General features: G+C 40.5%; 2 protein-coding genes across 3 annotated transcripts; one reads left to right on the top strand and one right to left on the bottom strand.

Moving 5' to 3' along the window:
* The first annotated feature begins 6,662 nt into the window (after window positions 1–6,662).
* On the top strand, window positions 6,663–20,685 carry RGCC (regulator of cell cycle). Its single transcript, XM_063335034.1, has 5 exons — window positions 6,663–6,816; window positions 6,990–7,169; window positions 17,023–17,130; window positions 18,657–18,719; window positions 20,320–20,685. Exons 1-5 carry the CDS (start codon window positions 6,723–6,725, stop codon window positions 20,325–20,327), a joined length of 453 nt encoding a protein of 150 aa, XP_063191104.1. The 5' UTR covers window positions 6,663–6,722; the 3' UTR covers window positions 20,328–20,685.
* Window positions 20,686–53,138: 32,453 nt separating this feature from the next.
* VWA8 (von Willebrand factor A domain containing 8) lies at window positions 53,139–257,591 on the bottom strand. Of its 2 annotated transcripts, none has more exons than XM_063335017.1 (45): window positions 257,210–257,591; window positions 246,110–246,187; window positions 235,459–235,589; window positions 233,196–233,306; window positions 219,483–219,650; window positions 217,330–217,494; window positions 216,836–216,885; window positions 216,396–216,504; window positions 213,356–213,460; window positions 207,306–207,437; window positions 205,138–205,272; window positions 204,979–205,056; window positions 199,413–199,573; window positions 198,189–198,302; window positions 189,374–189,542; window positions 188,950–189,027; window positions 185,525–185,640; window positions 184,536–184,642; window positions 182,412–182,518; window positions 178,164–178,235; window positions 166,662–166,738; window positions 144,846–144,921; window positions 144,028–144,163; window positions 142,590–142,709; window positions 140,432–140,637; window positions 133,035–133,186; window positions 124,673–124,781; window positions 123,636–123,774; window positions 122,130–122,332; window positions 116,203–116,319; window positions 115,686–115,750; window positions 115,461–115,586; window positions 114,723–114,832; window positions 112,489–112,643; window positions 110,613–110,814; window positions 103,675–103,756; window positions 101,666–101,870; window positions 83,324–83,432; window positions 82,428–82,584; window positions 79,077–79,185; window positions 72,753–72,878; window positions 70,714–70,872; window positions 60,539–60,637; window positions 57,312–57,550; window positions 53,139–55,423 (listed from the first exon to the last, which is right to left on the bottom strand). In XM_063335017.1, exons 1-45 carry the CDS (start codon window positions 257,355–257,357, stop codon window positions 55,315–55,317), a joined length of 5,721 nt encoding a protein of 1,906 aa, XP_063191087.1. In that variant the 5' UTR covers window positions 257,358–257,591; the 3' UTR covers window positions 53,139–55,314. The 2 variants fall into 2 exon arrangements, with proteins under 2 accessions (XP_063191087.1, XP_063191098.1); XM_063335028.1 differs by having other exon boundaries at window positions 115,686–115,752; window positions 116,208–116,319.
* Window positions 257,592–288,358: the final 30,767 nt, after the last annotated feature.

The following is a 288,358-nucleotide window of genomic DNA, read 5'->3' as shown; positions in this document are numbered from 1 at the left end:
TCGGCAATGTTTTGTAGTTGCAAAACAAACTTACGTATAATTGGAAAAACCTGGTGACCAATAAGGAAAGGAAGAAAAAGACTTGTCATGCAGCTTGATATTAGAAGTGTTTCTGCAAATATAACCAGGAATTAGATTGTCAGCAGTGTCTCTTTTGACCCAAACAGCTGAGATTTAGCTTGTTACACCAACATGAAGAAAAGGAGGTGGTCCTAGGTACCTCCAGCAGTTCTGTGCCAAGAATATGCAAGAGAGTACTTTCCTGAGTACAGAAGAACTAAACAAGCAAAGACCAACTCCATGTTTTCAGGTCCAAGCCTTTGGTTGGGACCTATATGTCTCCTGTAGAGTTGGAGTATGTTTGAGATGGTCTTGCCGTTAAGTTTCCTCTGAAAGTGAAGTCAGCTCCTGCACAGGAAAAATGCTTAGAAACTGAAACCACCAGAAGGCAGCTGGAGACAATAGCAGATCTGCATCAAAGTTACTATTGCCCCAAGTCAGATTGATAATATGAACATACCTTTCATTAAGTGACACTATTCCTTTAATCTTCTCTCAAAAAGGCACCAAACAGAATCTGATCGAGTTATTTTGAAACTTCCTTATCTCTCCTTTTTACTCACTGCCATCCCTCTCTTTACCTGAACTCCTCTCCCTTTCCCATGCAATGCCCAGCCAAAGTCCCTTGACCCAGAACTTTCAAATTCTTGAGTGGTTTTGCATATCTCTCTGCTGTGGACAGAAGCTCTCACTAAACCATCCCTTCCAGCAATGTCAATATAGGTTACAATTGCACCTATCAGTTTCAATGACTTTTAATCCAGCTGCAACAATAGTGATTACATTTAAACTGCCATAAACATGTTTCAGAGTAAATAACTTATTTAAATATATCCACTCAAAACTCCAAGACCTTCTGCCTCATGTTACTGAAAGACAGAGGAAGAGAAAACCGCACAGGCTACATTGTGTTCGCGTTTAGGGGGTTAATTTACAAGCAGAACATTTAGAAGTGTAACAGGGTTGAGAAAGTGAGTTTAGGTTTTCGCAGAATTCAGCAGGAAGACGTCTGCTTTGCTTGCAAGGCCACAGTCATGGGTGGCAGTGAGCTGGTCCACGAGTTTGCATCCACTGTGTGTCAATCAGAGTGAGAGAGAAAATCAAAAGGAGTTTGCGGTAAGTTCTGGTTCAGGCTTAAGGTCCACAGAAAAGGTTGGGAGAAGAGGAAGGAAAATCCTGTGAAAGATCTCTGGCAAAAAGTTTGGGGGTTTTTTTTGCAGTTTTTCAAGATGAATTATATTGCTGTGTGACACACACTCTTCCCGCTGCTGTCGTGGATTGAGCTACAGGTCACAGGCTTGTATTTAGCCCGACTGGCAGCAAATGCAGGTTGTTACGCCTCTGATGGTAGTTAGGTAGCCTATGTAAAATGCATGGCTCATCTCAGCGAAGTTTTAATTAGGCAGCTGTCCTCATTACAGAACAAGTTTAGCAATTCACTCACATAGGCAATTCCACTTGCAGCGCGAAGGATGAAATAGACTGGAGTGTTAACCACCGTCACACCCTTCAAAAGAGCATCCCGAGGGCAGGGTTGTGATGTGCTGAACAGGAGACAAGTTATACCCATGATGTTGGGTCTATTCCTGCTCTGTGGCTCAAGGAGTTGGGTTTCCCCGTGTGTCAGTCTGGCTGGCACCTGTGCTTTTTCATCCTCCGGCAGTTTTCATTTTTCTTCTCCACAGCTGTCTGAATGTTGGGTTCCCTTGCTTTCCATCAGCTAGAAGTTTGGCGATGATGGGCTTATATTTCTCATTCCCAGGTTTTAAATGAAGCATCTACTCTAGCCACTTGGTAGTTACTTCTGTAAAGAATTATTATTTTCACAGACTGAAAAATATTAGAAGACACCTGGAAATTGCATATTCAAAATTCCAGGCTGCTTCCACGGGCAGGGATCTATCACTCTAGCTTTTGTCTAGCACCAAAACCAGTGAGAAGACGGGATGAGATTTCACAAAACATCTGCTTTTAACTGTGGAAACATGGTGCTTACTCAACAGGATTGATATTTTGGGGTACTCTTGATCTTTGAAGTGGTGAAAAGAAATGATTGATTAGACCAGAAGTTTTCAGCCATTTCTGACTTGCAAATTCCCCCCTTCCGCAGCTCCGGTTTCTGCATATGTGCATATGGGGCTGCATATGTACTGTGAATTTTAACCTACTTCCAGTAAATTTGCCTTTCTTTTTTTTTCCTGTCTTAAGTGAATGTCTCAGAAGTTGTTCATGGATCTGTAGGCATCTCTGGGCCACAGTTTGAAAACTACTACGTTAGCCAACCTGCAGCAAATGCCTGTCTAAACCAGTCCTAGGATTCTCTTCGGCGTAGCAACACAAGGTTTTGTGTCCCCAATTACTCCGTGTTTCACTTAGAAAACTAGTACCTTGAGAGCCTTGCAACTTGGCTATATCAGACTACCTGTTTTAAAAGTCTTTCCCTGAAGCATATTTACAGGCAGGATTTGTTGGTTTAAATAGCTATGTGGCTTACAAGGTTGTGAGGTCAAAAACGCAGTAGGAAACCACTGTAAACACTGCATCACCAGCTGAGGAGGAACTGGAGACACTGTGTCGAATGGTCAAGAAGAAATTCACTTTAAATACAGCTTGGATGGCTGCCTAGAAGAAGGGAGGGACTCGGTAGCTGAGGTTTACATTACAAGTTGCGTTGGATGTTTCCACCGATAAACAAGCGCAGCCTGCCGCGTCAGTCTGCAGGGTTTGAGGGCACTGCGCTTAAAAGTCACCTCTTCGTTTTGCCGGATGTGGGCTGATCCTGTTGGCATCAATGGCAAAAACGCATCTAATTCAGTGGCAGCGTGTTGGGATCCTTTGAGAATATTTATGGAGACGCATGGCTACGTGGTCTATAACAAAGAACCGATAGGCATAAAAATCAATCTTTAATTCCCTCATGTATAAGATAATGGCTTATGCAGAAGATTAAAATTCACCAGCTGGATCTCAGCTGCATTCAGTGGAATCACAGGCTGCTTAGGAGAAAGACGGAGCTGCAGTAGAAAACATGAGTATTTACTGGAAGAAATGCTAAGAGGCTCATCTACGGAGCAGTAAACATGACCAAGGATTTTTAAGCCCGGGTTTTCTTAAGGAAAGGAGATTCCCAAACACATGGCTGTAAAGAAGGGAAGTTTATGGAATCATTTCTTCAGCATGCCTAGAAATTATTCTGAAAATGGTAAATTTGAGTGTATAATAATAATTTAAAGAGAATGCCAGGGATAAACTCTTGTATCCCTGCGGGGAAGCAGTTGTTCTCCTCCCCTATCCACGTTGCTCGCTCCTTTTACCGGCTCTGGAGCTCAGCTATCCGAGATGAGTCCGTTCAACTCAGTCCAACAGTAAACAACTCACTCTCTCGCAAGATTAGTTTTCTGCTGTTTTAATGTGTTGAATTGGATCAAGAGAAGACGAGACAAACTCACTACAACAGAGATGCAGAAGGTCTATGCCAGGAGTATGAGAAGGAAGAAGTAGGACAGGTCATTCCCTGTTTTGTGGCCCCTGAACAATTCAAGCCTTATCGTACAGCTTCCTGTGCTACATGTCTGCGCTTCGTGACGATGTGACGCTGTCCCAGACAGCTGTGAGACTGCTTGACCATCTTCAGAAGACATAATAGGGAGGGCACAGGAGGACTGTTAGCCTTTGGTTATTTTGCCTGTCTTCCTCACAAAACAGATAGGCTCAAGCCTGGTCTAAACCACCATTTGCCTCCACGCCATGTCTTGCTATACCAACAAGCGTGAGACTAAACAACCAGTGCTTGATGGGCATGTGTGTGGACAGTAAGGCTGATCATATGTGTAGGTGCTTGGGCAAAAGAGAGTTGATGTCAGCTGCGGGGCCAGGTCCTTGCCTTTTTGGGCGGGGAGTCACGTACTCGACGGTTCTCCTTTCTGCTCGGTATCTATTGTCGTTCATCCTGCTCGTGCTCTTGACGTCATGCCCTCGTTATCTTCTGGTTCCCTACGTTTTAACCTCGCTTTCCGCCTATGTCACTACTGTCTTCAAAAAGGATTGTTTGTAGCCACTTTTATTAGCAGAAAGAAAAACAGAGGAAGACCACAAGAAAGGAGGAAACCGCAGAATAAATAACGACTGAACTTCACCATGAAAACTTCTTTTGATCCACTGTAAAAATAAATAAATGCCTCCATATCAGCTGGTAAGGAGAGGTGAACAAATCTGTCAGATACAGATGGTTTATTGTCTAGAATATTGTTTTTCTTATTTTATATCTTGCAAGAGCAATGACAACATGTCTGAAAACATCGAGAAGTTTCGGAGAGATGTTTTTCTTCCCTCTCCCTGTCCTCGGCTCTTCTATTTTAATTCTAGATAGTCTCATCAACACACAAACATAATCATAGCTCCTGACGCATATGCACGGAATAGCACCTGATGTCTGTTTTCAGTATTACTGGCCGTAACTAAATGCGACAGAGCCTTCCCCGGTGGGTATTTAACAGAACTGGTATTTTGCTGCTCAGGCAGCTTTTATTTAAAATGAGCGAGAGGCAGCGCAAGAGCAATATTCGGTAGCAATGGCACATATAAACATCAGGTTAACCTGACTTCAGGACAAGTGCTAATATCTTTCTCCCAAGCATAAGGAAAGCTCTCCACTGGAGAATGCTCTGGCTGGTGCAGCTGGGGCCATGGCTCTGTGTCCCTGCACAGCCCCACGTGTCACCCCTGACACCTGCTCCTCTTCTCAGGTCACCCTCTGTAACAAACCACCCCAGCTGGCTCCGTGGCTGTGTTTGCAGCAGCTGAGCCATAACCACAGACAGATGCCAGCACAAGGCAGGGTGGGGGGCAGGCAGCCATGGCGATGGGGAAGGGGCTCCCAGCGGTGTCCGAAGTGGCACTGCTGCCACATGTGAAGCTACAGGCTCACTGCAAGGGTAAACCAAGCTACACAAGGCAGGCTGCTGCCTCTCCATCCTGCTCTGTGCCCACAGCAGGCAGCAGCCACGGGGCTGGGTAAGAACCATCTAGTCATGAGTTTTTCACAGAATCACAGAATGGTAGGGGTTGGAAGGGACCTCTGGAGATCATCTAGTCCAACCCCCCTGCCAGAGCAGGGTCACCCAGAGCAGGTTGCACAGGAGCACATCCAGGCGGGGTTTGAATATCTCCAGAGAAGGAGACTCCACAAAGTAAAGTTTTTCCTCATGTTGAGGTGGAACTTCCTGTGTTCCAGTTTGTGCCCATTGCCCCTTGTCCTATTGCTGGGCATCACTGAAAAGAGTCTGACCCCATCCTCTTGATACCCACCCTTTAGATATTTATAAGCATTGATGAGGTCCCCTCTCAGTCTTCTCTTCTCCAGGCTGAACAGACCCAGGTCTCTCAGCCTTTCCTCAAAAGAGAGGTGCTCCAGTCCCTTGATCATCTTTGTAGCCCTCCGCTGGACTCTCTCCAGCAGTTCCCTGTCCTTCTTGAACCGGGGGGCCCAGAGCTGGACACAGCACTCCAGATGTGGCCTCAGCAGGGCAGAGTAGAGGGGGAGGATGACCTCCCTTGACCTGCTGGCCACGCTCTTTTTAATGCCCCCCAGGAGACCACAAAGGCACATTGCTGCCTCATGGACAAGTGGTTGTCCACCAGGACTCCCAGGTCTCTCTCTGCAGAGCTGCTCTCCAGCAGGTCAGCCCCTAACCTGTACCAGGGCATGGGGTTATTCCTCCCCAGGTGCAGGACCTTACACTTGCCCTTGTAGTTTTGTGAGATTCCCTCCTCGCAGTGGGCTCTGATGCTCGTTGTACCCTCCACCACCACAAAGCAGTGCAGACACCCCCTCCTGAACCACAAACAGCAAACTGAAATCAGCCAGAAGGTGGGATGGGAGGACGAGGGGCGACAATTCCCACCTGTGGTAGCGGGGAGCTGTTCACAGAATCACAGAATGGTAGGGTCGGAAGGGACCTCTGGAGATCATCCAGTCCACCCCCCCTGCCAGAGCAGGGTTACCTAGAGCAGGTTGCACAGGAACGCGTCCAGGCGGGGTTTGAATGTCTCCAGAGACAGAGACTCCACCACCTCTCTGGGCAGCCTGTGCCAGTGCTCTGCCACCCTCAAAGTCAAGAAGTTCCTTCTCATGTTTAGGTGGAACTTCCTATGCTTACGTTTGTGCCCGTTACCTCTTGTCCTTTTGCCGGGCTCCACTGAAAAGAGCCTGTCCCCATCCTCCTGACACCCACCCTTTAAGTATTTATAAGCGTTGATAAGATCCCCCCTCAGTCATCTTTTTTTCCAGACTGAAGAGACTCAAATCCCTCAGCCTTTCTTCATAAGAGAGGTGTTCCAGCCCCCTAATCATCTTTGTAGCCCTTTGCCGTACCCTTTCCGGCAGTTCCCTCTCCTTCTTGAACCGGGGAGCCCAGAACTGGAGTGTTCAAGGGACTCATGTTGGTCTGCAAACCCCAGCCTCCGGCCGAACATCCCTGCCGGCTCGCAGGCCGTGGGGCTTCCCCCCCGGCCCGGCCCGGCGCACCTGCACCGCCCGCCGGCCCCCCTGGGCGGGCCGGGCCGGGCCGGGCCGTGGTGCCACCTCCTCCTCCCGCCCCCTCCGCCTCAGCCCCCAGCCCGGGCGGGGTATAAGAGGCGGCGGCGGCGGGGCCGGGCCGCCCATGTTGGCGGCAAGAGGCTGGGGCGGCAGCGGTGGTGGGGCACCCCCGCCCGCCGCCATGAAGTCGCCTCAGGCCCAGCGGCCGGCGGGTCAAGGTGGGAGCGGGTGAGGGGGGGGGCGCGGCGGGACCCTTTCCCCTTCCCTCCGCCGGGGTGTGGGTGTGGGCTCGGGATGCTGGGGGAGGGGGCTGCGGCGGGTGTCCCCTCACAGCGCGGGGGGTCCGGAGGGCGGGCAGCGCCCGGCGGGCCCCTCACACTGCGGCCGGCAGGGCTGGGGGAGGACGGCGGCGGGGGCCTGGCGGAGGCGCTGGGGGAGTTCGACGCGGTGCTGGCGGAGTTCTCCTGCCCCGCCGGCCGGCGCCGCTTCCACTACGGCGAGCACCTGGAGCGCATGAAGCGGAGGAGCAGCGCCAGCGTCAGCGACGGCAGCGGCCTCAGCGACTCGGAGAGTGAGTGTCCGTCCATCGGTCCGTCCGGCCGTGCCCGTCTCTGGGGCGGGAGTGGGGTGGGTGGGTGAGGGAGGCTCAAAAGCGGGTGTTAAACCAGCCTGTCCCCCTCCTGCCTGAGAGAGGCAGGCACCCTGTGCGAGGAACCCGTGTTAAAAATAATAATAAATAAATCGCGTTTTATTTGCTTTTTTGGGGGTTGGAAGCGGGACGGATGCGGAGTCTGGCCCCGCTGGGTTTGAACAGCGGGGGAGGGGGGGAAGAAGCCGCAGCAAGGTGGGCTCCTGGGCAGACCAGGCTGAAAAACTGGCCCTAGGTAAAGGTCAGGGCTTCCGCCAGGCTGCTGGAACACCCAGGCATCCCGGTGTTTTAAAAAAATTAAATAATAATAATAAAAAAAATCTCTGGATTTAACGGGGTCCATCCGTTTTATCTCAGTAGCTGAGGGATCAGTTTAGAGACAGTGAACTGAAGTTGTGCTTTCCAGAAGAGGCTGAAACTCACCCAGGCTTCTGGTTTAGTGTTATCACTGTTTTGGAGGTGATAATTTTAAGCTAACTTGTACTGGAGTGTACTAGACGGATAGGAACAGTGCATGCAGAAACTAGTACAAGAAGGGTGGGAAGCCGATACCGACTCATGACCCGCTTTGAGCAAGAAAACATAGAATTGGAACTAAGGTTTTTCTAGTTATCTTGGAAAAAAAGTTTTACCCCTCTTACTTTTTTTTTTTTTGCCAGTCAGGGAGAGAAAACATCTTTTCTCTTCCAGACAGTGAGGTTGGAAACTGCTGTTCTCCTCGGGAGCAGTAGACCCAAGGGCTGCTTTGTCAGAAGTAAGTTCTGCTAAAAACAAACAAGCTATACCTATTTTTTTTTTAGATCCTAAACTGTACAGGAGGTTTTAAGATGCTTATCTGCTTTTCAGTTACTTAAAGTTGCTCCTTTTATTTCTGTTGTGCATTTTCGTAAGTTCAGCAACTTACCATGCAGTTCTGTTGATTTAGCACTAAAACATTAATATAATCTTCCTAGTGCTTAAGCTGTGAGAGCATAGCTTCTCCGTATTATCGGAGCCCTTTATTCCATCATCATGGGCAGGATTAATTTCATTTCATTGACAGGTAACGTTTTAACTGCCCTGAACTTGGATACCTTTCCATGTAGTGCTTTTGAGTTTGATTTTTTTTTCCTGAAGTCAGTGGAGGTATGTGGATCCAGATGCTGCTATGCTGTTTCGTAATGTAGCGCGTGAACCACTCCTTGCAAGTATCTCTTTCCCTCCGAGGGAAGTTTAGAAATGCACACCCAATTTAGGCTGGACACCAGCCTTTTGGATGGCAGAGGGTGCATAAGGTGAGGTCTGCCTTTACTGCATCAGACTAATGAACTATGTGAGCCGTGTTGTAAATCCAAGTCTATTATTAACTGCAGCAATACAGCCCTAGTGTTGCTCTTTCTTGTGCAGTCTTCAGTGTTGTAATATATTAACCTCTCATATACTTTTACCACACATGAGACACTTAGAAAATCTTCATTCCATCAGTTTATCTAGTGAAATAATTTATTGTTGAGAAAGCAAGAAAAAAGCCAAAACAGTATCAAGAACGTTGTCTTCTTGCATGGATAAAGACATCTGTAGTTGCTTAGTATATCTGCTGTGGTTCAGAAAACTTAAATCCTGAACAGAGCTTAAAATAGCTAGCTTGTTTAGGATGGACAGGAAGGGCGTTTTGAGCCAGATGGTGTTCTCTGACAGGGCAGGAGGCCTGGTGAGAAACAACGTGCTCATGCAAATTGGCAGACAAGATCTTCAGGAAGATCTGGGAAATAAAAGTCGGTGTCAGAAATCTGCACTGATTTAGGCTGAAGGCGTTAACAGGATAGCAGGATAGACAGGGTTTGATGGTTCTGTAAAAGTCCTTAAGGATCTTGTAAGAGGAACTTGTCAAGCTCCCAAATCCTGTCCTGTGCTGGGGTTCTTCCCTTGGTGGTGCATCATGTGAAAAGTGACTCTGGAAAAATCAGAAGTCACCAATTTCTGGAAACTGGCATATACTGGATCAGGAGGTGCACTAAGAGTGCTCTGTTGGCGTCCAACAGTGTCAAGCATATGAGGATATGTCTAAGGGAAGGGAAACGGAAAGTTAGCTGGCTCTCCTCATTTCTCAGAACAGGCCCAGTAAAACTCTTATTCCTAAAGGCGTCCTTCGGCGTGGACAACTTCTTATTTTGAAGTTATAGTAGGATTGGAGAGGAGTTGCAGATTTATAAAGAACTCCTTTTATAAAACAGGCTCCAGTGTCTGATGTAATACAGCTACACTCCCAACATCTATTTTAAGAACAGAATACTTACCCAGGCTCTTTTTGTTCAAACTCAGTCTTTTCTTCCCCCTAGGTTCACGTTCCCTTTGGTCTCTATCATTTAGTGCAGATGTAGTGCTGAATTCATGACCTCGCTTTTCCCATGGTAGTGCTTAGGCTAAACATTGCTGCAGGATGAAGGACAAACTGGGCTGAAAGAGCAAGTTCTGACAGCAGGAATCTGTAGCAACCCAACAGAAATTCCAACAATATTATATCTGCAGATAGTTTGAATGATCCTCTTGTTCCTGAAGACTCTTTACGTCTTTGCAAAATCTTGTTATCCAGAGCCAAGACTATTTGAAGTACACTTTGTCATGTATGTACAAAACAGTTCACACTATTATATTTTATCTCTTCTTGTTTGTTGGTTAATCTAAGCGTCCTAACTCATGTGATGTGGCTGAAGGTTAGGCGTAGGTGTCTTTTGGCCACTCCTGCAGTGATGTCTTTTGATTCTAGACTGTAAGGGGGAGGTAACATTTTAAACCATTGCAACTGTTTGTTTCGGGGCCCCTGAATCAGTCTTAAATTCAACTTTACGGGAAGCCGGTGACCTGTGTCAAGTGGTCATACTCAAACAGTACTGTTTTGTAGTATGGTAAGGAAAGACTTGCCTTTCCTGGGACTTCTGCCATGAGGATGAGCCCATTTAATTTAACAGAAGTATTTACAGATTTTTATTGATACACTTAATCCTGGAAATATTGCTTTTAACCCAAAAATCCCCTCTTGAGGGACCTAGCTCCAAAAGTACTACCTGAAATTCTTATATTACATATTTCAGGCTTGTAAGAAAAAAAAAAATAAGAATTTGAAGACATTACTGTGGAAAATGGGCATTATAGTACTTGGCTCTCCCACAACTTGTCCTGTTATTTGACTAAATGATCTTTGGACAAGGCCTGTCTTGGCTGTGGTTAGGCATTGTACCTAACACAATGGACTCTAGACCTTACAGTAATAGAAAGGCTCGCATGTGCAGATGTTTGTGATGATCTTAGTTCTTGGCCCACAAGTATTACATTAACCACAACAGCTGACTAGGTCAGCGCTGGAAATCATGATGCAACTGCTGACTTACTCCAGCAGGCATTCTTGAGTTGCTGGGCTGTGAGTGAGTACCAGTTATGTTTCAACTTGATGTACTCAACCGAATCGAAGTGTAACAGCTTTGTACTTTAGGTTATTAATCGTGCTGAAACTTCTAAGCTGAGGAATACCTTATAGCTCTTTGCAGCATATGTTGGTTGTCATAAAATAGGGTTTGTGTTAAGAGTGCTGTGCTGGCAAAAGTCACTAGTGCAGTTGTAGTTACATTGATGAACTCTTACAGATATCATTTGCTGATGTGCTGGAGGAAGCTTGCAAAGTGCGGACTTGACCATGTACGTTGTATGTCCACTCAGTGCATTGTGCTAGTACAGTACATGGCAATGTCAGGACAGCCTTCCAAGCTTAGGCTTAGGATAATGAATAGAAAGTTGGACTTTGAGAGGTTGTGAAGGGAAGCACTCTTAACAGTTCTTGTGCTAAAGCTATGACACCACCAGAAAGCTAAACGATAATCTGTTGTTGTGCTCTCAGAAGTGTTTCACACTTGTAGTTCCAGATGTGTTTTCGTGAGGCAGGTTCAACTTCCAGCCTCTCTGTTAAAAGCACTGCAAAATAAATGTCTTCATTCAATTCTTGCACTCATACAGCCTGCAGTATATCTTCATAGTTATTTTTGGGAGTGTGTAAATGTTTTCTGACAAATACCTCCTGGCTTTTAAACACAACAAAAGACCTTGAGTGGATCTAGAACTCTTAATTTTATAATTTCAAAATCAAACAGGTGCGGGTCAACTACAGGATTGCGCAGTAGCTGTTAGCACCCAGTGCCTGGTGTAGCGTAAGCATTTGTGGTTATGTGCCATGGATGTCTCTGCGTGGTTGTGCCAATGCCTCCCCTATCTAGAGATGAAGCATAAGCCACTGTTAATACTGCAGCACCCATCCTGAAAAGCCTGCTTGCATTTGCAATCTTTTATAGAGAAGGTGCAGAAAAAGGCAAAAGAAATGATTGAAGAAATAAAATAGTTTCCGAATGACTAAATAGACTGGGACTGTCAGCCCAAAGGAGAGATTGACTTGGGTGGGGACAAGCTAGTCTTCCAGAAAATCCTAAGTGACTTTAGGAAAGTGACTGCTACCTCACCCAGTATGAGGAAATCAAATTAAACCAGCATGTTTCAGAGAAATAAGAGGAGCTATTTCTTCTCATGGTGTATCGTTAAACTGTAAAACATATTGCCTTAAGGCATCGTGGATGATAAAAGTTTACATACTCAAAAAATAACTAGGTAAAATCATGATGGGAGGGACAGGGCCATCGGGGACTGCTGTAGGCTAAGATGCATCTGCTGTCTTAGAAAAAGTATTGATCTGTGCATCACTAGAACCTGGTAGAGTTTATCTGGGAACTATCAGTTCTGTGGCAGCACCACTCTTAAACTCTTCTATGGGCATCTGCTATGAGATATGTGATAGATGAGCAGCAAAGATGGTCTTAACAGCAAATCCCAGTATTACATGATGAAGAGGAGAATATTTTAAGGAGGTAGACTGTTACTGCAAACTTCTAATGGCCTGTCTCTATCCAGAAGGCAATACAATATTTATAAAGAAAAAATGAAGTGAGACTCATGGAGAAATTACCTTTTATTAAATCATCTGAGAAATAATGTTTTATTAAATTACTGATACATTCGAAAGGAAGAAAACCCAGAAGTTTCAGGTGCGTAGGCTTCTCTCCTGGTATTTCAATTTAATGAGAAATGTGCTTTTTTGTAAGAGTTCCTGTTCTTACCTCTCCAGCATACCTGTTTCTCTTACACTTTAGAAGGGAAGCATTAATAAAGGGGAAGGTTGGAGTTGGAAACGCCGCCTCACAGGTAAGTGTGGTGGGGGAGTGGAAAGGTAGGCTTTGTATATGATGAGAAGGCACGCTTGTATATCTGAATTTCAGGCTTCCTAGCTAACTTCCTTTTAACTATGTGATTTGAAATCTTTTAAATCATGAAGCCTAGACATATAGAAGATAGTGAAAAGGTGTGATTTTTGTGTCAGTGTTGAAACAGATGTTTGTTAGCTTGGCAAAAACAAAAAAAACCACCCAACTAACGCAGCCGAGTATAACTGTGATTATGATAAAAAGAAACACTATCCTTGAGGGCTGCAACATATGTATTGTGAAACAAGCTCTTTGCATCATGAATGTTTCTTGCTTCTACTGTTGGCATTAGAAATTCCTGATTTTATCTTGTTTATTATTTTAACAAGTAGGCTATGTTCTCCCTAGGAATGAGTTGTGCAGTCTGTTCATTAAATGCTGAACTATTGTTTTATAATAAATCTATGGCTTGTAGAGGCTTACGTGGAATTTTAAAGCTCCTCTCTGAAAAATTTTGAGATGTGATTTATTTTTTCCTCTAAAAACTTTCTCCACTGAAAACTGCAGTAAAAATTTTACCCACTCTAGTGCTCTTTAAAATTGTATCCTGAACTATGGTACTAGAAAGAGCATAATATTAAAGAAGTCAGACAGCTGAACTCTTCCATTGTCTGTTTTAAAATGAAAAGTTTGAGGTTTTCCTCCTTCAGTTATTACTGCCCAGAACCTTTCAATTACTCATTTCATGGGGACATTCTATATTTACATGGTATTGCCATGGTTTTTCTTTGTGGTTTAACCATATAGTGGAACAGCAAAGGTCAATACTAACTACAGATTACTTTGCCAAAGTAAAATACACCTATATTTATTCCAAACCCCTAATTTTGCAGCTACTGGCTTAGTTTGACTCACGTAAATCAACTCAGCAGCTTAACTCTCAGTTTTTAAGGCCCTTTTTTAAAGAGATAGTTTGAGTGTTTTGTTAAAATAGCTAAAGGGGCATAGTCTATATATGCACACAGGCAGTAGAATGAAGATACCAAGTGAAAAAATAAGTAATGGATGATAGATGAACTTGTGTGGCGGTGTGTGAGAGGGGCTGGATGAGGAAGGACAGCAGTGATGAGAGATCCTTGGCATCAGCCTCTGGCTATTGAATTGCAGGGGATGTTGCGTTTGTGTGGCAGCGGAAATCTTCCAAGGGCCATTATTGGAGGTGAATGAGCAAATCTTGGCTGTGGCAGCTGGTAGAAAGCAAGGACTAATGCGTCCTTTTCCCAGAGCTTTCTGCCCTACAGCCACACTTTGCCAAAGCAGATATTTTTGTGCGATGGGTATCGCAAGTATGTTTTTTTAACAGCACATCGTTTTCGGCAGTTATAATGACCTTGATGGTGGAGTCAATGCATTCCTCCTCCCATCACCAGAATTTCTGCTGCTTGGTGGCCACAGCCAGTAGCTACAGTATGTTTTTGCTTTTTGAGAAAGATAAATGTTGATATTTTCCTGAAAATATTAATTTTACAATCCATCAGAAGATGACACTGTTTTGCAAAAACATTTCACCTTTTGAAACTGGAAAAAAAACCTTCAGATATTTAAAGCAACAGTTCTGTCTTATTTTCTCTTTGCCTGGTTGTAAATATTTCCCAGCATAAGGCTTGTGGAAGCCAGTATGAAATAATGTTTTTTTGGTCTCTGTACATTGCGAGGTGAGTGGTCAGTACTTTCAACTGCTTATAGAAGTATGGAGAGAAAAACCACAAAAAGAATCAAAGGTGACTGCTAGCTCGGATATGTACATGGATATGAATAAAAAGAATTGTGTGAATAGTTTGTGGCCAATTTAAGTGGCTTATTAAAGCTTTCGTAATTTGAGTTGCCCTCACAAGCATTCACAAAAAGAACACTTTATTCCAGCTATATATAAGAGCAACTGGAGCTTTAGATTTGGTGTACGGGGATTGGTTTGTAATACACATTCCCAGCGTCACTGCACTTAGTGTCTGCATACTAGTAGCATAGACACCACATTAGAAGTACGCTCTGTTTTGTAGCCGTTGTTCCCTGGATTATTTTTTTTTATTAATTCAACTAGCTCTAAAGCCTTTAAAATATGAAATCATTTGGAAGTTCTCGCTTTGCTGTTTTCAAATACACTGCCTGGAAAGTGTTCTGTCTTTTGATGGTCTGTTCCGTCAGTGTTTCAGTGAGTTGTAGTCTTGGCTACAGGTCTGTTTGTGTGAGGCATTACGAGATACTTGGCTTTTTTGTGGTGGTAGGGGCTTTCTTCTGAACAGCTGGAATTTTCCATTCTGAATTTCATGGTCACTGGGATTTGTATCTTGGCTGGAAAGAAATGTGGTTTTAGTTGAAATTTGGTCTATAAACTGGAACTTTATCATCCCTTTAGTTGTTATTTCACTCCATTAATGTACAGGGTTTGTACTGTGTAGCACAACACTGGTGACACATCACTGCAGAACAGTGTCAGATTTTTTTTACCCCTTTAGGTTGTTTTTTTGGGAGCTACTTTTAAAATGGCTTATTTTCCCATTTTTCTATCTAAAACTATCTCAATTCTGCATTGTATTCCTCAAATCTTTCTAATATCTGAAGTTTTAATTAGGCTGGGTTTGATCTGCTCAGGTTTAGAGAGGAGAACAGGCACTTAAGAGTGAAGATTAAAAAAAAAAAAAACAACAAACAAACACACAAACAAAAACTAGTATGGAGAAGCATACCACCCTTTCTGAACAAGAAATACCAACTGGTGGCTGATTTGGGCAAGCAGTAGTCCCAGGTAACAGGTGTCACTCACATCATCGCTCATGTTCGCACAGAGCTGCAGGTAGCATGTGCATATGCTGGAAGAGGTTGCCAGGTGATGGTGGAGCAAACTGAAAGACCCCACTACGGTGGGTCACCATGCTTGTGAAAGAGGAAAATATTCTGGGGTGAAGCTTGTAGCACAAGCTTCTTCAGTGTGTGTTGCAGCAGAGGTAGGCTTGGAAGCTAGCGCAGAAGAAACAAATAGACAGCTGAGGAAACATCTGACAGGCTTAGATGCAGTTGTCCTGCCTGGCCTGATTTCACACTGTACCTGTATACTCCTGTGGAAGGTGGGTTTATGCTGGTGAGGGCTCCAGGCTAGAGGAGATGAGGTGTGTAGACACATGCTCTTCTTCCCAAAGATAGGAGGAACTTACGGTAGAGGAGTGGTCAGCTGGGGGATGGTCCCTGTTTGATATCTGCAGACATCATGGTGATGTTCAGTGAAGGTGCAGATGTGCAGATCTTGGTAAGGTGAGCTGTGGTCCTGTCCCCTTTTTGCTAATTCAGCAACATACCTGAGGCAGTCATCTCCTGGCACAGCACATGGGACGGGTGTCCAAGGAAGTGTGACAATTCTGACTTGGATGGCCTTAATGCAGTGTAACCACCTCCTATGCTGGGGCTCCAAGGACAAATGCTACATGTGCTGCAGGTAGGCAACATTGCTGCCCTCAATGATAGCAGTGGTAGTCACCACGCTGTATAATGAGACGTACATTTATTTTCCTAGGACATGTGACAAATCTCCTACCTTAAATGGAGACTGTTGCCATGTTCATATTACAACGGTTTCTTTTTGTAGAACTACAGTTTTCAGGTCACTGGCTCAAAACTGCAGGAACCAGTGGTTTTAGTGTCTCCAACACAATGACAATTCCTCCTTCCAGTGGAGCCATGACTAATACTTTGTGAGCACTGTGCATCATGGAACTCTCTCTTTATGAAAAGAGAAAAAATAAAGATCATTTTATTGAAAGTTAAGGCCTTGTCTAAAATCCAAGAACATCAGAACAGTATTGGAACCTTTCCTGTTGCTTTCCATGGCGTATAAAAGCTTTCTTTGAAAGACCACCTAAAATAAGATTGCAGAACATCTTGTGTACAGATTTACTGCTTTGTGAACTCCAGAGAGTTACAGAATAAAAGAAAATTAAAAGATGCTGTACAGGTTCTCTAGAACACAAGACTGAAGCAGCAGAGTATGGAGAAATGGGTGAGTTTGCTTCAGGGATGAAGACAGTGCTGAATATCTTCTCTGTTCTGGGGGACTGTCTTTGTCCTGGAGCTCTTTATACAGCTTTTAAAATAGCTTTTGAAAAATTCAGGTAATTTCTCAAACTAATTTGAATTTCAAACTAATTCAGAATTTCCCAGAATATTGTGAATTGAGCCAGTCCTACTAGGCCTAATGTAGTGGGTGTGGGATGATTGCCATTCCTGCAGTATTTTCCAAGTGATGCTGATTCCAGGGGAAGCTGACGCTTCCCTTACTGGGGGGGGTGTGAGGATTTGGTCTAGGGCTGCTTGCTTTTTAACAGTAGGTGTTGTAACAGCCTTCACACGATAGATGATTTATTTGTCCCTCTGGCTTTAAAGTCCGTAAATTTGAGTTCTACAGATGTTGAAGCCAATGTAGGAAATGTCCCATTTCTCTCTTTTTAATTGTATTGCAAAATAGCAGAAAGTGTTAATTTTACTTTAATATAACTTTTTTACAGGTGCAGATTCACTCTACAGAAATAGTTTCAGTCTCAGTGATGAAAAGCTTAACTCTCCAACTGCATCTACGCCAAGCTTGCCATCTCCATCAGTAACTCCATGTAAAGGTAAACTTAATTTTAACTATTGGCATTTCTTCCTAATTCTCAGCTCTCTAGGCTTCTTTCTGTGAGCCAGGATTCGCATGTGTGCATTGACTTCTTTTTTTATAAAAATGACAAGAAAACTAAGAATTACTGTTAAGCACACTGCAGATCTAAGTATTATTGTCTTGATTATAAATAGAAGTAGCACAATGCACCCACACTTCTTTGCAGGTGACCTGGCAACTCTTTTGATTCTGAAACACCAAGCTAAAGAAAATAACTTTTTTTTTTTTGGTTGATGAGGAATCATGGTACAACTTACAGCATATTTCACTTAAAAGAAAAAACAAGTTAAGAATTAACTTAAGCAACTAAGTAACTTAAGTGTCCTGTCTATATACAGAAATATTTAGCCTGAATGCAGGGGTGCGGTAGGTGACTTCTCCAAAACCATATGCTCCCATTGAAGTTAACACAGTTAGTGGGGTCCATATAAACCCTGCACTGCTGATACAAGCATGTACTAGTAATTCCTTCCTCCTTTGTACCTTTGCTGTTTCAGAGTGGCTTCTGTCTTGCAGCTGATCTAATTCCTCAGGAGCTTGTTTCATTTAGTTTAACTTAGATTAACTTTGGTGTAGATGTATAAATAAATGAACAGATATACCTAGACACTACATGGTACTTTCATTCCAACTAGTCTTCTCAGATGCATGCTCAAGAGCTTTTCACACTTTCCTGTCGCTTCCACATTGACCAGTCACAAAAAAGTAAAATGCCTTTTCTTTTTTCTCATTAGCATGATACTAGGGAGAAATGATGAGTAATAGTTAATAAGAAGTAGCAAAAAAAAAAAAGTTCAGTTAAACTGGCAGGAAGCACTTGTCAAGGAATTACACTAAAGGTCAAGATGCTCTTCCTGATGAGAAGACAAAAAGACAGAAATAGAGTTGGAACCAGCTTGGAATAGACCGCAGAAATGCGATAAGGGAGCCACTGGCAGTAAAACTAGATTGAATGGAACCAGTGGTGTTCTCAGGAGTGGGAATTTAGGTGGATGTGCGGATCCAAATTTATAGTGTATGGACCAAGATCAAAGGATCTGACATCAGAGCAAACCAGTGATACCGGGATGATTTAAGAGGGTTAGGTTTGGGTAGGACTGGGAGCTAACTGGGTGGGGTTTGATTAGGGCCATGAATGCAATATCTGAATACATGCGATAAGGACTCCCACAGTAGCAAGGACATGAATTAGTTGACATAGCTTTTTTTCTCCACTTCAGCCTCTGCTTTTTAAGGAAACTGAACAAGAGGATTGCTTTGCCTCTGACAAACAGTAAAAACTAGACTTTTAATTCAGTCTCCCCTGCTTTCTAAGAGTGCATTTGGACATTGCAGCAACCTTATCGCACTTACCTGAAACCAATCCACGGCACCTTTGATACCACTGAAAGTGATCTGGGGGGATTGTGTGGTTCCAGTGGTTCTTTTGGCCAGAGAAATATGGCATGGCTGAGCAGTATTTAACTGTTTCTTATTTTACAGCAAAGCTCGGAGACACAAAAGAACTGGAAGACTTCATTGCTGATCTTGACAGAACACTAGCAAGTAAGTAGATTTTTGTTAGTAGGCTGCATCTCACTTGGTAGCAATCGTTTTATATAATGTGGCTTCATTTTAATTTGCTAGACTAGACCTATGGATCATTCGGTGGATAAAAAGGTAAAATAGACTAAATTCTAGTCTTTGCCTGAATGTCCGAGGTATGCAGTTTAGTTTGTGTGACAAAGGCTGTACTCAGTGAACTCTGGTCCCCACCTCTGAGGCAGCTGCAATTCACCCCTCCCTGACAGCATATAGATCAAGTAAACATCACTTGCTTAAATGCTCAAAACTCAGCTAAAACATGGGGGTTTGTTTCTTCATTGTAAATCTGAGTAACTGTAGGGGAGGGAAACCTTTTTATTCTAGAATTTGATTTATGAAAGAATTAAGGAGCAGCCATCTGTATCTATAGACTTAGATTAAATGTCAAAATCTTGTTTGTGCTTGTCTTTACCAGGAACGGAACTTAGATCACATTTTCTGTCACTATCTAGAAATTGTATTTTCCAGTTATGGTACTAGGTTCTTCATTATGATTTTTAAAGAAAACCAACAAGAACAAAAAAAAAATCCACCCTCCTATCTCCAACCACGTACTCTGCCTATTCTTTCTGCTTCTTCCTGTGCTGTTATGGACATGATACATTTTTTGTGGTATGGAACCAGACTATAGAGCCCAAAACAACAAATTCTAGGACTAGACCTAAATAGCTGCATGAACAAAACTCCCCTAATAAACTATGAACTGAGAGTTTCTTGTATTCATTAGGTGTTTTCCCTTCCCTCTACTTCTTGAAGCCTTGGCCATCTGCCTTGGACTTAAGACAGCTGCCCTTATGAGCTTCCTACTTCCCTGTCATCTTACTTGTGGCTTAATCCTGGTTTCACTTCTCTTACTTAAAATATATTTCTAGTTTCCTGACTTCTGTCGTGGATGTATGCTTGAGCCAACTCCATCTTTACCACTGAAACCTAATTGACTGCCCTTCTGAAAAACCTTCTGAGTTTTTGAAGGTTTGTGTAGAGCAAGGAAACCCCAAACCAGCAAATATGGTCACAAATATACGTTGCTGTATCTTGCACAGCGCGACTGCATATGGTATATAGGTTTCATTGTCCCCTTGCAAGGTACATTGAAGGTGAGGGTGCCACCTGCTGTGGTGGGTTTGAGGGTTTTTGTTGGTTTTGGGTTTTGTTTTTTTTTTTTTTAACCTGACTAAGCAAATCTCTAGTGATTTCAGCAGAGTCTCATTTATAGAGTGCCATTTGTCTTGCAGTGATACACTATCACACAGTCTGAAGAAAATGTCCAACTGCCATCTGATATTTTATCATCATGTTTTTAAGGAGTTGTATTTATATGCTTGAGGTTACACAGAACTCTGTACAGGTGCCTTTTCAAGCCTAATGCACTCGTTAGAACAGTAGTTGCCTTAATTTTTTACACACTAACCTTTTGGCTCTCATATTAATTTAAAAAGGCATAATTTTGGCCTGTCGGGCAGTCTAGCATGCTGGGCATAGATGGGGTGTCTGGTATTTCAACAACATGCGATCTTATTTAATATAGAACTCAATGATCTTCCTTGTTTTGTATTTCCAGGTATGTGAAATGAATCTTTGGCATTGTACTTGCCTATGAATGTCATCTGAAGGATAAGTGACATCACTCACCGAGAACTGCTGCCCTTGTCTGATAACTGTGCTACCCCAGATATTCACCTTCTGAACATAACCTTTGTCAAATCCTATAAGTATTTAGCTGGCAACATCAGTTTTGTTCCTTTGCAGCAGATGGAATAGGATAACTTAAGTGTTGCAGCTGTATTTTGCTTTAAACTATAGCTTGGATTTTAATTTAAAGTTGCTTTTATGAAAATATATTTGTAATTTTATATAGTTGAGAACTTTTAATGCTTTTTTTCCATTATAATATATTTTTGTATGCAAATAAACCCTGAACCTGGAATCTGGATGTCTGAAAGTTTCATACGAACACGTGAACTCTGAAGCATAAGTACAAATTAAGCTCTTATTGAAAACATCAAGCTTTAAAATATCTGATAAGGATGTATTTCCTGTTAGGCAAAATGTGTTATGCTGGCTTCACGTGGAACTTAATATTTTTCTTTTCAGGTTGCTTAAATAGGAGAATTTTGTACTACGTAAAAATAATACAGTCAGGAAAATAATAAAATTAATTGGTCAAACTGTTACTTCAGACTTGCTTTAATACAAATGAAATAACACTGACTTAGTACAGATTTGAACAGTAACATCTATTTCAAACCTTAGGTAAAAGCTGGCTTGAAAATTCATTCATTCTACGTATGAAGTACGAGTTGGGAGGTCAGACATTTAGGCCCATGGGTTTAAAGGTGTGGAGATCCTCTAGCACCAAGAAAACACTTGTCTGGATGTTTCTGATACCAGCCCTTTGAGTCCGGCAGCCTACCACTATGAAAAGACTTCCTGGCTATTGGTGTTACGCTGAAAGAGTGGAAGGTGAACCTGTGTTTTTACAAGGAACCTGATTCTTTCCGTGTGCATCAGCTGCTGGAGATGTCATTGTGGGAGCTCTCCTCCAGCTGCTGCAGGCATTACACTCGGTTCTGCTGCCTGAGCTGCTTATGCAATGGCTCTCTAATCTGTTCAGACCAAGTCAGCTGGGCTTGTTTAAACTCCAGGTCTTCTTTTGACCAAAGCCGGGCCAGTGGGCAGTTACATAAGTGGTCTGGATGTTGTGCCTCCTTGGTCTGTTGTCTTTGCTGAGCCCATGGCACGGTGACCACCCAATTGCTTAGGGCCCTTAAACCATGGACTTGGACCCATCTTCTGCAGCTAGGGGAAAGTCTACTGTGTATTTGCTGATGGGAACACCATGAGGATGACGGAAATCCATCTCCCTGCTTTGGATTTTCAAAAAAAATTGACCAAAACATTTGGGTCTTGTTAAACATCATATGACTTTTCCAGTTTTAGTCATTGGTAAGAAAACGTAATTCTGAACCAGGTACATCTTAATCAGTCTGAAACAACCTTGAGGTGGTTGTGTGGGGTTTTTTTTTCCTCCTTTCAGGTAGAAGGGCAATGTAAGGTGGTGGAGTATTTTTCTGAAGAGGAAAAACTGCCTTCAAGGTCTTACGAGGAGCAGCTGAGGGAGTTGGGGATGTTTATCCTGGAGAAAAGGAGGCTGAGGGGAGGCTTTATTGTGCTCTACAACTACCTGAAAGGAGTTGTAGAGAGGTGGGGGTCGGTCTCCTCTCCCAAGTAACAGGCAATAGGACAACAGGAAATGGCCTCAAGTTGCGCCAGGGGAGATTTAGATTGGATATTAGGAAAAATTTCTACACCGAAAGCATTGTCAAGCATTGGAACAGGCTGCCCAGGGAAGTGTTGGAATCGTCATCCCTGGAGGTATTTAAAAGACGGGCAGATGTTGTGCTTAGAGATATGGTTTAGTGATGGTTTTTGTCAGAGTTAGGTTGATGGTTGGACTCGATGACCTGAAAGGTCCCTTCCAACCTTGGCGATTCTATGATTCTAATGTTTCTTACCCCAGGTTTGGGGGTAAATTGTCTCTTTAAACAGAAAAGGAGTGAACTGATTCAGGAGGGTGAAGTTTTGTGGTGCTCTAGGTGAACTCTAAAGTCTGTGAAGGAAGGTGGTACGGCTCAAGTACAAGACAGTAATGAGCTTCTGCATGCTTTTGGACCTTCTCGGAGGCTCCTGCGCAGCAGGAAACCCATTTTGAGCCGCAAGGTAGGCTTGCCCTGGCAAAGCCAGAGCATTACGGAAAGTCACTGCTGCTAGATGATAAACACAGAGGAGAAAATCCTCCTTTTTTGGCTGCCTCTGTGAAAATGAGAGGGGGGCCTGGCCCTTCTCCCTGGTCCCAGACGCGAAGGGATATGTTGGTGTGCAAAGCCAGGGAGGGGGATTCCTTTGGCTGGCGTCGGATTTGCTGTGACGTGGGGAGGGAGGGAGGGACATCGTGCCTTTCAGCAGGAACAGAGGGAAGAGGAACCAGGAGAGCGGAGCCAAGCTCACGCTTTTCTTTTAAGAAGCGTCATTAGTGTAAGGTATGTTTTTAAAGTTGCTTGAATAGCAGCAGCAGCAGTTTGGGCCGGATTTCTGCATTTTAATGCTCTTCAGTAGGGTGAGCGATGGAGTGGTGGTGAATGACGGATGTTACTGTCCTGAAGGCAGAATACCCCAACTAAGCATGTGTTAAATAAGCCAAGAGTTTCAGAGGAGGCCACCCCAAGCGATGGCGAGGTACGGGGGAGATGGACAGCTGTTTGCTCCTCTGTTCCTCAGATGGGATTGTTTGAGGTATTGGGTGTCAGTTTTTCCACTTTCCCTCTGCACGTGCAGTTGTTGCTTGATCCCGCCAAACACTCTGGGCCTATTGGAGATGGGAGGTGCACAGGCAAGCTGTTGAATTTTGCATTTTGTGTTTTTTATGCGTGTGCTTCCACAACCATCTCTGGAGGATCCAGCATGTCCGGAGCATCAAGACACATATGGCTCCAGCCTTGGCAGAGACAGGCGTCTCCTTGCAGCCAAAGGGTGTCACAGAAGTCTCACAAGCCTGGTGGGGGTTGGTGCTGCTCTCCCATCCTTGGCTTGAACCACCTCAATGGGTTTGGGCTAATTCTCTCAGGTGCCATGGGGAGTGGGATGGTGATGGAGCCTGAGCCGCGTCGTCCCCCCAGTGCAGTGTGGGCAGCATCCTTTGGCAGCTGCCGACGTCCTCATCCATGGAAGTCCTTTGCTTTGGTGGGTGTGAGTCAGAGCCCAAGGCAACAGAGGTGGTTTTGTCTTAATTCATTATCGCAGCACACCTGCGCCAGGCAGAGAGGGGACACGCACACAAACAAGGCTCGTGCAACTTTGGGAGTTGGACTCGGTGATCCTTATGGGTCCCTTCCAACTTGAGACATTCTGTGATTCTATAATCAGTACTTAAAGTTGGATGTCTCCCTTTATAGAGTGATATCACCAAATTAGCACAGTGCTTCGGAATGGCAATACTTTGTCCTTACGGACACCCAGTGGTGAAGATTTTTCCAGTATAGGCAAAGGTTTAAAGCAAGGCGTGTTCCTCATTTGGTGTAATGCCAGCTGGGGATGGAGTTGGGGGTTAAGTCACCATCTGTTTGGGTTTTTTAATCTCATTTATGCATGAACAGGTGGAGACTTCTGCTTGCTTATACGGCAGTTCTGGAGATCATCGGCTGCAAAATCTGGGAGTGTCTTTGGTGGAGCTGTTGATCTGAACTCCCTCCCGTTTGTTACGCTCAATTTTGAACATCTTGCTGTGTCAGAAGGAAGGCACTAAAGTAGATGTCATTTCATGGGAGTATGCTTATGATTTAAGTTCATCATCTCATTACATATGGCACTGAAAAATGCATTGCTGAGAAAAGTTCCTGCCATACTCTGGCCCCAGCGAGCATTGCTGGAAGCTGCACTGTCCTTATGGACCAGCCTAGCTTTTTAATTCTTGTTTTGACCTCCCTCTCGTGCTGTGATGCTGAATTTGGATTCAGAAAAGAGTCTCGGCCCTGCTGTGCCAACGCCACGCATCCAGAAATGGAAACGAGGAGCTTAAACTAAGCAGATATGTTGCCGCAACTTAACGTGTGTAAGGTGAGGTGCAACGGTTACTTGCACGTATGCTCTTTACCTATTGTAAATTCAAGGTTAAATGGATTAGTTTAAACCTCCATCACTGCGGCTTGAGCTGATGTGTCTTATCTTGGGTTTGCTATCGACTGCGTGTGTCCTCGGTGCCGTCACCCAGGCTCAGCTGATAGGTGGTAACTCATTAAGCTTGCTAACGTGCTCATTTGTCTGAGCCCTTAATAAGGGAGAGAAGAGACAAAGGAGGGACTTCTTTTCTTTTTTCCTGGCTGCGTGTGTGTCCGTAGCCACTACCGATGCACTGACAGCCGGGGGAGTTTTTGGGAGGGAGGAAAACAGTTGCATTGGCGGTGATGGAACTTGCTTATAGGGAAGGGCTCAACCCTGACGGCTCCTACAGCCTGTTGTCCCAACGCCTTCCCCCCGGCTCCTTTGTTGCTGGTATTTGCTTTGCAGTACACGATGGGCGTGGAACTGATTTTCAGCAGGGTTTCCTGATGGGAAGGGTCAGAGAGGGGACAAGAAACTGTGTTCACAGCTTCACAGATTTGTTTAAGCCTTGGGTTCGGTAGTGGATGCTTGCAAAGAGAAAACCCACACAGGGCACTTCTGCCTGCTGGGAAACGTTTGTGTCTGCAAACACGGAATATTTTTTTTTTCAGTTCGCATCATTAATTGTTGCTTTTAGATTGTTGTCCAGCTGCTTCACACCCTGCGTGAAGTGAAAAGAATCCACCAGTGGGAAAGGTCCACCCAGTGCAGGTCTCTGTAGAGGAACTCAGATGGACTCAGAACTCCATCTGAGTTCATCTTGGATGGTGTTCTGCTCAGACATACGCCGTTGACCATCCGAGAGGTATTTGCACCACGCTGGAGCCCATACGTGAGATTTCATTTATCTGAAGATGCCTAAATGTGCTAGACATGACATCTGTTAGACTGTTGGAGAGAAACTTCCAACGCTGTGATGCTTGGAAGCAAAGCGAGTATCATGAAGCCAATATGACGGCAGCAGCTCTTGAACTAAATCCAGCTCTGTGTGCTAACAGCACGAACTCCATACTCTCCATGGGGAAAACTCCTGTTTTCTATGTTACTTTCTACATCACTGACTTCATTGCAGCCTGGCTAGCAGCTCTAGCTGTCTAAATAACTTCACAATAATGTAAGATGATCCTGGCTGCTATATCTCATCGCCTTAGAGTCGTAAAACAGATCTTTTCAAGGTCCTTTTCTTACAGATTCGAAGCTATCAGTTAAATGCTGCAGATTGGCTTGTGGGATTAAAACTGGCCAGTCAATACAAAGGGATGCTAATTCTTTGCTTGCTTTTGCTCTTTCATGCCTCTGTTTTGGAAACTAAAATATTAATCAGCTCAAGTTTTAAAAGCTGCAGCCTAGAGGCCTGTGCCTCCGTTCTCCCAAGACATCAGAGCTCACTGGCTTCTCTGGGAGGCTTGGGAATGCTTAAATGGGCTTCAGACTGGAACAAAGTGTTGCCTTCTCCATAGTGCATGGCTGTAAGACTGACCACCACCCTTAGGTTCTGTTTATAATGTATTTCAGTAATGTATTTCAGATCAGTATGTATAATTACGAACGTTGCCCTTGTCTCAAAAAACAAATCATGGTATTCTGGTCTATATGCAGTCTTCACACATCCAAAAAAATCAATTCTTGCTAGTGTATCAAACCAGGTCAGGGCTGATCCCACCTGACTTAGGCACTTATGCAAAACACTGAAGTGAGGATGCTGCCCTTGGCTCCTTCACTAGCCATTACAAGAAGGAGAGGGAGGCTGAATTGTCCCCTAATGATGTTCCTTTGCTACAGTGAAGACTACAGATAAGACTACAGATAAGCAGACTTTTCACTTGGGCTTCTTAATCAGCTGCCTAAAGAAAAGCATGTGTGTGTTGAAATAAACCCGCCTACAACTGGACTTAGAGTGTAACAGTTTGTGGGGCTGGAAGAGCAGAGGTAAAACTACCCACCTGGCCAGGGTTACCTGTTTTGGGGGCTTTGCATCACCTTGTGCCAGCACAGCAGCTTGCTTCAGCCCTGTGAGTTGGGACGTGTCTCCCTGTCTGTGCCGGGCAGGGCAATGCCTGCTGGTGTGTCACCGCTGGGCCGTGCAGGTATGTGCTGGGACCATGGCCTGAGGATAAACCCACAGGAACTCTGTGGTGATGTGAAGCAGAGTTGCCAGAACAAGCTGGAGGAGAAACGTGCTCCTCGTCCTCATTGCTGCCACCGCACTGCCTGCCAATTCCCACCGTGTTAGCCTGGAGAAGAGAAGACTGAGAGGGGACCTCATCAATGCTTATCCAAATGGGCGGGTTTCAAGAGGATGGGTCCAGACTTTTTCAGTGGCGCCCAGTGAAAGGACAAGGGGCAATGGGCACAAACTGGAACACAGGAAATTCCATCTCAACATGAGGAAAAACTTGACTTTGAGGGTGCCAGGGCGCTGGAACAGGCTGCCCAGAGAGGTTATGAAGTCTCCTTCTCTGGAAATATTCAAAACCCACCTGGATGCATTCCTGTCCAGCCTGCTCTATGTGACCCTGCTTTGGTGGGGGAGTTGGACTAGATGATCTCTGAAGGTCCCTTCCAATCCTTACCATACTGTGATACTGTGATGGAGGATGTGGAGAAGCCGGAGTTACTGAATGTCATCTTTGCTTTGGTCTTTACTGCTTGGCCCAGCCCTCAGGAGTCCCAGTCTTGGAGGAAAGTAACGGGGAAAGAAGACGACTTCCCTTGGATTGAGGAATATAGAGTGAGGGATCAATTAGGTCAATTAGATATTCACAAGTCCATGGGCCCTGATGGGATGCACCTGAGAGTGCTGAGGGAGCTGGCAGAAGTCATTGCTGGGCCGCTCTCCATCATCTTTGAAAGGTCCTGGAGAACAGGCAAGGTGCCTGAGGACTGGAGGAAAGCCAGTGTCACTCCAGTCTTCAAAAAAGGCAAGAAGGAGGAGCCAGGAACTACAGGCTGGTCAGCCTCACCTCCATCCCTGGAAAGATGATGGAACAGCTCCTTCTGGGCATCGTCTCAAGGCATGTGGAGGAAAAGAAAGCTATCGGAAGTACTCAACATGGATTCACCAAGGGGAAATCATGTCTGACTAATCTGATAGCCTTCTATGATGGCATGACTGGATGGATAGACGAGGGGAGGTCAGTGGATGTGGTCTACCTTGACTTAAGCAAGGCGTTCGACACGGTCCCCCAGAGCATCTTCATAGGGAAGCTTAGGAAGAGTGGGCTTGATGAATGGACAGTAAGGTGGATAGATAACTGGTTGAAAGACAGAGCTCAGAGGGTCGTGATTAGGGGCACAGAGTCTAGTTGGAGACCAGTGACGAGTGGTGTTCCCCAGGGGTCAGTACTGGGTCCAGTCCTCTTCAATATATTCATCAATGACCTGGATGAGGGGATAGAGTGCACCCTCAGCAAGTTTGCTGATGACACAAAGCTGGGGGGGTGGCTGACACACTGGAAGGCTGGGCCGCCATACAGAGAGACCTGGACAGGCTGGAGAGTTGGGCAAAGAGGAACCTTATGAAATTCAACAAGGGCAAGTGTAGGGTGCTGCACCTGGGGAAATAACCCCATGCACCAGTACAGGTTGGGGGCTGACCTGCTGGAGAGCAGCTCAGTGGAAAGAGACCTGGGAGTCCTGGTAGGCAACAGGATGACCATGAGCCAGCAATGTGTCCTTGTGGCCAAGAAGGCCAATGGCATCCTGGGGTGCATCAAGAAGAGTGTGGCCAGCAGGTGGAGGGAGGTCATCCTCCCCCTCTACTCTGCCTTGGTGAGGCCGCACCTGGAGTACTGTGTCCAGCTCTGGGCTCCCCGGTTCAAGAGGGACAGGGAACTGCTGGAGAGGGAACAGCAAAGGGCTACCAAGATGATTAGGGGGCTGGAACACCTCTCTTATGAAGAAAGGCTGAAGGATTTGGGTCTCTGCAGTCTGGAAAAAAGATGACTGAGGGGGGATCTTATCAACACTTATAAATACTTAAAGGGTGGGCGTCAGGAGGATGGGGACAGGCTCTTTTCAGTGGAACCCGGCAACAGGACAAGAGGTAACGGGCACAAACTTGTGCATAGGAAGTTCCACCTAAACGTGAGGAGGAGCTTCTTGACTTTGAGGGTGGCAGAACACTGGAACAGGGTGCCCAGAGAGGCGGTGGAGTCTCTAACTCTGGAGACATTCCAAACCCGCCTGGATGCGTTCCTGTGCAACCTGCTCTAGGTGACCCTGCTCTGGCAGGGGGGTTGGACTAGACCATAGAATCATAGAATCTTCGTGGTTGGAAAGGACCTTTGAGATCATCGAGTCCAACCATACACACACACAAAAACCCCTACAATCTCTGCCACTAGAGCACGCCCTGAAGTGCCACATCTAGATGTTTCTTAAATACCTCTAGGGATGGTGACTCAACCACCTCCCTGGGCAGGCTGTTCCAGTGCCTGACCACTCTTTCAGTAAAGTAATTCTTCCTAATATCTAATCTAAACCTCCCCTGCTGCAGCTTCAGACCATTTCCTCTGGTCCTGTCATTATTCACCTGGGAGAAGAGGCCAACACCCACCTCTCTCCAGCCCGCTTTTAGGTAGTTGTAGAGGGCAATGAGGTCTCCCCTCAGCCTCCTCTTCTCCAAACTAAACTTGCCCAGCTCCCTCAGCCTCTCCTCATATGACTTAGATGATCTCCAGAGGTCCCTTCCAACCCTATGGTTCTAAGATTCTATGGTTCTATGATTCTATGAAGTTCCAGTCAACTCATTTGGCAGGACGAAGGCAATAATGGGGAATCTCAGGTTGGTGCTTGGGTGTCTTGGTGCTGATCTCTGGATGTTTGCCCTTTGGCTTTATGAAGCCTCAGAACATTTTCTCTCTCATCTTTGTCGCGGGGCCTTGCCTCCCCACCTCATGCTCACAGTCAGGCCAAGCACGCTAGTGTAGCAGGATGTTTGGAGGCTTTGGTTTTTTTTTTTTAAGAAAGCTATTCTAGGATGATGCCAGTGGCTATCTCAGCTGCAGATCACTTCTCAGCTAATTATCCATAATGAGTGGCTTAATGGCTGAGGACCAAATGGATGCCGCTGAAGTCCATGGCAAAATTTGCAGGTGGGTCGGGATTTCATTCTGTGTCAGTACATAGCTGGGCTGATGGCTCCATCAGCGCTCCAGAAAGTCTTAACAAATTGCAAGGGGCGGGTGGGGTGGGGGTGTCAGCTTTCTCATGCAATGCAAAAAGGAGTTTTTGGACAGTATTTGAAACATCTCAGGAGACCATTCCCCTAATAGCTAAGTTAAACTTGAGTGAGGGATGGTGTTTTCCCCTGCTTTTTCTCCATCTCCCTGAGAAGTAGAGTGATTCACGATGGTGGATGGGGCTCGTCGCCATTCCCCCGCAGGTCTTGGCAGCGGGATTGACTGAGAGCTTACACCCACAACTGTTTTGCACTTTCGAGCTGTGACTTCAGCGGGCTTTTGCGCGGAATCTTAGCTAGAGTTAGGCTCTGATCTTGGCAACCTGTCTTCACAGACTGGTTCTCAAGGCTGTGTATAGTTTAATAGGTTTATGCTCTTGGGAAACTGATTTATAAGCAGTAGCTTTATGTTTGTTTATGGATAGAGTTTATGACGTGAAACAAAATGCATGTTTTTCTTAGATGCCAAACAGAACAGCTCAGCTCTCAGGCTCCAAATAGCGTCCTAGATGATAATTTATTTTGTTGACAGCTGGTACAGCGTGCTGCTAATACAACAGTAATTATTACACATTAGCAGCTACACACTGGCTGTGTCAGAGCTCTTTGGCATGCTCTAATAAATACCACTTCAAAGCACAAGGCGGATTTCTCTAGCACGCAGCAACCCTAACTTAGAGGGAGACGGTGAAAGTTTGGTCTCGCCCGATGGCTTGGCCAAAGGACGCTGGTGGTGCCAGTGGTCTGAAGCCTGCATTAACGCTGAGGTTAGGATTAGGACCTCTTGCTCGCAGCACTTCTGCAGCTTTAAATAACCTTGTAGGAAATGCCTTGCCCTAGCAAGCGTCTCTGGCATTGCCAAGCCCTCCTTGAACAAAATTAGGAGGAGTAACTCGGTGGTTTTTTTCTGAGCTTGCTACTGGGTAACTCCAGCCCTGTTGATTGCAAGGGGAAGTTACAGAGTTTCCAGAAACTTGTCCAAAAAGCACTAGTATCCTTGCTTGGTGTTTTCAGTAATGTATTTCATCAGGGACCATGTGATTCTTCATACCTTCACCATCCATGCAAAGTACCTTGTAACGCAAAATGCTTCTCATGAGCTCTTCTTTTCCCTCTACTTTCTTTTGTACATAGCTAAACCCTTCCTTCCAGTGCCCCCTTCGCAAATTGGGCCAAAAGATGAGCATCACAACCCACCCAGCAGCTGGTCCCTCTGTGGAAAAGCAGGAGGAAAGAGGAGTGACCCAGCCAGAGGTTGCAGACTTCTTGTCCTCCTTCACCCCTTTTCGTGTCTCAGCGTTCACATGGTCTTCTGTGGGAAAGTGCTGTGAGGGGCATGAGCCCCTTTCCTGTAGCCTCAGAGGCAGAAAGCAGGCAGAGCCAGAGCCGAGCTAACGAGATCCTGCTCATTGGTGGCCCAATGGGTCTGTGTGGTGGCCATGCTCCTGCCCCCCGCCAGCACGTCCAGCTGAGACGCAGCCTTGCACGCGCCTTGGCTGTGCTGCAGCAGCGGCAAGCACTGAAGAGCAATAAAATAAGAAAGGGGCCTTATGTGTAAGGGTTTTCCGAGATCCGATTTCACACTTTCTCTCCTGGCTCATGTAGTTTTCTGTTTCCCCTATCTGTTTTGCAGGGTGTTTCAACCATGGGGTTTTTAATTAATGTTTTTTTTCATGCTGATGAGAAAAGGTTTAGTTATACACTTGGGTCTTGTGTTAGAGGGAGGAAATTTTGTCACGTCCAGTTGTGCATGCTTCGTTTAATGCACTTGATAAAAATGTAAGGTTTTGCCATCACAGAACTTGTGCTACGGCAAGATACACCCAGCAGCCACTCCAACTTGTTGATATTTTTAAGTCTACGTGTAAATTAAACTATATCTGTTGGTGATCTACCCATGGTTGATCTTGAGAATCACATCGGCTTCACCAAACCCAGCTTTTAGGTTTCTGGGTAGCAGAATTTGGTAGCTGGCCTGAAAAATGTTATTTTGGTGAGGCATAACTCTGGCTTTGTAACATCAGTGTAGTTATGCTGACTCCTCTATGATTCCTATATGACTCTTCTATGACTCTGTAACTCCTCTATGAAGTGACCTTGGTCACTTCATCCAAAGGCTCGTCCATGGCATGGTTGCCCAGGATTGCCGAGCAGCTGAGCTGACAAGTTGTCTCCGCTTTCCAGTGTCTCTCCTGGAACTTCACCTGCTTTCTAAAGCAGCACATCCATGTGGGAAACAGCTTCTTGGCAGCTTTTTAAATATGCTAACACCCTCAGATATTTAACTTCCACAGGAGTGCAGTTGGCCTCATCTTACTAGACTAGGTAACTTCTTTAAAAAGGAACCAATCCTGGCAAAGCTCATTGTTGGCAGCAATAATGAACCTTCTCTCTGTTCTCTGGGGTGAAGTGTCAAATCATCTCTGTTCAGCATCTGCGTTTAGCAACACGTTTCAGTTCTGCATCACCCTCGGGTGAAATGCCTTGCTAGAGCGCTATAAAATCACATTTCCCCACAGATCTCAGAGCAGATATCTTTGTGAAACGCTCGTGCTAAAACGCTGCCATGCCTCCAGCCTGTAGATGACCATCAAAGCATTGCCCATGGTTCGGAATGGGAATGGGACTGCAATGATCCTGAGCAGAGCGCAAGCGTGTGGGAGTGTAGGAAATAATTATTTTGTAAACTCCCGTGGTACACAAAGAAATTCAGACAAAAAAAAAAATAAAAACCGAAAGAACTGTGTGGCAGAGCAAAAGCCTACTTTTCTCCCCAGAACATTAAATTTTCCTTCTGTGAGACACAGTCACCTTAAATGTGCACCTAAAGACAGCCAGATTTTACCCTTATTGGGCTCTTTGTTTTCCTCACCCCTTAGGAAAAAAAAAATTATCCAGCAGTACCAGCAGCTCAGTCTGCATCTTTGGGAGAATTTTCTCCCACACAGATTTCTACAGTTAAGAGCGTTGACACGAAGTTATTTGCTGTCTGTTGTTTTTTTCCTTTCTTTTTTGGTGATTAAATGGCTTAACTTCAGAGGATGGGCCCTGGGTGTATGGGCTGCTTTGTTTATCCCTGTCAGGAATGGGGGTGGAGGGGAAGGGAAAATACACCAAAACAGTGGGCAATCTTGACTGGAAAACGTTTCAATATTTAAAATGTCAGATCCGTTTTAGTATTTCTTTAATATGACGCATCCACAAGGGCTCACATTTTATTTCCGGAGTCTATGGGCTTGTGTTTAAGACTAAAACAAGCTTTTCTCCCAGTGATGGCTGGGCCATTTGCCACTCTTCCCTAGCCCTCATGGCTGGGTGGCTAAATAAGAAGGAGTCATTCAGCTAACCTCAGCATCTGCCAATTGTGCTTTCTCGGTGACCTTTCCAAAAACTGACTTCTTTTTGACTAAAAATAAATTTTACATTACCAAGCTTGAAGAGGCAGACATCCCTATGCATTTTGAATAACATCTTTGTTTCTAAATGTCTCCTGGCCCCCATGCAGTGAAAGCCTGACATTAAAAAAAGGTGTTTAAAATTGGTGCTGAGTATTGGCTGGTACTCCAAATACAATAGGACAGTTGAGCTTCTGTGCTATCTTGTGACACGCCATCATTAGCACCTCATGAAATAGAGGGGAAGGAGAGGAAAAACATTCAAACATTTCCTGGAAACCTTCCTTCAGCTATTTTTTTTTTATGCAGGAATTTTCACTTTCAGAGTGCCTCCGTTTCAAACCATTTTGCCAAAATGACACATCTAGCTTTTGATGAAAAATTTTCAGGCAGATCTTAATTTCTCAGGCTTCTTCTCTCTTTCCGCCCAGGGAGGAGCAGTTGGTGTGGCGATGACCATATCCAAAATGGGAAACGAACTCTGAACTGATCCAGTTCCTCAAGGAAAGCCTTTCCTTTTGGGGTTTGGCATGCATATATATGTGTGTGTATATATACATATAAAAGCTTGGCCTGAAATATGACAGTGATCATCCTTAAAATGAGAGCTCGGTAGCAGACGTGAAGCTGCGGAAGTAGGGAAAGGGCAGGTAGGATTTGGAGGGCACTGGGCTGCGATGATTTGCTTTCCCAGCTTCTGCCATACAACGGAATTTGGTGAAGAGCTTTCAGAGCCAGAGCTGCACGAGCCAGTGTGTCCTTGCATGCAGTACCATGTTAATAGACTGGAAACTGGGCTCCCAAAAGCATAATTCCTGCTTTATATTTGTATGTAAAAATGGATTTGCAATATGTGTCTGTTAAATCACTGATACCATTTCAGACGGTTTCCTCCACAGTGTACAGATCATTTCCTAAAGCCAACCCAGTTCCATTGCATCTTTTGCCTCTTGCAATATAAATATTAATTTTTCCTGGCTTTTGTGAGAGGCAGAAGGCAAAATGACAGACCTGCCAGCCCTGCAAATGTAGACTTCTTATCAAGAAGGGACACTACCGTATGGTAGCGATGTGTGACTGCAAACTGACCATGCTAAAGGCAGAAAGCAGGAAAACCGACCCCACTTAGCTTTGCTCAGACAAGGGCTCAGCCTCTTATTTTGCCTATTCTTTGGCTTTTCTCCAACTGACGTGTTGTCGAACTTTTATTTTCCCTATAATCAGGCTGATATCATAGAGATTTGCATGGAAACTGATGCTCTCAGCTCATCTCAGCGCCAGAATTACAACAGTCTCTTGTTCCTAATGGAAAAAAGATGTAAAATCTCCAGACGGCCCCAGTTCGTGTGGTGAGTGATTTGCTAGCCTATACGCAGGGGCCAGTTTGATGCCTTCGTCTAATTCCATGAAACCGGAGGAGAAGTAGAAAAAGAAAGGATCTATTTATATGGTATATGCATGTGTACTTGTTCATTGGGTCAGTGTTTCTCTGCTGCTTCTGTTTGCAATCCCCATGGGACCTTGCCTCTGGCACCTGGGTGATACCGTCCTCTTTTGTGAAGAAAAAGCCCCAGGGTGCTTGGTTATCCCCAAATGGAGCAAAGATGCCTTTGTTTTGGGACCCTACAGCCATTCTGCTGCTGTCAAGCTCCCTGCTGATTCAGGCAAGCGTCACTAATGGCTTCTAAGTTTTCCTGAAGTTGTTGGGTCCAGTGTCCAGCCCTTTGGGGGGTTAGCTTCTTGGTTTAAAGTAAGTTTGGCCTCAAACTCTACCAGCTGAAGTAAACCATTCCTCCTCTGTCTAGCAGTAGCTAAAGTGAAACGGTAGGACTGGTAGAATGAAAACGCACTCATGTCCTCAGGCTTGGGTACCCTCATTTGGTACCATCAAAGCAGGTCTGGCAGAAATGGGTCATGAATCACAATCAGCTAATGCTGGATAGATGGATTATAGTGTTAATAATACTGTCACTCATCCAGAGGAAAGAAGCCAATGGATAGGCCTTGAGTGCCTTCCCTCTTCTGGCATATTTAGTTCCTGGCCAAAGCTTTGGGAAAAATAAACTGCTTTTAACAGAAGCTTGCCCCAAAACCACCCAAATATTGACACAGGGCTGTTGCCGCATGGCAAGATTGAATCTACCTGGCTTGTTGGCTCGCTCCCTTCAGAAACCAAGCCCCTGTCCAAGCTGCGAACAAGTCATAGTCTGACGCTCCCGCCTGATGCAATTTGAAGCAGCCAATGTGGGAATGCACACCGGAGAGCCAGCTCAATAAAAATCAAGACCTACTTTAGCGGTGGATTATGTGTAAGCCACAGTCATTTCAGCTTTTAAAGCCTTGGCTTTGGACCATTTTTTCCTATTTAGCTCACTACTTGCTTTAACCAGAGCTGAGAAAGATGCTGACTCCGTACTGTGAAACCTCAGCGACCCAGACGAGAAGATGATGTGACTTAGTGCCAGCATCGTGCTTGAAATTACTGGCTGTTGTTGCAGTGATGTTCAAAAGACCTCCAGCTCCTACTCCTGACCCCATGTGAGAGTCTCTCCTGGCAGTCCCCACCTGCAAGCCAAATCAACCCAAGTCCCTAGCAATTTTAGGGAAATAATGGTGTTTTGAAATAATAGGCTTCACATAGGTCTTTTTCCTGGGCAAGAAAGCTGGAGTGGATGGTTTCTCCTCCTACATGCACACAGGTATTTTTTCTTTATATGTCATGCAGAAGCAGTCCCTCCTGTTTACATTTTTTTGGTGAGCTTGCAACCTTGAGGGATACAAGATGCTTCAGTGAAAGAAAATAGAGAGTTTCGAGGTGGGTTTGGGGAGGAATTCTGCTTTTTCCTTGGGACTGTTAAAGTTGCCCAATATCTGGGGCTTTTCGGCCTTTGGGTCTGCAGGAGGTGTAGGAAGGAGCAGCGGGTGGAGGTCTGAGGCTCTCTCCTTGCCTCCATCCTGATGTGAAGGGGGTCTCTGAGGAGTGTCTGCCCCCCCGGGAACACCCCTTGCAGGCACTGAGATCCCCAGCAAAAGGGTCTATTTTCACAAGTGTCAAAATTAGGGACAAATGAGTAGTATTTATTTACATGGTATGTGTAGGTGCTTTTCTGGCTTTCTTGGGAGATGTCCTCTTTCCATTCTCTGCCTCCCCATTCATCTTCTCCTCTCTTGCCTCCCGTGATCCCCCCTCGCACCCCCCGATGGATTACTCTCGCTAACAGGAATTGGGGCTGGCAGGCTCTCCTGCAGACGGAGAAGGAATTGGCCTCGGCAGCTGCTCAAGAGCCGGGGTGGTGCAGCTTGGGTGTCCTCCAGGCCCCTGACTCACTGCAGGGGGGCACAGGGGGCAACAGCATCCCTCCTAGGGGGCTGACCTGCTCCAGTTTGAACTCCAGGCCCCTTTCCACCTCTTTCCTGTCCATTTTTGGGTTTCAGGATTCAGAGAGGAGGAAGGGCTCTCTGAAAGGGACTGGGGCTGCAGATGGACCAGCCCTACTTGGGAAAGGCTGCGTGAACATTTTTTGTCCAGCTGGTCAGCTGTGTAGTGTTGTTTTGGTATGACTCAGGAGTGACTGACTTTGCCTGAAATAAAGACGCCTTGTAAGAAAGCATCCCTCTTCCAGAAGCAGGTGACTCACTGGAGATGTGCCTCCTCCCTTTGCGGGTACAGCCCCCCGCTGTGATCTTTGGAGCCCTTCCTGGGTTTCTTTCACCCCAAAACACATGCTGACTTTTAGAAGCGGAATTCAACATCCCAGGCCAAAGTCTGCTCCTGCGCACCTTGTGTGGGCCAAGTGGCTCCTCGGTCCCCTGCAGGCCACATCCAAGGTTTCCATTTTGGATTGAGTTCAGTTCAGGGTTAAAAGGCACTGTCACGAGCAGTTACTCTGATTTTCTGTGCTTAACGTACACCTTAGGATTTCCTCCAGTATTTCTGATCCAAGCCCAGAGTCTGTGACTGGTTGAGGACACAGGTCTGCAGCCAAGATGTGCGGCGGGGGCCAGTCTCTGTAACCGAATATTGGCAGTAACTGATCATAAAAGTTCTCCAGCCCCTGGAAAGGCTTCCAAGGCTTTTAAATTACTGACTGCATTCCTGATCTCACTGACAAAAACTTCTGTTTCTGCAAGATGTGGATGCTGAAATCAGGCAGGGGGAGAAGATGCTTGAGACAAGGAGCCGCAGCAGCCTACAAGCAGAGCAATGAGCTGGTTTTAGGCACTGAGAACCAGGACCTTGCTGGAGGGAAGTGCTGGCCCAGGTCAGCACCTAAACCCAACCCCGTTCCCGAACACCTCTCTGCTCCCCAGCAAAACACCTTTCTCACTGCTGCCCTCCAAGGATCCTTTCCAAGGTGTCTGCTAATCTGCAAAGGCAAGATTCTCTTTGATGCCCAAAAATGCCTCATGACCGCTGTGATTTAAAAGTTAAGCATTGCAACGCAGAAGTTTTTACGAAAACACCGGAAATCAGTGCTTAAAAGATACTGTTTCACTCCTATAAAGTGTCACTAATGGTGACAGAAAAAAATGGTGTTTGTAGACATTTCTTTTCCTTGCAAAAAAAGCGGAGACTTAGCAGTAAATTACAGTCAGGGAACCGGTATCTTCTCACCCTCACAGATATGGGCACCGTGGCTTGGCTGGGCATCTTTCCAGTCCACTTTTACCAACATTAATGGTGCCCATGGAGATAAACCTCTGTGATATAAACGTAAGGTTTAGCTTCAGATTGACTTTGCATGGGAATAGCAGCCGTAGAATAACAGTATTTTTTCTTAGATTTCTCTCAAACATAAGGCTTGGGTTTGGAAAAAAAACAAGTTAAATTAGTGTATAGCATGTCTTAGGCTCTTTTTTTCCCTCACACTGAACTTCTGTAGCCACCAAGGACATAGCTGCAGCATGCGACAGTGGGAATAAAGGAGGTGGAAACATCTACTTCTTGCTTTATGTAGTCCACCGAGAAAGGAGAGCATGCTTGGGCAGAACAGCCCCACTGGGACTGAGATGTTTGGGTTGAACAGTCTCCTTAGGAAGCTCAGGGATGCTCTGGAAAACAGCAGAAACGAGTTAGCTTGCTTCTGAAATGTAGCATCCTCTTGACTTCCCAAAGGAATGATGGGTCCTCAAGGTTGCAGCGGAAGGATGGAGTGGTTTCATATCCCCCCCCAAAATCTGGTGTAACTGTGAGATGCAGCCCAAAGGGTGGCTCCCCTCTCTTCACCCCGATGTGTCCCCTCTCAGCACTTGGGTAGGAGCTGGTGACAACCTATTATATATGGTAGCCCACAGAGGCCTTGTGTTGGTTTTGCAAGGGAAATGGTAGTCACCTGGGGCTGGAGCTGGGGCTATGTTTGGGGAGGAGCGAGACCACTCCTCACCTCTTCCAGCTTGTCAGGGACCTGCAGTGTCAGCTGAGCGTGAGGCCATAGTAGGAGTATTTTTCTCCTTTTTTTTTTTTTATTTAAATAACCCCATCTGAAACTACAATGAGGTAAGAGCTAATCCTACTGCAAACAGTTTAAGTGACAAATGTTTAAACATCTGAAGATGGTTTTAGATGAAGCAAAAGAAGCAAAACCACAGGAAAAGCAGAAGTCACTGGCTGTGGCTTTACAACCTGAAGCCCACGTGAGCTTGGGCCCAGCAGAGCATTTTCACAGGGGAAGAGAAATGTCTCCTTCCTTTCAGGCAGTGCTGTGGCTTCGTGTGAAGATTTGTCCTCAGCTGGGGATACAAATCGAGGCATGGAAGGAGATGAAAAGCTCAGTTTCTTCCCTCTGTCCATGGAGGGAGAGAGGGACACGTGTGGCTGAGCTCTGTCGCTGCTGAAGCACTTTGAGCCAAGCAAATGACAGGAGATCGGTTCAGCTCGTTTCTCCATCATTTGCATATGTGGCTTATATTTGAATATACAAATTTTGTTACTGTCAGGTAGAAAAAAATCTGTAACATAGTTACTGCAGCTAATTGTGTTCTAGTACTTAGCTAATGCTTAAAAAAAAATGTGTTCTGACATGGACATTGGGAAATGCCTGTGGTGGTGGGAATCATAGAATCATAGAATGTGTTGGGTTGGAAGGGACCTTTAAAGGTCATCTAGTCCAACCCCCCTGCAGTAAGCAGGGACATCTTCAACTAGATCAGGTTGCTCAGAGCCTCATCAAGCCTGGCCTTGAACGTCTCCAGGGATGGGGCCTCCACCACCTCTCTGGGCAACATGTGCCAGTGTCTCACCACCCTCATTGTAAAGAACTTCTTCCTAAAGTCTAATCTAAACCTACCCTGCTCTAGTTTAAAACCATTGCCCTGGAGATCCCTGGTGGTCCTTGGCCCTGGGATGGGTTATCAATCCCTGCTCACTTGCCGAGCGGCAGCACCACAGGGCTGCAGAGCTGCTCCTCGTCCCTGTCTGAGAGGCTGGAGCCTGGCGCCGGATGATGTGGTTCGTCATGTTCTCTGTTTTCAGTGAGCCCTTGGGCCAGAGCTGCCCTTCATCCAAGTCAGGCTGCAGGACTCGTGGCTGCTGTGTTGATGTGATGGGGCAGCACTGGTGGGACAAGACTAAACGATATATCCTGCTCTGGAAGGATTTCTGGCAACATGGAAAATCCTGCAGAAGGAAGAAAATACCATTAATTACAGTGCTAAAAGTACATGTAGGGGATGCCAGTGAAAGGAGAACCTGGTCATCTCCATTGTACCGCATACAGATGATCTACACCAGTAGCTTATTTTGCTACCCCTGTTCCTGCACGCTTGTGTGACTAAGTAATTGCACCTCATTTAATTGTGTCTTTCTGATTAGTCTGATACATTAATTTATGGCATTCCTTGATGCCTTTGATGAACTTTTTGTGCTGAGTAGGTCCCCTAATTTTTATCTTCTGACACTCAGTCTGAAAGGAGCCCTGCTCCTGCCTGAATAACATGCTAACTTTGGACACCAGATGCTTGTTCTTTTACACCAAGATCCCAGATTATCTCTGGTGAAAGATGATATTGTCTTAAGTCTGTTGATTCCAATATAAACAATGTTCTGGCCTTGGAAACATGAGGCTACTGTCAGATTTGGCCTCAAGCTTCTCCTCTTCTCCATTTGTGAAGGCCAGAAATACTCGAGCACCTTCTCCAGTCCCCCATAAGCTGCCTTGGACTTTGAGGCATCACAAACAGGGGAAAAAAAGCTCTCCAGACCTTCCCAGCAGTCCAGCTGTGAATTGCCCCAGCTGGAACCAGTTTATACTGATTTTTAAAAAGACTTTTGATAGACTTGGAAACCAATGGTCCAAGGCTTGCCCCTCAGTGGTAACGAGACTCATGTGAGTAGGAGTCTTTGAGGACATGCCCACCTAAGCAGGAGCCAACACATCATGGGGGATAATATGAAATCTGAAGGGAATTTTAAAAGCATATTGAAATATTTAATAGTGACAAAGTGACTCAAAGAATAGCCAGGGGAGTATCTCCCAATGCTACCATGGAATTGCTGTTTGATAAGAAAGGTCAAATAGCAAACCGCTGAGGACACGCATACTTAGCCAAAAATCATATTATCTTTCAGGACAGTGTCTCTGATTTGCTCAGGTCAAACAGTCATCTATGTTTTTGTCTGCCTGCCTTAGAAGTGAACATTTTAGGAAGCTAAAGCTATGACAAGTATTCAAAACAAAGCAATGAGATTCCAAACTGTCTCAAACCTGATTTCAGAGAAGACATCAGAAATTATTATTCTTTTCTTTACCTTGTGGCATTTTAATCCTTTGCTTGAATTGTGTCACATTTTTAAAACTTTCCCTGCAGCCAGAAGGGCTGGAAACTTCACTTAAGAAGAAGGGGGAAATTTCACCTAATGTGGTCTCCAAAGAGACTTTCATGATCTCTCAATAAAAACTGAGCGCTCCAAAGTCAATAAGCTGGAGCTTGGAAGGGGGAAAATAAAAAATGGTTCTTCAGTTATGATCAGGGTTAAGTGTGGCAGCTATGGCTTTGCCAGGAGTTCTGTATGCCACTGTCTTTGGTGGCATGTAGATATTTACTATCTAGACAGGTTTCTTTCTGAAGTGTTGTTAAATCAGGTAGGAATTTCTTAATTTACTCTCTTGTAGCCTGAGATTTAAGGAACTCATCAGTAAGTCATTCTGGACTTCAAATAAGATCTTTGATTTCACCTTAGGCTTCTTGAGCCGATGTTGTGATTGCTACGTAGGTCCATGGTGAGCAAAGAGAGTCATACAGGTAGTTCCAGCTATTTTTTTGTAGCTCTTTCACAGCTTACAAGCCAATTCTCACCTTCCTTCCCCTCAAATATTCCCCACGGATGAGACACTAGTTTTGGCCTTATACGCTTTAGATTAGATATGAGGAAGAAACTCTTTACTGTGAGGGTGGTGAGACACTGGAACAGGTTGCCCAGAGAAGGGATGCCCCTTCCCTTCAAGGCCAGGTGGGATGAGGCTTTGAGTAACCTGGTCTAGTGGGAGGTGTCCCTGCCCATGGCAGGGGGGGTTGGCACTGGATGATCTTTGAAAGTCCCTTCCAACATAAACCATTCTATGATTCTATGAGTCTGTGCTGCAAATCACTTGCAGCCTCTTCTTGCATTCACCATAAATACAAACCAATGTCCCTTGCAAGCTTCCCAGGAGGTCAGAACCTGCACTGCCATCTCACACAAGCCCCCACATATATTCACCTAATGAGGGCGAGCCACACCTGTTTTTTTGGTAACAATTTTGTCCAATGCAAAGGGACAAACCCATGCCATTTCCTGTCTTTTGTATTGTACCGCTGTGTATGCAGGGACCAGTGGTTTCAGATGTGGTGTCGTACAAACCTGTATGTCATAGAGGCATAACCAAATATTCTCTCTGTGCACAGCAAAGCAAGTTTGGCCAGAAGTCTGGGTAAGCAGAGCTGCGGTGACCTGGGACAGCCTGAGCGCAACAGCTCTGGCAATCTCATCTTGGAAAACCTTAACCCCAGCTGCCAATGAGGCTTTGCAGCTCTTTCTGAGTCTGGAAATGTAAAATGACCTTCTGTGAGTCCTGCCCTGTGCATTTCTTCCCAACGTGACCGTCGCCTTTGAGGAAGTGCTTTGCCAGAGGTGAGGTATTTGTCCATCTGCAAAGGTAAAGCCTGAAAAAGCTCCTCCATGGGAGAGAAATCTGTGTTGGGGAAGGGAGAAGGAACGTTTCTGCTGATGGAAGACTTGGTGGTAAAATTGTTTTTTTCTGTTTTTTATGGGAAGGGGCAGCTGACAAATCCATCCCGCCTGTGCTTTTTGTGTGGCATTACAAAATTAGAAAGTTGTTTTTCAATGAACACGAAATTGCTGAAGAATAGAAACCGAAGTGCCAGAAATAGCGCTGGGCTCTTTGAAGCCACAAAGAGGAGGCCGTTCTGCTGGGAGATGCCAGGCCTGGGAACACGAGTTTTCTTTGTTCGTACGCCATTATGCAGCAGCTGGCGTACTTTGAGCACAACTCCCAGATTTGCTTGTGCTGTTAACTCCAGACGAAGAGAAAATAGAGACAGGCTGTGAGTGGGGGCCGAGAGAGATCTGAGTCCTTCAACCCACCTAGCCCAATGGGGCAACGATCTGCTAAGGAGACACGTGGTAGGGTAAAGAACAGGTCTGCAAGTAAAATTTGGAAGGAGCATATTTTTTGATTCCCCTAAATATTGTTCGTTTCTGTGTTGTCTGAGGAGGGATAAAGAAATCTCCGTTCTTAGGAGGTACGGCTTTGTCTCCAATGTCATTGTCACCATCTCCAGTGGGTTTTGCACTGGGGATGGTGGCAGCTGACACAACCTGTATGTTGTCCACCCCTCCTGAAAGGAGCATTTTAGTGCCCTGTTTGAGCCGTTTGGCTTAAAATGCAGCTAAGGAAGCAACGGACACTGATGGAGTTAGTGCTGAGCCCGTCTGAAACCCCTTCGTCGTTACACCCCAATGCCAGGAAGGGCAAATCATGGGCAACTTTGGTTGGACGCAGCTCCCCAAAGGTGTCACCTAATGAGATAGTTGAACTGAGCCCAAACACACACGAGACAACTGTAGAAACCTGCTACATTTTACCTGGTGCAAATGCACATCTTTGGGTAATTGTGACCCCATCCTACCATCCGTGTCTTCTTTCTGGATGGGTGATGTCTTGGCTTGAAACTCAGAGATGCCTTTTCCCCCTCAACTGTCCATGGCTGTGCCTCGGCTTCACACAGCCCCAGCTTGGCTTTTGGTGTTGGAAACAAGGATGGTCATTAAAACCTGTTGACCTTCCAAAGAGCCCCAATCTAAACCCTCACAACTTTATTAAAAAAGGGGAAGGTGCTGACTCTGAAGGCTTTTTGTCTCATGTACTGCGTGCCGGATAACGGCATAAGAGATGCTTCTAAATGGGAACTTCATTAAAATTTATTAAAGGACTCTCAGGAGTGAGGGCTGCGCCTTCCAGCCTTGTCATGGGAGAACCGCTGCAATAAAACTTAGTTTTAAAACTAGGCTGCAGAAAGCAGGTTTAAATGCTGTCAGTGCTTTTATTATATGGGTATGCACGGAAACATTTTCTTAACTAACGAACACATGGTGAAGTCGTTAATTAGTTTTAGGTGCTTGCGAGCCTCAGTGCATTGCACTGTTTAATTGCTTGCTCAGTTTTCAGTCTATGAATGGTGCAGGAATAAATGCCCCATGGAGCCAAGCTTGAGGACAGACAACCACAATGCAAGAGGGGGTTAGGCACAGTTTCTCCAAGGAACAGTAGCCAAGATCTGGGGGAAAAAGCTGCCAAAATCATCAGCTGAAGTAAGTAACTCAAGAAGGAGCTGGGCAGGTTTCCAGAGCTGCAGGGTATGAGGTAAAGCCATTAACAGGATTTTTGGTTTTAAGATAATGAGAGATTGGTTAGTGATTGGGATTTCCTGGACTCCCAGGGCTTAGGAAGTGGTAGAAACATGGACATGGATGGCTCGCCTCGGGGAAGCTGGTGCAGGGGCTCCTCTGTGCCCACCACCAGCCTCCCCTGCCCCAGCGCCCACCCAGTTCCCTGCAGGAGGAGGTGCCTGGCAGGGGGGGTCCGCACCATGCCAGTGCTCCCCCAGCCAAGGAAAGGACGGGGTCCCCTGTTTGGCTTGGCCCTCCTGCCCACTTGGCAGCCATGGGGCAACAGCAGGTGGTCTGCACCCAGAGGAGGATGGGGTTACTGCCATGGCAGGGGGTCCTTTTGGATATTTTTGTTATATTCCATATTCTTCCAGTTATTTGGACAAAGGAGCTGGTTCTTTTCAGGGACAAAACTCACAAAACCCAGCTGGTGACCACGAGAGCACAATGGGGTGCCTGCTTGCGAATTGTAGCTTCTGGGGTTTTAATGCCAAACCCTGTCCTTGCATTTGGAGGAGCTGGAGAGAATTTTTTGATTTTAAGGGTTTTTTGACAGGGTTGTGCTAAAAAGTTGGAGGACCGCATAAAAATGAATCGGTCACTGACTGGGGGGGGTCTAAGTCTGGGCAGACCCAGAAGGGTTTATATGTGCTGGCATCCTGCTGAATAGCCAGCAGGACCTTGGATGATGGATTAGTCATCTTATTGAGCTACTTATTTGTCTGTGTCCTTAGGTTTTCTGCATGCCGGGGGCTGGAGCTGACCCTCTCAGATCTGACCCAGAGGGCCGCCATCCTGCTGCCCTTTTGTGGCTGGTGGCCTCTGAGTGACAGCAGCCAACACATTTGCCATGCCTGTGGGGAGAGGGAAGATAGCCTCTCAAAATCCTCTGATTGCTTTCTCCTTGTTTTTTTTGTCGGTTGGGTTTTTTGTTTTTGTTTTTGTTTTTTTTAATATGCATGAGGTACACATAGCATAAATTCACAGAGCCCATCAGCCTAATTGAAGAGAGTCATCTTCAGGTGGGCACACAAGATGGAGCTGGACCTTTCCTAAAGCACTTTGCTACGATTAGGTTGTGCCAAATCTGGCAGGGAGGTAGCATCACATCTGGCTGCGCAAGGGCTAATGTGATCATAGGCTGTCTCTTTGCTTTAAGTTTTTTCCATAGGCAAATGATCATTGCAAGTCTCTTGGCACGCTTTACAGTAATGACCAAGAGATCAAATAAATAGTAATGAAATAACTAGCTTTCCGGAAAAATAAGGTTAAACCACACTCCCAGCCGCGTCTTCACAAACACCACAGCATCTGAACTGACAATAAATAATGTTCAAACTCCAACTATGTGTTAAGGTTAATTTTATGCCTATGGGTAAATTTGCTCTGTCTTTGCCTGCCTGAAGAGTTTGCTTCATCTTAGTGCCATTCAGTGTTGATCAAGGCTCCATGAGTGGTGCAAAGACATTGGGAGTTTCACTTACTAGAACGGGATATTCAAAGAGTCAAATATTTGTACGCACTAGCCTTTGTTAAATTAAAATGGTCTTAATCACAGGTTTGTTGCAGGAATCTTAATTCCTATCTTGACCTAATGTAATCCTGTCCCATAACACTTTAATGCCTTCTGAGAAAGCCTTGTTTCATTTTTCCCCACCCTTTCCTGTACGAGGCATGCCTACCCTACGGCAGCTTGGGAGCATACTGGTATATCCTCCCTGCTGTGGACAAGGCTGGCATCCTTGTCCATCCAAGGCTGGATCCCATTAGCATCCACAAGAAAATATCCCAAATAACAATGCTGAAACCATGGAATTCTCCCCACTTGCAGTGATCCTACTCAAGCAGGAGATAAGAAACAGGAAGAAATGGTATACGACATAGTGCTTAGAGATATAGTTTAGATTAGTGATGGTTTCTGTCAGAGTTAGGTTGATGGTTGGACTAGATGACCTGAAAGGTCCCTTCCAACCTAGGCAATTCTACGATTCTATGACGTGAGCTATACCCTAAAGCAGTGGAGGACAATATTAGTGGCTACATCACCAGTTAGGGATGTGGGTTGTTCGGCACACTGGCTGGGTGGAATGCTGTCAGCAACGAGTATTGCCGCCTGGAGGGAAGTGGAGATTTAGGCCTGGAGACTGGTCCCTTACAGTGTGGGTCCAGGTCCATCCAAAACACTGGAGGCTGAGAAGAATTTAAGGGCCAAGCAAATGACACTTACCTAGTTTCAGATGGAGTGTGAAACTTGAGCAATTCAAAGGGGGTTGGTTGTTTTTTTTTTAACCCATAAAGTGTTGGATTCCTGTTTTGAGGAAAAAATGACTAAACTTTGACATTCACTGCCGTGCCAGCCTGAGTTTCCCACATTCGCACAGATGCTTTTCCTAGAAGAAATCAACCAGAGAAACAATATGCCTTTTGTTAAGAGCAGCCGGTTGAGTTAAATAATGCTGCTTTCAGACTCCTCCACGATAACGGAAAAAGCTTGGTGACCTTTTGGTTCGCTGTCTGCCATCATCTCAAGTTCAGCTGGGCTTTGCGGGCTGCGAGGTGACAGAGAGGATGCCCCAGGCCCTCTGAAGAGGTGCGTTTGGTTTCTGGAGTACGGGCCGAGCCAGTTTTGGCCAAAATCACAAGGAGATGCTGCCCTGCAAAGCCCCGGCCTTGAAGGGTGAGGGCGGCCGGGGAAGAGCTGCTGGGTGGGGTGAGGAGACGCCAAGTCTAGAGGCCGACTCCTACTCAGATCCACTCTCCACGGCACTTGAGAAGACTAAATAGAGAGGGAAAAGAGCTCTTCCAGGATCTCTTCTGTCTCAGTCTGTGCCTGGGCACGCTTATTCTCGACTACTTGCTTTTGTTCGCCTCAGCTTGGCTTTGGATCGTTTCCCGCCTCTTTCTAGCCAGCCCTCTTGTATCTGTTTCTGTTCTTATTTCTTTTACCAAAATGAATTCTCCTCTCCTGCTTTCCCCTCTTCCCTCTTTATCACTTTTAGTGGTGGAAGGAAGGTTCTTTTGAATTTTTGTTCATTTTTTGGAGAATAGCTGCTTCCTTTTTTTTTTTTCACCCTGCAAATCACATTACTGAGGCAAACGTACTCTAGATGAGGGTGCACACCAGCGCTAGGGAAGTAGGAAGCTTCTAAAAACCACACGCTGACTACAGTTTCTGTAACGGATTGTATCACAGGTGTTCTGTGTGGAGTATGCAAAGAGCTTCTCAGAAGGCTCACGTGCGAGTTCGTTACAAGGGTCATGCTTAGGTGTTAATGTAACGACTTGCTGCAGACGCTTAGTGTACATCACCGGCTTGCTTTAGCAAATCTTTTGCGAAACGTTTTAGCCACACCATCTGGATGATGCTGAGGAAGGAACAGGGCATCTCATTTAGGGGACTTGCACATACCAGTGACTGAGATTTAACTTGTGTATGAAGAAATTTGTCCGTCCACCCTAGATGGTGTACTAAGCAGAAATGATGATTTTTAAAAAAAGAAAAAGCTAATAGGTTTTGACCATTTTCCAACAAGTTGAAGCACCTGACTTTTTCAACTGCTTTGTAAATCATTTAGCTGCATTTATAGAGGTGTTTTGCATTTGTTTTGTGATTCCAAGATACTAGTTTTAAATTATACCTTGGCCTTTGGCAGTATCTAGCTCTTCTCCGGCTGAATAATTTATTTATTCATTTGTACATGGATAAAAATTCACAGAGTATGAATTAAAAAGCAGAGGAGAAAGGACACTCTATGTTTTCATTGCATTCTAAAACTTATTAGTGAGTTTAGAGCTATAATATCACATGCTAAAAAGCTAAATAAAAGAATTTGTACTTCTCGGCATCCAGCGCAAAGCAGCATTAATTCTGGCCCGTGTTTGAGTGCGCATGCTGCAGTTCAGGGCTTGGCTCCGTAGTGCTGTGGCATGGGTTTTTGTGCTGTGTTAATCCAGATCTTGCGTATTTTAAGATCTTCTGGTCCCAACTTGTCCTGCCTGCAAAAGACCAGACCCTACAGAGGCTCCTTGGTCTGCTGGGACTATTTGCAGAGTGAGAGGAGCGATTTGGGGCAGGAAGGTGATGAGATATTTTTTTTTTCTGAGCTGGCAGTAAAGAAGATGAGAGTTTTGAATTCTTAAATACACTGTGACAACGAGGGAAATCTGCTGTTTCATGGGTGGGCATGGAGACCTTGAATGAAGTGGCAGAATGAGGTGGCTTAAAAGTGGCAGAATAAGGGAGAATAAGGTAACGTCTTAAAAAATTCTCTTGGTGGCACTTGCAGTGACTACCCCCTCTTCGCTGCCCCATCAGTCTGTGCCTGCTCAGTGCTCAGCTATGACCTTTGCAGTGAATTTGTGAAATTACAGCCAACTTGCGTTCCTCCCTGTCACAAGCTAAACTGCTGGGAGCGGAAAACGATCTCCCTCCTCTTCTCTCCTCTTCGGGTCTTACAGCAAATATATGGACAAACGTAAGGTCTTGGTCTTCCTCTTGCATCTGGCTTGCTCTCATCGAAAGAGGGTCATGTCAGAAAATTGAGGGAGTGAGGGGAACTAGTATCTACTAATATCTCTAGTATGATTTTGCTTATTTCGAGCACATTATGCAACTTCTCGCTTAAGGGATGCAGGGAGGGACTCAGTCCTTTCCCCTCACGGTGACAGCAGAGAAAGAGGACACGGCATTTCAGTGTTCCCTGTTCACCCTCCGTATGGTGAGGAGCACCAAGGGGCTTGGGGACAGCACGGAGCAGGAGGGACCTGCAGAGCGTTTTCAGATAATTCGGATGGAATCACAGAATCATAGAATGGTTTGGGTTGGAAGGAACCTTTAAGATCATTTAGTTCCAACCCCCTGCCATGGGCAGGGACACTTCCCACTAGACCAGGCTGCTCAAAGCCCCATCCAGCCTGGCCTTGAACACTTCCAGGGATGGGGCATCCACAACTTCTCTGGGCAACCTGTTCCAGAGTCTCACCACCCTCACAGTAAAGAATTTCTTCCTAATACCCAATCTAAATCTACCCTCCTTCAGTTTGAAACCATTACCCCTCTTCCTATCCCTACACTCCCTGATCAAGAGTCCCTCCCCATCTTTCCTGTAGGCCCCCTTCAGGTACTGGAAGGCCGCTATAAGATCTCCCTGGAGCCTTCTCTTCTCCAGGCTGAACAACCCCAACTCTCTCAGCCTGTCCTCATAGCATAGGTGCTCCAGCCCTCTGATCGTCTAAAAAAATAAATATATAGCCATTTTGGGGTATCGAATTTCCACCGCACTTTCTGCTGCTGAGTGCAGAGCTGGCAGGCTTTTCATTAAAATGGACTTTGGGCTTTCCCATGAGCCAGAAGCAGTGAATTAAGCTGGCAGAGCCCTGGGCGGACACAAGCTCCAGCTGGGGGGAAGGAAGCAGCAGGAGAGGAGCAGCTGGTGGGGTCACTGGCTCGGATGGAGGGGTGTGAGATGCAGGGGCCAGCGGAGACGCCTACATGTCCTTGTCCTTGCTAAATCTGTCCCTGCACCACCCTGCCCTGCACCGCCCGAGCAGAAGGAGGAGATGAGGCCATGCTAAAGTTGCTCCTTTGCTACCACCAAATGTTTTTGGGATGGGGACAGCGCGTGCAGGCTATGACAACAGGGAGGCATGTCCCTTCCTTCAACAATTCTCTGTAAATCACGGCAGGGGAGCCGTGATTTGTCCCTACTCAAATGCATTTCTTTAAAAAAAGCAACCATGAACTTGTATTTATAATTGTCAATTTGGAAACTATAGTAGGTGACCTTATGGATGTCAAACCCATCCAAGCTGGAATGCAGATGTTGGTACAGATGGCATGGAGCATGATTTAGTCATGACGACACCAAAAGTATCGGGTACACCATTACTCATATCACTCTCCCGTATAACACATTTTCCTAACCAAGTAATGCTATTTTTGGACTTCTTCCAAACCACCGTCTGCATGTAATATTGTCATCTTACTCAGAGAGCCCGGCCAGAGAAGTTGACATGAAATACCCATTTAATGATTGGAACTGAAAATGCTGTTCCTAAGAATGGGTTTTGTATCAAGTCCTGGTATAAAAAGGACTTTTTTTTTTTTTTCATATTTGTGAGATGTACTTAGTTTGTAGGTGTTTTTTACATTTCCAGCTATCAGTATACCTACTGTGATTAGTTTTTTCTTGAACAGGGTCTTCCACAGGTGTAGTGTGGAGGATACAGAATTTTTCCACGTGCAACCAACGCCAGATGTCCAGACTAATGATGCTGTGAGTAATGTCAAGGATATTTGTTTGTTTTTTTAAAGTAGATTTTCATATGTTTATTTATCCTATCAAAAGTTAGAGAACAGATAGTCCTGAAAAAGAAGTTATTCAAATTTTATAATGCTTTCCTCATGTTTGAAAAAAACCCCTCACCTTCATCTTAAGCTTGAAGAATGTTGAATCTCTTCTTCAAATCTTCACACATACACTTATTTCCCAGAAAATGTAGTTGACTTTAAAACATTTTATTCAGCGACGATGCTGTTGACATTGTCACAACAATCTCAAAAGCAAAAGCACTTCTGAGTTAGGCAATTTGTTACCTGTTTATTTTGATGACGCCCTGAACTCTAGGGTTTTTTTAAGCTTTTTGAAGACTGATCAACACAAATAACCCTTTAATGCTTGTAATATCAGAGAATAACTTAGTTTTCGTCTTTCCAGACCTACCGGTACAGAAGAGATATTGTACATCACACTGCAGCAATGTCCATACTGAGAAATAAACTCACGGATAAAGTCGTATTCATGCAGCAATTTTGCAAAAAGACTTTCTAAAATAGCCTGTTTACAAATCAGCGCATGACTGGTGATAAAGACAGACCTTTTCTGGCTTTAAGCATTAAAATGGTGTAACGCCTGTCTCCTAGAAGATGAACCTTCAGCTGAACGGCCTGCACTTTTTTTTTTCCCTAGGGGAATTTCTTCACTGCAAACTGTTGTAAACAATCACAGATTCTTGAGTTCGACATCACCAACATTCCCAGCAAAGAGCGTGGTCACATCAAACAGTTACACTGAGACTTGTGTTGGAAAAAATATCCTTAATAGCACAGTCCCATATGGCATGGGAGGCATTTTTAATTCAACCGATACGGGAAGGTCTTGACTTCACTGGACTATTCCAAAATGCTCAAATGCTTTGGGCATCAATATCTATCACTCACCAACTGCAACACCCAGAGCACCAATCCAGGGTTAAAGACCGTAACTTACCTCGTGTGATGTTCAGGGATTGTTGGACACCCATTACGTTGGATAAAATGACTTCCGCACCTAATGGACCATGTAAGATGCTTCCATGGGTTGAGTGCTGTTACTACACAGGGGCTGAGAGGGAGAAATGTTGACCTTCCTTGTCTAAAAGGTTCATTGTCAGGGCAGGAGAGCGGGTTTGCTCTCCCCAGATGCTGGCAGAAAGAACAGTAAGTGATAAAATGCAAGGGTTTGTGGGTTGGTCTTTTTGTTGATGTTGGTTTTTGTTGGTTTTGGTTTTTTTTTTTTTCCAAAGACAGGGCCAAAATAGACATGTTTGCCGCAGAAGCAGAATTATCTAGGAGCCGAACAACAACTTCCACTATATTTACAGCAGATAAAACTGAAGAGCTTTAACCTATTTACGCTGAACCAGTAGCATTTAAAGCACTAACCAAAGCCTGAACCTTTTCTAATCTAGAGGTTCTGTACAACAATTATATTTTCAAATAAGCCTTCCAGATTCGATACACGGTTAGGAATTTGACTTTTATTCCTCAGTAAGTATCTTCTACATTCCCATTTTTATAGGGACATTATTTATTAATAAACACAACAATGTGCAATAGCCAACACAGCACAGTCGCTTGGGTTATTTAGTTGTCCAAATTATTTTAACACTTGCTTTGTATTAATTCAAAAAATAATCGCAACCGCATAGATAAAGAAAACCTCTAGTATTCTTGCGTCTCTTACCTGTACTCTCAAATAGGCATCAGGGTTCTTTCTTCAGCTTGAATTTGCACATCCAACACCCTCTCTACACCTCCTGTTGTAGGCCTGTTTGCTGGAATATTACGTCGGTATATTTGATCAGCGATTAGGATCTTTGGTCTTAATTTTACCAGGCTAACGGGTAAGCTATAGCACGACATTTGCAATCATGTTTGACACCTAGTGTTGGTAAAGGAAAGAAATGAAAAAAAAAGACTGCTGGAATCAAAGATGACGAGTCCCACCTCACTCTCCTTGCACTTCATGCTAATTCATCACTTTTACACGTAGTCGCGTGGAGCTGTTTATGTCTCTAAATGTTGGCCGGGCTTTGCTCTGACCGAAATCACATCTGCCTGGGTTTTCTGTATTATTTTTTTAAAATCTCAGTTAAATAACAATCCTAAATGACTCTGTACTCCTACTAACTGGTCAATGAATATGAACACATTAGACATACAACCAGAACAGGACCAAAATCTGCACCGTAAGAGGCAGCTGACTATTAAGGCACTACCGATAGGTCAGGACCCGCTCCAACCAGCAGCTCGATTCATTCGCCGACAACACTGCCTTTTCATAAAAACCGATGAGCACGAAAGTGCCTTAATATACTGTGAGAAGGATGAAAAATACCTTAGCGCGCTTTCCGAGGGCCTGAGTGACACACGCCGCCAGCGCACGCGTTGCAACGCGAGCAGTCACTGGTGCTGCTGCTAGTTAAACCCAGCCACGTTACTCTTAAGCGTTTTCCTAATTAAAAACAAATGCGTATCAAGAAGCTCTGCAATTCCCAGGGACGTGGAAGAAGAGTGTTTGCTGAATTTCTGAGCAGCCCAACAGCCCTGCCAGTCCTTGCGAGACAGGGAAAAGCGCAGCTGCTGCTTTGATTTCCCCGGGGCAGCGATGGGCATTAAAGCAGGTGAGAGATGCACGGCCGGGGGAAAATTTTGCCCTGAATTATTACCATTTAGAGAGACGCTGTCGGGTCAAATACGCTCTGCAATGAAGCGTTGGTAAAAGCAAAACCTCAATTCCCTCCTTCTGAAAAAAAAAAAAAGGGGGGAAAAAAAAAAAGTTTTCTTCATCTCTTCTCCTCTTCTCTCAAAATCTACTGGGAACCATTTCCATTCTCTCCCAGCCACCCTCCTGGCCAGGCCTGGCCCTGGACATGCCCATGAAATATGAACCGAAACACAACGGACATCTCCCGAAACCAAGAATAAAACCAAACACTTCAGAAAGGTAACTTTAAATAGCATGGCATGAAATACAATTTACAAGGATAATCAAAACCAAAAGGTTTAAAATCGGATTTATCCTAGAGTTTCACTTAAATAACGCTATTTTTTTTTACAATAAAGATAACAATAAAGTATCATACTGCATGTAAATCCAAGGCGAGAAAGTTTATCCACTCAAGTAATCTAGAAAGGGTACTAATCTGCTAATTAACAGCAATAAAATGTTTCTTTTTTGAAGGGCTGCTGGCAATAAAAGCAGAGGTGCCGAAGGAATTTCCATGTAAAAACACATTTACTAACAGACTTATTAATATGCCAATTCTTTATTGCATTTAGTATCTCATCATATGTGTACAGGACCAAGATATTTATATTTTGAAGCGTACTTCCCCTTGCTAGCCGTGTCTGTGTGTGTGTGCGTGTACATGCATTTGTCCCAGCCAGGGGTAACCTCCTCGACCTTCTCCTCCCAATTCCCTTCTCTCCAAACAGGAATCGCATCTTCAACCTCTTTGTTTTCACATCTATAGTTATCATAACAATACAAACAAGCCTTTGAAAAACGTCTTCCGTCCTCTCTTGCCATAGAGAGTTTCAAAGCTGGCCAGGCTTCGAAACACGTCCTAAATAGGGGACATTTTTGATGCTCTGGTAAAGATTTTTGCTGCAGGACGGATGGAGTAGAGAATGACCGCTAGCAACCGGACCCTTTAAAACACCGATGGTTGTATTTAACAAGACCAAATTAATTTGCCTCCTCCTCTCCAAACACACTGCTCACAGTGCGGTTTGAGCAACTGTGGGATTAAGAGAAATATTAGAAGTGAAGTATTGCAATTGCTCCTTCAGATTTTTAGAAGTAGAAGTTTTGGGGTTTTTTTTTAGAAGTTTTTTGTCTGTTTTTCTATTCAGTTACCCTCAAATTAACATCAGCAGGCTATCAGTGACGACGCACACCCCCTCATCCCAGCGTAATTAAATCATACATTCAATTCATCAAGTATTCCAGTGCTCCTGATGCACTACAAGATATCTATTCTTTGGCAGATAGAGAGGAACTATCGCCCCATGGGACCTGCCAAACACCAGCCGATTGAATTATAAAATAAGTCTTTATAACTATCCTGGATATTAAATATACCCCCCCTCCCCAGATAGCTTGCTAAAATAAAAATAGATTTTTTTTACCCTTTCTTTATAAAAAAGAACTCATTTCCCCATGGCCAGATCTCTCCTCCAGCCTCATCTCCAAAAGACCCAAGGAACACAGATCATGAAGGAGCTCTAGCAAAGCACCAGTAGTAACTTAAAAGTCTCCCGACCGAAAAGGCACCTCCACGTACTGAGGCCATCCCAGGGAGTGGGACAGCATCATCTGTCATGCAAAGGAAACGTGGCAGCAGTTCCCTCCTTGGCAACGCTGGCTGTTGGGTTCTTCAGACCATTTTGACCCTTTCCCCTTACTTTTCACAGGCAGAACTGAAAGAATCTATTTTTGTTTTGTTTTCCTTCTGAAGAGCCACTTTCTCTACATCTGACAACCGAGCACCGTGCCTGATCAGATAATGAATGTTTACACGCCACGGTCAGTGTTTGCAAACTGCTCCATTGTTCCCAGCATCCAGCGGTGAAGCCCCGGTGCCTCGTCAGGACAAGAAAGCAACAGCAGAGGAAGGAAGGGTTTCCTGCCCGACAAGAGCAGGCCTGTTTAAATCAGAGATGGAGTTAACTACCCATTCAAACGTAGGCACAAGAAACACTGAAACAGATTGCCTGGCTCTGCCTTGCATAATATTAGCAAAACCCAGCGAACCGCGTTTAATAAAATAGGGCGAGATGATAGCGGAGCGCTGGCAACACGGCAGGCAGAGGAATGATCACAAACCGTCCTTTATTTGTTTGTCCCTCCGGAAAAAACATTCGCTCTGTTGCCATCCGGCGATTTACCTCCGCCCCGCTGCAATTCTTTGAACGTGCTATAAGTTCGGTTGAGAGATTTTTGGGCGAAATTTTACAGCCCGGCTGTCATGCAGATTTGGGTCGCTTTGCTGATTAGAGAACAGTATGTATTTTATTAAATAACTATGTTTATCTGCAGCTTTAGGGTTTATAACTCCAGCAGAGTGGGTTTTCTTCTTTGAATTCAGGCACGGTGACATCGGTGACACTTAGGCACTTGACAACATGGTAGATGTGAAGATCTGCTGCAGAATCTGGGGGATCTCTTTGGTATCCATGGCAATGAAAGACCGACCTGCTGGTAGCGTCCTCTGCAGCCTAAGGAGCAGAAGGAGAGACAAGACACAATTACCATTTCAAATCATCTTCCCTACCACAAGCCAGGCTTCCTTAAGAATGGATGTTTTTCCTTTTGAATACCTTCCCAGCCCATGCCGTTCACGTTGCTGTCACCATGCAATTAAAGGCTTGGGAAAGAAGCAGAGGGAGGAACCACTGAGAGCGGCTAAGTCACAGAGGTCCTTTCAGCAAGATAATCAAGAGCCATTCTCGAGATTCCTATTCATGTCCTCTTTCTGACGTGCAAAAACTCCGTCTTGATCAAGGTACCAGTGACCCCACGAGGTATTACCACAGCTGTTTTTTTTGAGGGCAGCTAGAGATTTACTCTGGAAATGAAGATATTGACTCTAAATACATCACCATGAACCCACAGCTCTTTCAGTTCAACACCTCCAGTGATTCTAAATGCGCTCTTTGTATTTCCCCTTTGAGATCGCAGCAGATTAGATGGAAAGATATTTTTCTGTCAATATTAGCTTGACACATTTTTATTCACAGCTTAACCCTCCTTAAAAAAGCTAAACAAGATGCATGTTACAAACCCCATCTCCCCCACGTCCCGTCAGGAGGCTTGGAATTTATTTTTTCACTGCTTTTTTAAAGGAGTTTATGCTCCACGCTATTTCTCCAATGCTAAGACTCACTTTTAAAGCGAGTTTTTAAAAAAGCTGCAACAGAGAATTCCCTTCTCCTGCCCCCACAGCGGTTACAGGAAGGCTTTGTCTAATTCTGCACTTCCACGTACATAGAAATGCGTTTCAGTGACAGCATTGTGTGCATTTTCCATCGCCAGTGAACTCGGGAATTTGAACTAGGGCAATTATACGATCTCCTCTTACACAGCAGGATTACGGTCAACGCTTTTTTTTTTCTTTTTCTTTTTTTTTTTTTTAATTCCTAGCAGAAGGAAAAGGACTTTCTGTAATTATAATCTTTCAGAATGTATTCTCTTTTTAGGCGTAACGCAGCTCCGAGGCACAGACCTGCAGACACGACTAACGGCGGCTGTGCAGCTGTATCTTTCAACCCTTTTCTGACTAAAACTAGTTACTCAGGGCCAATTCCCTTTGGGCCTTCTCTCATTCTGCTCTAGTTGAAGAGCCGAAGAGAAGCAGAAAAGGCACTGTTGATATTTGTGGCTATACCAGCTCTTTGCTGCATGTACTGGTCCTCAGTGGGTATGGAACTGAGGGACACCTGACATAGAATTTCCCTCTTTTCCCCTGTGCCCAAACAATTTAAAGTGAAATTACGTAGTAGCACTAAAAATAGGTGTATTGGCTCAGATTCGCTGAAGAATTTGTCTCTAACAGAAGGGGAATATCTGAGTCAAACTTCTGGCAGTTTTGAAGACCATTAAACTCCAGCTTGTCTTGCTCTAATCTCTTTTCTTAGGCACCCCCACACATTCAAAGCACATACTGGGCAATGGCAAAGGCACCATGTCTCCGTCATGATTACATAGTGATATCACGTACGGGGACAGTGCACAGCCTCTAGTGGGAGGATGGCTTCAGATGCTCCCTTTGGATGAACAGAATGCTCTGAACTAGCTGGCCATTTTATGATTAAGGTGGTGAGACACTGGAACAGGTTGCCCAGAGAAGCTGTGGACGCCCCATCCCTGGAGGTGTTCAAGGCCAGGCTGGATGGGGCTTTGAGCAGCCTGGTCTAGTGGGAGGTGTCCCTGCCCATGGCAGGGGGTTGGAACTAGGTGATCTTTAAGGTCCCTTCCAACCCGAACCATTCTATGTTTTTATGCATGGGCAACTATGCCTAACTCCACTGCAATAAAAGCACAGTTTAGATTTATGATGAATGGAAAGAAAGAAAGTTATATTAGGCATAAAACAAATATACTTACCTATCTGCCTGGTCTCCTAAGGATCCTATAAATATGGCAAAAGCATTGACTTGAGCATTGGTGGTCAAGACCTGGGCAAACCTTGCTGGCTGAATACCGTATCGCTCGAGATTTGCATCACTCAAGACGATAACAAAATACTCGTCAGCCTCTTCCTTGGCGATTTCACGAATGGCATGCTCTGTCCCTTCCAAGGTATGGTCTCCACTCATGCAGAACTGAGCATGGGCATGCATGATCTGTGTGCACAGCATATCCAAGTGGAAATATGTAAGATGACTTTAGGAATAAACATTCCTTTCAGCTTGCACAGAAGGGAGTAAATATTCAGCTATGCTATATTAGGGGATGCTTCAGATATTGCAGAAGATGCAGCTTTTTGTACACAATATGTTGCATTTTAAGACAGGCGTCGCTTCTTAAAACCACAGTGGTTTTAAGACCACAAACAATACCTGAGTACTCAGGGAGCTGGTGGGAGAGCTCACCAAGCCTCTCTCCATCATTTATCAACAATCCTGGTCAACAGGGCAGGTGCCAGATGACTGGAGGGTGGCTAACGTGATGTCCATCTACAAGAAGGGTCGGAAGGAGGATCCAGGGAACTACAGGCCTGTCAGCCTGACCTCGGTAACCAGGAAAGATCATGGAGCGGATCATCTTGAGTGAGCTCTCACGGCAAGGGCAGGGCAGCCAAGGGATCAGGGCCAGCCAGTATGGGTTTAGGAAAGGGAGGTCCTGCTTAACCAACCTGACCTCTTTCCATGACCATGTGACCCACCTTCTGGATGCGGGGAAGGTGGTGGACGTTGTCTATCTGGACTTAGGTAAGGCCTTTGACACTGTCCCCCACTGTATTATCCTGGAGAAGCTGGCGAATCATGGCATAGACAAGTGTACTCTTCGCTGGGTTAAAAACTGGCTGGATGGCTGTGCCCAGAGGGTTGTGATTAATGGGGTGAAATCCTCTTGGCGGCCAGTCACGAGTGGTGTCCCTCAGGGCTCAGTTTTGGAGCCAGTTTTGTTTAATATCTTTATCAATGACCTGGATGAGGGGATTGAGTGCACCCTCAGTAAGTTTGCAGATGACACCAAACTAGGTGGGAGTGTTGATCTGCTTGAGGGTAGGAAGGCTCTACAGAGGGACCTGGACAGGCTGGATCGATGGGCCAAGGCCAACTCTATGAGGTTTAATAAGGCCAAGTGCCGCGTCCTGCATTTCGGTCACAACAACCCCAGGCAACGCTACAGGCTTGGGGAAGAGTGGCTGGAAAGCTGCCCAGCAGAAAAGGACCTGGGGGTGCTGGTGGACGGCCAGCTTAACATGAGCCAGCAGTGTGCCCAGGTGGCCAAGAAGGCCAACAGCATTCTGGCTTGTATCAGGAATAGCGTGGCCAGCAGGAGCAGGGAAGTGATGGTGCCTCTGTACTTGGCACTGGTGAGGCCTCACCTCGAGTGCTGTGTTCAGTTCTGGGCCCCTCTGTACAAGAGGGACATTGAAGTGCTGGAGCGTGTCCAGAGGAGAGCTACCAGGCTGGTGAGGGGTCTGGAGACCAGGTCATATGAGGAGAGGCTGAGGGAGCTGGGCATGTTTAGCTTGGAGAAGAGGAGGCTGAGGGGAGACCTCATTGCCCTCTACAGCTACCTGAAAGGAGGTTGGAGAGAGGTGGGGGTTGGCCTCTTCTCCCAGGTGAATAATGACAGGACCAGAGGAAATGGTCTGAAGCTGCGGCAGGGGAGGTTTAGGTTAGATATTAGGAAGAATTACTTTACTGAAAGAGTGGTCAGGCACTGGAACAGCCTGCCCAGGGAGGTGGTTGAGTCACCATCCCTAGAGGTGTTTAAGAAACGTCTAGATGTGTCACTTCAGGGCATGCTCTAGTGGCAGAGATTGTAGGTTGTTTGGTTGGACTCTATGACCTTAAAGGTCCTTTCCAACCATGAAGATTCTGTGATTCTGTGATCAAAACCCATGCATGGACATAATTAGATTGGGCCTTAGGGAAGGTAAAATGCTTTGATTAGCTGCAGTTTGAGTAGCTACATTTCTATGTATCTAAGGAAGAAAACAGGGCTTAATTTCCTAATGGTGTGACCAGCTCCTGCCTGTTTATAATTTGCACTAGACTTCCAAACCCTAGTAGTGTCACAGTCATTATCAAATATCTGACTCCTGACAGTGGCAGCAAGGTTTAAAAATGTCAAAACATTTTGTTCGAGCTTTTATGAAATAATGTTTTAATTGACGAAGCTGTTTCCTATGCAGAAGTCAAGGTATTTTAGAAACATTAAGGAACATTAGAAAATCCAGTCCGTCTAACTCAAGTAGCTGCCGATCTTTTAAACATACTTTTTGAAGGAATTCATTTACATAGTTCTAAACCATTGAGCTGCCAACCAGGTAAATCCTAAAATAGACTCCATTTTTCTTCATCCTATTACAGTAAAATCTTGGTGAATACACTCACTTTGCAATTGTGATTTGACACATTTTCAATCTAGAATTGACACATTTTCCCACTGCTACTGTGACACAGAACTTCTTGAAGGTACCAGGCTAAATCACTGACCTGGGATCCCTCTACAGTCTGAATTAGTCACTTAGGCACTAATGATATCACCACGTGACTCAGGTAGACCTATCTATATGATTGTATAAAGCCTGGAACTTCCTAGGATGTCGGGTAATGGTAGGACTAGAGGGAATGGATTAAAACTAGAGATGAGTTGATTCAGACTGGACGTTAGGAACAAGTTCTTCACCATGAGGGTGGTGAGACACTGGAACAGGTTGCCCAGAGAGGTGGTGGAAGCCCCATCCCTGGAAGTGTTCAAGGCCAGGCTGGACGGGGCTCTGAGCAACCTGATCTAGCGGGAGATGTCCCTGCCCACGGCAGGGGGGTTGGAACTAGATGATCTTTAAGAATTGTTAGTGTTGGAAGGGACCTATGATTCTATATCCTTTGACAGGTAGTTAAAATGACACATTTATGACACATCAGTCCAGAAAAAGGCATATCTAGCTTCTACTATTTTGGCATAATTTATTTTCTGCCACCTCTCTGAAAAGTCCTGTTTCAATTTCATGCAAATACACAAGATTTTACTTTCTTGCCTTTCTTTTATTTTACTCTCCTTACGTTTCGCATTCTGTGACCCACCTACAGTTTAATCTTTGCAGTCACAAAATCCTCAATTATCCAGCAACACTTATCAGTAGGATTTACCTTAAGAATCTCTAATCTTTGCTTATTGTTCTTGGGAACTTTGTCACTTCCAACCAAGGCGATGTCGAAGCCATCTCCTGAATGTCCAACAATATCGTACTGCAAGAAAGAAACTTCATCAGTCATCTGTTAGTCACAAATGGCCCTCGGGTCACAATGACACAAGACAGATCAAAGGCAATTTGCTTTCAACAAGAAAACCCAAATACTGTTCCCCGCTTCTGTTCATGAGCTGCTTAAGGGAACTACTTGCAATTTCTCACCAACATGAAAACACGGGAAAGGATTGCTAAATAATGAAATTAAAGAACAGTTACTTATTTCCATGGTCTGTTTTTCACATCACCCCATCAATTGCAGAGCGTTGATGCATAACATCAAGACCTTGCCCTCTCACATTGTCCATGTATTTTTTTAAAGTAGCAATTTTCATCCTCTTGAGTCTGACACACAAGAAGTGCATTGTTTAAGAGTAGCTCCCATGTTTGATAGATCTTTTTTGTGACCTCATTCTTCTCTGAAAAGAAAGTATTACAAGCCTTCCTTTTTGAAAATCAGCACTCCTTATTTTTGTGCCTAACAGATCAAAGTCGCTGCTCAAAGTATGTAGAGAAGTGAATTCCAAGTGTCTCTGTATGTTTTCAGAGATGATGTGCACATCATTCTCCCGTGAAAGATGCTGCAAAAGTGACATGTAGAGCTGTGATAGTTCAAATATCTTGTTGAACAAATAATGTAACATTGGGAAGGGCTTTGTTTTATGTGAGAGTTTTATTGTCTTTACATGAAAACCAAGACAAGCTGAGTTATGGCAAGGTCCTGACCTGCCCTTTGTGTTGTAGATGTGGCAGTCACCCCAGGGAGAACTCATGAGCATGACAAAAGCGGATTTCAGAGCTGTCTACACCAAGTAATAAAGCACAGTGCACGGATCCTGAGCCCGAAGAGACGTGAGCTGGCAGTTCCTCGACATGAACATGCCTGTATTTCCCCCTGACTAGCTGGTACAGACCTGTCTTTAGTTGACAGGGAGCCCTTGTGCAATATTTTGCCTTTCTGTTATCTTTTATTCAAGTGCCGCATACAGGTCCCTGACAGGCTCACCATCCCTAATTCCTACATAATCAATTCATAAAAGGCAGGTCTGTTCCTCACAGTTTTTCTGTTCTTTCTTTCTTATCGAAGACCACTTTATTTGGTATAAGTTGGGTCCTGTAGACTGGGGAAATGGCATTCTTTATCAACAAAGCTCTTATTATTTGTTTCCACATCACTAATCTGCTTAAAAACATATCAAGAGTAAAAGAAAGCTACAGCAGCTGGAACAACACTTTTAAAGGTGACACCTCCCTCTGCAAAACAGCAAACATGCCCCATACTATAGCTTATGTCACCCAAGGTCAGACCATTTTATGACAGCCTCACATAACCCAGACTTCCTCCCCTGGGCAAATCTTTATATAATCTGGTCCCCACGCTATCCCATTTATTTCTGCTCTGTTGGCTTTTCCCATTCCTGTTCTCAGCTCTTCCATCTCTAGTATTTGCTACCCAGCCTCATGTAAAGCTTCCAGTCTGACACATGCTTGCTCTTCAAAACCTATTTCTTATCACCAGTAATGCTTCAGACTCTCTCTTTCTTGATGAATATTTAACTGGTGCTTCTGTCTTCCTCAAACCATTATCTTTCCTGGCGAAAAGATGTGGCAAATGAAAATACACCAGTTTTGCGAATAATGTTGAGGTTACATTCATCATACTTCCAAATTAATAGAGGAATACATTCAGAATGTGAACCACACTAAAAGACGGCGTGCATTCATATTGTTTTAAAAACTAGAGATCATTCAAATCAGAGGAACTAAATAAAGCAGTCGTTTAATGGAGCAGAAAATATACGGCGCTAATGTCATTCTTATGCAATGTCAGAAATGTCCACAAATCTTCAGGGTAGGCTCTTAATTATGAAACCCCTGCACGTCCTTTTCTGAGCAGTTTTGTGTTCAGTATAATTTTTAAATCAACAACCTAATTACATAGAGCAAAATGCTGTCACTCTCCTGTGCAAAAAGAAGGCTGATTCCTTCGTAATGAGCTCCTTCCCAGCATTTCGTGGACCTCTCCCACCGGGTGTCCTGGTATCAGCTTTGCCATATTGAGTTCATGCGAGTAGGCCAAACTTTGCTACTTGGGAATACCATTTTGGTTCTTGGCACACACGAGTAACAGACCAACCTTTCATCTGAAAAAGGCTGGATTTAAACTCAGCGTGACAGTCTGCGTTAAGGGAACTGCTGTAGCTCCTAGCTGAAACCCCAGAGGTTGACCCTACGGTTGGAGCCCCTCCACATTCTTGCACGAGGCGGGAACGTACAACCTGGGTACAGGCAAGGTGAGGCTGAAATAATCTGAGCAAAATATTGCAGGCACGTAAAGGCGTTCACCTGGGAACGTCATGTCCTCTCCGTTCCCTCCTCGGGTAGCTGCTTATTATTCTCTGTGTGTGCCCATGCATGCGCCTGAGTACGTATACTTATATTTAACAGATGTGAACTGTTTCTTTGTTTCTTTGCTGACATTTTACTATGCTATTTATGATTAAAAAAAGTATGGTGAGGCAGCAGGGAAGAAGTGGCTGTTTGCTTTGTCCTGGCTGCTGCATTCCGGGTCAAATAGGGCCTCCTTAAAAGCAGGGTAAGATCCTGCTGAGCTGTGGAAGAGATGTGCTGTGGTCACCAGCCCTCGCGTGCTGGTCCTCACAGTCCTCTGATCCCCCCAGAAGTCAAGTCAAGGACCAGAACAGCCCAAACCTAATGAGTGTGAGGTTGCTTTTGGGCAGCTTAGCTCCCCAAAATGTGAGGTTGGATAAGTACTCGTGCCCCAGTGAAGAAGGGGATGGAAATGTAGCAGCACTGATTGACTTAAGTCAACATAGGGCTGCGGCCTGGGAGACCCTGTGACCTCATTCAAGGTCACAAGCCAAGCTTTCGAGGTGACAGAGGGAGATGTTTGCCCAGTGGAGTCTATGGAGCCTACCACAATTTAGGAATACAGGGTTTGGGGCGGGAGTAAAACTGGAGCAAAGCAGCCCACTGCAAGGGCAAAGAAGGAGGACTTAAATCTGTCACCCAGGTTTTCTTTCAGTAAATTATTACCTCCTCCTGATTTGTGTTCTAGTAAAATGAACCCTTGGTGATTTGATGTTATCTTGGAGCGCTCATTTTAAAGAGAAGGTGCAGACAGCTCCACAGCCCTGGCCAACTGGGGACCCCAACACATGCAGGCACGTGCACGCTTTGTCAGAACCAGTTCCCTTCCTCTGCAACCCGAAAGACGAGCACAGAAAAAGGGCCTCTGAGAAGCAAGGATCCGATGCATTTTTCTCAGAAATTCCCTACGAGAATTCACGTGGATGGTGTTACAAGTGAGAGAAGAGCTGTGATACCATCTTACTCGGAACTGACTTCTGTTTCGTTTTACAAAATAGACTGCAAGCACAGGCTCTCAGGAAAATACATGCTTGCCACAGTGCAGGCTTAATTGAATTAATTTATTATTGTGGTAGACAGCGGCTTGTTTTCCAACAGCCTCAGGTACACCGAGACAAGAACTGCTCTATTCAGAGCCGTGAGTACGCAATATGTAAACACGTCTCTTGAAATAGCATCATTTTGTTGGTTTCTTTCCTTACAGGTTAAAACAATCCCTATTCCACTGTCACATTTTGCACTGAATGGATGGTTGCTGCTGCCTAAAATGGGTAAAATGGAAGACTTTGTCTTCTGCAGCTGCCATGCCAAAAGGTTTAATTTCTGAAGGCATTTAAAAAGCTGAAAGACGAACGCATGCTGAATGTAAAAGGCAGTGTGAATTAGACAAGGCCTCTGCCGGAGGGCTAGACCTTTATAAATGCGTCTCTTCTTTGGACAACACTGAACACTCTTTTTTTTTCTTTTTTTTCTGAATTTATTTCAAACCTTTTGTTTATTATTTAAAAGAAAGTTTTCTGCCAAGCACATGGAACATTTCTTCTTTTCCCGAATTAACAGTGCTGCCTCCGTAGTACATTTTACAAATGGGGAATGCTGAAACGGGCGTCTAAAATCTGCAATATCCCTTTCATATAGCGATAAATAACAATTCAGGCTTTCCCTGCCTGTTACATAACATGCTATTTATTGAGCCACTTACAATATTTTAAAGGCTTCATAAAATTGCTGTTGGATAATTTACTGGACATGCCTCCTGAATCTGCCATCATGTGTGCAAATGATGGTAATTAGGGATGATACAAAACCGTATGGTTTGTGTGACAGACATAATGCTACCTCAGATAAAACAAAGGACAAACTGCCCTTCTGTACGTTTTCAAATAATTGTCACCTAAAATGAGATGTACGAAAGATGTAAGAACTTTAATCCGGCAAAATAACTTGCTTATTACAACCTATGCATATAAGGGATGCAGCCACGCATTTAAAGGGTCCAAGGGGCATTTGTAGGAACGTATTTAGCCCCCGTTATTAGGGTGAGACTGGGAATGTGGCTTCTGTTACCTCAGTCACTCCCACTCTTTTCTTTAATAAAGCGCTTCAGAGGAGGCGTGGATGAGATGACATTGGAGGAGGGCTTCGAAACATGGCTGTTAATTTAAATGGATTTCCCGACTGTGGGATGAGCCTCTCATTTCCCCCTTGACAAGGAATGATTCACTGCCGGCACTGATGGGAAACGGAAGCAGGCAGGTTGTCCTACGCCAGCAGAAAAAGCTGACAAATTCCTGCTGGCGCTTGTCTGCCTTTTTTTTGAAGGATAACTTTGTTACCTGCTTGGTACGGTCACATACCCAATAGTTAGCTCTTCGGTGTAAGAAGGCAGGGAGAAAGTATTCTCTACCTTCATTCAGTGCTGTAAAGACCAACCATACAATCAACATCATCAGTGATACCAAGGGGTACAACACATGGGGAAAGCTCAGCTGGTAGGATAAAACAACCAAGGAAAAGCCCATCTGATTCGTTCACAACCTTCTTTAGCAGAGAACTAAACCAAGCACCAGCAGAAAAGTCATCCTGAACCACGAATTGGTTTCCAAAGTTTGCACTGCACTTAGACAGCAGAAGGGAACTCTACTATGTAAATCCCTTTTGAACGCTTTGCTCAACAAGCCTGATGGTCCCCCAGGTTCAACACATGGCGTACAAGAAACCCCTCAGATTTGCGGCACATGTTGTTGTGACCCTCGCAGATGGGGCCACAACAGGAACAGATAACAGCAGGCATATCTAAAGGCCAAAAAAAAGTCTATTTTTATAAAACCACTCTTGGAAGGCAAGAAGAGGATAAGGAAGAGAAAGAAAAAAGTGATAAATGGCGGATTTCTCATGGCACGCTACACAGTTGTGTGTTCTTTTCTCTTTTTTCAAATGGTTCCTCTTTTAGACATGAGAAATATATGCTACTTTTGCAGACACACCAAAACTTCAGCTTTGACCTGAGAAAAATTAGTAGCATCTTGCAAAGTGTCCGTGTTTTACAGACTGGAGCCATTGATATTTTAAAACAGTCACTGACTCTCTTACTCTCTAAAGATCTAATTACAGTCATTAGAAACTGAGGAACCGGCACGAGCAGCTGGTTATTGATCGCATTCATGCAGGTGTAGCATCTGCCACAGCAGATTATACGCCAAAAAAATAATATGTATTTTTGAGCTGGAGATTTTGGAAACGCTATTTATTTTTATCAAAGGAAAGAATCTCATTCCTCATATGAGCGCACTGTGTACTGTAGGTTAAAAAGAGATATTTTGCCATAATTATTGGATCATGTTGAGAATATGGTTCAAACATGACTAGTTAATAAATGCCTCTCTTTGTGCTCATTTTGGGGGATGACTTCAGTGGTCAGTGAAACATAAGGCCATATCTTGTTTCCTGTCCTAGTCATCTCTGGTCTGCTCTGGTAGATGTTATGCTTAGAGTGAATCAAATCCCAATGAGGCAGCACAGAGACGTGGCGAAAGAAAAACACTTTTCTCCCCTTGGGCAAAAGCAGCTCTGAAGCTGACAGAGTTCACGCTGGATCTGACCAGCCTTGAATCAAGGGGCTGTTACTGCACCTTCCAAGTTCTCTATCCAGTGGAAGGAGCCCTTAAATGGAGGAGAGCTACCCTAGAGGCAACTGAAGTTGGACAGATGTAGAAGCTGATGGCAACTTTTTTTCCTTGATGTGTCACTAAAATTTCTAGCAGCTTCCTCACCACGATTATTTTAAACATAAAATTGGCCTTACAGTTCTTTTGACTCAGAGATTGTAAGGATACTCCTGTCTTATTATCATCAAAGAGTGGCAATTTTCACATCTAATAACTGCACATGGCTTTCATGTGTTTTTATAAATGGTTAGTGGTTGTTAGAGAGGCACATTTACTATTACAACTAACTGCATTTTGAGCTATTTGCTCAACTAAATACAGGTTTTCATCTATGTGCGGAGCAAAACACTGGCCAATAGCAACTATGGCCAAGCAAAATATAATAATCTGTAATAGCCACAGAGGGATTTGAAAGGTAACGAAACATAGATTTTAAAATCCCAGAACTGAAAACAGTTCATAATGATCTTACTAATTCTGCACAGTGGGCTGTCTGTCTACTTCTACATGTTATTCCTTTACCATGCACCTGAGGGTCATGTCTGGGTTCTCAGCTATAGAGCTGCACAGGAAATAAGGACAGCTGGTTAAAAGACCTTTAAGATCGTTAAGTCCAACCGTTAACCTAACACTACCAAGTCCACCACTAAACCATGTGCCTAAGCATCATGTCTACACATCTTTTAAATACCTCCAGGGATGGTGACTCAACCGCTTCCCTGGGCAGCCTGTTCCAATGCTTGACAACCCTTTTGGGGAAGAAATTTTTCCTAATATCTGACCTAAACCTCCCCTGGTGCAACTTGAGGCTGTTTCCTCTTGCCCTATCGCCTGTTACTTGGGAGAAGAGACTGACCCCCACCTCGCTACGACCTACTTTCCAGTAGTTGTAGAGAGCGATAAGGTCTCCCCTCAGCCTCCTTTTCTCCAAGCTGAACAACCCCAGCTCCCTCAGCTGCTCCTCACAGGACTTGTGCTCTAGACCCTTCACCAGTTTCACTGCCCTTCTTTGGACACGCTCCAGCACCTCAATGTCTTTCTTGTAATGAGGGGCCCATCTACCACTGCACTACATCTATTTTCAGAGTTATCACTTTCTAAAGCACTGTCCTCTGCTGTATAAATGTAAAATAATCCGTTATTCATAACAAGAGCAGAATGGCTGTAGTAGAACAGAATGAACAATTGTCCCCGTGTCATTATTTCCATTTTAGTCAAGATTTTATCAGCTCCTTGATTTTTATCTCCTCCAAACTGAGTAGTTCTTGCCTACTCAGCCATTACTCGTACCTGGACACTTCCATACCCTTTGTAATCTTTGTCACCCTCTTCTTTTTCAGCTCTACAAGAATTTTTGTGAAATGGGGGACCAAAGTTGCACACATTATTCCTGATATGAATGTACTATGGATGTTTACAGCAACATTCTGATGCTTTGTGCTTTATTCTCTGTTCTTTTGCTAATAGCTTCTAACATTCAGTTAGCCTTTTTGACAGCTGGTGGGCACCGAGTGTTCAAAGAACCATACAACATAATTACAAAATGCCTTTGTTGAGCACTGATATATAGCTGAGAGAAAGCACTAATGGATAGCTGAGACTTCCTTACTGAGTATTTTAAATCAAAATTGCTTTCTTCCATCTGCAGCACTTTCCATTTAGCAGCACTGGACACCATCTGCCATTTTATTTCCCAGTCACCATTTATGGCCATGTCCTTCTCCAGAGGAGGGCCACGAAGATGATCAGAGGGCTGGAGCACCTATGCTATGAGGACAGGCTGAGAGAGTTGGGGTTGTTCAGCCTGGACAAGAGAAGGCTCCCAGGAGACCTTATAGCGCCCTTCCAGTACCTAAAGGGGGCCTACAGGAGAGATGGGGAGGGACTCTTTGTCAGGGAGCGTAGTGATAGGACGAGGGGTAACAGTTTTAAACTGAAAGAGGGGAAATCTAGATTAGGTACTAGGAAAAAATTCTTTACTGTGAGGGCGGTGAGGCACTGGCACAGGTTGCCCAGAGAAGCTGTGGATGCCCCATCCCTGGAAGTGTTCAAGGCCAGGCTGGATGGGGCTTTGAGCAGCCTGGTCTAGTGGGAGGTGTCCCTGCCCGTGGCAGGGGGGTTGGAACTAGATGATCTTTAAGGTCCCTTCCAACTCTAACCATGCTATGATTTTATGATTCTCCAGCTTTTTGCAGCTGGATTTCCCTTTTTGTTTTCCCAAACAACTTCATACAACTAGCAACTTTTGTCACCTCACTATCCATCCCTTTTTACAGATCATTTATGAATATATAGAACATAACAATACGGGCTCTGGTCCAAATCCCAACACCAGTGACCTTCCTTCACTTCTTCACTCTAAAAAATGACCACTTAGTCTGTTTTCTATATTTTTAGCAGTAGTTCATTTATCTGAAGGCTCTCCCTTTTATCCCCATAGTATCATTTCTTCACGAGCCTCTGGTGAGGGACTTGGTGAAATGGTTTTGGCTAAGGAGACTATCAACCAACCCTGCTTGTCACATACATGGAGACTCTTCAGAACGCATTACTTCCCTTTACAAAAGCCATGTTGACTATACCCCAGTATATCATGTTTATCCTTGCGTCCACAACTTCTGTTTCATCTTCTTGTGTGCTTGATCCTGCATTTGGCTGTAGTAATATGTGTGTTGCTCAGGTATGTCTGATTTACCAAATATACACAAATTGTGTTGTATAATTACACTGCCCCTGTTAATATATGTAATTGACTTTTCTATTATCAGTGAGCAGGAGATACATGAGCAGCTGAGCAAATAAACCCCTCATTTCCCATTAATTACAGTTGAGTTTCCACATGGCTTCTCTGGGCCAAGGGTCTAAGGTTATGGTTACAGCATTTTTCTCCATCAGGAATACAGAGCATCACTCTCTACCTGGCCTGTTTTCATGACATTTGCAGGAATTTAGTGTCTTTGGGAACAAACCCACGGTTTCTAATTTGATTGAAATTGTGCAACATGCTCTGTTTAAGGGGGAGAAAGCATTATGGTAGCACACCCCTTGTTTCCTTAGAAGAACAGGCTAAAACATAATGCCTGTCTCCTTTTATAGCCTTCTCCCTGACAAATGGAAGTCTGAATGATTGTACTTTAGAAGACATTCTAGAAGCACATGCCTCCATATGGCCTGGTTTGATTTTGTACAGGAGATTCTATGAAAGAACAGAAATCTGTAGGATTACGCTGTTGGAGGAACAACATGGAGCAGACCTGGCTGAATTGACCTGGCCTAAGTTTTCTATTAATTTTGTTTAGGAGATTTTACATTTTGTTCAGATGTATTTTAAGTCTTAACGTTTGAGATGCTCTTCGGTAAAAGCATCGGACAACTTTATTCTTCCATTAAACACTGAATCTGTCAAGAATTAACTTGAGACTGGCCATTACTCTCTTTTTTAAGGTTAAAGAAACATACCCTAGACTTTAGGCTTACTGAGACAAAAAAAAAGTATAAAATTTATTTCCATTTCCTTTGCAGGCTACCACTAAATAACATTTGGAACCTAATACCTTTCAGTACAAGAAATTATTTTCTTGCTTTCAGGTAAATGTAAGAGAACACAAGTAAGGGATAAAGTTTGGTCTTTTCCTGAGACAAAGTACTCCTGTCTGTACTCTGGGCAGATGGAAAGGCAGGGCATCTTTGCATGTCTTGAAGCTCATATTTACTTGTGTTCTGTAGGTTTAAGCATTTCTGCCCAAAGAAACAAACAGATAAATACAGAAAAAGGCAGCAAATTTCACTCACTCAAAGTCTTAAAAGTCTTAGATTGAATTCTCCACTGCTGAAGCCTGTAATGTTTCTTATCCATTCACTAGTATTATTTTTCAGGTTGCTAGAAATAGGTTAATGTCTATATTTCCTTGTGGGAATGAATAACGTTCTTTGGCTGGACTGATTGCTGAAACACTTTTTCCACTGCTGCGCACGGCCTGTGCAATAACCACAGCGCTCCTAGCCCAGCTGTAATTACCTTGAATTTGTGCTCATAATTCTCAAAAGCTTCCATGACCATGCAGACAGCCTCCATGGAGCGTTCCAGCCGTCCATCCACCCCGTTAAAGCGGTACATGCTACCGGATACATCCACCACCAGGCGCAAGCGTTTAGGTTTCTGCTGGGGGCTCCCAGGCTGACAGGGAAACACAGGAGAAAAAAAACCCCAAACAATATAAATGGGAAAGCTAAACATCCGTAATGATAAAACATTTCAGAAAGACAACACAACGCACTCTGCGAAGCAAGAAACTTTTACCCAGCAAATGCCGATTATTTTTTTAAAAAAGAACAAAACCATTTTAACCTTTTTTCTAACTGTTTCAAACCAGTTACTTGACAGATACCTCAATTCATTCTTTCCCCTCGCCTTCAATGACTGGAAACAAAATACCTTGAAAAATTCCACACATGCTTGTCAGGAAAATACTTTTTCTGTCTCAGTTTTGATTCTTAACATTTTATTTCAGTGAACAGACTCTCACATTCACTCTTTCTGCCAAGGCTCATAATGGAAATGCCTTTCCTTGGCTTACGGTACTAACAGGGACCCGTATAAGACTGTAAAAACTTGTCTGATGAGGTTAATAACGTTCCAAAAATGTTTGAAATCTTGTTCTGATTAACTAGTAGTTTCTTCTTCATTCTGATGCTGAAATCATTATTTCTTCCTGAAAACAATCCCCATCTGTTTTAACAATTTCTGGCACAGTACATTCAAGGGAGGTGTTTTATTTAGTGTGCAATGAGTCTGGATTCAAGTATAAGGCTATTAAAGATGATCTGGCAAAAAACCCAGTTACATTAAAAACAAATAACCAAAACGTTTCTTTTACCTGTAAAGGGCTGCGAGCATTTGTGTGCTTTGTTCTTTTAATTATTCTCTTAATAGACTGTGGCATCACTGTCCTCCCAAAAAAAAAGGAAGGGCGAGGGCCCATTAAATCCTACATTTTTTTTGGGTTTTATGTGAAACTTAAAGGTGCCCCCCCCCCTTTCTTTTTTCCTAATTGAACTATTTTTACAAAGCCCTAAAACTGACACATTGAGTAAATACATTTTGGAAAAAAATGAGAAATTAAGATCTAGTCACTTTTCCCTTATTGATCTTTCACACAGGCCATGCCAAATTCCACAATCTGTTCAAAGCAACAGACATCAGGAGCAAGTAGCATAAAAAAATAATACCAGGGATTCATCAGATGTGGGTAGCTGATGTGCAAAAAGATGTTGTACTCAGCTATTTGAAAAAAAAAAAAAAAAATCCTAGTGCAGTTAAAAACTGCAATCTGTCATTAAGCATTACTGTTAAATATTACGGACTAGCCCCACCAGTTTTGGCCAGGTTTTGTTGGTCTGATTCAAGTGGTTTCTCTGCTGCTGACTCACACAGGCCTAACTATAATGTCTCCTAAGGAAAGGCTGAATTGAAACATAGAATGGACAACTTTACTGCATCTTAATGGCTTTTTTCCCATTGTAATTTTTATTTTCGTAAATCCAAATACCTGTGGAAGCTGAAATTCTTCACATATCACAGAATAACGAGAAGACATTTGTAAAGCACTTTTTTTTTTTTTTTTAAATTTCACAGGGTAATTATTATCGAAAATTAAATTAAATTAAGTTAGTGAGAAAATATTTTCCTTTTTCTTAGACAAACAAACAAAATGTTGTGTGCTAACTGCCTTCAGCTCAATAAAATATAAAATAAGAACATAAAAACTGTTGCACTGGATCAAAACAAAGGACCGCCTAGATCAGCATCCTCGCTCTGAGAGTGACAAATAGCAAATATATGTGTATGACTATAAGAAGTGAAGCAAATCTTCCATCTTGTGGTTGCCTCTGTCTCAGGGACTTCCCAAGATTCTTCCCAATCTTCCCAAGATTCTTCCGAGTTTCTCATCCCGGTAACTCCCTGAATATTTGTACTTATATTTGTACGGCCACTACAAAAACAGCAAATTGGTTAAGCACTTCCCTACCTTTCCCTGCTACTTGTTGGATACTCACTTGTGGTTCAAGTTCTCCCCGTCGTTTATATATGGCTTTTTCTCCTGTCAGCCCATCAATGATTTTGGCGTCATCTAGCTCTCCAACAGCTTGGTGTCTCAGCCATTGTCTTTCTTTACCCTTGGCCTACAACAGAAAAGAAAGCTTAATTCACTCAGTGATGTGATTCTAAGACATACTGAACGTGACACACGAATGAATTTTCTTTGTAATGATGTGATAGTTTTGGCATAAATCAAAGAAATCTGAACACGTTTTCATAGCTGTCCTGTTCTTTTCTCTGAAAGGAAAACTAACATTGACAAAGAACACGTTCCCTCTGTAATTTTATCTTAAGTCATTTCATATACGGGAATTTAACTGTGGACTGTGGAAATGTTAACCTTTTTTCTTGTAAACGTGCTGGAAATCTGTGTAGCTTAATCAGAAATACATACAACCAGAGGGACAGGCACGACTGACTGTTTGTTATCAGTTCTCCATCCAAGCAGCGCAAGAAAAAAAATAATTGTGTGACTTAAAGGTAAAACTAAGTAGTAATGGTAAGTAGTTTCTTTTAAACTAATGTCCATAAGAAACTATATTTATACTTTAAAATAAAAACCTTGAAAATTATGATACTCAAGACAGTCCACTGAATGTTTCTTTTATTTTCTTTAAAAGAACACTGGTTACCTACGGCCTGACTTGATGAACATGCATGACAATCCAGGAACTCAAATATTCATAGAAGCAAGCACTAGAGATTTAAGACTCAAATGGCTTAAGATTATAAACAACACATTTAAGAATATTTGCAAAGGATAGCTTCATCATGGTTCATAACACGTACGATCCATCTAAAGACAGCAAAGTCTGCATATTTGGGTTTCATGGTCTATTTCATTTCTGCTTAAATCTTCAGGCTGAAGTTGCTCATCCTAGCAGCAAGCCCAGCAAGGAAAGAAGATTTTAAATCTATCTATATATATATATATATAGTGCTTTTGCACTCTCAGCAGATTGCTGGTCAGAGCAGCTGGAGGAAAACCAAATATCCAGCAAGACACAAATTGCCTTAAACATCGGTTTTCAGGAATGAAAATCAGTTGCTCCCTGATGAGCAGGAAGCGTTACATTTCAAATCCCCAGTGAACTGCAGGCCTGGGATTTGAGAGGATGTATCTTTGTGATTTCGGGCACTCTGAGCAGTCAGATGATGGCTTATTAAGCCTCAGAGAATCTTTGATTTTGCTTTGGTCAAAATTTATGAGTTTTTCTTTCTGGTGTGTATGGAAGAAGGAGTTGTGGACTACTGTCTACTGCCTATAGTTACTCAAGACTAATGGACTATTTCTGAAAAATGAAAAATTATGAAAATAAGTGAGCAGAAAGAATACAAAGCCAGAAGGAAAAAAGTTTGGATTAATTCATTTTAAAGTGTAGAATTAACATAGTTGCAACAAACATGTTTGTTGCAGTTTAGTTTAGTTAGGTTGTGTCAGAAGCTCTACAGATGCTTCCTAATGGGTGGCAAAAATAATGCCAATACACAGAAACCTCAGTCTTTTAGTAAATCACAGAAGGGGAAAGTGGAAAGGATTTCTTAGGTCGTGAATTCAGTCAGTTGTGCTTCAGTCCACTTAAGCTTTAACCCACTTTGGCAGTGGGGCATCCATGAATTTGTTTGTATCACCAATTAGTAGTTTCCAATACCATTAAATATTCTTGGGATGAAATTTGCAGTCCCTTCTTCCATAGGATTATCGATTCTTTTGTTGCCCAAAGAGTTGTGCAATACCACAAAAAGATACCAGCAAATTCCAGGTGACCTCCATGTGTTCCACCAAAATGTCACACTGTAGGAGTTTTCCTGCTGTGAAAACCACAGTGGGATAACCTGTGGCAAATTTCAACAACTCTCCAACTAACCATTAAAAAAACGGCCCTGGAGACAACACGGTGTTGAGTAAACAGAGCCTGTCTGAAGTGAATCATGCACCTTCCAGGATGATGCAGATGAGATGACTTCGTTCCTAGTCATTCTCGCGCTACAGACACAGATCCAGATCCAGATACAGATCCTTAATACTTCCTCAGGGCTGCTATTTTGTCAAATTTTTGTCATTTGCTCCCTTTCATTAGGCAGGAGGGACAAACAACAGAAGATAATAAAGTTTTGGCGTCACTGAGCAAATTCTCAACTAGTTTCACTACTGCTTTCATTGACAATAGCTTTGTGGCTATTTGCTGTTGCAGGAACAGCAGTGTGAGGAGAAAACTGCTTTTAACTATGGACATAGTTAAAAACCATTTAATAACTTTTGAAGCTTATGCAACAAAAGCCAGTATTTGAGCTGAAATCTTATTGGAGGAACACAGAGTTGACATTTTCTCCTAAAATAGGAAAGAATGCTGACAAAATCTGACCTCACCCCTTCCCAAAATAATGCTAAAATTATTTAGACTATTTAGTATCTGCCTCTTCCCTGCAGAATTCCTAAGAATTTATTTCCTTTTATAAAAGCTGAAAAAAAATCCCCTTAAGCACGTGTTATACAATGCACACAGAAAGCTTTGAAGCATTTTCAATATATAATTTTCATAAGCTTAAAAGCAACATAAGTTTAAAAGCATTTAGAATTTTAAGAGAAAAACAGAACTATTACATATCTACCTTGCTTTGATATTTTACCAGAAAGGGCATACAACCCGTTACTATTGCAATATACTGCAACCATATTGATGAAAAAATACTGTATATATGTTCGGTGTGTTGCTTTTGAAATTACAAAAATGTGCTAGATACCGTATCTTAACAGCATGGCAATGGCTGATCACAATACACCACTGCGGTAACTCTTTTCACTGAAAGATATCGAACGCGTATTTACAAACAATCCTGCAAAATAACACTGTGATGTCTGTAAACACCACAGAAAAAGTTGTGTATGTGAGGTGATCACGTTTAATTACGTAATTCGTAACAGTATAGGATGGTATGAAATACTGCCCTTTGTTCCTGGGATAACACTATGCAAATGTTCCCTTACCTGCTGACATCAGAAAACTACTACTGACAGGGCACGGGGTTTTTCACATCGCCAGCTCTCTAAGCCATGTTTATTATACGACTGCCACTATTTTATTTTCGCTGCTATGACCAGACAGTTCCCACTTGGTCTAAATCAGACAGACCCCCAACTAAGCTCAGTGACTCAGGCTCAGGTTTGCCCAGTTTAAATGTAGGTGCCTAAATGATGCTCAGAAGCCACAGGGACAGGTGCCCCAGATTCCCTTTGTAATAATCAATAAAAAGAGAAGCACTTTCTGGAAGGCAAATCATCTAAAATCCAAGAAGGCCTTTCTGAGTGACGGACTGACCATAAACTTTTGAATCTGGAGTTCAGACAAGCAAGCTTTCTTCAGGCTTTGGCCAGCATTAGGAGAGAGAAGAAAGCTCGTCACTGACGGGATTTCCTGGACTTCTGGCTTTGCTACTTCTATAGAAGATAAACGACAACTCATAACATTTGCTAATGTTGTTCAAAGATCTGACAGAGATGAGTGAGTTATGCAAAGTAAAATGAACAATGAAATGACATTCTCAGACCATATTTATGCATCGCTTCCAAGGATCAGCCTATTCCAAGCATCTCTTTCTGCTACTACTAGTTTTTGTGAGCCGTCAACAACGGGACCCGAATCTAGCCCCTCCACTCTTGGAATGTAAAATATAATCAAAGGAAGATTTTTTTAAAACCCCCACAAACCTAACAATAAAAAGGCATACGTTGAAAAGAAAATCCAAGTTAAATAAACATGGACAATATATTTCCATCAGGTGGACACACTGAGTTTGAAACAAAGAGAACTCAGACATTTTTAAAAAGCCGAAAGCGTTCTCTACTGAGAAGGTAATTTGGGATTTTCACAAAGTCCAAACCACACAGACATCTGAGCTGTAAAGTTTACTGCAACTGACTGTGCCATTGACTTGTTATTTGAGAAATGAGGAATGTCTGACTGATAACAGAAAGAAAACAGTTTTAGCGAAGAACCCATGGTGTACATAGGACTATCCGGAAACAAGAAGAGACGGAGGCATAGTCCTTCATCAGGGTTGAATGACTCACCATGCTGAAGAATTCAAATGGATTTTTTTTTTTCTCAAAGAGATAACACGAAACATGAAAGAGCTTCTCAATTAACAGCAAGCATTTTGCAACTAAGTAACTCCTGTTATCATTTATCTTCACTTTCCTAGTGTATCTTCTAATAAAAAACCTACCAAAATCTGTATAAAATTTATAAAGCGAAAAACTCGCTTTCAATATTGCTCTTATTCTATGAGCTAGCTTTTCCAAATACAGTGAGTTTGTTTTTTCATCTTAAAGTCCATTTACTAGCTCTGTGGTTAGCTGTTACGGATTTTGCCAGGAAGTTAGCAAAGTCTCATAAAATACTGAGGCTTATAAGACTTTGCCTCGATATTAAAATGACCTTTTTACCAAAGCAACAGGATATGTCTCCTTATACTAAAAGATATTATATTTTGATTATGTTCAATGTGATCTCTGAATGTAAGAATTTTGGCTCCAAGGAATAGATGAGGCACTCTAAAAAAAGACTTTAAACTGAAGATTCACTTATTCACTTCCCCCCCCAGAATGTGCTTCCAATGGCATGGCTACTAGAAACACAGTAAAAAAAGCACCTAGATATAAATGTAGGAAAAACTGAGATTTATATCTAAAATTTTTCAATTGAAACCTGTCTTTACAAGCCAAAAGCTTACGTCCTGAACTGAAACACATATTAGGTGCATGAATCACCTAATCACGACCATCTTAAATGTTCATTATTTGAGGAGCTCTCTGAATTGATACATTCATAATAAAACCCGCTAATGGATCTCTGTACAGATATGTGATTATAGTAGTGTTGTTGTTTTTTGCTGTGTTGTTGTTTTTTCGTAGTCACAATGGCTTACAGATACAAGTAAGGCAAAGGAAAAATGTTAGCTTTCTTACTTGCAACACCAGAGGATTGGATTTTTTGACACAGGAGGAGCCTGTTGATCATACAAAGTAATTTCTTTCTATATTTCAGTGTTATTGCTGAAGTAAGGAGACAGATTAGACACAGCACAGTGACTGACTAATAGGCTAAGGTATGTGTATACCAGGGGTTGGTAGCCTTCCACAGAAATATTTTTTATCATCAGAGACATCTTATAAGGAGCAAAATTATTTTCCTTTTATTTTCACTGAAGATTAGCAGATTCCTCCTAGAAACAATGCCCTTTTTATTTTATTCACTCCGTATACAAGCACTAATATTAACAAAATCTGGAACCACAGGACCAATTACTAGAAGACAGGCAAACTGGTGGTTTTGGTCAGCTTCCACTTAGATTTGGGCTACATCTATTTTTAGTAGCAAGAGTTAAAAACAAACCTGAGAAAAAGTCATGTTTTCAGCTGCATATGCAGTAAAGCTATGGCCTGGTGTGAGTGTTTCTTTTAACATCTATAGCATTTGCGCTTCTAAGCTAAAAAAGTCTTTTGGACAGGAGGGTAAAGACAAAGGCTGTGATCTACACACCGCTATATATTCTTCTAATAACATATAGTATTTTCTTTCATAAAATTGTGCTCCTGAATAAGTAACCTCTGTAAGGTGCGGTATGGAAATACTGTAACTTGCAGAGATGAACACTGGCATCCACTTAAAAACTGCCTTTGAAATATCAATATGAGACTTTTTTCTAACTATGATATAACCTGAATCTGCTTTTAGCTCTCAAAGGTATGATCATCAGATGCTAACAGGATATTAGCAGGATAGTATTTAGAATCATAGAATGGTTTGGGTTAAAAGGGACCTTAAAGATCATCTAGTTCCAACCCCCTGCCATGGGCAGGGACACCTCCCACTGGACCAGGCTGCTCAAAGCCCCATCCAGCCTGGCCTGGAACAATTCCAGGGATGGGACTTCCACAGCTTCCCTGGGCAACCTGTTCCAGTGTCTCACTACCCTCACAGTAAAGAATTTTTTCCTAATATCCAATCTAAATCTACCCTCCTTCAGTTTGAAACCGTTACCCCTCTTCCTATCCCTACACTCCCTGACAAAGAGTCCCTCCCCATCTCTCCTGTAGGCCCCCTTTAGGTACCGGAAGGCCGCTATAAGGTCTCCCCAGAGCCTTCTCTTCTCCCGGCTGAACAACCCCAGCTCTCTCAGCCTGTCCTCATAGCATAGGTGCTCCAGCCCTCGGATCATCATTTGGGGCCTCAGGTAACGAGCTCACCACATTCCTTTATCAGTGAATCTAAGGTTACCTGCAGATTGTCTAAGATGATGCGGAGTGACTGAACTTGACGTCGGACTGCTCCAGAGAACCTTTCGTAAGTTGATGCGTCATATTCACTCATCTGAATCTCTTTCAATCTAAAGCAAAGAACAGGGAGCTAAGAACAATTTAGGAAACATGCATATCATCTATTTACATATGTAAATTACAAGCTTACTTGATATCAGACAAATTCAGACTGTAATAACCGGATGCAAGAGACAAATCAAAGTAGTGGCAGCTGCTTTTGTGAATTTTTGAAAAGGCAGGTGATCACCAATGTCTACAGGGATTGCATTACATTAAAACTTATTAAAGTTAGTAATCCTTTGTCTCTCTTCTAATCTGCTTTAATGTTTGGGAAGTAAATCAGATGTTCTGAAAACTGTGATGAAATTCTAAAGGTTTTATTGGCTCAGGTGTTGCTATCTGTACATAAAAGGATCATAAGCGTCTATTCATTACTTCACCGTCGGAGTATTTTAAACATATCATGATCCATGCTTTAACACAAAGGTTAAGTAAAGACACACTATAAAATCTGTCCTTGAAGATCCACAACTAGTAACTCTGTCTCAAATACCTATCTTTGTGCTTCATAAAATGATGAAACCCTGAAACAAAGAAGTTCTAAATAAACATTAACGAAAATGTGCTCCCTCACAAAAAAATGAGTCATGTCACTGAACAGTATTCTGTCCAGAGGTCAAAGAGAGTGCAACATCTGCACCTTAAAAAAACAGATATATGCTTTTTCTGTGGCCACTTAAAGTTCTCTATAATTATTCTCAACATCGTAGCTAAGTGGATACTCTTAAACTGGTGAAACTCACAACCGGAATTGAATTACAGAGGTCTAATGTTGAAGAAGGAGCCAGGAGAGAGGTGGAAATGCTGGGATTGTGCACCGTTCGATATTTTCCATGATGCAGAATCATGTAGCGAGGCAGCAACTGTGCATCTGCCCACGTATCCAGCACGTTGCTGGGTTCAGTCCTGAGCTAAAACGTATTGACCTATCTGTGCAGAGCTCATTCAAACAAGCACTTCATTACAGCATAACCTCACTCACACTGCTTTGAAAATACCGATTTTTGAATGAACCATATATGGATAGTAAAGTATGTATAGGCTAGTTGTATTTTTAATGACAATTTTTTTAATATCATGACAAGTTACTTGCCTGGAACATACAGTATACTTGTGAACTGCTGTTTAGACTAGCCCTTAAATGATAATATTAAAATCATACATCAAATCTTTGTTGTCTTTAGTATGACTATGTCTTTTCCTACTTTGAATTTAGCATATGGTCATTAGAGCTAACTATTATTCATTAGAGGCAGGAAAAGGTAACTTTCAGTGCTACACACTTTATTTTATGAATCCTGCCAACGGAGTTCAGTATCTTAACATCAATGATGAAAACATTTTGTTTCAAATAAAAAAACCCCTCACATGCAGTTTCATGACTCTACATCAATCCACAGTGAAAGACAGTTCAGAGAAACGCCATGAAAAATACCGCATCTATTCAAGGGCAGATGCTAACTTCATTCTACTGAAATAGGGCGATTTAAAATGTTTGCCACTAGCAGTACTATCTAGCCAGGAAAACAATCAATAGCGTTCATATTAAAATCCTCCCTTCCAGATAATCATGTATAAAGAAAGCAGTGATATTTGCAGTCCCCCTTAATTTTTTTTCTTTAGCCTGAGGACTCCAACCTCCCAACCTGTTAGTTCCCACAGCTATCCAAAAGGTACAGAATAATAATCCATGTCAAATGTGGCTTCAGAATAGGCTACACTTACAGCTGGTACATGCCATCTCACTGCTTTTAGCAGGACACGAGTTGTTATCTCATGTACCAATACTCAGGTTTTACAGGACACAGCTGCGTTGTTTCCACAACACGTAGCAGTCTCCAGGAATTTCCCCGAGCACGAATTCTATAAATCACCATACAGGCAGGTAGAAACTCATCCAAAGCATGCCATGTGTGTCTGTGTGCACAGACACAAAGAGATGTACAGTCTCCAAACCCATACATACTGATTGTTTCTATTACAGAGCAAACGATAAGCAATTTTGAAGAATGGAGACGTGGAAAGGGTTAAAAGTAGTCCTCCCCACCTACCTCCCCCTCTAAATCACCAGGAAAAAAGACAAAACAAGCTCTGCCTTTCCCCTGAAAACAAAGCCTTACGTGACTATTTTTAATTTATAATTCTGTATGTTGTTTGTGTAAATTAAATCACTATTGAAAGGTATTTTGCCTTTCAGGGTCTTTTGCTCCAAAGCACTGACATAATCTATACATTTTTCCCTGTCTTGATTAATTACTAATGCTCTGATGGCAATGCTAAATGCTCCAGGTAATTTACTAGTAAAACATGATTAAAAAAGAAACTTGACCTGGATGCAATAGATAAAATGCTGTTTTTAAAGACAGTGATTCGTGTACGGTGTGTGCTCTGTGCTTAACAGCCTAATTATTTACCCATCAGTGGAAGCAAACGGCAACCTCACCTGCTCCTCACAGCACCCACATTTGCCCCCTGTTGGGAACCACTTTGTTAATAGCAACAAAACGTGAGCTGATTAAGTCGCTGCTAATTTTATTTGCTCTGATGTTTGAATCTGTGTCTAGTACTCTCTACTTTCAGGCAGATACTCACATCGCTATATGATCTGGGCTGAAATGTAAAACTCATTTGGAATGACTGTCGATACACTTTGATTTTTTCATGCCCGGTACCAGAGTTTGACTTGAGAGTTCAGCGGGTGGAAAAAATCTGAATCTCTGTGCACAGGCTGGGAAACAGTTGATTAGTAACCACGCATTACACTAATGCTGGGGAGATCTGTGGTTTGTCTGAAAGTCTCTGCTGAGCTCCAACAGTTCAAATCATCTCACCATTTGGCTATGGGTCTCACAAACAGAAGCAATTGGCTCACAATGGTCCATTTTGAAAGTCAGGCGATGTATTCCTAACATCATACAATCTGGATTCATCAGAATTCAAACTAACTTTCACATGGTAGATCCCTTTTTTACAAAGATAAATATTCAGATCAGTCTCCTTATCCACCTAGCCATGTTTTACTCTACCAAATCACACAATCATCTTAAAAGCGTGGCTTAATTCAATAAAACATCCTATACATCTTGTCCAGACCACTTAAACACGTGCTGGTAAGCTCTGTTAAATGATAATGATCAGCGTAAGGTAGTTGATAAATGCAGTTAAGAAAAGACAATTCTTTTAGCCATCTTTTTAAAAGCCACCTTTTTCTTCTGGGAAAGGGAAGGGAAAATAAAGACTTTCACATTACCTCTGTTTAAAGGCCTTTTCACCCATCTCTCGAGCAGCTCTCTTAACCTCCTCAGGAACAGCATCCTTTTCAGCTTGAGATATTTGGTAAACCCTGTGGCCAGCATCCAGTCGATATGGCCCACCTTTGCCACCTAATCCAGCCGTGTCCCTCCCACCTGACACGAGGAGATAAAAAATAATTAAAAATATGCATTTGATAATAAATAAGACCACATTTTCTTTAAAGCTTCCTTTGTCGTATATACAGATGTTCCAAAAATTTTGCCAACAATCCCCAGGAGAAATATTTATTGCCAAAGATTTTCAAAACCAAACAGCTATCACGGTTAAGAAGAACTCCAGTGGAAGACTTGTGTTTATAGTCCCCTGACACCAGCTTCATGAAGGTTTCCACCTTGAACGAAGGGGACTATAGATCATGTGTCTTGTACATCTCCTCAGAGCTCCTGGTTCTTACAGCCATTCATTAAGACTCTGTCTTCTCCCTAGAATTTGTTGGTTTACATTGTTCCCAAACCACTTCATCTAGTGATCTTTTAGAATTAGGAGGCACTCAGCTTATTCTGTGTGACTCTGGCCTATACTAACTAAATTGCTGCAGCTACAGAGACATTTAAGAGAATGGCAAATAACCTAGTTTCTGTGGCTGCAAGCTTCTGGTTCTCTATACGGTGAATGAAAAGAAACAACAACAAAATGTAACTGAAGTAGAGATCTACTATATACACTTTGATACTGCAAATACTTCTTTTCACTGGCAATAAAGTGAGCCGGTATTGAGTAAAACAGCTCTAAGTAGAGGGAGGCCTTGAATAAATCCATTTTTGACTGGCACAGCATCTCCCTTAGACATTCTTCAATGATGCATTAAAAAAAAAAAAGAGAATGGAAAACCTGTTCCACCAGCCCAAGTATTTCCACCAACATGTGGCATGTTGTCTGGATCCACTTTTCCATGTTTGGGGGAACTAACATCCAAACCACTGTCCCTCTGAATGGTTATCTGTAAAATAAAAAATAGAGCAGTAAATCTATAGATTCTATGAAATCTCTCACATAGCAAGGAAAACCACTCTAACAACCTAACAATAACATACTAGGTCTGCTGAAGAGCTCTTGAACCAGAATTAATTAAAAAATTGCAACATCCCACCTGCTGAAGACAACAGGATAAAGGAGAGCAAAATAGGGCTCCCGAGTAGCACGTTAAACTCACAGCAGATCTAAGACTACTGCCACACCTGAACCACCCAGTGCTTCCAAGTCTTACCCACATTAGAAAAGTGCTTACTGATAATCACAGAATCACAGAATGGTAGGGGTTGGAAGGGACCTCTGGAGATCATCTAGTCCAACCCCCTGCCAGAGCAGGGTCACCTACAGCAGGTTGCACAGGAACGCGTCCAGGCGGGTTTGGAATGTCTCCAGAGATGGAGACTCCATCACCTCTCTGGGCATCCTGTGCCAGTGCTCTGCCACCCTCAAGGTCAAGAAGTTTTTCCTCATGTTGAGATGGAATTTCCCGTGTTCCAGCTTGTGTCCGTTGCACCTTGTCCTGTCACTGGGCACCGCTGAGAAGAGTCTGGCCCCATTCTCTTGACATCCGCCCTTTAGATATTTATAAGTATTGATGAGGTCTCAGTCTTCTCTTCTCCAGGCTGAACAGACCCAGGTCTCTCAGCCTTTCCTCATGAGAGGTGCTCCAGTCCCTTGACCATCTTTGTAGCCTTAAATAAAATTGCCAACATAATTCAAAATCCCCCTGTAGACAGGATCACCTGCAGTTTGAATGCTTCTCATAGTATTGGCAACACCTGGCTGTACATCCATTCACAAATTTCAAGCACACCCAACTACAGGTCCCCATTCTGTATGGATGAGCTGACTGATCTTCCTTTCATGAACAGGGACTAAAGAAAGGACATGCCAAGGTTTGTCAGTAAATGGCTAGTTCAAATGTCACGCTCACATAATCCTGAACTTCCCTGCCATGACTGCAAGAGTCATACAGCGGTGAGTTTTCTACACTTGCCTACTGACTGTACTCTCCCCACCGATTCCCCGCGCAGCTCAACACCCAGCAGCTGTCAGATGGTCAGGGCTGAGTCACTTCAGGCTGGGGCTGGATTTAAGTGGGCGACTGAAGGTAAAAATACTTCTTCCCATTACCAACTCTGAGTCATGGAGTGAATCGATTCATGTGTAAACTGCCCTTCAGTTACTAATCTCCTATAATTTAATGCCAGTTTCTTTTTTTTTTATGAAACTTAATGACAGAGATGTAAAATCGATGCCTTTAACCTCTAAAAATTAATGTCCTTCTCATCTAACATAATACATTTAATTCTCTGATGAATGTATGTGCCCCAATAACTACAATTTACTGCCTCAGAAGTTCACTGGCATTATCAGGGTATTCACTGGGACTGCGGAGCAGTTTAATCCTTGAATTCACTGTCTTGCAGACTCCACTTTACGCTGACATGAATTCCATACATGTTTTCGAACTGAAAACATGTGCTCTAACAACAGTGTCTTGGCAGCTATTCAAAACATCATTTTCTTTCCCTTTATAGAATTTATATTAATTCAAAGAGGTACAATACATCCTCTGTGAACCATGTCATTAGTGTAAAATCGAGATCTAATCTGATTAATTACATTAAATTAACGTTTGTATAGGAAGAAAGACACTTAACCACAACAGCATGTCACCCTTAGGGTTCTATATATTTCTGTTTATAGGATTTCCTCCAAAATAAACACTTTTTTGCATAACTGGCAGATTTCAAAACTATCAAAAACACAGCTCAACAAAACCAGCTGAACTTAGGTTAAAATAAAATCATAAAACCAAAACTGTAGCGTCAGCCTTACGTATCAAAACAAAACATTATTCTGTAAAGAGAAACAACAATATGATGGAAAATCCTCTACGGTTTCATCCTTCTGGGTTTTTCACAGAAAAATACTCAAAATTCTGTAAAAGGAAGCTCTGAGGCAAACATAACCATAATCCATACCATATTCTATTTTTGTCAAGTTTTCCCATGAAAAAATGTCACCAAATATTTTGCAACACAAGTATTGTTTAAATTTTGAGTGAAAAGTTCTGTAGACAACAGAGCTTTGTTACTCACGTATTTCTCACATATAATTAGTTGTTCACAAATATTTTTAGTATGTATGTCCTGGGTAAGTTTGCAATATAAACCTATTTTACAATAGCATTGATCTGATTAAAGCAGGTATTTGTAACTTTGAAACAGCGCGTAGTTAATACAAAATCTTTTATTTTATAATGATTTGTGACTTCTGTTCTTAAAAGGACAGCACAACATCCAACATCTGATTTCTATTAAAACTGAAAAAAATTGCATGAGAGAGAGAAAGAGAGAGAGACAAGTGGTACAATCTATCACGGCTTAAGAATGTGACCTTCTTATTAATTTTTTTAAATATATAGTTAATAGGTTACTGTCTAAAATAATTGAAAATTTAAGGATACTAGAATGGACCACCACCAGCAGACGTGTAAATGTCACATCAGTGAATTCCAGCAGTTTCATTCATTCACTTGTTTTTTTTAAGTATGCACACAATAGGTAGTAGAATTTTGCTACATCTGAATACTTTAGCAACCAATTTTTATTACCACTGGTTTGCTGGGATAATTGTTTTTTAAATTTACCATGCACTTAGAAACTGCATTAAATTAGTGCACTCTAGGGCCCTTTGAAGAATGTCTTCTGAATGTACTTTCCTGGTTTTCCTTTGAGCTCTTAGATAATTACATTATCTGATATATATACCTTTTTTATATATATATATATTTATATATATACACACACACATATATATGTGTATATATATATATGATAATTCCATATCATTATTCCAAGTGACTTATGCTTTTCTCCTCCCCATCCCTGTCTCCATGGAAGCATTTCAAGGCGATTTTACAACTAACAACTTGTCTCTGCTCTGAAGGCGCCCCTATAAAGTAAAAGTTAGACTAGCAAATATCTACAATAGAATTGAAAATATATTTTAGAAAGAAGTAAACAGTAAATCACTGAGTCTGGATGTGAAATCAGAGGAAGGGTGAGGAAAAGAACTGAAGACAAAAACTTTTGGACAAAGACACATTCTTCAGTATGACAGATATACGGAGATGGAAGAGTCATAGATAAGTCACCCCTCTGAGGGTTGGAGGAATTCTTGATGTTCGAAACTGTTGGAAAGGTAGATTTAAGGGGGAGGATCCAAAACTGGATGTATTATGACCCTGGCAAACTGAAAGACAGTCAGTAGGAAAAATCTAGTTTGTCTGGAGTGAGAAGGAAGACGAGAAAAACAAGTACTGAAAGTAGACACGAAGCTCAAATAAATCTAACAAATCCCTAGTAACTTTTCCAAGCTTGTCTGATTGGAATTTATAAACCTACTGAGATTTCTCTTAATGTTGTGATGGATATTTTTCCAAATACATAAATAATTTGCTTGATCAAAAGTTGATCTGTCCCCTCCTGAATACTTTCTGTTTGACTCTATTGCAAGACTTCTACCAACTTTGTTTCTTTCAGCAAGAGTTTTGACTAAGCGTCGCTTTTTGAGAGAAATCTGTGCTCTTCCTAGCTATACATGCACTGAAAGGCGCTATTCCATTACTCATTATTGCGAAGATTTCATACCGCCTGGTGTGCATATCACAGCTTTGTAAAACAACAGACGAATTCAAGCTAGTAGCCATGAGGTCAGAGTAGAATAGCTGGAAAAACTGTGAAACTTTCCTTCTGAGACTTCCTTTAGCTTTCCAAAATAACCACAATTTCCAAAACACAGGGCACGCGTGTGTCAATTATGTATTTTCTAAACTTGTTTATGCATATTGGTGATTCATGATCAGAGCATGAAAGCACTTTTCCACTGCCTGTTTGGGCAGGTTCTTCTTTAAAGTTCTCACCACACAAGAAGCACAACTGCCTTCCTCTCCTGGCATGATTCTTATTCTCTGTGAAGTCACCATCAATGATCTTAGTCCCTGGTTTACAATCTTGTTCTCTCCTTTTCTTTGACTGTATGGTATCCTCAGGCACTTACGCCAATAGGTAATGGAGGCATTCAAAAGGACTTTATGGATGAAGACTCGGTAGGTCTTCCAAAGTCAACGAAGCAAGCAAACAAAAATTTTATGCAAGACGAACATGAATACTGCAGGTCAGAAAGATGCTAAAGGGATGTGCTTTTCTGAAGAGGCAATGGTATGAAGAAAGCACTTGAGAAAAAAGGAAATGAAGAAACAACAGCAAATACCAAGACTTGTTAATGCTTTGACTTAATTTTCTGTTCCTGCCTCTTACACATCCCTTCACCTGCCCCCAGCAAGCGCAGCCAGACAGGAATAGAACTGAACTCTCATTTTACATTCAGTGAGACATACGTGGTATCCGAACAACTCGCTCTGTATCAGTTCCGTGAGATACGTGAATGGATGCCAAAACAGTTTTACATGGCTACACTTCTTTTTTTTTTTTTTTTTTTCTGACAACACTGGGATTCTAAGAGACAACTGAATAAGGAAAACTGATACAAACACTCCGTTTGGAAACTAAGTGCTCTTATCATCCTTCATATAGTAATATAAAGAAGATAAAGAGGCTCAGAGAAGCCAGTTACATGATTTAATGCACTCCACAACACAACGAAACCAGGTGTTTCACATCTGGGTCATATTTACGCCAAACAGCGATTAAATGCATACCAATCCGTAATAGCGGGTACTCTGAAGATGAGTCAAAGGCTGGTAGTTTTGTCTAGACTTTAGCTGGTCAGACAAAGTATGGTAAGGGAACTTTATATTGTGTACTAACCAAATCTTAACCGTGTTTGGAAGTGGATCTAGAACCACATTCATGCCATTTAAGTGAACGTGGGTTTGAATCCTATTGCATTCTGATGTGAAATTATCTATTTTAATAAAATTAACCCCTGGAGAATAAGGAAGCACTGGCATACATCACAGTTTGATACTTTTATCATCCTTCAGTAAAACACAGGAGCTGAATTTGTTGAGGATCACCCAGCTGACCCAGAAACAACGTGCATTGCCTCTGCAGGACACCATCACAGCTATGTGAAAAAAGGAGCTTGTAATAACCCATAAAAAAAGTGTGTGAATTATGGAGAGGGCTGCTATACCCTGTTATTAAAGTGATTTATGTCCCACACTTTTACATTAGCATTTCATTCTAATATGAGCTATTTTCACAATTACAGTACTTCCTTTCTGAGCTCAGGATTAATCTTCTATTATCTTGCAAACAAATCTCTCAGGCTCTATGAGTAAAATGAACCAAAAACCTTATCAAATTTAGCTTCGACTGATTTCTTGCAAGCAAGCTTAACAATATTTTAGCTCCCAGCAATCTTGATCATTCATTGCAATGAAACTGAGAAGAAAAGAAATGTCTTTAAAAAGAAGCTTCACCACCTCACAGGCAGTCTCAAGTAGCGCAACTGTGCATTTCTGTATCTTAACAAGCCCTGGTTACCACCAATTTGCTTGTGCCAAGCAAATAAATACAAAAAAAAGAAACGATAGCCAGTCTTCAGCATGTCAGATTTATACGTCTGATGGCAATAAAATCATTAAACTGTCTGACTTTTTACGAGATGCTTTTAAGGAACTATTCAAAGTACATCTAGACTGAATATATATTGATTTCTCTATTATAATGTGTTTATAATGGTATTCAATTTAACGAGTAAAGACACTTAGCAAAGCCAACTGAAATGAACATTTCAGTATGTCTATTATTCAATCATTCATATTTCAGAGTATTCACGGCCTTCAACACTGCTGTCTTTTCACCCATGCACTTCAAGCCCATACATCAGCTCCCTGTTGTTCAAGTCTGTTAAAATAAACCAAAGACTAAAATTCCAGGAGTTATCTTTATTGTGGAGACAGGGAAAAAGAGAGGGAATCTCATCTCCTTCTGTATTTTGCCACTTGAAATTTTCTTTATTCCTGGGATTTTCATGCAGGAGATAAAACCAGCAACTCTTGCTATCTTAGATGTCCATACTTCCATTACAGCCTTGTAAAAAGCTCTTTAAAAGAAGGGGCAGAACACGAACTTAACCACTGGCAGAAAAAGAACTTGTGGTTACAGGTTAGGAAATATCTTTTAGACTTTGTAAGCATAAGTCAGACGCGGTTGAAAATATTTCTAGCTTTGAACAGAAAAGTAATAAATGAGTGATGGCTTTCAGTAAAAATGTGAAGGATTTTTTTCTCAATGCAGTCTGGGACGCGTCTCTGTTATGGATTGATTTTTTTGGTCATAGATATTCCCGTCCGCCTACCGCGCACAGGACAAGCTTCTGTTCCACACAGCGACTTGGCTGGAGAGTAGATGGTCTTTTAAAACAGCAGCTTACTTTTGTATTCTGATGCGGTTAACTTCATTAAAATTCCCGAAGGGCACAGGATGTGCCAGTGCCTCCCATTCAGGAGGGGTCGCCAGAAAAGCTCCTTTGCGGTGCTCACAGCAACAAAAGCTAGTTTCTGCCTGAGGACTGGGAAAGAAACTCTGGTTTCCAACTGGGACGAGCTGCCCCGGGTAGAGGGGAACACAGCCTTCCCCTCTCAGTTAATACATCTGGCTCTGACAGGACTAACTCTTATCTAGTCCTCTTATGCAAAACACAATGCTTATTTTAATACTCCAGATGCAACTTAAAAAGAGGGAAAACCCCAGAAAAAAATACTCTAATTCCAGACTAACACCCTGCAGGTGTAAAGAGATGCAACTTGTACTCTAAAAAATGGACTGTATTTCCATTCCCCAAACCTCCCGAAATAAAATCTTTCTTTTTCTTTTGGGTATGTTTTAACAGAGCTTGCCATTCCCTACAGGATTTTACATCTTCATAACAGAAATAAAAGGAATTCCTCCTTTTTGTATGCGGTGACAAACAAGTAACCAACCTTTCTACAAAGCCCTTTTAAGCTTTCTTTAGAGCATTCCACATACAACACATAAACTGAAACTGGCACCATCTCATACGTCACAACTTAATAAACACACACAAAAGGGCAAAACATCATTTTACAAAATACAAGCAATCAGGGTCACAGCTGCAGAATTTACAGCTGTAGAGAATATTTATGTAGGAAGGCTTCTTAAAAAGAAAAAGCTGAAGTGCTGAAACAATAAGTATTTTCACAAGCTCTTATCCTGGTATTCGGAATAATACTGCATTACTGTGTGTTTTTTACCGTTGATCAGAAAGATCTGAGGTGGAATACAGTTCACATGATTTAGGTTCTTAGTTTAATGCAAGTTAAGGAGGTGTGCAGTAGATTAATTAGTTGCACGATTAGACAGTCCTGGAAAGTAGGCAGATGTAGGCAGGATCTAGACTGGCAAGATCCCATTCTTCATTTACTTTTTTCATCATAAGGGAAAGAACCCTGCTAAGATGTAAATTAGAAGATATCCGTTCTTATCCTAGCATACCTGGTACACAGAGGGAAAGAATTAATGTGCTATTTTGCCTTCTAATTAATATATAACATATTAAACAGGGCAGTTCATAGTTAATGAAGAATACATGTTACTTTCCATACAATGCAATAAATTATTGTTGAAAAATATGAGTTACACAAATATAAAACCACTACACGACAAATACTACAGGGTTAAAATATCAATGTTTTCTTAATTAGCTTGCCTTCTTCATTAGCACTGTGCACAAAGATTGGGCATGTGTCAGAAGATCATTGCAGGAAAAGAAATGAAAACATCTTAAGACTTCTGTGGTACAGGCAATTTGGGAGATGTTAATTTCGTCATCAAGATCAGTGAAAAATCTTTTATCCAAACCATACATTATTATGAAAGAAGGCTGACTTTGGCTGTAACAAAACATGACTATTCTCCAGGTGAAAAAGGCATTAAATAATCCATCCCACAGTGGCACAAAGGAGTAGGAAATGTATTCCATGGAAAGCAGAATGTATCTCAGCAGATGTGCAAAAGACTGATTTTTCCCTGAAACAAATCTTTGTTTGCTTTTATCCCTCCCCCCACCCCTGCCAACAACCTTAAAACCTCAGTGTTACCCCAGGCTGCGTTTAACAGGTCACAAGAACATCCTTTCCTCCAAGACATTCTTTATCAGCGTGAATATAGGCATTATTTTCTCAAAGAGTATATAAAAATTCCTAACAGGCTAATCTGCCTGTTCCATGGTGGTTTTACATTCTATTGTAAAACTGATTCTACCCAAGACAGGAAGAAAACGTTTCATAACGTACTTGCACGAACTAGTGAGAGAAAGGCAAAAATAGGAACAAGAAAATCTAACGGCTTCTATTACTTTTACTTGTACCTTATCGTGTACAGCTTTTTTTTTATGTGCTAAAAATTAATACCACAATTTCTGTTCACATCAACAGCACAAAACTGAGCCCACAAGTCATTTTTCCACAGAAAGGAATATTCGGTATTAGACAAGACAATAATAATTTATGAAATACACTCTGTCTTCAATTGTATCCTGAAGTGAAAAAACATTAGTTGCACTGCAGTATATAATGCATTGAATAGGTTTTCTTCATTCATTTTGGCTTCATTTTGATTTTCTATCTTGTCTGTAAAACTTTGCAAGAATTCAAAATGAACTAATGAAGCTTCAAGCGTTATCTATCTGACATCCAGGAATTAAATTGCTCTCTCAAATAGCAAAATCATTCAAAGCATCACAGCTTTAATGGAATTTTGGATTTCTAAAATAAAAGTGAAATCACAGGTATGGTAACCTGGGTGGGGAAAGAGGTAGAGATTTGGAATGAAACACGTACAAAGGGATATGTGGCCTGCAAAGTGAAGGTTTTACACACCAGCTAAAAAAACCCCACTATGTAAAATGCAGTTGTCGCTGCCGTGGGTGGGTCTTCGTTTGAACTAAACGCTGTCACTCTACGAGCCAACTCAGAAACTCTGCAGCAGTAGGCGCATTAGACTTTTGTTCATGAATATGTACTCTGTGGCTTAAAAGCTGGATAAACTAAATGAAGTAATGAGAGAACACCGTGCATTTGCTTCCATCTGACAGATTCTCCGTTACGTTAACATCTGTGTAAATTCCATTTTACTCTTTCGTTATTAAAATTTGCCTAGTCAATCACGGAAGATGTGAGGTCATCACCTTGTTACTATGCAAATCCATTACAAAATATAATCAGAGCACACAGTGTCTGGTTTGGTTATTTATCATCACTACTACACCCCCCCATAAGATCAATAAACTTGGAAAACACCGAATTCCGTTTCTTCTGCAGCACACTGAATAATCAGCAGCTAGAAAGCTGGGGTAAGTGAATACACTCTGACAATTGGGAATACTCTGGACAGAACACCGCAGGGACATTGCACGGTCAAAAGAAAGTTGAAAAAAATTACACATGGAAGCAGAAAAGGCTTATTTTCTACGGAGCTAGGACCTTGTCAAACCTGTCCTTAAGAATCAGAGACGTAAGTTATTAAGGATCAACTATGTTGTTTTGTTTTCTAAAGGAAAGCCTCCAGTATTTACCACTGCTGTAACATCAGATGATTTGAATTTTCATTACATTTTGATAATTAGGGAACAACTTTCATACGGGCAGAATTACTAGTTATGCGTTTGTCTCGCTGGGACAGCAGGATTTCAGCGGGGTTGGGAGCTCCAGCCTTTACGTCAGCGACGGGCACTGCCGCAGGCTTTTTGAGAGCTGCAAGACGGTGTGTTGAGGTTCTTATATTTTCTCCCATGAGAATTCCGGGCTTTCACAGGAAGGTCAGAGGAAGAAAGAGGAACTTTGTGCTGGATCCGCCTGCTCTAACTGAAAGTTAAGGTTATTTCCACTCCTGCTTCTTGTCTGTCTGCTCTAATTAGACTGGAAGACCTTCAGGAAAGGGAATGTATTTTAGACGTGTTTGCATAGTGTTTCCAGCAATGTTTTCATTTCAGCTGAGGACATTTATATGAGAAAAAGGAGCTGACAGAGAACCAACGATCTTTATCTGAATTGCTTTACCCAGTGGAGACTTGTAGAGATATGAACTTCCCGAGCTCTGTGTGTTCATGGCTTTCTAGTCTTATGTTTCCCCATACTCCAATGCCTTGTCTCCAGGGGTGGTATGCGTCTCCTACTCCTCACTTTGCTAAAATGAATCATGCAGTCCAGGAAAAGGCCACAGACTGTGTATTTGAGGCTTATGGATCTCAGAACTGCAAACTCTATCAAACCATATGCCTTGTAATCCACTTACTGACTAGATAACTCTGTAATCTGCAGTATTTCCAGTTCTTCAGGATCCCCCGCAGGACTTCAGAATGCCATCATCTGGTTATTCCAAACTTACAAAAAAACTCTCCAGTGCATATATTTTTCATAATTTACGGGATTTGTACCGACAGTATTTAAGAGAGGAGATAAATCACTGTTACTAGCTCACCGGTGCCCCCACGTGGTGAGAAAAAACACTTGGTCTAAAGTAGGAAATCGAGCAGCAGGGGGGTGGTGGTGGGAAGGTCATGCTTTTCTCTCGAAATCAAAAACCGCAGCTTTACCCAGTTCGGTCTTAACATCAAGAAAAAGACGGATTTTATTTTTTTTAAAATGTTATAAAGTGAAACATCGCTTTTAAAAAAGGAAAAAAAAAAATCAATTGCATCAAAATGCTGTTTTTAGCAAAAAGCCCTTGCATCATGGGTGATTTAAGCAGTTAAGCACTTAGAACACACAAAACAAACCCCCTTAATTTTTTTAGCCATTGGTGATGAACACATATACATTGCTGTTTTACGTTACTGACTTGAACATACGTTCATGTCTTCTAGCTGGACACAGAATAACTTATGTGTTCTGTTATCATTTTTGAGCACTGCTATAAGACTGTGAAGACGGCCATTTAAATCTGAAAAAAATATCTATTATTTACTGCATTTCTTGAGTCTATACTCATCCCAGCTAAGCATGTTTTGACCTCGAGCTATACAGAGTTAACATTTGTTTCCTTAGGTGGCTGCACTACATTTATATGCAATTTTTGCCCAATTTAAGGTATTTCCTACTGATTGTAGCATTCAAGGACATTCAAGCTTACAGAGGTACAAAGCATATTTATATATCCTTATGGGTTTATACTGCATTTACTCCACCTCTGACACTGCAGCGTAGACATACAGTGTGCACTTAAACAAGTGATAATGCTTACTGGCTCCAGATGTTGCAATAATTACATATTTAAATGTTTAGGGGTGTCCAAAGGGAAACAGTTATGGATGGATGAAGTAATTTTTTTCGTGTCTCCATTTGGCCACTTACAAGGATTCACGCTTTGTGGAAACACTGCATCAGTAAAATGTTAACTAATCACAGCAGAAACCAAAAGAACATGCCTCTAGCGCTACTGGGAAAAGGAAGTGCAATTTAAGACAAAACCATTCATTTTTGACAGAAAGCCGTTCTCTCTGTCAGTTCTCCAGGGCAGAAAATCTTGAATGAAATCTCCCAAAACCTTAATCTAAAGCCTTCTTTATTCTTACATACACGTCATTTCTGTCTCCTTTTAGTGCCAAGGCCAAAACCATATCCGAAATATATCCAAGTCATGCTGAGCTGTCCACCCCCAGGACCTCTTCTAACAGAAAGAATCTGGGCCAGTGCTGTATGAACTTCTCCATCTACTGCAGAACTGTCCCTAATGCATTTGTTGTTCAAACCACTGGTGAGACGCAAACAGATTTTTTTCTCATTCATGCGTTTTTCTAGATTCATTCCACCATCTCAGTTTTATGATGCTGTAAACTCAAATGTGACTTAACTGTTCAGTTGGTTTTTTGCTAGAAAATAGATCAGGTCAAGTCACAAAAACAAAGTGGGGAAAGAAAATGAAAGAAAATTTCTGGGCTGCTGCTTGTCTCTGGAAGCACCTGGTTTCATATTAAGGAATTGTCCAAATAAAAGTCTGCCCCAATGCAGGGGCTATTACTGATAGACACTATGCAAACAGTCTTTAGTGACACAAAGAAATGTTTTTGAACCAGGTGGGTAGAAACCTGCCCTAAGCAGGTGTCAAGTGTCTCTTACACACTTCCTTTGGACTCATCTACAAAGAAGTATCTGTATTTTTCCTCAGTTCAGTCCTACCATATGTGATCTTGACATTACATCGGCTGAATCTGGATCATTTAAGGGACCATATATTGAGCTCTTACAACAGATACAGCCTGCACCAAACATTTCAGATTTTTTAGTTTCTGAGGAAAATACACACTACACAGAACACTTACGTATCATAGAATCACAGAATCATAGAGTACCAGGTTGGAAGGGACCTCAAGGGTCATCTGGTCCGACCTTTCTTGGCAAAAGCACAGACAAGATGGCCCAGCACCCTGTCCAGCTGAATCTTAAAAGTGTCCAATGCTGGGGAATCCACCACTTCCCTGGGGAGATTATTCCAAAGGCTAATTGCTCTCGTGAAAAATTTTCCTCTTGTGCTCAGTTGGAATCTCCCCAGGACTAATCTGTAGTCATCACCCCTCTTCTTTTCCATGTGACTCCTTGTAAAAAAGGAGTCTTCATCTTCTTTGAAGCCACCCTTTAAATACTGGAACATGGTGATAAGGTCTCCCCTAAGCCTTCTTTTCTCAAGGATGAAAAAGGTCAGTTCTCTGAGCCTTTCCTCACGTGGCAGGCTTCCCAGTCCTTTGATCAGCTTTGTGGCCCTTCTCTGGACGCTCTCCAGCCTGTCCACATTTTCTGTATAGCAGAGACCAAAACTGAAGACAGTATTCCAGGTGTGGCCTGACAAGCACTGAGTAGAGTGGGATAATGACTTCTTCATCTCTGCTGGTGATACCTTTGTTGATGCAACCCAGCATCCCATTGGCTTTCTGTGCTGCAGCAGCACACTGTTCACTCACATTGAGCTTGTTGTCCACCAAGACCCCCAGGTCCCTTTCCACAGAGGTGCTCCCCAGCTGGGTAGATCCCAGCCTGTGCAGCACTGCTGGACTATGTTCTCCCACTTGCAAGAATTTACACTTGTCCTTGCTGAACTTCACAAGGTTCTTGTTGGCCCATTCTTCCAGCATATTCAGGTCTTCCTGCAGGGTGGCTCTCCCTTCCGAAGTGTCCACAGAATCACAGAATCTTCATGGTTGGAAAGTACCCTTAAGATCATCGAGTCCAAACAAACAACCTACAATCTCTGCCACTAGAGCATGCCCTGAAGTGCCACATCTAGATGCTTCTTAAATACCTCCAGGGATGGTGGCTCAACCACCTCCCTGGGCAGGCTGTTCCAGTGCCTGACCACTCTTTCAGTAACGTAATTCTTCCTATTATCTAATCTAAACCTCCCCTGCTGCAACTTCAGACCATTTCCTCTGGTCCTGTCATTATTCACCTGGGAGAAGAGGCCAACCCCCACCTCTCTCCAACCTCCTTTCAGGTAGTTGTAGAGGGCAATGAGGTCTCCCCTCAGCCTCCTCTTCTCCAAGCTAAACATGCCCAGCTCCCTCAGCCTCTCCTCATATGACCTGGTCTCCAGACCCCTCACCAGCCTGGTAGCTCTCCTCTGGACACGCTCCAGCACTTCAATGTCCCTCTTGTACAGCAGGGGCCAGAACTGAACACAGCACTCGAGGTGAGGCCTCACCAGTGCCGAGTACAGAGGCACCATCACTTCCCTGCTCCTGCTGGCCACGCTATTCCTCATACAAGCCAGAATGCTGTTGGCCTTCTTGGCCACCTGGGCACACTGCTGGCTCATGCTAAGCTGGCCGTCCACCAGCACCCCCAGGTCCTTTTCTGCTGGGCAGCTTTCCAGCCACTCTTCCCCAAGTCTGTAGCGTTGGCTTGGGGTTGTTGTGACCAAAATGCAGGACGCGGCACTTGGCCTTATTAAACCTCATAGAGTTGGCCTTGGCCCATCGATCCAGCCTGTCCAGGTCCCTCTGTAGAGCCTTCCTACCCTCAAGCAGATCAACACTCCCACCTAGTTTGGTGTCATCTGCAAACTTACTGAGGGTGCACTCAATCCCCTCATCCAGATCATCGATAAAGATATTAAACAAAACTGGCTCCAAAACTGAGCCCTGAGGGACACCACTGGTGACCGGCCACCAAGAGGATTTCACCCCATTAATCACAACTCTCTGTGCATGGCCATCCAGCCAGTTTTTAACCCAGCGAAGAGTATACTTGTCTATGCCATGATTCGCCACCTTCTCCAGGAGAATGCTGTGGGGGACAGTGTCAAAGGCCCTACTCAGTTTCGTATGATCAGCAAACTTCATCAGGGTACACTTGATCCCATCATCCAGATCACTTACGAAGATAATAAACAGCAGTGGGCCCAATATCCATCCCTGGGGGACCCCACTTGTGACAGGTTGACAGTTTGAAAAGGAGCTATTTACCACCACCCCCTGGGTGCAGCCAGTTCCCCACCCACCACACAGACCACTTGTCTAGACTGTAAAGCATCGGTTTCCCTGGGAGGAGGCTGTAAGGAACTCTGTTGAAAGCCTTGGAGAAATCCTGGTAGACGATGTCCACCACTTGCCCCATGTCAGCTTACTTTGTAGCATGTTGGTTAGTGATAGCCTTGGCTGCAGTGATCACAATATGGTGGAGTTTGGGAATGTACATATATTATTTTATACATATAATATATGTAAAAGATATTAAATTGTATTATATATTATATATTTATATATCACACATATTATATATTATTATACATTATATATAATATATATTATTCTATATTATTATATCTCACATCTTATAGATAACATATATATATGTGTTATATAAGTTATATATAACATACACTTACACAAATGGAAGTCGCACAGTGCACAGCAGCCCTAGAGCCCTTGAAAGCCAGTGCTGTCATTTTCTGCAGTATGCAATCCTTACTCAAAAACAACAGCTCAACTATATCAGAATGTAATGTGTTCTTCCTATTCAATTTCTATCAATAACCTTTTGAGGTAACACAAGTAACACAAATTTACCAATGTCTGCCTATTGCCATGAAACTTTCAGGGCAAAATTTTAAAAACAAATTGTCTTTCAAATTCTTTTCAGATAATGAAGTGACCTTATTTTCAGAAACACCCAAAGAGTGAAAAAGCTCAACAATTCTTTGATTTCAGAGTTCATCGCTTTAGAAAATCCAGTATTTTGTTTAGATATTGTATGCACTCCAATTTAATCATTTCAGAATACTGTAGTCATATTTTGAGTTTAAAACTTCAATTTATGAAGAAAATTCCTGACCTGCCTATATAAATGCAAACTTATGTAAACATAAACCATATTTCCAGAAACTATTTTTATAGCCTCAAGACTTCAGCAGTTTGAACTCTGCTGAGTATATCAACAATACAAAACAAATGTTGACTGTTTTGAAGCCTGCCACGACATTATATCAAGGGAGCCTAATTACTGATTATAAGTGGAACAGCTGTTTGTTTTCCTCTGTTTCATTGCTTATGTACATACAGCCTGTTTCTGAGCTCTAATGTGTTTGTGAAAGCCAAAATGCAGCCCTAGAAGACTGCACCAATAGTTCCAACCAAAGCCTGGCTGAAGAGTTGCTTCTACTTCTTTGAACCTATATTTATATTGAAAGCTCTCTAATTCCTTTTTCTCTCAAAAGTCAGGAAGCTTCAGAGAGATTCACTGTGTTTTTGCAGAACAGTGGTTCCCAAATACCTAGGTGGGTCTAGTGTTGGTCTGAGAACATCACCATGAAGGACTAATGAGCTTTGCTAAGCCTGTGGCAGCTTTGTGGGATGCATCAATGGCAGCTGTTAGCGTGGGGTACATTGGGGGTGGGTGGGGAATGAATTCTAGCGATACGTGGAACACTGAGAATTTTCTTAAGTGAGTTTCTGCTACAAGATGATTGGGAACGGTAGGTTTAGTTAAGGACTTAGAGATGCCTCATTAGACTCCAAAATACTTAACAGGAGCATGAGCATGAAACATTACACAAAAGAAGGTGATTTGCACACACCTGAATGAACAGATCAACACGTGGTTGCAAATTATCTCCAATTCTGTAAAAACAGGTATCAGGAAATATTTAGCTGCAAATTTCTTAGCAAAGTAACTGTCTCTAGAACAGGAAACACTGGAGCTCTTACTATGTTTACCTTACACGGAATCTACACGGATATGCTTTCAAGCTAACAGGATCCTTTCGTTCCCGGAAATTAATGGCTTAATAAAGTACTGCTTTTATGTCTAGGTCCATTGAGAAATTGAGTTAAGTAGAAAAGGTGAAGACCCTTATCTTCAAACAGAGTTAACATAGCAACTACATAACTATTATCTTACTGGAGAGGCACAAAAAAATAAAATAAAGGATGGAATTTATTGCTTATTGCTCTGTAATGCTCTGGTACACAAAGTTTCTTAGGTCTCATTATCTTTCCATTTAAAGCAAAGTGTGTAAAGTAGAGGAAAAGAAGTTAGAAGTTAGTAATCACGCAAGTCTGAAGATGACATGGGAGGCTTTGTTTCAGCCCTTTAGCTCAAATCAAACAGTATGCCATTCTGAGTGCCGACAAACCACTGACTTGAGCTATATACTCTGCATTGACAGCTAGAAAGAAGAAAGATACTCTAAGAAGATTTTACCCTGTAACATGCCCAGTAAGTAGAGAGGCAAACTGTCAGGAGCGAGAAATTCTACAACAGAACTTGAAAATTGCTTTGTGGCTGTGGGAAAACTTCTCAGCCTATTTTTTAAAATAGTTACTTGACATTACTAGTTAAATGACTAAAAATTTTCTGACGATGTGTACTTTCCAAGCCGGTATTCTCTAATATTTAGTTGACTAAGACTGATAGTATAGTAATACTGTTGACTAAAATTAAAAGTTATCAGAAAAAAAAAAAAATAAAACAAGTAAAACTCTTAACTGTTCCTCCTGGCTCTTTTCATTTCTACTTGTCAACTTGATCAGTAGATGAAATTGGGCTGGGTGTAGACCGACTATAGCTGACCATAAGATGGTGCTAGTGCTACTGCATTGGTAATAAAAATGGCACTGGTAAAGCAAGAAGGAACCACACAAACATGCTGCTGGGTAACAGCTTCCTTTTCTCATTATTTTTATGAAAGGCATTTGCTGAGGGTCCAGTAACAAGAACGCATCAGTTCTTGCACAAGTTTCTATAACGGCAGAACATCTTGTAGAAAGGGAGCTCACAGCGGGAAAAGAAAGTGAAAGAGCTACCTTTTCGGCCTAACAAATGTCATTCATGCTTGAGATAGCTGGACACCTCGTAAAAAAAAAATAGATCTAATTTAGAAAAGACTCATCCCTGTTTTCTGTTCTAATGTACTGTGAAATTCATGAAACAGAAATAATTGCAACTGTAGATAGAGACAGCATCTTTCTAGTAAAAAGCAGAGAAGTTCCCCTAAAGCATGCTTGTTCTTTGAAGTGATACCTTCTCCAGTCACGAACAGAAATTAAAGATGGAAATGAGTAGTCCTGAATTTTCCCTCTGTGTTGCAATGGTAGTCATACGTATTAGCCAGTACATTAACACTTGTATACACATACGTACATACACACACACAGAGCATACGTGCATATGGTGTATATTTTCAACATCTGCCTAAATATTCCACAACAGAACATGGCTGTATGGAGACTCTTGAAACTCTGCTCAGCTGGAAGAATTTTCAAAATCAGCCAAGGGCACTACTGTGAACTCAAGGCATCTTCCACCTAGGCTTCCTGTTTCTCTTCTGAAGTACAAAGACAATATTTTTTCCCAAGTATTTCAACTTTGGAAAAGTATATGCTTTCCTTAAAAATTAATTTCATTTATTCTACATTTTGAAAGTTGCAGTTAAAAATCAGGAGGAGATAAAGGATTCATTTGCATTTAAATGTACTGGAATTTGGCAAAAATACCAACACTGCAAGACAAAGAGATTGTCAGTAACGATAATTACAGGGGTCACAAATAAGCTTTCTAATTAAGCTATTGTGTCTTTTCTTTCCGCGAAGACGTCTATTCAACTTTTCTCGCAGGCCTATGTCTACTTCACAGTGTTTTTCGACACAGCTCTCCCTTGACCCCTCTTTCCCAGCTGAAAATTCATTTTCATCATCAGCTTTGTGAAGTCCTACCTGCACAGGACGACCATCTTCTTGGCCAATCATGTTCCTCCAGTCCTGCAGCGACCGCTGGAGGCTGTCCAGCCCGGTCTCCCAAAGCCTCACACCGCCTCCCATGTCCACGGTAACCAAACCTACTTTGCCCAGTGGTGCCAACAAGGCATCGGCATCCGAGATCTTGGAGAGCCAGGATGTATAAGGAGAGAGAGATTGTGATCTGAAAAACAAGAATTAACGTGATCTTTCTTGAATCTGCAATTAAAAAGAGGATGAGTATTTCTGTAGTTAAGGTGGCAATTAAATGAAATTACATCCTCATTCTATGAAAGACTATAACTAAGCCCTGCAGACTCACAATTTTATCTGAAACATTCCACCTACTGAAAGCGCATGCGATCGAAAGATACTTGTCAGTATAAAAAGCAGTATAAAAGACCAGGCTGAAAGGGAATGTGTTGCCTAGCCCCCTGCTGTATCTCATCTATCTGAAGAAAATCAGTCTTTACAAAAAACCCACAAAGAATATGAAAAATTTAAAAATGCGTTATAGAAAAATGCAAAACTACAAAAGAAACAGGAGAGAACACGACCTGGGCACTGAGGAAAATACCTTTCCATCAGCTTAATGTAACACCTTTCTCTAGTGCTTTAATAAAAAATGAAGATTTAAAAACTCATTTAAAAACGGCACATCTTTATGCACAGAGAATCTCAGCACTGTTTTAAGCAGTCAACTTGCAGACAAAAATTTACTGCTGAAACAGAGGGCCTAATAGCTATGTAATACAAAGGGGAATTTATATAAAGTAGGAAAGATTATAGATAATAATAGAAAGGTTATTAGATTGTAGCATAGAACTATTCATCCATATGAAAAGTCACTTTATTTACCAGTTCTTAATGAAGTAAATTTTAAAATCTGGACTTCCGCTCAGATTTGCTATAAATAGCTTAAATTGTCATACTAGGTTAATGGTCATGATGTTAAAATTTGGCTTTGTAATTTTTGTAATTTCTTGTAAAATCCTAGTATAAAATAAAGTGTGATTCACTACTATTTCTATGTTAATGCCTTACACTTTTGGATGACTGCGTAAGACGTAGGCCAATGGATCAATTATAAAATGGTAAACAGTCCAAAATTAATTCTCTGTTAATTAAAATATTCCACAGATGATTAATGAAGCAGAATTATTTAAATAGGAATTAATTAATATGGTCAAAACCAACATCTAATGGATAGAATAAAAAAACCATAAGAGTATAAAATTCCTTATGTGTGGGCTTCATACATGTGCTATTTAAACATGCAAAGCTGAGAGACTGCTATTTAAAAGAAAAGCCTTTATTATTATTGCAGTGGAAAACGAAAATGTGTAATTAAAATATATGTTTATATCATAAAATATTTGCAAATATGCTCCACAAGGGTGAGAGATTGATGTTAAAACCATACAGAACCATCCAGAAGCCACACAGCTTGGCTATTCTAAGGTATCACGCAAGATACTTGTCTATCATGCAAGATAATTGTGAGGGAATGTATATTTTCCAAAGAGAGAACCAAAACACAGAGAAGCTCAAGTTATTTTCAAGGTGAATTTTATATTGGACCAGAACTTGATTGCTGGTTTCCTAACACCTAGATCTGCCTATCTCTTTAGACCCCCAAAGGCAGAGAAAAAGGAGAAGAAAATCAAGAGCAAAACGAAATGAAAGACAGTGGAGGATAAAGCGGGTGAAGAGGGGGAAAGAGCAAAGGGAATGAAAATCAGAAGGTAAAGCTACCTTTCATATTTACTAATTAATTGCTACATTTTCATTGGTATCACCTAGTAAACAGATAAAAAATGCTGACAAAAATATGCTACGACAGTTGCAGAAATTTACACACTAAGTATGAATTATTCTTACTTTCCACATCAGAAATATTTGCTTATCCTGAAGTAATAATACACACTAAATTCTCTTTGCTCTTCCTGTAAGACAGAGAGGCTGCTCTAATCACTAAAATCAGTTACCTAGGAATAGCAATGTATTTGATTTTCTTTGAGTTAAGATCTGTTACTTCCAAGTATCCAGCCGCTTGTGGAGGAGTGACATCTGAAAATAAACAAACACGTTATTTTTCTGCTTCGTGATTAACTGGTTATTGCATTTGCATTTAATAGATTAAATTTAAACATTTCATTATACAGTACCTGTCAGAAAATGATAAGCTTTCACATTCAACACAGAAGTATAACTTGCAAATACAGAATTGTTTTACTATCATTATAGTGAGCAACAAGACAGGCACAATTATATAAAGAATAATACATTTGTATAGCCAAAGTCAATATTAGACATAAATGTAGCCCTACTCACAAAAGCACTAATCAGGCATTAATGCAGTCCCTAACTCACTGCTTCTACCTGCCACTGACGATGTCAGCTGTACATCTGACTTTAAAAGCATATTGAGGAACACTTCAAAACATTATGCTTATGATTCCCACTTGCAAATTTCTCAAGAATATTAACCTAAATCTTATTGCCTTAAATTGAACCACTCTTTTTGCAGGTAGAGTCTCAGTATGCAAAGATTTTTTAACTCCATAGTAAATAGCCGTAGACTGTCAGACATTTAATATTCTGTTTATAGACAGTTTAATGAATACAGCTAATACCAAGTCTAGATTTCCTTCTGAAACATCTCCTTGAAATGAAGGAGAGCCTGATGTTACCTGCAGAAGTGTTGATGCATGCATACAGCACACACAGAAAAGACCAGAACAATCCTCAGTATAAGGCGATCTAATATTCAAACGAGTACGAGGAATAACGACAGCAGCCCTTTATGCATATCTCCTGTATCTACATAGCTATAGTATGCATATCTACAGTAGGACATCTGTTGACTTCACTCATCTTCATAAAAATGGAAATATCAAACACATCGAGAAGAGGAAAAAAAAGTCTGGAAAAATGCAGGTTTGTGGGCCACAGAGCACTTTTTGTTTCGCTCACAGTTTGTTACTGTTTTAAAATGTGCTCTTTCTTTAGGCAGCAATGGAGGATAAGATAAACATTAAAAATTCTGATGAAGATCTAGAACATAGAGCTGATACTGCACTGGAAGGGGTAGAACTGTGGGATAAGAAAAACTAAATTAATAAATTAGAGGGAGAACACAAATTAAACAAATTAAATTATAAAAAGACAAAGGATTGCAGAGAAGGAAGCTGAAGAAAAGGTAATCAAATGTTTAAATGCAACACAGGAACAACTGGCCAGGCCCCAGAACTGCAGTCAAGAATCCTACGATGAAACGTGAACATCAGATCTAAATAAGTGCAGTTTGTTCCTCTTTTGCCGAAGCCTGATGGAGAAGAATAGCTATGCACAGCTCTAGACATCCAACTTTAAGGAAAACATAGGCACACGAAATAGTCTTGGGTGTGAAAAAGAGGTTAGAACAGAAGACAAATGTAAGGAATTGATTTTGTTTTTTTGTCTAAAAAGAGACTTTTTTTTTTTTTTTTTTGAAAAACACATGTCCCATAATATCTAAAAGATTCTTACAAAGAGAGCAATATTACCCTGACTGAGTGGAGGTGACATGAACTATACAGGTTTTTTTACAGCAGAAGAAGCTGGATACTAGGAAAAGCCTTTCTTATACAAGGAGAGTGAAGCATTGCAACAGGCCAATTGTTCAACAAACACCAGTTAAGAACAATCTAAACATGTGTCATCCTGTCCTAATATAAACAGGTGGACCAGATGATGTGTTGAGGTTATTCCCGTAACTGTGTGTGTGTTATACTACATGTCGTTCCAGTTACTGTCACACTAACATAGATACACACTCAGCAACAAACTGTTATTTTATATTCATATATGGAAAGTGCTGAGAATCCCAGTAAATATTTGCTCTCAAGTAGCCCTCATTTCTATAGCTTTGTTTTTAGAATAAACACTAACACTTATTTGCTGGATTCTGCCATCATCCCTTGTCTGAGTTTGTATTTTGCAGCCATACGTCTATTTGGCAGTTTGGGGGAAATTATTACTATGTGTCTTTTCAAACACAACTATTAGCCTGGTTTACAGTTCAAATAAAACATAAAGGAAATTACTTCTTTGCTTGTTGTTCCTGGAACAGTTTCAGTAATACATACTGGAGTATACTAGGCTTTGGCTGAGTACTTTGAATTATTAATAGAAATGGAAGGCTGTGTGCCAGAACTGACCAGTTGAGCAAGAAGATGAGAAAGAAAGCCTGACAGATACACAAACGGAAGCAAGAATATGAAACGACTTCTCAAAGGGAACATAAGGATTAGTGCAAGAACTTCAAGGGAATGCCACGTACTCGATTTTTATGCCTTTGCTTCACTACACCATCTCCCAGGAAAGGATACAAAGACTTATGAATGAAGCCTTATACAACTTCTGTAGGTAAGTAACTACAGGTTTCCAATGGAGAAACAGCAGCGCAGAATCGCCAAATATCCAAAGGCCCCCATGACTTATGCAGCACAGTCAGGAACAAGCAACACTGAATCTCCAAGGGACCAAGACTGTTAAGCAGCCAATGGTAGCAGTTAAATGTGCATTCAATTAAATATTCTGTCAGTTAGTGAGATTGAGGGGCAAAGTCCAGAAGAAACAATAGCCCAGCAGAGAGGGCTGCAAATAGTGGATCTCAAATGGGTACAGTAAGGACTAGTACCTTATAATCTCACCTTCCAAGTGAGTACAAGAATCACAGAATTACAGAATCACAGAATGGTAGGGGTTGGAAGGGACTTCTGGAGATCATCTAGTCCAACCCCCCTGCCAGAGCAGGGTCACCTACAGCAGGTTGCACAGGAACGCGTCCAGGCGGGTTTGGAATGTCTCCAGTTAGAGACTCCACCACCTCTCTGGGCATCCTGTTCCAGTGCTCTGCCACCCTCAAAGTCAAGAAGCTCCTCCTCATGTTTAGGTGGAACTTCCTATGCTCAAGTTTGTGCCCATTACCTCTTGTCCCGTCACTGGGCACCACTGAAAAGAGCCTGGCCCCATCCTCCTGACACCCACCCTTTAAGTATTTATAAGCGTTGATAAGATCCCCCCTCAGCCGTCTTTTTTCTAGACTGCAGAGACCCAAATCCTTCAGCCTTTCTTCATAGGAGAGGTGTTTCAGTCCCCTAATCATCTTGGTAGCCCTTTGCTGCACCCTCTCCAGCAGTTCCCTGTCCCTCTTGAACCAGGGAGCCCAGAACTGGACACAGTACTCCAGGTGCGGCCTCACCAAGGCAGAATAGAGGGGGAGGATGACCTCCCTCCACCTGCTGGCCACACTCTTCTTGATGTAACCCAGGATGCCATTGGCCTTCTTGGCCACAAGGGCACATTGCTGGCTCATGGTCATCCTGTTGCCCACCAGGACTCCCAGGTCTCCTTCCACCGAGCTGCTCTCCAGCAGGTCAGCCCCCAACCTGTACTGGTGCATGGGGTTATTCCTCCCCAGGTGCAGCACCATACACTTGCCCTTGTTGAATTTCATGAGGTTCCTCTTTGCCCAACTCTCCAGCCTGTCCAGGTCTCTCTGTATGGCAGCCCAGCCTTCCGGTGTGTCAGCCACCCCCCCCAGCTTGGTGTCATCAGCAAACTTGCTGAGGGTGCACTCTATCCCCTCATCCAGGTCGTTGATGAATATATTGAAGAGGACTGGACCCGGTACTGACCCCTGGGGAACACCACTTGTCACTGACCTCCAACTAGACTGTGCCCCTAATCACGACCCTCTGAATGTGTGTCTCTTTTCTTCTGTCTTCCCATTTTCACTTGGAAAAATTTTGGATTCATGCCACAACAATGGCAATGCTAGGTCCTTCTAATAGCACACCTCGTATTTTCCTCAAGTCACCAATCAGTTCCAATCTAGGGGCTTCTTAAGCTGAATGTGGTGTCTCTTTTTATTTAGTAACTTTCTATGAGTTTGTCATTTTCCTTTGGATCCCATGTTTCAGCACTCACAACATTCTTTGGGAAGAGGTTTCACAGGTTGGTTCATTGCTCTGTGAAGAACCACCTCTTTTTGTTTGTTTTGATGAAGTTCCAACTAGCTTCATTAGCTAGCCCCTAACTCTGGTACCCAGTGTAAAATTGTTGCTTTTTCCATATCTCCATGCCCTACATGTTCTTATAGAACTCCACCATATGCCCCTTTCCTGATCTTGTCTCCACATGCAGGAGGTTTGGCCAATGTAATCTTGCTCATCCTCGTTGCCCTTTTCTGAACTTATCCCAGTTCAGCATTCTCCCACCTTCAGAAAGAGGAGCAAAACTACACGGTGTTAAGGACACATGGATTTACAGAACAACACAAAGATGTTATCTGTTTTTCTCTGTTTCTTCCCTAGTAATTCTTAACATTTCATTTGCTTTTTTGACTGCTACTGAGCTTTGGACTGATATTTTAATGAAATGCTATCATAACCCCAAAATCATGCTCTTGAGATGTACTGACCAGCCCCACCATTTTAGACATAGAATTTGGACTCTGCTCTTTCTTTCTTCCTTCATGTACGCTATATTTATCTATACTGAATTTCATCTGCCATTTCTATTGCAGTCAGCATTGTAGTCCTCCTGTAATCCTTCATGGTGAATCCTTTCTACCATGAATAATAACCAGTATCATTAGCAAACACTGCCACCTCACTGTTCATTCATTTTTCCATTTTTTCCACGACTATGCTGAGTAGCACAGGTCTCTGTAGGACTCCACTTGTAGCTCTTCCTCCACTAGAAGAGTTGACCATTAACTGATAAATGGAAATGTCTGAAGTCCTGAAAAAAGGCTATGGAATAGAAAACGTAGAGTCTTCCTCGGGTCCAATTTAATTCTGTCAGTAAGGTCATATTAAACATGATTCAGATAAGATCAATTTTCGTACTTCATAAATTAAAACATCATTTAGGAAAGAAAAATCAATGATAATGATCTTCAAGAAGGCCTTAAATCATTCAGCTTAAATGGCTATAAAGCACTCTACAAACTATAGCTCATAAAATTTTCTATAAATTTAAAGCTATCAATCACTATTCATGATTATATTTCACCACAGTTGAGGGGAAAAAAAAAAAAAGCTATCTTGTTCAGCTAGAACAACAGATATTAATTAAACTGCTTGGTCAGACAGAAGCCAATTCTCAGACAGATAATTTATTCAGATCACTGGTATCCATGATTCATGAAGAATGTCCCTTGGTTTTTAATTATATTAATCTAGCATTATAATGTGTTACATACCACAGCAACTTAAAAGATGTTTAGAAGTAACTGTCAGGTTAACTGTTAGGTACCATTTGGAAGCATGGTATCCCTCCCTCACTCCCAAACGAATAAACTAATTTTATCAAAAGCTCAGAAGATTTACCTGTGGAATTTTTACACCATCCACTTCAGGGTTAGGTTTGGGTTTTTTTTTAATGTGAAGGCCTAAAAAAAATTACGCAGTCTGACCCTTCAGCAGTTTATAAAGTATGAGAAGATTACAGCCTGAAGTGGTATACCTAGTTCCAAGATCATCATGCTAACTCTAACCTATTATTAAGTTTAATCTTTTTAAAAGCTAACCTTTTCTTGACAAATATAGGTAACTTCTATTTTCCACCCTGTTTACATCCTTGACTTTGTTTCTTTAGTCAAGTAAATGTTTTATCCTTTTAGTAATAAATAAAAGGATTTCTCTACACAGGTAAGTTAATCTGTGTTAAATGAGGGCAGACAAATTACATCATTTATTTTATAAAAGGGAGTTGATTTGGAATAAAAAATTTATTCTGGGTCAGAGAGTTCATATACAGAACAAATCAGGAACAGCTTCTTGTGCTGACTTCAAAAAAATCTACCGTTCTACCATATACAAATATTTTCTGAGGTTTCTCTTTTGATACTGACCTTTCCTTGGAGATTTCTAGAGGTAATTAATGCAAAACTCACAAAGCCTGTTATTTAGCACTAATTGGTATATTTTCAGTTATCGGCTGAAGAAGCTAAAGACACAATGATAACATAAAGCTTGGCACGGTAGCACAAATAAGTCTGAGGTCTGTAGTCTATACCTGCTTTATTAGTGTGTAAAAGGAGGATGCTTTTGGGGTATGTGAATGTTGCTCACACAACGCTCTCTTGGACAAGAGAACTAAAAAGCCTGGGCCTCTTCAGTTTGGAGAGAAGGTCGATGTGACTGAAGGTTACAAAGTCACGAAGGTGATGGTTAAGGTGATGCAGAACTGTGATTCACCCAAGCCTGCAATGATAGAACGAGGGGCTCTTGATAAACCTCGTAGGAGATCAGTTGATGACAGAGAGTAGTGAACTTGTGAGCTTGCTCTGGAGACACACAAGTTCAAAGAGGGACCAGACAAACTTGTGGACAACAGGTCCATAAAACAAGATTTCAAGGCTGAGGCAGGGATGCCCCCTGCAACATCCCTAATAAAATTACTGCAAATGTTGAGAAAGTATGAAGGGGAAGACGGAGAAGTGGTCAGGCTCACATGCATTCCTGAAATAACCTCTATTGGCCCTGCTGCAGACAGAATACCGAGCGAGATGGACAACAGGTTTGTCTTATCACTGTGTGTCTGCGTGGCACTGAGCAGAGGCTGGAAGTACTGGTGAAGGACGATTGCTGAACTGGAATGATCATATTCCTGTAGCTGGTTCCCAGTGAGGACAGAGGGAGATCCCATCCACTGGGATATTCACAGTGTAGGTAGCCCGTTAATTCCTCAGAAATATAATTCATCATGTTAATAAGATCCAAATTAATTTTAAAAATGAGTGCAACTAACTCTCAAATGCTTGCTTTGTGATTATTTAAAAACATTTTGGAAAAATTCATGAGTGATTGCAGTTTACAAAACAAAACCAAGTGTGCACAGTTGTTGCAGCACAAGTATATGAACCTCTTACCTTTTGGGTAAATGTCTTTCAAAGGCACATCTCCAGGTGCTAAAATTCTGACTATTTGATTAGAAGCCAATAAAGTCGCACAATTGGTTTGTTTTGCAGCTCCTGTTTTCCTCCGGGCTCCATAATAAAACGGATCAGAAGGAGAAGCACGTTTGTGACTCAGAGAGGAGTTTCTTTTCCAGCTATACACTTCACTAGGAGACTGCAAGAGAGAAGGAGTCTAGTGAACAAAATGTTACTATTATTGAGCCTAAGAACAAGTGTTTCTTGATAAGTTCCACTTCTTATCTAATTTCAAAACAAATGTGGCTACTGTGGTTCACTCTCATGTCACCACATGACAAGGAAAAGACCTGGATTATTTTGTCATTAAAAACTCCTATAGGTGTGAAAAACAACGGACTGCCTACACAAGTTTTAGGAATTGAGACTCTTTGAATATCTGAAGCTGAATCGACGTATTTTTTCATGTTGAACCAGGAACAGAAAGCACCACAAACAGATATTTCAGTAATGAATTCAAAGCTAGACATTAAGGCTGGGATTTGACTCCTGGATCAGAGACATAAATGTAGGTGTCCACATCTGAGCCAGAGTTCTTCGTCTCCCGCTATAGGCAGTAGAGCCTAGAGAATAAATCAGCCCATCTTGAAGAAGCCCTCTACGTTTGGTCATCTGAGCATTGCTACTATGAATAAAAGCTCAGATACCTTGTTCCTACTAAACACCTACACCATAAACACTGAATCTGAAGTTTTGTCCCACCTCCCTCACATTCACCTTTAGCACCCCCTCTTTGACGTTCACACAGAGATTTAAAACCATGTATAAGGAAAGACAAGGCCTCAGTCTAAATCAAGGAGAGCAAAACGCTTCATCACCAGTGTTGGTATTGAAGTGTGTAGCATCTTTACTACTCCCTCCTCTAGACTAACTCCTTTTTCCAGCAATAAACTCACATCTATTATAAATGGTACCAAAAGCTAGTACAATCAATCTGGTAATATAAATGCAAATCAAGTAAAACTCAAAAGCTAATTGCAAAGGCAGGGAATGTCTTATTGACAAAAGCTTATTTTGGAATCATTTTGGATTTCAGACTATTTTCTTCAATCATTTGGCTTTCCCAAAATTCATGTCTGTTAGCAGTTACATTGTCTAATTTGCCCCAATTTATTACGCAAACATGACACAGACTTATTTATTCCGTAAGCACCACCCTTTCTATGTATCATTAGGTAGTAAATATAAATAAATCTAAAGAATTAAACATACTGCTTTTATTTTCCCCGTGTTTACCTCCATTCCTTGCAACAGCCTTAGTCATTACACTGTTAACTTTCACTTTCCTTTCTGGTCCTTTCCTAATTGTGTCACAGGAGTGAGCACAATTACATGCAGTATTTACACTTAACTATATTATTAAATAGTGAAGGGGATGTGTGGTTTTGTTACGATTTTCTGGGTCTTTTTTCTTTTTCTTAAAGCTAGAGTCTTGCTAGCTGCTGCACACTGACCAAAAAGTTCACACTGAACAGTCCAAAATGATACCGATATCCTTGTTCTCGGTGGTTATATTTCATTAAAAATCTATAAAAACACAAGATCTAGAAAATATCCCTCTTGCCAGCACTATTCAGAACTTGCCTACAATGAATTTTATCCGTGCTAGACATTATGGTCTCCAATTTCTTATTTCAAACTCCACTCAAATCCCTCTAGATTAGACTACCCTACCAAACGGTGTACACTACATGAATTTGTCATTTACTGTCATTCCCTTCTTTTTCCATATCATTTGGTAAACAGGTACTTAACTGGTTACAGAACAAGTGAGATCATATTACTTCATTGTATAATAATGCCGAGTATTTACCAAGAGGTCTGGGAAACCAATAACAATAGTAGCGTAATTATGTTCATCTGAGAAAATCCTGTTGGGGGAGCTGATCTTTTGTCCCACAGCTGCACTGAGGTTTTCTGAAGATAGCTGGTCACTCGAAACTGCATGCGGCACACACAGCTCTGACGCTAAACAGGGAAATTAAACAAAACGAACGTCATTAAATCCAGATGTGCAATAGGAAACAATATTAACCGTACGAGCGCTGAGCACTGGTCATTGCTATTACTTTGCGCATAAAATTACTAAAAAGCAGAAGATTTGATTATACTATACCGTGACACAGAAAAGAAGGCAGGAAATAATGTTATTTTTGCAAAGTTAAGTACTTAAAATCAGGAAATACTAGCTTTGTAGTTGCTTATACCACTTAATTTTGCCCTCTACTGTGCAAATGAGGCAGGAAGCCTATGGAGTAGACCAGCATGTGATCTCATTGAAGATTGTTAGAATGCAAATACAGAAAAAGGCAAAATGTAGGTTTGCACAGGTGTCAACGTGACATTGCTTGGTAGCTGTCTTGCTGTCTTTGCAATTTAAATGATGTTATTTGTAATACATTTTCTGGCAAATAATGGTCTAGTTTTCTTTTTCTTTAAGCTAGGTCAAACTAAATTTTATTCTGTGCAACTGTAACAGCCCTTTACCTTGCCTCAAATTATCAACACAGTCAGAACTCGTTATCTTTAGTTCTGCAGCATACACTGTTTCCACTTCAATGGGCAGACTATCTCCTTTACCTGGCAGCGGGAGAAAATCTTTCCTCCCTCAAAGGATGAATGGGCTACTGGTTTGGGTCAGTGGCAAACCCACACTGGTCTACCTTTTCTTAGTTCTCCTGCCACAGGTTCTGCCTCAAAGAATGAGAACGGTCTGAAGATGTTACATTCGGGGTCTGCTGGATGATTTGGAAAAAAGTGGAGAGGGGATATGATAACTTCTGAGATTGGAAGAGAAGAAATAAGATAACAAAGGATAAAAATAGCACAAAAAGCATGCAGCTATAAACTGTTCACAAATACTTTGGGACTGGAAATTATAATAACGTTTCTACCCATCTGAGGAATGATACGCTATAATGGTTTCTAAATAAGGGAATAAGAGGAAGGAAACTACTGTGCTCTGATGGAGCTTGATAAGTTGATAGAGTAAACTGTACAAGAGATAAAAAGGATCCTAGACATTTAAGCTGCGGCTAGAGTCTTTGGTATCCAATTTGTTGCTGTTTGTGTAAAATAAGCTCCATTTGTTATTTGTCAATCACATTTGCTTGTATCATATTTACACTGTGTTAATCTCATTCTTCATACTTATGCTAGCCACAAGGACCGGGATGAAACTTTTTTTCTCTTTAACAGATATAAAATGGTTTCTCTATTTTTTCCCCCTCTCTGTCTGAGACACGCTGGCAACAGGCCAAAGCCTATAAAGTGTTAGGTGGGATGCACGTGTACTTCCACTGTTATCAAATCATGTAGACTAAAGACTTTGTGCACCGTGATCAAATGCTCAGGGTTGAAAATGTCATCAGATCTGAAGACAGGCAGATCTTGAAGCCAGGCAGAATGATGACCGTTGGAGATTTCTGCCACCTTCTGTAGATAAGGCATGCCTCAATGCCTAGCACCATCTGGGAATTTTACCGGACAAATTGCCCCCGTCTTCTAACACAGGTGTGATGGCCTCAATGGCCTTCTGAACACTATCTGCAGAACTTTAGAAACTGTAACTTCTGTTCTGTTCTAACACTAGGTCTTTTGTATTTTTATGTGTTGGGAAATGTCTTCTAGCTCATCTGAGAGTGCGTAACAGACCTGCAGCAGCGTACAGACTGGACTCATCGACGTATTTGGTCCCTTCTATTCCTATGTTCTAATTCCTGCCTAGTCATCTTTTTTCCTTTTCCATTCTGTATGCTTGTATGTTTCCTGAAAGTCCGTGACTTAGGGCCTTAAATGTTACGATGAAACAAAGATGATTTATTCAAACAACCTGAAGTCTGAGCATGGAATTTGCCATGCTTTGTGAAAAGTTATTATTAACCAAACATGATAAGGTGAGGACAAAAAGAGAATCAAAAGAGAAGGTTACTCAGACCTTTAAAGTGAAAGAGCCTTGTTTGTGCAGCTGCAAACACAGAAATGATTTAAAAAAAAAAAAGGAAAGAAAAAAAGAAAAAAAGAATAAGCCAAGGTTGCATTCAATACCCGTTGTTAAGCCAAATCCCATGTCAGCTGGCTCTTCACTCAATGCATACAGCCGGCAAACCTCACTGTCTTCAGCTTCCATATGGGCACGCTTGGTCAAAAGAAATTTCCTGTAAAGGATACACACTTATAATAATTCCTGATTAAGCTTGTAACTCTAAACAAGGACTTTCATCTTCCGAAACAGCAAAAACATTCAATATTTATATAAACAAGGTTATCAACACCTTTTGCTAAAACTAAATACGATCTACCAAACATCTGTGAGACAGAGAGGGTAAGCCAGCAAGTGGCAGATTTGTCTTCTGGTAACTATTTACACACTTTTATTTGCTGTGCATTTATAAAAAGTAATATTTCTTTCATGTGACCATGAAAGTAAAGCAAGCAGGCACTAAGTCTGGACGATGTGGCTGTATTTCCAAAGCTAGGTCCACCAACATCCTCATTTCTAAAGATCAATACCACCTCAGTAAAGACAGTATTAGCAGGCATATAATCAAAGCTAGTCTAGGTTTTCAGAGGCATGAATTTAGGCAGGCACATCCTGTTCATTTCCTACTCTAAAAGCCTACCTGCACTTTCACCAGAGCAAATCTGCATCTTAAACACCAACTGTTTAAATCTAGCCAGTCTCAAAAACTGAAAAAACAACTCTGACACCAGGAATGAAATTCCTGAACATAAAACAAACACAAACAAGAAATGCTGGCATCAAGAAGACTAGGAATAACTAACTGATTTGTTTCATTTTCCACCAAGAGCCACCGGTCTTCAGCCGCCAGGAAAACAGATTTCAGATTGATCGGAAGTGAGATGGTATGAGTTTGACCCTCTAACACATCCAGTACAATAAGGCGGTTTCTGTAAAATTTGAAGCCAAGAAAAGAATAATCAGACAGGGATGTACACAAGGAGATCTGTTATAAATCAATATAATACAAGGATATAATTTACTCTCACCCTGCTTCCTTGTAGAACACCAGCCAGTTTTTGTGTGAAAACTCTCGGCACATTTTGTAGTTGCTCTGTATAAAAATATGCCATACAGCAATTAGCGTTTATTAGATTTGTCCCAGTGAGTTTCCCTGGCTCCCCTGAAAGGGTACTACATTTTTCCTTTATTTAGAACAATCCACAGCATATATTACCTCTCAAAATGCTATTTAGTCTGCCTTGTCCCAAGTCACATAATTGCATCACAACTGAGTTCATTATTTTGGACATAATCCCTTGTAACAAAATGTCCCCTTATTCCCATTTCTAGTTCCACAGAGGTATATTTTAAAGATACATATCCTCAGACAACAGAACTTATTATATTTTTCATATCATGTGTAAAGCATTTAAATAGACATAAAAGTAAACAATTAAGGCTGTAAAAACAGAAAGATAAATGATCCCAAGGCAGTTTTTCCAATATTGAGCTTTGATTTTAAAAAAAGGACTTAGTATAATAGAGGCAGGTTCTATTCCTCACCATCTCTTCTTTGCTGCTCCACCAAGATGTTCTCTTAGGAGACTCTTGAGCATCTGGTAAGAGCAACAGGCGGCGAAGGGCACCGTTGTTTGTATCCAGCAACAACACAACATTGCTCTGTAAATGAAAAGCAGACCCGGGTACATCTCAAGCCCACTTGAGAGACTACAACAAATCTATCTGAAGCGCTTTTGCAACTCTAGGACATTTTGAAAAGATGATCTAGACTTTGTTGGAAAACGTAGGCTAAACCTTCTTGGTTCATTTCAAAGCTCATGGAGAAATGTAATTGTAGAGGTTAAGTACATGCAAAAAGGGCTGGAATGATATTTCAGTTTTTCCATAGTGTTTTATCTATGCATCTCACATTCACTTCTGCATAGGCTCTAGGAAATAGCATGGTTTACATGTCTAAGCTGTAGTCAGCTACATGTGAAAGACATACCAGTTTTATTCTGTCAAGTCACTAAAATACTTCATTTCAATTTTTATGTTTTCTCAGCATTCTTCTAAAGTACCCATTGCTTAAGTTACACCAAAGGTGCAAAACTGCCGAGAGAAGAAATGACTTAGTATGTTCTCTCCAAGTTCATACTTATGATACTGTGGAGCCCATTAAATATCCCAGGGCGTGACAATCCTTCCGTGACCTGCGCGCTCAGACAGCTTACGGTGTCAGAGGCAGGACAGCCGTTGGAGGACAGCGGGATGACTCGAGGACGGAGGTCAGAAGCAGACAGGATACTGAACAGAGCAGTGCAAGGGTCCCCCACATCTCATATGTGAAAATATGGTATGCTAAATTTTTGAACTTCAGATTTCTCAGTTTGTTACCCAATGCCCCAGGGTCCATGCATGACGTCAAATGATGGGGACGTTTTAAACATTTCTTTTTACAAAGTACTTAACTAAAAATTCAAGAGTGCAATCATTCAGGGCTAACCTTAACCGCCAAAAATGAAATTTAAAAGGTACAAAAGAACAAGTTAATTAGGCCTTGGGTTGAATTTTTTGTTTGCCGTTCAAGGAAATATTAGGTTCTGCAAGGACATTAGGTTCTGCAAAGACTTACTAAAAGTAAACCGTCTACGTACAACATCTGCAATAACGCATGATAGACGTTAAGGGAGTAAAACATAAATTCCCACAAATTCTCCTAAATAAAACAAATACAAACAATCTGAGTCACAGGGGTTTTGTTCTTTTTGGGTACCCTTCATACTTTCACTAGGATTATTTGGAAGAATTAACTTTATTTAATAATGATAGTAATTTGAAGCTAAATATGGTAAAGCATTTGAAATATTACCATGTCATTTGGAGCATTTGGGAATTTCAGCTAGAGTTCAGTACCTCTAAAAAAAGAAGTTTGCTTATGTATTACAAACCAAAATTACAGAAACGCGGTTCAGGAAAAAAAAAATAGGGCATTTGCTTTGGATTTTGGTTTTCTGCCATGTTTTATTTATATAATTCTGCAACAGCATCGCTGAACCAAAGCAATGCATTAGCCTTCCACGTGAGATAAAGAACACATATGAATCAATTACATTCCTCCAATTAGCATTAAATTTATGAGAGCAGTTGGTAATATAAAAAGCCTCCCTACTCCACCCCTTTTGATGTTAATGGTTTCCTTCTGTGCTAAGTGACTGATGTATATTCTGTCTGTGTTTAAGAATAGATTTTTGCGTCACTTGCGAACACATCCAAGAGCAGCTTTGGCAACTCTTCAAGTGGGCTGGGAAAAGACGTTGGTGTGCAATTCCGCTGTGTTTGTTCTCGACTGGGAGAAAAGTAACCTTTGGGCGACCTCCCGACCCCGATGTCTGGAATTCCAAACTCTGGACAGATGCAATAACCAATCTCATGAAGTGGCGTGCCTTTATTTTTAGTTACTGCAAAGTTTCCCTTTCCTTACTGCTGTTTTTATTTTAGCCAGCATTTTCCTCTTAAAAGTCCTTAAACCAAACAGGGCTGTGATTTCACTTTGCTGGTATGGGAAGCTGTTCCTGATGGTCTCGCAGACAGAGAGGAGGGTTAGGGGAAGGAATACACACCAATTTCAGAGTGCGACAGTGCAAACAATTCAGTTTAACTCTCTTGTTTTCTTCTCCTTGTACGGCCTCATCGTTTTCTTCTCTTCTGCCCTTGATGCTCGCATCCTGAGCTCGCAAACAGAGGGCCTTGTTAGCTGTCAGCTTCAGATGAGGCTGCTCCTGAGCTTGGCAGGGTAACCCCTCTGCACCTCTCCTTGCCTCCTGTCCCAAAAGCACCTTTTCTATTAGTACCACTCATGGACCTCTTGAGTGAGACACACATAACAATCCTGACATGTAAATATTTGGCACAGATGCACAGATGTAGATATATCATATTGTTCCTTAGGCTCAAGTTGAAAAAAATCTGTGGAAGAATTTATGGATTTGGGCTCCAACTACCAGGCCTTCAGAGGTGGGAAATGTATGAAAGCAGATTACCGGTGTTCCAATTAATGCGAGCGATGTCTTTCAGATGATTTGGGAGACTTGATGGTACCAGAGATTTCAGGGAACTGAGAACAGCAAATAGAGATACAAGCTTTGTGCTTACAGAAAAGGAAAGTCTTCACCTTTTCTACAGAAGGTGCGCACCTTTAATTTAAGAACACCTTTCCTTTTCTATAAGGTGTGCTTATAGAAAAGGAAAGCCTTACATAAGAAACAACAACAAAAAAGAGAATTTAATAATTTCAACTAGTTTATGAAGAAAACACACCCTTCCTCCTGAACGGATGCACCAGAATATTATGGGGACTAGAGGCTTCAGGCGTTACTGCTAGTAGGTTGCAGGTCCTTCCATATGCAGGTCCCCACTCGTGTTTCAGGCCAGATCACAAACCATTAAAAAAAGTCTTCTTTTAAAGGATGTTTGCCATCTTCTACGTGCAGTGAGTGAGGTGGATCTCTGTCAGCTTCTGTGCCACAGATTCTCCCACTCCCTTGCTATCTGAGAGCTTTGACAAAGAGCTCCAGCAGCACGTGGGACAAGGAAAAGCACTTCCCTCCCTCCCTACCCCACTTCCTGACCAAGAAAGACAAAAGCAGAGTTAAAGGATGCTGGCAGGACACTGCCTGGGCAAAACTTGTTGTGCTCCCTCAGGCGGACTGTAGGTTACTCTCTCCGTCCAGTTGTAGCCTTTCAACAGTGCAAAATACTTGTACGAAAAAATGGAAGTGTGCAGTTAATTCTCCATGTGCATTTTCCTCCTATAATCCCATATAAAATCATGCATAAAGTTATCAAAATTCTTTTCAGTCTGTATTTGCTCTCCTCCTGAGCGGTAAAAGCAATAGGTGCAGAAAGAAAAAGAAAAGTGAAGTAGGCAGGCGTGAAGCCTTATAGGAAATAGGGGTATGCCCTGAAGTACTCGTGGGGAGGTCAGGGCTCTTTGAAAAGATGAATGCAATTCCCACCTTACGAGGAAATGACGTGAGATTTCTGAAGAGTCTTTTCAAAGTCTATCAGCTTAGTCTGAACTGAAAGATAGTCAAAACAGGCGGTACTGATCAAGACCAATGGCCACCGCAAGGAACAGAATCATCTACCCTTTCTTCCAAGAAGATGTAAAGGTGGCTTAAAAGCAGATAAATCTCTGGTTTGTGCTATTAAGTTAAATCCCCGAGGAGTTTAGTTTTAGTAAAATTTTATTTAAAAAGACAGGAAGGAATGGTGATTTTTCATTTTATTTCACTGGAGGGCTCTATTGAATCCAGATGGATGTCAGCTGGGAAATAAATCACACAAGCTTATTTGAAGAGCCACAATATCATCATCTCATCCTTTCCAATAAGTTTATCATCTGTTTAAAATTGTTCTTTTTTTATAACTTAATCAGAAACAATTATTTTCCGAAGACCTTTATTAAAACAAAGAATTGTGAAAAATCTTTACCTTTTAGTACTGTCTAATTAATGGATTATATAATTTATGAAATTTCAGCTGTCAAGTGGACTTCTTTATTTAACGAATGCAACTTCTTATTTCTACAGGTATTGTTAATACTTCTTGGTCTTTTTGCAAGTACACGTAGACAAACCTTTAAAGCATCACAAACATCATTTACATTACTTGTTTTTCTTGAAGATCTGCACCCTTAGCACAAGTAGCTAACCCTTGGAGCCTGGCCCAAAATACAGATGTGCCACTAATCTACTTGTCTTAATGTGTGAACGCTGCAAATTCTGAGCTTACGGCTGCCAGTGACCTTAGTACACCTGAAGGCAGGCACCTTCACTACATGTCAAGGCTACTTTCGTAGACAATGGAAAGAGAGAGGCACCTCCAGAGGGCAATTCATCATGCTCTACCTTAGCTGGGATGAGCTGCTCTTGCAGAACACCTTTATCCTCGCAACAGATATGGAAGGCACTTGGATGATTAGCTTAGACTATATGCTTACCTACTAACACCAATAATAATGGATTTAATTTCATATACAGCAATATCCACCTCATTTCAGAGATGCACAAAGGAAGCACATGAGTTTTCCATGGCTCCACTGCAGGAAGAGTTGGGAATAAAACCTAAGCTCTATGTGGAAAAATTAAACTACTTGAGAATCCCTCTTTTGAGTTGGTGGGAACTGAAAACGCAGAGATCCTAACATGTGAGCCCTGACGTAAGGAAGGATAGCAGTGGCTGGGAAGACTACAACGGCAGCATTCCGCAAGACAACCGCACAGGCAATCACCACAAGCAGGTAACTTCAGAATCCTATTTCTTCCAGTTGGCATTGCAAAGTGTCCAAGGCAAAACTAAAGAAGGCATAGACAGTTCTACTAAAGGCAGAAGAATTGTGTTTCTCCTAAGGCATCAAGCTTAACTGTTGTGTTTCAGACCACAAAGTGGTGTCAACACTTGACAAATGTTCCTGAACAACAGTATCACAGAGACACTAGTTACAAAATGACTGAAACCTACTTAATACCCCAACTCAATGTAGGAAAGGTTCTTTCTGATCAGAGTCTCTCACCTATTGAAAAATGGGCAGAAGAAATTCAGAACAACAAAAGAAAAAATGAACCCACAAAAATGACCAGATCAAATGCCCACGTCAAACCACTATGACTGGTAGGTAACATAACAAACTATTATTAATATTAAAAAATGAACAGCAGTAGCACTGTATCAACTGTTGTCTCTTCCCACTCCTGGGCAAAGAAGTTTTGAATTGGAAACGTTCCCATCAGTTCACTGATAGAAATGGAAAGTGCAAAGTACGTGGAAAGTATGCAATACTTGACTTTAAAAAAAGTATTTGAGTCACACCAACACTGAAGTCGTCAGTGGTTCTAAATTTGCATTCCTGATAAGCTACATGTCAAGGCTTACAGAGTCCTCTTTCTAGTCACGGTACTTCAGATGCTACAGAATGAGAAATATTAAAATTCACAAAACAAATAAAAAATGGTGGCACAAAGCAAACACGAGCAAAATTTTACTTTGTGACTCAGAGAACGTCTCATATACTATTTGAAAAGTAAAACAAGAAGAAGACTGGAGCAGAACTTAAGTTCACAGCATAAACCTGCTTACTTTGTACTTTGCATTTTGCAAACATATGCTGCTTGACTGAGATTCCTAAACTCAACTCGCTCTCTCCCTTTCTCCTCTAAGGCCATCAGTAAGAGAAATAAGATAAGCAGGTAGAAGTCAGCTTCAAGAATGCAGAAGGACACTGTCCAGCTAAAAGTGCAAGAGGAAAATCTCCACATAAAAACTAAAGTTGAAGGCAACTCCCACGGTAGGAAAAAAGAGAATATTCAGAAGGGGGTAGGCTTGTGCAAGCTATTTCATCTATAGAGGTAGACTCCTCATCAATCCTACTTTCATGATACTACTTTGCTCATCACTAAACATTTAGCTGCATTTTAATTTTTTTTTACCTCCTCTTCATGCAGAACCACTTGACCTTTGAGTGGATTTCCCAGCGGTGCCACAGTCACAAAAGGTTGCCAGACATTTCCGACGGTTCTTGGGAAGAGGTCATAAAGATCCACAAAGTATCCACTCTTACTAGAAACGTTCATGAAGTACAAGGAAACAGGATTGCACGTAGTAACGTAAAGAATATTTTCAGCTTCCTCTTCTAGAATAAGAAAATAAAATTAACGAAAGGCTACTGACATCATGCATTACTCTTCTGGAAATACATATGTCATAAACTTGGCAGCTGATATAGCAAAACGTACAGCGAAATTACCACCGCTGACACAGGAAAACGAAGAGAGAAATGGTATCTTGATACTAACTAAACATTAACAGACAGAATCTTGCTACAACACTTTTAACTCTTGAAACAAGTAGTCCAAGGCACATTAGTGTAGATATGACTGTAGTGCCTGCCAGCTGCTAATATACACAAAATCTGTCCAGATGTTTTTGTTTATAAACTTGGTTCTCCCTCCTTCTCTATCTTATCCTCCCTTTCAATTAATATATTTAATACTTAAACATGGGCTAAATGTGAACTTTGTATGGAACTTTTCACACATAGCATCTTCCTGACTGATTTCAGACAATTCTTAACATCAATCCAAAGCCATGTAATTTCCGTTTCGCTGTCATAAAAGTTTGTTAATGTATTTGAAACTACAGCTACAAAAAGAAAAGGCAGCATTCCAGTACTGATAATTAGTGATCTGCTTATAACACACAATAAAGTTTAGATATGTTTAATGAGGAACCCTAAAAACATTTATGAATATTCCCAGTGATGCCAGTCACTTTGGGACACAAGTAGTACAGGTAACTAAGGCAGGTTTGATCCAGTGAGAAAGAATTTTAATCGGTAAAGCACAGGGAAAAAAAGCACACAACTCTGCAAGTTACAAGATTTGTATTAAAACTGAATTGACCGAGAGAGAGAGGAAAACTCAAATCATTGTTTTTCTGAAGCAATACAGTGTTGAACATTAAAAACTAGACAGAGTTGCAATTTTGTGGCCATGTTCTAGTTTAATTATATATCCTTCTCTTAGTTTGAGAAGGATGCATATCCTTACCAAGACCACAATGTCTCAGTGAAATTATGCTCACATTTCAGTGGTTGATTTTGTATTTCATCTACTGTTAAAAAAAAAGTGCAAAAAGAACAATTATTATTCCTATATTCCATTCATCTACTCCATATTCTCCGTTCCCATATTTAAATTCTTAGTATTATTCCTATACTCTATTGCAAACATAGCCAGAAATACATACGATTGTAAATGCACTGAAGTGGTGTTCTTAGACTTTAGAATCCCTCATATTGCCCTTTTATATTCTGCCACTGGCTACCAGCAAGCACTTACGAAGTCAACAGCCAAGTTCGTCCTCATCTCTAGGATATTTCACGTATTTATAACACTGGGGATCATTACAAAAGTTATTAGCTTTTCTTACCACACCTTTTGTTACCGTGACATCGCAAACGAAGTTAACTTCGCCCAAAGGCAGTGTCCAGAAAGCGAGTTCTTCTGTAAAACTGAGGGACCTGGCTTCATGTCGTTCCAGTGGAAATCCTTGAATATTTAAGTACACAGGGCCCTAAACCAAATTATAACAATGAGGGCTTGCTAAAATATTTCACTCACCATTCTTTATGGAAATCTAGAAGTCTGCTTCAAGACTGTTAATAGTATTAACACTTGAGACTGACCAATTACTAAATCAATAAAAGGGAAAAGGAAATGCTTTCCTGCAAGCTCTCTGGACGTCCATACTGCCATTTTCTTTACCGTATCTTTAGTCTTTTATTGGTTTGAAACTATTACTGCTCAGTGGCATGAAGTACTGATAAAACACAGTCCAGGAAAAGAATAATATTTTTATTTCAAAGAAGTTGAAATAAATTGGTGATTTCTTACTACATAAAGTTTAAATCTCACCCCTGCGTCACATTAGCAGTTCAGTTTTTCCTTATTCACTGCAGTAATAATTACTGAAGTTAAGCCAAGAACTCAACGCTGAAAAGGACTTAGACGCTTTGGCTGCAGGTCAAACTGTACCAAAGGTTCAGATTCAAACTTGGCAGTGCCAAAGACCCATAAGAATTCAGCTGCATGCAAAATAGAAACAGAAAACAGCTTTCTTTTCAGCCTCTGATCTAACCCAAAAATTGAGATCTGGGGCTTGAAACCGGGCACCTCCAAGCATCCTACAAAGTTCCTTCAAATATGGTATTTTCAATATCTTTAGAAAAACCTCTTTTCAAGAACTCCTGACCAAACTTAAGGAATTTAAAGCACACCTCACGTTGTGAGGGCTAGGTATAAAAAAACGTTCATTTTTCTAGTCAGAATAGAAACCCCAAGAACAGGTAACAAGGACCACACTTTATATATACTCTTTCCAGGAAAAATTAATCACATTTTAGATCTTCACATTCCAATAACTAAAACCAGTATTATATGAATTTAAAAAAAAATAAATTAAAAAGACAAACCTTTACACCTATTTTTTGAGTTTCTGTTGGGCACAGCAGTTTCTGTCGTGCATTCTCTGGTTGATCGATTTTCCAGTAGCCGATAAATTTATGATCTGGTAATGGCAGTCTGTCAAACAATATAGGAACAAATGGATTTTTACATTCATTAACCAGCAGCTGACATGGAATAAATCATTTAAACAACTGCATTTTTCCAAAGAGACGCATCTGAAGATTCTCCTGAAGAAAATGCTTCCTCACTAAAATATTTCATTTTTTTTATGTTTTAAATCACAGAAATTTTAGCCTGCTAGAATACTAATACAGTCGCAACCTAAAAAGCATCATAAAAGAAGCAGCAATTCACATAATATGGCCTCAAAAGGAAAACATTTCCAGCCTGAATTATTTGAGATATGTAATAAAATACATCCAAACCATCTCTTGCTTTGCTTTATTCAGATCAGGCAGACAGTATCACTTAAAGGCACTACTGTCGGTGGCACACTCATCCAAAAAAAGCAGCAAAATAAGCGAACATTGTGGCAAGTTAACCATGCAATAAAAGTTCAACGAATTATTACATATATTTTGCCACTGACATGAACAAAGGCAAAGGAATACAGACGTGAGAGTATCCCATTGCCTTCCGGCCAGCACAGTATACAGAAAGGACAGGGACATCTTCAAAAGCCTCAGTTGCTTGCCGTGGTCTAATTTCTTCATTTCTGTACCTTTTATTTAGGGAAGATACATATGAGCCACAGCAAAACTCATTCATATAGGAAAAGAAAATGCTGGTGTATGACAAAGTACCTTGACAGCAAAATAGGGACAACACAATTTTTCTTTCTTTCCTCTGAAGCGATTTGCAAGCACTGAAAGCAGTTTGATTTCGTTAATTGGCGTGAATACCTTCAAGCTAATGAACTCCTCGCTTTTGGTTTCTTTTATTTGTGATCAGCTGCTCTTAAAGCGAGCTCCTATCAAAACTACATTCTGCGTTACACGCTGTTGCAAATTATTGTACAGCTACAGGACTTGGCAAGAGAACAGAAGACATTCCTTCTCCCAGTTTCTATAAATATCTCCAAAGTCTATTTTAAGGAAGTCCTCTTAGACTGTTTGTTAAAAGTCTGTGCGTGATCTCTTCTGTCCTGTCTGATGACGCTCATTCCTACTGTTACAATTATTTCTCCTCTCCCCACCAACCAACCTGGACCCTTCTAGATATTAGAGGTCTGTTTCATTTCTTCTTGATACTCTTTTCAGAATAAGAAGGGATCCCAAATAAAAAAAAAAAAATAAACCACTCAGTTGGACTATATATGAATCTTGGGGAATTTTAATTTTACTTTTTTTCCCACTAAGAACTTATAGGAAAATTCAGGGAATGAACACTAATATCCTCTAATCTTTGCAACTCATTCAGGAAAGCTGCATTAACATTTCTTACTGGTATATTGACACCAAAATTGAAGCAACCTGGAGAAGCCAGCGCTCGCAGGTGGAGAATCACACAGCCTCCATCCCCATTCTGTGTTTGGACCATCTGCCAAGGCAGTGAGATAGCCAAAGACACTTTTTGCAAACAGAAAATGGTTTGGATGATATAGATTGTCAGTGTTCACAGATAAATATCCAGCTGCCAGCAATATGCCAATGGGGCGTGTAATGAGGAAAGCGCATCTCATTAAATCTCTCTCAAAGAACCGGTAGAGTCTTCATTGCCCGTTTGTTGCCTAGTTAAGAGTATGAACAGATACCAATGTTTGAAGAGTCATTTATTTTACATTTTTCCATTCTTTACACCTAGCTAATCTAGCCAGATTCTTCCCAAATTAAGAAGAGAAATTAAGCCAGACTCCAAAAAAATGCAAGTACAATATATTTTAGATTGCAACATTCAACACCATTAGGAAAAAAAAAAAAACACATTCAGGATGCACTATTTCAATACTATTTCAATATATACACAATTCTTAGATAAATTTATTCATGCAGTCAGAAAATGGGCAAACAGCCAAGTCACTAGACTAAATGTCAGTTTATCCACAAACTGGAATTTTACTTCAGGCTTCCATTTGGGTTTCAAAATGATTTGTTGGCAAAACGTTGGTTATGTCTTGAGCCAAAACTGTCTCGTGTGCAAAAAGAAACCGGATAATTTTTTTTTTTTGCTATGGTGACTGTGATCGGCATAATCTCTGATATGCCTATAATCAGCAATAATTGTTTCCCGTTAGCTCAATGGAACATCAACCTCCACAAGGATTTGGACTTTGGTTTTAATTCCTTACACATTACTCCCATGGACAACATCCTAGAAATCAACGGGTTCACTACTAATCATGAATACTTATTAAATTTTAAAACAAAACATATGTGAATAACCAGCTCTAACCAAATACCCTGCTTTATATAGCGACAGAATTACAGATTGCATTCCCAAAGAAACAAAACATTTCCACTCTGTTTCAGCTTTCCAGAGATTTGCTTTACTAATAGTTCCCCTCTTCCCTCAGGAAAACTGGTTTCTCCTTTCTCCTAGATTCTTGAGGTTTTGTTCCTGTTTCTGAATGACTTAGTTTCTCTGGGGCAGCGGACCAACAGCAAATAGGAGGGAAAGGTAGATCAGAATTTAGGAATAAAACAGAAAGCAGAATTCATAATACAAAGTTTTGTCAAGAGTAACATGATCTTGTTCTTCCAGGGTCTGATAATTCTTTTTTACTCCATCTCACTGCTCTCTCTTATAAATCTGGTCTAAGAAAGAGGCATTGGGAGGTATTAGTGGGAGGTGTCCCTGCCCATGGCAGGGGGGTTGGAAGCAGATGATCTTTAAGGTCCCTTCCAACCCAAATCATTCTCCCATTGAAGAAGCTGGTGGTATTAAAGGCCTTGTAACTAGTCTGCCTCCCTAATGATTTTCAGGAGAGAGTGAGGATGCAGAAGGACTGGAACAACATGGCCACACTGAAAATGTGTATACCTCGTAACAGTTTTCCTCTAGTGAATATATATGATACGCAGTGAAGGACGGAGATTTTCTTTCCACTGGACTTACAAGTAACAAGCAAGTTTTGAGAATAACTCGAAGTGACAGTACTAGTAAAAAGCTTCACAAGGCGCTCCTTGCCACGCTGCTGTATTTCAAATTAATTAACCAAATACCGTTCACATAAAAGGCAGACAGAATACTATGGAAATGCCACCACCGGCAAAAATCTCTGAAGTGAACAGATTTGATGGGTGTAAAAAGTAGAGTGGCTGGATAAGAACAGTACTGAAATGCCACTGCGCTCTCTCTCCAGCTGGGGTGTACAGAGTGATATGCGTTTTTTGCTTTCCTCAAAAGCTGGAAAGAGTTTCTAGAACAGAAAAACTACAGGACAAACTGCAGTAATCTTGTAAGAAAGCCACGATTTAAAAGCAAGTTCTAAGGAATTATTCCCGATCAGTTCTTTGATTATGGATCTGTCAAAGCCTGCTGCTTAAGGAAAATTCAGACATATTTTTTAATGTTTATTTATTCTTAATTTTATACCCTGGTTTTCTACAAGACCACTGCTGTCCATGACACGGTTATATAAGCAGGTATTTTATTTAGAAAAGGTGATTGCACAAGACCTACAGCTGATGGGGCAATTCTACAAAAAATTACTATTTATCCTGATTTTCTTCATGCACAGCAGTCTAAAGGGAGATAATCTGTCAAAAGGTAGTTCTCTAGTGGCTTCTGCTGTTAGCAAATTTTTCAGCATTACACCTGCAGAACACAATTCCTCTTCATTTGCATCTCTTTCATTTTAGAAAATAAATTCATTTCAGGCTAACTAAAACCAAACCCAAACAAAACACCCAACAACTGTGTTCAAAAAGTCAACAGGCCCTGCTTTATAAAATTATTTATCTAGCTTTCTGAGAACATACTGGAAAATGGCCAGGAATCTTGTAAGACTGACATTCCACTGAATGCGAATTCTCTACAGCCAGCTATCGGACTAGTACAGCTGTGGACGGGAACTACGAGAGACAAAAAAGCTGCTTAACACATGATCTTGTAAAACAGCTCGGTGCTGGCACAGAATGTGTTATTCAAGGACTTCAGCAGCAGCCTGTGCTTTCCCTCCAGCTGAAGAGACTTCCAGCCCACCTAACTTTTTTGGACTTAAGTAAGATACAGCTTGAAACCAGGAAAATTCCTTACCAACCAGATCTCCGTACTTTATTTAAACACTTTTTGATTAAGCATATGAGCAGTAGATATACAGAACAGTCTTACGTTAGGCCTCCTATTCCCTGACAGTCAAGTGCAGAGCCTCCCTCCCATTTCCCCTCCAATGCACAAGATGGACAAGGGACACACACGGTATGAGACAAGTCCAACAATTAACTACAGATTACCCGGGGAAAGAAGAAAAAAAGCCAACTAACATTCTCAAGAGAAAATTAAAGTCGTTAATATTTACATATTGACACGACATATAAAAAATTCAGTTCATATAAAACGAATATTCAAGTTATAGCAAGCACCTGGAAGTGGACAGTGACAGGAGGAAAAATATGGAATGGCAATTTCCCCAAGGATAAATGCCAGAATTAAGAGCTGAATGCTGTTTTGCCTAGGAACTGCAGATGGTCTGAACTGTGCACCAAAATGGCAGATTAACGTGAGTTCAGACAAATGTGACGTAACAGATGTCAAGGGGAAAAGCAAATCGTAATTGTACATAAAGAAAGATAGTGAGTTAGTACAATGAGTAATCCCTTTTACCCACTATGTCTTGGCAAAGCATCAGAGAGAAGCCATCTGTTTTACATGCAATACTGATAACATTTATAAACTATTGAAGAGGTGACACCAGGAGATACAGACAGTATCAGGATGTTACAACCTGACAATACTGAACATGTCAGTGCCTTGAAGAATAGTCATCCTATTTGTGAAAAAAAAAAAAAAAAAAAAACCATAAAATCAACAAACCCTGAAGGAAACAAAAAGCCCACATAAAGCATTACTTTACAGGTCTAATATACAATACTAATTTTGGAAATAAACAAATTAGCATCTACCAATGTATTTCCCTCTTAAAAAAATAACTACTGCAAGAACTCTTCTCTAAATGGTCATTAGACACCACCTAATCTTTCCTTTCAAAATTAGGCATATTAATTACAGAGCCTAAGCTAAAATTCCCATAATGGTCACTGGTACCATCTATTAAATTTCCCCTGTAATTTCAGCTGTGTACAACCTCAAAGTTCCTCCTACTGTAGTGTGTTGCTTGCGTGTCTCACGTTTTTGTTCCTATATTTACAGCAGTTATATTTCAGCAGCAATTTAAATAATTCTGATTTATTCAAGTTTTCTTTTAGATCAAGTAAATGGTGACAGACAAGACTTCCCCAAAACTTATTAAACTAAAATAAAGGTTCATAAATTATTTGATCCAAGACATGCCACAGAGTATGAGTATAAAGGAGTCAGCATTTCAGTGTAACAATTTTCCTGTCCTAGAATCCCCTGGAAATGCTTCTGTATTGCAAAACTTCTTAATTGTACAGGATTTATATTCTCACCAATAGCAATGATTTTGCTGCAGGTATGACTAACATCCTCAGGCAGAATCAGTTTGGACTATTATCCTAGTTTTCATGTTACTTAGCAATTTATTATGCTAGCTAGTACCTCTCAAAAGTCTTGCAAATTACAACTGGAGCCCAGAAGCAAACCTCTACGGGGGTACGCTGTTGTCACTACGACACTGTAGAAATCACACCCAGAGTAAACCTTCAGATCGACAACTTTTGAGAGACTATAAGCAGGTGAGAAAACAAGCTTAAAACTGAAAGTGATCTTGACAAGTCTGAGAACTAATCTGAAAAAATACAATACAGTAAGAGAAAAGCGGGAGCACGAAGGAAGCTGATTACATAAAGCGAAGGTGGGGTAAGCGCTATGCAGGGTTCTGCAGAAAGGATCTGGAGGTTCACGTTTAGAAAACTAGACATGAGTTAGACATTGCAAGAAATGCAAACATACTGGGTTTTTTAAAAGGGACTGCTGCATGAAATACATCTCTATTCTAAACGCTCAGACTACTCAGCTCTAGCAGAAACTAACCTGACCAGTTCCACACACCATGCTTAAAAAGAGACATGAATCAAGTGCAGAGGGGGAACATAAAAAGAAAAATAAAATCAACCAGAAGCCTTAAAAAAAGGGTGAAGATTAAGAAAAGTGTATTAGTTTAGTCTAGAGATGACTTTTTTATGGCAAGGATATTTAGAAACAAGACTGACTTGCTTTGGGAGGTTATAGAACTCCATCTCCGAAGGTTTTCAGGCATGAATCATGACAAAAATCAGATAGGAGGGTTTTAGATTAACTTGCATCTTTTCTGAAGGAAGAGGAATGGACTAGATCAGCACCATTATCATACTCTCAAATTCCTGGAAAACAGTATAGAGGAGGTGAGTACTCTAGTTCTAAACATGTAGCAACTTTGGGAAGTACCTTTTCTGCAGTGGTCCAAACACCATACCCAGTTACTTCAATGTGTCCATCATGGGAGCTTGCCACATGGGCTGGAACAGATTTGGAGAGATTATCTAGATGTTCTTCTACCCCAAGGTAGAACCAACTGTGCCTAAACCATTCCTGAAAGATGTGTTTGTAATTCACGTGATCCACCTGTGGTTTACAAGCTCCACAGGGTTAAGTCTCATGACCAACAGCAAGGCTGTCTTGGAATGGAGCAGTGGGACAACCTGAAATTCTAGCTGTTGTGGATGCAAGTGAGAGACCAAGACAAAGACTGCTGGATCATCAGAGCCAGGTGGTCAGCCTAGTCCCAGTCTTCCATGGTGATATCTAAGAAAAAGTTGCTTTTATCAACTGCATGTGAACTGCTCCTGTAGTTTCTCCTCCTCTTAGCCTTCAGTGGCCAGAGTATGGGCTCATAGCTGCCAGTCAAGTGAATTTTTTGATGAGCATCTTGTGGAGGTCTTGTAAATCTGACATCCTTGGTGTAAGCTGTCCTATAAAACCTCAGTGACGGATTCAAAATGATTAGGTGATTATTCCTAATTCAATATGATCAGATCTTTCTTCTATCTTCTCACTTCTAGACTGAACAGTCCCCAGTTACAGCAGTCTTTCTCTTACGTTTCCTAAACCTCTGACTTTTCAAAACTAAACAGTCCTCTCTAATACACCCATTTAGACCCACATCTAAACTTCTAAAAATTATATAAAGTGCAAAATTTCTCAAAAACTATGTCAAACATTATAATTCTTTAAAATAGAAATTATGAAGTGACTTTCAGCAAAGACACTATGGCAAGAGTTTCAAGCGTGTACTGTCAATTTTGACAGACACTGTAGTTGCTCAAGTACTGGTTCCCTAGGCATGTAATTCTTCTGTCATCAAAATTAAAAGGTACACCACAGTCATTACACTGCCAATCTTCTTTTAATAGTTATATGTAGGATGTTAGGTATGAAAACAGTGGTGCTCCAGCAGGAGTAACCTACACACGGACACCTAATACCAAGACATCATGTCTTAAGAATCAGTCGCTCCTTAGCAAATATAAAATATATATGTCCCAGGGCAAACTCAATTTTCCATATATCCATAAAGCTTTCTTCATGAAAGGGAAATATTTGTTTCTCCATAAATAAATTATGTATTAGAGTTCAAGCCAAAGTTTTCTAATTGCACTTCAATATGGTCTACCTAAGGCTGTTATCTGTGAATTGTAGAAGAATGAGTTAAATCTATTTCATAATTTAGTTTGACAGAAAAAAAAAAAAAAAAAGCTATTTCTATTCTAACCTCAGAAAAAGTATATGGCGTAATAAGTCAACTGGTAACATCATTAAAGAATAATAGTGCTATACAGACACATACAGAAATGGTTCTTAGAGCTCACATGCATCATCCTGTTCTGCAGAAGTACTTTTGTAGAGCCTTTTGTGAGTATCAAAAACAAAATCCCATTACCACTGAAGACAACTTATTTTGTTTGCTACCGATTTAGGTGATAAATAACAGGACAGAAATGGATTGCAATTCAATCAAAAACACAGGAGAAGAAACAAGTATTTCCCTTTATTAATATATATCTGTTTACCGTACAAGCTATCAATATGTACATGGACATTAAAGATTAAATATTAGTAATAGGTAAACACTCTGTCATAAAGTAATTTATATTGTTGTAACTTATTTGGAAGAATATAAATTTGAACCAGAAGACTGACTTCAAGTATTCCAGGTTGTTTTTAAATCAGTTAGCAGCAAGATAACACGCTAGTAAAAGTGATAATGAGACACCTGTCTTCTTAATATATATCTTATGTTATTCTTACTCCTTGGCCAGCTGTACATTGGTCGGTTTTGCTCCAATAGGTATCCCATATTTGTGCAAAGTGCTGATTAAAATTTCACGCATTTCGTTGTTGTAGGAGTCAAAGTCAAATACATTTCGAACAACATTTGCCAGTCCTTCAGTTGGAAATTTCTGTGAAGAAACAGATGCCCACATTTATTTTATTGAATATCTGTTAAGTTACAGCATACCATTAGATACTTCTAAACCGAATTGTTATAACAGGAACTTTGCTCAACTTAGACAAGTGCTTAAGTCATCTTTTTTTTAGTTCATAGAACAAAGAAGGTACGTTGCTTCAAGTCAGAATGAAGTTACTGGCACTAAAACCTGAATTAAACAAACAAGCAGGAGACAATTACTTAAGTACTCAGCATCATTCATGTTTTAAAGAATTGTTTGCATTATACACATAACAAGATGGTGTAATCATTGGAACATATAATTAAACATAGCCTGTATTTTTAAAATTTGGAGCTGCTTTCCATTAACAGTGAAGATCTGACAAAAATACATATATTTGTATAATTCAGCTGTACAATTGATTTAAGAATTCTGATTCTTAACGTTGAATATAGAAAAGGAGAAGATACACTGCTTACTAAAAACGACTTTAGGTCATGATGGATCTTAGCAGAAACAGAAACTGACTTAAGACTCGCAAATACTTGTTTTCTTAGTGAAGAATACTACTTGAAATGTGCTGTGTACCTAAACAAGTTTATCAAACTTTCGTTACTATTTGCAACAAAGGAAGTTTTGCTACTGAACTCAACTGATGATTTAAGGCCAGTGTGCTCTTCCAGGTTTCAGAACTGCCGCTCACATATTCCCACACCTTTTAATTTTTGTTCTGCATGAAGAAAACACATTTTCCTGCCTCTCATTTCCCACTAAGACCCAGAAGCCAGTAAGACTTAAAAGCCTTGACCGAGCAGGCGATTGAACTCATGCAATTGGAATAAACTGAAATGAAGAAGGTGCTTATTGGTACCTGCAGAAGACACTACAGGTGTGAAAAGCCAGCTTAGCCTTTCCGCAAGCTGGTTCCAAGTGCTCAGTCAGTAACTTCGTCCACTGTCTTTTGATTTACCCTGAAACTCCAGTAGCAAACATGTATCTGTCCCCATTTAAATTAAGGCAGATTCCGATAAGTATGGACCTTAATGTATACTGCCATAATTTCAGGCTTAAATAAGCTTATTTTTCAAAGGAACATTCAGGTAATTTATGTACTGTGCAAAATGCAGGTTTTACTTGCCATTGATAAAAACAGCTGTTTAAGTTGAACGTGTTGACACAGCTAAGTCACTAAGCCTTTTCACAGATACTCATTAATAACACATCTGAAAAAATCATCCTACTCTTGTTAAGACGTAAATAGAGTAAATCAAATAAAAAGAATTTTAAAAAATAATCAACAAATTACTATATATCCTAGAACTTTACCACCTATCTGCTTTATTTTACCCTTTTTTTGGCAAGAGATTGGAGTGAGAATCTTTTTATTTTAAACTTCTCACTTTTTCTTCATATGCCTTTCATTCAAATACTAGATCTCTGAGACAAGGACCTGGATGCCCCCATCTTGGTATGGCACATTTACAGTGATGAAGATAAACATGTGAAGAAGCATTTTAGGGAGTTGAAGTCTTAATTGTTTTTTTCCGCATTAGTGAGCAAGGCTGGTACAAAAAACTTGAAAAACAGATTTAACAAAAGTGTCAGAAAAATTTATAAATATTAGAAGTAAAGCTACTTGAGCCCTGAACAACAACTGAAATAGAAGAAACCAGAAAATTTTCATGAATGTTTTGACCTGTACTCTTCATCAAACATCAGCCTTAAACAGGAGCTTAATATTTTCCCAACTTAATAAATATCTAATCTCTAAAATAAAATAACCGTGACACAAGCAATACTAAAATTAACTAGTTACTGTGGTAGAATGGAATACCACTGCTAGAAATAGGCTTGTACAAACCTTTTTTTAATCTGTGGTGTACACGCCACAGAATATTTCAGTAGTCGTGCTGGTATAAAAGCACGCTAAACTACGTCCTGCTTTTTCAACCTGCCCATGAGGAAACTATTACAAGTTCTGCATTATTACAGCTTAGCAAAATACAAGTTACTGTGGGATAACATAAAGTTGTCCTACAGCCTGTGCCATGCTGGTTACAATATTTCATTCAGTAAGGAATGGATAGGTACTAAAAATAAAATTTCTCCAAACAGTTATTCTAACTAAAGACTGTAAAAACATTTCACATGTAATGTAAATGCAAAATGTTTGTGACAATGTTCAGTAGTGAAACTACTAACTTCTATAATTTAAATTGTACCTTGGAGTCAAAGTAAACAAGATATGCAAGAATAAGAAAAAGCCCACAGCCTTATAAAAATGTACACCACAGTTAAGTTTAAAAACATGTAAAGCTAGTTAGTACTCAGTGTGCAGGACCCTCTCTCAGTCTGTTTTCAAGTGAGTCTTCGTTTCGATAACAAAAACAAAACACGTCCAGAAGCGTGCATGCTTTATATAACCAAAACCTTTCCTTAAGTAATTATTTCAGAACACTTATGATGATGAATACCACATTTTACACGTTCTTCCCTTCTCACTGTGAAGTACAACCAACAAACTGGCACCAAACTCTCTCGTTTACTCATGACCTACTCTTTTACCTGCCCTCAACTAGTTACTGCAGAAATCTTTGTCAAGTGCTTCAAATATTATCTGGTTTTCACTAGTAGTCTCCAAGTAGGTCCATGGTTTCCCGAATCATTGTGTAACTTCTGATATTGGTACCCTTCTCCGCAATGAACTGCTCAATAGTTCCATGCCTCTTGATCAGTAGGACATCATAAAAAAATTTATTGCCTCAGGTACAACTGATCGCTGCTGTCAATAAAACCTGTTTTGAACACAAGCCACTTGTGAAAAGGCCCTTCACTTCAGTTATTAAAAAAGTCACAACTTTCTTCTTTCAATCAGAACAAATCCAACCACTTTTAACTGCCTGGACAACTGCTTACTGAAGAAAGGCAATAACAGCCCACTTGAAGCAAATAAAAATAAAAAAAATCAGAAAAAAAGAAAAAAAGTTTAATGTTTGAGTTGAACATTTAAAAAAAAAAATCATTTGGTTTCTATTGATTTTTAAAACCAGATTACTGGAGAAAATATTGATCTCTCATCAGTCTGTCTGGTTCTCATTCATTGATTCTTCCCCTTACAAGTGACACCTCTGTGTGTACCTCAGAGTATTTTCACAGTTTAGATTCTTGGCTATTCCTTAAAATAGCAAGTAACATAGGTTTTGATTTTAACAATTTTATATTTTTATATATATATTTTATGCTTTATTGGATACAGAGTTGTGACAGAATTCAGCTTGGTGAAAAATCCGTATTTTTATGGATCTAACTTTCCATGAGTACATGTATTGCTATAGTCTGCTTAAAGGCTACCAGCAAAGTAGTACTTTCCTAGCACAAGTATAGAATCTTAATTAAAATATGCTATACACATTGAGGTCTACTGTACTTCTACCACTACCCTGAAAACAAAGTGACAAATTATTTGGTATCCAGTCTGTAATGAATCCAGATTTTTGTTTGAGAGACTTCTACCTTGTGTTCTTACTACTGCTCACTTCCCTACATATTCCAGTGCCTTCAGACACTCGCATGTATCCCATCCTGCCAGCAGCATCCCAAAGGCCCACCCTGCTCTCAAGACACTAACAGATCTCTGCCTACCTGCTCATTCCTCCCTGCCCTTGGCTTCCCCCTGTATCCCTGATGTCCTTTTCTTGAGCGCTGCCAGCTCTCTCTGTGTCTCCTCAGTTGTCCTGTCAGCAGGGCATAAAGCACCACGTCTATGGCTCATCCTGGGCGACAGGAATACTAATTGATTAACCAGTGCTCATGTCTTCAGTGGGCACCGTCTACTGCCAAGCAAAACAGCTGAATTTTCCCCCTGCCTTTGCATTCACAGGAACACTAATTTCAATCTCTTCCACTCTGTCACATAGCCACTGATTTTGATTAAAGCAGCAGACACCTAATTATCTTTGAAAACTGGTAACTGAGATTCACTGTGGTTGGCCAAAAGGGTAAAAGGTTATTATCGATGTGCGTTTGGCAGCAAGGTGAGAAAGGGATACCAACTGTGATTTGATAAGCCTAGTTTCCTTTTGAGATTAGGCCGAACAGAAAAACGTACTGTCTTAGCACAAAAGTGTACCGAACAGGCCTAAAAGCATGATGATTAGTAGAATTCAGGGCCAGAAGGTACCTTAGACATTCACTGCTTGAAAACTGTTATACTAGTGCCTACTGTTAGGAAGTAATCATAGAATGGTCTGGGTTGGAAGGGACCCTAAAGATCATCTAGTTCCAAGCCCCCTGCCGTGGGCAGGGACACCTCCCACTAGACCAGGTAATCTCAGGTACAAACAAGAAAAAAGGCCTACGGAAAAATCTCAGCTTTCCCAAACTCAACAGAGTTAGTAAAAAAGCTATTTCCATTTTATCTGGACTGATGTGGCTTGCCTGATCGCCATCTACCAGGGACATCAGGTTAATCTTGACTCTGCAAAACAGCATACAAAAGATCTTGTGAAAACTAGTATATTAGATTGCAGAAGAAGCAATCATAGCATCCACCAGTAGTTATGGGCAGCACATGGCAACCCAACGGAGAGAGAACAGAGCTTCACAGCTTGCCCGTAAGTCATTATAAGCATCAATAGTTCCCACATTTGACACAATCTGAAAACTGCAGGTTGAGTGAGACAAAAAGGCTATATTCAGGACACCTGCAATCTAGAGCCGCAAGACCCTAATTCCCTATACAATCTGTGGGGAGAAACAGGTGCAGCAACCAAGTTAGGCAGCCACAGTGGACAACTTTCCCTATGCCTGCAGTTTTAGGTCTTCAAACTAGTTTGATGTCTCAAGCTTCACCAAAAAACCTTTTCCTTAAGAAAAAAGTTAGTATAGAGGCAACTTAGCTCCGAATGCAGCATCTAAGCTACAACTAAATTGCTATGGGTTCCCTACTTGCATAATCTTTATGGGAATATGCTCTTGTAACTACACTGTAGACACAATCTTGTATGTTGACAACTACAATTAATCAGATTGCAGAATTTAGCCTAATAATGCGTTGATGTCACAGTAATCAGAATATTCTCTTTACTGACTAGCCCCAACACTCAGATCCTCTCTCAGATAACAGTAATCAACAGTAATTTTTTCTCTGAAACAACCAACTCTTTTTTTGCAGAAGCAAAGAGGTACAAAATTATGTGAAAGAAATCAACACAACAGTACAAAGAGAGTGGGTCTGTGGAACTGCTGTAAGGGAAATTGTTTAACAACATGACTAACTTCCCTCCTTCCTTCCTAAGGAGCAGCAATTTTATTGACTCATTTCCCTCCTTCCTCTTTCTTCTCTACCTGAAGACCTAAAAGCTTCTTACTTCAGAATAACCATTATGTTTATATTCATTGTTTACATTTGGCTACTCCCAGCCTTTTTATGATTCAGATTGAAAAACAAGCTACAGTAAACAAAAAGTTGCATCCTCTCAAAGAGATGGGGATTTTGAAAACAAATGTTACAGAAGAAATCAAAGCTGCATGTTGGACATTTCTGTGGATATTTACACTTGGCTTTGAAAGAGGTGAAAACTTAGTAGACGGGAAACTTCCACACTGATCTGTGCCCAATGTCCAGGCTGAAGTGATCATACTAATCTGGTTAAGTGAAGGAGACGGAAGCAGAGGTTAAGTGCCCTTAAAACAATTAGCAATGCAGATCTTCCAATCTTCAATTAGATGCTATTCACGCTCAAAGAACAAACGAATTAAGTCCATATGTTTCCACACCATTTGGTGACAGAAGACAGCGCAAAGTTCAGATTACTTGGAGACAGAAGGAAGGAAGGAGGTTAGGATGGAAGGTAGGAACAGCCAAAGTATGAAGATAGGAAGTTCACTGAAGAAAAACCCTAAACCCCCAGCCTTTCAGCTGCACAGCAACTGTTCCTCAAATTTCTAGTTTTTCCACTTTCATTTAGTATGTAAGTCTGTGTTTAAAGAAATCAGTGACATTATCAATATGGTACATGTTCCTATCAGTTTGGTAAGCAAATACCTATCAACTGTTACTGGATCCTAATAAAATACTCTGCTTACATGTTTATTTGGATGGATTCCTCAACTTTCAGGTCTGAATTTTGTTAACTCTTAGTACGAAATTATAAAGACAGCATTATTTTTTATTTATATTGTTGACATCATAGTAGCACCAATTTACTTTGTCTCAAGACTGCATTGCACCCTAGACACCACAGAGCACAAAAATCTATCCTCCCCACAAAATCTAGATGAACTAAAGACTAAAGACTTTTAAAAGTAGTAATTCTAAGCTGCAGGATCTAAAAGTCTGTGTATGTGAGTATGCTCCTGAGCACAAACACAAAACCATCATGTGACCTTGTTATACTATGCAGTGTTAAACACGGGAACAGGAGGTCAAATAATTTGTGAGAAATTATATTCTAATTGTAATAATTACATTAATATTTCCACTAATCCTTTTCAATCTAGGATTCGGTAATTCAAGGAACAGTCTATAAATTAACAAATTACCGAATTTATGCTTAGAAAATAGAACAAAATAAAAGCACTGCTATTTCCAAGCGCATTAAGATAATTTATATTTCAAATACTTCAAACAAACGGATCCTTTAATTTGTAAAGGCAGAAGTCAGGCTCTACTGTAATCTTTAAAAAAACCCATCATTAAATCAGAGTTCATGATTTTTCAGTTAAAATGTGTGTAGGAAGCAATCATGCATTCTAAGTACTTGTTTGCTAAGTTGTTATCCATCTAACATTTTCCTTAGAAAAAATCCACCAGTGATGTATTACTGTTATGCAGCAGGAACTTGTTTTCCCCCAGGAAACGATTAAAACCAAAAATTTTACAGCAGCATAAAGTGAGCAGTTGAACTGTCCTAGAAGCACTGTATGCTGAATATGGAATTCTATAATGAAGGCTAAGATGAACATTGCATACTGTATTCTCAGTATGAATGTGGTATTTTCTCATGCAGTAGAAAAACAGACTCTCAGGGGGTTTTTATGTCTATAAATAAACATACAGAAAAAATATCTGCCTTTGTACATCTGCGATCCTTACCCTCAGACTACCTGAGCATTCCTTCAAAATGCAAAACTTTTCATAAGATTGAAATAAAAATGCGTGATCAATAACGGCATCTTTTTTCTAAAACCTTCACGCCTTAAAAAATTAGTAGTAATGAACTCAAGTTTTCAACGAAATCTGACATACTGTACCTGTAAATGTTTTACAATATTCACAACTTCTCTAGTTGAATAGGGATAGTTAATAATTCCTTGGTCAGCTAAGTCCCTGAGTTCTCCAAAAGCAGACACCAGTTTCTGAAGAATTGGCTCTGGAACATCAGGACCATATTGTCTAAGCATAGCCAATTCGGACTCTGGTTTGGGATTATCAACAGCATGGCAACTAAAAATGTCCCCTAAAAAGAAAAAAAGCATACAGTTAAGTAACTTATAAAAAGATAGCATCACAACAGCCCCTTTAATTCTCATACAGCACCTTAAATGGAAAAGCAATGGCTCAAGAGGATGCAGGGTACCTGCTTGTTAAAACAAGACAAAAGCTGCTCTGAAAAATGTGAAGGATGAACTTGCTATGAAGAACATCAAGGTTCCTGGCGACACGGAAATCTCTCCTGTCATTTTAATGAAGGTGATCACAAGGGAGAAATTAACTTCAAGAAGAGACACAAGTCAAATGAATCCAGAACAAACAGAAAAGAAAAAAGGTTTAAAGAAAGAACAACTGGTTAAATGGAATCAACTTGTGAACACCTTCAAAACACCACAGGATGCAGGGTAATCTTGATATGCAGGAATGCCCTAATGCAAACCCAAGTGAGAGTTCCAGGGGAAATCCTGGATTTATCTTTTCTCTCCGCTTGTTTTGAAGTATGGTAAGAAATTTGGCAAGAGAGTCTTTTCCATGTATTTGCATTATATTAGTCCCAATCATATAATCTATAAAATTGAGTTTATTCGTAAAGAGTCCTTTAACAGTCGTACAAAACTTTGCAGAAGCATGATTAGATCCTGCTGAAAAAGAACTTGGATTAAAAGCAGAAGAGCCCCTCCGCTTGAAAAACAAAATCAACGAAGAACTCCAAAACCTCAACCAAGCCTCTGCGGTGCGGGCCAAAAGCAATAATGCTGGGATGATCAATTTTGTTTAAAGGGTCCATGTAAGGAGGGAAATTGGGCCAAGAAAAAGAAATCGGCTATATTGAAAACATCTTGGGGCAACATAGCTGGGTGGAATTCAGAGCCAACGAGTCTCTGACACAGAATGTCCATTCACTGGGAACTACATCTGATAAACCAAAAGCTACCGTGCAATATGGAATTAGGTTTTGCACCTGCTTTTATGAGGAGGTTATTATTTTTTTGCAGAATAAGCATTACAGCCAAAGCTAACGGATAAAAACAGAGAAATTAAGGTGCCTGCATATAAATGGCTAAACTAACATAAATAGCACAGTCAGTGGAGTCTGGAGGGATATTCAGTTCGTAGCCCTGGTGCAACACTGCCAAAGCCTTGCCAGACGCCCACTTAGACTGACGCTGGACTATACAGGCCAATGAATTCTTCATCACTTGCCCTTACGCAATGGAAATTCTCGTGATGAAGCTGCAGGGAATCTTTGCTGATCCACAGGATTTTTAGGACCTACCAGGAGCTTTCTGAAATGAGGTTGCTGTTGATGTGAAAAACTTTGATGTGAAACTTGGACAGCCTTACCTGAATCTAGGATGAATTCAATATCTTGTCAAATATATATATTTTAATAAGGCCTAACACACACGGCCATGGGCAAGGAGAGGCTAATGAGGATTAAGAAGCAGGTAGTACGGTGCTAACACCAAAAAAAGACAGTAGCCTCCACTGCTGAGAGGAGAGAAAAGAACCATCCATCAAGCTCCCATCTTTTGAACTGAAGAGGACAGCACCTGGCCCGTGGCTTGTTTGATACAGGGAAAAAAAGCGGTGAGCGGTTGTATCAACCATTGATGTCAGGTATCAAGCTACTTAAAGCTCATGTTTTTGCTATATTTGTATACAACATACACTCATAAACAAAGATTTCTTGTAACCTTGTCTGTCTGTTGTGCTTTTCCAACTCCCGTAAAACAAATTAGTTGTAACACAGATAATCACATATAGCTGTTCACTTCAGGGCAAGTTCATGCACTTCTATTAAAATATATAAATTTACACCTTAGTCTTCAAGCTGAATCTTACCCTGAGTGTCTTATGTGAAACAAAGTATCAATGTGCATAAGGACCCCTTCTCCACATGAAATCTAATGAATAAAGACAGTCATTCTATTAAACGATTCTATTAAAGATCACCATTTAACATGAATCGCTTACCTAATGTGCCAAAAAAGTCATTACCCAAGAAAGGAAATCCAGGTCTATTTGCTAGAACTATCATTCTAAAATCAGGATGAATAACTATGACATTTTCTCTCCCCTCTACATGGGCTTGATCTGGAAAAGAAATAAAATTTATTAACTGCATATTTAAGCTTTGCATTATAAATGAATTAAACAAACATAATTAGATTAGAAGAATTCTTAGAATTCAAAGAATTCTTCTAATCTAATTATGTTCTTCTTAGAATTAGAAGAACAGTTACAAAAAAAGGCTGAATGGCCTCTTAGCATGCCATTCAACTATGAGTGTTCTAGGTTTCATTTTAAAGTTTCATGATTTGTTTCATGAAAATTTAACCCAAGTGTTTCATTTAAAACAACAAAAACGCATCCAGTGTTCTTGGGGTGGGGACTAGCTGTCCTGTTTACATTTCATTTCACCAAAATGCTGAGGCCAATGATGAATAAAGTTTCTTTTTATATAGGTCTGACATTATCTGATCTGGGAATACAGGACTGAAATTCCTCCTGGATATTACAAAAATATGTGAGAAGCCAGAGACACATGATTTCATACATGTGAAGTATCCGTTTCTCCAAAATGAGTCAAACCGGTCCCACTTGTTCCTTTACTGCATGTTTCCAGGGGCACAGGGAGTTTAGGAATCCTTTTACCTCCTCTAAAAAACTAAAGTAATAATTGAGACTGGCTAGCAATATATTTTAAAAAATGCCCACCTACAGTTTATAATGACAAGCAAAAATCAAGCGTTGTGCTACACAAGTGCTGAATGATTGCTCCATTCATACTTAAACATTGTTCCCAACATTGTTAAAAACAAACTCATTACAGCGCCTACTAACACCAAGAGGGCATTTCAAACATGGCCTTTCTTTGAAAAATAATGAAAAATATTTAGTTCCTGTAATTCCCATGAATTAAACTCCAGTAAATTACAAAACACTTTCATCCTGCAGGATATATTTAAATAATATAAGCACATGCAACATTTGATTAGATGAAAGCCTTAACAATTCAACTTTATATATACTCATATCTTCAATCCTAGATTTGATCAAATTATACACCAACTGTCCAGATGGGCATAACCAAGATCATAATTTGGTCAACTAGACCTTTACTTCTTATGGTGAATTAGATGCAGAGGGGTCAACTTACAGTTTGTTTGGCAGTTTGTGGGGGGGGGTTGTGTTTTTTTTTTTTTAATTTTCAGCAAAATTCATGAGAATGGTAATTAAGAAAACCTTTGTGGCTATTGCAAAAGCAGTAAAGAAAATGACAGTAAATTCTTTAATTGTTAACCCATTAGCATCACATACTTTTTCCACTTGGACTCTTTTGGGTCTCTACTTAGTAACTCAACATGTTACATTTTACTCTAAATGATCAAAAAGCTTTCCATCTACTTACTGGCAACAATTCGCCTTCCATCTGACAAAACCATTTCCCCACTTTCTACTAAAGTTTTTAAGACACAGGTAACATTCGTTGGTGCTTTGTCTGCCTCGTCAATTACCAATATATGTCCGAACTTCACTGCTTTTACCTGCAAAAGAATCAAAACATCAGAACTCCCCAAAAATTACTGCAAGAAACTGCATTACTGATTTCTCAGCCAGTAGTAGTGACATCTTGCTGGCAGTAAGACAAGAAAGGGACTCGGTGCACGGATACGCCACAAACGAACTGCAGCAGAAAGAGGAAGGAGGTGAGACAAGAAAGGTGGGTGTTTCTCTTTCTTCAGGATGGGGATGGAAAGGGCTGTGGGTAGGGAGGGAGGTGAGGAGCCTGACTGAGAATGGAGTGCTGACAGAGAAGTGCAAAAGCAGTCTGCGTCTACACTGTCAACACGAAGCTGAAAGAAATAAAGAATGGCTGCAAGAGCTGTCTGGAGTCCAACTTAGCAGGTAGATGCGAGATGCTACAAAAGAGAAGGAGAAAAATACCACTCTACCAGTTAGAATGTGTCAGGTTAATACTAAATTATTTTCCATACTTATTTTGTGCATGCAGGCTCTCAAGACTATCATCTTACTCAGCATTTGGCACAACAAACATGACAAATGTGACCAAAGTAAAAGTTAATGAAACGTTACCACAGTCACTGACTATGCCATGAAAGTAATCAAATCACAAAGCATTTTCTCATTTGGAAAGCCAGCATGTTTAAACTGCTTGTTTTTAATGAAAAACATTTCCAAATATATAATCCAAATGTTACTACTGACCAGTGGTGAATCTTCATATATGATAAGACCATCTTTAACAGAAGGTTGTAGGGTAAGGCTTTGTACAGTGGTATCCCTGAAATATAGAAAAATAGACAGTATTAATTAAGATACACAGGAATTTTAGTTGCAATAAAATGCAAAATGAATAAGTGAAAAACTGAAGGCTCTCTTTTTCTAAGAGGAAAAAAATTAAATATATATATATATATTTTTTTTAGAATTCTCAAAGAATTTGAACTGAGAACAGTGCAGTGCCAGCCAGTCAAAGGTCATATCCCTGTCTCTGCCAGGGTTTTCACGGTAGTTCTCAATTTCTCATACACCCTGTAAATGAAAATGCTGAAAATTGAATGCGTATCTTTTGCACGTAGGCACATTACTACTGTTACTTCTATTTCTAGTTAAGCATGCTTAAACTGTCATAACAAACAGTGGAATCTCCCCAGAAAACCCAAACAAGAATTTGCAGTATCATAGTCAAATCATTAACGTTTTAGTTGCTCTTCTTCATGTACCACCAAGAAAAAAAAAAAGAGACTAAAAATACTCATGTGGAATTCTAAAAATCAAGTATTTTTAGTTCTATCTAAACCACACCAGATGGAATAATTTTTACTAGCACTTGCTGTATTTTATATCATGGACAGTGTACGCTCTTAGATGGGACAGAGACTTTAATAGCATAGTATTTCTTTTTGAAATTGCCTTTGTGTTAGAATTGCTCAAATAATTTTTTTCATTCAAATTCAAAACAGTGTTAATTAAAATCTGTAATAAGAATATTCCTTAATCTTTGCTATTTTCATCTATTCCAACCACCACCGAATGTACAGATAAATAAACCCCAGCTGCAATTCAGAAAGGCCCAGCAACAGACATCGCCACGCTGGATTTTTGTCCAGTCCAGTCCGTAAAACCAACCCCAATTACCTTGGGGTTCAAAGGGATCAATGCGCTAAGGAATAACCCACAGATGGGTGATGACAGAAGATCCCCATGACTCCCACGGTTTCACGGGCAACAGGATATCCAATTCAATCTCAGGGCAAGCAGGCTATGCCATCCTGTTCCTCCTGAATTTCAAATTTTGGATTAGTCTGTGTCAATAGAATGAGGGGCTATTCACGTGACATAACCCATCAGGAGAGCCTCACTTATGCCGCTTGAGATCCACACGCTGGTTGATAGGTGAGGTTGGTAACCTTTGCACTGCGTGTGAGATTTGATGCAACAAAAATCTCTTACCTTTCCCAGCCGTGCCGTATAACAGAACTGTTTGCTTAAGCTACGCTGACTCACTGTTCCAAATACCCACCTTAGTCCTATCTTTAATTTTGTAACACCTTGCAAAAAAACCAATAATCTTCTGATAAGCTCCGTGGGTACAGGAAATCAAACACAATACTGTTTGCAGCAAACTATTAAATGGCCAGCTTCCAATTACACTTTTAAACTGACAGCATAGCATGCAAATTTCCTTTATTTGATCCTGCTGTCAGCAGGATTTCTGTCCCTAACAACTAATAATTTCTTGTTTAGCTTTAAACTCATGATTGATTTATCCCAGTGTTTCCCATGCACAGGAATAAAGCATAGGGCGGGAAGAGATATTTTTTTTAATATTTGGCCACTTCATCTGAACTTTAATTGGGAAAGGTTACAAAGCTGGGATCACCTCCCTTTCATTCAACCCCGTTAAATGGGGCCTCTCACAAGCAGCAACACTCCTCAAAATAGTAATATTGATACAGTATTCACATGCAACATGTATTTTTTTTAACCACCAAAATAAGCAGTTTAATAAATAACCTGTTACCTTAGAAATCCTACCACCAACATAAAAACAAAGCTTCTATTGTCATCCTGCTTGTCTACCCATTTCTACATTGTCCAGAGAAATCAATAACGGATGCAAAAATAACAATAAACCAATGACCACTGCTTCTTGAGCACAGCTTATTTAGGGACTATATTCTCAGATTGTACGTACCAGCCTACCTCCATTAGCAGTTATCATTTCTGGTTCAATATTATACAGTCGCAGATGTAGAAGAATTTTACAATATGTAAACTAAACCCTGGAGTGCATGAAAGCACAGCCACACGTTACTAATTAGTCAGAAATAATTCATGGAAAAATACTTTAAGGAATTAATCCAAGGAGAAAAGAGAAAGGATTTGACAAACCTGAAGTGTGATCTCTTAAGTAACAGAAAGGAGAAAATGGGAGGATCTAAGGAAAGCGTAGGACAAGGTATAAGAATAAGGTAAAGGAAGGTGAAGCATTACAGGATGTTTTACAGATCATAAATTTGCAATTAGCAGTCAATGCATGAAAAAACCAAAGTGAACAGAGAGTGGCAGCAAAGGAAGATCTCTAGTGGTGGCATGGATGGGCAAAGGTGGCAACAGAAGAAAAGACACAAGCGTTAAATGGCATTTTACTGTAACACTAAATAGTGTATTTTACTTCTGGTGAGCTAGTTAATCCTCTGGCTCTGCAGAGATTACCCACAACCACCTGATATGGAATAACAACTTGTGCTTAAGTAACACCAGCAGCCCACAGAAATCCTTAGGATGATCTCAGTCTTCAGGGAAGACAGAATTGACCCTATCTTTGGCGGAAATAAACAGTGGTAGAGTTTATAGTTTACTTAAGTGCTAGTACGAAAGTTGCATGAATCAAAAAAAAAATGAAGAATGAATCAAAATGAAAGAACAATTGACATCCTAAATCCAGTTTCTAATTCTTTTTCTTATTTTATCAGCGGTTCCCTCCTTTCTTCTACTTTGTTGTTATTCAGCTCTAACATTTTAATGAAATATTTTAGGCAATTTGCAATGTATTATAGAAGCTAAAGATACAGCCAAATATTAATTCCATCGGCTTGATGACATAAGCGAATGCAAAACTCCTAGACTTGTTTAAGCTTTTACATTCAGCCGTGTACATAAGAATGATTTTGCCAGGGTTAGTACAGATAAATGCTATTTTCCTTTCAGAATCATAAGCTACGCAATTAGATGTCATTAATTTCTGTTCTTCAGAAACCTAACATGACCTAAACACAGTAAAGAATGGCTAAAAATAATCTGCCTCTTTAGGGTTTTCTTCTTCATAAATTTCTACTTTGTAATGAATTATGTAAACATAAAGACACTGAAATATAGAATAATAAAAATATGCTAAGTCTGAAATATTTCTGAACAATACGGCTTGCCGATTTTCCTAAATGTAAAATATGTCTGGCACTCAAAACATTAGACTGCAGAATTTCACTCCCACAGGAAAGGAACTAAAAACTGTAATTCACGTTCCCTTATTAATTTTAGCATCTTAATATTAACGAGGCTCTAACAAAGACATGAATATCACATTTGTCACCCAAGATGAAAATAGTTCTGACACAAAGAAGCAAGAATGTGGGAATGTAGAAGCAAGTGAGAAAAACTGTCTGACATACTGTCATCCTACTCAACTGAACTGATTTGTCTTCTCCTGAATGTAAAAGAAAAATATGAAAAGCTCACTAATGTCCTTCCCTAAGAATGTATTTTTATTTTTATCAAGGAAGCCGTCCTCACAAACTCTCTATGGAAAAAAAAGAAAAGAAAATAAAAAAAAAATTAAAGATCTGCTACTGAAACTCAGCAACTCTTCTGACAGTACCACTCAATTCACAGTAGGACTTCTGAGAATTCTTTTGATGTCTTTTTGTTTATAAGCTCACGTCACTGCCTTTTATATATTTTTTTGCTAGTGGTGCATTATTTACCCTAAAGGCAGCTTTTTCTGAGGTCTATAGACTTACTCAAACATACCAGTCTCTGACAGCTAGTATTTCTTTGACAGCAATGCCTTCTTTCCAGGGAAGAACTATGAGATGCGGCAGGAGAAATCTCCATCAACTGCAGAGACTGTTCAGTCTATTCTGTCCCTGACAATTTTCAAGATTCACCCAAATTCTATTACATAACTGAATTGAAAAAATTACTTCAAAAAGAGAGGGGAGGAACTGCACCTGATAGCTATTCTATTGTTTTAGAATAGAATTCTCCTCTATACAAACCCATTGAGTTCAGCATTTCTTAGTCCATTCACTGGAGACAGAAACTTTCTTCCAGGTTCTTTTCAAATGAATATTTGGAGTTGTTTGGAAGAGCTGAATACCCCTATCGATAGATCTTGAAACAGAGCAAGATGGGAAGCAAAGATGGAAAGAAAGTAAATCTCCAAGCATTCTGGATATCCTGTGCTGAGACACAGAAGGTAGAACTAGCCAGGAGGAAAAATTACGAAACAAAGGAGAATGATGTTCCTCTTCTGATTAAATTTGTGTGAGTTCATCTGGAGGACTATCCAGCTGAAAGATGCGTCTTTAGAGAAATGAAATCAATGCATGAAATTCTTCATTATAAATGTTAATGCTGTCTATATGACACATCTACAAATATTCATTTTATGTTCTGACACTTGTCCTTCCCAGAACACTGAAGTGTAAACGTCAAAACAGAATTTGATCCATTTTATAATTTACTCATTGACATTTAACTTAAGAAAAGGAAAAGGTATTCCAATGGTTTATTTTAAGACTTGAGCCCCCAAGGAGGCTTATGTCCAAATACAGGACACGGTGTCAGGACCTTAGTTAACATTACGAACATCCATATTTCCTGAAATTACTCCATCTTGACAAGTGCTGAAGAATCCTGTCCTGGCTTTTGTATGTACTTACTCTGAGGCTGAAAGGCTAAGAGCTTATCTATGGAAGGTAACCTTGTGTTTTAAGGGTTGGCGCTCATGGTAACAAGCTTAGATAAATCAGATTCAAGTTCGGCCTTCCTCTTATTCTCCCAAATTAAACTTTATGGTAGTTGAAAGGAAAAAGCAGACACACAGAATATACGCTCTAAGAATTGTTGTTCTTCATTGTTGTGAGATATCTCGGTAAATACCTATGTACATAGATACATATATCTTCTCAATTATGTTTCAATCAGACATGAATATAGCCATCTGCTGTGACCTAATTTTAAGAGTATTTGAAAAATAATTAGGCCAAGGGCCATCTGAAGCTGTTAATTGGTCAGCTAATCCACTCATGGATTATCCTGATGAAGAGCAGGTGATCTGAACACAAAGAAAGAATCTGCATGACTTCAGCATTTACAAATTAATTTGTTTTGCAAACCTATCATACAGTCATTGCATTGGATGATCTGACCACTATATTTAGGGAATTCTGAAATATCTGAAAAGCCAACCAGCTGCCTCATTTCTCTGTTAAAATGACACTGTAAAGCCTTTTTGACTTATCTCTATGCACTGATAATTAAATCCCAATTTTTTTCTGCTAGGCCATTATAGCTACACAGCAGGACATATATTTGTTTAAAATCCAAGAAATTATTTGGCGTATAAAGGTACTCGTTAGTCAGTACGACTGCGGGTGGCAGAACAAAGACAAAAGGGAATTGTATGTTTAATTCAGGTTATACGTGATCCATCTTTCAAAACGAGATGCAATGTGTTTACATAATTTGTTATAACAACATAAAAAAATTCACTCACCCTAATTGTAAAATCCATAAATGACACCCTACAGCTCCCCTTATTATGTATAAGAATACATTTCACCGAGTAAACAGCAAGAAAATGTTACTTCAGCTTTAGAGGAAAATGAAACAAAGGGGTCTTCTAACCCAAGTTATTTCTCCGTAACAGCCACACAGCACGATATTCATGCTGAATTCAATTCCTACAAAAAGATAAATGAAGGAGCTCTCTAACACCTGGAATCTGACAATAGCAGAGCAGTCTGACAGCTTGTGAAAAGCTGACATTGGGAACAGAGACCATTAGCTTGCAGGAACTCCTGGAAGCTTTGCAGTGCAACTCTGTATTGATTGAAAATGTATTTAAGAAAAGGGAAAAAAAGAACAGGCAGAGTAAAAAAGCATAAAGACACCCATTATATGCCAGCCAATACCTTCAGTGCTTCACAGCATAAATCTTCATAACAAAAATATGTCATCTTATTATTTATTTCCAAACCTGAGCTGCATCAAGAATAAAGCACACACTATAAGGTTACTGTGTACCACATTAAAAGAAAATATTCTAGACACATGCATTCATGACTCAAAATCATCAGGAAAAACTACCTAGCCTTTTTTCCTTTTTTTTTTTTTTTTTTTTTTTTTTTTTTTTGTGGCTGCCAACATACAAATACACAACAGACACACATCTTCACTGGATTCCTCTAGCAAACCAGTGCAGCTCAAGAGCACTTGCTTCAACAACAGTCTCCTACAGAAAAAGCTTTTCTGGGTTGTTCGTTGTTAAAAACAGACCTGCAGAGCTATATCAGCATTTAAAGTGTTTTACATGGTCCCATATTCTTTCGAGACAAGATAACTAAATGCAATCCTGAGAACGAGTACACTATAATTCTACAATATCAGATGTTCATCTGTCTCTTGGGCAGAGGAAGTTATTCCTTCTGAAACAGCTTTTTTTCATTAGAAATTAAAAACTCTGGAGTCAATGAAGCTGAAAGGGTAGTTTTAAATGATCTCAATAGATGAAACAGGTAATTAGATTTTATACTGATTATGTGTGCTGAAAAAGAAGGGAAGAAAATTAACATCTAGAGATTAATGGACAGTTTCTAGTAAAGTATTGCTTGTAGGGACACCATAAGCTTATTTTCCTACCCTAAAACCTCACCATAGATTTGATTGTTAAAGATCACAGCAAAATTACATTTATTTTTAAAAGGATAACATATGTAAACTCGGTTAATTTTTGGAAGGAAAGATCATCAGATTACTGTAATTTAATAGGGAACCAGAGAAGGCACAACACAAAAAGTAGCAGATTTCTTAAATGAACCCTGTATCACGCTTTACAAACACAGCAACTTTGACAGGAAGATGCAATACCATTGGTAAATTCTTTGAAAAGAAATGTAACATTAGGAAAAACAGAATAAGGTAGTGTAATATCTTCTAAAATAGTAAGATTATCAGATAATAAATAGAATTTCTATAGCTGTCAGTATTCTGTTGACAGTGGTGAGACATCAAATTCACAACAAAGCCAAATTGCTTTAGAATACATGTTAATGCCTAGAAAAATGGAAAACAAGTGATCTCAACTTGTGAGAAAAGATACTATGTGGAGAACTAAGAGTTAATATGGTTAATTTAAGGGCACAAACCCTTTTATTTAAAAGCTGAAGAAGAAAACTTCCTACATTCTCTATTTTCATGAAAAGGCATCAAAATCATATTTATAAGCAGTTTTAACTTTTTTGACCTTACAGAGAACAGCTCTTGTACACCAAAACCTTTTTTTGTTATATGACTTTATGAAGATTCTTATTCTCTTTTTTGATAATTAACTAATTTCCTAGAAGATTATTTTATTGATATGCAGGAAGAGAACACTTGAACAGAACTAATCGCTTCATATCTTCTGCAGATTCGTGATGCTCTGAGCAGCAGAAACTCCATTCATAAGCCATCAATAAATTATTGACGTAGATTACACTGCAGTCCGCTCATCAAAAGCTTTTATTTCTGTAAGCGACGGTGCTGTTCTTACACAACTAAATAATTGCAGATCTACATACTGAAGACATCAGAGTTGAGGCTGACTAGTTTTACTTATCGTGGCTTTGGCGGCCGCGTATGCAGTAGCTCAGGAGGGATCCAGTTCTCCCACGAGCTAAGAGTAACCAAGTTCCCATCGCAGTGGAAAGGGTTGGTACTTTTTATTCCTGAACGTTTTGAATTGCTTAGAGGAATGCCTGTGGCAGACACACTGCAGAGGAGAAGGTGGGCTGCAATTTTTGCGTTTCCTAGAGCTGATCTATGGCTGAGACAGGGTGAAGGCAGGAAAAACCTCAGAGAATTTTCTCTTTAACAACTGCTCGTTATTTAGACTCATATCATAACAATAATAAATGTTCTAGAAGTTATCAAACTTAATCTCATTACATGAAATGCTCTTATTTTTCTTGTTCTCAAAACAGTGAGTCTGAAGCTGCGTCTTAATTACCGTCAACTTTAACTACTGTTCCATGCTGGCACATTTGGGCATCAGCTAAGGGCAGTGCAAATGGAGTCCCCAACATGGAATAAACACTGCTGGATCATCTAGTTTTATGAACGCAAGATAAACTGATTTCTAACAACTTCTTTTTTTTCTCTAATGAACAATTTTGATTTAGCAAGACAAGTTACTACAACATACCTAGAATAAGAGCTATCTGGGGTCATCGAGCTGCTACCTTGCAGAAACTGATGGTAAATCACAGAGTGGTTGAGGCTGGAAGGGGCCTCTGGAGGTTGTCTGGTCCAACCGCCCGGCTCAAGCAGGGCCACCTAGACCCAAGTGCCCAGGACTGCATCCAGACAGCTTTTGGATATCTCAAACATCAAGGAATGTAACGTACACCAAACTTTAAGAAAGGGTACTGACACAGAAAAATGAAAATTGTGCCTTCCTGAACCAAGCAAATGTGCTGCCTGGAACACAGACATTCTTTCCACAATTAATTTTTCTTAAAGGGACTACCAAGACAGATAGGCTTTTGTTTGCTATCAGAGCAATTAGGAGAACAACTCCTGATGGCAGATAATAATTTCAGAGGGCTTCTGTTGCCAGTTGCTCTTTTTAGCTCACACGACTTAAAGCAAATTCAACCCCAGCAGAACAGAGGTGGCAGCTTTCACAGGTCTTCAGTTGACACTATGTATTCTCCACAGTATTTTTCCATTTCTCTTTAGTTGCCTAACCTAAGATTTCAGATGAGAATAAATGACATGTAAATCTTCTTTTCCTTTTTTTAAGCTCATGTATTAAAGACTAGAAATGTATTTTAATGAAGGCTGAGATCAGATAACACCATATGACTCCAAAAACTTGATGTATATATTAATCCAAATGCCTTTAGCATGAAAAACCCAGCATCTTGTTTATACTAGCAGAAACTACTATTAAAAGTGTGCCACTGAATTTTACTTCTTCCTAGTCAAATCTAAACTTTTACGGAACTTTCTATTAGAAGTCTCTTCACAATCAAAAAAAAAACCCACCACCAAAACCCAGAAAAAAACCCAAACCAAACAAATAAAAAAAAAAGGACTCACAAATAAAGCCTGCATTAGAAACAAAAGGATAAACACTCTAGTTCTGTAATATAGTCTACACAAAAATAGTAACTTCAAGGAGGAGTAATCATTGTCATTAAAATCTAAAAAGCAGCTTGACAGTATGACTTAATTCCAAACAGATTCAAACCTAATGTTTAACTGACAGGTAAAGGACATTTTACTCCATCAAAGCTATTCTTTGTGTGCAATTAGTTACTAATTTGATGATAAGAGAAGTAAAATTAATCCTTTTTTCTTTGATCACATCAAAGGAGCAACCGTCTAAAGTCCATGATACTTTCTTCTCACATATTTATGCAGGAGAGCTGTGAGCTTACATTTTTATATTTATCTATTACTCTCATCAATGATAAGAAGGATTTTATAGTCTTAACAGGGCACTTGTTCTTGCCTGAGTCTTCTCTAAGGCTTTAAATTTTTTCTTCCTTCTCTGGAATCCTCTTGGCCTAAGGGACTTTGTAATTTAAAGCAAGATATCATCGGCTTCCACAAAAATATTTTTCCTGATTCAATAAAATTTGTTTCACAGATCCACAATTTAGTCTACCAAATTTGGCTTCAGATTTCTGTGTAGAACCACTGGCAATTGCTTTCTACCCAACTCACATGAGGGACAGCAAAAGAAATAACAGCAAGGTTCATAAAATGATGAGGCTTTCCAGGGTCCACACATTTAGGAGCAACACAAACACTTGACTCTCTTACATTTATTTGGAGGACATCAAAGTTTCTAAGAAAGTCATCCAGTGTGTGTTTAATTTCTATGCAGATCTCTTATTGGCCTGTGACTGCACAGGCCTCATAGATTGTCACCCTTCCAGCAGCACCATGAACGCACGCTCAAGGTGAAAGCAATAAAACCCTACAGTTTAATATTAGGCAAGACAACACTATTGTATGTTCCCTAACGTGTAGCCGGTGTCCTGAGTGCACAAAATTGAGATAACCCTCCCTGAGGGGTAAACGAAATTTAGCATTTCTCTGCTGAAACTTATTCTTGTAAAGGAGTGACTGGGAAATCCCAAGCAGATGAAAGTTCGTCCTTCAACAAGGAAAAGGAGCTGGATGCTTCTTCAGCGCAGTTCTAGAGAGGCTGTGCAGAGCCTATCCCAAATTACCCTTTTCAGAAAGAGTCCTATAACCTCACAATTAATGTGATGAGAGAGCTGGTTAGACTCCTGATCAACTCCTGATATTAGGCAGTACGCAAGAGGAAGTAGCCAACTTTTTGAGTAATTTATACACCAATATTTTTCTTAAATGCTTTCCTCATTAAATCTTATCATAGCTTCTTTCCAGGTAAGATTTTCAGTTTTATGGTCCCAAAATGATTTATAAGACTTAACAATTTAAAGAAAATAAAAACTCAATGAGATGCTGTAAGAAGGGTTAAGAATAAGGATTTATCACCTCCACAAGCAATCTAAACCTTAAGGTCAGGCTGACCCTTCCATGTGCATCAGTGGTAGAGCAAGTAAACACAGATGTCAGAAAGGATGTTTAAGGAAAAGCACTCTCTTTTTTCTGTCCTCTATCTCCTCTCATCATCTTAAAGTATAAGATATAAAACGTGAGACTTGAAAATTACTCCTGGTAATAGTTCATTGTCTCTAAGGCAAATATTCCTTGCTTGAATGTCACTGACTATATGTAGCATTAGATCAGCAGAACTCCTTACACTACGCCATCGAGACAGTAAAAACAAAACAACCCCAACAAAAAAACCCCAACAAAAACCACCACCCCAACCAAACAACCAGCATTTTTACGCCGTGGTGTATTTCCCCCTTATTTACCTCACAAGATGTTGAAAGCAAACACTTCTAGGATCTCTTCATGATTTTGGCACTTTAATATCATTAAAAAACTAGGTTTTGAAAAATGGCAATTGGATTCATAAATCAGAATACTTCTGAAATTCAGTCTAATTATTTTTGTATATTTTGTATATTATTTATTTGATAATTTTATTTAGTACATAACACTACACTTTTTATTAAAGATCTTAATCATACTAATTTTAAAGCTCTTCTTACAGTTTTCTCCACTCCAGGAGTTTCTTCTCTGGCTATATCAACACTTATAAATACTTAAAGGGTGGGTGTCAGGAGGATGGGGACAGGCTCTTTTCAGTGGAGCCCGGCTACAGGACAAGAGGTAACGCGCACAAACGTGAGCACAGGAAGTTCCACCTAAACATGAGGAAGAACTTCTTTACCTTGAGGGTGGCAGAGCACTGGAACAGGCTGCCCAGAGAGGTGGTGGAGTCTCCATCTCTGGAGACATTCCAAACCCGCCTGGACGCGTTCCTGTGCAACCTGCTCTGGGTGACCCTGCTCTGGCAGGGGGGTTGGACTAGATGATCTCCAGAGGTCCCTTCCAACCCCTACCATTCTGTGATTCTATATCTTAATTATTGCCACCAACAAAGACATTTTAGTGCTAAGGATCTATCTCTCTACTCCAGAACAGCTACTATTCAGTATTGACATTATAGAATCATAGAATTGCCTAGGTTGGAAGAGATCTTTCAGGATCGAGTCCAACCATCAACCTAACTTGGACAAAAACCACCACTAAACCATATCGCTAAGCACCATGTCTACCCATCTTTTAAATACCTCCAGGGATGACTTCCCTGGGCAGCCTGTTCTGATGCTTAATAAATAAACCTTTCAGTGTAAAAATTTTTCCTAATATCCAATCTAAACCTCCCCTGGCGTAACTTGAGGCTGTTACCTCTCATCCTATTGCCTGTTACTTGGGAGAAGAGACCGACCCCCACCTCTCTACACCCTCCTTTCAGGTAGTTGTAGAGAGCGATAAGGTCTCCCCTCGGCCTCCTTTACTCCAGGCCGAACAACCCCAGCTCCCTCAGCTGCTCCTCATGAGACTTGTTCTCCAAGTTATACATACATGCATATTACTTCTTTTATAGCTAATTATGTGAAGTGACAGTCGATATGGGCAAGCTCAAGAGCTCACAATGTCATCCTCATCCATTTTCCTACAGATTCCCTACCTCACTAGAAACTCAGAGCCTCAGGATATGCAGCTGACAAGTGCACACTCATTGCCAGAGAGACTAGCTGAAATGGAACTAGAGAGTCTGCAACCCAAATTCCAAGGTCTAATGAGGTACCATCTGTCAGACACATTTCTGAAAGGGCAGAAAATGTCCAACCTTCGTCTGACGCTGAATCACCTCCACATGTTTCATGAAGAAAGCAGTAAAATAATTTCTTTTCCTTACAAAGTAGTCAATTAAAATGCATGCTTTGAATGTTCAATTGCTCTAGATTTATAATCCAGGTATATGAGCACCATTAAAGGTATGATATTTTGAAATACTTTCCGGTTAGCATAAGTAATGGTATTGATGGTAGCCAGCTACAAAATCTGTAGAAATACCACGGACTATCGAAGATGAAGTACACGTTCTAGCATATTTTCTAATAAAATACATCTATGCCATAAGCTACTGGCTGCATTTCTCCCCACAAAATATCCAAAACTTAGTAGTGAAATGGGAACTGGTTTGGCTTTTTTTTCTAAACTTACTCTTATTTTGTTTTGCAATATAAAAGTGTGCACTAACACTATTGTAATCCTTGTCTAAATGCCCTAAAAAGTTTATCAAGATATTATATAGACTGGGTTCTTCACAAGGTATTTCAAAATGCCACCCAAGAAATAGAAATTTCTGAATTTTCTATATTCAGGAATTAATTGTGTAGAACATCATAGGACCACTCATCATTTCCTACTTCAATCCATCTCTAGAACCCTCAAACCATAAACAATACTTCACAGAGTCTATAGAAGTTTGTCTTGACTAGATAAAAAAAACACGGTTTTTTTGTATGTATGTATGTAACAAATACATTCTACAGCCCCAACCATGACTCCAAACGTCATGCTTATACAATATTCTGAATTTATGTTAAAGTGCTATTCTGTCTGACCACACCTCACTGGAGAACAGTTTTTCAAAATCACAAATGCTCTGAATGACAGAAAAACTGTAGTATTTTGTGAAATAATTGGGATTTGCAAAAATGGTAGTGTATTTTATCCAGAAGGACAGGGTGGCTGCTCCAAGCAGAGAAGATGGTAGGAGAGTTAACACAAAGCTGAAAGTAGCACGTCACAAAAGCGTTATTTGGGAAAGTGACAGAAGTCTATAAGATGAAGTACAAAAGAAAACAGCAACAGAAAAGTGATGAGATAGATCTATCCATGTATCAGGAATAGAAGGACAAGACATTTGAAGGCAAAGAGCTGGGGGAGAATGTGAGAGAGACAATGTTACGGAGACCATGCTGTTAAAGGGCAAAATATCAAAGATGTACATTTTTATTAGCCCTATTTAAAAAACAGTGATTATGGAAAGAGACAGGGTGATGAAGTTAGGATGGAGGAGACAGAGAGGTAAAGATTAGGAATGAAGCTGAGAAAGGATGCAGTTCATTTGAAACTGATTCTTCTAGACATATCCATTCTTCATGTCAATTTATTGATTTAAAGTTCATGTCATAAAAAACAGGCAGATAATTTGATATTATTTCAGCTTTTAAATTGTATTCAAAATTTGTATTCATTGGTTTGTTGTCTTGAAGTCCATTTTTTTTAGCTTTCATGTGAAAATAATTATAATTTTCTAATCCAAGTATGTTTATGGGTGAGAAAGAAATACATGTGGTCAGTGGGAGTGCCAAAGATAAAAAAACCAAAAACCTTTACTCTGTAAAATATTTCTTGCCTAGTGAGTGCCATATTCAAACAAGCACCTTTGAACTTTTTCCCCCTCACACAGTATTTCATGCTTAGGGAAATCTCTCCAGACATGACAGAAAGATATTACTCTCTTCTTGAGCATGGTTTAATGTCTATACGCTTTGACTGCTACTTCCTCTTACGTTAAGCAACGTGATTGCATTAGATTCTTGTACCCCCTTCTCAACCTGTCAGCATATCGCCTCTGTCTATAAACCAGATACATTTCTGTGGTCTGTGTGCCACTTATCATAATAGGGTCTTTGTTCAAACAATGAGAACAAATTAAACTTCAGAAACACGAGTTTTAAAGCATAGGAAATCAGACTACCAATGTTGGGGGCGGCTAGCAGAAAAGTACAAGTATGCAAGAAATTCGAGGGTATGCCGACCTTGCAGACCTGAGACAAATAAATCTGAGGAGCCAGGGAACAACTGGCCTTGCAGGTCTGAGATAAATAACCTTGAAGAAGTAGGGAGTAGACAACAAGTTATCACTGTAGCTTTTAACACATTCCAAAACTGTAGCTTCTAGCATGTAGCGAAACCGCAGGTAGGAGGGATTATTGTAATGAAACATTTAGGGCTAAGCCAATTAGAAATGATAGAATTTGTGTAATTTATGTAACTGTTAAGTAGCTGTATAAAAGCTTTCCGACGCGTCTAATAAACTGACATCTTGCTTGCATCAAGCAGCGTCCCGTCTCTCAATCGCGGCAAATTGGTGACCCCGACGTGATGGGGTGGTGAACCGCCTAGCTGAGCGGCTTGCTGCGAGTCCCACGGAACTTTGAATGAGCTGCTGAAAGGAAGCAGGAACTGGCCAGGAATCCCTCTGGATTTAAGAGGTGAGCTGTGGGAAACATGGGGAATCAGATGTCCCCCGCAGAGAGAGACGTATATGAAGTTATGAAAACGCTCCTCCGGAAACATAAAAAAGATATTTCCGGGCAGGACTTAAAGATTATGCTTAAGTGGGTACAAATGAAGATCCCCACTGTTACGGCCTCCAGTATTTTTACCCGGGAACTTTGGGACGATGTGGGGGTAAAGTTGTGGGACTTAGCGACGTCAGGGAATGCCGAGGCTCAGCGTTTGCTTCCGTGGTGGAGAAATATCTTTGAGGCTATTAAGGCACAGAAAAAGGGCCATAAAGACTCTCCAGACACTAAGGGGGAACCTTCATCAGCTCAGCCTTTGCTTCCCCCTCCGCTACCTCCGCGACGTGCTAAGTCGCCCGGACCCTTAAAGGTCTGTGCCGCAGGCTACCCTCCTGAGGAAGATCCGCTTGACCCGGGGCCCGTTGATCCTGATAAAGAGCCTGACTTGTACCCCCCTGACCCTCATGATACGTGGGCGAATATTAGACGTCAAGCTTTAAAAGAAGGTGACTTGGAAATAGCGCGAACGATAGTCGCCCCTGTTATTTATCAAGGCCGGGGAGTGCAGTGGGAGGCTTTGTCCTTCCCAGTGATTAAAGAGCTGCGCCGTACCGTCACAGAACACGGGCTCTCTTCCCCATATTTTGCGAGCCTGCTGTCTTCTGTCTTTGATACGTATGTTATGACTCCCCATGATTTAAAATCGCTAGCGCAATTGTTATTAACCCCTTCCCAGTATTCCCTGTGGGAGTCACATTGGAGGGGGGGCCTTCAAACTCTCCTCACCAGCTACGTGGGTCATAATAATGCTGCTCTTGCCGCACGGACCATGGAGCACCTTATGGGTACGGGTCAGCACTCTAATCCAGTGGCACAGGCTCGAGATTGTCCACGAGAGGCCCTGGAAGCGATCCGCGAAGAAGCGAAAAAGGCTTTACTTAAAATACCCGATTCCAGTAAACCTCAAAAGGCATTCACCTCTATTACGCAGGAACCTCGGGAGCCGTACATGCAATTCATTGATAGACTTAAGCAAGCTTTAGAACGCCAAATAGATAATACCGAAGCTCGAGAAATTTTGCTATTAAAATTAGCAGTTGAAAATGCTAACGCCGACTGTAAAAAATTACTTAAATCTCTCCCTAACCCAGCTCCGACTTTGGTTGAAATGGTAGAGGCTTGTAATCGTATCGGTACTGTGGACCATAAATTTGAAGCGATGGCAGCTGCTTTCGCAGCTATGAGAGGCATGTCTGGAGGAGGAAATTGTTACGGTTGTGGTAAACCAGGCCATATCAAACGAAATTGTCTCGCTTCTAATGGGGGGGCTAAAGCCCAAGCCCCTGGGATCTGTCCCCGATGCAGGAAGGGGCGTCATTATGCTAATCAATGTCGTTCTAAGTATAATTTTCAAGGGCAGCCGATACAGGGAAACCGCTTGCGGAGCGCGGGGCAGCGACGCGCACAGACACAAGTATCGTCGCCGGTGGATCGAGCCATGCAGATGGGTGTGACCTCACCACAAGTCTTCACCCAGCAACAGCCGGTAGCGCCGGATTGGACCTGGCAACCTCACACGCAGTAACGTTGCTTGATTCCTCTGTTCATTTATTAGCAACTAATGTTTCAGGTCCTTTACCCCCGAAAACACAAGGGCTACTATTAGGGAGATCATCGGTTACCTTAGCCGGACTTTTTGTATTGCCTGGAGTAATTGATGCGGATACCGTTGGGGAAATTAAAATCATGGCCTGGACCCCATTTCCCCCTTGCACAGTACCCAAAGGAAGCCGCATTGCACAATTACTACTGATCCCGCAGAACGCAAGCTCTCTTTTGCCTCACCCACCTCCGCAGCAAAGACAAGGAGGTTTTGGATCTACTGGGGATCCACAGATTCTCTGGGTACAGTCCATTTCCCAGAAGCGACCACTTTGTCAATGTACTCTTATTCACGGCACTCAGCAAGTAATCCTAAATGGGATTATTGACACCGGGGCCGATGTTACCGTAATTTCACAGGCGAAGTGGCCTCCACAATGGCCTTTGGCAGCTGTGCCTCAGGCACTAGCCGGAATCGGAGGAGTTGGTAGAAGCCACCAATCCTCGGAATTGATCCAAATCAAAGGCCCAGAAGGACGAGTGGCTTCCGTCAAGCCTTTTGTGCTGCCTGTTCCTATGGTCTTATGGGGACGTGATGTGCTATCACAATGGGGAACTTCCATTCAGTCGCATTTTTAGGGGGGGCCATTGAGGTGCGCGACACCCTGAAACTGACTTGGAAAACTCAGACACCCATTTGGGTAGATCAATGGCCCCTACCACTCGAAAAGCTTCGCGCTCTCCAAGAACTGGTTACGGAACAATTAGCAAAAGGACATATAGTACCTACTACTAGTCCTTGGAATTCACCTGTCTTTGTTATTAAGAAGCAATCTGGCAAGTGGCGCCTGCTCCATGATCTCAGAAAAATCAATGATGCTATGGTAGATATGGGAGCTCTGCAGCCAGGGCTCCCTTCTCCAACTATGATCCCCCGCAATTGGCATCTCACCGTTATTGACCTTAAGGATTGCTTTTTTAACATTCCACTACACCCTGATGACGCTGCCAAATTTGCTTTTTCAGTCCCAAGTGTCAATATGCAAGCCCCTGTGCAACGATATCAGTGGGTTGTACTGCCACAGGGAATGAAAAATAGCCCGACAATTTGTCAATGGTATGTCGCTAAGGTACTTAGCCCTGTCAGGGTTGCGTTGCCTCAAGTTCTGTTATATCATTATATGGATGATATCTTGATGGCTGCGCCTCACCTTGAGCTCATGGAACAGGCCGTAGCCCTTGTCACGGCCGCTGTCAATTCGGCAGGCCTCTGTATTGCGCCCGAAAAAGTCCAGAAAATGCCCCCTTGGACCTACTTGGGTTGGCGCATCAGGACCCAGACGATAGTTCCCCAACCTGTGCATATACAGGCGGACATTAAAAATTTGCACGATGTTCAAAAATTATTAGGGACCATTACTTGGGTCCGACCCTTGCTAGGAATCTCCAATTCAGACTTAAGCCCTTTGTTTGAACTCCTCAAGGGAGATTCCGATTTACGCTCCCCTCGTCGACTTGGTCCTGAAGCCGCTGCCTCATTACAAAAAGTAGCGGAAGCCATTGCCTCACGGCAAGCACACCGCTGTGCGCCTGAATTGCCCTTCAATTTAATTATTTTGAACCCTGCACGTCAGCCATATGCTTTGATTTTTCAATGGGACCCTAACAATCCCGATCCCTTATTAATCATTGAGTGGGTCTTTCTACCCAACCAGCCCACTAAAACAATTTGGACGCAACATGAAATGTTTGCTTCCTTGATAATTAAAGCACGGCAGCGCTTGCTTGCCCTGTCAGGGATGGACTTTGCTTCTATCTGTTTACCTGTAACTAATATGTACCTACAATGGTTATTCCAACAGTCTGATGCTTTCGTGTTTGCCTTAACAGATTATACGGGTCAACTAACCTCACATCCTCCGTCCCACAAGCTTCTACATGCTCATTTTAACTTAATATCCACACCAAAGAGATGTCACCAGCCCCTCCAAGGCCTTACTGTGTTCACCGACGGGTCTGGAAAAACACACAAGTCGGTGATTGTCTGGTGGGATGACCGCTCTCAACAATGGGAGTCGGACGTTGAGACAGTCTCCGGGTCCCCTCAAATCGTAGAGCTTGCCGCTGTTGTTCGAGCTTTTCGTAAGTGGTCTACACCACTGAATCTTATTACTGATTCTGCTTATGTTGCAGGCGTTGTCGAACGGGCAGAGGCCTCGGTGCTGCGTCATACTTCGCATGCTGATTTGTTTGCTTTGTTGCAGGAACTTGTTTTCCTTTTAACCTCTCGAACACATCCCTATTTTGTTTTACATGTTAGATCGCACACCTCTTTACCTGGGTTTATTGCAGAAGGCAATCGACAGGCCGATATGCTCACTCTGCCGGTACAAGTTTTACCTGACCGTATTGCACAAGCTAAGCTTAGTCATTCCTTTTTCCATCAGAATGCAGGGGGCCTCAAACGTCAGTTTGGCCTCACTTCTCAGCAAGCAGCGAACATTATCGCTGTCTGCCCTGATTGTCAAAAACATTCTTTTCCTACGGCACCAGGTGGGGTTAATCCCAGAGGCTTACAAAGCCTGCAATTATGGCAGACGGATGTCACACACTATCCAGAATTTGGGAGATTAAAATACGTCCATTCCTCTATTGACACCTTTTCAGGCGCTCTATTTGCCTCCTGCCATGTGGGGGAGGCGGCGAAAGATGTTCGCAGGCATCTGCTGCGTGCTTTTGCTACCTTAGGCATCCCTGCACAAATCAAAACAGACAATGGCCCTGCTTATATCTCGGCTGCACTTAAAACCTTTTTTATCTCTTGGGGGATCACTCACATCACTGGGATCCCGCATTCCCCTACGGGCCAGTCCCTGATTGAACGCTCTCATCAGTCTTTAAAGCGCTTGTTACAACAACAGAAAGGGGGAGTAGGGACAGCCACCCCTGAAGAACGTCTACAGAAAGCCCTGTATGTTTTTAACTTTTTAAATTGTTCTTTAATAGATAACAACCCTCCGATCGTTCGCCACTTTAACACAAACACTTCTTTCGAAGCCAGTGTAAAAGCTCCAGTCCTGATCTGCGACCCTGAGACAGGTAAGGTCTTGGGGCCATACCCCCTTGTCACATGGGGCAGAGGCTATGCTTGTGTTTCCACAGAACAAGGCCCCAGGTGGATCCCAGCGAAGAGCGTGCGACCTTTCCGTGAACCCCTACCACAGTCGGACGGCCACAACACCAATCCACAGCTAGATCATTCCCCTGAACGGCATACCGAAAAACATTCGGAGGACTGATGCAGTGCTTTTATGGACAATAGAGCAGAGACTCCAGTAGAACATATTCATTGCGTCGCCTGTGGTAATTGTGACCCTTAGGTTTATGTGACTGCTATCGCTGTGGTAAGAGATGGTAGCGATGGTTAACATTGGCCAATAGATGGTGTGACAGTTGCCTAATATATGAAGTTAGCATTGTAAGAATTTAGCATTGAAAAAAAAAAAAAAAAAAAGGGCGTGGGGGGAAGAGTCCGTCAAACATTATGATCCTGTTAACACTTTTTTGTCTATGTGCAGCCTGGACACATGCCAATCCTTTGCCAGGGTACCATCCTCACCTTTTTGACCCCCGTCAAAATGTCTGGGTTACTCTGTCCAGGTCGCTCAATACAACTAGCTTTTGTGCCAGTCTTGCTACGCCCAGCTCGCCCTTCACCACCTGCTTAGTAGGGATACCACTGAATAACTCGACCTTTTTACTGTTTAATAACTCTATGACAACCTTACGGAAGCAGTACAATATTTCTGGAAGGCTTCCTTTTTCATGGAAAAATCTTAAGGACCTTTTTGAAAATTACGATAATTGGGATGATAAATTACCAATAGGGCCTGAGCCGCAGGAAATTGACTTAGTAGATTCTCTTAATGCTTCTCACTGTTTGTTTATTGGCCTTAGGTCATGGTCGGGGGCCCGAAAAGAGGGGCGCTTAGTAAAGGATTCTCCACCGACCGTCATCTCACCTATTGGTAATGCTACCCTCTGGCAACAACAATGGTGTTTGAGCATTGCTCGAAACGCCACTCACTCAGCCCCCGGTACCATGCTCCCTAGGCGGCTCCCCTTGGGGTTCTTTTTTATTTGTGGAAATAGAGCTTGGTCTGGGATCCCTTCTAACCCTAGAGGAGGCCCGTGTACTATTGGACAGCTTAGTCTTGGCACTCCTCACTATCATCCAAGCCCAAAACAGCGGTTACGTTTTACTCGTGACACAATACAAGCATTAGATAATACCTGTGACGATAATGTTAAGCTATGGAATCGCTGGGAGGTTTTTTTTCGCCTCGCTATTTACCCCTGGGGTGGCAGCAGCGAGAGCCCACAGAAACTTAGATGCAATTGCCTGTTGGGTTGTTAAGCAAGCAAATGCTACCAGCCGCATACTATCTGAGATGGCTGAAGACTTGTCTACGGTACAACATGCAGTCCTGCAAAACAGAGCCGCTATCGACTTCTTGCTACTGGCCCACGGACATGGCTGTGAGGATTTTGACGGAATGTGCTGCATGGACTTAGAGGACCACTCTTCTTCGATACATAAGCAAATTACACAACTCCTTGCGCATTCACAAAAGGTGCAATCTGATACGGACTTCTTCGGATTGGGTACTTTGGGTGATTGGTTTGGGCTAAAGGGCTGGCTTAGGAGCCTGGTACAATCTGCTGTACTCATATTAGTTATTATATTGGTAGGCCTTTTGATTCTAAGCTGTGCTCTTTCCTGTGTTAGGTCTATGGTGACTAAAGTTGTTCGACATACATGGTTTATTCAAAACGGCGATATTCCAAAGATTTACGCTAGTGTTAGTTCTGTCCAGCTCACTGAGTATGATGACCTTTAAACCCGCGCCTCAGTTCTGCCTTTAAAGAAACAAAAAAGGGGGAGATGTTGGGGGCGGCTAGCAGAAAAGTACAAGTATGCAAGAAATTCGAGGGTATGCCGACCTTGCAGACCTGAGACAAATAAATCTGAGGAGCCAGGGAACAACTGGCCTTGCAGGTCTGAGATAAATAACCTTGAAGAAGTAGGGAGTAGACAACAAGTTATCACTGTAGCTTTTAACACATTCCAAAACTGTAGCTTCTAGCATGTAGCGAAACCGCAGGTAGGAGGGATTATTGTAATGAAACATTTAGGGCTAAGCCAATTAGAAATGATAGAATTTGTGTAATTTATGTAACTGTTAAGTAGCTGTATAAAAGCTTTCCGACGCGTCTAATAAACTGACATCTTGCTTGCATCAAGCAGCGTCCCGTCTCTCAATCGCGGCATACCAACACAAAGTAGGGAAGCGTAACACGTTCCTACCTGTGCAGCTGTAAATACTCTCTGGGCCTGTTTAAAAGGTGAAGGAATCTGTCAACAATCTTGTTTTTCCCAACACCCTGCAATAAACAAAAATAATATTAAGACATAATATAGAGGTACACATTTTAAAGATATAAACAAAGAATAGACAGCCTTCCAAAACTTAAAATACTCTCCATACTCCTTTATAGGCAAATACAATTTCAATCCACATCAAAGAATTCTGAACACAACTTAATGATATATATTTTATTTCAAATACTTACCTGTCTTACTAGGAATAACCAGAAATAGGGTTGAGTCTCTAGAGTTAATGTCATGCACGCCTATGCATTCCTTTAAAAAACCCCATTTTTTTGCAGCCCTTTTATTTCACAAAGGTATTGTGAGGCTGTGAATGCTAGGAAGTTGGCTTGCACTAAATATGAAAAGATAATTCTTGGTGGTCCAAGGAAACATCCTGTAACTGTCACCTGGAATTAGAGCATTGCCTTGGTAATATTTGCTAATTCCATTTCCACGGGAATTAGCAAAAAAGGCACAGATGGAATCAGAATTGGGCTGGAGATCAAACTAATCTATAACTCTCTATAGCAGGATGTCTGCATTAGCAAGCTGTGGAGAATGATGACAGTGGATTGATGCAGGGAATCGGGTGTTGCTAACACCCTGGTGCGTCCTGTACAAATGGTTCAGGAGCTGGCACTTCAGCCCAGGCCATTCTTTCCTATGGAAGGAATCAGCAGAGGAACGAATTAGGTGTGCTGCTGGAGAACATCCTCCAGTTTAGTCTCATCCTAAGAGAATCCAGGTCATACATCCCTTGACAGATATCAAACTGCAGTAAGGAGACTCCCTTCGAAAGTACGCTCCTGATGAGGTCCAAAATGCTAATGTAGATGCAGACCAAGATGACAGTTCAGATGCTTATCCCTCCTGCAAGGACATGGCTTCAGACCTGGGAGCTCAGAATGACAGTGAGATCGCCAAGGGTTGCAAAGGAAAAAGAAAAAGAATTAGCAGAAGGAAAAGTCCAGTTGTAACCCAGCCAAAAGCTGTTTGACAAAACACTGCTGAGATTCTCACTCTGCACGAATGCATCTAGTAGTCCACACCGGCATAAAGTAAAGCAGACAAATATAACCCACAGAAAGATTAAAGAGATTAGATTAGACCAATTTGAGACTCGCTCATCTGTTTCACTTGGCACTGAAACAGAATAGGAGCATTCAGAGCTGCAAGTTATGACGTTTATGACTGTAACTTCTAGCTGAAAGATGGTAACTGCCAGCTGCAAAACTGCAAACTGTTTAAGCTTCTCAAAATGGGACCACAGTCTCTCATCTGACTATACTTATGAGAATGGAGAATCGCACACACATGTGTAGTAGCTGAAATCACGGAAGGAGAGTTCTCACCACGAGAGCAGAGGCAAAAATACCGCAGAGCTGACAAAAATAGAACACTACCTAGATTCTACTGTGGACTCGACTCCAACACAGGAAAGCCAACTCAAGTTAGTGCTCTGCCACACACCTCCTCACAAACCTTCTTCCTCCTGATTCTTCAGAAGAATCTACAGCTTGACACACAGGTGTAGTAAGAAGCTGCAACACACCAGTCATTTCCGAAAACTGTCACTGGAAAGACAGTTCTCCACCGCTTTGAAACAGGGGATGAAACTGTACTAACAGATTCTTCCAGGAACTCAAAGAACATACCCATTTGGAGGGTAACACATAACTTCAGGAATTGCATCACAAACATCAAAACTAACCAGAAACGGTAAGAATCCTTTAGTAGTGCGCACAGGCAGTTTTATTCCTATATGTTTCCTACTACTTGCAGTCAGATACTTGGAATCATAAACGGGTGAATAAACAGGAATACTCCCTATGTCAAGCACAAAACACCCATGCTGAAAGCAGCTTCCTTTACTTTTCCTAAGAGAGCTAAAGATGACCGGGCAGATGTCAGCACGCAGTTTTCTGTACCAATCCCAAGCGGATTGCACATCCTTTTCTCTGCAGAGTGGGACTGCAGCCAGCTGTGGCAAGTACAAAGACGAAGAAATAGATCAACATATTGAATCAATGTAAAACACATTTAATATCAAACAAAATGGTTACTGTAATTTAAAAAAAACTTGGCTTTCATGTGCGTAACAGAAAGCACGTGTAGCTTCTATGTTTACGATAGATTCTTAAAATTATGCCTGAAAATAATATTTTCCCAACGGTTCCCAATAAGACCGCTAGATTACTTTTTTTTCTCCCTCTCGTTAGAATAGAAAGCAAGCTATTTGGTCCAAATAGCTGGGTTTACGTATTTCTATCTGTGGTGTTATCACCAAGGGTATTAAGGGAAGCGCACCTCACTTTTAAGAGAATGCCCAGAGGATGCAAGTGTGGTGAAGAACCACTTTGGAGGACGGGAAAGAGCATGGTTACCAAAGTAACACAGTGAAGTCAATGGGAGCTGTGCCACGACCCCATCTCGCCTTTTCTTCATTTGTATTTGTGCATCTTGCCAGGCTCCCCGCACACCTCCTTTTATTTCATTTTAAGTATACCTCAATTTCAGAACGTGATAAATTTTTTAAAAGGTGCATGCAGTATTCAAAAGCCAAAAGGCATTCCCACCAGATTTTAGCTATTATAAACACGTTAACGTTGCCCAACTTCTAGACTGAACTGCTTCAGAGAGTACATTATGTGCCTTCATAGAGGCTGTGGTGTACCACATAAAATCCTCGGTTGGCAACAGTAGCTGGAGCAAAGTTCAAGTCAAAGCTCTTTGATTCCATCCCTCCGCATTCCTACTTCATGAGAAGTTACCACTTCTCTTTGTCTCAGTTACTCCATTGAGAAGGCACGATATAATAGAAACGAAGGAGGAGACCAAAGCTATTCAAAAGGCTCTTCAGCACCACTAAAAAACTGCAAAAAAGAGCTTGGATGAGTTCATTCTTAAAGTACTATTCATTAATGTAAGGCCAAGAAAAGTAGGTTTACTCCAAATTCACCTGACCTTCATAGGATAAAGAACATGCCTGGTAGTCCTCTTCAGGTGAACAATAAATGTGGAAAATGCTAACCCATTTTGGAAAAAAACCCTCTGAAGTGAGTTACTGGCACCTCAGAAACAAGAAATGACAAAAACGGCAACAAAGTCATTCTCCTTTTCCCTGAGTTTATACCCAATGCCAAGGATCAAGCTGGATCTTCTGGATGCCCACACAGCAGTCAACTATTTAAGCAGAAAGACTCACAACTACCTTTCATATGAACGTACTAAAAGACAGAGTTGAACTTGGACTGGATTCAGAACGTAATCTCATGTGATTTGCAATTATTGCACCCTAAGGTAACATTCAGAGGACAAACCAGTTCGCCATTAACACTTGCTGTATGTTATTTATATACGCATTATTGCAGTTACTTAATTTAACAGAAATATAAACACATGCTAATTAGAGAGACAAGAACATCTGTGTTGGTGTTTCAGCTGAACGGAATAAAAATATTTCCGAAAGTAAATATTAGACAATTTTTATTCCGTCGGACATATGGGAAACTGAAATAGAAAAAATGGGAAGTAAATATCTCCACTAATGAATAACAAAAAGGAAGTTCTGCAATGAGAAGGCAAAATAATCCCTTAGTTAAAAATTCTCCTAACTGACATTGTAAACACTTGTTACCAAGGATAAAATGACTTAATCTTCTAGCAGTAACTGCAGTTTCAAATATAAACAAGGTTGTTAGAGGTCCCAGGAGGCATTTTGCAATTCAGGACGCAGCTATTACAGTAGTGGGATGAATTTCTTCCCTTGCACAGCCCAGCTCAAGTCAATAAAATTATAGTCCAAAAGAACCAAACCCAAGGTTATGAAATTAATAGTTTGCTGCTTAGAAAAAAACATTATTGGAAAAAAAAAATCTAAACCATGCTGCCTCATTTTTATTTTTTTTTAAATGATTTGCAGGTCATACAGAAGCAGCAAAAGAGGTTGCCATGTTGTGCTCATCAGTCACCTTTGCCATTTCAGTACACAGCCATCCAGCGTAGCAGAGCACCTGTTTCATTACAAAAGAATGAAACAAAATTTGAAACTGGTGAAAAAGGCAGTTTATAACTTTTTTTTTCACCCTAGGAAATTTCATTTTAAAATTAATTCAAAATTACGTTAGGGAATGAAAGACAGTCTTGACTTTTCATTAAATGTTAGTATACAGACCACTCGCGTCAGAGTTCTCAGTTTGTGACATCATAGAAAGATATATTGATAGCGTCATTATCACAGAAACTTACGTCTGAACAACGACAAAGAAGAAAACGAAAACACTGTTGCTAATGTACGGCTTCTAACACTGGGTATGGCACTAAACCACCTTCCGTGCCCACAGTTCGCCTGTTTCTGCCAACAGAAACATTTGGAAGAATGCATGTGTTTTGATTGAGGCTCCTTTTTTTTTTTTTTTTTTACACCAGAAGATGTATTTCTGATTTTTTTTTTTTTTAAAAATATACTGTTATCACCCGAGCAACAAGCAGCACCTATACAGAAGTCTCTCAAACACTCCAGGTGCTGTTAAGCTCATCGCTCCTTGCTTGGAACAAAGCGTATAGTGCAGTGTGATAACTGCAGAAGGCACGTCACTGGCAGATACTAGACGTTGCTACCAGGGGACCACTGCGATAGACCCTGTTGTTGCTACCTCACTTGGATGCCAGTAACAAAGGAAAACAGCTGCGCAAAAGCAGTGGTGATTTAAGTCTTGCCCCAGCTGCAATCTATATATTTATCAGTCACAACAGTCAATGCTCTGTGCTTTAGGATCTCATTTTATTTTATCAGCTGGGGCACACGAAATTTATGGTGATGGTAAAATAATAAAATTTCAACATAAGAACAAATAAACTTAATTCCCTGATAGAAGTCATGAACTGAATGCTTTGGATACGTCTCTGACTACAGGTCTAGATAAGCTTACTTTTCTGAATGCAAGTACAACCTTCAACCCAGAGCCCTGTCAGGCTAAATACAATCTTCACATTTCCAGTGACGTAAGACAATTGTGGTTTCAATGCACATGAAAATTTTACAATAGAAAGAATCTGTGGGAAGAAACATCTGAAAGAAAAATCAATTGATTGATCTTTTTTTTTTTTTTTTAATTCTGGTTCTTTGGTATAACTTGTAAAGGCAGAAAGCAATACTGTAAGCAGAGACACATTTAAAGAGCATGTCTATTCTCGTGTGTGCACATACTGTTATGACTGTAGCATGTAAAAGAGAAATATTTTCTGAGTTTTCCAAAAATGTCACAGAGAATTCCTTAGGCAAAAAATATCACAGTATTTCACCCAGTGTAGCTCATTTAGAGCTCAGTTTTCTCATGCTTATAATAATAATAAAAATTTGGGTTAGGATAGTAGATTCTTTCTTTGCAGAGGAAGCTGTCCGTTTTTACACAAGTTGAAGAAGGAAAACAAAGTCCTTTATTTCTAGAAAAGTTTAAAGGCCAAGCATTTGCTATTTAAAGTTTTCTGGTGACTGATATTATCACACTCTCAGTATCTACTTAATTCAATTTCACAGTGAGATAAGAAGAAGAATATTACCTTAGAAGGACAGATCTATTCAAGCATGTCCTTTTAAATATCCTCAAGAAAGACTCAACCATTTGTCCTACTAATTTCTTCAATAATAAAATAAATTCCTAGAGGTAGCCCATGAGTTCATTGAAGTTGATCTCTCAATTAAGGAAAGGCAGCAGAAAGGATGAAATTACATTCTTCTATCAGGGAAATAAATTACCAAGCGTGCCAAAAGGACGTTACATTCAGGTATTTGTGCCAGTCTACTTACTGTGGGCTCACGTCAACATTTTTACTAAGTGCTGCCAGGGATTTTGTCATGATCTTCTTTCAAATTATTTACAACAATACTTAGCACCTTTATAGAATTCTTCATTCTTATTCTACTTCATATTTCTTTCTGATTTTCCCTTATCTATACATTGTCTCATTAGACTGCAAGCTATTCAGGAACAGGCTTGTTTTATTACTTTGCAAAGTGCTTTCCTTCTACACGGGGAAGTAGACGGGGAGCAGTTTTTACACTATCAAATGAAGAAGGACAAAATTTAAATGCTTTCTGTGTTCAGCAGTAATTTAATCAGTAACTGAATGCTTTTTCGGATTATTCTTATTGATTATCAACTTTACTTTTCTTACTGAAAAGCGAACATAAGCAATAGGAAAGCCTTTTGATTGAAAGAACACAACGTAGAACTCCAGCATCCATTAAGTCTTAATAATAATTGCCAAAGAGAATAAATATATTATTTGTTGTCTTTTTAAAAAAAAAACCCACACAACAGTAGCTCTTCCTTATTACGTAATTTACATAAAAGCAGGATGGATACTGGGAATACAAGTATTTCGTAATCAAGGGTAGATCAGCGAGTACAAAATACTTAGAAATAGCTGTAAAGGTTGCCAACGAAGAAAACTACAAGACAAAACAGAAACTGAGAATTCTGGAAAAACAAGCAAAAAGACAACAAATAGGGAATAGCCCGGATGAACATGAGGTTGTCCCAATGGTATACTACATTTCCTCTGTCCGCTCTTCAGGAAGATTAATAAAGAGAATGTTCCTCATAATTTTGGTAACACTTATATGGCATGGACAGCAATGTCCACTCAACCACTTTTGATTGCTATGCTCTACACTTTGAAAATGGTATAAAGCCTGTAACAGATGACCTAAGTGTAGAAGGCCAAGCACTGTGTGCCAAAGCCGACAGGGTACAGTCAAGCAGAGGAGCACCCGCTGACTGAAACGCACCTAAGAATATTATTGGCTGTACATATTGAAATTTGAATCAAAATGAAACACGTGTACCATTTAAAAGACACATTATGGAACGGATAAGGGCAAGTGAAGCATTAATGACGACAGGGACAGGGATCATATGCCATTCTCAAGGCACAGCAGAACTCCTGGACCTGGTACAAGCTGCATCTGTCCTGCTGCTTTAGATAGCTCCTGATAGATCATGGTAGAAGTGTATTTTAAATATATTTATACACTATATTCATTGTATTATTGTAATATTGTATTGTAATATTTGTAGCTATGTCATATTTATACAGTGAATGAAAATAGAATGAAAAAAGCAAAATGAACACTACTTGTCATTAAATACTTCCTGTATGCTAACTGTGGCCTAAACCCAGAAATGTTCAGGATTCGTTGCTACAACAGAACCTCTTTGATTTATGAAATCAGCTGTCTGAACAGCTCATACTATAAATCATGGCAACAAAATAATGACAAATAAAAAACTTAAATTTTGTTTAGCATGTTGTTAGGTGTTTTAGAACTTCAGGGCTATAAAATAATTCAGAAGTGACAAGGCTGTGAGCCCTCTCTCTCTCTCTCCAGAAAGCCACAAATCCCTTAAACTATGAATATTTTGTTTGATATCTTCAAAACCAGATGATGTTTGCCAAGACTTCACCTATGACCAATAAAGGTGAAAGAATCCAACAGCTCTCTTTAGACACCTTCCAAATGCAACAATTTGGGAAATGTTATGTGTAAAATTTAAAATTGCGAGAAAAAAATGAAAGTGTTTCAGCCACTGCTATTTTTCAAGTTTTTCCACATAAACAAATTCTGTTTATTAGCGTAGTTTCTCTGCTGTTTGTCAAAGATAGGAAATTCAAGGAGACATTAAAAGATACCAAGTAGTGGCCAATCCACAAACTTTCACAAAGACACAGCCTAAAAATTTTCCTTGGTAATAAGAATAAATACTCCAGTCTGTCTCATGAAACTGGGGAGCAGCTGTAAGAACTATATGTAATGACTAAACAAACAGTCACTGCAAAGTTTGGAATAAGTGACCTTCACTAAACAGGACTCTTGCTGTTGCTTGCCTGTTGCTTTGAGAATAATAAATACCTGCTTACTCTCAGCCAAGGAAAAAGCTACTTTATAGCTGCTTTGAGAAGCTATAGATGGTCATACATAGTTTCATTTGCACTTAGTCTACAGGCTCATTCAGGAAGCAATATCAGAAGCCGTATAGAAAGCATTGGCATTTCTTTGAATTGGAAGCTATTTCATAGCTGAAAATTCATATCTATCCCCTGCCTTTTCCAAGGGCCCAAAGAAACCTGTTTGCTTATAGATGAAATGGGAGCAGATTCCAGTTAGCACGCAAAATAAATCAACAACCAATGTAAAATATTTACACAAAGCCATATTTCACATGATACATTTATGCTGTGAAATCCTGGGCTAATCCATAGCCATATAAGCTCCAGGGAGCACACGTGAATGAAGTGGGTTATAAAGTAGTTCACTTCAGAAACTGAACACTTCTAAAGATATCTGTTGGTATCTAACACTTACCTTCAAATTTCCTTCAGCTTCATTAAGAAAGCCAGTCCCTAACACCCACCAACATAATTTAATTCTAATTTACTGAATTTCAAATACTAATTGTCAAAGTTCACATCTTGAAAACAATCTTGGTAAGAAGACTCTCATCAGACAGCTCTTAACTAAAAAGAATATACAAAAGAGACGACCTTTACAGACTTTCAAATAAAGAGAGAGGTCTTAAGCTAACAGGAATTTTATGTGTGTGCACGTGTTATGAAAATGAAAGAGGCAAAAGAGGAAAATCACATTCAGTCAACCAAGCAAAACCAAACCCAGTCTCTAAACGAAAGACTACAGGTCAAGCCTTGCACATTGAATCACAGTTGAACAGACGTACTCACTTACATAGTCATCATTTTGATGGACCTAATTATGGTCTAGGTATATGCCAACTCATTTAAACATCTAGGAAATGACACAAATGATGTTAGTCATATATTTTTAAATACCCAGGTTCAGAGTATTTGAATTGTCAGTTATTCCATGATTCACTCATTCACCAACAAGAAGTACAACAGAAAGAAACCCAAAACAGCACTTCGTATCTCCACACAAAAACATTTTCTATTTCTTCCAAATGAGAAACATGGGTCCACACTGATATATATATATCAAGGAAACATAAAACCCTACCTTCTTATTACAGACTGAACTGTTAAAGTAACTGAGCAGCAAAAAAATCCTATTTCTTAATAATTTTTACAAAAAGAGGATGAAAACTCTAATAACTTCAAGGGGAAGGTATTTGCACATACAGCATGAAAGCATACGGATGTAATACAGTTGCTTTTAAAGTACTTGAACAGGATTCATCAAACACTACGGAAATTTACAGCAATATATTTCAGAAATTAGCCAAGCAATTTCAAAATGGTTAAAAGATCACCCCTGAGAAATCAAGGATGATTGATGTGGTCCTAAAAGACTGCAGAATGGCAAATACAGTGCTCAAATTTAAAAATAGTATTTCAAAAAGAAAAGGCCAGCTGGCTTTTTCTTAAGTCACACATAAAAACAACGGAACAAATTAGTACAGAGTAAACCTGGAAGTACTCAGAAATATGTTAGCAATTAAAAAACAAAACCTGTAAGTATTACTGATTTGACAAAGAGAAATCACAGCAAATCAAATGATTTTCCAACTTAGCGGTTCAGCTGAGCTGATGTCTAGAATCAAAGCAGTATGTTCCAATACCTCAACCCAGCTAGATCTTTTAACACTGTCTTCAATTAAGAGTTTCATAAGCCTGGAGAAAATGTGGCACATATTAAAATATTAAGGATGAGTATATCACTGCTGGGAAAATACCTTATACCCTAAAAATCCTACTTGCATGGTCTTCAAAACTTTTTTGGCAAATTGGTAGAACATATGAAGCATGTGTCCAGGCCCTGAGTGTATCACCGGGCTCTGCAAGCTCTTCCCCTGACCTAGTGTTTTACTTGCCTGTGTTGAAGGTCAGCTCTGACACGGTGCTGCTGCCTCACGGGGGTCCCCTTTGCCCCCATGGCTTGGGAGCTGCATTTACACTCAGGCCCTTTCCTGGGTTCCTTCTCAACCTACACCGTTGGCGATGCTGTGCCTGGCCCCTTGCTGACCCCAGCCTGGACCTGCTGACTTGAGTTCCTAGCTTGACCTCAGACCTGCCTCATCACCACAGACCTGTCTGGAAGCCACTGGGCACTTTGCTGACCATGGCTGCGGTTCTCAGACCTGCTCGCCTTCTTGGAAACTGTGGCACTGTGAACCTTCTCATTAAGGACACTGTCCCTGCCTCCATTCCCTTGTGGAGCAGCCCACTCCTGCTATTCCCTGACAGCAAGTCCTGCAGGCAATCTGTACTATATATTTTCAATACCAACTTGGAAGCTGGCATACAGAGCACTGTTTATGAAACAGAATAAATAGATCTTACTTAATTTATGAAAAAGATTCATTTCTATTTACGAATAGATGAAACCTTTAGGGAGAAGCTGGCATCATTCAGCAGAAGTCTAAAGAGGTTTCAAGTATGTCTTTGTAAATTCAAGCTGTTAGCAAGGACTCTAAATAGATGAGACTGTATATAACTACACATTATAATTTTAATGCATATTAATAACAATTAGCATTTTACATTCCTTGCCATGTATGTTAGTCCATTAGTGTTTTGTGTTAGACTTTTTCCAAAGGCTATTGCAAAACATGAAGAGAAACATCTGCTCGAAAATTATCGTACCCTTGCTAAGGGAAAGCTAAACTAAAGGGAGATTACTTTACGAGGGAAAAAACAACCTGGTAGCTTGGGAAGTATAACTTTCCTGAACACTTCAAACATACAGAAATAATAAGAAAAGCTCTCTTTTTTTTTTCAGAGCTAACTGGCAAAGCGTATAATTCTGTTTAAGTCACCTAACAGTTCCAGTAATAGTGTAAGGTGGTTCTGAAGAACAGATTTTCAAACATACCCAATTGGAGAACATCTGCCCACACCTCATCTTGGGGAACCTACAAACTGCTAGAAGGTGTCATGAAACAGCAACGACTAACTAAAAGAACACAAGAGCCCCCATGACCTCACCAATAAAGTCTCCATCAACAAAGACACTTGCCAAGGAATAAAGCTAATGTGTATCTCTTTTAGAGAAAACTAACATTTTGCTATCAATAAATAAGATTTAGATAATACTTATGTGTCTGCCTCTTATCTACCAGGGGAGATTTTAAAGGAGAGGTCTCATACATAGCCATGAAGGATAACCAAACCGTTAACTGAAGATTTTAAAGGTAATGATGTTACGTATAACTATTAATGTTTTAACTTGTTACTCTGATAGCAATGTAAAAAAAATTTAAGGCATTTACATTCTCCACAGATATGTGCCCATAAAACCCATGGACACTAGTAGATTAAAAAAAAATAAAAAAAATAAAAAAACAGCTCAAATACTTCTATAGTAAAAACGAATGCAATTTCAATGAAGCAAAACAAAGATTTAATGTAATTTTTAAATGATGATTTTGTTCCATGCATTGTAAGAGATGTTTAACTCACCTGATTGCCAACTAAAAGAAGATGTTCTCCCAGCAGAAAGTCCTTCAGCATGTCTTCCATTACCATCATGTGCTAGAGAAACAAAAATACAATTTTCACCCCTGTTTTTATACTCTCAAGTTTATGCATTCACTAATGATAGTAGTACAACAGCAACTTTACTTTCAGGATTTGGGGCCAAAATTTTTTGGACTTTATACTTACAGCTATTTATTTCATTGCAAGAGTCTCTCAGCCAATAATAGCAGAGCCAATCTACCCAGTGACTAAAACAATGAAACAAAAATACTAACTCTCCTTATGTATTTCCTCTGCTCCAACTGATTGTGGGTGTCTGATTTCCCTAAATGTATTTAATTTTCTGTAATCACTCCTAATTCATTTCCTTTTAGCCTAGTTGAATGCTTGTCACCTAGAGTGTAAGAACTTTCATTAATATGTGTACGACAATTTTCCAGCAATTGTACTGGGAGGAAGCAAAATGTATCCTGGTAGAACTTTACAGAAACCAAACAGAGGGAATAAAAAGCAGCTGACATTAATATATAAATTACACACATTTATTTTATTCAAGGTCAAACGCCAGGTCTACCTCAATGATAAATACACTTTCCTATTCTAATTAAACTTCAGGGCTCAGTGTTGGGACCATTTCTGTTTAACATCTTTATTGATGACCTTGATAAGGACATAGAGTGGATCATCAGCAAGTTTGCAGATGACACAAAGCTAAGCGGGAATGTTGATCTACATGAGGATAAGGAGGCTCTACAGAGAGACTTGGATAGATCGGACCGATGGGCCAACGCTAATGGAATGAGCTTCAACAAGGCCAAGTGCCGGGTCCTGCACTTGGGCCACAACAACCCCATGCATCGCTACAGGCTTGGGGCAGTGTGGCTGGAGAGCTGCCTGGCAGAAAAGGACCTGGGGGTTCTAATTGACAAGCGGCTGAACATGAGCCAGCAGTGTGCCCAGGTGGCCAAGAAAGCCAATGGCATCCTGGCTTGTATTAGAAATAGTGTGACCAGCAGAAGGAGGGAGGTGATTGTCCCCCTGTACTCAGCACTGGTGAGGCCACACCTTGAGTATTGTGTCCAGTTCTGGGCACCTCAATATGGGAGAGATATCGAGGTGCTGGAGCGAGTGCAGAGGAGGGCAACGAAGCTGGTGAAGGGCCTGGAGAATAAATCTTATGAGGAGCGATTGGAGGAGCTGGGACTGTTTAGTTTGAGGAAGAGGAGGCTGAGGGGAGACCTCATCACTCTCTACAACTAGTTGAAAGGACACTGTAGAGAGGTTGGTGCTGGTCTCTTCTCACAGGTCATTAGCGATAGAACAAGAGGGAATGGCTTCAAGCTGCAGCAGGGTAGGTTTAGGCTGGACATCAGGAAAAAATTCTTCATAGAAAGAGTGGTCAGACACTGGAATAGGCTGCCCAGGGAGGTGGTGGAGTCACCATCCCTGCATGTGTTTAAGACTCGTTTAGATGAGGTGTTAAGGGATATGGTGTAAGGGAGAACTTTGTAGAATGGGGCTGATGGTTGGACTCGATGATCCCAAGGGTCTTTTCCAACCTAAATGATTCTATGATTGTATGATTCTTTTTTTAAAGGAAAATAAGGAGGAAAATGCAAGCTCAAGTCTAAAAGTGTTTATTATGTTTCCTACAACTTCTAAATTAGACTGTCTAATTGAAGCCAAAGTACTTGAGGTATATTTTATATATATCCAGTATCATAAAAGGTAACATACAATGTACGTCATTTAACCTTATCTTGCTTCTCACAAATAATTTGTTTAAAAGGATCAAAAGGATTTAAGGATAATGTAGCAATGCAGACTACTTTACTCGCAATACAGTCATGTATATTTCTCCACTGTATCTAGTAAAAATAGGTCATCTGTAAGTAGGTCAGACAACCTACTTAGAGAAATGAATGCTTGCCTTTAGATAAACATACGTATTTTTTTGCCTTATCATCTCATCTCTAGCAATTTATTTAAACAACCAAAAAAAATCAGTAGCTTGCCTATAATTTCTAAGCACAGAAATGCTCAGTTTCTAACAGTGTGAAAGATGTTTTATGTTTCCAAATCTCTCCAGAACAGAGGCTGGGGGTGGGGGAAGAAACTCTTGTAAACGCAGCTTAATACCACAAAATCCTACCCAGGCTTGCCAAAAGACTACTGAATACTCAATACACAACTTAAGGAGAGGACTTCAAGGCAAATGACTATATTTTCTGGCATGCGTATGCACTGGAAATTGATAAGTTATGAGAAGAACTTTGACCAGATACAGCATAAATTCTGGTAAGTCAGTTTTTACCATGCACTCTGATCACATTTTTCATTTTCTTGCTAAGGCATGAATGCTTCTTTCTGATTACTTCTTTTTTTTTTTTTATGAAAAATTGCACAAATATGTGTACATTATAGTTCCCCTGCATAACAGCCTTCCCACAAGAGATACTAAGTATCAATACTTTTTTTTTTTTCACCAGGACCTAAATTAACATTGTATTGGGATGCACACAGACATTTTAGATTAATTACTTACACAAAGGACTCATAAGTAGACACATCAATATCATGCCAATGTTATCCATGCACGTTCCCCAAGGCCTGGCCTGAAAGTGGCATTTGGCAATTTGGCATATCACCTAAAAATTATTTCCATCCCTGTGCCACTTGTGGCGAACAAGAAACATCTCAAGACCAAACACAAGGAGGCAAAATTATGTATTTCATTACATTGTGCAGCACTGCAAAGGGCTGAGGATATATTTTTTTCTCTGTTTTGGTTTATTTCTGTAGTTTTTAGATACCAGAGAGGAAGTATTGCACTCGACTCATAAATCAAATTTGTTCTCCAGCAGGTTTTGCTAAACGATCATTACAGCACTTGAATGATCAAATTACAAACCAGCAATATTGAAAATAAAGTAGAATTCATTTAGAAGTGGGAATAGCTATCCTGACTGGTACTTGGTGCTTTTTTCCTTCAGAATGCATAGCTACTGGGGACAGATACAGAGCAGTTCGCTCTCTGCAGCATTTTTAATAGAAGTTGCCTAAATAAAAGAGATGTGTAAAATCTGAGCACAGGTTGTGTACAGGTTTCTGAAGCTATAAGCAAGAAGGTGGGAAAAGCAATGCAGGTAGAAGTCCTAGCAAGACTCAGGATTTCATTTCCAACAGACCCAAATTAAGTACTTTACCAAAATGGCAACACGGAACAAAATCTCACAGGAAATGTTAGTGGGGAAGATGAAGACGACTGTCATCTGTTCCCCTTGCACGGCCTGTCATCACCTTCAGTAGGTGATACCCCTGTAGCATAGTCTTTCTGTGGAGAAATTGCAAGCGAGGGAGGAAAAAAAAAAAAAGAGTAGGAAAGGAAAAGTAAGCAAACCCACACCAGGCCCCCTAAAAGAAAAATATTTCACAAGATCACGCTATCAGTGTTGCCTTTCAGAGGCAAAATATTCTAAAGGTAACTTAGAGGGTAATCCTTCTGCTAAGAATACTCATGTCTGACAGTTTTGAGGCTTCCACACTAGATGGAGAAGAAAGCTGCAGTACACCTACCTCTAAAAAAGGGGTGGGGGGAAATAAATAAAAACCAAAAAACCTCCCCAGTCACCAAGCCCTTCCCTTTCATTGTGTTCACTAATTACTCTTACTTTTCACTACTGCGAACTAATTAACACTAATAAGACCGATGACTAATTAGTGAGCTAAACTAATTAAAAGAAATAATTAATAACCAATTAACTAATAACTAACTAACCACTCTTCGCCTTGCTTTTATTAGAATTAACTCTGCATGTTTGAAAAGGCAGGTACAACTTCATGCGACAAGCTTGTAAAACAGTCTCAGGATGGAATCAATAATCCAGCCCTAAGAGTTGGTCAGTCCAGGAGCAGCCAAAAACAACAACAAAAAAGTCACTCAACACAACATCTGATCAAATAATTCCAAATAGAATTCAGTTTCAGTCACTGTTACTTCATATTTTAAGAATGTTCAACAGCATTGTCACAATCTCTTCACAAGGGGATGGCAAAGACACATCTGAAATGAGCATCAAATCCTGTGAGAAAAATTTTTACCCTAAAGAAACTTCTTCAGAAATATACCCTTAAAATTTAATTAGCACATTATTTAATATATGTGAGCATGCACATTAGCAAACCTTCAACAAGCTTTTTATACCTCAAAAGCCAAAGATTTGTACTTACTTGCCGATTTTCATAAAACAAAACATCAGGCACTTTCATTTTCTCGGTTGAGTTATAAATTGGCATCGTCACAGACCCTATCTTCAGAATCCCATTGTTTATTTCACCTAGACGTTTTTCAGGAAACAAGCAAACGCATTACTTAGAGCGTCCTCTGAGCAGACAGGCAATCAATCCCCAACATCTGCAAGTGACAATTTACAAATTTTAACAAGGCCGTGGGCTGCAGTAAATGGTTTCTATCTAAAGAAGGAGAACGCTTGAAAAAGTGTCTGTTAAAAAGAGGTTGCATTACCATGAATTTGAATTGCAAAGAAGTCTATTACAATAAGTGATGAACAGGTGATCTTATGGGAAAAGCACCATAAGAAACACTAGCAGTTGTGACCGCTGCCTTGGTTTAATTCCATACTCTCATTTTATTATTGGAATATCACTAATTAGGCTACATTTCCTCAACCCAGTTTTCTCACTCTCATTCTCCCTGTTCCCTCTCCCTGTCCCACTGGGGAGTGGGGTGCAGAGGGGAGGGAGTGAGTGGCTGTGTGGGTGCTCAGCTGGGAGCTGGGGCCAACCCACCACAACAGGATAGAATCACCTTTGATCCTCCCTTTCAGCGCTGCATTTTTGCTCAAATGGGTTAATGTCAGAACATGGACATATTGTACAATTTGGTGAAAACTGGCTAAATTTGCACTCATTGAAATAACCTTAAACTGCAGCTCTGAGAGAAAATGTAAACTAGAAAAAATTCTTAGATGAAAAGAACCATAAATTCTGTCCTTAGGAAAATAACAACTAAGTGTAATCAACAATATTGTCCAATAAAAACAGTAATAATTTTTTGCCACTAATTTATTAATCTGGTATGGTGTAAAGCTGAAAATAGCCTAATTTCTAGATGGATGTTTTTAGTTGTTCACCTATTATTCTAGATGACTCTATGGCACAAAACAGAGAAACATAAAGAAAATTCAAGGGATGTATCGAGATAAAAAACAGAATTGTAAGCAGGCAGCATCACACAACTGGCAAGAGTTCAAATTATTGTATATATATAATTTTTATATATTCAAAAAAATGCAAATACAGACATGCAAATACACAGATGGGTGCATATGTATGTGTGTGTCTATATGTATATACACATACATATGCCTGCGCATATATATTATACCGTAATACATACATCAATATATTTGTATTTATGTGTATGTTTTTATATATACACACACACAAATAAAATCTATAAAACCAGAATCCATGCTCATTAAAGCCAAAGATGTGTTTATTACTGCAAAGATCTAACAGTAAAAACACAGAAGTCAAATACATCACAAAACAGAGAATAAGCACACAGAAGAATGATAGCAGAGCTAACATGGGTGAAGAAGAGTAAAGGAAAAGTTTAGTGAATGGAAAATGGAAAATTGCTTAAAGTCTGCCGCATGACAGAGTACAGGAAAAGATATACAGCTAGCATGAAGACCAGGGGGTCATGCAGGAATGAGAAAGCGTGAGAAAAATGGCAGAAGCAGAAATATATGCGCAGCACTGAAGGCTACTGCAAACAAGAACAAGTTGGATGAGGTCAAGAAACAATGACCAGCTTGATAAAAGTGACATATAACAACCACAGCAATTTAAAGAGAATAAAAAGAAGGGAAATTTTACAAGAGCCTCAAAGAGAAAAAGGTTGGTTTTAACAGTGGAGAGAAAGAAGCAATGGTAAAAAACAGAACAGAGAAATATTAAGATCAAACCAAGGCTGTAACTGTACAGAAGAGTAGTTATCAGTGATGACAGAGAAAAAAATAAAAAAAACCACCAAAAACCAAAACAACCACAACCCAAAACAGTCCAAAAAAGCCTGAGGCCATGGATCTTATAGACTGGGAAGCACTTAAACATGATGGAGAACAAAATTCCATGAGCTGGGAATACAAAATACAATACAAAAGTATCAACATACTGAGAGCAGCACTGTATTCTGCCAGAATACAGTCAAAGGGATATAACTGGAGCAAACTACGTCTAGTTTTGAGGATAATTAACACATGTTTATATGCCCAACTGTCTTACTAACATTCATGAAGAGCAGGACAAAAGATGGCAGAAGCTTACATGTGTAATCCTTTTCCTCTAGTTTCTTCATGTCATCTGGACTTGACTCAATACGAGAATCCTGCAGATTTTTATGTAAAGCTGATCTGGCGAGGTTTGGTAAAAACCTAAATAAAGAAAAATAATAGGGAGGTTGCATTTTAAGGAATGGTTAAAAAAAAAAGTTTTCAGTATTTTCTGTAACCTAAAATCAGTATAAGCTTTACTTAGACCTCCAAACCCCGAATGTCTATTCCCATCCCGCTCAAATAGTCTTCAACATTTACCTATTCCCAAGGAGAGAAACTGAGCTTCTTCCACAGGCAATGAACTACATTTGTTGCTGTGAGCTCACTTTAAAAGGCTTCAGTGTTATCAAATATTGCAACAGGGTTGTAACGTAGCATGGATTAGGACTGGAAGTATGTGATGCCCATGTTCCACTGCCAGTAAGAGCTACAATAGAAACAATGATTTTTCGGAAATACCTTTTCTCTTGACTCAGTTCACTTTGCCCCCAGGTTCCAAAGAGAAAAAGTGAGCTCTGAGGTGTCTAGAACTAGGCCCTTTCAGTTTTCCAAACAAGTACAATTTGCTTTCTTTTGAAAACAAAACAAAATAAAACGAAACCAAACCAAAAAAACCCTAGATGTCATGACTTTTTTAGATACAGCTTTTAGAACTGAAACCAAGCCTCCACCAAACATCTAGCTGTACTAAACGTTAATATAACTCTGCTTTGAGTGTTTTGAGACAGTGAAGTAATGCTGATAACGGTGACCTAATTTATATAACGTAATGAAATATCTTCAGAAAGATGTGAAGAGTGCGAAGTAATTTGTACTTAACCCCTAGGTTTGAGAATACCACAGAAATACTCCTAAAGAAATGACAGACTTTAAGGAGTAAGACAGCAATTGTATGATCTACTAAAATGCATTAAAAGCTATCTTGCATGTTAGCAACTGGCCAAGAAGCTCTTGAACTTCCACCGAAACTAGCACTTCTACCTGGAAAGGCAGGCTTTGTTAACAGCATAGTAAAGGCTTTCATCTGGATGTTGTGACAGTCGACGACAAATTCGCAACAGTTGTCGAGTAGATAAAGACGAAGCCAGTGACTGTGCCTGTCAAAAAATACAAGGTAGTTTGATTACCTGATCTCTGGGACTGGATCTCAGGGATTTAAACTGAACAAGTCAGCAGAAAAAAGTAATCCGAAAGGACTTATTTCAACTTTTCTCCTAATTCATAGGTGCTTTCTGCCTTCTGTACCAGCTTGTGCTTTTTAATCCGCAAGCTTGTAATTCTGTATTTGTTGCAGTAATTCACTGCCATGGAAATCATGATGTCATCAAAAGATTAGCCTTATGATTTCACTTTATAAGCAACAGGAAGAAAAATGTGCCGATAACTGAATTTTATTTGCCATATAAAACCTAACACTAAAAAATATTAACAATAACAAGGAGGTTAGCCACTGTAAAAGGAGCAATGTCCTAAAAGCTCGTCTGCCCTTCACGAACTCAAAATCTGAGCTCCACATGTAATGCTCTGGCAAAAGGGTCTGGCAGGATTCTTGGGTGTATAAACAAGACAACATTGGGCAGCAGTATGGAGATTGTATCACCTCTGCACACGCCTTCTGGGCGGGCCGTTACTGGAACACTCTGTCCTTTTCTGTTATCCACATGTTAAAATAAATGCTAAAAACTGGACATGATTCAGCAAAGAGTTACAAAAATGATTCAACGCCTGGAAAAGCAGTCCTCAAACAAATACAGCAAAATTTAAAAAACAAACAAGCAAACAAAACCCTGAAACAAGTGACCACGTCTTTAAGGAGAGATATAAAGACTGAGAAAGAAATCATTCTATAATTATATCTACCGGATGAATGTATCTAATACAAATAGGTTCCTTATTTTAGCAGGAAACACACAACAATGAGTGTGATCTGATAAGTCACGCCATGCTTTGCCTGGGTCAAGTGAAATATTTTAATCAGGTAATTTTGAAATGTTTTGTTCTGGTTCATACAAATGATTTCTAACTGCATTACAATTATCTTAATATATTATGCTGTTTCAATTGGAAAAAAAATCCTGAAATTTGACATGCAGGGAGAAAAATAGAGAAAAGCAACACTTCATGAATTTCAGAGCCTTTTTTCCCCCCTTAAGAATTTTTAAGCACAAGAAATGTCTTAACATCAATTCTTTCCCCTGGAAAGCTGCAGTTTTAACAAACAGGCATTAATATTTGTTTTTAAAAAAAAATCATTCTATGAAATTGTACAAAACTTTTCTCAAATGCCGAGAAAGCAAAGGATACTACCTGTAGCATAGCTCTGAGCAATGAGCAAGAATGGTTTAGATTGGGCTAACTGCAAAGTTAACTACTTCTGCTCCTCCTGCTTTCATTGACCGAAGACTGTGAAGCATCTTCTGAACCATCATAGTTTACCACCCGGCATTATGGACACTGTGACATAAATGATGGCATTTCAGGTGTCATTTCAAGACCTACTCAGCCATGTGTGAAGCACGGGCAAGGGAGAGAGGCAAGTGCTGTATCCTTGTTATCCCTGCCCACTAGTCAGGACCCTCGCTCGCTTTGGAGATTATATTCTCTTTCCAAAAGTATCTTGAACAGGTGTAATGCTCCCAGGTAGAGCAAGCTTTGGCAGGGAAGCAATCCTCTTAAGTCACAACCTATGGAACTGCACTGATGGAGAATGGCAGCTGGGCACAGTAACTGAGGCAGTGTATTTCATATATTGTACCACCTTGACAAGTCCAATCTCTCAGGACACGGGCATTTTAAAGTCTAAATTACACATAACATCAGATCCTGCACTGAAATAAATAAGCACAGAGGTTAGGGCCACAGAGGAAAAACTGTATCACATCTTCTGAATATTTGCAACTGGCAGTTAAAGTTTTGGGACCAAAATTTCCTCTTTTGTCTTACCTGGTTTGTTTTTTTATATTTAATATTGAACAACTGTAAACTCAAAATTGGGTTAGGACAGTCTTTGTAATATATATCTATGAGGCATCTAATTCAACAGGATCTTGATTGTGGTCTCTAGATTCTATTGTAAATCAAGCAAACAATTACAATGACGCAGACAACGCCCACAGGCTGAATAGTCTACAGGTATTCTTCTATTGTTAACAAAATCACTTTAAACAATGGTTAATATTTCAGGATTATCTCTGGCAGAGGCTTACTTACTCAGGCAACTCTATAAATAGCCTGACATACCTAAGGCACACAATTCAGCTCTCCGCACGGGCGTGCTATTCCCAACATGTTTCATGTCACTCCTGATCTACAAGAAGCCTCCCTCAGTCCGTGCTGTGACTCACTCCTTATCCAACATCATGTACTTCATTTAGATATTTCACTATGCTATAGACATCCATATATTTGGAAAGGATTTTTGTAATGCTCTGTTCAGGCATGGTACGTCTCCAAGTATTCAAAACCAATACATTTATACATTAGGTATAGGAAGCTAAATAGATAATAATAGCAAGGCTGTCCCAAAGGTGTACCTAAAAATCAGCCTTTTTACGACTTTTTTTTTAAGCTCAGAAGAGCATAACAGCCACTCTCAGCTTCTTAAATAGTAATACTGTAAAAACTATTACCCGTATTAAAGTCATGAAGACTAAGAACGGATTACATTTGCATACCAGTTGAACTGCTGGATTCCACTAAAAATGTTTTACATTTTAGTTACATTAAAAACATCCAGTGCTTTAGTTGCCATAGCAATAAATTCCTTTTCTTTTCACTGTGATTTGACTGTATCTTTTTAAAGAATTTTGTGGTTACTATGTCAGCAAAACTTATTTTTCTTGACAACACTGCTTTAATAGAATAGCCTGTAGCAGTAACGCAGCCAGCAGTTCTGGAGTTTTCCCTTTTCTTCTTTGCTGTTGCCCGTTGGCATTTTATAATGGCTAGGTACTTCCCATTGCCCAGAAAACCCCAATAATTTCAGCTATCAAAGTTCCAATGACTAAAGCGAAGTAACCAAAACCTATTTGGATGCATGTGATCATATCCATACCTATTCAAAAGGCACCTCAAGCATGTTTCACTGTGAGCCGTGTATCCAAACCCACCGACAACATGTGCACCGTTCTGCCTGACTTCTCTGGGATTTGGGCAATTTCCTAAAAGCTTTATTCATGCAGATTCTAAAAACGTCCATCATAAATCAAAAAAAGTTTACAGTATGTGGTGCAGTAATCGCCAGTAATAATTTTCTGGGGCTAGTTTTCCAATCAGGCAGCCTTTGAAATAACACTACAGCTTAGCATGCTTCACCCAGCCTTTGTTAAAACAAACAGTCACAGTAGGAGAAAGTAAATTTAGAAAAAAAAGAAAAAAAAAAAAAAAAAAAAAAAGAAAGGGCTCACCGTAGCATCATTTGTCTCCCGAAGCTTGTGCGTTAATGACAATAACTGCTCCACAGCAACGCTGGGTACATTTGGAATCTGCTCGAAAGAAAAACAGTATTAATCTTACTGCAAGATATGCAAGTTCCATATACAGTTACGCCCAGATGCAATGAGCATACAGTTGCTGAAGTTGCTTTATGTCAACCAAAAAGGAATACAGTTTTGACAAAAGCATTTTTCTATTACAGCACCATTTAATATCACAATAAGAATACTAATTTATATCAATGCTATGAAAAGATAAGCAGATACACTGCTTTTATAAGCTTTGAAAATGAACACATTTACACTACACTGCAATACCAAAATATTGTTTATGTAGTAAATAATCACATTTAGTTAGCAACAGTCAATAACTGCCTAAAATACTGAAGATAGTTACCATTTCTTTAATAACTTGAATTTCTTCACTCTTGCTTAAAGATCGAACATTATGGAAAAGAAACAGCGTCAGAAACTCTGGACCCAGCCATTGTTGGGTACTACTTCCAATGACGGGAGGTTCTGCTAAGACCACTATTCTGAAAGAAGGATGGATCGGAAAGATAGACCTGCAAAAAAAGTTTAACAATGCATTACCTGGCTTAAGCAGTGAAAATCAAATTTACTTTTTACAATACATGAAAAAAGAATTAAATTATTTTACTGAATCATATCACAGTCTATTCAAATCATTTGCAATGCAACATGATTTTTTAAAAGACAAAGACTGGATAATGTGACGTGCAATTTTATACATTTACGATTTTTTTTATGCTCAGAAGGCTACCCAAGTCTCCTCTTCTCATCTGCAACAGGACCTGCGTGCCTCCAGATGAACAAACACCGGGAACAAAGCTACAGTGTACTGCATTTCATGTCTGAAATGGACCCATCTGATGGACTTATACAAGTGCTTTACCGAAAGCAGGATGTCTCACAGGCAAATCAGGGAGAGAACCAGATCTACCAGAGCTGCAGTAATGAGTAACTTCTTTTACTCAATTAGACTGACAGAAAGGGTCATCCCATAGAGGAGACTGGCCTAGATACCATGAAGAGCTGGATTTAGTAACAGTTTAGGAACATTCCCCTTACTGATGCTCTTTGTGGCCCTTGGAAAATCAACTGGGGTGAGATTAATATGCCTAACTTCATAATATTTCTGAAAGTTAGACTTCAAAGACCAAACCAGTCACCTCACCCTTGGCTTGTTTTAGAGTCATCATGGGGAGATAGGTCCCTCCAATGTCATTAAAATCTTATAAGAACTTGAGAAATGCCCTACTGAGTCCTTGAATCCACCCATCTAGCTACATGTTCTGCCTCTGATTACGACAGCTGGAGATACTCCTTGGGGAAAGCACCTAAGCCTGGCCACTACCAGTAGTGTGTCCCCCTCACACTCTCCCAGCATCCACAATTGTACCTTCAAGGATATTGGAGGGTAGATCTCTATTTGCTTTAATGTCGGTCTACCCACAAATTTGTCTAAACGCTTTCTCAACTTCTTCATTCTATGTGCCTCCACAACTTCCTGTGGCAACACATTCACTGTTCATTGGTGTAAAAGGTATTTTTATTATTTTTTTTTTAAAATCTTTACAAAACTGACATGCTAGCTTCAGTGTCCCTTAGTTCACACTGCTTGTGTTACAGGACTTGGTAACGAACAAACAGTTTCTTAGATACCTGTCTATTTGATTCCACTGGAGATAATGGGAGCTTACTGTAATCAATACAAACTAAAATATACGTTTTTAGATGTGTGTGTTAGGGCAGTAGAACACCACTGCCTCGGTTTTGGGTATCTTTGCCCTCTTCACGTCTTTTGTCTCCCTTATCTATGTAATGTCACATCTTCTGACTGGGAATTCATTAGTACTCATCAATCAGCACAATTGCATGATCTCTAAATAACAGACAGTAACAAGTCAGACACAAAAGCCAGTCAAATTGTGCAAGGAGGGTCTGTTTTCAACAATTAATTTCACAGTACTCTTATTAAAATAGGAGATGTTAATTTGGAAAAAGCAAGTGAAATTTAATTAGACAGCTTATATTACTAGATATGCCTGTTATCATGTCATTTTCCATATAAATTACTACATTTGAAATCAGAATACTTGGAGGTAAGTATTCTTCCTGGGTAAAGCGAGGGGGGAAACAATGACATAGGCAAGAAAATCTGAAGACAGAATATGACCATTAAACATAAATTAACAAATCTACTGCATAGTTGGCTCATCTGTTCATCAGAACAATAAACCTGTGATACAACAGAGCGATTATAGCAGTCTCTTGTATCAAAGCAAACACAGTGGGGTGGCATGAGTTATTCTCAGCTGAAAGTCATAAGCCTAGAAGCTACTCCCTGATTGATAAAAATAGAAATAGATGTCTGGAAACATCACATGAAAGAGGAACCAATGGGAATGTCACTGTCACTAAGCATAAAAGAAGGTCAGGGAACATTACCCAATCTTATTATAGGAGAAAACATTCCCTAGATAGGATGAATACACGTACTTCCAGACTCACCTCCTACTCACCATTACTAAGAAGGAAAATAGCCCTGCTCCAGTAGTCCACCAAATTCGAAGGACCAACTCTGGTCCTTCTGTAATACCATAAGAGAACACTAGAAGCACGTCAGCTTTCCCCACTAACAGGAACACATTTCTCTTGTACCACCTCCATGTCACTGCCTAACTCGAAGGGCATGGTGGGGACAGCCAGGGAAGGCATGGGGAGAGGTGGGAGGAGAGGAGATGCAAAGTCAGGGCAAGGTAACTTGGTGATACCAGTTAAAGTCACTGACTTACTCTCTAGACTTGGACGTACCACAACATCACTGCTGTAGGTTTCCAGTTTGTAAACATGAATAAAACTATTTGGCTACTTCAAAAGCCTATTGTTTGGACTGATGTTTGCAATGCTGAAAATGTCAAGCTAAGCATATTATTAAAACAAATGCCACAAATGACTCAATCCTGCAATGCTCTGGAAGTTCCCAGCCTCCATCGGCGCAACTGAAGTGCTTCAAAGTTGCTCCATTGTATTACAGATCGAGTCTCCAAAGGAATATAATATGAAGCTCCTACACGGAGCTACATTTTATAAAAAAGAAATCCTTTACATCTTGTATTCTTTGCAGATGAAGGCCAAGTAAGCGTACCTTGTTAAATCTCAACACTTTTTAAATTAATGAGCCTCAAACACACTGGGAAGATTTGGTGTTAGTTGATTAACACAGAGTGTCTATCCTTCTCTCTATTAAATGTTTACTGACAACACAGATAGCAGAGCACCCTCCTAATAATATGCATGTCCTTCTTTTGACATCAGTGTTTAATTCCAACCAAGGATTACTGTCACTGCTTGCAAGAGGAAGATCAGAACACAGTCTGTTCAGGGTGATTTTAAAGAAAGATTTTCTTGTTATTGACACATGGTTCTGATTAATTGAAGCTTCTCCTAAAAAAAGCAGAATGGCATTCCTAATGCCACCTTGCAAAACCAAACTATTTTTTGTTGTCTCTTTCTGTAACATGATTTAATACATCTCATCATTTTCTATCAAATTTTATGAGTTGGGAATTGTTATAATACTAGACCACAGTGACCTATTGTTGTTTTCTTGCTGTTTTTCCTTAAATTTCACCACAGTCTAAAATTAACAGACCACAACAAAAAATGAAGTAAAAGCTAGAAAATGTAAGCAATTAAAAACTTTTATTGCTTGCTAAATTCACTCCTTGCCACATTTTATATTTGTCTCGTCTACTGTGTGTTCCCTTTCAGTCTAATCGCATGGAAAATAATCCACTGTCTGCAGGGCATTAAAACCACCCATGCATTATGAGTGACTTCTTTTAGCTTTTGAACAATCCTATTATATACCTACTTCCAGATTTTCCTATAATAGATGCCTTTCTGCTCACCACACCGAGGACTTATCATCTCTGCGTGTGTGCGCATGTGCTGTGGGGGGAGACAGCCAGCAAAACAAGTTAAAATACAGCATCATAAGACAAACCACCACTTCACTGCTTGTCTTACAAAGGCTGTGTGCTACCTTTACAGTATCTGTCTCAGTGAAGTAATGGATGATTACAGAAGATATTCTATGCAGAGATCTGGGATATGCACCGTACTTTCTCTTAATCTCTGAACCTGTTCATGATAATGAATCATACAATCATTAAATAAATAAGGAATCAGCAGCTATAAATTCCTTCTATGTAAAAGATCTTTAAGGACCATCTGTCACTTTCTCAAGGGCACCTTTTTTTTAATTCTTCCTCAGACTCATAAACAAAAATACTTAGTTTCCTCAAATGAGTGAATGCCATCTTACTATGACTGTTTGCTAACTTAAGTCCACAGCCAAAGTGGCACAAGAAAGAAGAAAAAGCACTCTGTGACCACTGCGAGTTACCTTGCAGCTTACAGGCTTTCAGCACACCAAGGAGTATCCCAAAATCTCACAAAGGCAAACGCAGTGCTTGCACTTGTCAGTCCTGACCGAGCTATTGCACCCATCAGGCTTAAGCCCTTCTCAGAAAAATGCTAGTAGACACGACATATGTAAAAATGTAATGAAATAATAGTGAACATATAACTCAATGATAATAATTAACATCATTTAAAATAAGAATATATTTTATTGGCTCTTGCAAAAGTAATAAAAGAAGTTGTTCAAAAATATAATTTACGAAGAATACTGTTTTAACCTGCAAAACTGGAAAACAATCTGAATTTCCTCTTTGTCCAGCACTGCTAACAACACAGCCATGGTTTAAGTACGTTCACATCCTCTACTGTAATACTGTTTACATTCATATACAGAGGCATGTGATTTCTTTAGGTCAATGTGATCTGAAATATCATCACTTTATTTAAAAAAACACCCAACCAGCCCTTGATTTATCAGGGTTGGAAATCAAGTGATGGATTGTGCATTATTCTCCCTTCTGTTCTACTACATATATGAGTATTATTATTGTTGAAGCACTAAAAATTAAAGGCACTAAAACTGTGAAAAAGTATTTCTTTTTTTTAATATCAAATATTTTCATAAAGGAGCATGAAAACTTAGTACAAAATATGTCTTGCTTGTCTGAAGAAGAGATTCCCTAAAGTTTCTCCATTAATATCTCAAATTTTTACCTTAGAAATGGGAAAAGTCATTAGGTTTGTCAAATCCTCTTACAAACACAGACTAAAAATGTTTACACAAGTTTTGGCTCATTGGTTAGGAATAGTGTTCCTTTTCTCTAGAACAGATTTAAATGGAAATCCTGTTTTAAAATTCCATTCACAAAGTACCGAGTCCAAGCAGTCTACTAAAAAGCATCATCAGTTGTTCTTTTCCATTATGAAAGACATATTTGTATTTATGTAACTTTCAACAGCATCTGGCCACCTCATTAGTGAGTCTTAAATTTAGGGAACGGGGAGCAGCAGTGAGTTATCTCGTATTTATGAACGATTAGAAGTAGCACAGGAGACCGAAACTGCAAACTATACTACAAATAGTCACTAGAATGAAGAACATTCATGCACAGCAAAGCTGACCCGAATGGGGGGAAAAGAAGTATGTGCTTCATGTTCTCAGTTTCTCTTACCTATGGCAGTAAGGTATCAGCTCTTCTCCATCACAGCTGCCTTCCAGCCTCCAGCTATTGCTTTTTCCGAAATCATTAAGGTGGCCCTGCCCTCTCCTAATCTAATGATTTCCTAATGAAGATTTTGGCTTCTTTCTTTCAAATTCTAGTCCTTCAGAAATACTCTTTCTTCGCTTGATCTTACACCCCCTCTGTTTATGACTATTTTCAGCTACTTTATTTAGGTCTTGTCTGACTGCTTAGACATTTAAAACTCCGTCATGCACTTTCACTGAATCATTGATGTGTCTCTTGGTATGTTTTTTCCTCTTCCACTGTTTCGCATGAGAACTACGTTAGTACATGAGATCAGGTAGATAATAAAAAGGTTAATAACAAAATAAAAAAGTTACTTTTGTAACTGTACAGTATATATTCTATGTACCATATTTAAAATATGTATATTGATTCCCAATATACAAATGAGAATCGAGGCCTCAGACTGAATGAGTGAGATGGGAGCGGGGGGCGGGGGGGACAGAGAATAATGTCCTGATTCAAACAACATTTGAAACCACCTTCCCTAGGGAACTTCCTTACTGGAAAAGTAATCTTAATGTGTCACTCAGCAAACATTCGAGGTTCAGACACAGTAGAACTGTGTACATTCTGCTGGCCTGGCAAAGAGCAACTGTACTGAAATTATTTTAGTCAAATCCAGTAAATCAGGATAAGTAAAGCTCTCTTTTCATCTTTCTCTAACATCAGAAATGTAGCTAAGGCCACTAGCCACAGCCATTGACACACAATAAAAGACGTCATTTTTCTCATCGATATGGAAAGCACCTCCCAATCACAATTTAGAAGTAAGAATTTGCCCAGCCGATCTGCTAATAAATTCAAGGTACAACGTATACTCTATAATATCTCCACAAGGCAAATCTTTTGTGGGCAAATGAGGGATTGTTAGCACCATCCTGCTTTCTTAGGCTGTGATTAAATCAGCTGTCGGTACCTAGATATCGTTTGATGAAAAGGTGTCTGGAGAGAAACGCTAATTCTGCACATCCATTCTGCACCACTGGAAGGTACGGAAGCTTGCAGTGACAGGTAACTGCTGCCGAAAAGGATGAGTAGCAGGGAGGAATGCAATCCTGGAATCAAAGAGCAACTATTGACATCGTGTCTTGGAGCCAGTGAAAGGTAGTGATTTTTGCAGAACACGTAAGGGACCAAAACCAAGGTGATGTCCTGGAACACCTTCAGTTCCTCCAGGGCTGATAAGAACAGTGTCCTCTCTACAGAGGAGTGGTTCACTGATGCCAAAGAAGCCCATAGCCAAAACCAAAGAAGCAGATTAATGTTTGCATTACTTTACCCTGGCTTCTTTCGAATAAGTTAATACAGGAGAAAGGCGAACAAGGGCCAGACTGAATGTTTCACCCAGGAGAAGGTGGGATTCTCAGCGCAATGGACTTCAGCTAATTCAGTACAAAAAATTTTCATCTGTATCTAAGATGGTGCTAAATGGCCACACTGTGGTTCCAGATGCAAGAATGCCTATATAGTGGGGTTTCTGTTTGTTGTTTTGAAGATCAAGTACTAATCCAAAATGTATTCCTGTCTAAGACAACAGATACCACACACTTATGAATTAGAGGGTGAAAGCTAACTGTCAGTCCAGTAGATCAATTAGGGCTTAACGATTCACACTATACTCAGTTGCAAAATATTAAGGTGGCTAGGTAAAAGCAGTAAATTGAGATCTGAAGGAAAGGGGACACCCTTCTGAGGGAAGGCAAAGACTTTCGGAGCCTCCAAATCAGTCAAAAAGCAATGCACAATTACCACCGAACAGCGGAACCATAAGGTTACTCAGTGACACCAAAGGGAAGGAAAATGTGCACAGAGGTGGCACGGTAAGATGATGGGTCTGCAGAACAGTCATTAAAGACAGCTTGGACAGTTCTCGTGGTCTAACAGATAACGAAGGTTATAAGGGAGTCCACTGCCAAAACACCCATAGTTAGAACAAACAGGGAGACATGGAATCCACACAGAAAGCTATATTCTTGTGGGAGAGATCTGATCCAGGAAGAGAGGCAGTACTGAAGATGAACATGTGATGAATTTTCCAGGTTTCTGAAGTATATTGGCATGGACTAGGGGGTACCATGCAGTAAGCAAAACAGCACAGCCACTGTCATTCTGCCTGAATGCACCTGGGGCAAGACCATGAACACAGAGCAGGGAGAAGGAGACTCACGCAATAACTAGATGTATTTTTGAAGTACAAAATCCAGTGCAAGGTTGGGATATAATCCAAGATGGATCCTTGGAGCTTTTTCACTTCTCTTTTCAAAGTCTGGGCTTAAAATCCTGATAAACAGAACACTTCCCTGATACACAGTTCTACACTCAAATAAAACAAATGCAGGAAATGCCCATCTAGCTGGGTGTACAGCCTCAGCAGTGTGGATACACTTTGCAACCAGTAGGCTTAGATTACACCACAAAAAAATCAAAATAAATACTATGGAAGACTTAAAATGAAGTTTGTTTTGTTGTTGGGTTTGTTTTGGTGTTTTTTTTGAAAAAAAAAAACAAAACCACATCACAGTATTTTTGGATCAAAAGGGAACCAGAAATAACAAAACAACCAAGCAGTGAAAGAAAAACAGCTTTTTTAACGGGTAGACTATGAAGGAGGTCAAAGGAAAAAAAAAATGTATGCAGTTAGACAACTCAAAGAAATGGGGTGGCACATCATGAATGCATCCCCTCTGTAACCGATAAGGCCTCTTCAAAGTCTGGGCACACGCACACCCTGCAGTGTAAATATGAGCACAGGCATCTAATATAAAACTTCAACTGTTTTTTCAGAGGTTAGAGCCATTTAAGAATCACCCTATATTTAGCTCCTCACATATTACTGAATATTAGATGGCAGTTGTTTTGACATACGCTCAATATCCCTCCCATTAATTAAAACTGGTCATCAGTGTTTTGCTATGTATCAAGTATGGCCATCAGAGGACTAGAAAACATTTCTATCTGTGGAATGTTTCTAGCAGACAAGTGGAAGTGAAGAAACAAAAAGAATAAGCATAATGGGTCCCAACCCATCCTTAGGATTTCCTGCCCCATATTACTTGTAAATTAGCTACCAGCTTTCTAGCTAATGAGGCAAAAGAAAGTAACAAGTTGTATTTAACTTCAATTTAGCTTTATTTTCCTAACACTCCTAATTAAAATGTTCCAACGTTAAATATTATATACCTCTATATCTATGTCTTTATGTACTTGTAATTTCTGTTCAATTTCTGACTCCTTCAGTTAAACGACATTGAATGTTTTCCTTTTAGTTTGAGCACTCTAAACAGGATATAATTTCCTCATGCCACAAAAAGAGAAAAGCTCAGGAGGAAACTGACATTTAAAATATGTTTCTCTTAGCGATTAGAAGGTATCAATTTAATAGGGAAGCATTTTGCATGATGCTTATGTAAAAAAAAAAAAACAACCAACCAACCAAACACAAAAAAGGAGATCAAGTTCCTTATAAGATGAAATGATGTTTGCATTATATAGTGGTAGCTGACACTTTACCTTTCCTGTAGTTGCTCATCAGCGATTTGTAATTCTTCTTTTAAGTTTTGGTACCTATCTTCCCTTAACAATCTGGTGCCGTCATAGAGGGTCAGCTCTCTGTCGTGTATTAGTCTGTTTGAAAATAAAGAATAAGCTTTATCCAGCGTTTGATTGCTTTTAAAAATACTTATACAACTAATGCTTTTTTTAAGCATTAAATTTAATTTAAGATGCATCCAGGGGTGGAGGCAAAATAATGTGCATAACTAAACAGTTTCAGCGCATAGTCAGTCAGTCAACTTCATTTAAATAGATATGGTAAGAAAATGAAAAAGAAAAAATTCTGTCTTACCAGTAGAGTGTGCATAAATGGCATGAAACAGCCATTTTTTTATACTTGTACCAAGTACTATACTTCTGTTTTGTTTCTTGAAGCAGTATATTTCAGTTAGTTTTAATGATCAGTATACGTACAGACCCAGATTTTATTTTTTAATGCAGAAGTTGATTAGATATAATGCATGCACAGAAGAAAAATCAGAAGGCAAAGCTAAACTTTTAAAAAGGGGAAAAAAACATGGGAAGCGTAATTCTCTCTTCTGCCCTTCTGTGTATATATATAATAAAAGATGGCACAAAATGTTTCTGCTACAACCTGCTTTTGAAGTTGGTGATGTCCTTTAAGTTTGCAAAAGGCAAATGAAATAGCAGAAAAATTTCTCCTGACAGTACAGATTATTAACATAGTATTTGCTATTACAACTTCTGTTCTGCTGTTTATTTTTTATTGAATTATGAAATAATGTTTAGAAGGAGTTCTTTGCAATCAATATAAAGTCTGCTTTTACATGTAATGATCACATTTTATTTAGAAGCAGAATGCAAAGTCTTTTAAACATTTTGTGACATCTTGCATTTTCAAATCATTGCGCAAATATTACTAATTTTTAGATTTCATAAGTTTAGAGTAAAATATAGCTCATTCTTCAATTGAGACTCACATTCTGTATTTACAAAGAGTTGGAACTTCCAGTATTATTACAGATTTACCAAGAACATGAAAGAATTGCTTCTGCTTTTAAATATGTAAAGACTGAACATTACATATTCTATGAAACTTCAACGCTCAGCTTATTTTTAGAGTGTTCTTGAAGTTACAAAGCCATATTCACCAGAAGGAACTTAATTTCTCGGTATGCGTGTGTTCCACAAACAGATCACGTGCACCCAACTTATCCTGACCTTTGAAGTACTGCTAGAGTGCCAGGGTTAATTCGATGAATGCCATCAAGAATAACAAGTTTTCCTTCCAGGGCAGCAGTAACAAGTGGTGATGGTCTCCAAGCAGTGTCTCCATTAGGAAGAGTGTATCTTTGCTGCAGCAAATCTCTAGCCGTCATATCCTGTGATTATCAATTCATCAGAAGAATATATTTATGCTCTGTTTTCTTCATCTACAAATACAGGCTTTCTCCTTAAAAAACTGCATTCTGGTTTTCCTGAGCATATAGCCAAAGAATATTATCAGGAAATCTTCAATTACTTTTCCAAAGAGTATTAGAAATACACATACGAATCTACAGACACACACACACACACAATGTTAAACAGTCTTTGGAAGTTCTAGACTTGCCAGTACCACCTCTTTGAAAACAGAACAAAAGCCTTTTTTTTTCCCCCCACACTTAGACCTAACGCAAGCATATGACAACTTGTACACAGCTTTGTGTACAGAAGAGGGCAGCAATTTACACCTGGAACAAACAGGAGTCATTTATTTCATATAGAAGTAGTCACCTAAAAGAGCAAAGATTTCATCATTAATCTTGAACACAAACCAGCATGACATCCCACCCCTCAGCAGGAAAACGCAGTGGAAGCATCAGAGAATAAAGCACAGAGTAAGGAAAAAAGCCAGTACCGTACAAAATATCAAAAGTACATAGCGTATCACATAATAATACTTAAGGGATAAATCAAAACCAATGGCAAAATCTAGCATATCTTCCAGCACGCATATTTCAGATGCTCCATTATAACAGGTAAGCACTACAGCAACAAAGACGTAATAGCCATTTTGTAACTTGGAAGATGAAATTCCTTCCTTAAGCTGTGCTGTGAACACAACTTAACCTAAAAGCAGATGAGAAAAATACTTTCTATTGTAGCTGTAGCTTTTGCATATGTCCTTTTCACAACTATAAACCCTTTGAACTTTACAGAACAAAAATAGAACACATTACGTCATATGCGCTGAATCATTTCCTCTTTTTACATTTCCTTAAAAGCCTTAAAATAACAGGACAAAGTCTGGTTCCTTCAGCGCTTCCACATTTGTATAATTTAAAGCCTCACATTCAAATCCACAAAACCAGACCGTATTTTTATTGTCGTGTTTCTGTTTTTTTACTGCTGTGTTTGCTCTTTTCCATTTTATTAATGAATTAAACTAAAACCTGAACGTGAAACATTTTGATCAAAGCCAGAGAAAAAAAATGCGTTTAGGACTTGCATCAGAAGTGTGCATTCGGTAGCTAGTACATGCCGTATAACTGACTATTTAACTAACACACCTTGCGACAATTCACCTCCAGAGGAATGAAACAAGGTACAGTACGAATTGATCGGGAGCCTAGTACGCTATATAGAACGTCCCTCCACGATTCTAAAAACCACTTGAGAACCACGCATTGATTTTCTGAAGGCAAACTCAGAAGTGTGTTTTGCTGCAAGACGTTTTCTGAAATATAAATGTTTATATCGTTTAAATTTAAATGGTTGAACGATATTCAATGTGGTGATGCATTAAAAAGAAGTATCATTCACTAACACCCATGCAGTTTCTGTAAGGGATTTGTTTTATGGCTAAGTACCTGCCCAGTGATTTATTGTTTCTATTTACTTACTCTAAACCAATTTTTAGTATACGATATTAACTATATACATTATGAGATACAGTGTTATAATACTCTAAACACTAAAAATCCCTCCCTTTGCAGGGGAGATAATAGAAACACATGCATTAAATTCCCCCCCACCCCCATTTTGGCCAAAGCAATGGCAACATTATATTGCTTTGTGAAACAAAATGCTTATTTTAATTTGTAACAGTCATTGTAACTTAGATGTTTTACATTGTGTTGTTTATTTTCTACAATACCTTGTACCCAGGAAAAAGAAGTTTAGGAGAGAAAACAAGTAGGGTAATTTCCATTTCACCCCCTTTAGCAACGATGGCAATACAAGCCTTCAACCTAGCCATTTTCCATGGCTCACAGTGATAATCATGTTCTTGGCGATTATGAGGCAAAAAACCTACGTTTCCTGCTTTTCATGCCAATTTGGACTCGTATTTTGTTAGTATTTCTCAAATAAAAAATTGGAAGGAATTTTTAAAGAAAAATTATGAGGTCATGCAAAAAAAAAAAAAAAAGAAAGAAAAAGAAATCCTAGAAACAAAAACCTCACAATAAACAAACATTAGCGATGTGCTTAAAAGACTATTTTTGCTGGGGAAGGAGCAAGTTGATGCAAAACTCTTAACATCACTTTGAATATTGTTTCCCCCACCCCCCAAAACTCAGGGTGGGGGGGTGGGGTGGGAAATGCTTTATCTTAAACAATTTAAAACAAAAGCTCCCTAAAGACAGTCCACAAAGAACTAGCTGGCTGCTGCTTCTCATTTGCTGTTGCTTAAATGCATTAAAAGACAACATAAAAACAAACCTTTCCTAATCAGGATGAATTTCCTTTGTCAGCAATTTGCCTACATGGAATTACATATAATGAGAACTCCATATAATGATGTCAGATATCACAAACGAGACAGGAATCATTCTCTGAGTCAACTGTTAGTATAAGAGATGATCTATGCGCTCAAAAGGTTTGGGAACCCTCAGTTTAGGTAAATTTGATTCTCATCTCACAACATAAAAGCTTTTGGAGGTGTTTTTTTCTGTGAAATCAATATAAAAGCTATGCTTTTTCATACTATTCAAACCCTTGAATCAACTTCAGAAGGAAAGAATGATGAAGCAAATAATAAAACTAAAAGTAAACATTACATATATTAAAAAAAACCCTAAGAATTCATTTCTTCACAGAGCTTGAAGAAAAACAGTACTATTGCTTCAGACCAAGGATAAGTCCCCCACTACTGATTTTTGTGCCTGCAGAAATTATTGGAAAATAAAAATGAAGCATAGGACAAATAAAAGCCTCCTTAATTTTAGAAATGGATTTAGGACAATATGGTGTGTCTCTCAAAAAATCAAAGACGCACTTTTGTGAACCAAAGTAGAAAAATCTGCTAAATGTACCGCATTACCAAACTTCTCATTGACTTCACTGCTGAATTATTGCACAAATTAATACATTTAACATTGGACTGTCATTAAATTACTTTATTACTTTGCTATGCAAAGCCCCTAATATGTTATTACATATTTTAAAAAAAACATTTAAAAATTTATCAGAGGATGTATAGCTCAGCTACATTCAATCATTTTTTTTATACACTGCTTCTGGTAAAAACTTTTGAGATTATGTAAGATATTGTACATAGTAAATATCTATATGTATAGATACACACATGGATCTTACCTCGACTTGCCTACACAGGAATTTATAGTGAACAACGAGCTCAGAAACAGTCACTTATTTGCCTTAGCGATACTGTTTGATATCGCCAAAAAGCCTCTCTATAAAAACCCTCTGCCCTTTGAACTTGATCAAACCCTGCTGAAACCAAAGGAAAGGTTCGCTTCAGTGGGAAATATTTCAAACCCATGGCCTAGATTTCATTTCTGTAGGCATTACAGATCCCCTCTGAAAGAAAGATGTTTGCTGAATAACTAATTTAATTGTCAGTTCTTCTCATGTGTCTCCAAAAAGGAAGTCCTCTGCTCCTATTCGTTGAAGCCCTACTAATTAAAGGTAGGATGCTGAAAAACAGCGGCCATGTTTTTAACCAAATAATTGGCTAATTTTGCTGCTGAGTGCCCAATACTGTATTACGTGCAACAAAATAAGGGCTAGGGTGTGCCGGTCCTTCAGCAGGTTTGTCAAGCTACAAAAGTTATTTTCCTGGGATGATTTAAAAATATGTTTATAGTGACAAGTGCAGAGAAAAGTATGCAGGCTAGATGGACACATTCAGTTCTGGCTCAGAAAATACACACTTATCTTAATATACCACTGTACAGAAGGTAATAGGCGCTGCTGGGAATCCAGGTGTACTACTATGAACGCAACATTGCACTGATGAGGCCATGTAGCTTTGGGACCCAGATCTGCTCACACCTGGCCATGTTAAAGCATAAAAAAAAGGCACAATTCATCTGTCTGACTCCATCTATGCAGACACAACTTCAGAGTCTGTGCCTTTATATCAGCTGAAGCCACAGAGCGGGAAGGAAAAGCAGTGGGATCCTGTCTGGGGAGGTTCTCAATCATGCAAGAAAACATAAAATGGACTGGCTTTCTTTTTTCATCATCAGTAATATTTCTGTTTTCTATTTTCCCTCACTTTTTGTCTGTTTCAACCCTTCAACCTCACCACCCATTTCTGTCAGCGTCTCTGTCTCACCACATGCCATTGCGCTTCCAAATCAGCTGCCACTGCCATTTTTCCTTTGGAGGTCTCCATGCTTCATGGGAAAAATTTAAACAAGCAAAGGGATGGAAGAAATACCAATATATTGTATTAAATCTGATGCTAGTGTTCCCCTGCAGCATTGCCAATTATCCCTTACAGCTGTAAATCCTGTGGTATTTGGTGCATTTTGACTCACAAGGTCATGGGAGACTCTGGACTTCAGATTCTATTTGAGAGTGTTTTCATTCCTCAAGGTTATGGAGAAAAACACCCCTTCCATGTGTGATCCCTACTGTGAAAAGCTAGCAAATTAATTCATTCTACTTTTTAATCTGGTAATTTTTCAGTTAGGTTACAGGCATGAGGTGTGAGGTTCAGTTAGGTATGAGCCTGGAGTGTATTAAGATCTAAGACTGACAATTCTTTCCAAACACGTACTGAGAGACCACTGACTATTGGAGATCACTGTTAAGCATGACAGACCTTGGGGCCTTCCATAATAATAAAAAAATTGTGTTGATAATGGAGAATTCCATTATAAGATTGAACAGTATACGGACAACCAAAATAAAGGGAAGACAAAAGGTCTTCCGGAGGCATTCAACATGCATGAATTACAAGCGGTCACCACGCTGACCTACAGCCAGGAAACATACTTCAAAAGGGGAAAAAAAAAATTCAAAAAGGAGAAGACACAAAAGACAAAGTTTTCTTTTCTCAGTCATGCCAAACCACAGAATGAGTTGTCACTTCTCTGCGACTAGGAGAAAGACCACCGTGTTAAACTATTTTCCTTACATTTAATTTAGATTACCTCCCTTTCACATTCACAATGAAGTTAATAAAATCAAAGGAAAGCCGTATCAGGCCTAGTTTATATGTAATAACATCGTACTATCTATACTGCTGCACAGTACTCCCTCTGTTTAGACCTACAATAAGAAGACATTTTAGATGATTATTCCAACAGAGAGAGTAAAAAATGCTCAATAAGGATCAGAAAAATTTGCTATCTTTGAAATCTTCACTATCCTGTATTTTTTTTAACCCATGTCGGTGATTATCAGTGATTTTAAAAGCTGCAGCTGTATATGAACATATCTCACAGCTTTTAAAATCACTGAGAGAAAGAAAATACACAAAGAATCGACATCTGTGTATTATACTTTGGATCATATTTAAAGCATGATCATCAGCAGATAGTTTACTTACCTGGTACAGCATGATGGGTTCTATGCTGTATCCCAGCATATCAGCAAACTCCTTAGCAATAACTGTTTTGCCACAGCCCTAAAGAGATGAAAAATAAGAACTAGATTACATTCTAAAGGAACATGGGGAAGGAGGGAGAAAAGAAGTTTAAGCGCTTACTTTTCCTCCTATTAAACACATATCTTTAACCATATGGGATTGCATCATTTCTGCCAGCAATTGATCATGACTGGAAGTCCTTATGAAAGTATCTGATCGAGGATGCTTTCTTAACGGCCCAGTCCCAGCTGGAACCTACAGGAAAAAAACAAAAATACAAAAATTCTAAATAAGCTATACTGTCGTAACTCTAGGATTTGTGGAGACTGGGTTACACTTCTCCAAAACTATTGTAATATTTTGCTGATGACTGTCATCCATCAAATCTAAATCTTTCACTAAAAAAAAAATTAAAAAATTAAATCATGTAATTTCTAATGGAAAACCTCTTTCACAACCTCCTTGAAAAAAAAATAACAAAATGTGAATGAATTCGATTACAGCATTGGGGCCTGTAAAGAACTTGAGGCTGTTTGTGCTAGAAATAAAATACAAAAATCATCAATATTTATTGCTCCTCAGAGGAACATGGAGAAGGAAGATCAGTTTGTATTGTGAAAATCTGAAGGAGCTGCTTTGACTAGAACTTTGGAGAGTTTTAATTATTCCCCACGTTAAGTCACTTGCTTTATTTCCACTTCCCATCCTACTCTCAGAACTGTTTGATTTGTGAACTACTTATGCCCTCCTGTTCCCAAAAAGACATTCTGCAGATGTATTTTCAGAAGGTATCACCTGCATGTCAAACGAGAGTAAAAATCTTCCCCTCAGAAAGAGATGAATCAGGTCTCTACAGACTCACATTTTTCTGACAAATTCCTATTTGCTGCTGTTCCCCTTTTCACTTCGTCATGGTACAAACTCTCTGAGGATATTCTTCACTGACAGCAGCCCTGCTGAGAAGGGCTCGGGGGTGCTGGTGGACGACAAGCTCAACATGAGCCAATAATGTGTTCTCAAAGCCGAGAAAGCCAGCCATATGCCAGGCTGCAACAAAAGAAGCGTGACCAGCAGGTTGAGGGAGGTGATGCTGGCCCTCTACTCCGCTCTCATGAGACCCCACCTGGAGCACTGCGTCCAGCTCTGGGGCCCTCAAAATAAGAAGGACATGGACCTGTTGGAGCAGGTCCAGAGGAGGGCCACAAAAATGATCAGAGGGCTGGAGAACGTCTCCTCTGAGGACAGGCTGAGAGAGTTGGAGTTGTTCAGTCTGGAGAAGAGAAGGCTGCGGGGAGACCTTATTGCTGCCTTTCAGTACTTAAAGGGGGCCTGTAAGAAAGATGGGGACAAACTTTTTAGCAGGGCATGTTGCAATAGGATGAGGGGTAATGGCTTTGAATTACAAGAGGGACGATTTAGACTAGAGAGAAGGAAGAAATGTTTTATGATGAGGGTGGTGAAACGCCAGCACAGGTTGCCCAGAGAGTTGGTAGAGGCCCCATCCCTGGAAATATTGAAGGTCATGTTGGACGGGGCTCTGAGCAACCTGATCTAGTTGAAGATGTCCCTGCTCATTGCAGGGGGGTTGGACTAGATGACCTTTAAAAGTCCCTTCCAACCCAAACTATTCTATGATTCACCGATGTTAATATGATCTTTCTCTGACTCCCACTAATTCACCTTCTGTACAGACTCTCTAGACTCTCCAAATTCAACATTAACTTAAAATTCTCAGATCAGCATCTGTTTCCTGAATAAAACCTGAATAAGATTTCACCACCTAGCAGGTCATAAACTTCACTGGAAGAAACTCAAACTAATCATGTTTGATGTGATTACTTTTGTTCTATTTTCCCAACATCCTGTGTCGGAACATTACCAAGCACTCATTAGATTTTATTTTAAGTGTAGACAGACTATTGTTTTTATTAAAAGAAAAAGGGAAAGCAGCACCAAGAGGATCACAAGTACTCTCTGCTAATCCAATAAAAAAATAGGAAATTTATGGGCTTTTCTTTCATCCATTCTTTAGCATTTCTTTTAACACAATAAACTTAAATGAATCACATGTAGCAAAGTATGAGTTTATCTAGAAATAAAATCTTGTGTATCTGTAACATTTCAGTACCTAAATGTTTTTCTAATAAGTATTATGTGTTAGTCTTACAAAAAATATTCAATGCAAATGATTTTTAGTGTTAAATATAAGTGTCAAATTCTTGATGAAATGAAAGTAAGTTAGTGATATCTAAAACCACATATAGTTTGATGAATATATAAATTCATACCTGGAATGTCACTTCTTTTTTACCAATCTGGACAGTTACATCAGCCTTGAAGGGTTTGTTTCCATGTACACTTTCTACTTTTGTAATCCTTCTGGGAAGCAAGTGGCTTTCTGAATCTTGAAGCTCAAAACGCTGTAGAATTAGGAGGTGGGGAAAATTAATTATTAAATACAGCTTTCTGTTTTTTAAAACTGTTCCTTCTGAAAACAAGGCCAGAAGCATATTCAAGATTAATTGCTTGTGAAGTCCTAAATCCATTTACTTCAACTTTTACTTCATATACATACGTCCGCATTCTCAACAGACTATATATTTTACATTTAAAACAAAAGCAAAAATAGCATATACCATCTACTTATTCTGACTGTAGTACAGATGTAAAGTGAAAATGTCATACAGTGACTATGACAAGTCTTAGCCTGACAGACCAAAATAATAAGAGAAAACGGATGATGGCCTTTAGCATGTGTAATAATAGATCACCTGTCTCTGCAGGTCATTATAACCAATTGCAGATTTAAACATCTGGCTACCAATAAAAACAGCCATCAAACATTATGTTTACTTAGCTCCACAGCTTTATTGTACAATGAAAATTGAGGACAACCTGTACAAATTAAGCCTTCAGCATCTTCTGGGTATATTAAGGACAAAAAAACCAGGACATTTGTCTTCCCAGTCCTCTTTTGAGCATTACACACTATTTTATGCTGTATATAGAAAGCATGAAAACCATTTAAAAAATCCTGTAAAAATTCTATTTTGTCGGAGAAGGGGAAGTCATATCAGGGGGTTTTATGTACAAAAAATGCCACTAACTGGAATTACTGAAACCATCGAGCCACTTTATTCAATAGAGTGAAAGCTGAGTAAACAAGAGGAAAAGGAGTATTATGCAACTCCTTATAATTCTTAGAAAAAAAAGGTTTTTTTAAACAGATGTCACAAATGTAAAATAATTCTTAAAAAGCATGTAGCTTTATTACTACTAGGATTCAGAGCACCATCTATTAAAGTTTAGAAAGAAAACTGAGATGCATTCATCCAAATGCTTTGGCTCTTCATCACTTTGTAAATTCCCATTCTGGAACAAAAGCCTTCAAAAATTTCATGTTTAGACGTGAATTTAAGATAAATGAGCTTTAGTAAAGGACTGCACCAAATTATATTCTTATTGTAACAGCTGAGTCCACTTCAGATACCATTACACATTTAAACAACAACAGAGGACAGGAATGCCTACTGAGTAGTATCTCAAACTATGATTCTAAGAAATGCTCCAACTATGATTCTGTGAAATGAACTGCAGATGTTCTCACTCTTATGTTCATTAGCAAATTGTAATATACTTACTAAGTCAACGGCATCTTGGATAGGGCCTAAGCTGCTCGTACACAAAATTGCAAACTGCTTGTACACTAAAATCCCTTATTCGGATACCAACAGAAGAAAATAACTATGAGCGAGCAAGAAGATTATCTACACCAGCAGCCTATGTAGCAAACAAGGAAGATTTGGATACAGCAGCAGCACACCTTGTAGATGAAGGTCTTGGGAGTCTAAAATATTTAAGGTGGTTTTTTGGTTTGTTTGGTTTGTGGTTTTTTCCCTGTTGTTGAGGGTCCTCCAGATAGCCTTTTACACCCCAAATTAGGACAGTGAAAGAGGACTGTCTATCTCTGTGCAGATCCTTACTGAATTTATGCAATTTGAATTCATCACATGTAAGCATGGAGATGCTGCTGAACTGGATAATTTAGTAATTAAACAAGGTAGCACACTTATATCTGGTCAAACAAGAAAACCATTTGTGGCTTTCAGAGTAAGACAGATCTCTTTGATGCAACTCTTTATTTAGAATTATGATAGCTAGATATGGAATTAGATATACAACCCATTAAACATACTTAAACATGGCCTGAGCCAGAAGCAACTTCCTCTATACAAAATCCAAGTTGATAGCTGCAAAGGAAAAAATATTTGTGGCTTGAAAGGGCAACTATTGAGCACATTCAGTAGCAGAAAATTTGGGAGATGCTTGGAGAGCTAGAAGTGGGCAGCCTCATTGCCTCAGACTCGAGAGGAAAGAAAAAAGAAAAGACTAGACACCAAAAACAAGGGAAGAGGTTTGGCAGTCCATAATCAGCAGGCCACATACTGCATGCCTAGTAACACATGAGAAAAGGTTGTAAAAAAACTGTAAAAAAGGAAGGGAAGGAATTCTGACCACTTGGAAGTATCTAATGATCAGTAGTGTCTCAGCATGGAAACTGCAAAGAATACGCTGGTGATCCAGCTGGTCAAAGGAACAGAGATTAAATGAGATGTATTAGCAGATAACCACTCTGCCAAACCCACAAGACAGCTAAGCTGTCCAAAAGAGGCATCCAAAAGCAACTGATCTTTCTTGAAGATTCTCTGCATGGGAAGGGAAGAGAATTTTTCAAGAAACAAGAGGACTGAACTGCTTCACAAGAAGTGAAATATGACCTGCAACTGCAAAACGAGATACATAGATGAAGTCTGACGGACAGATTCCGCTACAATGGTATGTATTGGCACTAAAGGCATTCATTAATGCAAACCCTCAAAGATTATAAATTACTTTGGGGGGAATAAAAGGGAAACAAATCCTTTCTGAGGCCAATGTTTGCAACAGAAACATCTTAGAAGCGAACAGAATTGTCTAGACAAGAAAGAAGATTCCAGTTCTCTGAACTATTAGCCCACTCTCTATGAGAGAGTGCCCATGTAATCTGAAGATTCCATATCGCAAAGCAGGGAAACAGTTTTCAAAGATGAGTTCAGCTAAGTTTAAAGTGGCGGTGCAAATAATACAAAAATGAGTCAAAGGGAACAAATAAGCTTTTATTTGATAGAAGATCAAGATGGTAAGCACATAATTAATCGAGGCATGAAAAAAACGAAGAAAAATTCTAGAAGAGTCTTAAAGCAAAACGAAACACTTGGATAGTAGGATGACAGGGACTTGCTCATTTATTAAGACAAATCTGATCTATATGTTGTTCCTGAAAACTGATGGGAAGATTCTCTTGATTAGAGGTTTAAAAAAAAATGTAGATTTTTCTAACACTGCGGGAAAAAGGCACACAAAAGGCATGTGAGGATTAAAAAGGCAAACCCAAAATCTCTGATGAATCTGAAGTAAAATACTAAAAGCTTATGGAACAATGAAGAAATAAGCAGAGAACAGCTGGAGTCCCTTATGAACCATCAAACACCCTAAATGAAGGTGACCAGTTTTATAAATGCCTATCAATAGTATACAGGACAGAAAACTTCAATACTGTGGGAGACATCATATGTGCTTAAGCTTATTGTTTGGGAATGTTTAACTGGAGGCTATTTTCCTTGAAAGCAGTGATTTCTCCATATCTAAATCTTCTAGAGAAAAAGCTTAAATAAAATCTTAATTTTTGTAATCATATTTCATATGTTCATCTGTCAAAATAGTTTGTTATGCCAATATTTCATGATTACATGATTTCATGATTACAGAATAATTATAAAGCCCATAATTCATACTTTCCTTTGCAAGGTCTTCTAAGATCTTCTTTAAGAATTAGAATAGAAATTGATGGTTTCCGAAGTGTAGAAACTTCAAATGTTAAGAAGACGTTAAGAAGTGATTCAGTTCACACAAGTTAACCCATCAATTGCAAATACACTTCAAGTATTTATTTTTTCAACTCTCAATACCTACCAGTATTGTAGTAATTCCTAACTGTATTCTGTCACACAGAGAGAAGTATTAGTGGCAAAAATTAGCTGGACATTCTTTGGAAATCTGTAGGAAGGTAGAGTAAGAAATCACCTTGTTTCTGCCAGACTCCTTTCCTTCACATTTCTTATCAAACGGAAAAAAAAATATTTCTTATCCATATTTAATACAGTTAAGGCACTGCTATTACTAAAATACCATTATAAACAGAAGTTCCTCAGTACAACCAGTTATTTTCTATATTTCTTAAGGTTCATTGCTTAACAAGATTTGCTGTGTGCAAATAGAATAAAATTCCAAATAGGATTATATAGAATCACAGAATCATTTAGGTTGGAAAAGACCTTTAAAATCACCAAGTCCAAGTATTAACCCAACACTGCCATGTTACCACTAAACCATGTCCCTCAGCACCACACCTACACGTCTTTTAAATACCTCCAGGGATGGTGACTCCACCACTTCCCTGAGCAGCCTGTTCCAATGCTTGACAACCCTTTTGGTGAAGAAATTTTTCCTAATATCCATCCTAAACCTCCCCTGGTGCAACTTGAGGCTGTTCCCTCTTGTCCTATCGCTTGTTACTTGGGAGAGGAGACCGACACCCTCCTTGCTACAACCTCCTTTCAGGGAGTTGTAAATGTACTTGGTGACATAATAGGACAAGTTCGTATAAGTAGTGAAGAGGAACAGTATAAAAAAAAAAAAGAAAATAAACACAGAAAAATGTAAATGATAGGGAGGTATTCAAAAGTAGATAATCATTGAGAAAGAAGATTTTACTAGTCAAATCTTACACATGAAGAAAAAGCATGCACATCACATAAAATTAAATAAAAGAAATGGAAAATGGTGGAAGCTGATGGTACTGAACATAAAGACATTCACCACCTGTAACTGACAGGGGAAACGAAATGACACAAAGGATTTAAAATAAAGGCATATTAAGAACAGAAGTGACTGTTACTGCTCTGTTAACAGATAGAAGTCTGTATTTCCACCTTGAAATGGTTCTTATGGGCAACTGCAGTCACCCTGACATGTGATGGAAGCGCAAACACAGCATGACACAATCAATCTAGATATCTGAAGCTTCCTGGAATAACGTCTCGACACAGGCGCTGGACTGGCTAGGCAGGGGCGAATGCACAGACAACTCCTGCTATTCACAAACAAGGAGCAACCGGTTGTGGATGTGGCAATCAAGGACATCCTTGGCTGTTAGCAACCATGAAATAATGGAGTTCAAAATCCTGAAGGGGAGTGATGAAGGCAAGTAACATCGACTACAGATCCTGGATTTCAGGCAAGATTGCCTTCTTCAGGGAAGTGGCAGGTAGGACCCAACAGGAGGCAGCTTTGAAGGTTCATGAAAGCTAGCAGGTCATTCAGGAAAACCTCCTTCAAATGCGAGGACCGTCCATATCAAAACTCAGGAAGACAAGTAGGAGACCAGACTGGTTAAACTGGGAATACAGGGCTGAGTTGCAATGCAAAAAGGCAGTATATGGAAGGCAACAGCAGGGATGGTCTACAAATGTTTCCCTGACGCATAGGCTTGGTTTTAGGAAAAACAAATATTCACCAGCTACAACATTGGTTATTTCTAAGTATGCACATACAAATAACTTTTATTTTTCAGGTCTGAAAGAGCTGGGTAAGACGCTCTAGGTCTTGAATGTTAATTTTCAAAAACATACATAACTCCTCCAACACACTCAAAAATGAAAGCAAGCCAGCACTGTGCTAAAGTTTTAAAAGGATAAATGGAATAACCCAGCATAATTATAGGCTTTATAAGCTATTATTAAACACGGACAAAACAACAAAACATATCTGACCAACAACAAGCAACAAAAGGTTAACACAGACCAAAACCAGAGACTAATACAGTCTATAATCATGCTATACTGAATGTATTTTGTGCATGTGATCTCTATTGTCATTTTAGTGCCTCCTCTTAAAAGTCAAATGCCCGAGGTATTTTTTAAGCTTTTCACTACCTTAACCACGTAAGTAGCTTCTTCCAAGTTAATTACCCACTTATATAATTAGAGTTTTTCTGTAGTCTTGAACGGAGGACTAAATACTCTACAGAACATAGAGGTTTCAGCTTTCCCTATAATGAAATCTACTAGCTTATTAAATTTGCTTTTAAAATCCTGTTTTAGAATCAGAAATAATGTACCATTTAGTTTACTTGAGAGTTTGGGGTTTTTTTGCAGAAGTAGTGAAGTAACATTAGTCAGAACTACTGTCATAATCCATCACTCCCTGGAATTATAATATATATATGTGCGATACTTACTTTTAACGCGTCTTTGACTGCAGTCTTGCCTTCCTTTCCGAGGAAAACATTATAGGGGTAAAGCCGGTCAATAATATGCTGGACTGACATCATAGGAAAGGTATCCTAATTCAAATTAAAAAATACAAATTAAAAAAACCCGATTGGCTCATTCGATCATCCAACTATTAACCTGAAAAATCTTATATAGCACTGAACTTAAAATAAAACTGTAAGGGCAATATACAAATGACCATTACATGCAGTATTCAATCGAATACCAGAACAGACACTTCTCAGGTGCAAATAATTATAATACAAATGTCTAAAGTAGATTAGAAGAACTATATCCTAAAACTTACTTTATTTCCCCTGCATAAAGGGAAGCTACAATGACTGCAACCTAAAGACATTTAAGGTCAGGAGAGACAAATCCCACTGCAGGTAGCTGAGTTTCATAGTAATATTAGAAAAGAATCAATATGACAAGAAATCTGTATTACAATGATGATCGTTTCATTCACAGCAATTTCTAGTATTTATTTTAGATTCTATTACATTGTACAGATTCTACTTAAATCAATTCCTAGAAATTTCTGAATGGTTTGATCAACATTGTTTTGTTTTGAAATGAGTTACTAAGTATGCTTTCTACACACAATTGAAAACCACTTTTGGGGTTTTTTTTATACTATCTCCTTGTTAGTTTTAAATACTAACTCTTTTGTCAGTTGCTGCCTGAACCAGACAAAGATTCAATTATTTTTCCCCAGTAACAGAGAAAGAAATGGAAGTGCATTTAGGAATACTCAAGAAACATATACATAAAGCCTTTCATGAGGGAAAAAAGTGTTTCAAAACCCCTAAAGTACTGCTTGATTGGTTGGTTTACAAGCCTCGCAAATTTTTAAGGACTGCTTGTGCGTACCACTACTGAAAAACCGTCAATGGACTGGCACTACTTTTTTAAGCCTTCATCAAAGTAAGTTAAAAGTAAATAATGTAATTCAAATAAAATCAACTGATTTTCAGCTATACTCTTTAATTTACATAGGCACCAAACTGAAAGAAGAGTTGTTTAGAAATGAAATCAGGAGATGCATATTTTATGAAATGCATAATTCAATTCATACATATAATCAGTAATACTATTTATAACGTTCCATATTAAAAAAAGATCAGTAAAAATAAACCATTTAAGACACTGTAGTAGATGTACTGCTTAAAGGATCAGGGAGCCCTTTATTGCATTTTAAAAGCCCTCTGTCTATATATAAAGACACAACTTATAATTTGTCCACATTATCTCAAATTAATACTAATTACAATGGCGTATATGAAATTAGCCTCTTCAGAACAGCACCCTATTAAAAATTCTCCTTTTCATCAGGCAGGAGTTTTTGACCCAAGAAATACATTTTGGGACTGTGTGAATCCATGATAGAAGACAAGAAGATGGTCATTACAACGCATTCCCTCCACACTTTTAAACAGTTAAATCAACCAAGCTAGAAGTAGAGGATGGCAGCGACCCAGTATGCGAAGGAAAAATGCTATAGCTAGAACCTCTGAGAACACTTGGCTTAGGAAACCAAGTGATTAAAACTAATTCTAAAAGAAACAGTCCTTGTCTACCTAAAAAAGACACTGTCATACAATGATAACACTTCACGTTCTCTAATGTAAAATAAAATGCTTCCTTCATTCCACAGTTTAGATAATAGCTTAGGGCTCATTTTCTTTCCATTACTCTGAAAGCCATCTGGCATTCATTTAAAAATAATTTTTCACTACAGGGCTCAAAGAATAAAGTTGCAATTTATTTTAAAATCCAACATGTGCGTTTTTTCTAAAGCCCTCCGAATACCGTTTCATTTCTCTGAACTTGAATTTTAATCACTTCTTAACATCTGATGTAGTATCACAAATTCAGAAAAAAAATTATGTCTGACAGTATCCAGCACAACTAAGGAGACCGAGCACCACGGTAACACAAGTAATTGGTATGGTTTAATGTATATAATCCAATAAAATATGTAGAAGTAATCTGCCATTGAGCAGCACCATAGGTAAAATGATTGCACAGGAGGCACAACAGAGAATTATCCTGAGCCCTTTTTACAGACACCTGCACCTTGGAGAGAGGGTTTGTGAAGCTGTCCTGATATTTTACCCTCTTGGGTTGATCACATCCTCCCACATGCAAAAGGGCACCAGTCCCTCTCTCTCTTCATACAGATCTCATCTTCCTGACCTCCTTCAGCAAGCACCTTCTGATTTTACTTTGACTTTTTACCATGTAATTATAAAGTCCAAGGGACAAAAGCCTGTCAGGGAAAGCAGAAAGACTGACACAGCTTTAGTCCTGACCTACCTGATCTGCCACTGTGAACTCAGCAAGTGCACAGTTGTTATATTTCCCTATGGATTGCAGCTGTCAGGAAGTATTGCATCTTCAAGTGTGCACAACCTGCATCTTCAGGTAACCCTCTATGTCTATGTTTATTCTAAATCCACCAGCCAACCCAAAGACCTAATGTAGACTTCATCTTATACAACTTAACTGTCTCCCATACCCACATTTGAATAGTTGGGTTTTTTTGTTGATTTTAGGTGTCAATGGAGAGTAATAGGTGTCTTTGTAATGCAATCAATCTGATTTACATGCATACCATTAAGTCAGAGGCACTTTTAGGCTGTGCTTTTTATTTTTCTCCAGTGACTACCTCAGTGTCATCAGGTAACCTGTAGATGCCATTGAAGTCAGGTAAGATGATTTAGCAGAATAAAAACCATTATTTTGAGCACTAAGATCCATTTAATCACATCACAAATCTTGTGTCATTCCATACTTTGTCCTTCAGTATTATGCTATATACTTGGTTAAATTATCATCCAGAGACATCTGACGGGGCTTTTCTCCCTCAAACCATCCTTAGTTTTTTTGGGTTTATTTTTTAAATGTTCATGTTAATCTTCTTCGAACAGCACGAATAATCCAGATCTAATTTTGAAAAATTTTAAGCCCATACAGTTTCACAGCACATGTGTACGCACATACCAAAATCTGAACTGCAGCCGATAAGCTGTCTAACGGAAAATCTGGAAGTCCCAATGTAGAAGATTCTTGAGAACAGAGAGTTGTAGCAAAAGACAGGAGCTGAGAAATTCTGCAGAGGAAAAAAGTAATTACAGAGTTTTATACATGCTATCTATATTTAAAATACTAAAGCCTAGAAAGTTAAATACAGTACAAGATGCTGAAACTATTTCTGAGTGCAAATAAGTAAGGTGTGATTGAAGTTCTAAAGCATTAAGGATTCATTATGTGAAGGCTGCATATGAAAAGCTGTGTGAGCATACACCCACACATATTAAAAAACTTCTTCAGTTCTAGTCTCTATGCAGTGACAGAAGATATAAAAATAGCACGGAATCCTGAAAGGACATCACTTTTCTTCATTCATTCCATTTTAATTTTTTTAAATTATGAAGAATTACCTCTCTGTGGAAATGTTTGATCCAATTGAATATAATAGCTGAAGATGGTCCTGAAAAAAGAACATAAAAACACAGAATAAATTAATTTGGGGATCATGCTGTGGGTCACAGCTCATGATGTATGAGGCATCTTCTATTTTTCCCTCTAATTTAGACACGTGGAGTCTACTCGCTCCTTCCTTGACACAGAATTAATTTTATTTTATTAAAAAGAAAAAAAAAACACAAAAGAAAAACCCAACAAAAAAAGAAAGATTATAAAATCTTTCTTTTAGGGTTATTTTGTTTTACAGAAGTTATATTTCTGCTGTAGCATTCCTTGGCAACTCTAAGCCTGCTTTTCAGGAATTTATTAGGCCCCAGTATGAAAAATACCCTTTAAGATAAATTTATTACTCAAGGATTCTTTTCAGAGGTGAGGTAAGTAAAGCATAATGTCAAAACATTAGCTCTACTCAGTACAGATACTGGAAGTCTTCTGCTAGGACACTTACCTTAAAGGGCAGATGATAAACATCTCTAGCTTGAAATCGAGAGCGAAGGGGTGGATCCAAAGGGTTACCAGAGTATTTAGGTACCGGCAGGCCCAAAGCTATCACTCGAAAATCTTCACTAACCCGAACAATCTTCCATGAATCTAACTCTGATTTTGTATGATCCTAAATTAATTAAAATAAAGCAACAAGAAGAAAAAAAAAACACATTACATCATTAAAAACTTATGATGACTAAGGTGCACAATGACTAACAGTCCTGGTCCTTCAACCTAAATGTGGCAATGTTCTCATCTTTAATTCAGAAGAGCTAGAAAGCATTGGACTAGTCAAATTTGTGGATGGTAAACGCAAGTTTTTCCAAAATGAACGTAGATAGAATGCTTGATTAGATGCAGCTCTCAGGCGTGTAGCAATTTGACCAAAGACCCCACAGATCGCTAACACTGAAAAGGTATCAATACAACATTGTTTTCACAAAGAATAGAAAATAAACAGACCACAAAATTTATTTTATTCTAAAACATTATAAGTGGGTTACCATAAGCAAGTTTTTTTTCTTATTTTTTACCCTCTTACAACTGTAAAGGAGACTAAAGTCTGCATTTAAAAAGTTTCATTTACGAATTATGCTTTATTATAAGCAATAATACAGAACTAGGCTCCTTCACAAGGACATTAATTGTCGTATTTCAGTTGTTGTCATGTAAAAGATTCATTGCATACAAAAAATGTAACCTTTAGTCTTCCCACGTCACAGTTAAATCTTCCTTGAAACCATATTTAAGTACATTTCCTGCAGACCTAGATGTACAGTAATTATTCACACAGGAGACGACAAAACGAACATTAGCTTATATAATACAATATTCCCCAAACAACAAACCAACAATATTAGATTTAGTATCGTAGCAAGAGATTTATTTAATTCATACACTATTAGCCATGTGCCTCAGGCACTCATTTTGAAACATTTCATCATCAAAAAAGTGTTAAAAAGGAAATAAGAAAAGAGGAAGATGTTTTGCATAATTGCAACCAAATCCTGTCTAAGTTTGAATTCTCATTTTCAGTCTCTAAATACAATTCCATTTTAAAAGATTACTTTTAAAATACTGTAATAATGCTTCCAACAACTGCATCTACTAATTAAACACCATCAAAATGTTTTCGGAAAAGGTATGGATCGGAAGAAGTGTAACCATGGGTAAGAGGTATAGGAAATAATGCTACATTTTCAGAAATCCTTTGCATAGTTGGCAACTTCATACAATCGGGGTCAATGACAGAAGGCTTATTGCAAAATTCTTTGCTGTGCCACATGGGTCTGAATTACGTACCTAACCACAGTTAGGTACAACAGACAGGAACATGAGTGATCAGGGGTCAGGCTGTTACAAGAGACTGACAGGTACATGATCAGAAACTACAGTATGTGAAAGTAAGATGCCAAGCAGTACTGGAAACTTCTGATGAGATTTACTAATTTACTGATTATCCCCAAAAGCCTGAAAAGTATCCGCTTAAATTTCAGCAGTAGGACTCAAAGCCCCCCCAAAAAAGGAAAATGGCTAAAGTAGCAATGGCAGCAGATACTAAAATCCCATTTCCTATTAAAAAAAATAATTCTCTAACCATTTCCTATAATTTAGATTGGCTGTTTACATATGCTTTTGTAAACTGAAGGCAAGACAATGCTGATGAATATAGCGTCACTCATCTTGACATCATTTTTTTGGTATCCGAACATTTTAAAAGCTGAGCAACAAGGCTATTGCAGTGTTGAAGCATTATCTGAATTTCATGGGAACAATTTCACCTTAAATCTCTTTTCCCAAGTGGTTACTCTCACATCGTGGCTTTCACATTTTAGAAACAGGCTTCAGGCACGGTTAACATGGACTACTCTCTTTCACATAGACAGACAAGATAGATACAATTTTTTTAAAAATTTTTTTTTGCTGTTGTTGCAAGCAGTAGTTTGACTTCTCACATAGTTTTCACCCTGCCTATTTTATCCCATGAAACATCCCTGGAAAAACACCTTGTTGAGATTTCCCCTCATTTAGCTCATACATACTCTCCCCTTCATAATGGTATTTCAGCACTATCAAGGAAAACAAAAATGGAAAATCCAAACAGCATTTTCATACCTGCAGAAGTTTGTCATAACGCTCTGCAGACATGAGAAAACGACCATCTTCAAGCTGCATTTCCCTATTCTCCAGCAAATTATTTAACACTGGCAGGACGTTCCGCTCAGCCTTCTCCAAACCCTCCAGCACCAGGATTCTGCCTTCGGTAGCTGCACGAACTGCACACTTTTCAAAAATTAAAAAAAAAAAAAAATTATGATAGAAATAAACATTACATATCTCGTGAAATCCTGCTGAAAAAGGACCTCCAAGGTGCTTCCCAAAACAGCATTCATTTCTGTAAGAATCAATAAGATTGAGTAGTGATCAGGAAGAGTGACAGCTGATTGCTTTAACAGTGCTACGCACTCATGAGCTGGACTTCTATCTCCGAACTATTATAGGGACTGCCGAAACTAAGTTCCAGTATCTTGTTCTAACAGAATAAAATGTAAAACCTTGCAGACATTTTTATATGTTTTACATGTTTGCAATTATATTAAAATAGTTAGACAAAAGTCAGGTATACCTTTGGATTGCTCTGGTTATGCACCAGTGTAATTCATCCTCAGTACATTTCTCTAGTCCGACTAGAACACAGATCTATTGAAAGCAAACATGGATGATAAAAACAAAATACTGCTATAAATAATCAGACGTTAAAAACTGTGATAAAAATTAAAAGATTTAGAATTATTATTCTCTGACTGAACATGGTCTTCTCAAAGCCTGAATAAAAATGTAGCCGTTATCTTGATGATCCTCTGGAGCCTTTGGGATAGAAAGTGATTTCTTGTCTATATGTCACTTTATTAGTTTATATGTGGCTGTTTATTTAAGTGCATAACGTGGAGCCAAAATGTAAAACTAAACTCTGGTGCTGGTAATTCTGTGCAACTTCCTTGCAGTCAATGACATTCACTCAGGCAAATTAACTACACTTCATATCTAATACTCACAATTACTGTCCAGTAAAAGACTCTGAAATTCAGTACATTCTTGTCTACTTCCAATTTGCAGAAGTTTAATCAGATAATAATGGGGCAGGTTTAGGCACAGGCAACATTTAGAGGCACCAAAGAGTCTTCATTTGTATTCCTACAACATTTTAACACAATTTTAGACACAAGCACAGTTGCAAAGGCAGAACAAATGAAATCTCTTCCCAGCTTCTCTCCTATAAAATCCTACAGAAGAATCTGTCCTATGATGCTAGATGGAAATCTCTGATGAATTCAATAAGATGCCAAAAACTGGGACAGCGAGAAGAAAGGAAGATACGAGAAAGAGTAATGAAGAGGTACCACAATACAAAAATAACAATTACCTATGAAAGGACAAAAGCATAAGCGTAAACTAGAAAAAAAGAATAGTTCAGCACAATGAATGAATTGCTACATGGCACAAAGCATACAACACAATCAGAGATCCATCTGAGGAGATAAAGAAGACACTACATGATAAATCTAACTAATTTAGATGTACAGCATAGAAGCAGAAATAACTACTGGCAAATCAGCCATAACCTAAGCTTTTCACATCGCTATTAAAATGGAAATAATTCCTTTATCTAATCTGGATTCAAGCAAACATTACTGAAAAAAGGCCTTCACAAATCCTGGTACATACGTCCAGATCAAGCTCCTTCTCTGAAAGACATTCTATATAACATTTTAATACCTAGCCTCATAATCAGTATCTGAGGAACCTGGAATTATCCCATTAAACAAGTAATAGTCCTCAGATTACTTCTCTTCCACTGAATCACTAATTCTTTCCAAAAGCAATCAGTATGTGAATTGATTTTTTTTATTTTTTTTTTGGTCAATTCAGGACATCATATTCTACAGGCAAAATAAAATTCCTCTCTCCTCATGCCATAGAAGTTGTACAAAGGACAAATTTTGCACTAACATTCTTCTCTAGGAAGGTCATTGGTCAAGTCAAAAATCTGCTCCAACCTGCTTGAATAGAAAACCTGAATCTCCAGTGGCCAGTCCAATACCTGGCATGAACAAAATGCTATTTTGTCTAAACGCAGTTTGGAGATACAGCCAGAATATGCTTTAACAAACAATTTATTTGCCAAGTTGGTTGGATTCTGCATATTATAAGTCTAAGAAGACTTTATGACTGAGTTTTACTAGCTAGAGGAAAATACACATTCTGTTCATATGGTTTCAAAATATTTTGAGTATCCACAGAATCTTGTTGACTCAGGTTGACACACGCACTCTAGGGATGAAGGCTTGATGAAATAACAGGCTTCCAGTATCAACACGAATCTCTTTCCTGGGCTTATACATGAAGACAATCTGCTGTAGGGGTAGACTGTGAGTATATGGAAGTATATACCAATTCTTAACTTCAAGAAAGAAGATGCTCTCCATTAGCAGTGCAATCTTGAGAAACAGCCTACGACACTCTGTTGCCTGCTGATCATTAGCTTATAGAATCAAAATGTTGAAAGTACAGAGTTTCCGGTGATTGAAAACTATTTGAAGTTTTTATTCAAAATTCTATTGCTCAGTACAATGGTATTTCAAAACATATGCTACAGATGGCCTTAGCCTACCCACATGTACCTTTTATAATCAACTTCACGAATGGCTGAATGCACAATCGTGGTTTTTCTCTCCTTAAACAAAGACACCCCATAACAACAATAACACCACCACCACCTGGGTGCTAATTTACTCTGATTGGCTTTCTTCCAAATTGTGCTCCCCATATATCTTCAAAGCATATCTGAAATACTGGAAATTATCATGGAATAGTTTCGGTTGGAAGGGACCTTTAAAAGTCACCTAGTCCAATGCCCTGCAATGAGCAGGGGACATCTTCAACTAGATCAGGTTACTCAGAGCCCCGTCCAACCTGACCTACAATGTTTCCAGAGATGGTGCATCTACCACTTTTCCAGGCAACCTGTGCCAGTGTTTCACCACCCTCATCATAAAACATTTCTTCCTTCTCTCTAGTCTTAATCTTCCCACTTGTAATTTAAAGCCACTACCCCTTGTCCTATCACAACAGACCCTGCTAAAAAGTTTGTCGCCATCTTTCCTGTAGGCACCCTTTAAGTACTGAAAGGCCACAATAAGGTCTCCCCAGAACCTTCTCTTCTCCGGACTGAACAACCCCAACTCTCTCAGCCTGTCCTCATAGGAGGGGTGCTCCAGCCCTCTGATCATTTTTGTGGCTCTCCTCTGGACCTGCTCCAACAGGTCCATGTCTTTCCTATGCTGAGGGCTCCAGAGCTGGATGTAGTACTCCAAGTGGGGTCTCACCAGAGCAGAGCAGAGGGGCAGAATCACCTCCCTCAACCTGCTGGCCACACTTCTTTTGATGAAGCCCAGGATAAGGTTGTCTTTCTGGGCTGTGAGCCCATTGACATCTCATGCGAATCTTTTCATCCACCAGTACCCCCAAGTCCTTCTCGGCAAGGCTACTCTCAAGCGCTTCATCCCCCAGCCTGTGTTGATACCAGAGATTGCCCCAATCCAGCTGCAGGACCCTTCACTTGGCCTTACTGAACCTCATAAAGATCACATGGACTCACTTCTCAAGCCTGTCCAGGTACCTCTGGATGGCATCCCATCCCTCAGGCACGTCAACCTCACCACTCAGCTTGGTGTCATCTGCAAACTTGCTGAGGGTGCACTCGATCCCATTGTTATTGATGAAGATATTGAACAGTACTGGTCCCAGTACACGGACATGAGGTTGGTCAGGCAGGACTTGCCCTTGGTGAAGCCATGCTGGCTGTCTCAAATCACCTCCCTGTCCTCCATGTGCCTTAAGCTTCAAGGAGGATCTCTTCCATGATCTTCCCAGGCACAGAGGTGAGGCTGACTGGCTGGTAGTTCCCAGGGTCCTCCTTTCTACCCTTTTTAAAAATAGGTGCAATGTTTCTCTTTTTCCAGTCAACAGGGACTTCACCTGACTGCTGTGACTTTTCAAATATCGTGGAGAGTGGCTTGGCAACTACATCAGGCAACTCCCTCAGGACTCTGGGATGCATCTTGTCAAGTTCCATAGATTTCTGTATGTTCAGGTTCCTCTGGTGGTCACAAACCTGATCTTCTCTTAAAGTGGGAGGGCCTTTTGTCCCCCAGTCCCTGCCTTGTGGTCCGTCCACTCAAGAGCTGTGGGGAGAGTTTGCCAGTGAAGACTGAGGCAAAAAAAATGGTTGAGTACCTCAGCCTTCTCCTCATCTGTTGTTACCAGTTTGACAGTCTTGCTCATCAGGGCGAGTATGCTTTCTTTGACCTTCCTTTCCTGGATGACATACCTGTAGAAGTCCTTCTAATTATTCTTTGTGTCCCTTGCCAAGTTCAGCTCCAGCTGCACCTTGGCCTTCCTGACTCCATCCCTACACAACTGGGCAGTGCCCCTAAACTCTTCCCAGGATACCTGTCCCTGCTTCTACTGCCTGTGCATTTCCTTCTTGCCCTTGAGTTTGACTGGCAGGTCTCAACTCAGCCATGCAGGGCTTTTGCCCTCCTTTCCTGATTTCTTACACCTGGGGATCAAGAGCTCCTGCACTCTATGGAAAGCATCCTTAAAGATCTGCCAGCTCGGTCCTGCTCCCTTCCCCGAGGGCAGTTTCACAGGGGGTTCTATTGACTAACTCCTTGAAAAGCTGGACATTTGCTTTCTTAGATTTCAATGTTCTGACTTTACTCTTCACCTGACCCCATATCCCTCAGGACTGCAAACTCCACCAGTGCATGATCCCTGCAGCCCAGGCTGCCTCCAATCTTGATGTCATCAATTAACTCGCTTGCATTGGTGACCATCAGATCTAGTACTGCATCCCCTCTGGTGTGGCAACTGTTCTCCAAAATACAATGACACACAAATTGTTCTCCAAAATACAATGAAATAAATGCACAATTCATCTACCTCTGAAGTTCTTACATTAAATTGCATAAAGTCTGCTCTTAAGACCAAAGCAGCTGCACATCTCTGGCTGAACTTGATATTCTTGCATTCTGGTTAGTAACGAGTAGTAAGTTTTTCCAATAAGCAAGGCATACCACAAGGCATCCTCTGAATCATTATTTCAGTTTTATCTGTGTATTGATGGATTGGTATGGAAACTAAGATGCATAAAAAAATAAGAGCAAGAAAAGTAAGTTTGCAATCTGTCAGTGCAAATCATTTTTAAAAAATGCTTCCAAGAAACAAATCTTCATAATTCTGTAATGAAAATCTGGAAACAGCTGTGCTGCCTCCCTCTCTCACTAGCCTCATTTATTCTAAATGTTTAATACAAAACACAATTTGATGGGGGGGGCTTATATTGTGCAACCTTCATGATAAACCTGAGATTAAAAGTATTAATTTTTGTTAAAAGGCCGAGAGGGATTTGTTAAATGTTTACTTTCAGATTTACTGTAACTGCAGCGAGGGACTATTTTGCTCATCAGAGGAGGACAGACGCTGCTGCCTCCCACTCGTGCTCCTAAGGCTCCAGGATGGTAACCTGGACACCTGCTCCAGGGAATACCTGCAGCTACCGCATGCTGGGAGTAGAAACCCTTCACATGGTGCTGCTCTCATAGTAATGGCTTTATGCAACAAATATATAACGCAGATTGCATACCCTGGTTTCACACTGCACCTACAAAAATATATTTTTATCTTTAAAGGCAAAAACACATTAGGAACAAGACACCCCCAAGCAGACTTCCATTGTCTTTCCTGTAGCTGAACCACGGTGAGCTTCTCCACTTGAGCAGTGCAAAATACAGTAACTGCAAGGAGCTCTAAACCCCAATTTTGACATAAATCACAGTGTATAAGCACGTAGATAAAGTTTTACAGTGTCAGAAAGGGAATAAGGACAGAAAATAGGCTCACCACGATGCACATACTGAAATGCACAAACACCAGAGAAAGGAAGACATTTTTACAAAGCTAAGCAAAATAGTTTGTAAAGGCACCAGAAATGGTCAAAATAGTTTGTAAAGGCACCAGAAATGGTCACAGTTTAAAGCACCAGAACTGAAATGGTTGTTCTGTTTTCTCAGGAAAATGCATATGGCAAACTAGAAAATTCTAGTCACCCTGAAATCTGTGATGAATGTTCTCAGGGAACTCTAAAGGGCTGTAATCTTTCAGATCTGGGCATCATTCTGAGTATGATTTACAGGCTATGTTGCAAAACTGTATTTAAAAAGTGCTGCTAGAAATCGCTCAACTGTAATCAGAAAATAAGTGTCTTTTTTTAAGGGGCTACCTCAAGGTAAGTTTGTTTTTAGAAGATGACTTGCCCCTGGTCTGAAAACTGGATCCCTGTAATGACAACTCAAGCACAGCAACCGAAATGACAAAGTTGCAAAACAACAGAACAAGTAGCTCAGTGAGCAGGAGAAGTAATGAGGTAAGGTTTCCCTACATCTGCAGCCTACATTTCAGATGTCTCTTCCAACAGAATATCTTGTTCCCACCACCCGCACAATATCCCACACAAACTCATCCACCCAAGTCTTTCCATTCACTCCTGTATCTCATAAACATCCCAACAATGTAATGTCCAGATGTCTCTTATGGTGAAAAGAGATCCTTAACAACCATCTGGTAAAGACAACACAAAACTTTGGCTAGTTTTGAGCTAAGACGATGTTGACTGGCTGCAGCAGGCTAATAGAACTTGAACAATTAAATCCATGGTGCAGCCTTTTTTCCAGGGATGGGAGGTGTATACTAATTTGAAGTATCTACCAAGCTACCAAATACCACAAAACTCAGAGCAAACTGGTATCTTCTAAATTTCTTTCCGTGGGTCAAATACAATTAATCACAGTTTTCAAATTTAAATAATTAAAACTAACCAACAAGTGAAAGCTAGCAGGAAAAGAAATGACGGAGACGCAGAATGGAATATACTATAAGCTTTTATTCCTCATTTTATCAGAGAAGGAAGAGGACATTGACCAAGACTTGTAATTTACTGTAAGTGCCTCAGGTTATTCTTTTAAGAAGTTGCAACAGAACTGATAAGATCATCAATTTTTTTATAATACTTCCATGGAAACAGCAAATTATCTAGAAATTCAGAGACAGTCTTAAGACAGATGTACAAACAGATGTTGAGGGCAGTGAGGCATATAAGGGGAATCTACTTTGCTAGATTTAAAAAATATCTGTAGAGTAAACAGCATGTCTAATGGTGTGCCTCTACCAAAGAATATCTTTCAAGATATTTGTTCAGTTTTAAGGCCTCTTAATTCCTTAGTTATTGTTTTCACTCATGAGTTGAGCAAACAGGAAAGTTGTTGAGCAACGCTGAAATGGATGACTATTGAATGGACTGAAGGGATAACATACTTCCTCCAAAATAAAAATATTGTCAGAAATTAAGTAGTAAGATAAAGGGCTATTAAAAGCCACGCTCAACCAGTTTCAAAGCAACAACGACAACTTTTTGTAAGAAATTACTGTTATCTTTTTCCTGAAATATTTGTAGAATCTTGTGTTAGTTTTTTAAAATAACATGTATTTAATAAAAGAGTTCTGAATGTATAATGCCATTCAAAGATGAGGTTACGAACAGACCTACTATTCATCTAAAATACACATTCTATTTTTTGTCACAAAATTTTTCACTTTGTAGATGATAAACTATAGTTTTGCATTTTACATTTACATTTGCATTTTTAGGCCACAAATATACTGTTACATGTATTCCAAATGTGATGTTCAGGTTTTATTAAAATCAACATAATAGTAACTAATGTGGTTAGTCAAATTAAAAAAGTAACTCAAGAACTAAATAATTCAACCTTTTTCTCCCCCTGAAATGGAGGGGGGGCTTTCATCTTCACTATTCAGCCTACCTCCCTGCTGAGTTTAATCAAGTGTTTTCTGGGTGGGTTTTATAGCTAATTTTCCCCCATGAGGTTATGAAAATTACAGGGCAGATTGCATTTAATACTGACATTCACTCCTTTTCTTTATTAAAAAAAAAAAAAAAATTACAGAGAAATGGCAGTACACCAGAGCACCATCGGCCAGGCTACTTAGTATGCAAAGAAAGACTCCGGTTTTCCGCAGTAGTTCCCATTTCAGTGAGGAAGAATGGCCTGAACTAGTGAGCACCTAATTCATGACGCAACACCATGGCACAGAATGAAAAGCAACTGACAAAGAGACCATCTGAATTTATTGGAGGTTTGAATCAGAAAACTAGGCTAGAAAAGTTTACCCTAGGAAGTGAATCGACATACGATATGATCATGAATATGTTAATGTGACAAGGACAGTCCTTCATTTCAGAGTCATTGATTTTAGCTTCCCCCAGTCATTGATTTCAGCTTCCTCCACTCGATCTTTTTTTCCTTTTTTGAACTACCACACGTCAAACGATCGGTTTTATTTCCATCACCCCTTCCTCTAACATGACAGTCAGGTTTTTTTGCCACAATGCCTCCAAATTGTATTTACAGGAGATTATGTCTCCACCTTGGCAGGGTCCGGCCATTTTAGCTGCTTTACACCATGTATGTTAATAAAACAGTACATTTACATCAGGTATGTGAAATGTTTTGCATCTTTGGCAGAGAGCAGGCCCAGGAGCAAGCAATCTGAGTTTCTGAACAGGTTTACCAGTGCAAATATCTACAGAGAAACCTATGGGTTTTCATCTTCATTCTATACAGCTCTTGTCTCCCGGACAAGAAATAAGGGGGATGGGTTATTTAAATTTATCTTCCTGACGAGTAGCAGAATAAAAAGGAAATTAAGTACTTGACAGATATCTAAAAATGATGAAGTTACTTATCACTTGTAAACTACTTTGATTCAGAGCCCCATCCACCAAGTCCGTATTGCCTATGAATGTTATGATCCCACATATTACAAAGTATTGCCCCTTCCCACGTTGTAGGAAATACTGTCTAAAAGGAAAGTGGAATATATATGTAACAGACACAAACATAAAAAAGAATCCCACACATTTGATTTTAATCTATAAGGAATTATAAATCCACAGGCCTAATATTCTTCACATTTACACCACAGACATTCATCTATATGCCCTCCACAACAAAAGAAGATACCAGAGTATGAACTGCTAACTTAACAAATCCAGTTAAATGCTGACATTTTTAGAAACAGAAAAGAAGTATCGCAAATGATTAAACCAAAATCCCTTCTACGAGTTAAGAGGTGGTCCTTACCATGCATTTTCTTTTTAGAGACAAGATATACTATGTCAACATCAATGAAGATTAACTTCATCCAAATGATGTTGGTTTCTACCTAATATTTCCCTATTTCTGTGCAGTGTTGGGCACAGCAAGAAAATTCATAGTAACATTCATACTCCTGGAGCACTGCATCACTTGCCTCTTCTTTCTAGAGACTTTGCTATCTAGCTGCCCGTACTAGACAAATAGATACTGCAGTGACAGCCCGTCAACTAAGTTACACTTTCTGACAATGCCTTTGCCGTGGCTAACTTCTCAGCTCATCAAAAATCCACCGTCACCTCCAAGGGAGTAAAGTTAATAAAGTCACAGAATTACACAACTTGCACTCACTGCTTAGTTTTTTCAAAAGCTGAATTATTCTTACCCGTCTCTTTGCCAGGGTATAGAAAGAATTTATTTTTTTATATGTTTATGCAAACATATACACATATGTATACACATACACTCTCAAATATGATTATAATTTTATTCGATTAATCTCATGTCTTATGTTATAATTCTCTTTCTAATCTTTTTTGATTAAAAGAAACCAAACTCAAGTCTGTGTAGTGCTACTCCAGGGGATTTCATGTCATGTTCATTTTACAGACAGGATAATTTAAGCTGTCATTTCTGTCACTTTGGGTGTTTAATTGATTACTACATGAAGTCTTTCAAGCCACAGTAGAAGATCATTTTTCTGGTATCTTGACAATCAATTTTAAATTTTATCATTGTATAACTTATGATGCTGGTGCAGTTAGGGATGCAAAAGCATTCTATTAAAATGAGTATGTTCACATAGTTCAAAGACACATCAAAATTGAGTCTAATTCTGTATATCCAGAAATGACAGTGATCTACGTACTTATCCCCTCAGTGGATACAGCTTAATTAGCAAATCTTCAAAAACATGACATTGTATTTGTAATTTTTCAGCACATAACCATAAAATATTTTTCTACTTATTCCAACCCCAGTCAGTTTGATTGTCCCGAACAGAAGAGACTGTACGGTTAATACAGTAGCCTGTGTTTGGGAAGTTTGTTTCATTTAATATGAAAGCTGGAAGATGCAGGGTAAACAAAACCAGGCGTTACAGGCAACATGGTTTGTGGCACAATCCTGGAGCAATACACCTCTCAAGTGCTAAGAAAATGTCTTAGCTGCTCTCCTAGTTGCATCCACTACATTAAAATAGCATAAGATTTCCTTAGAGGTAATAATTAATAATGTAGCAGGCTGTACTAATAAGAGTTTAAACCAGAGGTGTGCCTTTTGTAGCTGTACACACACGATGAAAAGCAAAACTGCATCACAAATGGCAAAAAAAAAAAAAAGGACATAAAAATATCAAATCTAATTCCTTAATTTTTGAAAATACAGTAGGCTGATATTAGAATCTCCATCCTGGTTCAATCAAGTCGGTGGCTCAACTACAAAGAGTTACAGAAACAGAAAACCACTCTGCAAATCAAGCTCCTCTATCAATAGAAGCAAAATTTGAAGCTGACATTTAAATATTTAAGTAATATAAAGTAATTCTAACTAATTACTTGATACACAACATAATTAACCCATGTAATAAATTATAGAATAAAACCAAGAGGTTACTTAATTGTCTCAATAACAGCAATAATGACATTTCTGAGGCTTTTAACAGTGAATTAATAGATGAAAACCATAATTAATGACCCAAGGTAAAGGAAGAAAACCATTTTCTGATGACAGTATGTGAATGCAAACAAACAATTCACCATTACCCCACTCTAAGTCCTTTATTTTACATTCTTTTAATCGGGAATGAGTTTGATAATTCAAATGTTTACCTTTATTTTAATGGTCCCCTATTTCTGAGGTAAATGAAACCTTTTTTCCCCCCCTCATCAGATATCTCTTCTAACTTCCTAACTCCAAATCTTCTCCCATTTCATCCACTCCGGTACTAAGAAATGCTAATATGCAAGGATATTTGATACACTGGCCATTCAATATATATTTCAGTATGGAATTTCAATCACTTTTTCAAAATCACCATCTCCCAAATCTATCTTAAATAATTACCTGCAATCATATTCAGTAACTTCATGTTAAAATAAATCAGATGTTTTGAAACCTCCGAGATATCCATTTGCAGTATGTAATCTGTCACTATTAAATGCAGAGCTATAAACAACCACAATGTCTTAACAAATCACTCACAGACAACTGCAAACCTTTGTGGGTCTGCAAACCTGATGATTCACTATATTAAAGTTATTTCTGGTAACAAGATGCCAGCTTTCGTTACAGTGTATTATTATTCAAAGTGTAAAATAACTACATTACTACAGTACGCTTTGCATGCAAAGAGCCTCATCTATCTCAAACAACAGCTAAGTTTTATTTGACCCACGGAATTCATACAGTGGATGTTCTGGAAACTAGACTTTCAAGCTTTGCTGTCTTCTCTTGGGTGTCATGAACAGCAAGCATAAGATTCTACAGAAAACAAAATGGTTTTAAATCGTTTAAAGAAGAGTAGTGTCTGGCTTCTGTAACGTTTTGAATTGGCACAGCCATCTGCAAAACTCAAAATCATTAAGTGAACTAATTAAAATTGAAACCCCAGTGTAACCTGTAGAACTTTATTCCCTTTTATTATTGAGCTATGATTAGATCTGTGGTGATTCTAAAAATAACTATGTACCATATTTTACGCGTCTCTAACTAAAATGTAGGGTTAGAAAACTTCATCTTGAACATCCTTACCTATGCGATTCATCTTTCATGTTTCCAAAAAAAGTGCTCATCTAAATACCTATTTTCTTATTTTCCCCTCAGAGCTTAAACATACATTGGTTACATACGTGATGAGCGACACACGAGCTGAGGAAAGACATCATGATTCTGATTGATTTTAGTACTTTGGTACCTTGCTAAAGGAGAGTCTTGGTCTGAAGTACTGCAGTGCTGAATTCTGGTAAAAAACTTTTAACTGAAGATTTCCAACAGATTGAGGAAGAAAAGTAATCTTAGACCTTTACCTTAGAAAGCTCATCTTCCTAGAGTGTTCTTACTGGAGTGAGATCACTCAAAATGGCTTGTACAAAGCGAAGCAAGCTGCCTCATGCTTACATTGGGATCAAAGTCTTCAGACAAACACAGGGTTAACAGACCGTCTCACATCTTGGTGAGCTTCTTACAGTCCCTGATACAGTGGCTCTTACAAATGTTCATTAAGTAATGCTCTTACACCAGGGGTAAATTACCTTGACTAGCCTGTAGTAAGCGTGAGGATAAGGCTGTCCGTAACAGCAGTTAGGCATGGAGCTAACATGAGCTAATGAGTTAACCCTACAGCCTACACAAATGCTCTTATCCCCTAATACACAGTACAGTACTTTAAGTTATCTCATATTGTGCAACCATCATATTTCCAGACAAGCATGTGACAACTTGAAGTCCTAGAAGTAACTAAAAAAAATTTTTTTCAGATTAACTGTTATCCTTCATTCTGAGGATCTTCCATTGCTCAAAGTCATTTATCGTGGTTTCAAGAAAATCTATTTAAAGGTTTCTTCAAAGTTTGGAGGTTGAAAAAGAGATCATTGGGAATTAAAAAAAAAAAAAAAGAAAAAAGAATGAGAATGTTTCTTTAAAACGGAGAACAAAGCTTTTAGGTTCTCTTTCCTCTCCTGTTCCCATTTCCATTTCCACCTACAAATCACTCATATAATGGGAGTATCATTAAACTCTATAGCACCACCAGCTGAAAACTGTTTTAGTTAACACATTTAAATTCACACTACATCAGAGGAACTGACCCACCCTATTTAATTAGAAACCTAATTTGTACAAAAATTTCAGGTATCTAGGAAAACAGACATTCTAAATTAAGTATATATTTTACCTGCATAATCAAAAGGGAGACATGTCGTTGATAACTTACAAAGAGAAATCTTACCTAACCTCAGTCACTCTATGGTTGTAATAGATCAGCTAATGGGTTGGGGCAATACTGATGGCCGGAGTGATTAAACCATTATTTTAGTCCAGATCAGCTGTGAGCTTTCTTATGAAATCTCCCAACTGTCTCTATTTACTGTGCCTGGGTTTCACAACACAGAGCAGTCTTAAAATACGTGAACTAGACTCTTTGACAATTAAACCAGACCACTTCAGATTCACTTCAGGAATACATCTAATGTGCTACAAGTGTTAGGTAAGAGACATGCCAAGTTTCACACACTTGTGAAACTACAGTCTAACTTGCACAGAATGGATCTCTCTCCACATGACAAAAACATATCAAAAATAGTCTGCCTAAATCAACCCTGTAGTACTCTTAGGAGACAGAGTAATCTTGGATTTGGGTAAAGATAAAATTTTCAGTAATAATGAGATCAAGAGTGTTATATGAGACTCTCTAACTGCATCAGAAACATGTCAGTCACTCTGAAATCCATGTACTCATTTTTCATCATATAAATCATGACTTCCTTCAAACTACCTCTAAACAATAATTAGGTGGTGTGTGACTGCAACTTGCCTGATCAAGATAAAAGGCACTACCATCTCGGATCTCTCGTCGCTGTTTGAGGTCAGTTTCTGTGGTGTCCCTCGATAGTGCGATATATTCAACCTCCCGCTTTGTTAGCTCCTGTGGACAATAATCTGAAGTTATTACAAAAATAAGACTATAACCCCAGCAAGTGAACTTTAACAACAGGCCTGGTGGTATAATTGTACAAAAGAGCTCTAGGCAGCAGCACAGTGATCTGAAACAACTCTGAACAAAATATAGTATCTCTTATTTTTAAAATGTTTACAGTGTGTGCTGTCTGAAACAAAACAGTTTGAATTTCTGCTCAATAAACTTTTATTTTCCCCAAACCTGCTCTAGAAACGTAATAAACAGCTATATATTCTTTCCATTGAACATCTGCAGCATCCTGTAAGTTAATCTTCTGGTTCTGGACTCTGAAAAAAATAATCAGCATCTGCAAATCTTGAATAAAAATCAGAGGTTTTCCATAGAAGATTGAAAATCTCCAACTCTCACTGCTCAGTAACACAGTGTGACACAGTTGTGATTATTACCTGTACGTGCTTTGACAGTACACTGACGCACTATACTGTTCTTATGCTCTCTCCCTTTAACGTCATGAGATGCAGCCTGCAACTGTAAAATTATAGACTACTTAAAAAATGAGAACCCATGGGTTATTGTTTTGTTTCCTTTGATTCAATATGAGATGTTCTTAGAATTTGCTGTCTTAAATGAAAAAAAATTAATCCCCCATGTATTTATACCTGATGTTCCCGCTACTTCCATATCTGGGTTTTCATGCATTCTGCCAGGAAACAGATCCAGGCTGAAATGTTCTTTGCCCTTACCTCTCAATTAAAGGTATAGTATATATATAACATATTTCTCTTAAGAGGCAGCCTGTAACTATCGTTGTATGAAAAAATCAAGCAAAGACACAAAAACCCATGAAAATTATTTCCTTTCCACTTTTTCAGAGCCGATTGGTTACAAAGCCATCATTTCCTTTATGCTACAGGTAGATGTAACTGTAATTCCTTATAATTAAAGGAAAAAAACCGAAGGTGAAATACAGCAGAGTTTTCTTCAACAATTATCCCTGTGTATGAACACATAGTAGTAGCTTTCAGCAACAGCAGATGAAAGTTTTCCAGGCTTACACAGCTTCATTAAAGGGATCACAGCACGTATCAGCTCACATGAAAAGACCAGCCTTCACGTAATTGTTTGGCATGGCATTGAAACAGGAAGCTGCAGCCTTTCTATTACAGCTGAGGTGCATACAAACAGTGGTATAAATACTATAAAATACTATAAAAATAAAGACACATTCTATGTCCCATGCCTGGATATCAGGTGTTTCCTAAATCCTCTTTTTAGGTTATACCAAACTCTTCTCATTTATTTTAAGGAATGCATTGAGCTATCTAGTAGCATACCTGGTTTGATGAATTAAGAAACCTTTGCTCTCCAAAGTTCAAAATCTTGTCGCTTTCTCCTGTATGCTTTACCTCTGAGAGCTAGTCTTTGAACTAGTATCTTTCGATTTTTCAAGGAATGGCTGACGTTTATGACAATTGTTTATACATCTCCATTTGTGATCCTTCAGCCCAACCAGATTATAGACAGAGCTCATGGCAGACAAAGTTCTAGCCACATCACCTTTTGGGACAGACAACCCCCCTTTCCTGATCATTTAAGGGCAGCGACGATTTAAATGTGAAATTTTGCACAAGGTGTTGCCATGGTTCATGCAGATGGACGTAGGCAAATCCTTCCCACATTCCAAGAGAGGATCATACACACATCTACTTTCTAATCACTCGTGATAACTGCTCCCAAATGTTACTCAGAACACTCTCACTAATCCTTTCCTTCATTTCTTTTTTTATATAACGAAGCAAAAACGATTTGTTGTCTGTAACAGTCGGCAGATATCTTAATCTTCTAACATACATAATGCCTAGAACAAACTGTTTCTCCATTTGTGATAGCATATGGCAACACAGTTTTCCAACTCTTTCTTTTTTTTCCCTCCCCCCCTGGAGTTTAAGCAGAAAAACATGTATTAAAATGTCTGTACTTTCTATTCGTCTATAACAAAACCTGAACTTTGGAAAGCGCATTTATGGAAAAACTTATGTACCTCCTAAGTAGCTTGCTGTAAGATTTTCTAGGACTACCTTTTACAATTTGGCTAGTAGAGGAATGACTAACTGACATTAATGGCAATGTCTCCAAGAGTTTAAATCAACATACTTACCAGATACTGCATGGCAATAGATCGCCGGAGCGGCCCAGGAGGACCAATAAGAAAGACATCTTGGCCGAGAAGATCTTTCTGCATTATCCATCTTAAATGGTGGACTACAGCCTGGGCCAAAGAATCTGTCACTTGGAAAGAAACACAAAGAAAGCATTATTTAAATTTGAAAAGTGTTACATACCTGGCCATTCACACATTTTTTTATTCTTATCTCCAAAAACAAAACAAAGACACAAAGATGAGCTGCCCTAAAGCTGGATAGCTGAAGAGCGGGAAATTCCACGCACAGTTTATATTAGACTACTTGTTTACATATATGCAGTTTATATACCTATCTTACCCATTGCCTTTTTCTCTGCCCAACTTCATCCCTCAAAAAAAACCCCAACAAAACCAGAAAAAAAATGCCGTCGATTCTCATTTCACATTAAACTGATTAATGCAAAGATTGCTTTTTATTACCCAATGTTGAGTGGACTTCTCAGCATCAGTTAATATAGTATAAATATGTTATTAATAATTTGTAAGATATTTATCCAGCCTATATCCCAATGCTTCTGTGAATCATGAACTTCAAAAAAAAAAAAAAAAATACTGTGCTTGCATCAGATTAATGTTCAGGGAATATATTTAATTTTCTATTTTCTTAAAAGACAACTGTATTCCTGTTTACACTTTGACACAATAAAACCCAGAATTAAATTATCAAGGAAATGCAAACCTTGCAATATCACTACATCAATACCACGCAGCTTCCACAATCATAATAAAAAACAACTCAAAGTAGATCCGCTTATTTCTATTATTGAGAATACTACCCCCTAATTATTTTAAGAAGCAATAACCTGATTATAATTAAACTAAAACCTTTATCCCATGTATGCAAATGCTGGCAGCACTGGAAAGCACCCTGCAGAAAGAGCACAGTGAAGGAGGGACACCATTCCCGCTGCCGTATATCCTTCTGTCCCCAGAATACTCCTTCCCATACCTCCCAGCAAAACCTGGCCCTTTCTCAGGCACAAGCAAAATGCACTAGCGCAGGAGGAGAAGAAGAGCACAAGCAAGCCAGGAGGAATGTTTATATATCCATATATATATATATATGGTTGCTTTCAGAACAATCTAAGATCGATGATGGGGTTTGAAGCTGGAGCCTCAAGGGTGGTGTCTGGGATGCTGACGTGCACTAAGAAGGAGCAAGAGGCCATGAAATCTTCAAATTAATACTGGGGTATTTACCTTCTTTTTCAGTGTGATTAATGGTTGCAATTAGAAGGCAACATTTTAAAAAACAAGCCTCAGTTCTACATCTTTCCTGAGGCAGGGGAGGCATTCCATGCGGGGCAGAGTTAAAGACAGCAAGCAATAGTGCCCCGCAGTTCTGAGGGGTTTCAGTTCTCTGCTGAGTCTTTGTATACTAGCATTAAAATTCATTTTTGTAAGACCACAGAAACAGTATTAAATGATTGCATGAGATTCAAGGAAGATTTTCCAAGCATAAAAGTGGCTAAGGAAAACTTTATTTTAACTGAATGTTTTCATCTGGCACTCGGGAAAACCATTTGAAATATTCTTCCACGTCCAGAGAAACCTACTACAGTCTCACCACCAGTATGAACAAGAATAGCATACACACACAGGTGAACAATCTATGCATTATCAGATTAATTGTAAATAAACATTTCAGGTTTGCTTTTTTGTTTTGTTTTGCTTTCTAAACAGCTGCCATTAGCATGCCCAGGATTAGTTTTAATATATGGTATGGTAAGATCATATGGATGTAAAAATATTTTCTTCTTCACTGCAATATTGTTTTCCAAAAGCAATACACATCACACGTCCCACACGCAACAGGCCAAATGCAAATAAATTCCTCACAGAGAATAACATGTTCCTTTCTACGAGATTTTCAAGCAAATTGAAAAAGTTCCTATTACATATAATCTTTGGGAAATAAAGGGTAATACATCACACCAGAAGAACTGCTCCATCCAAACTTTGCTACGGGACAGGTATGGTAATTTGAAAAGCATCACACAAATAAAAAGCATTATATCAAAGGTACCATTAAAATTGCAAGACAAAGATCTCATTGAGAGGCACATTTATTATTACTTCTACCTGTTGTATGAGCATGCCAGTGTGCCTGTAGTGTATTTTTATGACAGCTGTTCTCTAAAAAAAAAAAAAAAGTTACTTTGCTTAAAGTGGACAAACAAGCTTGGAAATCTTGCTGAAACATTGAACTCTTTCATGTCAAAAGTCATGCATTGGAAGCATGGCAAAACCAGCTTTGACACAGCATGACTACAAATGCTTCTGGTGTAATTCACATGAATATGCGTAGCTATCTTTTTTATTTTTAGGACGGCCTCAAGAAAACACTCGGGTCAGACTTAAAAGCAGTACCATAAATAGAAACAGGATTTAAGAACCTCCAGCAGCATCTGCAAGGCAAACTGTCATGGAAAAGAGAACGTGACTGTACAGCATTCAAAAAAAAAAAAAAAAAATCTAAAATCTTAGGAATGTGATCCCCCTGCAAACCTTAAGGAATTTCAGGGCACTCACATTCTCGTCATTGTGTTTAAACAATCCAAATTAACTCTGAAATGTTAATATGAAAAATGCAAATTTTAAAAATCTCCTATAATTTCCTATTTTTTTTTTTTTTGAGAAAAAGACACGAAAGACACAATTCCTTATCGATACATTTCCTAGAAAAGGCTTTGATTGTTTCCCCATTTGAGTCATTCTCCTCACATACAGATGACATCCAGCTGGATCAATTATAATACATGTTTTCAATCACAAAGTCGGCACAATGACTATCTGCAAACTGACTCAAAGGAAGCCTGTTACAAATAACGCCGACAACTCAAAGCAAGCATTCCCTAAGCTGAACTGTCATGACAGCATCTTCTACTTGCCAGTTCCTTCTATTCTAACGTGTAATACCTGTACATCGCTCCAAATATCAAGCCTAGTTCAGCACCCCAGTTACGTCCTTCTAAAATCAGAAGAATATAAAGTTTTCTTTGCGTACGCAGTCTATGCTGCATAAAGTGTTTCCAAAGCACGGTATGCTTTTCAAAAGCAACTTCAGAGGCAGATACACAGTACCTTGTATATTAGTTCTATATATTTAGACTACTTGTACCGTGGTATCTTCATTACAAAGCTTTTACATTTTCTCTAGCATGACTTGAAAAAATTCCTCTCTGTTCAAGTACTGTATATTAACACTACTACAAGCACCATATAATCATTTTCTATGACATTTAGAAGACAAGGAAAATTAGCTGAAAAAAGCACCAGCATGTATATTACCGCAATTTTTATTAATTATCCCATGAGTCAGATAGTATCTAATGCAAACTGGGTTTGCACAATCTGTTTAGTGGCACTCTGCTGATTTGCAGTAGTTGAGTAGCTGGCCCTGTATTCTTAATCTGCAGGATGGTGCGTAGGAAGCCTCTACAGTGTATTCTCAAAGACACCATCTGGCACATGCAAGAGAGTAGTCGGTGCTACAATTTGCTATTCCTGTGTATCAAGGATGGCCAGCGAAAGAAATTGCATTCTATTGCTTTGTAATATGTGATAAGTAGGACAACACCTAGCAGAATCCGCGCAAACGTTTCGTAAAGTGAGCAGTTGAAGCTGAATGGAGAAATCCCCAGATAAGAAAAGAAGAAAATGTCATAGATAGATTTTTGAAGCAAATGCAGCAGCTGCTCTTGTTTGATCCACAAATCAGCTTTTGATAAAACCAAGACTGAAATGGCTTTGCTAGCCTCAGAAATTTTCCCGTTCACTCATACTTGAATTCTTGGCACATGCTACACTCACTGCAGCCGTAAGATTCACTGGAGATAGCAGACAGTATCTGCTGGCACGTCCTTGTGTCCCACCTACAGAAGAAATCCCATAAATGAAGGAGACACCTACCTCTTCCCACTGTTCAGAGACAGGCAGTTAAATGAACTGATTCCCAAGAATATCTATCCCAGATGTGGTACAAAATACATTAGAGCTCACATCCCTGTATGACTCTAGTTTGGTCAAGCACATAAAAACCAACAGGCGCTTAAAAGATATCAATATATATAATTTTCAACGGATTAAAAAAAAAGACCTTTGCTATACTGCATTGTTCAGGGTCTGAGAGTGGCTCCTTTTATCAGGAGAGGCAAAAGTTCATGAGGTGAAAAAGATCTCCCTCTCGTCCGATTACCGAGGGGGTCCTTTAGCTTTCCACGGCAGTTTGCAGTACATCCAACACAGAGGGCAGCTGCTGTAAAATACAGTTGAGGAAGAAGGGGACAAGGAGGGAGGTCTCTGCCTAGAAGTATAAACACATTTCAAAAAGGGAAAACGTTAAAAAAAAAAAACACACACCTGAGCTCACTGAGACTTATTTCACGGCTTGTTCAGGCTGGGGGACAATGAAGGAAGGGAGTGAGTTGCCCAGGACACGGTGAAGGAGGCAGCATGGCCAAGTGAAGAGGGAAGCACTCCTATGCGGCCTGCTTTCGCCTGCTTTAGTTTAGCACTTCGCAGGTAAAACATTGCTGCTCATCCAATTTTATGCTGATGCACAGAGCCCAAGAAGTTTTCAAAGGTCTCATAACATGGTTACATCACAGACAGTTTTCACTGGAATACTCTCTTCCCTCATAAACTTTTCATGGAAACGGTCTTCATTCCAAAAATTTTTGTTCTTGCGGTGGTAAGGAAACAAGTTGCGAGCCTTTGCAGAGGCTTAGAAAAGGGGAAGCTACTTCTTGGATGAGCCCATAAAGTCATTTATTATTAATTCCTCTCAGTCAATTGCTTCACAGGAAGGTGTAACATCTACATAGGTAAATCTTATTTCTCCACATGAGTATAAATAAAAAGAGAAAATAAAGGAATCATGTAAAACCAAATAGCTTGCTGGAAGGAACCCTGAATGGGATTGAGAAGACCAAGTTTCTCTTAGTGACATATAAATGTGGAATAAATAAAACTACTCTTAGCTGGAGGTACAACTCATAGGGAAATACATAGCCAGAGCAGTTATCTGTAGCTCAGACTCCAACTGGAGGGACATACTGTGTCTGCTTTTGAGCACAACAGCTCAGTCCAGCACTGAAAAGTTTGAGAGATTCTAGAAAAGAGCAAGAAGAATTACCAAAAGAAACTGGAATTCAGTCTAGAAAATAAATAACTGAAAATCATAACAACTGTTTTCCAATCTGCAAGACAGAATCACCGTGAAGAAAAAGAGATATCTGTACATCATGGTTATGCTAGATAGAACTAAAAGTATGTCCAAAAAGATCTAAATGGAGCATCAGAAAAAGCTTTTTTCACAAAAGAATCGTTAATTACTGGAGCAAAGTGTGCAGAGAGGTTCTGGGATCTACGTCACCAGCACATTTTAAGAACAAGGAAGACAAACGTCTCTCAGGAACCGTTCAGATCCAGCTGGCCCTGCTTTGAGGCACAAGGAACAGGGCAGACAACTCCATGAGCTTCACCAGGACATTTGCTGTAGGTTTCCATGTCCCCGTGTCTTCTTCTGCCTCACTCTTCGTATAGACAAAACAGGCATAATGATGCAAAGCGTTCTACTGACAAAAACCCCAGAATTTCACATTCTGGATTAGGTGGTAACAGCCATGTGGCAGGTCAGTTGCAAGTCTACATGAAAACTCAAACTGCTGATGAGTTTTCACCATCTCTGAAATAGACACCTTTCCTTAGGCTAGGAAAGAAGAAATGTAATGACAAAAGTCTTCGTTAGCACAAAATTACAGTCATCCAGCAATACAACCTGTCTCTGTAAAGTGTTGCACTCTGACACTCAGATTTAAAGTTAACAGAAAGAAGAACAAACACACATTCCTGCGCAAAACTGAACCGACTTTGAGCAATAACTGAAGACACACGGTTGTCCCTGCTTCAGCATGCGGTGCAATACCTTTCTGGGAGAAGGACACAGAGGTGTCTTACTGTTAAGGCAATACTGACCTTTCAGGTGAATAAATAACAAAAAAATGCTGGCACCACTGAGCCTACTACAGAGAAATAACCCAAATTTCCTTAACATTAAAACAATTCCCTTTCAAGCGCAGAAATCCATTTACTACTACTTCTTTTATATTTCATTATTATACGCACAAACATTCTGTTTAAATTCCTCATGATAATTAGGCTCAACTGACAAAACTAACAGGATTTACCACTTAATCCCTTGTATACAGGCATGTCACTTTTGATCACACATTGGGGAGGGTGCTCAGACTCAGGACACCTGGCACAAAACTACACTGTTTGAAATGAATCTTCCACAATTGAATGCAGTTGTCTGTAACACGACTGCAGCCAAACTCCCAAATGCACTTGCACCTTCAGACAGCAGCAGAGCCGACGTGGTATTGCAAGAGAACATCCCTTTTCCTGCCTTAACATATTTGCCGTCATTGAATAAAGTGTCCTGGAAAAGCTATGTTAGGAACCGTTCTGTCAAGGTTAATAAATACATGAAATATCAGATACATTGTCATTTTCATAAAATTTCCAGAAGCCACTAACAACAGCAGTGCACTGACATGAACTCAACTTTAAAAAAAAAATTAACATGCGTTCTCACAATTCAATTTTAGATCTAAACTATCATGGAAAGCCACACAAAGTTTCTCTGAAGTATAATTAAAGAAACAATCGTGCTTTTCAGGCATGGTGAGATTTTAAAAATGTAGGTTTTATTTTTACTGATAAAAGAACAACCAGTGCTAAAATAAGTGCCCTCTTTCTAGAACGTGTCAGACACAGTTATGACAAAAATCCCATTAACAAAATTCCCTTGTGTATGACTCATTTTTACTTGTCACTTATAAAAATGGGAATAATTCAGATTTTATGTACTTTTAATTATCATCTTCCAAGAAAAAGCCATTTTCCAACAACAGGAAAACAAATTAATATTTTATATTGACACACAAAATGGAGCACTTCATACAGGACTTGCTCAGTATCTAACATAAAACCTGAAAAGCAAGGACATGAAAACATAAGCTAAGCAGCAGTACCTATCCTATCCACTTATACAAAATGTAACATGGTTCAAAAAAGGACTTAAAAATCACTTTAATCTGCTAACACAAAAAATGAAGTATTTTGGTACCAATTAAGTGACAAAATGACAAAGGTAAAGTTTTGTAGGCACTTAATACATTTATGTTCCTTATTGTGTTACGTATTTTTTTTCCAGAGCTTTAAGGCTATTTTTAAGCCTAGAAGAACAATGCTGAGTTTAGAATAAGTTTTAACATCCCTAAAATTTGCTGTAAATTATAGATATGCGCTTTCAACATTACTGTATTTAACATGGCTCTTATCTGGCAGAATAGCAAAAGCAGAAACATTCTATTCTACGCAAATAATGAGCTAGAAAACAACATCATGCGCAGTACTAGTAAGTGAACTGTAACTGCTTCAATTCCCTCCTCTTAGTTCTTACTCCACTGCAAATATTACAATGTCTGAGACCTTTTCAGGAATATTTCCCACTTAACTGGATGACCAAATTATTTCTAGTCTTAGTTTAAAGAAATCAGGGAAGTACCTTGGTCATTTAAATGTAATATTAGTTACTATAATAAAATTTCAAAATATGTAACATTTCGGTTTATAGATTAGTATAAATATGCAATTACATTCATCTACTTTACAACAAAACATCTTGTATCTACAGCGGTCATTCACACAGCAAAACAAAAAGTACTCTTAAAACAAGGAAAAGAATGTGTTCAGGTAAGTAAATGCATGTACTCTCTAAATGTCTCATGAAGAGGAGATAATTGACATGGAACAAATGCAATCTACTTAATTTCACTAAAGCAGTATAACTTTGTTCTTCGTCGTAACGTAACCATAAAACTTAAGCACTAAGGGATAAAAAAAAAAAAATCTAAATTTAAATATACAAAGAAATTGTCCTCAAGTATTTGAAATTGATTTTCTGCTATTAAATACATGAGTATTCTACGTTACTTAATTTTAACTAATTTAATATTTAGGTTTCTAAGCAAAATTTTGTACCTTAAGTAATCCTACTATAAGTACATGAATACTGATGAACGATAGTATCCCAAGCATGACATAGGCTCCTTTCAGTCATGATTATTAAAAAAAAAAAAAAAGAGAAGCAACTAATAATAGACCTAACAGTGGTAATAAATGCTAGTTTTAGTTGTAGTATTACATTTTCCCTAAAATCCCATTGTTCCGTACATTCTTAATAACTTTTCTGCTATCAGATTAGTTTTCAGCCACTTTTTCCTGCTTAGAATCGTTAACTAGAAAAATCTCAGATTCTTTGAATCTACCGTGTGTTTTCATAATTCTCCTTCCTTCCCAATCCAAAGAACTGAAAGAGATGCTGTTAACTTAGAGCTAACATTTATCTTGCTAAAAAGTACAGATTGACCAAAAAATGTAATGGCATGGTGTGGAGGAGTGGAAGGCAGGAAGGCATTGATAATTTTAACACATTTAGTACAGCACAGAAAACCAGAAAGCAAAACAATCTACAAGAAATGGAAAGAAGTGAAACAGATCGCATTAGTCATTGACATAGACAACTGATACCCTTACTATATGATCAAAATGAGGAAACAGGCATACAGAATAAATGATGAAAAGCAAAAATTGATCATTTAAGAAGCTATTAAAAGTAATAATACAGAGTAGTATTGTTTGGCCACATTCCCAGGGAACTCACGAGGTATGGGAAGTGTCATTACAGTCTAAACCAGAAAACCTTTCCTCGTGGGCTACTCCGTAACAGCATGGACTGACACATGTCATAGGACATATTTGGTACCCAGATAACCTGGAGGAAAGCATCACAGTGTGATGCTTACTGGGGTATGGGAATTAAGCAGCCCACGATCCAGATGCAGATCAGCGATCTGGCCTACGATGCTACCGGTAGACCTCACACTCATCAAAGACTGAACGTAAACAAAATCTCCTTCTATATTCCTGCTACAGCTCTCAAAGGACAAACATTTCAGAAAGAAGGTCACATTTCAGAAAAGAGTTAAGAAACATTAATCTATGTCAATAGTAACACAGATGTACTATCCCACAGTTAATACAAAATAAGGAATCACATAATGGCTGAGATTGGAAGGGACCTCTGGAGGTCATCTTGTCCAACCCTTCTGCCCAAGTAGGGGCACCTAAAGCCTGTCAGATGAACCGATGTCTGATGAAGTGAAGTCATACTGCTTAAGAACGCAACAAGATAAACCTTTACGCAGCAGCTCCTGCCCTTTCTGATACTATACCGGTAGCACTCCCTGTACAGCTCTAACATACCTCTTGCCCTCTTCCCCAGCAGCTATCTGCCATCCTGCCAGCTGTGCAGTGGCAAGTCCATTATTGATGTTATCAATGCCATTCTTCTAAAACCAAACCAAACCAGACAAAAAAAAAAAAACCCACCCTCTGTCCCCCAAAAAACCCACTGTACCAGCAGTTTCCTTGATATCCTCTTCAAAATGTCATGGAAAGAATTTAGACATGTTGGAAAGCAAATAGGCTTGAAGTGAATGACTACACTCAGATTCCAACTGTAGGACCTTGCAAGCCCAGCAATAACAATCACTGGGAGTTCTCAGTGCTTGGCCATGTCTAAGGGTAGTATAAGACTTATATATCCCTTTAGAATACCCATGTGTGCTTGGTTTTGGTCTGAGAATTTATCTGGGTGGAAAAATCAGTTGTTGGTGGGGTTTTTTTAATTCAAATTTCGGCCATCTGGCAGCCTACATGTGAAAGTGCTGAACGAATGGCAACTCATCTTTTTGGATCCTGAGGAAACAGTTGGCCTGTGCTGTCCTAGGAAACGTCACAACGAAAGCACGATGCACTTGCTGATCCACAGTGCAAAAGGAAAAGCTCAAGAAGCATTTCCTATTCTCAATGAATAGGAAATATGGGTGGCTGAGAATCCGTGGCATTTTTAATAAGGTATCAAAACACAATGTGAATTAATTGTAAGTATATGTATTTGCATTGTTAATGTGCTGTGACTTCAGTAAGTATTTGATAGCATTTTTTATCACTATGCAACTGACTTCCTATTAACTTGATGGATTGCAAAGATCTGTATGTTTGCCGATAACAATAACATGACAATCCGGGAATATTAAATATCACAGTAGAAAAACACCATACATCTGCCATATAGCAGAAAACTCCTAGGACCTATGATCATATTGCAACCAAAGATAATTTTAAACTGCTACACTTTTAGGACCAAACAATTTGAGATTATTCTATTATTTTTAGAAGTAATTGCTGGATGAGACTCCTTTTGAACAAAATATTTAAACATACACAAACAGTCCCTTTACTGTCCCACTGACCAATGGGACAAGTTACATGCAATGTTAAGACTCCCATATAACCAGCTGAACTAGAGATACAGTAAAGAACTCGGCAAAGACAGCCTTCCCCAAATTGCATGTGTTTTCAAAACATATTTCTTAGATAATTTCAGTGAAGTCAGTGGAGTGACTTGAGTAAGTAAAAGTTTTTTTAATAAAGCCTTGAAACCCATTCAAAAAGGAAAGCAGATTCTTACTGTAGTTCTGTGGAACAAGTTCTGGGTTCTTCGGTGTTTTGAGTTTAAAAGACACATCTCCAATAGTGACAGTATCACCTAAAAAAAAAGCGAAAAGAAGTCTTTTAGTTCCCACATACTTTTAAAGTTTTTATATTAAAGTTTAAATCATAAGGCTGGCTGTGAGTTCACAAAGCAGCCTCTAATGTGTTTGAGAGCTATTAGTTTACTAATTAGCTCTGCTGCTTTTCAACAGATCGGGTACTAGGTTAATTTACACTTAATTAATATTCCTTGATGTTTCTCTTTTGTTGCTGTTGTTATAACCATAACTTATTTTGTTGGGAGCTATGGAATTCAAGCTCACTATAGAACCCCATTCCAGGTACCATCGTTATTTAGACACTTTGTCTGCAGAACTAGAAGTGAGAAACACTTGTAGGGGGATGATTTTCCTGAGTTTTCAACCAGCCTGAAACAGTATCTGTTGGAGGTATGAAATGACATCTTCACGTCAGTGGGAACCTTCCTGCACTCTCTGACTGTACAGTTGCAGAACCTGGCACGTTTACGAGGTCTCAAGCATTTCTTGCTCTGGATTTCATCAAAACTAAAGCACCTGGCCATTTTATTTACTGGTCTCTTACTAGGACCTGCCTGTCTTACTCATCTTTCTGCACTCACAGACTTGAATAAAATTGTGTACTTTCTCATGAAAATCAGAAGTGAAACCTAGCTTGCAGCCAGGAAATGGGCAAGCACCAAGGCGGCGGTGGTCACACAGAAAAACAGCACAACACCCAAAACCTGTTATGCCAAGGAAATGAGCTGCAGACCAGTAACAAACTCAAAAATTATTTTTTTCAAGAAAACATCTGGGCCATGCAAATGAGTTCACAAGTATGAAGACCGTGAAGCTAAAATGACTCTAGTAAAATGATGATTTTTCCATTACCGTTGCTGAAGATAACACCAGCTTCACTGCCCAACAAGCACTGAAGCGTGTGCATGAGGATGGAGAAGATCAGTGGAGTAAGACTGCTGCAGGGGTGCAGCTTTGCTACAGCATTCTGATTACACGACCTTTCCATAAACTGAGGCCAAGTTTTGGAATGGTTTCTTGTGCTTGTGCTTTTCTGAGAAACGAGACATAGAGAAGACACAGCCCACGAACAAGATCCAACTCTAAAAATCCTTTTGTTCACCTGCACCTTGTCCTATAGCATCCAAGAGGACAGAGTCTACAGTCGCCCATCTTCAGCACTGAGTCAAAGAGTTTGGAAGATCAATGCTGAAACCAGAGAGGGAGACGCTGAAGAGGAAGCTTGTCCAAATTGACAGAGGCAACTAAAACTCCTCCCATACATACAGCAGCTCTCCTTTCAGTCGGCAGTGACTCTAGTCCTGCACTCAAATGCAACCTCTTCCAGCGTATCCAGATGTTACTGCTCATCTCACAGGACTGAGAATCCCCAGGTTCTGACACGAGTCAGACAAGCCATGGGAAACGTTACACATTTAGGACTAGATTTACAGCCAGAGGAGAATCACCTACAGCAACAAACAGGAAGCAGTGAAGAAAGGATTATAGCTGATTTCCTCCCAAATTTAAGGGCTGAGCAATGACGCTGAGAGTGGGATTCACAGCCTGACATACATGCCTGCCTGTGGGTCTTTATGCTGCTCTTGAAGTCCAAATACTCAGCTCCACATTTTTTCCTTAAAACATTGGCAGAAGGTGGTAGTAAACTGGTGGTTGTTCCTATGCACAGGGCTTCAATGGCTTGTCAGAAAGTGGGAGACTTAGACAATAGCAGCACAGCTAAATAAAAGGTGGCCAAGGGTCCATCCCTGGTCCTAAACACAAGCAGCACCAAGCAGTCCCCACCCTCCCTGCTAGAGCTAAGCACACTTCTCCAGCAGATCTGTGCAGGAGCAAAGAAGTGGAATGGTCCCAAACAGAGCTGGGGCAAAGCTAATGACTAGGCAGCAGTTCGGGGCTTTAGGTCATTTCCTGGCCCTTGCTAAATTTGCAGTTCAAATGCACCCAAGAGTACTGTGCCCTCTTCAGCCTGAAGCCTTCAAACTCACTCCAAAAGAAAGTCCCGCAACAGTTCAGGGGCCTGGTCCTCATTCTGGGAAGTGTTACATTATCCTAAAAAGTCACTGGACAATAGATATGCCCACTGCAGGGAGTAAAATCTAGGCTTTGGCTTTCACAGGGTTTTGCCCACCTCTCTTAAGTTTTAAAGGAAGAAAGACCATCTTACTGCCTGCCTAAACATCTCCCCTTCCCCTTCTTCTGCTGCAGCTCCAACCATCTTTCTCACTGGTGAACAGCTAAAGGATTGACTAAAATGCCTCCAAGTTGATATAGACATCCTAGGAGCCCACTGCTTCTTGCAAAAGGTTACACCTCTCTCATTAGCTCAGCTGGGAAGAATTTTAGTATCCTAAAAAGAGCAGGTTGCCTGATATATCCTTAGGAAATTAGTGCCAGTTTATTTTCTCACCATTCCCTAGCCAACTTGCAATGAGACAAGAGTATATGACTAACCTCAGCTCAAGTTGTAAATACTCTTTCATGCATAAGCAGTCGTCCAAAACACAGTAAGGACAAGACCCTGAAAGCACAACGTGTCAGACTTTTTCAATACATTGGAATGATGACATCACCTACAGGAGAGAATTTTAATTACCTATTTTATTGGCACAATACTGAAAAGCCGTAGTTGATTTCCTGTACTCCCTTAAATAAACCAAAACAACTGAGTTTGCTTTACGTGAAAAATGGAAAATGCATCTGTTCTTGTGGTATTTATGTCAGTCCATAACATGCTATCCCTTGGTCAACACATCTAATCATGTCCAAAAATGCCACAAATATTCCAGCCATCAACAGTCCTTACAAATTTTCAAGAAAAACAGGCTGGGAGCTAACTATATGCAAGATGTGGAGAGAGCTGAGCACACAAAACCCCAAGCATACAGTCAGGGCATTCAGCGTTTAACAGGTTGCCAGGATGCTGCCTGGAGACAAACGTTGCCTCCAACTTGCATCCGTCCACAAAGCAAAAATATTAGCAGTGTTTAATAGAACTTTAAGCAACAATAAACCAAGACAGCAGAGTCTATTTTCCTAGCTAAATGAGCACAGGGATACTACCCCACTAATCTTACCACACTTCCACTCGGGCTATATTTTCTTGTCCCATTTTTTTTTTTTCTTCTAAGTCTCGTGTTTGGTTACTCCATTTCCTCTGCATTTCCAAACTCCTTGAACAGAGGTGTCATCCCAGACAGTCTCTTTCCAAGATTTCACCAGCTGGCAAGGAACTGACAACAACCTGCTTGGTAAAACGGTGGCGTTAAATCAGCAAGACTCGTGATTTGAGAACATATATCCCAAATGACTTGTCTCCAATGCAAATTACGGAATAGTCCATGAATACGCCGACCCAGCTCACAAGCTACTACCACACTATTGTGGACAAAAGCTATACACACGAGGTTTTGCAACGGAGACTTTGTAGCCTGTATCAGACTTGCTCAGGCAAGCAGTGAAGATGTGCCCCTGGTTTCTTATCTCCCACACTGAAAACAGTAATCTTAGACAGGACAAGTCTTTGGGGAAAACAACGGGATATAAGCAGTGCCTGATGTACACAACTCTGCTGAAACAAAACAAGTGCCAAACAAGCCGGAATCCAAAAGGGAAGCAGGACGTCCCATTCAGGGGGCGATCAACATACAGACAAAACAGGTAGTTTAAGAGCCCATGCAATATGGGCTGGACATCGGGGGCACATAAAGATCGTGACCCAATAACAGGACCCTGAAGAGACTTTCTGAAAGAAGGAGATGTGAAAACAGCCTCAGTACATGCAACGAGCTCTTTCTGCTGCATCTGGAATAGACAGGTGTGAACTTCACCTCTGGCAAAACGGCAATTCGCACATACACATATAGCTACCCAGTAACTGCAATGCACTGAACTGGAATAGCAGGACTTGATGGACCTTTGTTCCAACCCCCTGTGGATGTTTTTAATGTTATAATCTCAATAAGAAGGCTTCTTGAAGATGCAGCTTTATTGTGCACTTGGCACCTTCGACTGGTCTTCTATTTAAAAGCTAGTATCACACCAACTATTCCTCTTCTCCTCTCCCAAGAAGAGACTATTCCCTAATCCTACTGTTTTTTTCCTCTATGTTGAGAGGGAAAAAACACTGCTGCGTAAATTATTTACAGCAACGCTGGGCATATCTGAAGATAAACAAATTGCATCTCAACTACAATTTAAGAACTTGAGAAGCAGAAAAAAAGTTTTATTCCTTCTACTCGCCATTCTTCTGATGAAATAACATTAAGAAATAACATAACATTAAGAAAAAAAGAAGGAAATGAATAATTTTGAAATGGCTATTTTTAAATAAAGAAATCCTACAGCAAAAGAAAACATCTTGCGCAGATCTATACGTGTGTTTAGTTTTTTAAGTGCACAACAGAAACAGTTCCAATCTCATGTGTAAATCTTTATAGTATCAGGGTTTTTATAAGACACTACAATGAAGCTTCGGGAACACTGAGTTTTTAGGTGGCTGAAATTATTGTCTTTTGGACTCTTTAGTCCTGAATTTATGTGAGATTAACACACTGCAACAGTCATCTTAGTATACTACACGTTCACTTGTACACAGGCCAGCCATCTGGTCTCAAAAGCCAGTAACAGCAAGAGCATATTAAAACTGTGAAGGTGCTAAACTCTGCTAACGTTAATCTCTGTGTGATAAGATCACACCTGTTAGAGGAAAATTAAAAATCTATAATACATTCAAATATATATTTCCAGGTCTTAATTTCATTCTAATGTGAAGAAAAGGAGAAGGGGGGAGATGCTTTTAACTGATATTTATCCAGCACATATCCATAAGGGCACAGAAAGGAGTGTCAGCCCTCATCCTTGAAGAGCCAACTTATTTTGAAGAAACAGAAATGACACTTTCCAGGATTTGTTTTTTCTTTTCGCTCCACTTTTCCGAATTCATTATTGGGAGGGGGGTGGAGAAAAAAAAAGAAAAAGCAGCCCTATCTACATAACTTACTTATTTCTCTCATTTCATACCAACTCTTGCTGGCCACCTTCATGGCTGTAAACATTACACATAGTCATTGGTTAACAGTGTAACCTATTCTGCATCTCATACTGGTACTGGCAGCCTCCAAAACACGCGAGTATGAGGGACAGAAACCCATTCCCAGCACTCACTAGGTTTTGCTCCCTGACCGTCACTGCCTTCACATACAGATGAGGTGGAGCTCAGCTGCTGCCGACAGGACACTGCAGACTGAAATAGTTGGATTTTTTACACAACAAAACCCATCTGCAATCTGAACAAAAAAATCCACTTCACTTAAGTCACCCGTCTTTTATGAGCAAGAGAAAGAAAGTCTCTCCCTCTAAGAAACCAAAATAATTACTTCAAACATAAAATTTGAATATTACTTGATTTCTACTCAACATTATTATTAGACCTTCTGTTTTTTTACTTCTCAGCTTTGAAGCTAATGCTTGATTTTTCAATTGTCTACTTTAGGCTAACGATTCTTTTTACTGATTTAAGTCCAAAGTGTCATTAAAGCAAAATCTTGGTATTTACTCCAGGAAATGAACTTTTTCCTCCGTTTTTCTGCATTAGTAGATCAACAACACAAACGCGGAATTTTATCTGACATCCAGTCACATAGGAAGCTTACAATCATTTCTTAGCAGAGAGATTTTTTCGTTTGGGCCAATAGCATACCCTGAAGGTAGGGAGTCCGATGATGCTCAATTACAAAAGTGTTACAATGTGAAAAGTCAGTTTTAAATGTGTTTAATACCATGATGACTCACATAGACTCAATATATGTATTTCAGAGTATCTCTTAGTAATATGCTTACCACGTCAAAGAAGTGCTAAGCTGCCCATTTATTTCATCAATTACCAAAACACTTTAGAAATACCAGTCATCTCCAACTTCCTGCTCAACATCAGCTTACCACCAAGACGAGATCAGATGAGCTGCGGCTCTGGCTGACTGAGTCTCAAAAACCTTCAAGGATGGATATTCCTCGGCCTTTCTAGCCGACCTCTTCCCCTGCTGCACTACTGTCCTAGTAAAAAGGTTTGTCCTATTGTCCAGTTTGAACCTTCCAAACCCCAATTTGTGATGACTGCTTCTTAATATATTATCTGCCACTATTAAGTAGTTAGTAGTTGAACATTTTTTTTATAATAATCTTAAGTTGCCAACAGATTTCTCCTCCCTTAGGCCTCTCTTTGCAAACCTGACAAGCCCAGATCCCTCAGCTTATCCCCACCATCAGGTGCTCTAGGTCCCTAACAATTTTGGTAGCCCTCAAGTGGACTCCATCAGTTTCTCCATATCTCCCTAGAACCAGGGAACCTGAAACTGGACACAGCATTCCAGGCAGAGCCTCATCAGTGCTTTGTAGAGATGAACTCTCCCTTTACCATTGCCCATGCTCCTCCTAACGTAGCTAGTCTGTGGTTCACCTTATTTGCTATGAGGTATTGGCTCATATTCAACCAAACATCCACTGCAACCCTACAGCCTTTCAGCCTTTTCAGCAAAGCTTCCTCTCAGCCAGTCCCTCCCCAGCCTGTAGTGAGACACAGCAAGACTTAAGTTAAGTAGCAGAACTTCACCATTCTCATTCTTAAACTTTCTGAGGTTTCTGTTGGCCCAGTCCTCACGTTTATTGAGGTCCTTCTGGACTACAGATCTGCAGTTTGTCAGACAGCAGGGATTGTGCCCCTGCATACCAAATAGCATTTTTACACTCTTTTTCTGTTATCTGTTCTTATTTCCACTTTTGTATGCCCCCTTTTTGTGTTTTAGTTCATTGAGAAGTTCCCTGCTTCACCAAGCAGGCCTCCTGCTGAAATACCAAATCTTCCTGCCCTGTGGAATGGTTCACTCCTTGTCTGTCAATAAGCCTCCTTTAGAAATCTTCAAGCTCTCCTGGGCACCTTTTTTCTTCATGGTTGTTATCCAAGGGAGTCTACCTACCAATCTCCTGAATAAGCGAAAGCCTGCAGTCCTTAAGTCCAGGATCCTAATTCTGCTGCTCACCTTCCCAGCCTTTCTCCAGATCCGCAACTCAAATCATGTTATGGTCACTGCAATCCAGGCTGCCATCTATGACCAAACGGGCCACAGTTCCTCCTTACTTGTGAGCAGCAGATGGAATGAAGAGTTACTCCTGACCAGGCTCTCTGTCATCTGCTTTAAAAAAATTTTTACCCACACAGTCTAGAAACTACCAAGAGTGCATGCACAGTGCCAGATTGCCCTGCTAGCAGATGTCTGGATGGTTGAAATCCCCCATGAACATGAGGACCCCTGAATGGGAGGTTTCTGCTAGCTGTCTGGAGAAAACGATATCCACTACCTCCTCTTAGTCATACGGTAACAGATGCTCATCACATCCCCAGTGTTCCCTTTCAGATCTTCTGTGGCCGGTGTTACTTATGTGAAGAATTAGCTCATAGTGTTTTCAAACTGTATGAAGATTCCTGAAGCACAGTTTGCTCAGTGCAGAAAAGCCAGACTATCGGTCTATTCTAAACTAAGCTGAGGTATCAAATGCATTAGTGTAATTTCAATAATGTATTTCAACTAAAAAGAAACTACAACTGAAAATCAATAGAATTGTTTTTACAACTTCCCATTTACTAAAAAGATAACCAAGACAGACAAAACAGCTTTAAAATTCACTATGGCATCTCCTACGCAACTATCCCGAGCCCCTGAGCTTGCCAGGCAGGTTCAACTTCAGTCTCATGTATTAAAATGGGCAGGACTTGCAGAACACATCAACGCGTATCAGGACTGTAACAGTGGCTAAACAGGAAAATTTAAATTTTGAACCACTGACAAATATTAAAACTTAGAAGTATTTAATGACATCTACTCATGGGAACAACAATGAAACCCTACCGAAGAGCATATCTGCCTGACAGCTCATCCCTTTCTTCCAGCTATATCAGTGTGTCTAACAAAAAACGCTATTTTTTTGCCACCAAGCTTTTCTCTCTTAAATGGTAGGATGATTTGAAATAACTCAGGCATAATTCTGCAAATTTTCACGACAACTGGCTTTGAAAATTCCCATCTCCACTTGCTGCTTTCTCAGTTGTGCTGACGCAACCACTGTTTATAAGGCCTTGCCGTAAATCAAATCACTGGAATTGTTTTAGTCACCACATTGGACAGCCCCCTAAGTACAACTACGGAGGCAATGAACAATAGCGGGAATGTTAAGAGAAAGATGAAAGAATGAAGTCCCTTAAATAGGGTTTGCCAGTGAAAAAAAAATTGCCAGAACCACCCTCCCAGCTGTCCACATATGAACTTCAATGAGATAACGACACAGGTAAAGTCAGACAAGGGAATGTGATGGAGAGCATTTACATCCATCATTAACCAGTTCTTTAGTCTTTGGACAGTGACAGACCTGGAAAAAAAAACAAACACCACCCACAAGCTTCAAATGCGGGTATGGTTAGGAACTGGGACTGACCAGGTTTTGGAAAGTATAGGGAGTGAACCTGGACAGGAACCTGGACAGGCAGAAAACAGTGAATGAAGCTAGTATACACTTTTGTCTACACAAGTGACAAAGCATAAGTTGTTTTATGTACATTGAGCAGCAAAGCGCATGACAGACCTTCCTTTGCCTGTGCTGTCTGACTGGCAATGATTTTTATTTTTCCAGCTCTTCTGTTTTCACGAAAGTCAGCATTTGTTCCCATCAACCCCTTGAAGCATCTCTGATATTGTGTATTCTGTCAAAATTTTGTCAAAAGTTTCATATTACGTACAGATAGATGCAAACAATTAAATGTCATTGAACTGAGTTACGTAGAACTTCACTTTGTTCAGCTCATACTGTGTTTAAAATAACAATTCATCACAAATAACTCTGCAGTCTATAAAAACATAATTCTTTTCAGTCTTTCTGAAGGAAACATAAAACCTGCATTAAAAATTAATCCAATAGTCATCCTTCCACCACACTTGTTGCCATAAATTAAGTTTCCCTCGTTAAATAAGTTGTGCAAACCCAAACCCTTCCTAGATATTCCCATTACCCTTTAGCCACTGAGTGCCTGTGTCTTTCGCTTTGAGATTTCTCTTAAGCTTTACCACAGCCCCCAGTGCACCAGCAAGCCATATCTGCATTACAAAGACAGAGCTGAAAAGCTAAGCATGGCTCCTTCACATATAACAGGACAAAATCAGGCAACAGTTTCTCCCTTACACTTAAAAGGTACCATCACAGACGGTAAATCCAATCTGGCAGGGATGTCAGATCCAAATCACTGGGTAGACAACAATTTGCTCTTTACTTGACTGTCAACAGCTTCCAGCCTTTTCTGAAATATTTCCTTTATCAATAGGGAACAGACATGCAACCTCAACACTGCTTACAACGAGACTTGTAATTACAGCAGGTGCATAGACACAGCAAAAACACGTATTGCACACAAAATTCCAGACCATCTCTTTGTAACTTCAGTAACCTCAAAGGAGTGAAAGGGCCTGCAAGAGAACATGCAATCATCTTTAAAATAAAATTAATTAAAAAAAAAAACAAACCAACAAAAGCCAAATAATAAATAGTATTCCTAATATCAAGGTCCCAAATTCACAGAGGCACAGGAAGTACTATAATGAATGAGACGTCTCAGGTGCTGGGAGGGCAAATATCCCTAATATTATCTCTTAGCCTGCCTCTAATAAACAAAATTGTCTAGAGCTTTGGGATTTCAATCTTTCTACCAAAACTATTACAGTCATTGATTCCAAGTGGGAAGACTCCTATTATTCATTACATATACAGTGTATTCATGAATATTGCGAAGTTACACTCAGTTACATTCCATAGCACATGGAAATTATGAAGTATTTTTAGTAATACTGCATTTGCTACTGTTTCATATTGCTGAATTTCTTCTTGTTCTTAAGGTTACTCATTCCAACAAAGGGCTGAAAAGTGCTGAGCTACCTTCTTCAGATGCTTGTTTCACATATTGTTAACTTGTTGCCTTTTATTCCTATTTGTTTTAAGATAAATAACTCTAGGGTTTTTCAGTACTTTTCAAAAATAAAGCATTTTCTATTCAAAAATTCTCGAAGAAATTTTATGGTTATCAATTCCTCAAGGGCTTCCTTCTTGAGAAACCAAACACATATTTAAAGAAATTAACTGGTCAAATACTAAACAGATTAAAAAAATAAAAACTGAGACAAATGGTATTAAAGCGGTATAATTAAGAGCTTTAGTGAGTCCCTCACCATCAGAATCACTTGCTGTCATTCTGTCTTCCTAATTTACAGCTGCTCATCACTTGCTCTGTATTTAGTAGCTTTGTTGCTTTTGGCATCCATCCCAAAAAGTGCCAGCTACCACAGGCATATGTCACCATTTCCAAACGTCACTTGTGCCCTGCACAGGCCTGTCATCTGTCTCAGAGGTCACGGGAGGACACTCGGGGACAGTTCAGGTCATGTTTCCCAGCACATGCAAGCTCAAGGTCAACCCCCTATCTCGTTACCGTAGGCTGCCTTGGCATCAGCCTTGGCAACCCCTGACACGGACATGGCTTTTGCCTCAGTGGCAGGAGAAAGCAGCCATGCAACGCAGGAACAGAAAGCACTGCAAGACGCTAACAATCCGCTCGATGGAGAAGAGCGGTTGTCGCAGGCACAGGCTGCAGGGCCGCTCCTTTGCTGTGGGTGACACACTGGAAAGAGAAAGGTGAAATGCTATGGAAAGCCACACTACAGCGTCCCTGCAAGCCCCTGACTGAACTCTGCCCTCTCCTCTCACGCAATACTCACGAGCACAAGAAGAAACAAGGATGGCAGCACAAACTGGACAAACCAGCACCCAGAAGGTGGTAACCTGCCTCCAGGCCTCCTCCTCCCGGGCCGCATGTCTGAGGGGAGAGCAGGGCTGCCCACATCCCCGGGCCGGGGCAAGGGGAGCCAGAAGTGGGGAGGCTGTAGGGAGGCAGGGCCCGGGCCAGCCCGCTGGGGGATCGTTACCTGAGCCGTGCAGCGCCCTGACCTCCAGGCGGCCGAACCGCCCGGCGGCCGCCCCGCCGCCACTCAGCACCTGCCGCAGGAGCAGGCGGACCCTGCGCGCAGCGGGGCCCCCGGCCCCGCCGCCCAGGCACAGCACCCGCGACTGCATGGGCCTGCGGGGAGACCGCCGCCACCGCCGGGCCGGGCCGAGCCGAGCCGAGGAGGGGAAGGGAAACGGCGCGGCACAAAGTCCCACCGGAAACTAGTGCCGGGCCGACCGGCGGCCGGGGCGGGTACGGGCCGAGGAGGGTCGCGGGGGCGGTGGCGGGCCGAGCCTGCCTCTGCCGCCGGGGTGCCCGGGGGAGACGGGGGGGACGGGACTCCTTTCACGCCCAGCGGGACCGGAGGAGGGGGGGGAACCTGGCCGGAGGAGGAGGGGGCAATGGCGGGGGGAGCCCTGGGCCCCCTCAGCGCCGGCCGCCGCGGCCGGAGGGGGAGGGACGGCGGCCGCGCCCGGGTCCCCTCAGCGCCGGCCGCCGGGGGGCTGATTCCCGCGGTGTGTGTTCAGTCAGGGGGGCTGGGGCGTCAGCTCCGAGGGCGACGTGGGTTTTTGTTTATATGGAGGAGGCAGATCTCCATAGCTGGAAACGTTGTAAAGGCCCTGGAAAGCAAAGCGCGGGCAGCGGTGGCTGAGGTGAATTCATGCACCAAAAGGTATTATTTCCCACCTCCGATTTCTTAAATCCTGCTGAATTTCTGGGCCCTTCTGCTCCAGTGCAGCCCCTCGCCTATGTTTTTGGGATTAAGTTATTTTATACTTCAAGAAGAATTCGAACCAAGTTACTCAGGAGTGATGTTTTGCACGTGCATGGCTTGGATGTGAGATTTTTCTAAAAGATGATGTTATTGAAATAGATTTCAAAACTGGCTTGTTTCAGCTAAAGTTACTGCTCTTGTATCTATGTGAAAGCTCGGGAGTAAATTTTAGAATAATTTGCGAAAGGCTGAAGCTTTTACAATAACAAACCAAGCCTAGTTTCAAGGAAAATCCAGTTGGATCTCAGCACCAGTAACAAGATGGTGAGGGAGCTTAGCAGAAGGTAGAAGCTAGAGTCAAGTCACCACCTTTATCACCTGCACTTCAGGTTTTAGGTCTCTACCTCAGTGTCCTTGGGGCTGGGGGAATTTTTCTCTAGTAAGTCTCCCATTTCCTGCACACTTTCAGCATGGAACCCCAGAGGACAACCAGTAAAGAGCGAGCTAAGCATCTGTTTAAACATAGATAACTTAGACTTCTAAGCCCCCATATAAGCCCCCCAGATATTACGAATTATGAATGTTGATCTAGTCCTAGATGCATTTCTGCATCTCGGTATTAGGTGCTTTAAATGCTTAAGAGTGGTGAGATTTCATGATCTTCAGCGTTCCAGTTGGCTAGAGTGTTCGTTAGGTATAAATTCTATTCTTAGTACTTAATATAGGTCTGTGAACCTGCTTTCTAGGTCTAAGGCAGGGTAAACTAACCTGAAACATCCTTTTATGGATATTGCCCTAATTTCTTGTAAGATGAAGATCGCAAATGCTGGAGACTGAAGATAGGCTAAGTAGCAAGAGCGTCTGGTGGAACAGAGTAGGAGCCCAATGAAGCAAAATAACAATGGAATCATTTATGAATACATTTTACCAATCTGGGATATTAAATTAGAAGATTATATTGATCCTCTTGTCATATCTATAGGAAAAAAATAAATAGTAATAAATTGCAACAGATATGCAAACAATTAAATGCATAACCTGAATATGGCTGGAGTACCTTTCCAGAGAGCTCCAGTGCTTAAAGGGGGCCTACAGGAAAGGTGGGGAGGGACTCTTGATCAGGGAGTGGAGCGATAGGAAGAGGGGTAACAGTTTCAAACTGAAGGAGGGTAGATTTAGATTGGATATGGGGAAGAAATTCTTTACTGTGAGGGTGGTGAGACACTGGAACCCCCAGGTTGCCCAGAGAAGCTGTGGATGCCCCATCCCTGGAAGTGTTCAAGGCCAGGCTGGATGGGGCTTTGAGCAGCCTGGTCTAGTGGGAGGTGTCCCTGCCCATGGCAGGAGGGTTGGAACTAGATGATCTTTACGGTCCCTTCCACCCGAACCATTCTATGATTCTATGAATACTGAATAGATTTTATGCTATGCTTGAAATAATGAGACATTTCAAAATTTTTTACAGATTCACTGTAATTTCACACTGTGGATGTACAAAGCCTCCTTTTACGTCCGTGTGTGTATATATATGCACCTGTCAAGCTAAATGCTTTAAATTTCAGTCTTTTCCGAGTCGTGTATCTATAAAATGTTTTGCTTCTTAAAGCATTGTCTTAAAAATTCTGAATTAGTCAACTTTTCCAAAACTTCAAATTCAGCCTTCAGTTCAGCCTCCAACTTTCCATTTGCAGCAAAAGAAAGCTATATTTACTGATTTTCAAGCCATTGCTGGGAAAGTTATAATGAAAACATTGTTATCTCTGTGCATAATTATGGGGAGGGAAGTTTTGTTGAATATATACGTGTACACACACATACACAAACAATGAGATGCAACGACTTGAATATTGCATTGTTTTTATGCTATACTGTCAGTCATGACACCACTCAAAATTTAGTTTAATTTAATAATGTCAATGTATAGAACCTAGTTTTTCTTGTATATACATGTGCATACCCACACGTGAATTTTTATCCAGCTATACAGTATTACATTATTGCTTGAATATGGCATCTGCTTTGCTTGCTAATCATAACTGATGCATATGTGCTTTACATATCTGGTACTTGCTCACTCCTCTATGGAAAGCACGATTCTGTCAGTGGTTCAGTGCTGTCATGAAGTAGAAGGATTTAGCAGTCTGCATCTGGTGTGTTTATGAAGGCTTTCACAGATGATTTACAGCACTGGTAATAAACAGCTATTTCGTATTTTCATTCCCTGGCTTAACAACATTCTTATTTGGAACGTGAAGTTTCTTAACAAAAATACTTTTCCTTTGATTAAACAGAAAAGAACTTATTCCAAAGAGTGAGAGCTCAAAAAGCATCTCTGTGAGTTGACAGTTTCCAGACTGTTCTCTCTAGTAGCTGTCAACTACTTCGCTGTGTAGCTCTAGCTGCAAGACTAAATTAGACACAGGTGCAGACTATAAAGAACAATGCATCATCTCTGCCTAGTTGTAGTCAGTTTTCCTACACAAGAACAGAGAAGACAGCTGAGATGAAATCCTGGCTTCATCTGAAGTTCATAGGAAATTTCCCATTGAATGCAGCAAGGCCCAAAATTTACCTGAATGTTCTGGCTGAACTACAGTAATAGAAGTAAGTCAGTCTTCATTTACTGTTAAATTTTTGTCTGGAGGGTAGGTCTCAAATTAAAGTCCTCTGAAACTATGTCCAGAAAATGTGAAGGGGCAGAAAAGGGAGTGTATTAGAACTCATACAGTTCCCTAGTGGTGTGGGTTCTACCTGGCAATACTAACAGAGAAAGTCAAGCCATAAAGGCAGGCCTTGCTTACCAATAATTTTAATTCCTGAGTCCAGGAGGTTACTTTTGTATCTTTTTTCAGTTAGGCAAAATTAGTTTCCTTGGTTTAAAATTTACAGTTGTTTTCCCAAATTATCTGTAGCCACTGATGTCTTGCTTTAGATACTAGATGTAGAGAAAGTCTGGCTTGTTTTCTTCTGCTGTGTATCAGTTTTGAACAAATGTAAGTGCTGATATCCATGGAGCCACTCTAATTCACTGTTATGAGTCTTTGTTATACCAGAAGGTGCTTCTCTTGTATGGAATCGATTGGGAACAATATAAATCAAATAAAAAAATGGAAATGCCCAGCTGTTCCTTTGTTGACTTTGTTGAACCCTAAATCTGTCCCCTATTTTAATCCAAGTTGATTTAAAAAATGGATCCACCAATAAGACGCCAAGGTTCTAATATAAACTGTCTTATCTCCTGGTTCTTCCTAAACTGGCTTTCATTCATAATTTCTTTCTTTGCAACTAATGATTATTAGAATATCCACCTCTTCCTTCTTCACTATTATAAAATAGGCAAGAGTCAAAGCTAGATTTTGTTCTACAAATGGTGTTTATAATAGATTTTCCACTCCAGAAGAATGTATAATTACTGCCTTTTTAGTTAAGTGTTGAAAGGTTTTTGTTCTCTTTTTGTATGACAGCTTCTTTCAAGAAGTTAACATCCACTCCACTAGCTTCCTTAGTATCTGTTCATAACGTTCTGTCTCGGTGTTATTCTGTGCTGTTTGCGCTGTTACACTGAACTGAAACAGCAAGTAAGGATAAAGTCATTATTGATTTTTGTAAGAAATAATGACATCGAGGTAAGGAGGTTTTTGCCATCTGATTGCTTACCTAACAGCCTCTAGCCACTTGGAAGTACATTTCTTGAAGATTGTTATTGCAGCCATAAAACCTGTATTTTTTTTTTTATTTTTTTTAAAGGAACATAGAAGGTAAGAAAAACAAGTACTCTTCTGAGTGGTACTGCATATTCACATTTGTATATGTGTTACAGTATAAACGCTCGGGGAGTGTAAAGGCCGTAAGTGATGGCATCTGTAATTTCTTATGCCGAACTCCATCTGTTTTCAGTAGTTTGTAACTTTACCATTCTTTAATAATTTGGGCAGAAATTTCTCATGCTGAATTTCTGCCTCGGGCTGAAGACTTCTTTTGAAACTGAACAAAAATAGCTTAGCCACTTCTCTGAAAAGAGTGTTTTACTCAGGAACAGCTTATGTGACTGGGAAGGCTTCACAACTGAGCAGCCGCATCACATGAGGGAAATGCTTACTACCTTCCTTGGTGCTATTGGAGAGACTAAAGAAGATTAAAACCTCCATCCTGCCTGATAAATCTGCATACCCACATGAAAACAGTTCTTAAACTAGGAACTTCAGTGTTCCCAAGCTTTAGAATCAGGGCTAGAATTCTGCTGAGAATGTCATTCTGGTTTCAGAAAAATGCTTTTTGATGACCCCAATTTTTTGCTGAATCATGAGCTTCGGAAAACTGGGGAAATGTATTATAGTATAACAAGTAACTCATCATATTCTGTTTGTATGAAGTATGACCTAGGATAAGACTGCATTGGTCGAGCCAGATTTCCCCCTCTTATTTCTCCTTCAAGGCAAGGGAGCACTACAGACAAAGACGCTCTCTGATGTGCTTTCAGCGCTCCTTCTTTCCCCAGGCTGCGGAAGCAGAGGGATGAGGAGCCAAGCCTGAAGGGACAGTTAGAAAATGGTGAATTAAGCACAAGGAACCCAAAGGGGAAGTTGGGGGGAGGGCAAAGCCGCTAGATGGATGTAGGCTGAAAGTAAAAAGCTACGTGACCTAAAGTAATGAAGGATGAGGTTGAAACAGGCTGAAAGCGCCATGACCACCAGGTTCTGCAAGTCCTGGATACCACTGGAACCCTCCGTATTCTGCTACTGACAGAAATAGTTGTGAAACCCACTGAAAACATGCTGACCTTGTTCACTCATGCTGTTAATCTGAGTGGTAGGGCAGTCTCTGCTGTCCTGCTGATGCATTATTGGGACTCTGGGGCAAGAAGGTTGTTTCTATTTGATTTCTGTAATGTTACTTCTTTTAACTCTAGAAAACTACAAAATGCCCCAGTAAACTGGTTTAGTGATTTCAGAACTGCATGGAGTCAAATGTTCAGGAATTAAATGCAAAAATGGTATTATTAGGTTATTGAAATTACACTGCTGTTGATATGAAAAGTTTCATACAAAATTAGTGAGATGATCAGAAACTGTGATTTCGTTGGCTTCATAGATATTCATAGGCTGATGAAGCCTAGTGTGCTTTAATAATGTATCTGTAGGAGCTAATGGAGTTAGGGAATACATAGCATAGTGTCAACACTAGAAAAGATGATGACCCCTTGAAGAAGAGAGAGACAGAAAATCCATGCATTGAGATCCTGCCCCTCCTGCTGAAGAGGACAGCACCTGGGCAGTGACTACTTCAATTTGAGGAACTCAGGAATGCGTGTGTTAGAGTCATAGAATCATTTAGGTTGGAAAAGACTTTTAAGATCATCAAGTCCAACCATTAACCTAGCAGCGCCAAGTCCACCACTAAACCATGTCCCTTAGCACCACACCTACTTGTCTTTTAAATACCTCCAGGGATGGTGATCCCACCACTTCTCTGGGCAGCCTGTTCCAATGTTTGATAACCCTTTCAGGGAAGAAATTTTTCCTAATAACCAATCTAAACCTCCCCTGGTGCAACTTGAGGCTGTTTCCTCTTGTCCTCTCACTTGTTACCTGGGAGAAGAGGCCGACCCCCACCTCCCTACACCCTCCTTTCAGGTAGTTGTAGAGAGTGATGAGGTCTCCCCTTGTTGGGGGATACGGCGGGTCCGTAGACCCTTTGACAGAAGAGATAGAGATTGCAGTGTACCCATAAGAAGGCCGCAAGTTGCATCATATAAGGAAAATGTAACAAAAAGGAGAAAGAAGATTGCTTCAGAGAACAAGGAGAGTTAGGCTGTGAGAAAGCCAGATTTCGAGCAATGTGAACAGGATTTCAATAACCAATTGCATTGTAGCTACGAGCGCGTGTGCTATGTAACCTAACCAATTGAATGAGTAGAAAGAACGCATGAACAGAGCGTGAACAAAAGATTAGATATATAAGAAAGGCAAGTTTGTAATAAAGAGAGAGCTTAACTTAACTCTTCAAGGAGAGTCTTGTCGTTTGTCCATCCCAACTGAAACGACATCCCCTCAGCCTCCTTTTCTCCAGACTAAACAACCCCAGCTCCCTCAGCCGCTCCTCATAAAGCTTGTGCTCTAGACCCCTCACCAGCTTTGCTGCCCTTCTTTGGACACACTCCAGAATTTCAATGTCTTTTTTGTAGTGAGGGCCCCAAAACTGAACATGGTATTTGAGATGGGGCCTCACCAGTGCAGAGTACAGTGGGACGATGCCTTCCCTAGGCCTGCTGGCCACACTGTTTCTGGTACAAATTAATCACCAATGTAGGGGATCAGCTCATTTGTGGCTTATTTGATAGAGTTGTACTTGCATCAAACATATGCTCATTGGCAAAGATTTCTGGTGTCCTTCCCTGTGTCCTTCATGGTTGTCATGATCCTCTAAAACAGCTCTTGTATGCTCTTCGCCCACCCCAACACTGATGAAAAATGTCTGCTAAAGAAACTTCACTGGTTCGTACTTCGTGTCTTACTTTATAACTGGGGTGTGCTACAACTATAAACAGGGCTAGTTAGTGCAGTGGATGGGTAATATCCAGTCCCATGTGCCCATAACCTAAAGCTTTTCCGGACTCAGACGGCAAGTGAAAGGCAGCCACAAAATGTTAGCAGAGCTGTTACATTAAGAGCTAAACAAAATATCTGATCAAAGATTACCTGAAATCTTTAGCCGTTTTCATGTTGAAATGGTAGGTTTCCTTTTTTTCTTAAGTTATAAACACCTCGGCTTTTCCTAACGTTTATGTCTTGATGGATTGCATTTTGCTATCTACAGAATATTGCACAGAATAATCTCTAAAGGGTCACTGGTGGCACGTGCTGGTGACAGAACATCATCAGGAAAATGCCAAAGTTCCTGAAGACAGGATTAATTTTACCCCCTTATAATTCAGTGCCGTCTCTGTTAAGCACAGGCTAATTCCCTGTACCACAAAGGTTGTTTAAATTTCAATAAGTTGTGAAGCAATCTCGCAAGCTCGCATTTGCTGTTAACGAACAAAATTTAACTTCACTCTGGCTGCGGAACTTGCAACAGTAGTTCAGTAGGGCCTGAGGCCATTTGTGGGGCTTACACAATCCCAAAAGAAGAAAATACTTATTGCCTCATTCCTGAACCTTTGAACTCTCTGTAGGCATTACTTTCACGAAAAAATCGTCAACCTGCCTGGCTGGCCACGGGGTAGAGCTGTGGGTGACACAAGGTGAAAGATTTAGCCCAGAACGAAGGCTGAGGTGAGCACCCAACTGTTCCATTTAGACACTAATATCCTAAATCCTTGCTTAAGGGAGCTGCCAGTGAATCCCCTGCTGGCATACGTTCCGGGTCCGTCTAACAGGAGGGTTCATAATCAGCAGCCTGACCCCTCGACCTTGTCAATGTAAATAAAACGCATAAAATTGTGCCTTCTGTGCTGTCATCTGTGGGAAGAGGCGTTATGGCCTGGACGTTACGACTGCATTCGCATTGCATGAACACCGAATGAAGACCTTCCCAGGCGATGCGTGCGCGAAAAGCGCAGATCTAAAATAGCTCTAAGTGACCTGGTCTGAGATTTGAAATCCCACACAGAGTTGCATTGATATAATCTCTTGTGTTTAATATAAATTAGAATGAATACGATTATTTTTTTCTGGGAATTTTAAACTGAAAATTGATTAAATCTGTATTTAAAGAATGACCTAAAAAATCTTTAAGAAAAGAAAAAAAAGCAAACCAGCTGTCATGAGGCCATGATGGGATTTTCTTTCTAAAAGAAAAGACCTTGAAAATGTTTGATAGTCATCTCTCATAAAGTCCATATCTGAAGTGAAGTACAATCTACTTTCTCAGGACACGACTATTTAACACAGGTCCTCCAGGGAAACCCTGACTTGATAAGAATTCTCTTAGTGTTTTCAGTAGAGCAGCATTGTCTTTCACAAACTAGACAAAGACAAATCTTATACGGTCTGATTGTTGTTTCAGCTATTTGTTTCGCTTCTCCTTTACGTTCAGATGAAACAGTTCAAATTGAAAATTAGAAACAAACTGAGGATAGATTCCAAAAGAAGAGGCAGGAGATAGGAAAACCTCTTTCTTTTCAGGTCAACCAGAATTTCAGCGTGTGTGAATATGCAGCTGACTTTCACCTGCTCTCTTTGATGTACCGTAGCTAACTATATCATTTTATCAGACAGTCTGTCTGGGAAGATTCAATTTTATGACAAGTGAAAGAAATGTGAAAATGGTAATTATGAGGAGATTAAAGTAATGCAGTACACGTTTAGCTCATACATTAGGAGGTGGATTTTTTTTTTCTTTCTTTTATGAGTGGCTGTAGGGGTTTTGCTTTTTAAAATAAACACTTTATAAAGCGTCCAGTGGAGCCTGTTAAATAACAAAAGATCTCAAATTTCCCCTGAAGAAATTTTAGAATTGAAATACGATATCTGTCTGTGTTGGAAGGAGTAACCCAGCCCACCTCGACTTTCACTTAGTGTCCTGAACAATGGTTCTTTGCTGTCCTAATATCTTAAATGGATTAATGTTCTAAGAATGCTTAAATGGGATTGTGGAGCTTTCATTTACACTTGGGACACTGTTCTTCTTCATTCACAATTCCTTTCTCAGTGTTCAGCATTGGTTTTGTCTGAAGGTCAATTTAAGGACGTCTTAAAAGCCTTGCTTTCATGTCTACTTTTATTTTCTTACTTCATAGTATGCTGAAGTAGTTCAAGAGCACTGCAAAGCATGTCAATGCAGTTTTGTCTTCAAAATCTCAGAATTTAAGGGCTTAACCCAGTTTGCATGCAACTAGTCAGTCATACTTTGATTTAAAAAAATGAGTACAGTTCTTCAAGTAGGTAGGCGTTAGCAGAATTGGTCCATGCAGAACAATAAATGAGTTCATGGGAGGGAGGATTTTTTTTGTAAGACTTCACTGTGCTTGGCCTTGATCTATATTGCACAAAGAGTGGCTGACAGCCTCAAAGGCAAGAAGGAAATGCACAGGCAGTAGAAGGTACTGGTACCCAGGGACAGGTATCCTGGGAAGAGTTCAGGGGCGCTGCCCAGTTGTGTAGGGATGGGGTAAGGAAGGCCGAGGCGCAGCTGGAGCTGAACTTAGCGAGGGACACAAAGAATATGTGAAAGAAAATGATCGGTGCATCCCTAAGAGAAAGAAATCGGCCAAGGGACGCAGGAGACCTGCATGGTTGAGCAAGGAGCTTCTGAAAAAGCTCGAGTGGAAGAAGGAAGTCTACAATAAGTGGAAGAAGGGACTGACACCTTGGAAGGATTACAAGAATGCTGCCAGAGCGTGCAGGGATGAAACAAGGAAAGCCAAGGCCGCCTTGGAATTAAACCTGGCCAGGGATGTCAAGCTCAACAGGAAGGGCTTCTACAAGTATATTGGAAGCAAAAGGAAGACCAGAGAAGTTGTGGGCCCACTGTTGAATGAGGCAGGAGCCATGGTGACGGAGGATGCGGAGAAGGCAGAGTTACTGAATGCCTTCTTTGCTTCGGTCTTTACTGCTCGGCCCAGCCCTCAGGAGTCCCAGGCTTTGGGGGAAGTAACGGGGAAAGAAGACGACTTCTCTTGGGTTGAGGAGGATCGAGTGAGGGATCAATTAGATCAATTAGATATTCACAAGTCTATGGGCCCTGATGGGATGCACCCGAGAGTGCTGAGGGAGCTGGCAGAAGTCATTGCTGGGCCGCTCTCCATCATCTTTGAAAGGTCCTGGAGAACAGGCGAGGTGCCTGAGGACTGGAGGAAAGCAAATGTCACTCCAGTCTTCAAAAAGGGCAAGAAGGAGGAGCCGGGGAACTACAGGCTGGTCAGCCTCACCTCCATCCCTGGAAAGATGATGGAACAGCTCGTTCTGGGCGTCATCTTAAGGCATGTGGAGGAAAAGAAAGCTATCAGAAGTACTCAACATGGATTCACCAAGGCAAAATCATGTCTGACTAACCTGATAGCCTTCTATGATGGCATGACTGGATGGATAGATGAGGGGAGGGCAGTAGATGTGGTCTACCTTGACTTAAGCAAGGCGTTTGACACGGTCTCCCACAGCATCCTCATAGGGAAGCTTAGGAAGAGTGGGCTAGATGAATGGACAATAAGGTGGATAGATAACTGGTTGAAAGACAGAGCTCAGAGGGTCGTGATTAGGGGCACAGTCTCTAGTTGGAGGTCAGTGACAAGTGGTGTTCCCCAGGGGTCAGTACTGGGTCCAGTCCTCTTCAATATATTCATCAACGACCTGGATGAGGGGATAGAGTGCACCCTCAGCAAGTTTGCTGATGACACAAAGCTGGTGGGGTGGCTGACACACCAGAAGGCTGTGCCGCCATACAGAGAGACCTGGACAGGCTGGAGAGTTGGGCAAAGAGGAACCTTATGAAATTCAACAAGGGCAAGTGTAGGGTGCTGCACCTGCGGAGGAATAACCCCATGCACCAGTACAGGTTGGGGGCTGACCTGCTGGAGAGCAGCTCAGCTGAAAGAGACCTGGGAGTCCTGGTGGACAACAGGATGACCATGGGCCAGCAATGTGTCCTTGTGACCAAGAAGGCCAATGGCATCCTGGGGTGCATCAAGAAGAGTGTGGCCAGCAGGTGGAGGGAGGTCATCCTCCCCCTCTACTCTGCCTTGGTGAGGCCGCACCTGGAGTACTGTGTCCAGTTCTGGGCTCCCCGGTTCAAGAGGGACAGGGAACTGCTGGAGAGGGAACAGCAAAGGGCTACCAAGATGATTAGGGGACTCGAACACCTTTCTTATGAAGAAAGGCTGAAGGATTTGGGTCTCTTCAGTCTGGAAAAAAGACGAGTGAGGAGGGATCTTATCAACACTTGTAAATACTTAAAGGGTGGGTGTCAGGAGGATGGGCCCAGGCTCTTTTCAGTGGTGCCCAGTGACAGGACAAGAGGTAATGGGCACAAACGTGAGCATAGGAAGTTCCACCTAAACGTGAGGAGGAACTTCTTGACTTTGAGGGTGGCAGAGCACTGGCACAGGCTGCCCAGAGAGGTGGTGGAGTCTCCGTCTCTGGAGACATTCCAAACCCGCCTGGACGCGTTCCTGTGCAACCTGCTCTAGGTGACCCTGCTCTGGCAGGGGGGTTGAACTAGATGATCTCCAGAGGTCCCTTCCAACCCTATGATTCCATGATTCTATGAATAATTAGAAGGACTTCTACAGGTATGTCATCCAGGAAAGGAAGGTCAAAGGAAGCGTACTCACCCTGATGAGCAGGACTGTCAAACTGGTAACAACAGATGAGGAGAAGGCTGAGGTAGTCAACCATTTTTTTGCCTCAGTCTTCACTGGCAACCTCTCCCCACAGCTCTCGAGTGGATGGACCATAAGGCAGGGACTGGGGGACAAAAAGCCCCTCCCACTGTAAGAGATCAGGTTAGTGACCGCCAGAGGAACCTGAACATACAGAAATCTGTGGGACCTGATGAAATGCATACGAGTCCTGAGGGAGTTACCTGATGTAGTTGCCAAGCCACTCTCCACGATATTTGAAAAGTCACAGCAGTCAGGTGAAGTCCCTGTTGACTGGAAAAAGAGAAACATTGCACCTATTTTTAAAAAGGGTAGAAAGGAGGACCTGGGAACTACCAGCCAGTCAGCCTCACCTCTGTGCCTGGGAAGATCATGAAAGAGATCCTCCTTGAATCTATCCCGTTGGTCAACGGCTCGGTGTCTAGATGGAGAGGGGTGACAAGTGGTATCCCTCAGGGGTCCATATTGGGACCAGTACTGTTCAATATCTTTATCAGTGACATAGTGGGATTGAGTGCACCCACAGGAAGTTTGCAGATGACACCAAGCTGAGTGGTGAGGTTGACGCGCCTGAGGGATGGGATGCCATCCAGAGGTACCTGGACAGGCTTGAGAAGTAGGCCCATGTGAACTTTATGAGGTTCAACAAGGCCAAGTGCAGGACCCTGCACTTGCGTCAGGACAACCCCCAGTATCAACACAGGCTGGGGAATGAAGGCGTTGAGAGTAACCCTGCTGAGAAGAACTTGGGGGTACTGGTGGATGAAAAGCTTGACATGAGCCGCCAATGTGTGCTCGCAGCTTGGAACGCCAGCCATATCCTGGGCTGCATCAAAAGAAGCGTGGCCAGCTTCTTTTGACCAGCAAGGGAGGTGGTTCTGCCCCTCTGCTCTGCTCTGCTCTGGTGAGACCCCACTTGGAGTACTACATCCAGCTCTGGAGCCCTCAGCATAGGAAAGACATGGACCTGTTGGAGCAGGTCCAGAGGAGGGTCACAAAAATGATCAGAGGGCTGGAGCACCTCTGCTGTGAGGACAGGCTGAGAGAGTTGGGGTTGTTCAGCCTGGAGAAGAGAAGGTTCCGGGCAGACATTCTAGCAGCCTTTCAGTACTTAAAGGGTGCCTACAGGAAAGATGGGGACAAATTTTTTAGCAGGGTCTGTTGTGATAGGACAAGGGGTAATGGCTTTAAACTAAAAGAGGGAAGATTTAGGCCAGAAATGTGGAAGAAATGTTTTACGATGAGGGTGGTGAAACATTGGAACAGGTTGCTGAGAGAGGTGGTAGATGCCGCATCCCTGGCAACATTGTAGGTCAGGTTGGATGGGGCGTTGAGCAGCCTGATCTAGTTGAAGATGTCCCTGCTCATTGCAAGTGGGGTTGGAATAGATGACCTTTAAAGGTCCCTTCCAACCCAAACTATTCTATGATTCTATGAACATAACAGTGAGTTTTATTGTTATCGTTCTTAATTGTTATTTCCATTAGTACTAGAAGGGATTTGAAGAAGAGAAGGTGGGAGTTCTGTGAACAGGGAACAAACAACCTGGGTGTCACTTCACAAGCAGTTACAGAGTGCAGCTCACAGCATTTATCTAACTTCAGATTTAATTGTGCAGCTAATTGCTTAATTACAACAGAATCTATTTAATGTCCTACTCAAACAGCAGTGCCGTCTGGAGTGAGCATGAAAGGCAATAAAATAGACATACAATTTGAATGTATTCACAGGAAAAAACTTGTGCTTTGAAAAGGTGTGCCCCTTCGTACGTAGCAGTACCAGTGGTCATTAGCTTTTCCTTCTTCAGATCCGCGTCTGTAAACCTGAAATCTTTCCTTTGCCTATAAAATACTGCAGTCACACAGATATTGGGCAGCCCATGCTAATACTAATAATATTCAGTAACTGCTGACAGTTCGTATTACCTCCTTCCATTCCCACCTTCTGCTTGCTGAGTCCACTTTTTTGGCTGCCCTGCCTTTTGTAGCGTAACATCTGTGGGGCAGGAAATAGCCTTTTTGTGGTCTATAGGTGTTAAACATAGAAGGGCTCTGATCTGCCATAGAAACTCTAAGATCATCATACAGCTAATATAACTAAGCCCAAGATAGATTTGATGTTTGTTATAATTAAATGTGGTTTTTACACCAAATTACAGAGGGATCCTTTGAAAAACAGAGTAGGCCATGTTATCTTTTATCCATCAAGCACTAGAATATATCCATGTCATAGAATCATAGAATTGTTAAGGTTGGAAGGGACCTTAAAGATCATCTACTTCCAACCCCCCTGCCATGGGCAGGGACACCTCCCACTAGACCAGGTTGCTCAGAGCCCCATCCAGCCTGGCCTTAAAAACTTCGAGGGAAGGGGCTTCCACCACCTCTCTGGGCAACCTGTTCCAGTGTCTCACCACCCTCATGGTGAAGAACTTCTTCCTAACGTCCAGTCTGAATCGACCCATCTCTAGTTTTAATCCATTCCCTCTAGTCCTACCATTACCCAACATCCTAAAAAGTCCCTCACCAGCTTTCTTGTAGGCCCCCTTAAGATACCGGTAGGCCACTCTAAGGTCTCCTCGGAGCCTTCTTTTCTCCAGACTGAACAACCCCAACTCTCTCAGTCTGTCCTCATAGGAGAGGTGCTCCAGCCTTCTGATCATCCTCGTGGCCCTTCTCTGGACACGTTCCAGCATGTCCAAATCTTTCTTATAGTAGGGGCTCCAGAACTGGATGCAGTACTCCAGGTGGGGTCTCACGAGAGTGGAGTAGAGGGGGAGAATCACCTCCCTCGACCTGCTGGCCATGCTTTTCCTGATGCAGCCCAGGATACGATTGGCTTTCTGGGCTGCTACTGCACACTGTTGTGCCTCTGAGCCTCTCATCCACCAGCACCCCCAAGTCCTTTTCTTCAGGGCTGCTCTCAAGGCAGTCACTGCCCAGCCTATATCGGTGCTTGGGATTGCCCTGACCCAGATGGAGGACCTTGCACTTGGTCTTGTTGAGTTTCATGAGGTTGGCATGGGCCCACTTCTCCAGCCTGTCAAGGTCCCTCTGGATGGCATCCCTTCCCTCCAGCATGTCAGCCGTCCCACACAGCTTAGTGTCGTTGGCAAACTTGCTGAGGGTGCACTCTATGCCACTGTCCATGTCGCTGACGAAGATGTTAAACAAGACCGGTCCCAGTACTGATCCTTGAGGGACCCCACTCGTCACTGGCCTCCACTTGGACATGGACCCATTGACAGCCACTCTTTGGGTGCGGCCATCAAGCCAGTTCTTTATCCACTGAATTGTCCATCCATCAAACCCATATTTTATCAGCTTGGAGACCAGGATGTCATGCGGGACAGTGTCAAAGGCTTTGCTCAGGTCCAGGTAAATGGTGTCAGTTGCTCTCCCCTTGTCTATTGATGTTGTGACCTTCTCATAGAAGGCCACCAGGTTTGTCAGGCACGATTTGTCCTTGGTGAAGCCGTGTTGATTGTACCCAATGACCTCTTCATTATTCTTCTGCCTCAGCAGTGCCTCCAGGGGGATCTGCTCCATAATCTTACCAGGCACGGAGGTGAGACTGACTGGCCTATAGTTCACTGGTTCCTCCTTCTTTCCCTTTTTGAAAATGGGGATTATGTTTCCCCTTTTCCAGTCAGTGGGAACTTCACCAGACTGCCATGACTTTTAGAATATAATAGAGAGCGGTTTAGCAACCTCATCCGCCAGTTCCTTCAGTACCTGTGGGTGTATCCCATCAGGTCCCATGGACTTGTTCACTTTCAGGTTCATCAGATGGTCATGAACCTGATCTTCACTTATGATGGGCAGTTCTGTCCAACCCCTGCCATTGTCTTCTGTGACTCCAGGAGTGCGGCTGGAGCCCTTGCCAGTGAAGACTGAGGAAAAGGAGTTGTTGAGAACCTCGGCCTTCTCCATATCACTTGTCACCAGCTCCCCCGTTTAATTTCTGAGGGGGCCCACACCTTCCCCAGTCGTCTTCTTAGCATTAATGTACCTATAGAAATTTTTGCTGTTTCCCTTGATCTCCTTGGCTAGATTTAATTCTAACTGAGCTTTAGCATTTCTCACCAGGTCTCCTGCTGCTTGGACAGCTTCCTTATATGATGCCCCCCATTCTAGCTGTCCTTTCTTCCACTCCTTATAAAGTTTCTTTTTGTGTGACAGCGTGTCCAGGAACTCCCTATTCATCCAAGCAGGTCTCCTAGCATTCTTTCCTGCCTTCGTCTTTGTCGGTTTACTTTGCTCCTGGACACGGAGAAGGTGATCCTTGAATACTGACCAGCTGTCCTGGGCCCCCCTTCCGTCTAGAGCTTTGTCCCAGGGCACTTTGGCCAGCACATCCCTGAAGCGATCAAAGTCTGCATGCCTAAAGTCCAGGGTTGTAAGGTTGGAATACATCCTCCTAGTTGCCCTGAGGACCTTAAATTCTATCGCTTCGTGGTCACTGCAGCCAAGGTTATCCCTGAGCCTTCACGCTGGTCACCAGCCGTTCACTGTCGGTGAGAACGAGGTCCAGCATAGCACCGTTTCTTGTTGGTTCCTCTACCATTTGGAGGAGGAAGTTGTCATCTGTGCATTCCAGGAACGTCCTGGATTGCTGGTGCCTTGCTGTGTTGTCCCTCCAGCAGATGTCAGCGTGGTTGAAATCCCCCATGAGGACCAGGGCCTGTGAACACGAAGCCACTTCTGTCTGCCTATGGAGGGCCTCATCTGCTTGGCTCTGCTGGTCAGGTGGCCTGTAGCAGATCCCTACCGTAACATCACCTTCCCCTGTCTTCCCTTTAATCTTAACCCATACACTCTCAATGAGCTTCTCATCCTTCCCCATGTGGAGCTCCATCGATTCCAGCTGGTCACTGATGTAGAGGGCAACACCTCCTCCCCTCCTCCCCTGCCTGTCCTTCCTAAAGAGCTTGTATCTGTCTATCCCTACATTCCAGTCATGGGAATCATCCCACCAAGTTTCAGTAATAGCCACTATGTCATGGCTTTCCAGCAGCACAGTGGCCCTTAATTCATCCTGTTTATTGCCCAAGCTGCGTGCATGTCGCTGAAAGATTATACTTGCTGGAGGCTTAGTAAAGGCACTCCATATTTGTGACATGATTTAACTGTGCCTAGCTTTACTTTGTTTCACCAGGTCCTAATTTAGACCACTGAAAAGGCTGCTTTACACAGACCTCCGCTCTGAGCCAGTCTCTGAACTGATTTGGAAGACAGGAGAATGACCAAAAACCAATACGATATAATTCTATTTCTTTAAAGTGAGAAGAGGATTGAGAATACTCTGCTTGACTTGTAGCCCAGACAGCTGGTACCTGGGGCAATAGGAACAAATATAAGCTTGAATGGCGCAGTCATGGGGGATGGAATAGAGCGATTGCTGTGTATAGATTTTTCAATTATAATAATAACATTGTCGCCACACAGTACAAGTGAAGAAAAAAGGAACATTAACGATTAGACTCTGCTGACACACAGAAGGGGTAATCCAGCAGAGGGAGACAAACTGAAGAAACCATTGCACTGAAATCACCAAAAAAAATGAAGTGGAAGAAATAGGAAGAGTGCACAAAATGAAACAGAATAGTCACCTTTTTTTTTTTTTAAATTAGTAATTTACTCACCATTCTTACTTCTCTTACTTCCTTGTCAGTATCAGGAAATCTAGATTTTAATTTTAATTTCTTGCAAAGTGTGTTAAATCAGGCAAAATGTTGCTGCTAAAAATATGACATCTCTATTTCACAAACGCTATTTCTAGGTACTGGAAAAAATTTTCATGATTAACAAGTCCACGTGAAAGAGCCATCATTTAGATTCCTACTGTTTCTTGACAGAAGGAATGCGTAGTGCAAAATATGTTTAATGATAGCAGTATTTGAGATTGCTTTTATAGCTCCAGGGGTTTGAAAATAATAATAATAATAATAATAATAATAATAATAATAATAATAATAATAATAATTATTATTATTATTATTATTATTATTATTATTATTATTATTATTATTTACAAAATAATTAATTAATTATGTAACAATCTTTTACTTCAGCAAGACTGACGGACATAAAAAGTCTTCCTGACAAATAGGCAAAATAAAGGATTTTAGTACAGACTGACGGACACATGATGTCGTGGTGGATTGACCCTGGCCAACAGCCAGCACCCGCACAGATGCTTGCTCATTCTTTGTCTCATGCAAAGGAGGAGTACGTGAGCAGCTGTATGGGTGTTTGGCTGTTGGCTGGGGTCAGCCCACCACGGTCCTTCCAGACCCAGTACAAAAGTCTTCCTGATCTCAACAAAGTTCTTGATGCTTTACTTGGTGACAGTTTATATCCTGAGTTGCCTTGAATTGCTCTAACCTGAGCAAATAGAAATTAGTCATGTCAGTTTGAGCAGCCAACACATGTTCCACCTTATAGTCAGAGAAAAAAAAAACAAACACCTTGAAAGGGCAATTCATCTTGACCTAAGGCAGGTACGTGCGTTCAGATGAACTGTTCTCTTGAAACATCTGTTTCTTTCTAATGGGAACTTTGCCTTACTAGCTGAGGTCTGAATTCAGACACCCAAAGGCAGCTGAGACAAAGCCAACTAACTCCTTAAGTCTTTATCTAATTGCTCCCTTTTGTATCCCTTTTGAAACGTCTTCAGAGGTGTCAGTAGACATGTCCTGTATTCTAGTTCAGTCGTGCCCCACTTTATCCCAGAATTAAAGATTATCCCCTACTTTTACTTCTATATTCTCTGTATTTTTTCTCTGTTCTGCCACTATTTTTATTAATATGTACCCCTTTCTTCAGTAACAGCTATTATATTGTTTGTAGCCTGCTGTACTGATTCAGCTCTGGCCGATCAGGCCTAGCAAAAGAAGAAAAAGCTAAAATTTCATCTGCGACCTGAGCTAAATGTTCTCGTTTTTCATATGCTTACTTACCCATTTCATAGCTTATCACCATATGTAGCCCGAAGTATTTGCACTCATCTTTCTTTGCTGATCAAAAGGATATTTTTTGCTGAGGAATGGAAGAAAAACATTTCCTTACTTTCTTGTCGGGACAAGATACAGATATTGTCCCACTCGTACCCTGTCTCATTGTTTGTAACTCTTTTACAGCATTTATTTTATTTGGGGGTTTTGGCACAACCAGAAGCCCTAACGTTTTGAAGAATTGGAACTGTGCTCAGGAGTTTGGCAAAACCACTCCGTGACTAAATATTCCCTCCTGTGTTTTATACCCGTCCTTCTCTCCTTCTTTCCTTCTCTCTTTACTTCTTCCCTCCTTTGTCCTGTTCCCCTTTTTTCCTTCGTTCCTTCTATCCTTCATTCTTTCTTTCCTCTTTTCCTTCTCTCCCAAGCCTTTTAATCTGCCAACTGTTTTTTAACAGAAGTTTCCCACATTACCACCCAAGTTTTCAGTCTTTTACTTATCTTTATACTACTTCTGTTTCTCCTGCTGGACTGTATTATCATTGCTACTCATGAACACATTAGGAATCCCATATCCAAATCTAGTCAAGGGAGGTTAGATTCAAAATTTTGTTTGAGGGCAGGTCTCAATCCCAGCTTACTGAAATCAACAGCAGATCTTCCCCTGCCTAAGCCAACCACTCTATGGTTGGCCTCATGGGCCCTCATGGGCTTTTGAGATTCACATTAAAGAATTGCAGTAGGTTCTGAAACTTTTAACCTGAAAGGCAGGAAGTTATTGGAAAACAGGCTCTTGTTTTGCAGTCCCTCGTGGATAACACCCACTTGAATGAGGTTGCCATCTGTTGTTTTCTTGGATCCTGTCAGAATATGTGAAATAAACTGGAAGAGAGAGAGGCAAAACGACAGACAGATGCAAGCGGGAAATAATGTTTGGAAATTTACTGTTGAGGTTCTACAAAGCAGGAGAAGGACGGGAAATGTTATATGTTAGGTCTGGAAAAGACCTGCTGGGGCAGTGAAAGTGAACGCAGCAATCACCAAAAAGTGGCTGGAGCATAAAGCAAGCTCCCTGGCTGCCATAGGTCCAGCATGGTTGTTCTTTATTTCTTTTTCTCATAGTTTTTAGGCATATATTGTCTAAATGCTGGCAGCGGGAAGTGGGACTGGAATCATCCTTTAGACTACGGCAAGAAGGACAAAGTAAAAGAGCAGTTAGAATAAATAACTTTTGGGCTTAATGGCAGGAACTAAAAGCGTAACATTCCCATTAACCTCTTCCTTTCGGCAAAGCTGAGTTGTAATGAGGAATCCAGCCTGTGCCTTATAAAGTTGATGTATAGGGTTATGATCAGAAGTTTCATCAGTTTAGTGATACTACGTGTATTTCCACTTAAATTTAAAATCAAGTGTTTTAGGATTCAAAAGCAAATAACATCAATTCTGTTGGTGAAAATGAAATAGAGTTGTTTATCCTCATTAAAAAAGAAGCATAGTTTTCTCTGTTTTCCTTCTGTTAGCTATCAAGGAATACATACCTGTAATATATAAAGAAGATACATGTATTCTTACAAAACCCAAAATCAGTGTATCGCACAGAAAGTACGTTTACTGAAAATATTTTCAGAAATGTTTTAACAGCAAGTGCTTCATCAAGCCATTTTATCATGTTATATGCAGGAAGAGAAAAACTAGCACAGAGTTAGTTCATCTGCTAGCTTCTGAATTTAAGCAAACATTTAATATACCAGTAATATTGATTGCTGTTACAAGATGTTAGGCATGTCTGTAAGTAGTATTTAAATCTGATTCTTTTAAGCTGAAAACAGTTTTACTGACACAATGATACAAGCATTTCCTGAAACAGAAGGACATATTTCCTGTATTTTGTTAATATTTGACAGCACTGATCTTAAACCAGTAGCAACATCACACTGATTTGTAAGACAGATTTTAAAGTAAGGTTGAAATTCTGTATTATTGTATCCCACATAAACTCGTTTACCAAGCAACAATTACATAATAAATTACATTTAAACCCCAAAATAGACCCTGTTGTCCTTATTTAAGTCATAGAATTAAGCAGAGTTAAAAAAGGAGAGCAGATCCTGCAGATGAGCACTCAGCTGACCATGCTTTGTGTCCAGGCACTGCAGTTTCCTCCGCCTCAGAGCAGGCCATCAGCAGAAGTCAGTTCCATGCTCGGGGTTCCCCAAAGGAGTGAATTTTTCCCTCAGTGATTTGTTTGCGAAAAAAAACCCACGCCACCACCACCAAACCCCCTCCCCCCCCCCCCCCAAAAAAAAAACAACTCCAAAAAACCAAGAAAAACTCCCCTTCACAGAAGGGAAAAGCTCACTTTGAGATATTGCAAGCTTTTAGAAGTCAATACCAGTATTTCCAACTGCATTCTAGTTTTTGCAGAGAGACAAGGGGAGTCTGGGCTCAAAGAACTTGTATATTTCCTTGCTGTTACTCAACAGGAACATCTAGTCTCTGAGCTTGCAGGGCATGAAGTCAAATTTGTGTGTTAACCTTCACAGAAGAATCCTTAGCCTGAGTTTATAAGGATGTCTGACCATGCCTGAGAGCACACCCACTAAAATAACTGGATTAATAAGAACGGAGAGAAACGCATAATCTGTATTTTTGGCAACAGACCCCAGCTTTTTGTCACTGTTTTCCTCCTTGCTCAGGACACAAGGAGATTTTTTTTAACATAAACTGTAGCTGAAACACAAAGGGGCCCTCTCAGCCCTTCCACCTCCCACAAAAACTAAGAGCATAGAGCAGGAGCCTAGGCCAATCAAGAGATTTAAAAAATAGACATTGCAGTAAAAAAAAAACCAGTAGGTTCAATCTGCTTTCCTTGTGTAAGCGAAAGTTTGATTTAGCTTGATCACAATTTGTAATTCCCATTACGTGGCACAGCGATTTGGTTACAGAGGAGTCTTGCTTCCAACACAGGTGCAAGAAATTCCAATGATCAGAAATTACGTCTAAGTTAGTTAGATGGTGGAACAATTTATTCAGATTGTGTTGTAAACTTTGTAACCTTTTGATCCTTTTTTTTGGGGGGACTCTTTACTGGACACTTACAGTGTCCAGGCCAGTGTCAAGGCTGGCCACTATATTATAGTGACAGTTGCACCAATGTCAGAGATAATACAGTTTCCTATTATACAGTAAAGATCGTGTCCACCCTTCCTAAGAGGATCAGGCTGAGAGCCGATGTTCAGCTTTCTAGCTTCCATGACCTTAGACGCTTTGCTTTGTTCTTCAAAGTATTGTTTTGTGCGCCGCTGCCCTAAAACTTTCATAGTTAACTTATCAAATGATCGGGAGTGCTCGGTCACGTGTATTCTGCATTATTTGCCATTCCTGCAGACCTGGTTATCATCTGGTAACAGTTATGTTTGTTTGCTTTGGTATTACTGATGATAATATTATACTGTAGAATAAGAACAAATCCCTGTAATGATAATAAGGCACCTTTCAATTAGTGGATTTTTAAACCACTGATAATTACCTTTATTTTTGATTGTTCTAAATTTCAGTTGCATTGCCAAGAGGTACCAGATCAGATGCCTCACAGAGTACGCGCATGTACCCACACTTATTCTATGATCTTTCGGTTTGGAAACTGCATCCCATACCACTTCTATCCAGTGCCTTGTTTCCTATCATAATCTTCCCAGAAGTGTGTGAGAGTGTTGGAGACTTGGATTCATACTGACCTGCTTCTTCCTAGGATCAGATCTCTCTGCCCTCCTGGTGAAAGACTTTCTAAGGTGCAAGGCAAAAAGCAGTTTCCCACAGACTTTGCCAGTGAAAAAGAGTTAAGAAAAAAATCCAGACTTCATGGACTGGAGGGAAATAGAATAAGAAATGGAAATAGAAAGAGCTGTGCCCCTAATCCATGTAATTTTGATATTATTCAAGTTAAATATATAATATATGTATATCCGGTCTCTTTGAATCATACAGTCACTATTATAAGGCGGAAAAAACCCATGTTTTAGTCCAATGTTTTAGTCTAAGTAGTTTTAGAATAAATACTGTCTATTTTCACAATAGTAAGGTGTGCTCCAGAGAAGCAACCTAGACCTTCTCAAGTTCAAGGCTTCCCTACTGTCATAAAAGGATAATACCTGCATGTTTTGTTTTGTGTTTGGACAAAATATTCACTTCATTCTTCATCCTCTGTATAACTAGAATCTGGCGGTTTTGGTTAGACTCAATGGGTAAGGGCTCTGAAATTCCCTCGACACCTCCCAACTTCATACTGTCATGTTGTAAGAATCAGGTCCTTTTTCTTGTACTTTTGAACAGCTAAAATTACTCCCCTGCTGATGATCCCAGCCATTCTTCTTCTTCTATTCGAATAAGCTCCCTCCTTGGTGTCTCCTTTTCTTAATCTCTTTCCAGCATTGCATTTCCAGCCGAGGGAAGTTGTTGATAGTTGCCCAAGTAACCGGAGCCCACATTGCTACATGGGTCATGTCAAGGCAGAGTGCCATGAAAGCTTTTTGCCTAGTACTTTCCCAAGTAGATTGTAAAATAGTCAATTCTGCTAATAATCTAATTTAAACCTCAGAATTCAGTTCCATATTACTGCGTGGGTTTGCTTTAAATCCTTGCTGCAAAGATTTGCAAAGTCATTCTTTTGGTTAATAAAATAAGCTGTAAACCAGAAACCTCTCTTTCTATAAACTTCTATAAAATAAAACCTTTGAAATCACTTTTTAGATGTGTATTTAGGTATCGGTATATAAATTTTAGCAAGGAATAGTCCTAGTCTGAGCTGCTTCTGGCATTTTCAAACCTTGGGTTTTTTGCAGCAAAGTTAAAAAGTGCAATCATTTTGTGTGTAGACACCATACCAATGACAGGGATAGTTTTAAAAAGTGTGGTGATAGACGAGTAGCAATGCACGATAATGCCACATTCTACCACCTACATTGTACCACTTGACACATAAAAGATATTTTTGTAACATCCAGGTGAAAAATAGGTTGCAGTCTCTTCCCTTCCCCTCTCCCTTGAGATCCACAGTTTCTTGTGGGGGATTTGTCAGATCTGGGCAAAAAATGCAAAGAGAGAGAAAAACCTTCAGTCATGCAACAGAAATATATTTAGATTGCATTTATTCTTCTGATTGAGGAACGCACTTTTTCTTTTAAAATTATTCTCTCTTCCAAAGGGTTTTCATTCTACTCCTATGCCAAACAACCTGGTATAAAACATAAGAAGTTATGAATTCACAATGGTTTTAAACTGAAAGAGAAGGCTCCGGGGAGACCTCGTAGCAGTCTTCCAGTACCTAAAGGGGGCCTACAGGAGAGATGGGCAGGGACTCTTTATTAGGGAGTGTAGTGATAGGACGCGGGGTATCAGCCTCAAACTGAAAGAGGGGAGATTGAGATTAGATATCAGGAAGAAATTCTTGACTGTGGGGGTGGTGAGGCACTGGAACAGGTTGCCCAGGGAAGCTGTGGCTGCCCCATCCCTGGAAGTGTTCAAGGCCAGGCTGGATGGGGCTTTGAGCAGCCTGGTCTAGTGGGAGGTGTCTCTGCCCATGGCAGGGGGGTTGGAACTAGAGGATCTTTACGGTCCCTTCCACCCTAACCATTCTGTGATTCAGCAAGTCAGGGGTGGAGTTGGGTAGGTATTTTAGCAGTATTGTTATTCAAAAAAAGAATGTCCACATAAACTGATGCAAAGCAACCACAGTATTTGTGGGAGTAATATTGAAGACCACTAATTCTGTTTGGTTTTAGTCTTTAATAAGATGAGACAATCTTTATTGACAGCTGGTTGGCTTGCATTTCTCCCCAGACTGGAACGAAATTCGAGTTTCTCTGAAAAAAAAAAAAAGAAAATATGCTTTGGGTCAAAAGAAATATGTAGGCAGGGAAGGATAAAAAATAATTTAGTATGTCAAGGCTGGTTTGATGCAAGAGGTTTATTCAGACTTTTTCCAAACAAGATGTTAATTAACATCTCACAGGGGTTCTTTTCTAAAGGGAAAACTTGCTTAGGCAAAGCAACAGATGGTACAAAATAGTTTATGTGGAATTTTCCTTTTAGGTGAGGTAGGTAACACATAGCACCATGTTGCATTAAGGAATGTTTTGTTGTGTAGCATGAAGTTGATGAGTTTTGACAAGTTAACATATTGCCATTGAATAAAGGTGTTATATTCATTTAATGGAAGGAGATATACGTTATTCTCCATACTCCCCTCGGTCTACAGAGGCACTACCAAGAACACCAAGAGAGGATTTTATGAGAACAGATTAAAATAGACTGCACTTGTTGAAATTAGCTGCTATCTTTACTTATTATTTGTCAAATATCTTAACATCGCATTTGACAACCTATTATGGCAAGTGACGCACCTTAGGACTGTTGCTATTTGTGCTCCTGTAGCTGGGAGAGGCTGCAATATACGTACTTAAATCAATAGCTTAAATTCAAGGATCTGAATGTGTCATGCAGACCATTTAATTATATCAAGCTGGCCAATGAACATGGCTTGGAGGGGATGTAAATGGATTCTGCATGCGTGAAAGGCAGCAGATGGATTTATTGACTTCAGATGCAGTCAGGGGACACAAAGTGACATTTATTCCTTAAGAACCAGAAACAACAGAATTCACTCACTAGTCTGCGTATCTGTGCACTAACACAACAGATTGTGACTGAAAGGTTTAGCCTCCTTATGTACTTGCGTTTAATTTAAATCAGTTATTATTGTGTTCAATGTTTATGTTTCTATCCCGCTAATCCGATTATTCTCAATTTTTTTTTTTATTACTTTCTATGAAATGACCTGAATTTGGAGTCTGTTCTATATTAAAGGTTACTGACTTCCAATTCTCCTCCACCTCAATGAACTTTTTATTCCTTCAGGAAGAAAATCTAAGAATTGAGTCCATCTGAGGCTGTGTTCAAGATGTGGAAGTGACGTACAGCAAAACGTAATGGATGGATGCTAGGCATAGGCAAAGAAAGGGCACAAAATAACAAGTTTGGCTTGGCCATTATCCATCAGAAAGTTGTCTGGCATGATGCCTCTGCTGCCTTTCATGTCTCTAATTTTCTTCTGTCTTGAACAAATACAAATGGGTATAATGACTTTGCTTGTTTTTCCTGTAGTTTCTGGGCTTACACACTTCTACTGTATTTTGCTAAACTATTTTTCCAGCTTGCTTCAAATGGAGGTCCTTTTTGACTTTCATTTTATCGCTCTGCAGCTCTTTTCCACCCTTTTTTCAAAAAGGTTCTCTCATTTGCACTAAAATTTTCAATCAGATATTTCCTTGAGCTTGCAGAATAACTGTGATCTAACAGAAGTAAACAAATGAAACACCTCACCCTTAGGACTGAGCATAAACTATTTATACTGCATTTTATGGATGCCTAAAAATCACTATGCAATACCGTAATCCATGCATGAAGAACTAATTTCAGCTTCATTGCCTTCCATGGAGCTGCAGAAATGATACATTTAGTCTGACGATTGTAAGAGTGTGAAAGAGTGCGTCTTTCTTATATTCTCATTTATTTCTGTCTTTTCATATCCACTCGCTTACTTGAGGTGGAAAGGAATGTGTAATCGGCGTGGCTGAGCGAATTAGAAAGCTGTATGTGAAAAAGAAACCTATAGACTCTTTTCACTTCTTTGCTGACGGGAAGGCTATGCAGAGGCACAGAGAGCACGACACCAACTGTAACATATGCGTGGCTGTGGGATACATATGCTCCCGTCTTCCATTCCCTACAACTAACCTTCATTAGATTCCCATTTGCATTTTCCCTCCTTCGGAATGTCATCTCCTTCCTGCTGCTCGGTTCCACCAACATACCTCTCCTTATTCCTTCCCCTTCCCTTCCGATAAGGGATAAACATAGATGAATAAAGGTGTGCCTCGGCCAGTTTGACATTGTAGTCCCAGTCCCGTGTGATAACTCTCACCGGCTTGGGCACAGACTTTGCTCCTGGGTGTTCAAAGCCACTGTCTATGTGGAAGCAGAAGGAAGTGTGAAGGGAGATGCCACTCTGCTCAAGTACAGAAGGTGAAGAATGTTTATGTCTGCCTTCCTACGGTGAAACAGGGGTTGGTGTAACGGGACTGATCTTCCCATGCACACCTATGGTGTGAACCAGCTTTGAAAGGGCGACTGAGGTCTTGGACTTCTCCCTTCTACACCCTTGAGGGAAAGTTTGCTGATAAAATCAGTAATGAAGTACCTCTCTCTTGCTGTTTGTCCTCGTTTCATCTGCTAAACAAGAATTTTCCTAGGTCTGTGTGGTGCCTTAAGTTAAAAACGTTCTCATTTTTTTTGGCAGCTGCAGCTTCCTCAGCTTCAACGATTCAACGTGTAAAATTGATATCAGCGCTAGGCAGGCTGTGCGTGCCTTTTCCCCAGGATCTCAGAGGGAGCCGATCTTATCCCTCTAACTGCAGATTACTGAGGCTCCCCAAGAAAGTGGAGGCTACAGACACGTGTGGATAACCTTTTTAGGTGGGTCCACTTCAAAGAAGTCATATCTGAGACAGTAAGATGCAAGTTAGCAACAGGTTTGACCTCATGGTAAATAACTGGCTTATGAAAATAGTTAAAAAAAATAAATAAACAATCATACAGCTTCTGCACAGCCCTGTTTGAAGACCCATTTGGTAACTTTAGGGAGAAAACACCGACTCAAGGCAAAGCTGGCAGCTCTCCTTCCCTACTCTGAGAAGCCTCCCCTCTCTCAAAGGCATTGGACTTACAGAAGGCTGGTAGGGCTCATCTTCTTTACTTTCCCCTGGAAGATGTGAGGAAGGGTTTCTTCACCCTTCCAGAGACCCAACAGAAAGATTTCTACAACTGGAGCAGAGTGCCTGAGGGCTGCTCGGGGCTATGGTGCTATTTTTTTCCCCATTAACCTAGCGGGGATTTTTTTTTTGCCTGCCTTAATGGTAAGGGAGGTTCTGCAAAGTTCTGCATCTGTGTCATATTTGTCCCAGAATCTGTTGTAAACCAATGCAAAATAGGCTATTTGTGTAGCTTTTAGGAAGACATCAAATACTACATTTTCTATTTATGCACCTAGATGAGTTGATGGGGTTAACTGTATCCCAAATACTTGGAACCATTAATCATTGCATCGTTAATAGCAGCAGCAATGCTTTGCACCCCTTTAGACGTCTGGTTTTCCAACAATTTCTCAAGCTGAATGTATTTTCTTCCCTGTTCAAAGGGTTTGATTGGTGGGATTTTTCTCTGCAGCCTGGTACTGATAGGTGCCTGCTCATGGAAAAAATGCAAAGCTGGCATTTGGATGAAAGTCTGCTTCTTCCTGGGACCCACACTATAGGATTCGGTTCTCTGAAACCAAGAAGGATGATGGAAGGAGAGATAGTGGACTACCAGTATCTTAACAGGGCCTACAAGAAAGCTGGTGAGGGACTTTTTAGGACCTCAGGTAATAGTAGGACTAGAGGGAATGGATTAAAACTAGAGATGGGATGATTCAGACTGGACGTTAGGAAGAAGTTCTTCACCATGAGGGTGGTGAGACACTGGAACAGGTTGCCCAGAGAGGTGGTGGAAGCCCCTTCCCTCGAAGTTTTTAAGGCCAGGCTGGACGGGGCTCTGAGCAACCTGATCTAGTGGGAGGTGTCCCTGCCCATGGCAGGGGGGTTGGAACTAGATGATCTTTAAGGTCCCTTCCAACCCTAACAATTCTATGATTCTATACTCACTGAAGAGCTTTGGTGCATCGGGAAGCAGGATTTTGTACTTCCCCCAAGGAAATAACTCCACCCAGTAATTCAAACACGTATGGCTCATGAGCAGACACTGCTGATGTATGGATCAAATTTTCCATCCTGTGGCAGTTGTGAGAGTGATGCTATGTGAGGCGGAAAAAGAGCTGGTAGCATCTCTAAGTTTGGCTTGCATAATGCTTTCCACTGTTAGGGATGCCAGGGCCTTGTTGTTTGAAAGGAGGTGTTTGCAAACACAGCAGGGAAATTCCTTAAAATACAGATGAGTTATTTCGTGTGTCCCGTGAAGATCCCAACACAGCTTTGCCACACCAGAGAGGGAAGGTACGCAGAGGGGAGGAGAGTCAACATGATTCATCAACTAAGCCACGTTCACGCTGACTGACTTCTCTACTTTTAGTCCATACGGACAGGAAGCAAAAGGTAATGCGTCAAGCCAGTAAGAAGAAGAGTTACTACGATTGAAGAATAAAAAGAAATAACAATTAATTTCCCGCCCAGTGAACAGCAAGTACCTGTAGTAGGAATGAATCAAGAGGGGAAAATAGTCCATAATGAGAGACTGGCTCAGACTGGGCATTTGCACAACAGGACCATATTGAATTTGCACAGACTCCTTAATTTTGGCATTTCTTACCTCTATGACTGCTTCATTTTGCAGCCTCAACATTCTTTCACGGCAATTATTCCACCGTGTGGAATGCACAGCTCATATTAGGAACTTATGCAGCTTATTTATGGAGGCATAGTCCGTCACTGGAAACATTGTGGGTTAAGGAATGTTAAAGAAGAGTCTCTTGAGGGACACATGGGTGGTATTCCCTGGAAAGCATCCTGGAGGATTTTTTGCTATGTATTTTCTCAATGTGGGATGAAAATAAGCCAAAAAAAAAAAAATAGGCAAGATGTATTCTATGTACTGTATGACTGTATGAGAGACTCTGCGTTCTGAAACTACATGAGAATGGGAACCCTTGGATGTCTTCGTAAAAGAAGAAAAAGACCATCAGACTTACTACGTATTTTTATTAAGTGGTGCTTTTAGGGGTCTTCAAAATAATACTCCAAAAACTACCCAGTAATGTGAATTTTGTACTTGGAGGACTTGTCATGCAACTGTTCTAGCTACATGGAAGTTAATGCCTCGTCATAAAGACTTTCGTCTTTATGAACCCCTTTGTGGATTCACATAATAAAAGTTGTGTGAAATTCAGCAGATCAGAAGGTGACACTCTCCTGTCTGAGGCTGTTACATGCCTGAAACATGTTTTTAAAATTAATTTTCAAAAGGTAGAGTAATGACATAGAACCTGGTCTAGCTTTCACAGCAGCAAGTTCATCTACCGCCATGAAGATCAGTGATCTCATTCCAGATTTCCACCACAAAGATTGCACTCACTATCTGGACAGACTTCTTGAAGTCCTTGTTTCTCATTCTACCTACATTGTGAATTCTGATATTGTAATTCCAGACTGTCCAAGGCATTCATCCTTAAAAATCAGTCCATCGGAATGCACTCCTATACTGACCATACTGATGCCTATATTGCTGGGTTTTATGAAACATTCCCTCCCAAGCTAATTTCAAAGTGCTTCTTTGTCACTGCGCCTCCTTCTGGCTTTGAAAAATAATATAATCATTGTGGCCAACCTCCAACCCACTCACCTTTATGGTTTCTAAAATTGTTCAGCCAGTTGACAAAGAACTTATTAATTCTTGCAGGTCATTCATTTACTACAACTACTACCATCTTTAATTGGTAGCTCACACAGCAGCCTCCCAAACCCCAGAACTCAATGTAGGTCAAACGTGAGGGAATTTAACCTCTTCCAAATAATGTTCTACATCTGAAAAGACACAACTTGACTTTGAAGCAGGAAGTTCAAAGTAAACCATCCTTACCTCCGGCTGTTTTCCTGAAAGTGTTCCTGTTTTGGCTGGAGGCTTTTGTTTGCTTGTTTTTTTTCTTTTCAGGAATCACTGGCAATTTCAAAGGTATCCCAGGTCCTGGCAGTCCGACCGTTTGCGGCTGGACAGCAGGCACAAAGAGATTATTCTTCAGTGTCTCCATTTTAACTCTCAGTTCAGCTTGGGTCTCAAGCTGTGGTTTGACAATACAGTGAATCTGGTTTTTGGGGCACTTAGTGTCAGATCTCAAAGCCACTGTAATCATAAGAACGCAGTACACTGGTACAGTCACTCCGCTGATTCAGATTTGTTAATATATTGAAGGGAGAATTTTGCCCTAGCAGATTTAACGTAGAGCAAGTGTTCTCTCTCTAGGCAGATCTAACTTCATGCTGTCTTCCTGCAGCCAGCATAAAATCAGCATAAAATCAACATAAAATTACAAAGTGAA

The sequence above is a fragment of the Chroicocephalus ridibundus genome, chromosome 1 (genome assembly GCF_963924245.1).
Source record: "Chroicocephalus ridibundus chromosome 1, bChrRid1.1, whole genome shotgun sequence".
NCBI lineage: Eukaryota > Metazoa > Chordata > Aves > Charadriiformes > Laridae > Chroicocephalus > Chroicocephalus ridibundus.
This window is presented reverse-complemented; position numbering and strand designations above follow the sequence as displayed.

Coding starts and splice junctions, on each gene's coding strand:
- RGCC (XM_063335034.1), top strand. CDS start 6,723: ATGTTGGCGGCAAGAGGCTGGGGCGGCAGCGGTGGTGGGGCACCCCCG. Junction 6,817..6,989: donor CCAGCGGCCGGCGGGTCAAG/GTGGGAGCGGGT, acceptor TGCGGCCGGCAG/GGCTGGGGGAGGACGGCGGC. Junction 17,131..18,656: donor ATCAGTAACTCCATGTAAAG/GTAAACTTAATT, acceptor CTTATTTTACAG/CAAAGCTCGGAGACACAAAA.
- VWA8 (XM_063335017.1), bottom strand. CDS start 257,357: ATGCAGTCGCGGGTGCTGTGCCTGGGCGGCGGGGCCGGGGGCCCCGCT. Junction 124,782..133,034: donor AATGTACAGCTGGCCAAGGA/GTAAGAATAACA, acceptor ATTGTTTGACAG/ACTGCCATTACCAGATCATA. Junction 57,551..60,538: donor AAAGATTAGAGATTCTTAAG/GTAAATCCTACT, acceptor CTGTGCACACAG/ATCATGCATGCCCATGCTCA.